A 226,984-nucleotide genomic window follows, 5' to 3' on the forward strand; every position below is an offset into this window, starting at 1 on the left:
ACCAAATGAGTCACATTATCATCTTCCCACATAGGAATGTGAAGAGTTTAATTTATTGATTTCCTTATGATTTTTCTATCATGTTTATCTTTTTTATGCTTCTCTTGAAGAGTAATAAATGTCAGATTTTTCTGTCCATCTCTTGTCTCTTCAATAGGAATATTTGAAAGTTAATTAAATATTCCTTTCTTTCCTGAATGACAATACTCAGTTTTTCTGTGTAGGTTATTCTTGGTTGTAATGCTAACACCTTTGTTCTCTAGTACATCATATTTCTAAAGCTTTAGTGTGAAATGATGAATTTTTCTTTATCATAACTTTGCACAATATTTGAATTGTTTCTTTCTGTTGCTTGCAATATTTTCTCTATGATCTGAGAACTCTGAAATTTGGCTATAATTTTGCTGGGAGTTTTTCATTTGGGGATTTCTTTCAGGTGGCAATTGGTAGATTCTTTTAATTTCTATTTTTCCCCTTGAGGTCTTAAAATATGAGGCTCTTTTGCTGTTCATGGCATTCAAATGCTCCAGTACTTCTAAAGTTATTTCTCCTAGATCTATTTTCTAGGTTAGTTGTGTTTGCAATGAGATATTTTGCATTTTCTTCTATTTTTTTTTTCATTTTGATTGTGTTTTTTTCTTTTTTACTTCATGTCTCATGGAATCATTAATTTACACTTCCCCAATAAAGAAATTATCTTATTCTGTGAGTTTTTAATACCCCTTTTTTCCATTTGGTCAATTCTGCTTTTTTAAGACATTCTTTTCTTGCAAAACATTTTGTTTTTCCTTTTCCATTTGATCTATTCTACTTTTTAAGGAATTCTTTACTTCAATGAATTTTTTGTGTCTCTTTTGCCATTAGGCTAATTCTACTTTCTTCAATATTTAGTATTATTCAGTATTCAATTGCTATTAATGCTCTTTTCATACTTTCCTTGCATCACTTTTGTTTCTTTTTCCAATTTTTTTCTTCCATCACTCATTTCTTTCTTTAACTCTTCCAGGAATTCTTGTTTGCCTTGTCCAAAGTTAGAATTTTCTTCAAGGATTTGCTTGTAACTTTTTTTCACATTGTAGTCTTTTGAGTTTGTGTCTTGTTCTTCCTTGTCCCCATAGTAGCTTTTTATGGTAAAATTCTTTATATATTGTTAGCTCACTTTCCAGTCTATTTCATCACTTTGAACAATATGAGTTTTGGGAGGAATTATTGCTTGTTTGTTTTTAAATTTTGAATTTATTTATTTATTTTTGACTGTTACACTTTTTCCCCCAATCTCACTTTCCTCCACCCACAGAAGTCAGTCTGTTAGTCTTTACATTGTTTCCATGCTATACATTGATCTAAGTTGAATTTGTTGAGATATCATATCCTTAAAGAAAAACATATATAAAAGATAGAAAAATTACATAAGATTACATTTTTTTAATTAAAGGTCTTTGGTCTTTGTTCAAACTCCACAATTTTTTCTCTGGACATAGATAGTATTCTCCATCACAGATATCCCAAAATTGTCCCTGATTGTTACACTGATGGAATGAGCAAGTCCTTTAAGAATAATCATCAATCCCATGTTGTTGCTATGGTATACAACATTCTTCTGGTTCTGCTTATCTCACTCAGCATCAGTCCATGCAAATCCCTCCAGACTTCTCTGAATTCCTATCCCTCCTGGTTTCTAATAGAACAGTAGTTGAACAATATATTAAAATTGAACTTTTCATACCTGGGATTGAAGAGGCACTGTCTCAAGCTTTGAGCATGTGTGTGTGTGTGTGTGTGTGTGTGTGTGTGTGTGTGTGTGCTGCAGTTTTAAGAATTAGTTTTGGCAGTCTGAATGCACCTGATGTTTCCAAGCAGGTATGATCATGGGAGAAGTGTGGTCCCTGCTCTTCTGATTACCCTGCTTCTTTATAGCTATAAGTACTAGTACTGCTTTTGGCCCTGAAACCATAACCAGATCTCCTGCTGCCCTACAGTCACAAACACTAGTGTTCTTTGGCTTGGAACTGTGACCAGGTTCTTGCTCCCTTATGCCTGACCAGAAGTACTTCTCTTTGACAGGCACTATGACCCAGAACTACATATGAACAATAGAGTTGCTAATTGATGCCTTCTTCCCTCAATTCCCACAAAAAATGCTTTATAATCTCTTTCTGACCAATTGTATGAGCTCCTAGTCACCTCTCTGCTAAAAGCTCATAAAGCTGCTGTATTGCTACAGCTATTACAGCCACCTCCAAGACCATTTATTGGTACTGCTGCTTTTGTACTCTGGGCATCTTCACCCATAGACTTCCCTTATCAGTCTCTTAAGTTGTCTTATTTGGAAAAATGTCTTGGTCTGTCATTTTGTTTTGTTTTGTTTTTTGCAAGGCAATGGGGTTAAGTGACATGGCCAAGTTCACATGGCTAAATAATTAAGTGACTGAGGCCATATTTGAACTCAGGTCCTCCTGACTCCAGGGCCAGTGATCTATCCACTGTACTACCTAGCTGTCCCCTACTCTGTCCTTTTGTTTTCTCTATTACACAAAAATTCAATTTAAGGCAATATTTTTTGAGGGTAGAGTGAGGTAATCAGGCTTAAGTAACTTGCAAGAGTCCTCAAAACAAGTGATTGTTTAAAGTCAAATTTGAAATCAAGTCCTCCTAACTTTTAGTATTGATGCTCTATCCACTCTATCACATAGCAGTCCCCTTTAAAGTATTATTCTAAAGTTGCTTGGAGGGAATTTGGAAGAGTTCAGTTCAATATAATTTCAAAGAAAATCCTCCCTTTTTCTATTACAATCAGGAACACCACTATCCTCTTAGTCATTTACTTTTGCTATTATAGTTGTTGTTCCTAATACAGGCTTGGTGCCATCGTCAACTTTTCATTCTCAATCATCACAAATATCAAACTCAATTTCAAATCTTGTCATTTCTTGTCATTTCTACATAACATTTCTCAAGTATTTTCTCTTCTCTCTACTCACTCAGACACAAACTTAGTTCTAGTCCATATCACCTCTCATCTGGATTATTGTAATAGTTTTCCAATTGGTTTCTGGGCATCAAATCTCTCTCCTTTTTAAATTATCCTCCATTTGGATTCCAAAGTGATTTTTCTATATCATAAGTCTAACCATGTCACCCCTTCTTCAGTGAACTCCAGTGACTCACATTAATTCAAAGACAAATAGAAAGTCCTATTGGGTATTTGAAATTATTCATAACCTGAAATCTGTTCTACATTTTAGTCTTCTTATATGTTACATTTTTTCAAAGTCTTCTGCAATAATGGAACACTGGTCAAGCTACATGCCCTCAAGATTGACATGACATCTTCCATTTCCATTCCTTTTTATTAGCATTCAGCTTTCCTAGAATGCTCTAACCCTGCCCTTCTTCAACTTAGTTTTCCTGAATTCCTTTAAGACTCATATCAAATCCTACCTTTTTACAGAAAACCTTCTCTGATCGTCCTAGTTTCTAGGACCTTCCATCAGATCACTTTCATATATTCTGTATATGTCTTGTCTGTAACTATTAATAGTCATGTTGTCTTCACTCATTATCATGTGAGTTCTAGGACTGTTTTTGCCCCAGTGCTGAGCAAAGTGCCAACAGATAGTAGGTGAGTAAGTGCTGATTGACTTGTCTCAACTTGGTATTTAAGACCTTTCACAACCCAGCTCTAGCCTTCTAACACTATTTCCTATTTTTCTTACCATACAATTAGCTCTTGCTAAATGCTTATTGATTGACTGCCCTAAAGTAACCCACGTACAATAATGGGAAACAACTAAGAAGAGTTTTCAGGTCTTCAAGTTACTTTTATATGTTCCTAATTGCCTAGAAAATGTGAAGTCATTGACAAACCACCCAATATTTTCATATATAATTAAAGGAAAAGGAAGGAAATGGAACAAGATTCTATTAAACACCTACTATGTATAAGATATTGTGGTAAGTGCTTTGCAATTATTATCTTATTTGAACCTCACTACCACCCTATGACAAAGGTATTATTTTTTATCACCATTTTACTGTTGAGAAGCTGAGGTAGGAAGAGATTGTGACTTGCCTAGGGTCACACAGCTAGCAAGTATCTAAGCCTGGATTTCAAATCAGTACTTTCTGACTTCAGACCCAGAACTCTATTCATTTTACTATCTAGCTGTCTCAGAAAAAGCATCACCATGTGTTTTGAATTGCTTTGGGATGCAGAAGAACAGAATATAGATCTTATTTCTTCCATTTGTTTCCAATGTTGTCTTCGGCAAGTCATAGCTATGTTCTGAGCCAATCTCCCCTCCTGCAAAATGAAAGAAGTGAATAACATATTCTCCAAGTTTCCTTCCAGCTCTATATCTTATGAAGAGAAAGCATGACTGATTTGGATCTATGAGAGTACCTATATTGTTTCAAATACTGAATATGATATCATCTTCAATCTCAAAACATGAAATTAGTTTCTATTCATTCCTAAAGGTTCTAAATCCAATACATGACAAGCAATCTTTTTTTAACTTTAAAATGACCACCCACTCTTCTATTAAAAATTCTGTTCTGAATCAAAATGCTCTAAGAAAGAGAAAAATTCTAATGGGAAAAAATGAGGATTGAGTTCTATAACTTAATCTTCATGCTTTTATGGGAATACATTACAATTTTTCAAAGCTGTAGCAGTAATCTGAGCACTTACATTAGGGTTTTCCAGGGAATTTTCATTGGTCATTGCTAGGTTCATCAGTCTTCCTTGTCTTGTTCAGTAATTCTGGAGGGAGATAGAGATGAAAGAATGTACTTCTGAAAAAAAGTTTTAATGACCCCTCCAGGTGTACCTGACTCATGGGTTATAGATACTCAGGGATGCATTATTCTTTGTCTCTTTAGATTCAAAAGCAAATAGAGCTATTTCCAGCTGTGTCCTTACCCACTATCTCCACAGTATCTCTAATCCAACTAAATTTTATTACTACCTTGAACCCTACTAATTCACAATCTGGCATAATTTAAATGGGGATTAATACAGAGTTTCCTTTTTGTGTGTATGAAAAAGACTTGCCCAGCAAGTTAAAAGTGGAAACAAGGCTACCTTGAAACAATATAAAGGAACACGTAGAGGACATCTTCAAATGCATGAAAAGTTTTCACTTGCATCAAAATATTTGATAGGCTAATTGCAAACTATTCTTATCTATCTGCTATTTTGTATTTGTTCCCAAACCTGGAATCAACTTTTCCTCTCATTTTTCCCATCCTACTCTTTCTAAAGGCTCAACTTAGATGCTACCACATCTTGTCCATGAGTTATTTCTGGATTCCTTATCTCCTCAATTGTTAGTATTCTCTTCCCTCTCTTTTCCTTGAACTCCTTGAGGGCAAGAAATGTTTAATTTATATTTTTTGTCTCCCAGAATAGTATGCTGCACTTTCTTAATAAATATTTGTTGTATTGAGTTAAAACAGCTCCCTAAAAATATTGTAGTTGCTAATATCTTATCAGTTCTCAAGCAACTTCCTTCAAATTATTAACACTATGTCTTTTCAAATGTTCAGTAATTTAGACTTAATATTCAAACAGGTCAGTCAGTCCAAATTGGATAGTTCTTCAATGATAAAGTTGTAGAAGCAAGCAAAATGCACACTTAGGAGTTTTGTTCAGCTTCTCTGGTTTAACTATTGCAACATTGGTTAGGAAGGTCTTGCCCACAATCAAATAAGCACATCTTCCTTTCTGCCTCAGACCAAAATAAAAAGACAGAAAAAGAAAAGAAACACATTGGGGTTTATAGTGAATTGCAAGATAATTATAAGTCATGAGGGGGATATAGCTACCAAAAAGTCAAATTGGATCCAAAAATATGAAATTTCATCTTGAGTTTAGAAAGAGCTTAGACTCATTGAAGCATGTCTAGAGAAAGAGCAGCCAGGAAAGTGAAAATTTGGGAACTAGAAAACCAAGAGGAGAATGATTTGAGTTGTCAATGATTTGAATAGCTATCATGTAAAAGAGAGGTCTATGAGCAATTTGCAGAGGCAACTATTGACCCAATATGAAGGGGGGAATTTCTCAGTTGTTAAGACTATTTCAATGTGAAATAGACTGCCTAGTTGAGGCAATGACGTTTCTATCACTAAATATATTCAGGGGGAATCAGTTTTAAAAACTGAGAAGATTCATGGTTCAGGTACAAATTGAACTGTATGATCTCTAGGTGCCTTTAGCCCAGAGAGGTCATTATTCAAGGGTTCTGACTTGAACTTAATAAATACACTCCAGTTTGGTGGGAAAAGTTGGAAATATGAGAACCATTCTTGTCCTCCCTCCTCTAAAACCTCAAATTGTTAAAAACCAGACCAGACAAAGCCCCAGAATACCCATTAGAGGAAACGGCAGATGAGATGATGCAATAGGTCTCTTCCATCTCTAATTTTGGATTCTGCATGGCTCCTGCTCCTTGGCTGGCTTCATATGCAAAGTCTGGGACTCACAATGTTTGCTGGCTGCCTTAGCCACAGCTGGTGGGTTTCAGTTTGCTGACTCACTGGATCTGCAGACCTAGCAGAATCTAGTGCTTCCAGATCTTGGGAAGTGAATGTATTGCTTTATACCAGTTTTCAGAGAGCATAATTTTTTTTATCTTACCTAGGAGTGAAATTCAGATCTTGGCTTTGATTCCATGACTCATGCATGAAGAACTCTACACTTGTAGTTCTATATAATATAGTTTAACAAACATTCAAACACTTATTCCATGCATGACCTATGACCATACAAAGTTAAAAAAAGACCTTGACCCTCTTAATAAGAACTATACCATCAACACTTATTTGTGTTCAATATGGCATTTACATAAATAAGTATGATAAATTATAGAATATGGTAAGAGTAAAGGAAATATCCAAAATGCCCTAAAAAGATGTGAGGAAGGATAGAATAGTTTTACCTTTACAGAAAGCTTCATGGAGGAGTTCAGCCTAAAAGGAAGAATATTTCAATAAGAAGAGGAGATAAGAAAAAAATGTTTTCTAGGAATGGAGGATAGTTTGCCTGATTTGTAAGAGTAGATCTCCTTTGACTGGATCATGGAATCATGTTGTACTCTATTACCCATGCTGAGAAATAACATAAAATAAAATTTAGAAGGAGCTAAAAGTCAGATTATAAAGGTCCTTAAGAGCTAAACTAAGGACTTTATATTTTATTCTTTAAGTCAAAAAGAGCCAGTGAAGGTTTTTTGGTCAAACATATGAAATAGTGATTATCTTGCAAGTTTTATGAAGGATGCTTTAGAGAGAAAAACACTCTGGTGGAAAGAGAAAAATCAATCAATCCATCAACAAGCATTTACTACACACCTACTATGTGTCAACCATCCTACTTTCAGCTGCTGAGGATACAATTACAAAAGCAAAATAATTTCCTGTAATTTACAGGAAGGGAGTGCCACATGATCATGTATGTATAGGCAAAATCATAAGAAAATGAAAAAAAATAATCTTGAAGGTCAAATTTTAGAAATGGGGTATAATATGAGACAAGAAAAGCATCATGGAGAAGGTGATAATAAATATGAGTTTTGATATAAGATGATGTTTGAACTATCTTTAAGGAAACCAAGAATTTCAAGTTGCAGATGTAAACATTAGGAACATGTCAGGTTCAGGGGACAGGCAGAACAAAAGTATAGAGACATCAGATAGGACATCCTATGGGAATAACAGCAGAGAGGTCTCCTAGAGAGCTGATTGGGAAACCCTCTCTATGCGAGTAGGGAGAATGAGCCATGTGTTTCCATCATAAAGTCATCTTTCAGAATTTCACAACTAAGTTTAAAAACTGATTGGAGTCTGAAATAAAATCTCTCCCATTATCTACAAACTCTTGCCCCGGGAATGCAACCCTCCTCTTTAGCAGTGACCAGTAGAATAATGAGAAAGTAGTTGCCATGCCCAGTGTGCACCTTCTGTAATTTCTTGTTAAATTTTTGCACATTTGCTTCTAAATGATAGGAGTCCATGTGAGGAAAGCACAGCTAAAACTTGGATTTAGAGATTTAAAAATGAAAAATAAATATGAAAATGAGTGAAATGAATCACTTTATTAGGTCAGTGACCAACTTCCCTGTTCATTCAAGTTGCCTGAACTTTTTAAATTTCCAGATGACTGAAAACTTTAGAGGGAAATAACACTCATAGAAGTCGTGCCCTAGTTATTGATGAAGGAACAATTATCACATGCCTTTGCTTCCTTGAACATTTATGAATATTTCTTTCTTGTAACCAAGCACATCAGAAGAGCATAAAGATTCACTTAAAAGATAAACCAGAAATGGGGAAGAGGGAAGTGAAAGATGAGAAATTTGATTCTAAAATGTTTTAGATTAGGAAGGGATTACTAGGGTTATTAAAGATTTAACTTCAAAGAACTCCTTTGTTCCCACAATAATATGATGTCAGTGTGTACACATACACACACACACAAGAAATTCAGGTAATAGAGGGTTTTCTTTTATTGGTTGCTTTAAGTGTGGAGGATGACTTGATTAACGGGTATTATTGTCCAAATATTAGCAGATTAGATGTATTTTGATGTCACTCTCAACTCTTGGCTTCTGTGAGTCAAAATGAATAATATGCTATATTGTCCATGGCACTGCCTGACCTTCCACCTGAGGGAAAAGGTCAATCTGGCTAAAAGACAGAGCACTTTGAGTGTGTGTGTGGGGGGGAGCTATCATTGGTGGAAAGAATATAGGAGTAGTAGAAGACAACAGAATTCCTGGCCTCCATTTCAGCTCAACAACTTACTGCCTTTATAACTTTAGGTAAATCATTCAATCTCTTTGGGTCCTGCTTTTCTCACTTATAAAATTAAAAGGACTATGGGCAGAGAAGGCATATTTTTGTAACCTTAAAAAAATATTTTGTGCCTCAAACAATCACCCTACATGCATATGAAGGTGGTTCCTTGACTTGCCACTACTGCTTAGACCTGAAAAGTCTTTACAGTTTGTATTTTGTTTAGATAGCAAGTGTAACCTTTGCTCTAAAAAGGATGAATTTTTACTCTTTGTTATTAAGGGTTCCTCTTTGTGAGAAGAGTACATTGAGAAATATAGATGATGTAAACTCAAGAATATATGCATTTTTTTAGGTTTTTCCAAGGCAAATGGGGTTAAATGGCTTGCCAAGGCCACGCAGATAGGTAATTATTAAGTGTCTGAGGCTGGATTTGAACTCAAGTACTTTTAACTCCAGGGCCTGTGCTCTACCCATTCTGCCACCTAGCCACCCCACTACACCACCTTGCTGTCCCAATATATGAATTTTTAATTGAAAAAGATCCCTCCTTATACTTTTTTGCCAAATTGCTCTGAGTACCCAATTAATTTCTCAGAGATTATCAACTATATGGGTTTCCTTCTTCTACCTTCCATATTGATTATATTTGTTTGCATACATTGTTGTACTCTATTACCCATGCATGACTCATTGTGTTGTAGGACTTCTTTGTTGCTAATCCTGGATTGTCAGAACCATTCATTGGAAATCAATGTAGTTCCCAGAACACATGATGTTTAACCAGAAGTGAGAGGAGAAAGTGAGATTGGGATCAGATGAAAACTCTAAAGCTAAGAGATTAGCAAATCCAAAATTACATGGCTTGTTAATAATAAAATGTAACTTGGACCCACATTAGTTAATACTTCCACACCAGGAATACAAAAACTATCTTTCTGATTCCATGCTTTAGACTAGACCTAATCTTATCAGTTTATCAGCACTGACAATTTCCTTCAGTTAGGTCATGATAATTTCATCTTTTACTTTATTCACCAAATTTTCCTTGATCAGCTCCAGAGTCAAGTCACTGCTTTACACTGTCCAAAAGTATAGATTATATCACAGTCCAATTTTTCTTTTAAATTTTGCCTAATATTATGCTGCATTACTATCTGTTCTAATTCTTCATTGAAATGGATGGCAAATTAGTTACAAAGAACTTGCCTTTTGTTTTGTATCTTTTGTCCTAACCTTTCCTCTTATGTGTTCAATCCCAATGTTTCATGCATCACCTCTAGCATGTTCCTTTTACAAACATTCTTTCACTTTAATTTTCAGTCTCTCCTTATCTAATCTGTTGCTTACAAACATAACCAAGTCACCCTATACTTGACTCTATGATCCCTCAGGCCGTAGAACTTGCTACCGTTATTCATTTTCATGGTCAAACTTGTAGAAATAACTATCTTCACAAGTTTCCTCCACTTCCTCTCTTCTCACACACTTCATCTCTTTTCACACACTGCACACCTACCTCATCACTCAATTGAAATACCAGTTACCCAATCCAATGCTAAATCAAATGGCTTTCTCTCAATCAATATCATAATCTTTCTCTATTTGATACTGCTAAACAATCTCTTTTCCTAGAAATTCTTTATCTTTTGGTTTGAGTGACAATCTGCTTTCCTAGTTCTCTTTCTACATTTCTAGTTTCCCCTTCTCAGTCTTCTTTGTTGATTGATTGTCTATGTTCATCCACTATGTGATGGCATTTCTCAGAATTTTGTCCAAGGTTTTCTTCCTTCTCCTTTCCCCTACTCCTCCTTCCTTTATTTTCCTCCCTCCCTGTTGTCTCCTCTATGTGTTCATATTCAAAGAAATAATTCCTATAACTATAAATCTAGCTTGTTTTTTGGTTAAACCAGCTCCATATCATGATTACTTATTGGACATTACCAGTTATATGTCTCCATAAGCATATTAAACCATCTGAAATCAGAACTTACTATTTTCTCCTCAAAACCTTTCACCCTTTCTAACTTGACTATTTCTGTTTAGCTATTACTATTCTTCTTGTCACCCAGTTTGGAATGAAGCCTTAGAACGATCTTTGACTTTCTGACTTCCTTTACAATCTCCATTATGAAGTTATTTGCAAAGAGTTATTTCTGCTTCCACAGCATCTCTCATGTCTATACCTTTTTTTTCTCTTTTAAGGCCAATACCCTAGTTCAATCAATCAACAAACATTCCCTCTTCTGATAGCTACACCACATGTAGCACATTTTCAAGGCCCTTTACCCTCTTGATTATTCTACTTTAGACATATTAATATTATCAGTTTTTGCAAAAATGAGTACATTGAAATGAATGTGACCTGACTAGTGCAGAATTTGGCAGAACTACCATTTACTTCTTTCCTGACATTCTTTCTTGTAATGAAATCTAAGATTGCATTAACTACCACTATATCACTTGTTGACAATAAATTAACCTGTCAGTTAACTAAAACCCTAGAGCTTTTTCAGAGAACTAATATTTTTTTAATTTATTCTTAGAGTCTGAGTACAAAACTTGATATTTATCTCTATTGACTTCCTTCTTTTTAAATCTAGAACAATGCTTAAATTTTTCAAAATATTTTTCCATCCTGACTCTGACATATGCAAACATTTTCTAATTTTCAAATTTTATAAGCATATTTTTGAAAGATTTTATTTATTTTGAATTTTATAATTTTCCCCCATCTTGCTTCCCTCCCCCTCCCACAAAAGGCAATCTGTTAGTCATTACTTTGTTTCCATGATATGCATTGATTTAAGTTGAATGTGATGAAAGAGAAATCATATTCTTAAGGAAATATGAGATATAGCAGAATTACATAATAAGATAACATTTTTAAAATTAAAGGTAATAGTCTTTGGTCTTTGTTCAAGCTCAACAATTCCTTCTCAGGATACAAATGGCATTCTTCATCACAGATACCCCAAAATTGTGCCTTAATGTTGACCATCACTCCCATGTTACTATTAGAATGTACAATGTTCTTCTGGTTCTGTTCATCTCACTCAACATCAATTCATACAAATCCTTCCAGATTTCCCTGAATTCCCATCCCTTCTGGTTTCTAATAGAATAATAGTGTTCCATCACATACATATACCACAGTTTATTAAGCCATTCCTCAATTGATGCATTTCTCTAATAACTAGTGATTTAGAGCAATTTTTCATATGATTATGGATCATTTTGATTTCCTCATCTGCAAATTGCCTTTGCATATCTTTTGACCATTTGTCAATTGGGGAATGGCTTGTCCTTTTTAAATAATTTGACTCAGTTCTCTGTATTTTTTTAGAAATGAGTCCTTTGTCAGAAATAGTAGTAAAATTGTTTTCCAATTTACTACATTTCTTTTGACCTTGGTTAGAGTGGTTTTGTCTGTGCAAAATCTTTTTAATTTAATGTAATCAAAATTGTCTAGTTTATTTTTAATAGTGTTCTTCTCTTCCTTGGTCATAAACTGCTTCCCTTTCCATAGATCTGGTGTAAACTATTCCTTGATCTCCTAGCTTGGTTATAATATTGGTTTTATGTCTAGGTCCTGTATCCATATTGATCTTATCCTGGTATAGGGTTGGAGGAATTGGTCTAATCCAAGTTTCTGCCATACTAACTTCCAATTTTCCCAACAGTTTCTTATCAAAGAGAGAGCTTTTATCCCAATAGCTGGACTCTTTGAGTTTAGAGAAATGTAAATTAAACATCTCTGAGGTACCACCTCACACCTCTCAGAATGGCCAATATGACTAAAAAGGACAATGATCATTATTGGAAGGGATGTCAGAAATCTTGGGACACTAGTACATTTTTGGTGGAGCTGTGAACTCATCCAACCTCTCTGGAGAGCAGTTTGAAATTATGTCCAGAAGGCAACAAACATACCCTTTGATCCATCAATACCACTACTGGGGCTATACCCTGAATAGATTATGAAAAAGGGTAAAAACATCACCTGGGAAAAAATAGCAGCTCTATTTGTGGTGGCAAGCAATTGGAAATTAAGAGGATGTTTATAAGCATATTGTACCTATGTCTTTATTCAAATAATTGATTAAGAATGGATAACATAAAGCACTAAGGACAATTCAACTGAGTCTTCTACTGAAGTCCACTACTATGCTGGTATTGGCACATTAATTCCTTTTTGAGTCTGGTCATACATCCAGCTATTAATCTGCTCACTGGTCCCATTGTCAAAGTCATTTCTTATCTATGGCATGAGAGAGTCTTTAGATATTTGACTAAAATTTAAATAAACTTTACAAGCAAATCAATAGCATTTTCCCAATCTATCAGTCTAAAATCCTTTTCTTAAAAAAACAGCTTACTCTTCATAAACTTTATCATCATTTCTTCTCTTTCCAGATTTCACATTCTATCCCTTTTAGAGCAAATTCTGGGTACTTTCTAACAATTTAAGTCAAATTCACTTAGAGTTTATAAATACAATTTATTTCCCTTTTTAAAAAATCGGAGCATTTTCCATTCCTCAGGTCCATGCCATATGTTTATTCTTGATGCTATTTCAAAAATCATTGACAATGGATCAACAATCATATCTCCCCAGTTCTTTCTATACTCTGGAATGTGTTTTCTTTGAGTCTGACATTTTAATTTATCAAGAGCATCTGTGCTATTTCTTATTTATCTTGGGTAAGTATAAAAATTTCATCTCTAATTCAATGATTCAAAGGAGCTATTGAATCATAATACCAGTTATTAGTGTCCCTTCATTGCAAACTGTTTATTAGGTGGCTTAGCATGTTATTTGAAGGCAAACCTACCTTGGAAACCCTTCTTTCAATGTATGTCTCTTTCTCAACCCTTAATTTTATTTTTATATATCATCCCATCATTCAATTCGTACCCATGCTATCTAAGTATACTCCATCTCACTAGCCTAATAATGAGAAAGTTACAAGAATCATCTTCTCATATAAAAATATAAATACTTTAACCTTATTGAATCTCTTGGGATTTATTTTTCCTGTTTACATTTTTTATGCTTCCCTTCATTCTTTGTTTTGGCAAAGTAATGGGGTTATATGACTTGCCCAAGGTCAGACAGCTAATTAGTATTGAGTATCTGAATCCAGATTTGAACTCAGATCATCCTGACTTCAGGGATGGTACTTTAATTCACTGCACCACCTAGCTGCTGCCTTTTCTCTTGTGTTTTGTATTTGAAAGTCAAATTTATTATTTACCTCTGCTCTAACCAGGAATATTTGAAAGTCCTCTATGTCATTGAATATCCATTATTTTTCTCAAAAGATTATACTCAGTTTTACTAGGTAGATGATTCTTGCTTGTAATTCTAGCTCCTTTGCCCCACGAAAAATCATATTCCAAGCCTTCTGATCTATTAAGGTAAAAAATGACATGGGATAGCTTAACTATGCCTCCACAATACTTGTGTGACTATTTGATAGGTACTTGCAATATTTCCTCCTTGACCTAGGAGCTCTGGAATTTGACTTATAATATTTTACAATAGGAAAAAAATATTGTAAACAGACAATTAATTAGTCCACATTCTCTTTTTTCTCATTTGCTTTTGCAAGGTTTTTATAATTTGTTTCTTTCTCTCTGATTTGGTCTGGGATGATAATTTCAACAATCTAAGTAAAAATCTTGCTGTTGAAGAAACTTTCATTAATATATCACAATATACAAAATGAAAGTTTTGCAACTTATGGTCTTAGAAATTTGACTGAGGTACTGAGAGGTTCCCTTTCTGAATTAAATATATGTTAGAGGTATCATTTGAAACCATATCATCCTGATTTCAAGGTCAGTCCCCTACACATGCCATTCCACCTCTTAATTATTTCATGACTTTATCAAAATAGCTGAGCAACAATATCACAACTATTATTATCATCCTCTAAGAACCTAATGGTTCAAAATGTCATGTTTACATTATAGAATGGAATTTTTAAAATGTAATAGAATGGAGCAAGCCACTTAACCCCATTCCCTTGCAAAAAAGAAACACTAAAAAATATAATAGAATGAGAAAAAAATTAAAAATTAAACATTGAAATTTCTAAATTGTTGGCAACCCAATGATTCTAACATGCTACAAAATCTCAAATCCTCAGTAATTATATACACTGCCATTAAGATTTGAGATCTTAACTTCACTTTCTCTACATGAAAAGATGCTCCCAGATTCTATTTGTAGATAAAAAGCTCTCTGCCATCTCTCCAATGTCAAAGTCACGAAGAGGAAAATGGATCATACTTATACTGCAGAAATCAAACTTTGCCCCCTTAAATTTTGTGGATATGCCAGCAACTTTTTCTGACTGTTATCCATATCATATGTAGAGCATTATGATTATTTAAAGGTTTCTCATACTTGAATATAATCTTGTACTGCTGTTAGGTCTGAGGCTCATAATTAATAACATCATGCTGAAATTTCATGGATCATGCTGATTTTTAGGTATGCTAAATGTGTCCTTTGGACTTCCTCTGTTTCCTTATAAAGAAGTTTGTTACCTTGGTTTTTAATACCTCACTTTAATATCCTTCCCTTCATTTCTTCTCCCCTGTCTACATAAGGTATCTCATATCCTTACCTACAAGTGCTCTGCTAAATGAATATATATTTTGAGTCCTGAAACCCCATTAAGATATCTTGAGATTTACTAGCTAGATTTATTTCTCTCTGGCTTTCATTTATTGACTAATAATAGGTCCCAACCCAAGCCCATAGAGTCAATGTTTGGGGTCTGGATTTCTCAGAGGGAATGCAACTAGCAACTGTTTCTGTTTTGGAAAAAATCCCTGAAGGGATTTATGACTAGGTAAAAGAGATCATTCTTTGCCTCTTCCTTTTAATTTATTTTTGTTTTTTAGGTTTTTTTCTAGGTAATAGGGTTAAGTGGCTTGCCCAAGGCCACACAGCTAGGTAATTATTAAATGTCTGAGGTCAGATTTGAACTCAGGTACTCTTGACTCCAGGGCCAGTGCTCTATCCACTGCACTACCTAGCCGCCCCCTTTTCCTCTTTCTTACCCAATTTTAATGGGACTTTCCTCAGTCAAACTGAGAATTGGGAAAGACTCTAGATTAAAAAGATCAACATTTCCCCAGTGTCTAGGGCCATCTTCAGTCATCCTGATCTATAATTTTCCACTGGATCTGGATGACTCTGGAGGAGAAAGTGAGACTGGTGACTTTGCATAGCCCTTCCTCACTTAAATCCAATTCATTTTCAAGTCATGGTATCACTCTTCTCATGTCATGGTCTTCTTCAAGGAAGAAGGACAAACAACAACAGCAACAATAATATTCTTGGGAATTTTCATTTGGGGAATCACTTTGCAAGAGGTGTTATGTAGATTCATTTAATTTCCATTTTACTCACAGAATCTAAGATACTGGGGCAGTTTTCTTTGAAGATAAGACATTTTGATCATGAATTTTAGGTAGTCCTATATGTCTTAAATTATCTTCTGGTTTCTATTTTTTAGAACAATTGTTTTTTTCTCTGAACTATTTCACATTTTTTCTATTGTTTTCCATTCTTTTAATATTTTTTGTTGTTGTATTTTGCTATCTCTTGGAGTATTTAGCTTCTACTTGCCCAAATCTAATTTTTAAGAAATTATTTCCTTCAATTAGCTTTTGAAACACCTTTTCCACTTGGTCAATTTCGCTTTTTAAATTTTTTTTGCAAGGCAATGGGGTTAAGTGGCTTGCCCAAGGCCCCACAGCTAGGTAATTATCAAGTGTCTGAGAAAGGATTTGAACTGAGGTACTCCTGACTCCAGGGGGTGCGGTGCTTTATCCACTGATCCACCTAGTCGCCCCTCAATTTTGCTTTTTAAAGTAATTATTAATTATTTTCTTCAGTGCATTGCTTTTTTCCATTTTATTCAATTCTACTTTTTCAGGAGTTCTCTTCTGGGGATTTCTGTGACTTTTTTTTATTTTTGCAAGACAATGAGGGGTTAAGTGACTTGCCCAAGGTCACATAGCTAGGTAATTATTAAGTGTCTGAGGCAATTTTGAACCTAGCTTTTTTTTTTTAATCATTTGGCCTATTCTGTTTTTAAGATATTTTCTTAGGTATTTTTTGTGTTTCCTTTACCATTTTGTTGACACTTTTTTCATTATTTCCTTGCATCATTTTCTTTTATTTTTCCCATTTTCCTCTACCTTTATTATTTGGCTTATAATCTTTTTTTTTTGACATCTTTCAGGAACTCTTTTTGGGCCAGCAACTAATTGATATTTTTGAGTCTTTACATACAACTGTTTTGGCTTTCTTGTTTTATGAATTTGTTTTGATCTTCCCTGTCACCAAATAACTTTGTGTGGGAAGATTCTGTTTTGTTATTATTTGTTCATTTTTCCAGTCTATTTCTTGACTTTTAACTTTATTTTGAAGTTAGGCTTTACTCCCAGCTGTTTTCAGAGCTAATTCTAGGGGTTCTGTAAATTTTCAGGTCTTCCAAAGTGGTATGATCCAAGGAGAAATGTAGTCACTACTCTTCTGGCCTGTGCTCTTCTATGTGGGTAATCATAAGCACTCTTTTCTGCTCTTGTACATGATCAGGGTCCCCATTCCACTGTAGCCACAGGTTCTAGTAAGCTTGTGCTCTACCTTGCCCTGGCACTATGACTCAGAACCATGTTTGGGAAATGTGACAGAGTCCTGCACCCAGTAATAGCAGAGGGTAACTTGTAATCTCCTTCTGATCAGTTGTTTGGCTTCTTTACCATCTGTAAGCTGAGAACTTCTGTAGCTCCTGACACCAATTCAATCTGCCACAAGTACTGGGTCCAGTATATACTGGCTCAGCCTCTACTAGACTGTGGTCCACTCTCACCCCAGTAAAATGGACCATTCCTTTCAACCTTCTAAAGTTATCTTGGGCTGGAAGAATTATTTCATTCTATCCTTTGGTTGTTTCTGCCACTCTATAATTTATTTTGAGGCATTATTTTAAAGTTATTCATAGGGAAATTTATGAGAGTTTAAGCAATTGTCCCTAAATTCCACTGTCATCTTGACTCTGCCCCAAATAGCAGACTTTATATAACATTCATATATCTATATATCTAGATAGATAGATAGATGATAGATAGATAGATAGATAGATAGATAGATAGATATAGACATAGATCCTGTAAGATACATAGTATATTACTATCCCTACTTTACAAAATAGGAAATTAAACCTGAGTGTTTTAGTGACTTACCCAAGGTCACAAGATAGAATTTAATTTAGAATTAGTTTAGAATTCCAGAACTCTGACTCAAAAGTCAATCTGTTTTGTTTTTTTTTTTGTTTTTTCCCCAGTATATACTATGGAATTCTCTTTCAAATAAACACTATTTGTAATCCTTGGATTATCATTGTCGAATTATGCCTAACTCTTTGTGATCCCTTGGCAAAGATGCTAGAATAGTTTGCTTTTTCCTTTTCTAGTTATTTTACAGATAAGAAAACTGAGGCAAACTAGTTTAAGTCACTGAACCAGTGTCACAAAGTAAATGTCTGAGGTCAGATTTCAAATCAGGAAAGTGAGTCTTCCTGACTTCAGGCCTAGAACTCTATTCACTGCACACATAGCTTCCCAATACGTGGAAAAAGTAAGTTATTTGGCTTTATCATCTTCATTGCTCAAGAATAATACTTGGTAGTTAGATAGATACATGTATATTCATATGTGTGTATCTTTATGTATGTATTTGTATGTGTATGGGAGATATATATATATATTATATATATATATATCCATATACATTTATGTATACATATATCACAGGTCAATCATAAAAAAAGATATTTGTGTATTTGTCACTAGAATAAGGAACTTCATTGCTTGGGGCACTGAAACATTAGAGCCTTGTTCAGGATCACCAATATGTTGAAGTCAGGTTTGCACTCTTACCTTCCTGATTTCTAAGGACATTTTTTAACCTAATTTATCATTGATAAATAAGAACTACAAATCCTATAGTTTTCAGGGTAAACCCTATATCTCATAGATTTTATATCATCCAACTCCTAAATATAAATTTAAAGCATAAAAAAGATCTTAGCATCCATCTAAGTCCAATGCTTGGAAGTGAAGAAATTGAGGTTGAGAAAGGCTTAGAAAATCACAAAAGTCCAGGGAGATGATAAAGGGAGGGAGGGATGGAAAATGAACCCAGTTTGCCTGACTCCATATCCAATGTTCTTTCCAATGCATCACACTGCCTGTTATAAAAAATAGGAATTTCCAATCCACAAAATTCAAAGTAACTGAAAATAAACCCTAAACTTCATCATAGCTTACTCCATCTAACTTCTAAGGCATTTCTTTCTTTCTAAGTCCTTCCAGTTTGCTAGTTAATATTAATGTAATATTTTCAGTGAAAACTCTTGTTTCACCATTCATTGACCTATGTGAAATCACAGTTTGGCTTATGCATGAAAGTCATATAATCATTGAAATTCATATGAAAAATAGCAGAGAAAAGAATGATATTGGCATCTCCATGACTCTGTTGGGGGAAATCATCTTCTGAGCCAGTTAAGCAGCTGTTCAGATCATCAATATATGAATTAAACAGGTACTACAACAACAATATGTATTAATCACATCCTGTGGCATCAGCAGACATCACAAAGGTTCAGCTCCCCCCAAAAAAACCTCCAGGGAGATCATATTAGGCCCAGGTGAGGTCTGCACCATCCCAAACTAAATAGGTTTGCTTCTCTTATGGCCCCAAACTCAGCTCACTTTTCCTTGCACTAATCTGTGTGGATCAGCAAGTTCACACACCAAAAAATGCGTGGTAATAACCACAACAAGGGCATAGGCAACTGCAGACATGGAAAGTCTGTGTATGACTGCCTGAAAAAGACAGCTCTGGGCACTGGGCTCTGGAGTTTCTGACTCACTCTCTCCAGGAGTCTCTCAACACTACACTGGAATTCTATCGCTTTCCTCTGTTCTCCCCAGGAACACGGGATTTCTTAATGTTATGGACTGACCCTGGGGATTCCAAGTTGCCTCATTGTCCAGACAGGATGTCCATCTTAATGCAGTATGTTCTAGCCTTCTTCACATCTCATATACAGACATACTGGACAAACATACAGCTGTGCCCTTCCCACAAGAATTGTGGGAGGAAATGAATTGAGTAAGGAAAGGATTGCCTTGTGCTGATAACCATGAGATCATACTATGGGGGTTTTCCACATCCTTGGAAGTCATCTATTGAGAGGAGTGACTGCCTCCCCCACTTCAGTAGAGGCTCATACTTGGAGGTAATTTAACTTTGTTCAAGATCTCATCTCTTGTTGGAGGTGGAGGAAAGGAGGGCATTTCTGTTTTTTTTCTTTGCTTGTTTTTAACAAGGAAATAAAAAATGTATTAAGAAATAGCAACTAACTAGCTAACATACAAGCCCCAGGCCTTGGCTCCTCTTATAAGTTTGTCAGGACATAATCAGCCTCAAGATTTGAAACCTGGCAGGCAGTGGTAGACAATAAACTTCTTGGTAAATAAAAATCAAAGGCTGGCTTTCTTCGAAGAAAGGGTTGCATTCATAAGGCATCCATAATCTAAGAATATAGGCCAAGGATGCCAATTCCTTTGAATGAACTCACATAGCCCTAGTATCCCTAGCATACTCAGAAGGGGAATCTTCTAACCCCCTATCTGGCTAGTGATTAAAAGAATATATTGAGCTCAACCCATTCATTTACATGAATCTTTCCTTCAAAATCTCTAACAGGTGGTCACCCAGTTTCTGCTTGAAGAACTCCAAAGATAAGAAACTCTCTGCCTCCTGAAATATCCAAATTCTAAGTTTAATCCCTTTTACACTTAACCAATTGGGTTTTTTTGTTAATAGCCACAGTGTCTCAGATAATGGAAATGTAATAAAGACTTGTTCATTGATTGACTGGCTAACAGATACCTAAAGAGAACTACCATATTCCCCCCTCTCTCCCATATATTCTTTTCCCCACAATAAATATTTCCATTTCTTTCAAGTAATTAATGAGACATATCTTGATTTCTTTATCATATTTGTATTCTATCTCTGTTTACACCCCAATTTTGTTCATGTCATTACTAAAATGTGTTGAAAGGTCTGAGCACAGTAATCTCTTTTTAGCTTCTGGGAGAAAAAAAAACTAAAGTATATTTCATGAACTCTAGTGAGTTCATATTAGGGACAGATGAAGTTTGTCACACTAGAAGTTTATCAAGAATCAAAGAACTCATTGAAGTACAGTTCTAATTCCTGATCATCTTTCATTTCTCTGGAGTGACGGGAAGACTAGAAGGGGGGGGGAGGAAAATGATTTCAAGACTGTTTTCACATATCAAGAATTTCTTTTGGATGTACCTGGATTGAACAGGCCATATAACTTGTCATATGACCATAAAAGTTAGAATTAGAGAGAACTTGGATATTATTTAGCCCCATTCTGTCACCTTATGAAAAAGGAAACTGAGATACAGAAAGAAGCAAATTTCTGAAGGTACAACTGCTATTTAAAAAATAGCAGAATTTAAATATAGATCCAATGACTAAAAGTCTAGTGTTTTCCCTATACCACCTAAAACTTGGTCTAAATTCATGACAGGATTTCCCTGCCATAATCCCTAAGGTCTGGAGAACTCTACAATAAGCAGAAGCACAAAGGGAACAGGCTTATGATATTCTCTGTCTTCCTCATCATCCCACGCCAAGGGAGCTTTTGCTCACTTTTATTAGCCAGCATCATACCAGGAATTCTGCATTTATTTCTTCAACCTCACATGTCTAAGTCCCCAGTCATTCCTTTGAAGTTTACAGCACTTTACCCAGTTCTTTATTTTGGTTCCTTGCACCCTCTGACATTTTAGATTTATTTGAGTGGGTGATGGTCTCCTTTCTGAACTAACTATCTGCAGATGTTGGGGCTCTACAACAAGTTACAGAAATCTACCCTCCTGAATTTTCATTCATGCTTTATTCAGTGTGAACATTTGCACATCTTTGAGATAGTTGTCAAAGACCAGCTCTGTGAACAATATCAAATCAAGAGGGTCTGCTTTTGCCTCTAAAGAATGGAATAAATTTTAAATTGACCAAGACAAACTAGAAAATGATCCAGTGAATGTTGAGAATCAAAAAGATCAAGCAAAAAATCAGACAACAAGGGAGGGAGTGACAAAGATATGAGGTAAAGAATTACTGCCTTGGAGGCAGATAAGTGAAAAGGCAGTGGATAGAGCACTGGTCCTGGAGTTTAAATCTGGTCAAAGACAGATTTAATACTTAACTGTGTGACATTGGCAAAGTCATTTTACCCCATTGCCTTGCAAAGATCCCCTTCAAAAATATAATGACTCTTTTCCCATTGTATACTTAAGTCAAGGGAGAATCTCTACTTTATCCTCTGTCTTGTGGTGATAGGTGGGGAATTTCCTTTTTTTGGTTTGTTTTTAATAAGTAAATAAAAACTTTACTAAGAAATAGCAATAACTAGCTAACATACAAGCCCCAGGATCAGATGCTTAGGGCATCTGAGAGTGCTTTGCCCACTGATCTTCTTTCATCATCCCAAGCAATTCTATTTTGAGGACAACACATAACTAAGAGTTAAAAGGGAGCCAGAAACTTCCATACTTTAGGGACATAAGAAAAACATTAACTTAGTGGCTAGGTTCTTACTAAAATGCTTCACAAGGGCCTCCAAACATCCTGCTCAAACTCCATTGAGTAGAAAATTGCTTGTCATTTCCAGATGATTGCCAAGAGACTTTCTAGCCATAAGCCCTAGAATTCAATGAGTTTGCTTGCACATTTCAGCCCCAGGAGTGTATGAGGAGAGAAAATTTAATACCAAAGGAGTCAGTATGGGGAATTACTCTATTAATGAGGATTCTCCCCTCAGTGAAGCATTCTCCTAGTAAGTCTTCCCAAAATAGCCTATAAATTAAGAATAGAAGCATTTTGAGCATCTGCAAATATTCCCTTAAGAAGGATCCTCTGTTCCATGTGTGCTGTGAGAATCTGATCCGAAACTTGAATCTTTAGGATTCTTTTACTGGGTCTGATTTTATTGAGAGAAGTGAAATTCCCTTGCAGAAGAATCATCCAAGATATATAACCCAAGTTCTCAAACACTAAAGAAATAAAAATCCTATGATTTGGAGCAGAAAGAACTTTAGATCTCATCAAGTCTTAACAACCTCATTTTAGAGATAAGGAAGTTGAGACTGAGAACATGTGTTTGCCCAAGATCACATAGAAAAGAGCATCAAAGACAGGAGTTGAACCCAGATACTCTAAGTCCATTGGCAGCTAGGGGGTATGGTGGATAAAATCCCAGAATCAGTGTCATCTTCCCAAATTCAAATCTGACCTCAGTTTATTTACTAACTCAAACTGAGCATGTCCAAAGGATAATATATAATCTTCTAAAATTTCCTATTACTATTTTATTAGTCTTTTTAATTTAAGAAAGTCATGTAATAATTTTTATTAATTTATCCTTCCCACTATCATTCAATTGAGTAATTTTTTTAAATCCTTCAATTTAGTTATAAGCTTGAACAAAACAAATTTATTCCTCCCATTATCACTCTATTAATCATTTTTTTAAAAATCCCTCAATATAACTACAAACTTGAGCAAAACAAATACCACTTAGCCATGTCTAAAAATATTTCTTTCGGCATTTTAAGTTCATTACCTTTCTGTCAGGAAATTGAATAGAATATTTATTTTCATTTCTGTGACTTCTCATCAAGTTAATCAGAGTTCTAAAATCTTTCAGTTTTTTAAATAATATTATCATCATTATATAGATTATATTCCTAGTTTTGCTCACATTGTTCTACATAAATGTTGAGACTACCACCAGCCTGCTAGTAAACCAAGTTCTCAACTCCTCACTGTTACTTCATACATATCTAATCAGTTGCCAAATCTTGCCATTCCTGTCTCCATGGCATCTATCATATTCTCTTCTCTCCACTCATATAGGCATACTAGCCTAAGGCCTCACCACCTCTTACTTAGCTTAATTAAATCATTTCTTAATTGCTCTCTCTGTTCCAACACATACTGGCAAAATAAATTTCCTGAATCATGGTTCTGCCTGTCTCACCTGTTGTGGTCGGCAGTGAACTACGGATTGGTCCCATGGAAATTTAGATGGAATATTGGAATGAAATAAATGTATAATTCATTCAACAATGAGCAAAAAGACATTTATTAATCAATAACATAAAGTGGACACTCCACAAGACTCTGGTAGCTTTGCACTCCAACAACACTGGAGTTGGTAGACATGTTCCCTATAACCTCAACACTAAAACTCATCTGATCATTAAGGTAAAGGGTGCCAATTCTCAAATCTAAGACTATATCAAGTGGACTTTTTGATGCCTCTAGGTAATAGGAAACATCATCAACACTATCTGAGGTCAATATGAAGTTGCATCAACAAAAATATATCCTGTTTTAGCCCTTTGGATTAGTCAATGGTTGAAGTCAGTGGCCTTGTCTTTTAGGGGAAAAAAAATCTAACCTATTTGTGTTTGAGGGGAGGGACTCTGATAGACATTGATCCTGTCCAAACAACTCTCTTTTCAATAAATTCCAGAATCTTCCTATTGCCTTCAGATTCTAATAAGTATTTGATTTGAGGTTTAATGTTCTTCCTACTTTTCTATTTTTTAGTCTTTACTTCTTTTGATGCACATTGTGTTCCACCCACTCAGTTCTTCCTTGATCTCTATCTTCATGGTAGTAGCTAATAGACATATCTTCATCTGTTCCAGGTATCTCTGTGCCATCCCAGAAATTTAAACACCAGTTGCTATGTCTTGGCAGCAGAAGGGAAGTAGACCATCTGAGGTTATCTCATTTGGTTGTGAACATCATTTCTTCAAAGACCTCCAAAACATATCTTCAGACACTCAACGTATTTCCCACTCTCATGAAAGAAGCAACATTATAGAGTAGATATGCGGAACAAAAAGTCATAAAGACCTCAATTCAAATACCTTCTTAGATATTTACTACTTGTGTGACTATGGTCAAGTCACAACTTCCTTGGGCCTCAGTTTTGACTCTAAAATTTGATTAATAATACTTGCACCTTTCTTATAAGGTTATTGTGAGAGTCAGAAGAAAATAAATTGTGCAAAATGCTTCATAAACTGCAAATTCTTTGCAGATGTGAACTTTTTTATTACCTTCATAGGAGCAGACTTAGGGCATTTCCCTTGACTGTCCCCAAAGCCTACAATGCATTTTCCTCAGTCCCAGCCCCTGACTTCCTTCAAATCCTTAAAAAAATTCCACCTTTTACAGGAAGTTTTTCCTGGACCCCCTTAGAGGTAATGGCTTCCATCTGTCTATTATCTCTAATTTATCCAGTAGACATCCTGTTTGCACACAGTGTTTGCATATTATCTCCCTCATTAGGCTGTGTGCTACTTGAAACCAAGGACTGTCTTGCTTTTCTTTGTATCCCAGTGCTCAATATAATGCCTGGCAAATTATTGGAATTTAATGAATGTTTTTGACTAACTAAATTATAGAAGGTGGCAATTGCAAGAACAAAATCACTCTGACCTGATTTCTTCTATCATGAACTAATTCTTATCTTTTTTTAAAACACAAATGATAATGGTATTTTGAAACAATTGCTTTCAACTAGAATCTCTGTTGTCTTCATGAGTTGCAAGAGGCAGAGTCATTTCAACTGTGCTAATAAAATGCAAAGCTTTATGTCTTTCCCTGTGGTCTTTCCACAATAGGCCATTTTCTCTTTAGCAGATCGTTATTGATAGGATGACTGATGGAAATGAAGGGTTCTTATATAAACAAAGGAATAAAAGGGTGGCATTTTGAAAGGCAGAGGCAAAGAAGGGAATGATAGGAAAAAAGCAAGATGAATTCAGGAAATGAATAGACTTTTTCCCATATCAAAGATATATTCTCCTTCATCTGTTAGGTTTTTCCAATGTTTGTTTATTCCTTCAAAAGAAAATTTCTCTCAAAAAGGATTGTTAATTCATTCATACTGAACTACAAAGGACTGAGAAGAGCTTCTTAGGGATATTTGAATTTTACTTGGGACAAAAAATGTAAACTAAAGTAATTAACTTCCTATGCTAGTATTTCATCTGTTAACTAGTGGCGTAAGAAATAGATTCTGGAATGAGACTTTCCCCAGAATCCTGAAATCAATTCAAGGGCAAAACAGTCTGCATATTTCCATGGTCCTATATGTTACTCAGAATTTTTAATAAAGTTAGGACAATGAAATGTATTTGGAATCCTTATTTCTCAAATACTTAATGCCTCAGAATATGGCCAATGCATATCAAACACTGTGGTCTATGGGAACTGCCAAGTAAATTTCTCACTTCACAATAATCAAAGTCAACGTGATCTTAAGGATTTGGCCACATATCAGCTTCTTTAATATCCCTATGAAAGGATCCATTAAGTCATCGCTCTGGTATATATACAACAAGTCTCTATTGTGCTTTTACTCAATCTGGTAAATCATGTGCACAGATGTCTCAGCCACTGCCCTTACACAAAGTGGACAAGGTGACGTCATTGACCCATTCTACTGCCTTTGAAAAGGGATGTCCTGGTACTCATCCTGCCTGAGGACTAGTCATCTAGGAACCCAAGAATTTGTGGGATTGCAGGAAGATTCAGCAAGGGACCTTGGAGGAATTTTTCTTTTTAGTTTCCAGTTGTGCAACAGGCTGACAAATTGGCTTCTTCCCACCCCCAAGTCCAGGAATTTATGCCTAAGTCATGACAAAAGAACAGAGTGACTTGCTAAAAATAACTTTTTTTCAATTTATTGTTGAAAACTTCCAGATGTTAAGTATATTGAATGTGTGATCTGCAGATTTGTGTTGTGAACACAAATATTGTTTCTGAATGAGTCACCTTCTCAATTCTAGCAATTTAGAAACTGGGAGAAATCTACTGTTCATTTTGCTATAAGTTTTGATGTCCATATTTATTTTTAATAAATATTTTATTTTTTCCAATTATACACAATGGTAGTTTCTATTAATCAGTTTTACAAGGTTTTTGAATTTGTAATTCTTCCTCCTTCCTCCCTTCCCTCTCCCCCTCCCCAAATAGAAGGCAATCTGATAGTCTTCACGTTGTTTCCATGATATGCATAGATCAATACTGAATGTGTTGAGAGAAAAAAATATATATATATACATATATATATATATATATATCCTTAAGGAAGAAAGAAAATATTAGGGAGAGCAAAATTATGTAACACTTAAGATAACTTTTTAAAAACTGAAGATAATAATATTTGGTCGTAATTCAAACTCCACAGTTCTTTCTCTGGATATTGTTGATGGTAATTCTCCATCACAAATTCCCTCCAAATTGTCCCTGATTATTTCACTGATGGAGTGAATAAATTCATCAAAGTTGATCATCACTGCACCTTGTTGTTAAGGTGTCCAATGTTCTTCTGGTTTTGCTCATTTCACTCAGCACCAGTTCATTCGAGTCTTTCCAAGCTTCTCTGAAATCCCAACCCTCTTGATTTCTAATGGGACAAGTGTTCAATCACATACATATACCACAATTTGTTTAACCATTCCCCAATTGATGGGATGTTCATCTTTGTTTCCCATCTGTTTACTCTACTCCCTACATTTACTACAACTCCCTCACCTACCCCCAAAATTTTTAATAGCCATTTATAAATATTGAGGATATCCCATATCACTCAACAATTCAAAAGTAATAATGATGATGAAAATAAAAATGCCATTTAATGTATATCTATGTACATACATACATACATTATACATATATATGTATATGTCTATATGTAGCCATAGAACTTTAGTGCTTGCAAAATACTTTTCTAACAATAGCTCTGTAAAAGATACAATCAAAAAAGTAGTATGAAGAAATGGAAGATCAGTGATGACACAATTGATTTCTTTGGGATTATAGGTAATGAGTTTGAGAAAGAACTTAAACCCAAATCTCCTTACTCCTAAACCATGAGTCTCTTTTTTATATTATGTTATATATTAGATGTTTTCCCCTTTGGGACTGGTCCTGAAGAAAATTATAAATTGTATAAATATTTTTCTTGTTTTGTGTTCCAGGCTCATTTTCCTTTTGATACTGCAGTGTAAGCTAACAATGTATTACCAAAATAGATCCTTGAAAGGGCTAGTTTAATGATAAAGTAAACTAATAAATAGAAAGTTGGGGCATCTAGTTGGCATAGTGGATAGAGTACCAGGCCTGGAATCAGGAAGACTCCTTTTCCTGAGTTCAAATCTGACCTGAGACACTTCTTAACTATGTTACCCTGGGCAGTCATTTAACTCTATTTGCCTCAGTTTCCTCATCTATGATGAGCAGGAGAAGGAAATAGCAAACTACTCAGTAACTTTGTGAAGAAAATCCCAAATTGGGCTTGTTTGACAGCCAGGTATAATTGAAAATGACTAAACAACAACTAGGGGTATAAAGAAAGTAAAAAACAAATTGTATCTGTCCCCAGGAAGTTTTCATTATATTAAGATCATTTAAAAAACCCTTCATAGATAAAAATATAAAGAGGGCATAAGCTAGGATGAATGAGGAAAGGCTTCCAAGAATAGGAAGAGAATGAGCTGAATCTTGAAGGAAACCATGGAAATTTAAAGTCAGATGAAGGGTCAAAGCATTCCAGGTGTGAGGGACAATAATTTGAATGACATGTTCAATTAACTGCAAGTAAACCCTTATAGCTGATTCTTAGAGTAAAAGGGAAGAAATCTAGAAAGGCAGGAAAGGGCTTTAAATGTCCCATAAAGGAGTTTATATTTGATTTTTAGATAAATTAGGGAAACACTGGAACTTATTGAACAACAAGGCAGAGGATAGGTATGTGGCATGGTAAAAAAAAAACTACTATTTAGGATAATAACTTTTTAATTATGTGGGGAATGGATTAGAGTAGAGGAAAAACTTGAGTATGGAGACCAATTAAAAGACAATTGCCTTTCAGGCAAACATCTAGGCAAAAAGGGATAAGGGCCTAAATCAAGGTTCTCTTTGTGTGAGTAGTCAGAAGGAAACATATTTTAGAGATGCTATGTGTGTAAAAAATAAGACTTAGTCTAGATTGTATATGTTGAGTGTGGGAAGATAAGGAGATGAAGATGACCCCAAGATTTCAGGCCTTGATGGTCAGTATAAAAAAATAATAAAATGTGAACACATTGAATCGATAGCTGCAGAAGGGAAGCAATTGATTTTTGAAATGAGAAAGAATTGTGACTATTCCTTAGAACCCATTTCAAACTGGGCAAGCTGTCTAATCCCACTGGGCTAAAAATGCCTCCTCTACAGAATGAAGGAGTTGGACTAAAAGCTCTTTAAGGGGTGTTCCATCCAGAGATCCTAAGAATTATAAAGAATAAGATGCTTTCTAACTACTCTGTAATTGGTTGTTTTTTTAAACAGGTTAAACAAGTCCATGGCAATTAATTTGTTTTCGTGATTCTTTCTATAAAATTAAAAGGGAGGCTGCTTTACCACCATAACTATATTCCCAAGCTGGCATGGGGTCTCTGTGTAGTAAAAGATGGACATGCTATAATTCATGAAGTGTTGCTTGTCTAGTATTCTCAAAATGTTCACTTGAGGGGGAGTCTAATTCCTCAGTGAAGTAGTTGAAGTAGACTCTGTAAGTTTCTAAGAGGTTAAAAAGGGAAAATGCTGGTAAACTGCCTATCTAACCTATCCAGCAGCATCATGAGAATAGTTCAAATACTAAGGTGGTAATGAATGTGGAAAATTTTATGACCCTATGGAAAATTTGGATCTAGCAAAGAGAGGGAAAACTATTATTAATTAACTAGAGCTATTATGAGACTTTCATGTGTTCCATGTAATGTTTATGGGCTTCCACAAATCTTTTGGGTCTTCTCAATTTTTGTGAACTGAAGTAAAAGTTGTGATGTGCCCAACAGATTTGGTTACCTTTAACTCTTCTATGGGATATTGGGAAAACCTCTTGCCCATATCCATAGGGATCTAGATGTTAGATTTCCCAGAGAAAATGCTGCAGAAGTACAATATGAGACAAAGAGTGAGTGACTTGCTGGATCAGTACTCCAAGTCAAATTTGACCTATGTGAACTCAGAGCTTGGGATGCTTGGACAGTGATTGTACTGAAAATAAATCCCTTCATCATTATGAAGGCAATGATTTCCTCCAAGCCTCTAAAGTATTTTGTACATAGCAAAATGTCATATAAATGATAGCTCTTTAAAAAAAGAAACAACTATTATTACATTCCCTTTGCATTAGGGCCAAGGACTATATAAAGAAGGATCTTTTTCCTTACCTAATTTGTCCACAATAAAATTTTTGAAGTTCTTTCCTGTTCTGATCATAAACAATGTGATATTCAATATGCTTGTCAATGAGAAAAAATACATTCATTCCAGATTCTCTGGAATTAATTGTGCTGGTTCTTCTTTCTTTGCCCAACCTGTTGCCTTGGAACAATCCTCATGGGTCATTGTGTCTGAATTATACTAGCTGAAGGTTAGACCATCCTGAGACATTGGGAGTGATAGAAAGTGATGTCAGTAAAGACTTTGAGGAAAAACTCCACAAGAAATCACATCTGCCATACAGATATCATGTTAACTTTGTTATTGCCCTATAAAGAAGCAAGAGGGCAGGAGGAAATAAAGCAATACTACCATAAAGTATAGATTTGATATGATATGCAGCAAGAATGAGTCAGACAAAACAGCATAACAGCTGTGATCTGGAGTTTCTAGTTCCCAAACTCCTCCAAACAAGGACTATGCCTTATTTTTCTTCTCCCCTTTCTCTAACAGAGGTCAGTGTGTATTTATAAATACTTAAATGCTTGCCTGGCTATTAGCAAACTCTTCCTAGTCACTACAGATTATAGACCTTCCCCACATTCTCATTCTGTGCCCCCTGGGGCAGAGTGCCCTCTGTATCATGTACCACCCCTTCCCAATGCTGAATTTGACCCATATGCATGAATTTTTCCAGTTCTAATTCTGCCAAAATGGATGTCATTATCTTCTCACATCACAATGTGCAAATCATTTCTCCAATAAACTTCTCTGCTCTGGCTGAGACTGTGGCTGTTCTTTTAGTCACCCATATGAGCAATCTTAAAATCATTTCTGACTCTCCAATTTTGCTTTCTTCTTCAAATCCCCTATCTAACCAGTTGCCAGGTCTCATCAGTTCTCCTCTGCAACATCTCTTGCATCAATTCCTTTTCCCTACTCACACAATGCATTATCCAAATACAGTGCCTCGCCATGGCATAGATTTAGTTGGATAGAAACTAACTTGGTGAACTGTTCAACCAAAAAATAATGTCATCAGCTGTAAACATTAAATATATCATTTGTGTGCATGGCCCTAACTAGGCATTGGGGATTATCTCTTAAACCACAGTTTAAGTTGCTATTTTGCTAGGAAACCATCTTTGACCATCATGGCCCATAAGGATCTCTATCTCCTCTGAATGCCTAAAGCAACTTTTAAACATTCACCTTATCAAGGACTTTATCCAAGAATCTTTGGATTAGTTATGCTTCCAATCCAGAGTCCATACCCTTCAATCATCCTAGAAAATAACTCCTGCAACCTAGCAACTACTCCTGCAGGGGCTACAAACACAAATATTGAAGGCCCAAAAAGAAAAGTTCCTGTCACCAAGTTGCTTGGTCCTGCCAAATAGTTCAATATCAGAAAGGCAGCTTTTTATTAACTCAACTGAACCTCCCATTTTGTGTTGTCTCACTCATTATGTTAGCTTCTTGAGAACAGGAGCAAGTTCACTGAAAAACACTTAGCACAGTACTTTGCTAATAGCAAGTATTTAATCGATATATTTATTAATTTATTTACTTATGTATTGTCTCACATCATTTACTATAGTTTCATGCTGACATTTCTTTTTTTCCAGTTAAATTGAAGTCTATCCAAAGGGGGGTTATACTTCTTTGCATTACTTTCCAATACTTAGTGCAATGATGAACCTATAGTTAAGTGCTGAAGAAATATTTTTGGAAATAAATCAGATTGGACCTAGTTCACAATACCAAAGAAAACTGCTTGATGCCATACTCTTTCCATAGGGGTTAAGGAATTTGCATCAGCCTTCCCATTCACATAAAACTGATATGTAAATGAAATGATTTTTTTAAACTTCTGAAGTAATTGTCCAACCTAACCAGTTCTGTACTGTGAAAAATAACCGAGTTTTTCTTTGTAGTTTAACAGGAAAGAAATTCAAGTAAAATGTCAAAACCCTTGGCACCTTAAGGAGAATAGAAATATCCTCTAGAAGAAAAATAGGTGTCAAAAAAACATGTTTTGATTTGGCCCTCAAGTAAGGGTCTGGTTCTTATAATCTGCTTGCTCTGTCAAACAAGTACATATTTTACTGGCCATTTTTGCTAACAATTTTTGGGATATATCATGGGCTATAATTCTTTTAAGGACACAGAAACCAAACTCAAAAATTGTACAGCCTAGAGCTTTTCAGAGTAAGTCAACTAAATCATGCCTGGTGATATGGATTTGAAACTTAAAACCATATATAAATAATGTAAAAATCTTCAATTGCCAAGAAGTTCAATTGTTAATCACTGTTGCCTATCAGAATTTTGAATAAAGGGCATATTCTTTGAGATGTATATAATGTTAAATTACTTAAAATCTGTACTGTCAGAAGTAGATAGGACCTCATAATATAAAAGGTGAGACCTGGGAGGAATCTTAAAACAAAGAATGTCAGAAATGCAAAAGAAAATAGATTGTTTCTTCAGATCGAGCATCTATCTAAACAATCATACATGTATAAAATTATAGCTATATAAAAATATAATGAGAGAAAGTTCAGGAATGATAGTTAGTTCCTGGCATATGATGAGCATTCCAACCTCCTCATTTTATCAGGGAGTAAAGTGAGACCATAGACAGGTGATATGGCTTACCTGCATTTACACATCTAAAATTGGTGGTGATCTCCCCTCTCCTCATCTCTGTTTTCTAGAAAATAGTTTTCCCAGTTAAAATCTCATCTTCTGCACAAAGCCTTTCCCCCCACACTTTAATTCTAGTACTTCTCCCCTATTGATTATTTCCAATTTATTTGGCATATAGCTTGCTAGTATGTTGTTGTTTGCATGGTATCTTTCCCACCTCTCCTTGAAATCCCTTTATATCTTCTTGTGTCCTACCTCACCCCATTGCCTGCTTTTTCTCTCCCTTTATTTTTTATTTTTGGTTAGGAGTGGTAACAAGACTAAATAAGGGAAAGTGATCTTAAATAGCAGGAGATGTGGAATATCAATTAATTGCATGATATAAATTTGAATAAGAGTTTGCAGCATCAGATTTTGGGATTGGCAGATGCATGATTCTGTCTCTCCATCACACCTATTTCTCCACCTGAGAGTGTGAAACTAACAGTTCATTGAAATTATTCTGCAAGTAAATATGGGAGAAAATGTTCTAGCATTTGCAAATATTCTTTGGCAAATTTTACCTGTCAGACTAGACTGGTTTCAAGCCAATTCCCACCTTTTGGTTCACTTGAGGCTCTTACCAGTCAAGACCACTAATATTCTCCTGAAGACTGACTCTATGTCACTAAGTGATAGACATGTAGTTAAAGTCTAGTTCCTTTTAAGCTACTTCCATGGCTAATAGTATGGTACACCACTTTAAGACTTTTTTCATGAGATATAATTAATGATGAAAAGGGAAGGAAAAGCATTTATGTGCAAAGATTAAGAGATTTATTGCAATGTAAAAGATAGTGCCAATGAACATTTTGATACCTATAGGAGCTGCAAAGAGAAATTTACTTCACTATAAACTGATAAACTACATGCGTAAAGAAAAACTTTCAGACAGGATTTTGGCCAATTTTGGAGGGAATATGAGCTATGGTGTAGAGTTAAGGTCTTGGAACTTTTTGTTGATAGTATGGAATAATGTCTTGTTTGTATGGTATCAATTTAACATTATAAAGAGGCAAAACAATCTTTTATTCATGAAAAACTAGAGTGAAGAAACAGTTTCAAGGGCATCAAAGAGGTAGACAGTTTTCTTGGAGCCTTATGATGAGGCATAAGGGGTACCCCAAGATTGAGACAGAGAGAGAAAGAATTAGAGAGAACTGAATTTCAGTGAGGGGGTGCTATGCTAAATCACCAGCCTCACTTTCTCCTTCAAAGACAACTGGGTCCAGTTCTGGACTGGATGACTGGAAATAGTTCTGGATTTAAGATAAGGATTAAAGTGACTTGTCCAAGGTCACATAGCTAGTAAGTGTCAAGTGTCTGAGATCAGATTTGAACTCAAGTCCTCCTGACTTCAATTTGATGATAAACAGAAAGACAGACAGACAGATAGATAGATAGATAGATAGATAGATAGATAGATAGCTGAATAGCCAGTAGATAAATAGATATAGATGATATTCAGATGATTTGTAAATATATATTTTTTAAATTGATAATATTATATATATATATATATGTATACAGGTATATACTCATTCACATTTATAAACAAATAGTATAAAAACTAAGAAAATAAGAAAGCCTATAAGCATTTATAGATTGAAATTATGATTGAAAAGAATTTTTGATTAGGAGAAAATATGGGAGTTGTGGCTTTTTAAGTTAAAGGTGAATAACTCAGCTACTGAACTATAGCTCCTAAAGCAGCAATCAAAGAAAAGGAACTCCCTGATAACTAAAGACATCATAGAGGGCCGGAAAGGCAGCTCTATTGGAAGGCTGGAAAATAGTAGCAGTTAGATAGGGTTTTTGAGAGCTAGATGAAGCATTGGATATAACTCCAGGTCTGGAGTCAAAAAGACTCATCTTCCTGAGCTCAAATTTGACCGTAGACATTTATTAGCTAAGTAATTCTATCATTTAACCCTGTTTGCCTCAGTTTTCTCATCTGTAAAATAAACTGGAGAAAAAAATAGCAAAGCACTCCAGTATCTCTGCCAAACAAAACGCCAAATGGGTCATGAAAAATAGGACATGATTGAACAGTAATAAAGATCAAGCTTCAAATGAGTGATTTCTAATTGGTTGGAGAGAATTAATTTCATTGGCCAAAAGATTCAATGACAGTTATTACCTTTCAGCTCCACCTAGAGGTGAAGAAAGATGAAATTTTTTATAAGGTCTTATTCTCCAAAAACTTCTTGCTTGTTGCTGCCATCTCTGGCTTAAGAAGGAAATGCCAAGGATGCTTTGGTATCCTTCGTTGCTATGAGCACTAATATAAGATTGGTTGTCTATCCAGTTTACCTAGTGGTCTGTCACATTTGTATAATGATATTACAAGTCAAGTTTCCAAGAACAGAAATATCCCTATTTGAGGGAGGAAAAAAGGCCCAAGATTTGAACTTATAAAAATAAATAAATTAGGGATCAATCATTTCCACACACACACAAAAAAAAAATTATTCACTTCCCAAAATGCTCTTACAATTAATTTATGCTTCTAATGTATAACTATTTATATATCTATCATTTTTCTCTTTATGTGCATATGTAGTAGCATATCTATTTGCAAAAAGAAAAATGGAATATTCTAATAATTCACCATGGACATAATCTTAAGCAAAATGACCCCGGCACTTGACTATAAATATGATCTTATCTCAGTGTCTGAATTATAACCTTAAGGCCTACAGTCCAAGATACAATGTGTGATGTTTCAAGAAAATAACTGGTGTCTGTAGGCAAATAGTCCTTTGAAATAGACTCCTTCCAAATGATGTTTCCTGTGGGCAACCTCAGGTACAGGGCATATCAAAGTTCGTTATCAGGAATCACAAAACAAAACAGCTTGGCATAGAACAAGAGGATAAGGAAACAAGAGGAGCAGGACAGTTTCTGTCCCCAGGCTGGTAGCTTTATTTATCCTTACCAGGACTTCTAGGACAAGCTATGCATAAACCTGACATTGATGCTGTCCATATTAGTCCCATATTAGCTCATGTTTATGCACACTGACAGGGAGAGGATGGATCTGTTCAACATCTCTCTCTTGCTTCCTCTTCCATATTCCCTCAGAGATTTTCTCAAATACCGTAAAATAAAAACCAAGTCCAGAAGGCCCCATGACTATATCACTTGGGCCAGCAAATGATAGATTGGTCAGGGGAGCACCTGTGAGCATTAGGTAGAGTTGATCTCTAGGACCCCATATCCGAATGCTTTGCTTCCTGGTAGAACTCTTGCAAATAGAGTGTGGTTGGTTTGCAAAAAGGTTCCTCCAGTAGCTAGCTTTTCCTTTCTAAAGCCCCCATACTTTCATTTCCAGAAGATACTTCAAAGTCGGAATTATCCTAATTCTTGACCCAGGAATCTCCCCTTTATCTCTGCCTAAAGAAAGCATAAATCAAATTCCCTTCTATGATTCCTGAATATTCCAATATGTCTAGAATATGGTATGGGGGGGGGGGAGAGGAGAGATGGGAAGGAAAAAGTCTTATTTATGCCAAACAAAACTCATCATTGGCTACTTGGATATGAAGGAAGACCAAAGAGCTACATGATACTCAGTTCCTCACCTAGATTTGCAACCCAGTTTGAATGTCTTCTCTTTTCTAAAATAACTACTTCAATTCTTAATATTAGACTCTACCTGGGAAAATATTTGATTCTACAGTCACCTTCTGTTTAAATAGAAAAGGACCTTGTATACTGGTTTCCCAAGTACTCAATGTCAACTATCAGAGAATTTAAAATTAGAAGATATCTCAGAATTCATCTAATCTAATCTAATCTAATCTATTCATTTGGCAACTGAAAGGAGACCCAAGGAATTCATGATTCACCTAAGTTCACAGAGATAGCAGGTGACAGTCTAGATTGAATTCAATTCTTCTAACTAAAAATCAAGCATTTGTCTACACAGTCAGTAATTTTATGGGATGGTTGTACCATTCTCTATAGCCTGCCAGCATTTCATTATCATTCTCATCAGAAGGTAGATTCTTATCTCAATTGTCAAGAATCTGGGGGCCCCACTGTTAATATTCCTGAATTTATATGGTCTATGGAAAGGCCAGGGATAATATTAAAGACAAATGAATTTTTTGTGCTTCGTAGTCCTTTTTTACTGGAACACCTGAATTTCTATTTAATATACATGTTCTTATCCAGAGTACAGACAATTATACTATTCTGACCAGAGACATTGCTCAGAGAGCATCAATCCATTATTTGTGACTCTCTTAGGTGGGAAAAAATGACTTTGTTTAGTTCAGAGATTGATCCCAAGTCCCTGTGTTGAATATTAAGAAACAAAAGGAGGAGCAGCACATTAATGAGGAAGACTAAACTCTATCCTTCCATCTGCATCAAAGACTAAGACAGATGGGTGACTCCTGGCTTCAAAGCAGTGATCTTGGCATCATTCTTGAATATGAAACAAATATGTAAATAACAAAGAAAAAGAAAGAATCCTGAGGAATAGAGTTAAATGAAAGAGAGGGCAGAAAGTTAGTAAAAATGTCAGCTTTGTCAAAATACCATTCTGAAAGCAATGTTTGACAACTCATGTGAGCCGTCTTTGGCAGGGAATCAAATGTGCTAATATGGAGAAATATTTAAACTTAGGAGGCTTGACATAAAAAGGGAATAAATGAACAAGGGATATAGATATAAAGAAAAGAAGATTAGCATCGCTTTGTAATCAAGACCTCTTCTTCACTTTTTTGTTTGCTTTTCCCAGAAGCAGCTCAATATGGAGCTAAGAACATTATAAAATTGAGTAAAAGAAACTCTGATCAACTGTAACTCAATTTCACTCCTTGTCCCTGAAGCTGGATACAAGAAATTGAAGAAGGAATGTGGTGAAGTGGCATCTAAAGAGGTCAAATTCACAAATAGACCATTCAAAGTCTGGGATTCACTGACATTCACAATTTCCATGCTGAAATTTACATTTTAAAAAAATTCCATTAAAAAAAATAAAGAACTAAATGATAAAATACAGAAGAGAAAATTTTAAGTAACAAACAGAGAAGGAATTCTGGTGAAACCTTGGTTGGCAAGATAGACATTTATTTAACCTAGTAACTACATCTGTCTCAAAGTAGAATGCATTACCTCAGGAGATAATGGGTCCCTATTACTAAAGATTGTATGACAACTGTCACATTGTTTTTGTTATAGTAGTTATGATAGTGGAAGTGGTAAGCTCTAATTGATGCCCTCTAAGTTTCCTTCCAGCTCAAAGAACCTATGATTCTTTAGTTGTTTCCTGCTATTTGACTTTCAGTAGGGCTCTTTTGGTTAAGGATGTCACTGAAGGTAAATTTGATGAACTGGAAGTAGAAAAGACCAAATTAAGTAACCACATTTTGTCACCCAACATTTGAGGAGTGCTAAATATGAAGTGAATCAGAGAACATCTTCATGAGTATCTATGTCTTCTGTTTCCACCAAGGAAAACATTCAAAATGTTGACAAAGGGGGCAGCTAGGTGGTGCAGTGGCTAGAGTACTGACCCTAGAGTCAGGAGGACCTGAGTTCAAATCCCTACCTCAGACACTTAATACATAACTAACTGTGTGACCTTGGGAAAGTCATTTAACTCTATTGCCTTAAAAAAAAACAAAAAATGTAGAGGTAAAAGGAGATGAAAAGAAAGATAAAATGGCTTGATGAATGGTCAACACAAGTAATTAAATGGCAGAGCTAGGATTCAAACCAAGGTTCTATGATTCTAGAACCTTTGCTTTTTCCTGATGTACTAGAGCTATCATTTATTGGCCCAAGTGACTCAGTCATAGTACATTCTGGACTTTTTTTTTAATTTATGGTAATTGAAAAAGTCTCTGAGGGAACATAAGAGGAAGTAAGTGAGGGATGAGTCTCCCTGATTGTAAGTCTAGTGTTTTATCTAATGTACCACTTGGCTGTTCCCTTGATACAGTTAGGCAGACTTGATTTCTTTTATAAAGAGGTAATGGGTAGTTGTTGTTATTGTTGTCTGATCATTTCAATCATATCTGACTCTGTTCATTCGAGGTTTTCTTGGCAAAGATACTGGAGTGGTTTACCATTTACTTCTCCAGCTCATTTTACAAATGAGAAAATTGAGGCAGAGTTAAATGTCTGCCCAGGGTCATACAGCTAGGGCCTATGACCAGATTTGAATTCAGGAAGATAATGTTTCCTTACTTTGGGCATGGTACTATATAAAACATCTGAAAAGCCAGTGGCAAATTGTTCCACATATACATACAGAGTTCATGGGAAAGTGGACTTAAATTTAGCACATATAACAAAGAGGAAATACAGCTTTTGCTTCTTGGGAGTCTTTCTCTCCCCATTTCGGAATATTCAGATAGTATAATTGCCATAAGTAGATTAGAGGTTTTCTACTAGACTCTTGTAGCCTCTTAAAGCTGCCTTTCCTAGTGTGTTTAGTGAGTTTGTCTTTGGCTTCTAATACAGACACTGCCACTAGTTCCAAGGAGGCTGCTAGAATGACAAAGGGAAGTCCAAAATTCTTTAGCCCTTTAAAGTTCACGTGGTTCTACTCTAGCCAACATGGGAAGTGAGGGGAAGGAGGAAGTCAATATGCTCTACTCTTCCCCCATTCCATTCTTTCTCATGGTTATGGCTAGAATAGCTTCTACCATTAAACTCTTAGGTGCTAAAATGTCTAATTCCAAACTTGTTTGCTGGTTTATGTTAACATATAGGACATGACCAAGTCAACTCAACAAATTCACATATTCTTTCTTAACAGTGTCATACTATCATATTCAATTTCTTTTAGGACTTTCTCTCTTGAGAATCTTGTTTCCAAAGACTAAATTATATACTCTCTGTATCTGATTCCCATATTTATTTTCTAGTTTCTACCTCTCTTCTGAGTCCAAGAACATCATTTTCACCTGGATATATTACCAATATCTCAAATTCAACATGTAATATTGTCCTTTGCTTTTTTGCATAATCTTACTCTTCTTTCTGACTTAACTATTTTTGTTTGTGCTGGGAACTGTCATTTACACATATTTTTAAATGTGCTTTCATATTTTCTTTCCTTTAGTTATCATGGAATCTTGTTAATTCTAGTTCTGAAACATCTTTTACATTCATCTTTTCTCTAATCCTACTTATAGCCACACTAATACCTGTCATTATTATTACCTTCTTAAAAGTTTGCAATAATTTCATAGTCTTCTCCCCACTCAATACATCTGCCCAACCCCCCCCAATCTTTTAGCAACCACTAACCATTACTGATGTCTGATGATATCCCATATCACTTGACACTTCAAAACATAGAGAGACTGAGAATAAGAGGGGATGCCTTGAGAGAGGTGGAGTAGAATTGATCTTTCCTTTCTCAAGAGAGAAGTTTTAATGAAAATCAGCCCAAGAGTTTGGACTATATCCATAAAACACTTTAACAAGGGTATTCCATCTTTGCTATCAGTGTCATTAAATCTATTCTTTTTGGATTTCCTACAGATTTTGATGCTTAATGAATTTCCAGATGTTCTAATTAATGAAGAAATCATTGAAACACTGCTACATTTAGTAGCATGTCAGGCTCAAACATCAATGTCTTTGGCTACAATGTGATTTTCATACATATTTGAGAATCTATCAATAGCAAAAAAGAAAATTTATAGGATCTTAGTAGTTGATCCAACATATAATACAACAAAGATAACATTTTTTATGGACACATTACCTCAGAGATGTGGAATCTTACTCATTTCAGAGGACACCACAGGAGATCACAACCTATCTGTGCCTTGAATTCAACTGAGCAAATGTCTATGAAACACCAACATTGTACTAAATATTGTACAAAGTACTGAGAGTTCAAAGACAAAAATAAAGCAGTTCTTGCCCTCAAGATGCTATGAAGGCAAGAGCCTGTGAAGGGAAAGGAGATACAATATGTTTACAACTAAATAAGTTAAAATCATATAATGAAAAGTAACTTCTTTATCATCATTCTTAGCTATTCATATAGTATCTATTTAATGAAATTCAATGACTATCAAATAGAAGTCTACTATATCTAGATATTTTGCTGGGACTATAAAATAATATTTTAATAGAAATACAACATGTACAGAAAGAAACAAACAAAAGATAATTCATGGAAGGATAACACTGATAAATAAGAAGATCAGGAAAAACTTTCTGTAGGATGTGACCAATGAGCTGAGCTTTAACAGAATCTAAGCATTCTAAATGGAGAAGTTAAGCATGGGGTAGAGTTTGAACTTGGTTTACCATCTACAAAGTAGAGCAAGTGAGTGGTGGCATGCCCATTAAGAAGGTCAGTTTAACAGTAATATAAATTATGTATAGAGGAATAAGGGGAAAGAGGACAGAAGTAGCTGTTTTCAAAGTGTAAAGGGGTTTTAATGCCAAGATTAAGGAGTTAAGTCTTTTGCCCTCCAGACTAGAGGGAGCCACTGTGTCTCTTAATAATCATCAACTATCAGTACAATATCTAGGTTGCCCTTCTTTCATCTTTTGTATCTCTTGTCACTGTTAAATGATCAGATCTTCAAAATAATTATTTTTGTCATATGGGAAATTATAGAATTTAGAAATAAAAGGGAAGATTTTGCTCATCTAGCACAATCCCCTCTGGAAATTTGGACTCTGAGAAGTAAAAGCATTAGTCCCAACTTACATAGGCTTCAAATCTCAAAAACAGTATTGAAAGCCAGGTCTCTCAGACATCAAATCCGTCTTTTTCTTCTATATATTACTTTTATGCCATTTTTAGATGCAAATATTTTTTCATAATGTCTGATTGTCTATTTATCTTTTACCAACTAAAAAATTTCATTTTTATGAGAATTTATTATTTTTTTTCATTCATGAACAAATATTACCAAGACAATATGGATATTGAAAATATAAGCTTTTATGGCTTAATTTGGGATCACTGAAAAGAATGACCAAATTCTCAATATGGTCTGGTTTGCTCTTCTCCTCTTTAATACTGGATTCATTTAAATCTTTATTTTGTGGTACCTTTCCAGGGCAATGTACTGTTGGTCTACCTCAATAAGATACTCATTCAGATTCTAGTAACATTTGGATAATATCACTATTCATTCATTTATTATTTTTAATTCTACAGAAAACTAAGTTGATCTCTTTTTGTATACCCTAATCAAATTATTAGGTAAGTCCTGAATTCTGTGATTGATATAATCAGCACATATGTATTCATAAGTGGGAGCATCTTAAGGAACTTTGTTAGGAAGTCCTTCTATTGAATTTTTTGATTGACATCCTCTCTGACAGTGGTGGCTGCCTTTTGTGAGTACATGACTCCCTAATTATGCCCCACTAGATACAAATAATCAGAGTATTGATAGTCAAAGAATTCTCTGAACAAACTTTCATAACAAAGTAGTATACAGGTGATATCTTATAATGGGAAGAATCTTGGATCTAGCTATCTTTTGATTTTATGTATCAGAAAGTTCCTGAATGATCTTAACATCTACAAGATATTTTTTTGAAGAGAGACTTGAAACCTGTGTTTTCTCTAACAATTTAATGTTTTTGTGATTTTAAAAAGTACAATGGGATTTTCTGTAAAAAAAAAAATTCTCTATCCATTTGAGGATTGAGAAGGTATAATGTCCTGTAGAATATCATCCTTGCAAGCCTGACTGTATACTTTCCTAATATTTCATCAGAAAGTTGCTTCTCCAGTCTGTTGGCTTTTGCCAGAGGTTTTGCTATGGTAGCATAAATGAGAAACTCAGGGACTTGTCTGGATTTCAGTGGAAACTCTAAATTGGGAAATGAAAGATACTCGAGAACTCCCACAATTGAATTGAAATCCTCTTAATTGACTTGCAGGGCAGTGAGAAACAGATTTAAGAGAATGTCCACATAAGTTAGGAAAGAAATAGAAGAAGAAAGTCAGCTCCATCCTACCTTATGCTTAGCTAGAAAAGCTACTTCTAGGATCTGGCAAATGAATAAGGATGAAGATGTAGAATTGTTGGGAAAACACAAAATACCAGTCTCCCTGCCAATTCAAGGTTCCCCAAACTGTGATAAAAGACCAGAGATCTAGGGCAGGATTCTGGGAGAGAGTAAAAAGTGGTGTGACTTTTTAGTATAAAATAAGATATAAATCTCATAAAAACCCATATATTCTCTGAGAATATTTATTCCAATTCCCACTCTCATAGATGAGTCTTTGATCCCAGAGCAAGGCTATATCTTCCCATAAGGGCTTTTAGTAATAACCCTAAGGAGTCAGTTGATTCTTTGATGCTATTGGGGTTGAGGTATCACCACTGTATCTCCTCTACTAGCACCAAGATTCTCAATTGATAATTAGTTTGGTCAGTCTTAAACAATTGGCATAAAATATTCCCATAGAAGGCTGTGACATAATTCCATACCACAAAAATATATATAATATTCTGGAAAAAGTAGATGAGCTTAGAGAGAATACATGACAAAGGAATAACACACAGTTCATGTCTACTGAAAGTCCTTTTATTCCATTTATGGGTCACTCAAATTGTTCCCCTTATAATACTGGGACAGATCTCTGGGTGTGAAGTCAGGAAGACCTAAGTTCAAATTTGGTCTCAGATATTTAATAGCTGTGTGACCCTGGGCAAATCACTTAACCCCCCTTGGCCTCAATTTCCTCATCTCTAAAATGGACATAGGGTATTGAAAATTGATTCTTGAGTACCTTTAAGTTTCTGCCACTTCAAACACTAATTTCTCTTGTATCATTTGATATATACAAGGGAAGATCAGTCATGTTAAATTTTGCCTGTTATTTCTCCATCAAATATTTGTGGTATTCAGATCCAAATATAATTTTTCTAATTTGGTAAATTGGAACCTCTCCTGGTAGAAAGAAATCCCAAAGCATATTCAGTGAATCTAGATTAGTGACCCATACAGAAATGGTGTACCTAAAGGGGGCTGCATGAGAACATTTGTCCTTCTTATTCAAAGAAGACCATGACATCAGGAAGGTTATGCCATGACAAACATGTGAATTAGATTTGAGTGAGGGGATGCCATGCTAAATCACCTGCTTTATTTTCTCCTCCAGAGTCATCTGGTTCCAGTGTCCAGATATGAGTCAGGATGACTGGAGATAGCCCTAGCTATGAGACATTCAGGGTTAAGTGACTTGCTCAAAGTCACATAGCTAATAACAGTCAAATATCTGAGGCTTGAACTCCGGTCTTCCTAACTTCAAGGCCAATGTTCTATCCACTGCACTACCTAGCCACCCCATGTCTTCATACTCTCATTTCAACTTTTTTTTTCCTATTACATCATGTGTGATTTTGTAACTAAAAAACATACCCTCACCTAATGAGAACATTACAAAGAGATAAAACTCTTGTAGCTATTCACAGGAGTTGTGAATTAAAGTTTGCCATGTGCATATACAACAAATATGCCTCAGGACCACTGCATTCCAAGATTGAATCCACTCTTCTTCTGAATATGTATTTTGTGAAAGCACATCAATGATTGGGAGATGGAATTAGATGTTTTATATGAACTGTTCTTATGATATCATCTTAATGCTTTTGTTAAAAGTTAATTAATCTGGGGCGGCTAGGTGGCGCAGTGGATAAAGCACCGGCCTTGGAGTCAGGAATACCTGGGTTCAAATCGGGTCTCAGACACTTAATAATTGCCTAGCTGTGTGGCCTTGAGCAAACCACTTAACCCCGTTTGCCTTGCAAAAACCTAAAAAAAAGAGTTAATTAATCTAATGGCTCATGCTTATTGAGGAGCTTGTTATAAATAACAGTAGGAATAGCTACTCATAAGATTACTCCTACAATCCCTAAATAGCAACTACTCTCTGGGAACTCAGTTCACTAGTCCTAATATAAGTTGAAGAAGTAGCCCAAAGAGAGGGATTGCAAATAAAACACTAGATAACGTTCTTGTTAATCTTAAGACTTATATAAGTTGGAAAAAATGACAAGAAAGAGTAATATATATTCATGTATTTTAGGTAAATAGCAGACTAACAATAGAAACTCTAGGTTTTATCTCATGTCTTCATACTCTCATTTCAACTCTTTTTCTACTATATCATGTGTCTTCATCCTGGTTGTCCTTGTCAGAGCCAGAAGAGATTATAAATCTAACTTATAGATTATGTTTCTGACAAGTTGGAATTGGGCACCTTTGCTCTTTTTCTTCACAACTATTATGCCAAAATGGGAAAATGGTATTTTATCTCAACTTTTCTGTTAATATCTGATAACATAATCTTCCTTCCAAAATACAGGTTTTTTGATACAATCCTGATAAAGCTGTGAAATTACAATCAGGATAATAATCAACTATAATAATTCATTTCTTAGAAAACATTATAATTTACAAAGTACTTTCTTTCCAACCACTCTGTGATGTACAGGCAATATCATCCCTATCTTACAAATGAGGAAAATAAGTCTTTTAGAAGATTCAGATTCAGTCACTTTGGCCATGGTTATTACAGAGTTAGGAAGCATCAAAGCCAGAATTCAAATCAGGTCTCCTAGACCTCAAATTGGGTCCTCTTGCATATATCATGTCAATCATTGAGCTATTTTAACTTGGACAATTATCCTTCCTTTGATGTCCAAAATGAATCTTCAAGAAATAAATCCAACCCTATTGCTACAAAATAAATTTCTTTCAGCTGCCAGTGTCATCCTTCGTCACATCAGATTTCCTAAATACCATACTGTGGGTGAAAGGGAACAATCATCTTCTCAGAAATAAACACTTTCATGGATGACTTACTCTCTGTCACAACATCCTACAGCTCTGTTTATAATAGGAATTTCTGTAGGATGAGATCAGTCACTTATTAACCTTGACTTCCATTTTTTTGTTGCTGTTAAGACACCAAGCATCTGTCTTTGGTTAAATCACAGGTCACTTCCAACCATTCCAGGAGCAAAATGTTCCTGTAGTCAAAAGTCACAGCATAGCATATCAAAGGAGATGATGGATAAAAGATAGGATATGCCAGAAGGTGAGAGAGGAGGAGATTCCAAGTTAGTAGCTCCAAAAAGCCATGGAGCAGATTTAATGTGATGTTCTCAGTTTGACTTTAAAGGGGGAAGGATAATGTGTGAAGTATGCACATGACCTCTTGGGATCATTTTTGAATTCAAAGATTGTGTTAGGAATGTGGACTCTCTTTTTGTTTTGGTTATTTCAACTAAAGAGGTATGTGGAAGCTCTTTATGAAATAGTTTAAGTAAACTGCAGAGTTCCTGAGATCCATTATTAGTTAGAAAAACAACAACACTGTCTCCCTGACCACGTAGGAGTAAAGTCAGTAGCCTTCACCTCTCTGTCACTATCTAGTGGCCTCTCATTAATGAAGAATATTATTCATGACTTCAAGTTCTTGTGAAAATAGAAGCACTTTCAGATTTGCAAAGGATCTGATTTCAAATCTTTTCTCTTATTCTTAATCCCTATAATGGCATGAATAACTCACTTAATCTCCCTGATCTTAATTTATCTGTAAAAGAAAGGGATTATACTATGCTGATTCAGATCTAGTCTCCTATTTTCTGTAATAGCATATTCTGTCATACCAATAATAGCTTGCATTTCTATAATACTTCAATTTTCAAAGTTATTTCCTTGAAATAATAGTAGGTTTCTTCATACACAGGGATAGAATATAAGGACTAGACCTATATAGTGACCTACTGGGTTGAGGAAACTCCAGTACAGGTTGATACCTGTACTGTAATTTATAGTTTTAAGAGAGTTGCCGAAAACCCTGAAAGCACCATGACTTGCCAAGGGTCACATAGGCAGTGTATTTCAGAGGCAATATGGTCCTTTCTGCCTTCAAGACTAGTTTTCTTTTTCTTGTGCCAGTTGTTTCATGAATTGAATTATGCCATACTGGTTAGTAATTGCTAGATCACAGAAGAGAACATAGGTACTCTAATGCCAAGTTCCATAATCTACTAAACTACATCATAGAGCCTTCTCTGGTTAATACCAATAGTCCAATCTACCAGAACCACAAAGCTGTTATATGCATATTGGCAGGCAAACATCAGAACTCACATAATCTTCAGAGATCAAGGTCAAAGGACTGAGGACATATGTTTGGAATTTACAGTGGGGGGAAAACAGATTCTGGGGAATTATCAATTGAAGCCAAAATGATAAGAGAGATTACAGCAGAAGGAAAAAATCTTTCAAAGATGTTTTGTTTTGTTTCCAAAATGCTCATAAGTACATAAATCATTCAGCAACCACATTGTCCTGATTAGTATCTCAAAATAGAAAAAAGATTTTCATCTTTGCAAATTTCCCCAGACATTCCATCATAACTGATGACTCAGAATCACTGGAAGGACTAAGATTTCAGGTAGAAAACACAAATGATAAGAAACAGCCTAACTACACTTACCTGAAAGACAGTTCCCAAGTTGAACCATCTCACATTATATTGATTTCATGAAACACAAATATGTGCTTATGTGTACACACACACACACACACACACACACATACATCCTGTTCTTTTTCCTCTTCTTAGCTAAGGCTGATCTCTACAGTTGGTTGATTCCTTGAAAGCACAAAGAATAAAATGATCCTGAGCATGATGTTAGATCTTTTGCAGCTCTGAAAAATGTTATCGATATGTCTGATAGAGGCAAGTTCAGTGTCCTCTAGGACTGTGATAAGGTGGTCCCTGGGACAGCTTGAATTTAAACAGGCTTTATTTTTTCTTTCCTCAGACACACACAATAGAAAATAAATTCTTCCATTTTGTATCTCTGATAATTTCTTTAGCTTTCTCATAGGAAGGTATCATATAATTAATATTATATTCTTTTCCTCCCCCAAAAGGTCACATGTCATGATGAGTAGAAGGTTAGCATGAGAATCAAGAAAATCTGTAAGTCCTTCCTCTGATATTTCCTGGCTGTATTTCCATGGGTAGGTGATAACTTCTTGGTGCTCCAGTAATTCTCTTAGAATAAGTTAGAGACAACATATGGAGCAGCATCAGTGGAAGAATACCAATTAAATCACAGGTATAGAAGTTGTTTGTTTTTTTTTTGAAGAAGGGCAACTCAAACATATCCAGAAAGAAATATTAAAATCATTTTTCTCCCCTAAATGAATGCTGTAAGATTTGTTTTAGCCAATATATGGATTTTAAAAGGAACTAATTTCAAATAGTTGTGTGTTTTTAGAATCATAAAAGTGCTCACTTCATCATGATACATCTCAAACACTATATGGATTAGCAATTGGTCTTTGTGAGGGACTAGGGCCTCAAATGCTCTTCACTAGATGGCTCCTATTCAGATGGTAAGCCATAGCTATCCTGGCAGACTCACAGGTAGTGACTTCTTCAATTTGATTGGACTTGCCAAAGTTTTGGCCATTGGTAAAATCAGAAGACTTCTGGGGAAGAATCTAAATTACATGAAAAAATTTTAAAAGACATGTACTCCTACATTGAATTAAAATTATCTCTAACAGATTTGATAAACTTGGAACAGCTAATACATTTTCCAAGAGTAGAAGGTGAACACAGGTTAAATGGCAGAGAAGGACAGATAAAAGTAGAAGTCCACATGACTAGAGATGGAAAAGACAAAAGAAGAGAGAGAAAGAGTCAGCCCCAACCTTCCCTATGGTTAGCTGGAAAAGCTACCTCTGGATCTGGAAGTAAGCATGCATAAAGGTATAGGATTGTGAAGAACCACAAAGTATAAACTTCTCTCCCATCTCCAAATCCAATAGACTGTAATTGGGATCAGCTGACTGGAGTAGGATTCAAGGAAAAAGAAGGAAGTAGAATGATTGTCTGGAACTAAACAAAAGCTAAATTTCATAAAGCCCATATAAACTGTGAGAATCCTTATCTCAACTCCCACTTCCACAGATGAGTTTTGGATACCAGAGAAAGTCTATACCTCCCCCTCAAGGTCTTAACAGTGACAGTGAAGAAATGAGAAAGATTTTCTAATGTAATTAACCTGAATCCACACCAATGAACCCCTTTCTTTTCCCTTTTCACTTTATTAGTTAAGAATTAATTTAGGGGCGGCTAGGTGGCACAGTGGATAAAGCACTGGTCCTGGAGTCAGGAGTACCTGGGTTCAAATCCGGTCTCAGACACTTAGTAATTGCCTAGCTGTGTGGCCTTGGGCAAGCCACTTAACCCCATTTGCCTTGCAAAAACCTAAAAAAAAAAAGACTTAATTTAGTCAGGAGCTTTAAATAGCTTTTAGAAAGAGATTATGAAGGTGAAATACAGTATGAACAATTGGTACAAAACATTGCCCTAAAAATCTGTGACAAACTAACATGGAAAGAGAAGAAATAAGGACAGGAACACTAAAAAAGGTATTCCAATAAAGAAAAGATAATCTTTCAGAATAAATATGAGTGAAATGTCTTCTTTCCTAATATCTAAGTTAAATAGAATTGACACAAAGACTTTCAGATTAAAGGTTGAGAAATCCTGATACCTTGGATTACTTTGTAATTATGAACCAATTATATCTTGTCTGACAAAAGTATGGATTTCATTTTCTTACTATAAGATAGAAGTTGTTCTCACAAGGAAGGGACTTGGCTTTGGAATAGTGAAGTAGGTAAAACCAGATCTCTGAGTCTTATTCATGCTCTCAACAACAGGTCCAAGAAGTGACCTTAGAACTATATCACAGCAAAACATTTGAGTCTAGATTGCCACCTCCTAATTAGAAGAACCAATTGGGGAAAAAAATCTCTACTTCTTGCAAGAATTGCCTGGATGGGAAAGAGCCATCATATATTTCCTGAGAGTTGGAAACCCCTCATAATCTAGACAAGGGAGCAAACAACCTGCAAGATCATGACCTTAAATGAACTGCTTTTCATTTTATTTTAAATTTAATATTTTAATTTCTAAAGTTACATGCAAAAACAATTTCTAACACTCATTTTTAAAACATTGAATTCCAATTTTTTCTCTTCCTCCCACTTCACTCCCCCTCATTGAGAAACTAATTTGATATACATTACATGAAGTCACACAAAACATTTCCATAATAGTCACGTTATGAAAGAAAACATAGCCCCCCCCAAAAAAACCCACAAGAATAATAAACTTAAAAATGTATACTTTAATGCATGTTCAGATACCATTAGCTCTTTTTCTGGGGATGGATAGCATTCTTTATTTTAAGTTCATCAGAGTTGTCTTGGGTCACAGAATTGCTTAGAAAAGCTAAGTCATTCAGAGCTGATCATCCTAGAGTATTGTTGTTAACTTTGTGCATAGTTCATTTCACTTTATATCAGCTCATGTGGGTCTTTTCAGGTTTTTCTGAGAGCATCATCATCTGTTGGACACCCCTTCAATTTCTAATTTCTTAGCACCAGAAAAGAACTACTATAAATATATTTGTACATATAGGGGTTTTTTTTGTTTGTTTTCCCATCTCTTTTGGAACATAGACCTACTAGTGTTACTGCTATGTCAAAGGGTAGACACGGTTCCAAATTGCTCTACAGAATGGCTGAATCAGCTCACAAGTTCACCAAGTGCAGTAAAGTCTCATTTTCCCTACATCCCCTCCAACATTTGTCATTTTCCATTTCTCTTATTCAATCTAGTAATTATAAGGTGTTACCTGAGATATCAGGTAGTATCTCAGAATTGTTTCAATTTGAATATCTCCAATCTATAGAACATTTTTATTATGACTATAGATAGCATTGATAATTTCATTTAAAACTTCATATCTTTCATCATTTATCAATGACTTTTGTCATTGATGTCATCAATTACTTTTATTTTTATAAATCTGATTTGATTCTCTGAGAAATGAGAACTTTTATCAGAGAAACTTGCCTCAAATTTTTTTCATAGTTACAATTCCTAACTATATCGCCCTCCTTCCTATTTCCCTATCCCCAGTTATTCTATTCTCTCTCTCCTTTCACTCTATCCCTCCTCAAAAGTGTTTTGCTTCTGACTACCCATATATGTGTGTGTGTGTGTGTGTGTTTGTGTGTATGTTATTCCTTCTTTGATCCAATTTTAATGAGAGTAAGGTTCACTCACTCCCCCTCACTTCTCCTCTCTTCCACTCCACTATAAAAGCTTTTTCTTGTCCCTTTTATGTAGAATAGTTTACCTATTCTACCTGCCCTTTTTCTCTTCCTCCCAATATATTCCTCTCTAATAACCAATTTTTTTAGATATCATCTCTTCATATATACTCATTCTAACTTCCCTGTTAATAAAAAGTTCATATGAGTTATCAATATCACCTTTCCATGTAGGAAAAAAATAGTTCGACATCATTGTGAATGGCTTTTCCTGAGATAATATAATGTTGCCTCAGAGTCTAGTCAATGATGTGGACCTAGAAAAAATTCTTCAATTCCCAAGCTTAAGGTTTCTGCTTTGTCTGAAAGAGTTTAACACTTCTTGACAATCCAAAAGAGAAGTAGATATAGCAGCATGAGAAAAGACAAGTCTAGAAAAGCATCAGTTTCAGGCCTCAGTCATTAGTAAACTGTGATGCTGACTGTTCCTGAAGGAGCCTAAGGATATTAAAATCCATAATTCAGATTTCAGAGTTAACCCAGGAACATGTGCCCCCTATTTATATCCCTGTGTTTTATAATTTTGTTCCCTCTCTTTTCCATAGATATTTCTAGGAGATTTATTGGAGAAATGTTATGTTTTAAAAGAATTCTAAAAGTTTGCCTTTCTGAGAAAGAGTTAATAGTGGCATCTTGGCTGGGGATTAGGTAGTTCTATACCAAGTTGTCTCAGTGCCAATGCTATAAATCCTTTATTTGTGTAAGTAATTTTACATATCTACAAATTTTGACTTTTGAAGATACCAGTTATAGTTCTATATACTATATTTTCAATATTTGCACTTATTTCTAAGAAATTTTGTATGAATATCTCTGCCATATGTTCAGAAATCAACAAATCTTTTTTTCCCTTTTAAATATACACTCAATATCTTGGAGATGCTTCCTTGGCTAGTCTCCAAACTCATGATAAAGGATTAGAGACTTTGGACTCTGGAAGAAAATTCTGTCATTATCTGTGATGAGCAAATTATTCATTCAACCAATATTTCTGAATGTTCCCTATATACAAAGACCTGTATTAGTCATTTAGAGAATGCAAGGACAGTAGCAGCTAGGTGGGACAGTAGATAATGCACCAGCCTTGGAGTCAGGAGGACCTGAGTTCAAATTTGACCTTAGACACTAAACAATTGTCTAGCTGTGTGACCTTGGGTAAGTCACTTAATCCCATTGCTTTAATAAATAAAATTTAAAAAAAAATAAAAAAGACAGAGAGATTACAAAGATCATGAAGTACTACCAGCATTCAAAGAAGTTACAAATCTTTTGATAACATTACCTACTATGGGCTTTGATAGTTGCAAGTATAGATATGTGTATAAGAAACTATAGAAGCCTATGATAAGCAATAGGTTAAGTCACAGGTAAATTAAAAAGACAGACATAACATATATCTATTCATATACTATAGACAGTTACCAAATCTTTTATTTATTTCTCTCAATTGACTCAGGGCTATGTATTAGAAAGAATACTGGATCTGGCTTCAAATCTTAGTTTTACCAACTACAACCTGTATAATTCATTTATCACATCTATAAAATGAAGGGCTGGATTAGTTCATGGGTTGTTACCTTTTTGTGCCATGTAAACTTTTGGCAGTCTGGTGAACCCTATGGACTCCACATAATATTTTTAAATCATAAAATAAAATATAATAATTCAGAGAAAATCAAGTATTTTGTAATAAAGTTATCAAAATATTTTTAAAATACTAATGGATCCAAGGTCATGAATCCCTGAGTTAGAGGATTTTCAATAAACTTCTCAACTCTGTCTTATAATCCCATAAATCAGCTCCTTTCCTTGAGGTTCAATTTTCACATCTGTAAAGTGGAGATAATAATCTGACCTTTAAACCTTGATTGTGAGGAAGGCATTTTGTAAACTGCATGATAGAAATGTGACTTGGTGTTGGTGGTATTATACATTCCTATTTGTAGTACTCAGAAAAATGTCAAGAGACTTTTTGCATTATACTGTAGTTATTAGTGAGTTCCAGAAGACTCAAAAAGAGTACAAAGAATATTAAAGCCACCTGAAAGATTATTTTAGATGCATGGGCTCACTCTGTCCTGGGACTTTACACTGGTTAAAGTATAGAAGCTCATTCTCAGAGGATGAGAATTTTTACCAACTGGATGCCTCTTAAATAATACCATCTTTGTTTTCAGCACATCTAAGACCTTGTTCTGAACACGATCCAATTTAGGAGGAAAGAGGGAAGCTACTAGCTGTGAAAAGATCAATTTGTTTCAAATCCATTCTTTCTTATTGTTAAAGACTTTGGCACCCAAAATGGCTATATCTATTACCCATTGATGCCAACTGGAGCAGAGACTAAAGGATTTCTCCTGCACGACGAGTGTCAGATTCAACAAATAAGTTAATTGGAGTGGGACCTTTGAGTCATGCTTTCTAAGTTGTTATTGCCATTGACCATCTCCCACTAGTGCATCTGTGATTTAGAAAGGAAAGTTTCTGTATTTTATATGATAAATATTTTATAATATAAATCTCTATTTATAGAGATTAAAACCTAAAATAATTTGTGTAATAGTAACATTATGGAATGATAAAAGTGTCTCCTCCTGGAACTCTCAAGACCTGAGTTCAAATCCCAGTTTTTTTTACTTATTAGGAATATGACCTCAGCCAAGTAATAATTTTTCTTGGTCTTCATTTTCCAATCTGATCTCTAAACTACATTAAAATATTAATATTGAATGAGATTTTAATTAGTATGTCCTGTCACAAGATAATGTCTTATACTTTTTCCTATGTAAGAAGTCTAGAAAGGTGGGGGGTAGGGGAGTTGGTTATGAAGGATTTTGAACACCAGAGGGTTTCATATTTGATCCAGGGGGTGATTGGAAGTCACTGGAGTTTGTTGTGTGTCAGGGTGACCTGGTAGGATCTCTTCTTTAGGAAAATCATTTTAGCAGCTGAATGGAAAAGGAAATTAGAGTAAGAACTAACTTGTGTTAGTGGCCGACCAACTACTATACCTAATGCAATGATTCAGTCATGAAGTATCTGTATCATAATGGTAGCAATACCAGAGGAGTGAAGGGAATATGTTCCAGAGACAATTTAAAAACAGTACATCTTTAATAGGACAAACTGATTTTTAAGTGCTTTGAAACTATCTTATAAAATTTAGTTTACTTTCCAAAAATCATTAAATTTTAGAATATTATTTTTTCAAAAAAGTATTTGTAATAGCTAATTATCATAATCAAAATATTCTGAGGAAACCTCAGTAAGGTATGTGTACCATTGAGAGTCAGGACTATAAAACTTACTACTTGAAAGAATAAATTAGTAACTGACTTAAATTACCTTTAAGTTCACTTTCTTAACCACTTAAATTATTGATACCTATCTTGAAGATAAAGTTAATAAAGTGGAGATAGAGAAAAACAACTCTAAAGGGAAAGTATAATCTTTACTTCAAAGTTACAAAAAGCTGTGTAGTGCTTACTTTGCATCATAGAAAACTCCTTTTAACTAGATAACAATTTTTTTTAATTTATCATTTTGTTTTTGTGAGGTAATGGGGTTATGACTTGCCCAGTGTCACCTAATCAATCTGTTTTGTTTTTGTAATTTATATTTTATTTTATTTTTCCAATTCATGTTATGGTAGTTTTTAAACATTCATCCTTCTGCAAATATATGTTACATATTTTTCTACTTCTCTTCCCTCTCTATTCCCTTCCCATGTGGTGAACAGTCTGGTAAAAGTTGTATATGTACATTTGTGTTTAACATATTTACATATTAGTCATCTGTGTAAGAGGGATTAGCACTAAGGGGAAAGAAAGAAAACCAAGAAATAGAAAGGAAAAACAAAAGAGAAATTTTTAAAAAATGAACATAGTATATAGATTCAGATTTCATGATTTGATGTTTTTTCTCTGAATGTGCAATCTCTCATGGTTGTCCTTGATCTCCGAACTTCTGAGAGGAGCTGTATCCATCATAGTTGATCAATTCATAATTTCAATGTGAGTGTTAGTCAATGTTAATGGTAGTGTAGTAGTAACTAAAATGTCAATATAGACAACTAATTTCATACCTTTCTATCTATCTTCAAAGAGATTTCAACCATAAATGGTTCTACTAGATATTGAAAGAATTACCTATTACGATATACTTAAAATTGTATCAAACTAGTTTTAGGTTTTTTGAGATTTTTTTCCTTTAAAATGAGCTGTTATTGTTTTATTGATTAGTCATATCAGAGTGACCCCATTTGGAGTTTTCTTGGCCTAAATATTGTAGTGAGTTGCCATTTCTTTCTTCTGTTCATTTTATAGATGAGGCAGACAATTAAGTGACTTGCCCAAGAGTCATAGTTACCAAGTATCTGAGACTGAATTTGAACTCAGGTCCTTCTGACTCTAGGCTCAGCTCTCTATTCACTTCACCACCTAACTGCCCTTTACAAAACCAAAAATCCCTGCAGAATTTTGCTTTGCCCAAATGTCTGAAGACTCCTTAGAAATCAGCAGGAAGCCACACTGACACCTATTGAAGAGACTTGAACGTGCATCATCTGGACACATTAATCCTCTTATACATCTAAAACTAGCCAAATCTAGATTAAAAAATAGTAAGCCAATAAAAACAAAGAATGCATAGAAAACAAAAAAGTACTGGTTTTCTTAGGAATAAGACATTTGATCTTTGTAAAAGATGAGTGGGTATGTATGTGCATGTATATATATATATATATATATATATATATATATATATATATATATAAAACATTTGATCTTCATAAAAGATGAGAGTGTGTATATATATGTATATATAAATGGACTTCAATTTGACTTTGCTGATTGGATTAACTCTCCCTACTTAACACCCTTTCATTAGAAACTAATCCTCTACTTTCCTGTATAATTGTTACAGAGCTTTTTTGCTTTAATTGTACTGTCAATCATTTTGTATCTCCTGGAAATCTTCTGCAGAAATTTAGCAGACATGTTAAATACTGAGAAGTATCTTCTCATAACAGTCTGCTTTTCCAAATAACATCCAAGTTTTTGGATGCAAAATTTTCCTATTGGATGCAAACTGCATAACATACTATTGATTTTTTTCTTTATAGAAAAAGCAGTAGCCACAAAGGCCATTCTGAGCAGAATGGTTTAGTTTCATATTTTTTTAAATACCAAATACTCATTAATACCAAAGATCCATTCACCATGTAATTGTGACCTTTGAGGAATTAGTATATTTGAGAGAGGATTTGTGTTTAAGATGAAGGGATTAGGATTATACTTGGTGTAGAAACTTGCCAGAACACAGAATTATTCAAGAAATTTTGAAGAACTTCAAAGAAGTAAACTATTTATTACCTAGTTCAGTTGTTCCCAGTGAATTAGCAACCTGGTTTTACCCTGGTCAGGGATTTCAAAAGCTATTCCTTTTACTGCATGCAAAAAAAGAACTACATTCCCAGGTCCAAGTAACAGGAACACTGAAGAAGGGAATGTTGAACAAAACAACGTGAAGCAAATCAACTCCCAATGCATATGTCAGCACATACCAAGACTGCTCACTTACTAGGGAATTTGGATTTACTTTACTGTGCACAACTCCAATTGCATTTTTGTTCCCAAAACCAACACTGAGTGAGGGAAGGAGACATCAGGTGGTACTGCTATTCTAGTCTCCCCAGAAGCACCCCAGAGAGTCCCAAAACCTATCTTTTCCCTCTGTCCCTTCCAGGTCTAAATCTATAAATCTATGATCCCCAAGTGTTTCTTGTCCAAAGTATTTTTCTTTTTCCCAAAGAACTTTTCTATTGCATTTATTTTAAGCTCTAATTTGCCACATAGATTCTCCTAAATATTGTTGGTTACACTTTTATTTTTATATATATATATATATATGTATATATATACATATATATATATATATGTATTGTCTCCCTGTGTCTTTGAGTCTTATTACTGATGTTTATATTTTTCTGCATTTCTCACATGACAAATATACTCCCTTGAATAAAGTAAATGCCCAGTAAATATTTTTTCAAGGTTATATTACTGGAAAAACTTGTGTATAGCTGCCCAACATTAGAAGACAAACTGCATTGAGGTCAAAATTATGAACTCATAGTTTCAAGAATGTTAAAACTGAAAGTAGCTTATAGATTGTCAAGAGAAACTTTTACTTTACAAATGAGGAAACCAAAGTCTAGAGGGAAAATTGGTCTATCCAAAGTTCACCAAGTCATAAATGGCATATCACATATTTAAACACAGGTATGGAAGCATACTGGATTTTAAAGTGGATTTTTCCGATGAAATAGCCATGTTAAGTTAAATGATTTACCTATTGTCATACATGGACTAAACATTGGAGGTAGGATTTGAACCCATCTTCTAATTCTAGATCTAATATTCTTCCTGGTATACTATACTGCCTCACATTATAGGTTAGTGCCAGGGATAGAACATAAAAGCACTTGATATCAGTCTAAATTTCCAACCTTCCATTTAAATTCATGTGACTTTAGATAAGTCACTTTCCCTGTCTAGGTCTTATTATCCATAAAATTAAGAAGATTGAACTACAAGTTCTATGCTTTTCAAATTTCACATCAAACATCATTCTTTCTACCACTCCAATCAAATTCTTATATGGATCATTCCCAAATTTCTGGTCTTCTCCAAATCAGTTGGAGGAACATCCACCCTGGGGATTATTCTGCTAATTGGTATCTGGCTCTCCCAGATTATTACTTAAAGAAAAGACCCTGCCTTGCTTTTCTTCTAGACTTATTCTCTATATCAGCTGTTTTATTTCCACATGAGCATTGCCTCCCTTCCCTACCTTTCTTCCTCTTATTCCTCTCTCCCCAAAATCTGGTCTCATAAAATGTGATTAAACTAACTCTAACTTTGTTTCTGAAATGTTGTATTCATCTGTTCCACCAAAGCCTGAATTAGGAGGCCATCACTCACCTTTGTGGATTTTCTCTCCCATAAAAATGTAAGCTCTTTGAGGTCAGGAACAGTCTTTACATTTTTTTTTGTATTTGTACTCCCAGAGGTTTAGCAGTCTTCCTTCATTCATTTATTTATTCAATCACTCATTTATATTATTCTCTATGGTTTCTTCTAGCTCTAAAGTTTCATAAGTATAAAAAAGCACTCTTGAAATTTCAAAACTTAGGTTCCATTGACTTAAACATTTATGAAGCCCTACTAGGTAAAAGACTAACTTGTTAAGTGTTGGATTAAATACTAACAATGAAACAACAGATGTTTTATAAAATAATAGTACAATATTTAGGCAGCCTATGCCCTGGCTCTCCAACAAGGGTGTCAATAAAGGAAAAGTTTGCCAGGATAAACATTTTGGACACCTCCAATAAGAGGGAATGAGATCGAAGGAGAGGAAGTGAGGGAGTAATTTTTGCAATGTTGATGATTGTCACGACTCTTTCAACTAGACTAAGATCATTCCCTTGGCTTTTCCCACAAATTCAGCTTTGAAGTTGCTTAATAATGAATAATTAATAATCTATAAAATTCCTTCTTTTAATGAATTCCATAAGTTCAGAAAATAAGATTGATAGTCATAAAGGAGCTGGAAAAAATTTAAAAAAACCTCCCTGTTTAAAAGAATGTTCTGGAAGATTTCCATTGTTGTGCAAAATTGATTTGGAAATTGAACCTACATGACTGTAAGGAGTACTGAATGTTTGGGGTAAGGGAGTGGAAGAGACAGAGTTCTCCTTCCAGTTCTTATCCATCCTTTAAGGTCCTTACTGACCTCATTTAAGAAACTTACCTTCCCTGTCACACACTAATCTCTATCTTCCCTAAATTCACATCATTAATGTCTATCCTTTGAATTGCATGAGTTAACACTTGTTTATGAATGGTATCATACTCTATGAACTTTTTTCTTGCAAGTTGCCCCTGAATTCAAGTGATAAAACAACTTTTATATTTTTCTTTAAAGATCTTAATGTTGCTGTTATTCAGTTATTTCAGTTGTGACTGACTCTTTGGGATTCCATTGGGGATTTTATTGACAAATATACTTGAGTAGTTTACCATTTTCTTCTCCAGTTCATTTTACAGATGAGGAAACTGAGGCAAAGAGTTGCAGGTTAAGTGACTTGACAAAAACCATACAGCTAGTGACTGAGGTCAGTTTTGGACTAAAATCTTCCTGACTTTAGACCTAGCACTATATTCACTGTGCCACCCAAATGCCCATCTAGTTGATATCTTTAGAGATCATAATGATAAATTTGAAGTTCAAAGAAGTCTTAGAGGTCATCTAATCCTTCTCTTCCTCCTCCTCCTCCTTTCTCCTCTTCCTACTGTTATCACTACTACCACCACCATCACTGCCACCATTTCTACTACTAGTAGTCCTTCAATATCAAAAAGGACCTCACTGACCAACTGGTGGTGTGAGCTGTACACTTATGTTTAATATACTTAGGGGTATGCTGTGCAAGACATCCTTTTCACTTACCATTACTAAAATTTCTCCACCCAATGGTCTGGTTGTTAGAAAACAGATTGATATAATCCACAGTAGATAAATGATTTGGGCAAGATTTACCTAGGTAGAAACTGAAAAAGCAAAGACTTGAAAAAGCTCTCATCACTCCAAATGCAGCATTCCTTCTATTATATCACTATGACTCCTTATCATTCTAGCAATATGATGAATCTTTAACAAGTAAAAGATAGACATAACCTTTCAGGATTCAAAGAGAGCTGTAATATCTCTTTCCCAAATAATACTGTAGAGTTGAGGAAAGGGAGGCTTCTAGTTTACTTCTCTTAAAATAACTCACTCGGTTTTAGAATTAACCTTGATTTAAGAGTAAATGGGTAGTCACATTCAAAACATTCAAAACCTATATTTTCATTTTCTTATATTCCATTTCCTATGCAAAGCCAGACAGAAAACAGAGCCTACTCAGGGAAGGCCAATAACCCTAACAGATTAGGAAGATGCTCGTTCCCCCTGGGACAACAAACTACTCCCAAAGCTAAGGGAAGACCATAGCTTTCCAGAAATTATAAATGCCTATGGGAAAATGACTAGTGTTGGCAAGCCTACTTTCCAAAGAGACTTCCCTTCTTCAAGAGCAGTTCAATATTTCTCTTCATCATGACTTGTAACGATGAATAAAGTTTTTTTTGGTTTTTTTTTACTAACTATACATTAAGTTGCAATATTTTTCCCTCATGATAATATCAAAAATGTACCAGGAAATGCTTGGAATATCAGACCTAACAATCATAAATCTTCTGACAAATTTATATCATGAAGAGATTAGACATCTCAAATTTGCTTCATCTTTCTGATCAGCTACACTTATTGATTTTTGGTAGCAAAAGTAAATAGTTTTCTTTCTTTATTAAAATAAATTATAATCAAAGATTTAAATTGAAACACAAGATGATAGAACTAGAGGGGTCTCTTAGTCCTATGTCACAGTTTAATATATATGAAAATTAAGAGCCAGAATGGAAAGTAAAACTTGTTTCCACTCTCACAGCTAGTAAATGCCATAACCAGACTCAGTTTTCTAACTACAAATCCAGGCTAACACCAATATATCTCCTTTATTAGCAACCCAGTGTGGAAAAAAGACCAAAATACCACTATCTTCCAAAAGGAGGTACTAGAAAAGTAGCAGAACAAGGAACTTTAAGATAGAAATTGGACATTTTAATAGGAATTGTCCCTTTCTTCTATATCAGTGTTGGGGAGAAGTTAAATAAAAGCCAAATCAGCAATTTTACACTTAACACTAGGAACAGTCTAGGCCAAAACTGGAAGTGACAAGGTAGCTAAAGTATTGAAAGTATAAATCAAATTTTCTATGAGAAAACAGAAACAAAAAGCAAGTGTTAAATTATTGATAATAATTTCATGCAATTGGAAAAATAAATAAATAATCAAAAAATTATTTAAAGTATTATAGACTTAGGGAAGGTATTTAATAGAAGCTTCTATTTCCTTTAAATTTGCTTCATATTGTGTCTAAATTAGATCTAAAATTGAATAGAAAGGGAATTTGAATTTTCTATTCCACTAGGAATAATTAATGAGTAATTGGTTAATCACAAATCCAAACATTTTAAAATTATTTTTATTTCGTTAAATATTTCCCAATTACATGTAAAATTTTTTTAAATTTTGAATTCCAAGTTCTCTCCCTCCTTCCTGCACTTTCTTCCTCCTTGAGAAGACAAGCAGTTTGATTTGAATTATACTTCTGAGGACACAACAAATATATACTAAATACTATGTGGCAGACACTATGCTAGGTAACAGATGAAAAGGAAAAAGAAAGGAAATAATTCCTGTTTTCAAAGAGTTTGATTTCTATTGACCAAGATAATATGCACACACATACACATATCCATAGATATAAGGGGAATATGTTTATATGTATATACCCATACATATATGTGTGTATGTATATATGTAAATATGTGTGTGTGTATTGTGGTAATTATAGAAATAGAGTTAACCACAGTGACTCCATCCTCTGATTCAATTCTGGATCTACTCAGTTCATTTTTTTCCAATTATTGGTCTAATCTAATTTCTGTCTTATGAGAAAACTTTATTCAATTATGGGAATTGGGAGAAAAGTTTACTGCATTTTTTGAATCTTAGCCCCTGGTGTCTAGGAAGCCAGATCATCTCTTTGTTATTGCTCAGTCATTTCAGTCATGTTTCCAACTCTTCATGCCTCCAATTGTGGTTTTCTTGGCAAAGGTATAGGAGCAGTTTGCCATTTCCTTCTCCAGTCAGTGGACAGATGAGGAAACAAATGAAGCAAACAAGGTTAAGGGGCTTGTCCAGGGACATGGGTATTAAGTGTCTGAGGTCATGTTTGAACTTTCTGAATCCATGTCCAGTGCTGTGTCCATTGAGCTACCTACTTTTCCCTTCTCCTTGTTGCTTAGATATCTTTAACTAAGAACCTAGGTTATGTTGACCAGAAACTTAGTCAAATTCAAAGACTTAGATTCTCACAATTATACCACTCAAGCAGCCCATATGTCTTATTGGAAAACTGGTCCTATACTGGTCAGCTACTGTTTCCTTTTTTTAAAATTGAATTGAACATTTGTGGAGGAGGGTAGTAAAATACCTCTTTTTCTGATTTCAAGGAATTACACCTATTCACTCTCTCCTCCAATTGGAAGTCAGATTACCTAATGTAGTATACTGGTTTATATGCTGTTCTTTTCTTTTAATTCATAAAAATCTGTCTCCCCCCCTATTCAGAATCCATTGCCATGTTGAGGAATCCTAGTTGCAATTTCTTAAACAATTGACATTCTTTGTTTAATAAATCAATATACTCAGAAACTTGGTCCTTTGTTTTCTCAGTTATTTCCTCAGTATGGATATATATATATATAATATATTCATATATGTTTACATATAGTCATTTGTTTATATGTGTATCCAGAACACAAGCAAAATAAACACAAGTTGTATGTATATGTATGTGTATCCCACTTGAAAAAGGAAGATTTGAATGGACCATTAATACCCTGTGGTGAATAGTCCATCTATAATTATATATATATATATATATATATATATATATACATATATATGCTGGTAAGAAGAACAAGCAATGGAAAATTGATTTGTAGGTATTAAACAATTATTTTTTGCAAGGCAGTGAGGTTAAGTATAGCTTGTCCAAGGCCACACGACTAGGTAATTAAGTGTTTGAGGCCAAATTTGAACTCAAGTACTCCTGACTCCAGGGCCGGTGCTCTATCCACTGAGCTACCTAGCCACCGCCCTATGTATTAAACAATTTTAAAGTATTTGTTAAATTGAACTGATATAGTCAAAATAAGAAACAAATTCTAAGCAAGTTTGGGGAGTGTAGAACAAGGACATTTCTCCAAGTGAAGAGGTCCTTATAAGGTAAGGAAGAAACTACTGGATGTGAGACCTGCAGATCTAGTTTTGAATTCTAGGTCTGATGCTGGGATTCTGTAATGTTGTTTCCTTTCCCTGGACCTCAGTTTCCTCCTCTGAAAAAATCAAAGTCCTAGACTAGATGATATCTAAGGTCTCGTCAGTCCTGATATCCTAATTATCAGGAACTCTCTTCCAACTCCAACATTCTGTGTTTGAAAGTCTTTGCTATCTCTAAATTATAATGATTTTATGAATCTAGCATCTTCCCAATCCTCACCCCAAATCTGACTAAAGGTTATCTGTAATTTTTCTGTTCTTTAGCCATTCCTAATCATTTCCCATCTAATCCATCAATTCCCAGAATCAAACATAGATAGACTACAGGCAGGAAATAGACATTCCTACTTTGAATCATCATGACCCCCCAAAAGATCAAATGCAGTCTCACTCTCCCAGAGATGTCAGGAATGACTGTATTATCCTCACTGGCATGTTCTCTTCTCAGGTCATTCATTCTCTACCCAAGGGAGTGATCTCCCAAAGCTAATTGAAAACGGACTGACGACTAGTACTTCTGCCAGACAGAAGCCTTCTTGCTTTTAACACAATTCTGGCAATCTTTAGGTCTGAACAAGCCCACTGGGGGAACATGATGAATTTTTCACACCTGTTCCTCCAGAAGGGGAGGGGGAGATGTACTCTAGTCATGCAAAGGCAGAATTCCAATAACTCTTTTACTTTTTTAAAGGAAACTTTCCAGTGATATGGGTCACAAAATGGATGGAAAATATATCCTCACTCTTTCCCCACAACACTGGAACAGATGGTTGAAGTCTGACTGAGATTCTGACTGGTCACGTCAGACCCCCACATGGAAGTCTAGTTTGTAGAATGAATGGCCAGTGGAAACGAGTAGGGGGCAGAGTTTGCTCTATGGGGGTGGAAGAGGTTCCGGAGTACCGTCTCACAGCATTACACAACAAATCAGGAATGTAGCTTTTGTAAGCTGGTTCAAAAAAGTCTCACAGCTTACTTCACCAAAGAAGAAGAAATACAGAGCAGTAAAGTATCCTGTGATCCATCCTAGAGAAGTGCCAAGGCAAGGGTCCAGCCCTTGCCTTGGAGTGTCCTTTCCCAGCTGAGATGGTCTAACAGCTCCTGAAAAAAAAAGCACAACACCAAAAGAAAGACACAATGATCTTGCCCTGCTCAGGTAGGGGAGCAAAGAAGGTACCCTATCTAAGTATAACTAGATTGTTGCATCTTAGCTCATTTCTGCTTTCATTTGCTAGCATCATTAAGTCTTTTCCATGTATCAATATTTATTTTCTATTGCTAGATTCTCAATTCATGGCATAGTGGGAGGGAAAAAAAATGCTAGACTAAGCATCAGAAAACCTGAAGATTAAACTGAGCCATATTCCTTTTTTAGTCCAGGATGACATCCACTATAAAAACAGAGTGAAATGAGATCTCTTCTAAGACTGTAGCCTTCTATCTTTTGTGTTCTTTTTTCCATTCTGATATATCCCATATTTCAAGTTCCCTTCTAGCTCTAACATTATATGTATCTACTTATGCCTTTAGAAGAAGCTGTGTGAGGGGCGGCTAGGTTGCATAGTAGATAAAGCACCGGCCCTGGAGTCAGGAGTACCTGGGTTCAAATCTGGTCTCAGACACTAAATAATTACCTAGCTGTGTGGCCTTGGGCAAATCACTTAACCCCGTTTGCCTTACAAAAAAGAAGAAGCTGTGTGAAATGGGGGATAAAGTCCTGAACTTGATGACAAAAAGACCCAGTTTTAAGTGCCTGGACAGCATTCAGCACTCAGAGGAATCTAGATAAATACCTGTAGACTGAAAGCAGACAATACAACAAATTCGTGTCCTTTTGAAACTGGAAAGAGTGAGCATTTCTCCAATCATCCAGGGAAGAAGGAGGTAGAGGTATCTGAAGTCGAAGTTGATGTAAGAGCTCTTTACCATCATAGCACAGAAATAGTGTCTGTCTTTGAATGTCTTGTGGTTGTAACAAACTAGATCTTATGACATCCCACATAAGATGATATCTAGAATGTCGATCCTGGGGCATAATAGGTCATTTCTCCTCTTCCTCCTCCATTCTTCCTCATACATCATAATTTCCTTTAAGTCAAGGAGAATGTTTCATTCTTTTTTCTGCTTTACTTTTATGCTCTATAAATTGAAAGGGGTTGGATTAGATGGTCCCTAAGGTTGATTCCATTCTTGTAATTTTGCTATTTTATTAATATTTTGCTTTGGGGCATATAATACTACATCCTCCCCCCAATGAAGTCCTTCATAAAAGCAGCATAATTCCAATTTTACATATTAGTAAACTGAGGCTCAGAAAGTAAAAAAGACTTGCCAGTGGTCACACAGCTAGTATATCTCTCAGCTGGCACATAAATATAACTTTCTTGATTCTAAATTCCATACTTTTCCCCACTATATCACACTGTCTACTAAAAGGGATTCATTTCTGCTCTCATCTGAAAAGTAATCCCCCCCACTTCCATAAGATTGCAAATTTCTACTGGATGTTCATGTTAATACTGAAAAGAATAAAGGACTTGAACAACTATACTATTTATTACCTTTGTGCCATTGGGCAAGTGATTTACATCAAAGAGCTTTATTGATTCCTCTTGGCATTTCTGGAATTACTTCCTCTCTCAAACATTTGTAACAAGCAAGCAGAAAGAATAAAAATTTAAGTAAAAATACTAGATATCATGACAGTGAAAAACACTATGTACAACATTCTATCCTAGTAGTTTCTCTTCATTCTGCTGAGAAGAGGGAGACATGTTTCATTATCTGTTTTCCAAAATAATTTTTTACAGTTGTTCAGAATTTTTCTTCATTTGAATAATATTTTAACATATTGTCTCAGTAATTACGTGTGTGTATATTTTTGGTTCTATTTATTTTACTCTGCATTATTAGATTAGTAGATGCTAATCTTCCCATGTTTCTCTGAATTCTTCCTATTCATCATTCCTTATTGTAAACTGACTGTCCTGCCTTACTGTTAACTGATTGTTAAATTCATATAATACACCCAATGCATGGGTATCTATTTTGTTTCTAGCTTTTGCTGCCATAAAAATGTAGCAATAAATATTTTTGGTATTCAAATAATCTTTGTCTTGGACCTTGGGCAAGTGATTTAACTTCTTTGAGTATTACTTCCTTCTTCAGTACAAAAAAGGGCTTCAACTTGATGACCTTACCCACTATGATCCTTATGGTAGAAGTTTGTGCTTGACTCTTCCTGAATCTACTCATATCTATGCATATAAATAGCCATTTTCTTATTTCTTTAAAATCTATCCTATTTAGGCTGAGTCAGCCAGAAGAATTATAAACCAAACCTCTTTTCTAATCAAGCTCATTGTTGGGCTTCAACTTCCTAAAGATAAAAAGCCATACCTACCATGTACCGGGGAATTATCAGTGCTGGGGACCTGTAGTTATTTTAAATGTAACCTGAGTTACCACAGAGACTCTGACTAAGCAAAATTCCATCTGTTTGAGGTTTCTGTCATTCCCAAAAGGAGCCAGAGCAGGATATGAGGAGAGATGGAGGGGGTCAGCTCCAGAAATGTGGAAAGAACCACACACAACCACAGACCTGGATCTCTTTCTATGCCATGACATCATCTCAGAGAACACCACCCAGAATCACCCAGTCTGCATTTACATAACTCTAGGAAAGACAGTGCACAGAGTCAGGAACATGAACACTTTGTAAACTAAAAGGTGAAATAAGTCGAACCCCTTTCCTAATAAAAAAAAGAGAAAGAATTTTTAAAAAAGAATAATATTCACACAGAATTCAGAAAAAGAATAAAATATTCACTCACCTCCTATAAGTCTCCTCTCCCACCTCAAGGCATCAATTCAAATAGAAATTCCTTCATTTTAATTGCTTTATGATTTCCATAGACTTTTATGTTTGCTGAAAGTAAGACCTTGAATAGAAATTTATTCTGTGCCTTCAGATTTGGGTTCCCTATCAAGTTCCATCATTGGTACACAATAAAAACTTCTCTAGGAGAGGTTGAACAATGTATAGGACACAGATTTGGATCTGGAGTCCAAGAAACCGGCTTCAAATTCTTGACTATTGTTTACTGTCTCAAGGGCCATGGGTTAGTTAATTCCTAACTTCTGACCTCAGTGTGATTGTCTTTAAAATGAATGTTAAACTAGGTGATCCCTATGGTCTCTCTTCCACAAACTAAGCTCTCTATCTAGCCCTATATCTCTTATCAGTATACCCCAACATAGTCTCTGCCCTTCTCAATAGAAAAAAGAAAGTTACATAGATAGAGTCAGTTTAATAACTATAAGAAGAACTATTTGAGAGACATGAGGATGATTTCAATACATTTATTGGAAAGTTCTTTGAAAATGCAACAGAACTCCAGATATTGCTCAATTAACTCAATCCATTTACACTGAGGTCAAAGTAGAACTATGCAGCTAGATTGATAAGGCTGAATAAAAGAAAGGAAGAAACCTTCAGGATCATCTAGTTCAATGTCCTATTTTCATGGATGATGAAAATGGAGCCCAAAGGCAGAAAGTGACTTACTTAAGGTCACCGAAGAATATGAAATCTTAAATTTTGAGGAACAGATAGTAAGGTTCATAAAATATAGTACATGTGATCCTCTTCCTCCTCCTCACCATAATTATATTATCAAGTTCATCTAATTCACTGACCATTGAAAGTTAAGCAACAGATAAAGGCAATGACTGAAAGCCTCATAAACAATAATTTGCAAAGGCAAAACTAGAATCCAGGTCCCCATAGCTGTTTACAATGTTATTAGTCCCTTTTCTTATTGTGTAGGTCTTACATATACATATAACTTTAAAATAAATTTTTGAGATGCCTTTATTTAATTAGTCATTTCTGGAAATATTCACCAACATCTTTCCTTGCCTAAATGGAACCTTCTTATAACAAAGAGAAACATTTAAGGGAAAAATTTGTTCTGATAAGGCATTCAGCATTACCCTAGCTGTTCCCATCTCTCTGCAAAGATAACAGAGGTGTGTTTCATTAGCTATCATTAATGAATTCTCAATTACCCTGAATTCTGCTGCCATTTAGTGATGTCTTCATTTACATTATTATTGTAGTTGCATTTAATGTTCTTTTCACTGTGTGAATCCATTCATACAAACAGATTAGCAGAGTGCCTGGTATTTGCTTTCATTCATTCAGATTTCTCCAAGTTTCCCTGAATTCTTCCATCTTGTGCTTCTAAAAGGAAACCTTGGACAAGATTCTCTTGGTGCCCAGGCTACAAAATGAATGTAAATGGGCTCCCTGGGGGAATTGCATCAATGCTTCCCAATTACCAAGGAACCTTCTGGGAATGTTCTAGTGTTATTTCTAGCCTGTTAGAGGAAAGCATCCTTCGTTTGATTTTTACCAAGAACAAAGTACCACAAGGCTCAGGATGCTCTCCTCAGCTTTCCTGCTCATCTCCCCTTTCATTTCCTTTTGAGGAAGGAACATCTGGCATCAGAGTATGCGCAAAGGAAACTGTTGATTAATTGAAACTCAGAGAATGATGTAAGAGCTTCTGTCTGAGAGTATACAGTAGAACTTCCAAAGAGAATCTGGCTCATGTTCTCAAATTGTTTCTCAATAAGTTTTAGTTATATCTTCTCTATTTGTACTATAGTAATTTCTGGAAATAATCACCTCTCTCCACCCCCTCCTTGTTCCTTCTCAATTTCCTTTGCTGGTTTGTCATCTATAAGTCAGTACTCCAACTCTGGGTGTTCCACAAGGCCTTCTTTATTCTACAGGTTCTCTCTTATTGACCTTATCACCTCCCACATGTTTATCAACTCAATGCATATAAATATCAGATATACCAGTTTCTCTCCTGAGTTTCATCATCAATTGCCTATTGGAATGTCAAACTGGATGTCACAGAAATATCTCAAATTCAACATATTCAAAACAGAACTCATTATTCCCCCCACCCCCCAAAAAATCATCCTCTACTAAAATTTGCCATTTCTTTCAGAGGTACTGTGAGTTTTCCTGTTTTCCAGATTTGTGATCTTGATGTTATACTTGACTCCTCACTCTTCCCCATCCAACAGACAAGATCAGTTTTCAAACCTTCTCAGACCCACTTCCCCAACTTTCTCATTTGATAGCATCTCTCTACTTGGGCAACTACTTCTTCAGTTCAGGCCTTCATATCCCCTAGCCTAGTTTATTGTAACAGACCCCTCATCTATATCCTTGTCTCAGGTCTCTCTTACTTTCCAGTCTATCCTCCTACACAAACTGCCAACATATTTCATTAAAGATCTTTCCATGTTTCCCCCTTTCTCAATCAATTCCTGCTTCTTCTAAAAGAAAATATAATCTCCTCTATTCAGTTTTTAAAGCCCTTCATAATCTTTTTTAAGACCCTCACTCTATTTTTCCAGCCCCCGTATTGCTTATTTTAACTCTCTAGTCCAGTCAAATGGGTCTTTTTCATATTCTTCACAGAAACAATTCTCCTCTCATGTTCATGTCTTTGGTTGGACCTCCCTCCATGTCCAGGATGCATTTCTCATCATCTGCACCTCACAGAATCTTTTTTCCCCTAAAAATGCATGTCAATTACAAATTTCTTCATGAAGTCTTTCCTGAAAGCTTCTGTTCTTTGGTCCTTCCCTACAACCATTTTGTGTTTAACTACTTTCTATTTATTCTTCATATAATTACATATGCATCTATCTTTCCAATTAAAAAATTTCTTGTTGTCATAATTGTTTTATTCTTTATATTTTTATTTCTAGAACCTAGTACAGTGCTTGGCTCATACTAAAGCATTATTTTAAGGGTGTTTTGTCTTCTCAAATTAATTAAACTTCTTGAGAGCAGGGTAATTCTTCATATCTTCCACAGTTCACAATGTCCACCATTACTAAGCAAGCAATATATTTTTTAAAGGACTTGAAACACTAATTAAATTAATCCTTTGGGGTACTGTCCAGGATTTTAGATTTGTTTCAGATTATGATGTCCTCTGAAAGAAGACATATATACATCAGTAGATTAAGCAATTATCATAAAAGATCATAAAGGAATTGCATCTTATTGGATAGCTTTGTATCCTATAGTCAAACCCTACTTTTGGTTCATCATTGCTAAAATTATACTTCATATAAAATAGAACCTAGAACACATTCTAAGATGGAAAGGATCTGACTATATCAAAGGTCAACATATTATCAGCTGAACATAATACTATAGCAAAAGTCTCTTATAATAAATGTAAATGTAAATGTTGAAAAAGGTGTTGACAAGATAGAAAATTTCAAGAAACAGAGAGGAGGTCTCAGGTCAAACAGACCTAAATAATCATATTTAATTAGAAGGATAAAAAACACTAATGTAAATTTTTAAGGATTATCTATGATTTAATTGACTTAAGGGATTTCTGGTGTGAAGTTCCCTCTACCAGTACCTATTAGTACCTTTTCTTTAGCTTATTTTCTTTAAAATATAGTTGTCTGGGGGTGGCTAGGTGGTACAGTGAAGAGAGCACTGGCCTTGGAGTCAGAAGTACCTGAGTTCAAATCTGGCCTCAGATATTTAATAATTACCTAGCTGTGTGGCCTTGGGCAAGCCACTTAACCCCATTGCCTTGCAAAAAAAAATCTAAAAAAAAATAAAAAATAAAATATTACTGATAAGATGATTGTGGATTTAAGATATAGATTGTAAATGTTAGAATTTGTATGCATCAGTGGAGAGATTATCCAAACTGAGAGTTCCCTTCACCAAAGAAATCACAAATATGAATCCCATTCCCTGTCTTCAAAAACTGTAGCACATGATACATTCAATGGTATTAGGCCTGGAAAAAATCTATATATATATACCATTTACTCCTCTTGTTGCCTCTTATCCCTCCTTTTTTCAGTAATAACCTCTTGAAGAGATTCTCAAGACTTTTAGTCCAACATATTTTTACTCATTCTTATCAGATATGATCTATCTATGACTCTTTTTATATCATCCCTTTATTTTAAATTGACAGAAACCTTGGCAATTATCTAGTCCAACTCTCATTTCACAGAAAACAGTCTCAGAGAAGCTATGACTTATCCATGTTAGTAGAGTTAATATTTGAACCCAGAGCCAGTGACTAGAGATTTAGTGCCCTTTCCACTATAGTACAGCTGTTTCTCCTAAAATTGTATTAATTGGGATAGGAACCATATTGAAATTTACCTTTGTCCTAGTTATATGATCATAGCAGCTCAGGACTGTAAGACCAATTACAAGGAGTTGAGGTTCTAGAAAATATACGGTGTTGAAGCTTCAAAAAAGGATTAATTTTTTGAATATTATTTCATTTTATTTCTTCAATTACATGCAAAGATAATTTTCAACATTCATCTTTTTGTGAGATTTTGAGTTCTACATTTTTCTTTCTCCCTCCCTCCCTTCTTTCTCCCCCTTCATGAAAACAAATATTCCTATATAGGTTACACATGCACAGCCCTGTTTAACATCTTTCCATATTAATCATGTGAAAAAAACCAATCAGAACTTAAAGGAAAAAATATATGAGATAAAAAAGGAAAACCATAAAACAAGTTTTTAAAAGTGAAAATAGCATATTTTGGTCTACATTAAGATGCCATAGTTTTTCCTCTGGATATGTATGGCATTTTCCATCAAAAGTCAAAAAAGTATTTTTTTTAAAGAATGTTGTAGAGAGTAACAATTCTTATCTATTTTTTAAACAAGGCCCCATATTTACTTGTAGGTAAATATTTCTATTTACCTGTAGGGTTATTGATGAAGACTTTTCTCACAAGATTATAATAATGGCTCTGGAAGATTTCTCAGAAATCATCTACTTATCTAAAAAGGGAAACTGAGCCCCCAATGGAAGTAAATTATTTAAATGACTTATTGTCTCTGCATCTGAGTGCAATTGTTTCTTAAATCATTTTAAAATATCTAATTTGTCCAATTTAATCCCTCCGAAAAAATAATAATCCAATTAGCCATCACTTCTCTACAAATGCCTTAAAAATCAGGACATTGTGTAGAGAGTTCTTATCATTTGTTTTAGTGATTAATCATTACACAGCAAGATTCTTGAACTACTACTTGTTCTTTTAGGGGCCCTGGTTTCTCGGACTGCATCTGGGTCAGTTGTTGGCTGGGCAGTTGTTCAAATGGACTTAGAGAGACTTTGAACTTTTCCTAAAAGAACGGACTTGGATGCTATGTCTGAGAATGCTTACTCTGTGTTCAACTGAAGGGCTTAAGTGTGTCCCCTGATAGTATAGCCACATATGAGATCATTGACTAGAACGGAAACCAGAGAGAAAGAAAAAAATAGAAACTAGGAGCTTGCTCATTGTTATAGAAGCATCAAGGGAACAGGTAGTCTGGTGTGCCTGACTTATTGTTATAGTTTTCTTTCACCAAGACTTTTTCAGTTAAGTAAAAAAGTAACAGATTTTTAATGTTCTTAAAATAATAAAAAAAAAAACTTCTCTGGAAATCCTGAATTCAAATACCCCAGAATACATTATTCTTTTTCTACATTTGAAATCTAAATGGGAAGATTCATATATTAAATCTACAACCCACTGATTAGGGTTTCTTTTTCTCAAGGAATGATGCCACAGAGAAGAATCCCGATTGCCTAAATCACGCATATGATGACAACTTACACATTTGAATACATAGCTACAAACACAAAAACACACCCTTGTCTTCAATGCAAGGATGTCACAAAATCTATGCTGGGCCTTTGGCCTATACACAATGTTTTCTATTTACTTCTACTCCCTTTTTCCCTTCTCCCCCCACCCCCTAAACATTTATTGATCATATGGCAATGTCTGGTATTCCATACAAGACAATAGAGTGAGGAAGTGTAACCACAGGTAGTATAGAAAGAGCAAAGTCATGAACAGGAATCATGAAACCTGAGTCACATTAAGTTGAGCACAAATGCTTTTCTCTCTCTCTCTCTCTCTCTCTCTCTCTCTCTCTCTCTCTGTGTGTGGGGGGGGTGTATGTGTGCGTGTGGGGGGGGTGTCTTTGGGTACCAGTGAAGTTTATCCTATTATATTATAACCACCATTTATGATTAAAGTAGGTTAAAGACAAAATACAGGGGCAAGTTGGTTGAGAAATTGGAAGGACAGAGTATTTAAAGAAGGCAGGGATTATAGTTGAGTAGAAGGCTATAAACCAAGGGGAAGGGAAAGACTCCAAAATTCACAGATGATAATAACAAAGACCCAGACAGGAAGGAGTGAACATAATTTTTATGGAAATTTTTTTTCTCACTCCTCCATTGTTCACATCCAAAAAATATATTTCATTCTGTATTTAATCCACCATCTTTCTGTCAGGTAAGTTCATATTATGTTTAATCATTACTTTACTGAAATCTTGATTGCTCACTGCACTGATCAGAGATCTTAGTCTTTCAAAATTGTTTTTCTTTACAATTTTGATATTAATGCCGAACTTGTTAAGAATGAACTTTAAAGGACTATGTAACTGAGTGATGGCAGAAGAAGATAAGTCTGAAAGTGACAGTGCAAGCAAAGAATGTGCCAGTTCCTCCTCTCTCTGGGTGGCAAGGAATATCTTCAAAAAAGAAGCTAGAATTCATTTAGCATCAGAAAATAAAAGAGATGTAAGAGGAAGCAGTCTTAGTATCACACATTTCAAACTGAAAGGGATATTGGAGGCCAATTTTCCCCCTTCCATTTTTGTGAAAAACTGAGATGAGAGCTCAAGTGACTTGCCTAAGGTCACTCAGTAGTAAATAGAGAGTCAGAATTTACAGATTGTTCCTCTAAATCCTAAATCTAACAATCCACTTTTGCACCAGAACAAAGTAAGTTTCCAGAGTGGTCAGCAAAAAAGAAAAGGAGGAAAGTGAAGAGGGAGAACTAGAGCTGAATTTATTGAGTGGCTAGAGACTCAGGCTTGGATGCAACTATTTTTTCTATGCTATTAATCTTTTTCATTGATCCTACTGGTATCCTGTGTGGCATAGAACCTCAGACCAGGTAAACTGGAGTAAAGTTGGTGAGAAGGTGTAGAATGGGAAATACACCCTATGCTGAGAGGAAGATGCACAGGTAGAAGAATGTGAAGGTCACAAGATCCTGGAGGGGAGGTGAAGATGTGGGGGAAGTGTCTATTTCTAGGGAGCAGGCAGATTAAAGAAAGGGGTCCATGGGCCTGGAATTAGATACCCAGGAGCATCCTGTTCACTATCATAATTGTCCCATATTATTTATTTCTCTCAGGCAGAACACTTCCTGGTTGGAAAAAGACCTGGATAAGAATTTTGCCTATGACTTTAAATAAGTCTTTTCCTCTAGCTTGTTTTAGTTCACTCATCCAAAAGAGATAGAGTTGGATGGAAGATCTTGGAAGTTCTTTCCATCTCTAACATTCTAAGTTCTAAGGTTTCTTGCATCCACAGCATTCTATAAATCCATCATTTAAGTAACAGTATCAGTTCTTTGGCCCCCGTGTACATTTGTACATTATCACCGGTATCTTAATAGCTGATCCATAAAACTATGGTGGGATTAGTTATTAACTAAGTCTAATTGTGTGCTTCTGAGTCTTCCCTTCTGCTTATTCAGGTTCTCCTCAGTGTCAAGGAGTCAGCTGTGCCATATAGTCCCTCATTCTCCAAACAACATCTAGTATGATCTTACCCACAAGGTAGTGAAATGGCAACTGACAGAAAAGACAGATAATTGGGATGGCAATGACTTAACAGATTCCAGCCCAGTTCTTCCTTACTCCACCTGCCTCATCACTCCCTCCAGGGATCAGTCACAAAGAAGCCCAAAGCCCCACAGAAAGGGAACTACCCATATAAGACAATAATCATCCTTAGCTTCTATTCTTCCAGTATCATGCAAGGTGATAAATCCATTGAATTTAAAGTATCCTGCTTTTTCCAAGAATCATTAGCTGTGGGCATTACTTCGTTGGTGGCCCCTTTATTGTATACAAAGGGATACTGTGTTACTGAGATTTCATTCATTTATTGTCTACATGTTATTCCTGTCAACTTAGGTTCAACCAGGTGACTAGCAATTCAGGGCAATTAGAACACAATCCCCACCCTGACTCTGGTCCAAGATTCTAGAAAATGGCTGTAGGTTGAAGTGGTTACATGTGTGGGGTGTGTGTGTGGGGTGTGTGTGTGTGTGTGTGTGTGTGTGTGTGTGTGTGTGTTATATGGTGGTATTATTTTCTTTTGATTCTCTCCCACCCCCAACCCCTGCCATGAAACATCGAACCCTAATCCTCTTTGAGAAGAGCAAGAGCCAAAAAAGAGCCTAGAACTCTGATATCAAGGATATGTCCCACCAGAGCTAGAAGCATTTAGAAATATGATTCCAGGAGAAAATCAGATAAAAGCTGTAAAATATGACCAGTCCATAATCCAGAGAAGACATGAGGGAAGTAGTTATATGTGTAGTTGTTGAGAAAATGGAAAATCTTGCCAAACCTTTATATGGTCATGCCCCTTTACACCACAGCACCATAGAGACACTCAAGAAAGATTAATTTGAGTCAAAGGATTGGATTCTAATCCCTTTCCTTTTGTGCTTACTATTTTGTAACCTTGAGCAAGATCATAGGATAAAAGATATAGAATTGAAAGAAACCTTAGAAATAATCTAGTCCAACTTGTTCATACTTTCTTTAGTTATTCTGTTGTTTTTTGAGTGTTTTAATTATTAATTTAATGAACACAAACAAAAACCAAAAGAAAATAATACTCACATTTTTAAGATAAGGAAATTGAGTCCTATTGAGATTAAATGACTTGTCCAAGGTCACCTGAACTCTATTCTTCACAATCCCATCATTCTCTTAATTGGTTTCTCTGTTTTAAGTATCTTCCCTTTCCAGCCCAACCTCCACAGATTTGGCAAATTAATATTCCTAAAACATAGGTCTGACCCACTCATTAATCTTCTGTGCTCCCCATTGTCTCTAGGATAAAATGAATTGTGTTGCTTAGTAGTTTCAGTTTTGTCCAACTCTTCATAACTCTATTTGGGATTTTCTTGGCAAAGATGCTGAAGTGGTTTGCTGTTTCTTTCTCCAGCTCATTTTACAGATGAGAAGATTGAGGCATATAGAAGTAAATGACTTGCTAGGGTCACACAGCTATTAAGTGTCTAAGACTGAATTTGAACTCAGGTCTTCCTGACTGAAAACATTATATTCCCCTTCCCCAGTTTATCCCATTCCATAAAATGCAAGCTCTTTAGGGACTGGGATTATTTGAATTATGCCTTCCTAATGCATAGTACAATTCCTGGCTCATAGTAAGCATTTAATATTTGTGTATCTGCAAAACTGTCCGGATCAAGGAAAATACCTTAATATCAATAAATTAAAAGAATTTCTTAAGTTTCTGGTGTGTGCCAAGCATTGCTTAAAATCAGGGCTGGGGAATGTCCCCCTGAAATCATTTGATCTGGAGCTGTCATGGCAACAGCAGGTGGGACTTGAAATTCAGTAAATCTAGGAGCATTTTAGGGGTTAATTAATTAAATGTTTGACCAAATATAGCCCACAAATAATGTTATATATAGATATGGATATGGAGATAGAGATGATAGAGATAGAGATAGAGATGATAGAGATGATAGAGATGATTGATATAGATTATATAGATGAGTAGATATAGATATAGATTATAGAGATAGAGATGATAGAGATAGATACAGATGATGTAGATGTAGATGTAGATTAGATATATATCCAAATGATCCTTGGCAGATAAAAGGTTCCCCACTCTTGCCTTGGATACTAGGAATAACAACAAGAACAACAAGCATAGAATAGTCCCTGCCCTCAAGGAGCATCTATAGAATTGAAATTATAGGAGAAATTTTGTGATATGCAAGGTTCTGCAAAAGTCTTAGTGCAGTCTTAAGTTTTTAAGTTTTAGATTCACACTATGATTTTTAGAATAACCCATATAAATATTTGTGTACCAAATAAATGAGAAAACAGGGGAAAACACTAGTAAGTGGGGAGAATCGTGACACACTTCCTAGAAAAGGTGACACTCACATCAGATATGATGATAAATGCCTGAAATTTCTGCTCCTGTGGAGAATGAGGTTAGTGGATCACCTGACTTCAAAAGTTCTAGCCTGATATGGGGTTAAAACCTAGGGAGGGAAGAAAAGAAGGAAAGGAACAAAGGGAAAAGACTATGAGGAAAGGAGAAAAGAAAAAGAAAAGGCACTGTGTTAAAATACTGCAATACAAAAATAAAAGCCAAGGTAGATCTTAAGGAGATTTGCATTCTAAGAGAAAAGAAAATCTAAAGGGCAGTGGAAGCTGAGGAGGAGCATTTTTGGTTAAAAGATTACAGAGATGTTTAAGTGAAATCATAAAATAGATTGACACACCCTTACTTTAACATTATTATTATTATTGATTTGATTATGGTTCTAGAATTATTGAGGCTAATGAAGAAGATCCCAGAGGACAACAAGACAACTGAGAAATATAGAAACATGAGAAGATTATGCTGACCTGTCCTCAGCATGATAGAATCTAATTTGTTACTAATGAGGAAGGAATGGAGGGAGAGAGGATGAATGGTTACTTGAGCTAAGCCTTTGAAACTTGAAGGAAACTATGAATTCTAAGAGTCAGAGATGAGGAGGAATATATCGAATATATAAAAAGGTGCCCTGCTATTTTTTTAAAGGATATAAGAGCTGGAAGAACTTTTTGAGACATGGAATTGTGAACTTTAAAAATTATTTTAATAACTATAATAATTTAATAGTCACTTTAGTAATTTTAATATTTTAATAACTTTAATATAATTGAGCTCCATACATTTCCCCAGATGACCAAAAGACATACAACCCAAAAATGGTGAAGTACACCTCCAAAGCCTTCATTTTATATGTGGGAATACCAAATGACTGGCAAGCTGGAACTAGAAATCAGGCCAAATTTGAATCAAGTAAATATGACACACTTATACACTTATTTAAGTGTAATGCCCTGTTCTAGACTTTGAAAATATAAACATAAATGATGACATGGTTCCTAAGTTCCTGTTCAGTATCCTTTTTTTGCTCCACTAAGCTATCCCAGTCCTTAACACACAGAGGCAGAACATATGCTAAGCACACCCCTTAAAGGTTATATCTGCAGGTACTCTTGATAGAGTAGAAAGTAAGCATGTCCATCATCTTGCATAATATTAACCCAAAAAGTCACTAAGAATAATACAAACCCCCCCAAATGATAAAACATTTCATGAGTTTCCCAGATCAGAAGAGAAAAAGAAAAGCTCTATATTTATTTTGTAACTAGAGCTTGCACCATGACCTCCAAATGGGCATTAGAAGAATTAAGCCCTGAATCTATTTGAACTTATTTAGTATTCATTGCCACAACATGAAGGCTCAGGATGGTAAACATGTCTAGCATTGCTAAGTCCTTCTCTAGGGAATTCACATATCCAGATCTTCTCATTTAACTTAGGCACATCTCAAACTTTCTCCCTCCTCCCTTTTTGCCCTTGGTAAAATCACTGCCTTAACTTACATGCTCAGCAAGAGAGCTACATAGTTAGCACATTCTGAGAGGTCCAATTCCTCCTACTCTTTAATCACCAAGTGCTAAAGAAGCCAGTGCTGTTCAATTACATAGTTGTACCATATTCTGTAATGATATGGAAAATAGTTATGTAAAATATAGGGAGGGACCAAGTACTTGGAAGTATCCTTATAATAATGAATTATTATGAAGCAAAGCCTTTTTGTTCTACATTGGGAATTCTCTTATCATTATGACACTTTCTACCAGTATCCCCCAGAAGAACAGCATGGAGACCACTTGACATTTATAGGAACTCTCCAGGTGCCCTCTGTCTTCTGATCTTGAATGAGCTAGCAAAATTTCTTTCTTCATTTAAGATCTGAAAGATGAATTGTTATACATTGTTATTCAGCCAAGGTCAGGTTCCTTTTCTAGTAATACAGATGAACTGCCATGAAAACAATATGTGATAGCATAGAAAGAGCAATGGATCCAGAGTCAGGACACCTAGATTGAAACCTCAGGAAAGATACTTACTATCTGTGGACAAGTCTATTTACAAATCTGAGCTTCAGTTTACCTATCCAAAAAATAAGGACAGTATTTTCATTTCCTTCCTTGCTGGATAGCTATAGATTTTGCTTTCCAAGGGGCAGTAAAGTGGCACAGTGGATAGAGTACTAACCCTAGAGTGAAGAGGACATGAGTTCAAATTCAGCCTCAAACATTTACTAGTTATATGATACTAGAAAATTCACTTAACCTAATTGCCTCAAAAAAAACTGCTTTATAAAACTGGATGCACTATACAAAATGAAACTGGTACCCATCATCATAAGAAATAAAATGGAGTTGTGAGATCATTTCATCTTAATTTTTGGTTTTCATAGAAAAAACATCCAGAGGAACTTTTAGAGTCCTTATTCCTCCTTAAAGAGTTGTTAATCCATGAAAAAGCTAATTTCACAAGTTGTAAACTTGCTAGGAAGTAGATTTGCCCCATAGTACTTTAATATCATATTGAGAAAAGCTAATTGATTTATTTGCTTGGGCTATGAATGACCTTTGATGTAGGTCGAAATGAGTACTAAAAGGAAGGCAAATGGATGGAAATGACACAAAAGACACCTAGGAGAGAGGCAACTGGGAAATTTAGACTCAATTTCTAGTGAAGAAGGTCTATATAGGGAAACAGATGGCCTCAGTCAACATGGAGGCAGCAATGGGGGGAGCCAAGTCAAGATCTGTGGGAATACTGCTGTAGGAATAGCAGTGGAAAGGCTGGAGAACCCAGGGAGCTCTTGAGCCTTATCTTCTGCACTTACTGGAGAAAGCCCTAAGCCAACTAGAAATGGGAGTTGGGGAGTAAACAAGACTTAGAATCAAGTTGTGGAGGAACAAATGCATATTTTACCCTTCATTATGATTTATTTGACTCCTAGAAGAGAGGTCAATTTTGTGATGACTCCTAATATTTCTCCTTTGTGATGTGGGAATTCATGCTCATTCACCTCATGTTACAAATATGGAGGGTTATACAGGTCATGGTAAAAGTGGAACTTCCTGGAAAGTGAAAGAAAGTCATCTCTGATTCCACTAAATTAATATACAGCCAATGTTTTGTTAGCCTAAGTGCTTGCATGGGAGCAGAGGGCCCTTTCCCTATTTTGTAGAGATCTAGACACAAGTCAAATCCTACTGATCCAGGGAAATCCCAGAGTGGATGTACAAGACTAAAAAAATAGTTGAGAAACCCCCCCAAGGTTGATCCTGGTCCAAGTAAAACCAAAGATACCACAGTTCTGAGCCACAATCAGTCAACAAGGACTTCACCTTGTAACAAGTATTATGTTACAGACTGGGAAGACAAAGAAAGGCAAAAATTGTCCATATCCTCAAAGAATTCACATCCTAATGGGAAAAACAATATGTAACTAACTACATACACCCAAGATAAACATGAAGTATATGGAAGATAATTTCAGAGGGAGAGGCACAAACAGATAAGAGAACTGGGACAAAACTTCCATCAGTCAATAACTATGTATCAGGCATTGTGCTAAGTGCTGGAAATACAAAGAGAGACAAAAGTCAAATGGTAAAAGATTTGTGCATAAGATTTATAAACCTTGAAGGAAGCCAGGGAAGACAAAAGGTAGGAATGAGGGGACAGAACCTTCCAGGGTTGAGGATAGTCATGGGAGATGGAGTCCCAGAGAAAGGGAATAGTTTCATAAGGTCACATAGGGGATTTGTGACATGTTTCAAAAACAGATTTCCATGGAAAACAAGAGTTGATGGGGGTTGAGGGTATAGGAAAGGATTTGGAAAAAAGATAGTAGGAGATGTAAGAAGACAGAATATCTGACCTCTGGAAAGAGAATATTTTTTTAAAAAAGTCTAAGTGCACAACTCTAAAAAATTCTTGAACCTCTTAAGAAAAACCTCTAGTGTAATGACTAGTTCATGGTGTTTAATTTTGATTAAACAGACATGGAGGGTCATCTGGCAATCATAGAGATTAAATCTCACATGGAACTTTTGGACAAGGTCAAATGAGAATAATTAGTATTTCAGAGTTAGAGGGAAAAATAAAACAGAAATTCCTTAATGAGTTGGGAGCCAAAACCCTTAAAAGATTATTAACTCTCCCTTGTTAATACTAGTCCTGACCAATCCCCACTCCCTGGTTGATCTATAAGGAAAGACTCATTGCCATAGTTGACCTTGAAGGAAATGGGTGCAGACCTACCTGAGGCTAATACCTGCTGGCTTGCTTCCTTTCCAAACCTCAGCACTGACTAGCTTGCCTGGAATCAGATAAATAAATGGTGGATTGGTTCCCAAGACAGAAGATAATGTTTAGGACTCATTCTGCCCTCTCACACAAAAGACAGTACTTATACTGAGGAGGCTGCAGCCACACAAAAACTGATGCCAAGGGGGTACAACCTGTGCCAAGAAGTAGAATAAATTATTTCTATAAACATCCTTTGTTGGAATGCTGCAGCACAATTACTTAATGCTGATTTAAATAGGCATCTCCCAATGCAAGAGGAAAAAGAATTGAATTGTAAACATTATAGAGTACAGAATCTTGGTAGGGCTGCATGACAGTCCTACTACAGAACTAGGGTGACTTTGAATAGGGCAAGGATGATTATCTTCATTTTACAAAGGAGGACATAGAGATACCAAAAAAGTTCAGTGACTTTCCTCAGGTCACATGATAATCAAAGTCAGAAGTAATAACACTTATTACCTTATTTCAGATGATTGTCATTTGGATATGGTAGGATACTGAGAAACCAACTACATATATTTACAATGGCAATGGAGTGTGAAGGTTCTGTCTATTGGTGCCAGAGGGATCTTCTAATTCCTATTTCTGTATCCATTTAAGTTGTACAAGGTGTTTTCCTGTGGATTAAGTAACTCCATTCAAGTAAACAATTATTAAATATCTACTTTGTCTGCTACTATGCCAGGGGTTTAGGAAACAAAAGTCAAAAGACAAGTAGTTCCTGGCCTTAAGGAGCATACATTCTCCTGGAGATATGAAGGTAAGTATGACATACTTACCGGGTCAGGTTAAGACTTAAGTCTCAAAAGGAGCTAGAAAATCTAAAAAACAAGAAAAGAGCAAGAGCATTCTAGGCTTGATGGATAATCTGTACAAAAGCCTGAGGAGAGAAGATAGAATTCCTTGTAGGAGAAACATAACAGAAAAGTCTGACTATTTTAAAAAGTATTTGAAGAGGATACTTTGTGTTACTTAAAAATTTGATCAACTTGCCATCTTTTCCAAAGTCATTGATAAAAAATTGTTAAATAATAGAGGAGTAATCACAGATCTCTGGGGTTTTCAAACAGGCCTCTTGCCATGCTGACAGTGAAATTTTAACAACTACTCTGAATCTGGTCATTCAACAAGTTTCAAATTCCTAATTGCACTATAATCTAGCTTACATTTCTCCATCTTTTATATAAGGATGACTTGAAATGGTCCACTGAATTTAGAAGCAGAAGACCTGGGTCCAAATCTCTGGTCCACTGTTTATTATTTTTGTGACTTTCCAGGAAGTTCCACTTTCACTATTACCTGTATAACCCTCCATATCTGTAGCATGAGATGGAATTCCCACTTCACAAGGGAGAAATACTAGGAGTCATCATCACAAAATTGACTTTTCTCCTAGGAATCACATACATCATAATGAATTTGGTCTTCCACATCCTGACTCTAAATTGTATTTACTTTCCAACTCCAAGTAGCACAAGGATGATTATCTCCATTTTACAAAGGAGGAAATTGAGGTACCAAAAAGTTCAGTGATTTTCCCAAATCATAAGGATAATCAACATCACAGATTTCAGCTCAGGTCTTCTTCCATAACCTCTTCTAACTATACCTTGCCTCCAGAGAAATTATAGTCTCATTAAAATCAACATTTTCTCATTGGGGCCTGCATTTGAAAATGTCACTTTCATATCCTTATTTTTCAATGACCTCTTTTCCTCTCTATGTCCCCTTCTTTTAATATCTCTTGAGTCATCATCCATCTACAAGTATAATTGATCTGACTTCGCAAATTAGGAAATAGTACAGAAAATCTGGTTAAGTGTCTCATCGTAAAGCTAGAAATAGAATCAGAATCTCACAGAATTGTAAAATGTCACATTTTAAGGGATCACAGAGATTATCAGATATAAGTTCAATTTATATCTGAACAGGAATTCTTATTGTGATACTCCTGATGAGTTTTCATTCATCCTCCATCGGAAGACCTCTAAAGGGGATCTCCATTCTTTCTGTAGAAGATCAACTGTGGGACTGCTCAAATTGTTGTAAAGTTGTTTGGGTTTGTTTTTTCTTTAATCAGACTCCAAATCTGCCTCCTTTTCATTAATTCCAATTCTTTTCCCTGGGAGCAAAGCAAAGCAAGACTAATTCTTTTTCTTCAGAAGACCCTACTGTGTACTTCAAGATAGATACCATATCCAGTTGCTACACTCTAACCTTCTTGTCTCCAAATTAAACATTCCTAATTTCTTCAATATATTCCCCCTTTCACATGGATTCCAGTCTCCTCATCACCCGATTTATCTTGGAATAATCTTCAGATTATTAAGACTGATTTCCTCACATTCATATCTCTGACTGACTTTGGTTTCTCTTAGTATAATGGTTACTGTTATCCTATGTCCTTTAATGAAATGCAGAAAAATAATATCTTATCTCTATTGATGAAGTCTCAGCATAAGCCCAAGCAAAGTCCATTGAAGTAGACTATCATCCTTCGGGGAAAGAACTGAATGTTCAGTTCTGATTTCTTTGAGAGAAAGTTTAATAGAATAGAGTCAAGACCTAAGTCCTGGTTTTCTACACTTTCAAGTTGTGAGACTGTAAAACCTAGCTTAACCTCCCTGACCTTAAGTTTATTCATTAGTGAGGATATTAATATATCATCTATTTTAAACCATATCATATTTACCCGCTCTGTCTGGGATATATTGTATGGCTAGTATGATATAACTGACTTGATCAGCAATGAAACATTTATTAATTGCTTACTATGTGCCAGAATAAGAGCTGAAGATAGAAAAAGATTTTTAGCCCAGGTCTTCTTACCCCATGATCTCTTCCAACTATACTTTACCTCCAGGGAAATAAGAGCTGAGGAAAGAAAGAAAAGAAAAACATATAGTTCCTACCCTCAGAGAGCCCAGATTCAAATAGGAAAGACAATACACCTCAGTTTCTTCAATTTAGGACCTATAATATAGTAGGCACTTTGTGAATGTTTATTCCCTTCTTCTTCCCCTATTCATTTATTTCATATACATATATATGGTTATATAATTATATATATGCTTATATAGTTATATACATGTGTATGCACATATCTACATATACAATGCTTATATAAAATATATGCATAAGCACATATAAAAATACATATATCTATAATTTAGAATTACGTTAAGATTTTCAGTGTATTCTATGTATACACATATACATGTATGCTAGTCATCTTTTGGGGGAGAGGAGAAATTTGAGCTGAGTCTTGAAGGGAGTCAAGAAAGCTAGGAATCAGAGGAGTCAGATTTGGGAGGCAACTAGTAAAAATGTGCAGAGTTGGAAAAGTATATGAAAAAATAGTCAATATGCCAGTGTAACTAGATTTTTAGGGTCTACCTTCTAATGAAGTAGGCATAACAAGTATCATCATTTACACTTTTCAGATAATCAAACAGGCACAAAGGGCCAAATGACTAGTTATAAATTCTCTAGAATCATAAGATTTTAATCTTAAAATAAAAAATTTAGAAATCTTTTAGTCCAGGACTTCTTCATCTGAGGTCCATGAACTTAAAAAAATAAATTGATAGATATATTTCAATATAATTTGTTTCCTTTGTAATCTTATCTTTTATTTTATTAATTTTAAAATGTTATTCTATGAATGGATCCATGAATTCATTTGACTTATAAAGAGTCCCTGCTTTAATCCACTACTTTAATTTCAATTTCCAACCAGGAAAGGAAGAGATTTGCCCAGTCACACAGGAAATAAGCAGATGAGTCAGCAATTTAAACCAGGTTCTTTGATTTCAGGATAGCTCAGTGGAGTAGTGAATAGAGTTCTGGGTCTGGAATCTGGAAGACTCATCTTCCTGAGTTCAATTCTAGTTACTTACTAGCAGTGTTGCCTTCATCAGCTCACTTAACCCTGCTTGTCTCAGTTACCTTATGTGTAAAATGAGCTAGAGAAGGAAATGTCAAACCATTCAAGTATCTTTTCCAGGAAAACTCCAGAGTCAGACAGCATTAAACTTCAACAAAAAAAAAAAAAACCTTTGATTTCAAATCCTATTCCCTTTTTAATGGACCATGTGGACACAATTAGGATAAGAATCTCAATTTCCTGACTCATATCCCAATATTCCTTCCAATGTGATACCACTCTGAATTTGCCACATAAATTTAGAGATTTCTAAAAAGAATATCTTTGCTATGAGTCCCCAGTAGGAACAAAATGAGAGAAAAATTGTTAGCCTGGATATAGTTCATAGGATGATAGATCATAGGCCTTAGAGGGATCTTAGAGGTCCCTTAGTCCAAGCCATGATTTTACCAATAAAGAAACTGCTGCCCAAAAAGGTCACATAACTTGTCCAATGTCATACTAGTAGCACAACTGGAATCTGTACCAGGGTTCTATGATTCTAAATCTGTTGCTCTTCCCTCTACACCACCAGGACAAAATTCAATGATATTCAGGAAAAAATAAAAATACTTTTCAACACAAAATCCAAGGTATAAATTTATTTTAAGTTGGAGTGACAAGAAAACCAACAAGATTCTCTTGTGGCTACAGTAGAAGATTTCCTTCCTACTGCAGAACCATTCTACCCAGAAAGTTTCCAAAGATCCAATGACTTATTCAGCCAAAAATATTTGCAAAATTTAAATGTACTGTTTTATACTAGGGCTATTTATGGCTTTTCCTTTTATCTGAATACATCACTCCAGCAGAACAGATTTTGAAGGCATTTTAGTCAATCATAAACATGGTTGGGTTCCCCTACAGTCCATTAACTGCTAGAGTCAGGGAGAATAGTAACAGACTAGGGTTTACTTCGAAAATCTCCCAGGATTAGCAGTAAGTAATCAAGATTTTCCCAAGTTATGTGAAGGTACAAAGCAAGATGAAGGGAATGTGATAAATGAAAAACATACTGGATTCAAGAATGAGGATGGGGGGGGGGGGGTGGAGCCAGATGGCGACAGGAGAAGATCCTCTCTTAGGTGCGTTCTCTCTGATATTTCCAAACTTATAAAATAAGGACTCTAACTAAATTTTCAAGAGACATATCCCACAGAGGGATCCAGTGAGGCAATTCTCCAGACCAAGGTAAACTGAAAAATAGCAGAAAGGTTCCACTCCACAGGGTTAGAGAGGCAACCTGCCAGAGAAGGAACTTCAGTCTCCCAGAGGCAGCCGCAGGACATCTGGTAGCCACAGCTCACAGCAGTGGGGGCAGTTTCCTGACCTGTACCCTGGGAGCACTGGACACAACTTGGGTTATCAGTGGGGGGGGGGGGACATCTGCCAGAGTGAACAGTGAAGCCCAGCCCTCAGGGCATTCAGCGAGTAGCATGGCCACAGCAGCCCAGATCCAGGAACCTGAAGCAGGCGGAGCCATAAGCAGAAGTCCCTAGACAACTGAGTTTTGAGTAATCAGCCTAGGTAGTGGAGTGGAGAGAGAGATGTCCAAGTTCTGTCCTCTATACCTGGGACAGGACTCTGGGGCTCTGACCACATTCAGATCCTGATCACAGTCTAGAACTCCCATAGAACAACAGCCCTCCCCCCACCTCAGCCCTGTGGTAGAGTGGTGCAATTGTGGTCATTCACAGACTAAGAGGGAAGACAGAACTTCACACACAGAGATCCTTGTGGGGGGGGGTGTCCCAATAATACTCAAAAGCTCAGAAAGCACCCCAAAACCTTGCACAGGCTGGAGAAATGAGTAAGCAGAGAAAAAATAGGAACACCGTTGGGAAATAATTTATCTATGATCCCAAGAAAGATCAAAATACTCAATCTGAAGATGAGGAACTCCAAGCTCCTGCATCTAAAGACTCCAAAAAAAATGGAAAATGGGCTCAGGCTATGATAGAGCTCAAAAAAAGATTTTGAAAATCAAGTGAGGGAGATAGAAGAAAAATTGAGAAAAGAGATGAGAGAGATGTAGGGAAAACATGAAAAAGAAGTCAGAAGCTTGGTCAAGGAGATCCAAAAAAATGCTGAAGAAAATAGCATGCTAAAAACCAGCATAGGTCAAATGGATAAAACAGTTCAAAAAGTTGTTGAGGAGAAGAATGCTTTAAAACGCAGAATTGGCCAGATGGAAAAAGAGATAATAAAGTTCTCTGAGGAAATCAAATCCTTCAGATGTAGAATGGAACTGAAGGAAGCTGTTGATTTTATGAGAAATCAAGACACAGTACTTCAAAACCAGAAGAATGAAAAATTAGAAGAAAATGTGAAACATCTCATTGAAAAACCAACTGATCTGGAAAAGTGATTCAGAAAAGATAATTTAAAAATTATTGGAATACCTGAAAGTCATGACCAGGAAAAGAGCTTTGACATCATTTTCAAAGAATTCCCACAGAAAATTGCCCAGATATCCTAGAAGCAAAGGGAAAAATAGAAATTGAGAGAATCCACCGAAGAATGAGGATGACTTGGATTCAGGTTTGACCTCTTCCACTGACTAACTGCTGTGTGGCAAGGCATTTAACAAACTGAGTTTTCTCTTCTTCAAAACAAGAAGGTAGAACCATTTGAGACTCCTTCCAGCTCTAAATCTTTCATCTCTCTCTTGATTTCATTTTTTGCCCTCATATTCAATTCAGTAAATATATTAAACAACTATGCATTGTGCCTTATGTTAGACAATGAGGAAGACTGAAGTAAAGGTTGGATATACTTCTACCTTTTGAAACTCATCTTCTCCTGAAAAAATATGAAATTCAACTGAATACAAAACAGTACATGATGAGTGCATTGGAAGGTTATAAAATAAAGTCTTATGTAAGGTCAGAGGGAAAAGGTCATTATTGGCTGGGTAGATCAGAGAAGGCTTCACAGAGGAGATAGCAAGTGATGTGAGCTTAATATGACCGAAAGGAATGCTGAATCTGAGATGTCAGGAAGAGGAAGTATTTCCTCTTCCAGATTTATGGTCCCCTTCACAGCTATTTCAAAAGTCTCAGAATGACCACTGCCCCTTTTTCTTTCAAATTCATCTTCTTCATCTTAGGGTTTATTCATTTGGTCAATAAATATTCATTAAGTATCTACTGGTCACAGAATACTGGCTGGAGGCATATACAAAGTCTAAATGAGATGCAATTCTTGCCATAAAGAACCTTAAAGTCTGGAAGGAAGATAAGGAATAACCAGAATACACAATTATATGAAAAGAGATCTATAAGAGGGGGAAAAGAGTATATGTGGAGTCTAAGGGGGAAAGTTGTTACCAGTGGAAAGTTTAGAAAACACTCCCATCATTAATTCATTAGTCTAAATTTCAGAGTTTTAAGTTTATTTAGTAGACAAGGGGCCACTGAAGAATTTTTAGAAGCAGTGTGACATGATCAGATCAATGAATAAGAAAAATAACTGGAAGAAATGTTAATGATGGTTTAGAGTAGGAAGATAGTAGACACATGGTAGAGTTATTGGAATAGTCCAGGAAAGAGGTTAACAAAGGTCTATATCAGAAGAAGGAATAGATATAAATATTTACTGTAGAGGTAGAAATGACAAGACTGTAACCCAAGGGAAAGAGGAGGTGATAAAAAAGAAAATCATCAGATGCAGCATTCAACTTGAAAACATGGAAGTCTGGGTATTTCTGACCCTGAATTTTCATAGACTGCTACCACAACTCACATTCTATCAGATCTGCTCAAGTTTGTGAAGCTTTAAATCTGAGCTATATAACCAAACATTAGCCTAGCTACATCTGGATATTGACAGAAATAATGAGGTCAGGGAACTAGTTTTAGAGAAGAGATATTAGATTCTTGATAAAAAATAAATTTATTTTATTTTATTCGGAAGTTTTAAGAGGGAGTAATAGGATTAAGTGTTGATAGACATAGAAAATGTTTTTATTGGAGAAAATACCATGAATGACAAAAGGGACACAAGGCTTTCTGAAGGACATGAGACTTGGGTTGTGCCTTGAAGTATGACAAAAATTTAGCCTAGTGAAAATTAAAGAAGATAAATAGTTTTACAGACTAAGACAGTGAAAAGAGTAAAGCTATAATGTTCTGCCAATTTGTAGGAACAGTATGCAAAACACACTAGCAATCATCAAATATTCTCATAAGGTTAATAAGATTGATTCTCTAGAAAGGGGGCAAATTGTGGAAGTAAGTTGAAAGTACCTGAAAGTAAGGCTGAGAAATTTGAATTTTTTCCCATTAGATTACAGAGAATCTTTGAAAACTTTTAACTACTGTTTTGTTTTGTCAGTAGAAAGATACCTTTCTTTGGACTATAGAAACCTGGGCTCTGCTGGGCAAGTCACCCCCCTTTTTGGTCTCAGTTTCCTCATCCTATAAAACTTTGGTCATGGAATAGATAATAGTTAACATTAATCTAGTGCTTTAAGGTTTATAAAGCACTTTACATTATAATTATTATCTCATTTTATCCTTACAACAACCCTGAGAGGTAGTTTCTATTATTTTGCCCATTTCACAGATCAACAACCTAAGGGAGACAAAGGTTAGTTAAAGTTACTTACCCAGGCTGACCCAGATATTAAAGGAGTGTAGATGGATTGAACTCAACTCTTCCTGATTCTAGGTCCAACATGCTATCCACTATACCTTGTAGCTGTTTGTTGACAATCCAAAAAATTAGTGATTCTACAATAAATGTAGTATTTTAAATTCATTGATGGCTAGGCATATACAGAATGGAATGAGATGATATTCAAATATACCTGTTAGTTCCAACAAATCAAGCTTGAATGAATGAGGGTCCTGGACTGGAATAATAGCAATATATGGCAGAAATCAGCCTAACTACATTTGGAGAAACATCACCAAGTTGGCCACAGGAAGATAATATTTTAATCAGCCCTGGAACTCACAGTCGTGCTTCTGCTGGAGCATCCCCCCTTCCTCTGATTGGAGAGTAGAGAATGAAGAACAGGGTTCTCTTCCCAGAAACTCCATTCAAGAAACCAGCTTTCTCTGCCTTTCTCACATGGTAGAATTCCTCTCAATTTCATCATGTACCTCCCTTTCCCCTTTCTGCCTCTTTTAGTATGGTTTCTTCTTCCCCTCTTAGATTTTAAGTTCCTTGAAGGTAAGGATTACCTGTTGCTTTTCTCTCTATCCCTAGCATTGATCCAAATGCCTAACACATAGTAGATATTTGATAAATATTTATTGACTAATTGACCAAAGAAACTCATGAAGACCATTACTAAATCATACCAAAGTTGTCATCTGCCTCAGTAGGAGTATTTAAATTGTCCTAAGCATGAATCCTTAAAGTATCAAAATAATGAAAAGTTCATACTTTATATAGGGTATTTCAAAGGTTTTATCTTAGTTTTAAGCTTTAATAACTAAGGCTTTGGGACTGCCCTCCCTGGAGGGTCTTATACTTTACATCTCACTTTCTTCAAAGTAAGTCCAAAAGGTTGCACAAATACAATAAATCAGGTTTTACAGATAGGGAAACTGAGGCTTTATGATGAAGTTATCTCTCTATGGTTATAGAACTAGTAAGAGAGAACCAAGAACTCCAGCTCAGGTCTTCTCTCTCCAAATTTAGAGTTTTCTCTCCTATAATGAACTTGTTCATTCATATTGCTTGTAAAGAAAAGGTTAGGGTCTGACCACCTACCCGGAAAAATTAAAAATGAGACCCACCTTTCTCTGGGAACTAAGCTAGAAATAAATTTACCAAGAACTTTTTAAATAGGCTAATAGCAAGATGAGTAGAAATCTAAGGCAAGATGTGAGGAAAGAGCCTTGAGTTTGATATCAGGGGACCTAGGGTCAAATTACTTCTCTATAATTTCCTCCCATCCATATGATCTCTTTGTTTCTCTAGACATAGGCTTCAATGGCCCCCAAATTAGGGAATTGGTTGAGATGGGCTTGAGATACCTTTCTAGCTCTAAATCTAACAATTCCATAAAAAAGAAGTGTCCATTACTTGAAGATCATGCTGATTCCTGAGAGCTCAGGAATATAGAAGATGTTTCCCCTCCTAAAGGAAAAAAATGGCATTTGCATTTCAAAGGGTGACAAAAAAAAAGTTATTTTCTCTCCTATTGTGTGAAATGGCCACATATACATGGCTGATCTATCCTCCCAAAGAGACCCAAGAAGTCCTCATCTTTAGAAAATTTGCATCTTCTTTTCTAGGATTCAGTCATCTCCAAAGAGCTCCATCCCTGTCTTCAATTCTCACTGAATAAATGCCAGCCCCAGCTCTAAGTGTTACCCCTTTATGAGACTGTAATGGTTTTAAATGTGTTTGACTAGACGCAACAAAGCCTGCCTAACTCTAACTTTCTGGTTCTCAAAAAGAGAAAATTTAAACAATCCTCCCAGAGATTCCAATTATGCAATTATTCACTGAATCATTTTCTTGACGCTGGTACATAGTTTGGGGGAGGGGAACAGAATGACAGGGGGGATTTCCTTCTTTAGCCATAAATTGTATGCAAATAGGGTTTCGTTTCTGGCAGCCTGTATGGGAGTGAGTGTGTCTTCTATGAGCTAACCGTACTCGCTGCTCCACTGGGAGGCTGCTCCTTTAATTCACCAACTGAAAAAAGTGGAAAAGGCGGCCTGAAGGCATCCCATTACAGGGGAATGAGCCAAGGATCAGGACTGCTATATAAACCCAGCAAAAGCTGGCTGTATTGGCTGCAGCCTCCCCTGCTGTCAAACCTCTCTTGCACACACACACATGCTCACACTCATACACACACTGATCTCAGAGTACAAAGAACACTTTACTGTTTTGACAAGAGGAGAGCAAGAAGGTGGGAGACCGCTTGCTAACTTTTATTTATTTAATGAGGCTGTTCACTGGGGGATCTAGCTTATATTCAAGTCTGGAAGGTAAGCTCATTCCATCATTATTACCAAAAAAAAAATCACATGTGTGCATGTTTGTATATTGATTTAGTTCAATAAGTTTGAATGTATCTCTACTAAACTTTTTTTAAGTTTATTCTGAATTATGTCTTAACTGTAAGAATTGCTTTCTGGGAGCCCTTTCTAGTAGAACCTGAGAAAAGTGATTTTAATAGATTTTGTTTTTAATTTTTAATTTTTTAGTAATTTTCATAGTCCAAGAGAAATACCATTTCTTGTTATTTTTCAGAAAAGGTAGAGAAAGAAAGAAAGAAATGAATGAATGAAGTAGAGAATGACAGATCTAGGCAATGAATGACTGTTGAAACTTTGATGGAGCTGGGAACAGAATCAATTCTAAAATGTAATGTGGATAAATGAATTTAATAGTTCACAATTCTCTGACCCATTAACTCTTGATTAAATGATATGACTGTGTAAATTTTCGGAAAACTTGGTACATGTGAATTCCATCAGAACTTCTATTGCTCACATAGTTCTGTTGTTAATCTCTTACCTCAAACTTCTCCTCACCTTTTCTTTTCCTTCTATGGGATTCCCACTTCCCTCTGAATTGTGGCTAACACCCAAAAGGAGTTTCTTAAGTCAACTTATGAGCTGCTAACAAAAACTTTTCCTTCTTTGATGTTTGTCCACATTTGCTATGGATACAAAAGTCAAAGGCGATACCGTGCATGATCAGGGGTATTTCTTATGTTTTATTCTCCATTGTCGCCTCCCCACCCTGCCATCTCCCTTCCATGCACTTTATTTTATCTTGTCTGTTTTTTGAGGGTTTCCAGTTCTGTGGGCTAGACCTAAGTGGATCTGTGTCTGTGTGTGTATGCTGGACATGAATGATCCTGGATTGGCGGAGGTCTTGGAAAAGGTAGTAGTGACACAAGGCTTTGTTTAAACAGCTGACTTCAACTTCAAAACTTTTACTGCCTTAACAGCAATTTTTTTTGTTACCACTTTGTGGGCTCTGATGCTGAGCTCCTGCTTCTGGGAACACTCTGGCTTGTTTTCTTTACTTGTAAAGACATTCAATCCAGAAGGACATTTACAAAATGGGATAGTCCTTGGTAGTTCACTGGGAAAGCATTATATTCTATGTGAGACCAGGCAGAGAGCCCTGAGGTAAAATGAATGTCTCTCTGTCTTTTTTTTTCACTTTTTTTTTCTTTTATGGTGTTTCACCATATGTACTGGATGAATAAAAACTGCTTGCAGAAGACAGCTTTTCGCTTATCCAGGCAATTAGTTAAGTCCTGTTTGGAACTCTTTAGTTTGACTGGGTAGCATTTTGGGGACTTGCCCAGGCTTTGGAAGGCTGAATAAATTAGTAGAAAGTACGTTGGCATCCTTTGCCATCTGAGTCCCTTTGAAAACTATTTTATTGTGGGGTTTTTCCCCCTAGCTTTTGAGAATAGAGTGAAGCGTCTTACACGGTTGTTTTGTGTGTTGCATTTTCTTGGCTTCAGGGCATACATTAATAGGATACCTAGTGCTTTCCTCAATAGTGAGCTGGGTCAAGATAAAAGGCTGATGAATATAGCAATGGTCAACTATAAAGAAAATCTGTTTTCAAAAAAAAAACCATAGCTCTTGCTTTCTGTAATATCTGAATACACTACTTAGTTATTAAAGCCTGGCCTACTGTTTGTGTTCTGTATGCCCCAGAGTTTTACTGAAGCTTCATCTGAAATAATCCTTCAGACTATCATGAGTCAGAAGGGATACAAGGAGACATACATATACATTTAGCCCCATATGATTCATTCTTCACAGTAACTTACTATTCATGCATTAGCTCATTTCCTCATTAATTTAAATCTCAGGAAATAGACTGTTCAAAACAGGAGTCTTGATCCCAGACACACAATGCGACCTTATCAATGGCAATGTTTTCTTCTGTGGAAAAAAGACAACAGATCTTGTATTTAACCAATAAAATGAAATAACTGTTAGTCCTGGGGCTTCAGGATGGTTCCATATGCCAACTGCAAAGTGTGATTTGATAGTCTGAGTATACTCTTATACCTATCAGAAGAAAGAAAGATTCCCTCTCCCCTGCTCCTTTCCAAAGAAAACCTCACAAATGCCCACTCACTGTTTTCTAAGGACAGTCCTAAACAAGCAGTCAGGAGACCTGGTCCTGATACTGTCCTGAAGTGCCTGCCTAGGCTTCAGCAATTCACTTCATATACCATGCCTCAGTTTCTTGAACTAAAAAATGATGATGAGGCCATTGTTTTCCAATATGGGATCCCAAGATTTTACAACTGAAAGTAACTATAGAGATAGCCCAACCAAATTCCTTAATTTTATAAATATGAAAACTGAAATCTAAAGAAGGGCAAGAGACTTATCCAAGGTCACACATATTAGTAAGTAAAAGAATCAAGGTTCATACCAAGTTTGAATTAGGTCCTTTGCTTTGTTTACATAATACCATGCTGTTTTTCCATAGAGATATCTGGAGAGTCAAAGGAAATAAAAAAGACAAAAGATTGTCCTTCATTTTTGAAGAAGACCATGGCATCAAGAAAGATATAGTAGGAGTTCGAAAGGCCCTTGATGAAATCTTATTTGTCTTCCTCAAAGCACGTGCTAAACATCAGTAACAAGTTACTCTTGTTGTAAAGCTCACACATTTCTCATAGCAAACCTGTGAAGGAGTTAACCTTAAGATTACATACATTTTGGAGGTGGCTAGGTGGCATAGTGGATAAAGCACTGGCCTTGGAGTCAGGAGTACCTGGGTTCAAATCCGGTCTCAGACACTTAATAATTACATAGCTGTGTGACCTTGGGCAAGCCACTTAACTCCATTTGCCTTGCAAAAACCAAAAAAAAAAAACATTACATACATTTGACAAATAAGTAAACTGACGTTCTGAGAAACAAGCAACTTGTCCATGATCAACCATCCAATAAAATCAGATTCAATGGAATCATTGGTTTTAATTTGGAAAAGACTTTTACCCTCATTCTACAGATGAGGAATTTGAGGCCTGGGTTAGTTAAGTGATTTGCCCAAGGTCATACAAACATTAAGTAACAGAGTTAAGTTTCAAACCCCAACTCTTTAACTCTGAGTCCACAGTTCCTCCAAGAAACTCTTTCTCTCGTGTTTTCTATTTGGGGGCAACTTTTTTAAACAGGAAAATAATATCTTGATAAGTAAAATTGGTCATACTAACCACAATCTCAGATGCTTGCACTGTGGAAGTACATAGCTATGGATAATTGTGAAGTCAGATGAGACAATGTATGTAAGAAATTTTGCAAACTTTAAAGTACTAAAAAGAATATGAATATGAGCCTTAAAGTCAAATATGAGTAAATATATTAAAATATATAATTTAAAAGCAGCTTGGTGTAGCTGTCCTGGGGGTCAGAAAGACATGGGTTCAAGTCCCACATCTCATTTAGCATCTCAATTCTCCAAGTAAATTTCTAAGCTTATAAGTTTCAGAGAAAATTTTGATCTGCCCAGCTGAAAGAAGTTCCTCATTGGTCTTCAGGAAGTTTCCTATGTTGATGAAATCCCAGGTCTGGAAATAAGTAAAAATGGGATAGATTTCACATTTTTACAGTGCTATAAATTTTGTATAGAATTTTCCTCACCAAAAAAAAAGAAAGAAAAAAGAAAAACATGAGATAGGTTAGATAGATAGATAGATAGATATTGCCACTTGACATTGACAGATAAGCAAATTGGGGTTTGGCCAAGATTCAGTGTATTGCCCAAGGGCACAGATTAGTAAAGAAGAATGAGACTGGGGAGTTTCCCTTTAGCCATTCTGAACTCATCTATAATTACAAACAGTGGTATCTGGTGTTCCAGAGGCTATTCAGTAGGATTGGCTCAGGGACAGAGGGCTACTAGACTGGGACTGGATCTTAGTACTTTTGCAGAATGTCTCTGCTGCTATCACCTTACATTGATGTTTGTGGAAGGTCAGGTCAAGATGGTCCAACTCAATCTGGAGATGGGGAAAGTTCAAATTTCAAGTCAGTTAGATGACAATGAAATTGGCTAGTACAATCAGGTCAGGGCTGAGTTTCAATCCTGAAAAGCAAACAGTTTAAATATATTCTAAAGATTCCTCACTCACAGGTCAGGATGGAAAACAACAAATATTCTCTACCTTCCCTGAAACTACCAAAGAATTAATTTTAAAAAATGTTTTTTGTTTTATTAAAGAAAATGTAGTTAATGAATTCCTCAGTCTCAGTCAAGAGAGGCTGAAAGCTGAAAGGTCCTCACTTAAGAACTAAGAGTCTAAAAGCTACAGTTGAATTGGAAAGGTTCTAATAGAATCTACAACCAACTACCCACCCACCTACATACTCCCTGTTCACTCATCTTTCAGACAACTCACCAGTCATTCCAGGGAATCCCCTTCAATCCATTCCCTAGCCAACCTAAACACTCTCCACATATGGGAAAAGTTAGTCTTTGGGCTGTCTTCCAGATAGTGAACTCCCCCAAAGAGTGAAAGAGCTCACCTCTGAAAGGAGGCTGGGAATTGAGGAGGGGGAAAAAGAGGGGGAGGCAGGATTAGGGTAAAAATTGCTGTGAGCACATTGTTCAGAACCTAAAGAGTCTTCCCAGAAAAAAGGATATTATGAAGACAATTCTTTCTTTTGACCAAAAGGAGGGAAAAGCAAGTTTACTGGATAATTCTAATACTAGTTAGTAGGATTGCAGAGAGTGTGGAGTGAAGGCAGGAATCCTCCTTATAAAATTATCATCAAATCAATATTCATTATTTTTCTTATCAGTTATTTTCTATTTCTGGCAGAAATATCAGATAGAAAGCCAAAAGAATTCTCTCTTACTGCACAATTCTGCATAAAGCTAAATCCCTTTAATATTCACAAATAAAAATTATTTCTCATATCTCTAGCCCTGTGTCTTCACCAATGTGATACAAAAAATTTTCAATACCTACTTAAGAGGTTTTTGGAAAGGATTTGATGGGCTTATTTCAAGATATCCTTTGTTACAAGAGTTGACCCATTGGGAATAAGAGGAAGAGATATGCTTGCAAATGAAGGTGATGGAAAAAAGTATAGATAGATAGATCACTTTGTTGTTGTTTGGTTGATTTTAATCATATCCTTTGTGACCCTTTTTGAGCAAAGATACTGAAGTGATTTGCCATTTCCTTCTCCAGTTCATTTTATAGAAAAGGAAACTGAGGCAAACAGGGTTAAGTGACTTACCCAAGGTCACACAGAAGATATCTGAGTCTGAATTTATATTTGTCTTCTTGACTCCAGGCCCAGAGCTGTATCTACTGTGCTTACTAACTACCCAAGATATCCTTAAAACTCCTGAAAAGCAATATATAAATGTTATTAATATTATTATATATTTGATTTACTTGTGAATGGACATTTTTAAAAAGTGAATTCATTATAAGTCAATGATAACAATAACTGACATTGCTAGGGCACTTTAAGGTTTGCAAGGCCTTTAACAAATTTGGTCTCATTTTGTTCCTCACCACAACCCTGAGAGTTGAGTGCTACAGGCATCATAACCATTTGAGAATATTCAGACTTTTTGTGATTGGATGACTTTTTCAGAGTCACAGAACTGGACTCCCTAAGAAGCTCAGCATTCCATTTTCCCTAATTTACAAGTCCTGAGTTGTGTTACTTTCCAGAAGGCTGGGTGGCCCTTTATAAGGCCCCAAACCCCACATGGTCTTATGGAAACAAGACATTCCTCTCCCAAATATGTCTTTACTGAAGTTATTACCTTTTACCCATATGGAGAAGCATTGTGGCCTTGATTCTGACTTCTTATCCAGAAAACTTTTCATCTCTGCTAAATGTGCTTAAAATAAAGGATGGTAGAGAGTAGGATGTGGAGTCCATAAACTTGGATAGGAAAAATAATGAAATCTTTATTTTTTGTTAATCTTTTATTTCCTTGAATCTATGTATTTTCTTTTATGTACTTAAAAACATTCTTCTGAGAAGAGGACCATAGGTTTCACCAGATTGACAAAAAGGGTCCTCAGCATTAAAAAATAACCAAAAAAAATCTTACTCCTAAAGAATCATAGATTGTTAAATCTAAACAAAGTCTTAAATATTCCTTATTCCTTATGATGGAACTAAAGCACAGAGAGTACTAGGGTGCCTTGTCTCAAATAATTTGTTTAGTGGATGAAGGAAGAATACCCTATCATTGAGATCTCTCCAAATTGAAGTGTTTCATATCCTGGTATGATACTGGAAGAGTTCAAGAAGAGAATGACAAGTCACATAACAAGGAAATTTCCTAAGATGGGAGGGAAGGGAGACCTCTAGGATACACTTCAAAAGCTGATTATTTTATTCTAATTGAAAAGACCCTGATACTATTGAATCATTGATAATTTAACATTTAGTAAGGGCTTTGCTCAGGACAAGGTAGTCCCCAGGTAAGGAAACAATGATCCAGGAATTTCCCTTAGTTCTTCCCTTTCTTCTGATTGGCAGGACCTTACTTCCAGTGGTCCTTCCTGGATCTACATTAAGTTCTACTATGTTGAGACCTGATGAACAGATCAAGAGGCTCTGTTCTAAATCTCCTATTTCCACATTTGGTTAGGCAGATTTGGTTTACACTAAACTTCTATGTAAACATTAAGAAAAACCATGGACACCAGCTAATGTTCAGCCATAATAGAAACAAGCCTTCAATATGAGCTGTCCATAAATGATAAGTCTTTAAGCCAAGAGCAGCATCCCTGAACATGCTTGGAAAATTCATCATCTATACAGCCTCCAAACTGGACAAATGTTTCCCTACACATCAGTATTCATAATAAAAGAACTTTAATCTCCTACAATCCCTGACATTTCATTAAAGTTTTATCACAGAAGGCACCATCAGAGCCTGCACATTACACGTATGTTAGAAACTTGGCAAGAGTGATGTACACCTGGCCCTCTCCTGCAACACATCCCTAATCAGGTTTCCTCTGAGAGGCTTTATGATAGAGACAAGTGTACATTTATCTAGGGCTCTCTATCCACAAAGGGCCTTGACATTTGAGCAAAGCATTAGGAAAGCCTTCTATATCAGCTGTAGTCAGGACAAGGAAAAGAAAAGGAGTATTGGATCCAATTAGGTGTCTCTGTGACTTTATCATAAATTCATAGAATTATAGCATATGTAAAAAAGACTCTAGAAATTCCCAAGTTTAACTCCTTTATTTTACTGATGAAGAATTCATAAGCACTGAGACATTACAGTTATACCCATAGCTGAGGGAGAATAAAGATTCATTAGATCAAGTTCTTAAAAATATTTTGTGTGCTGTAAATTCAAATTTTGACTAATTATAATTATAATCTCAAAAAATCTTTGGGTACATAAAGAACTAGGATTACAAAAGACATGGTTATCAAAGTATTTTTAATTAATATATAATTAATATGACCATGGTAGAAATGTTTTTGATTTGAAATGTTTCTGCAAATAAATTTTATCTAATTACATCAAATAATAGACCTTAGAAATAAATCCTAGAATGTGAAAGCTGAGAGATACCTTGGAACTTTGACTAAACAATGTGATCTGTGGTAAAGACCTTAGAATATTGAGAAAAGAATGTCAGAGCTGGTAGGAACTTTGGACTATGTATCTGATTCCTATCTCTTTAACAAACTCCTTTCTGACATTAGACTCATCATTTAATCTCTTTATGACTCAATTCTTCAACTATGAAATGGAAAGGATTAGAGAATCTCTGAAATCATTGCTAATCCCATATCCTATAAATAATCATGTATGAAATCATCTAATTCATCTAATTTATTTTGAGGATGAATAACTGAAACTCACAGAAGTAAAATGACTTTGTAAGGTCACTTGCTCAGTAAAGTAGAAACAGAATAGATCAGTACCAAGGGAATGGAGAAAGAGTTTAGCATATTGAAATTTTGGGAAGATGAAAAGATGACCCTGATCAGGAGTTGGACCTGAAGGAAGGAATACATCTTTTTTTGGTTTGTTTGTTTGTTGGGGGGGGGGGGGGGCGTAAGTGACTTTGCCTAAGGTCACACAACTAAGTAAATATTAAAGCATCTGAGGTCAGATTTGAACTCAGGTCTTCCTGGATCTAGGACCAGGGCTATTTGACCCTGCATAAGTCACTTTACCTTGTTTGACTCAGCTTTCTCATTTGTAAAGTGAGCTGGAGAAGGAAATGGCAAACCAAGTCATGAAGAGTCAGACATGACTGAAACAACTGACAACAACAACATATAACATAAAAGTAAATGCACTTAAAATGCAAATGCTATTTACAATTTTAGTTAGCAATACTGAAGTTTGGTCTTTACCATTCTATGTGTCTTTATTAATTTTTCATATGTATATGTTCATTTTTGTGGGTACATTGTCTCATCTGCAGGAATATTTCTAGTTCAAAGTAATAGCTGAAGATATCAGACACTTAAGGAGTATTGCCTCTATGTTTAAGTCTTCCGTTTCACTTGATAATAAATGCATATGCTTACATCAAAGCTGCACTCCAACTGTGGAGCTGGTTAGAGGTCAGCAGTTTCTCTTTATTTCAACGTCTTTGTGTGTTCCATCCTCCAATCCTGACAGACAGACAGAGTCAGAAAGAGAGAGAGAGAGAGAGAGAGAGAGAGAGAGAGAGAGAGAGACAGAGAGACAGAGAGACAGAGAGACAGAGAGACAGAGAGAGACAGAGACAGAGACAGAGAGACAGAGACAGAGAGAGAAGAGCAGAGAGAGAGAGAGAGAGAGAGAACTTCCATAGCCAACATGACTGGTGATTTTTTTTTTCCTTCAGGACAAGAGTTTTTGGTTCAAGGAAGTTGCTAATAGTATTTTCTAGCTCTACCCATCTGCAGTAGTATTTGTGCATAAAGCAAAGAGTTGAAGGGTAGGTTCCTGGTCCAACCTCTTTGTACTCACAGCAGTGAAGGGTGATGTCATAATAAGCAGCAGGAGGCCAAGGCAAGCAGTGGGATAGCAAATTGTCTCAGGAGACCAACTTCAAGGAACAGTTCTTTTTTTTTCCCATGGTGCCAATGGGGGCAAGCAAAGCAGGCCCTCCTGGTGATTTTTGGAAAGCCAGTACCAAGGACAGAGGATGTCTGGCCAGGGATTTGATGCTGTCTGAATAACCACAGGCATCTGAAAAGCTGGCACACAGGTAGACCATGCAGGCAGGCAGGAAGTCATCACCTAGTGAGAGACAGCAAAAGCATTCAGGGAGGATTGAGAATAAGTATCCATTCATTCCCTGTGGCAATGTGAAGCTGGCATCCGTGACAGGATTCTCAGGAAAACAGAAATGGCAACAATAGGACTGTCCCATGGATGAGGAGGATGAGACTAGGGCAAATTATACTACCCCCTTAATATTTTTATTCAACTGTAAACAAAATATAGTTAACATGAATGGGGTGGTAGGGAAGGGACAGAACCAGAAATTGGGTGACTCAGTTCCAACCCCAATTCCAGTATTTAGGAGCTGGGTAACCACAAGCAAACTACTTAACTTCCATTTGCCTCAGTTTCCTCATCTATAAAATGTAAAGATAATATTTGGACTGTCTAGTTCATGATTTGGGCTGAGAAAAGTACTTAACTTTAAAATTATGTAGAAATAGTGCATGTTGTTAAGAATGGGTATCAATGGAGCAACTAGATGGCACAGTGGATAGAGAGCAGGCCCTGGAGTCAGGAATACCTGAGTTCAAATCCGACTTCAGACACTTAATAATTACTTAGCTGTGTGACCTTGGGCAAGTCACTTAACCATCCCCCATTGTCTTCCAAAAACCAAAATAGGGACAGCTAGGTGGCATAGTGGATAAAGCACTGGCCTTGGAGTCAGGAGTACCTGGGTTCAAATCCAGTCTCAGACACTTAATAATTACCTAGCTGTGTGGCCTTGGGCAAGCCACTTAACCACATTTCCCTTGCAAAAACCCAAAATAAATAAATTTAGAAAGGAAGAAAGAGAGAAAGAAAGAGACCAAGGGAGGGAGGGAGAGAGAGAGAGAGAGAGAGAGAGAGAGAGAGAAAGAGGATGTGAACAATGGAAGGTCCCAACACTGGAGGCCAAAATATCCTCCACCATAAAAGTGAGAAGATCTAGTACAACCTCTTCATTTCACAGATGGGGAACACAGATGAAGTGACTTCCCCAAGTCACACAGGATATACTGAAAATAATACTGGACAGAGAACTGGGATTCCAGACCTGTTCCTAGCTCATCTCATATAAGACAACCTGGGAAGGAGGTTACAAACAAGAAAAGTAAGGCAAAAAGAGGTTAAATTACTTGCCCAGGATATCAGAACTAGACAGTGTCTAGAGTCAAATTTGAACTCAGTCTTTCCTACTTTCCCACTCTAGGACTAAAAATCCATCCTCTTTGCCACCTCACTGCTTATGTGAACTTGAACAAAATATTTTATATCTAAGGAATTTAGTTTATCCACAAAAGGAGAGCTCCCAACTAAAGGACCTCTAAGCATCCACCCAGCTGTGACATTTCATGACGCTATGATAATATGACCTCTATGTTTATTCCTCTGGTTACCTATTCTGTTGCTTCATTATGTCACAAAAAGGATTGAGTTTTTTATATGTAGGCCACCAGAGCACAGGCTCTGACAGTCTGCTAAATCCTGCTGAAAACTCCTAAATTATACTCACATATCCTTTTAGTATTTTCAAAGTGCTTTCCTCACAAACACGTCATGAGGTAAATAGTTCAATTATTATTATTATCACCATTTTGCAGATGAGAAAATTGAGGCTCAGGGTCCATATTATTTGCTCTTAGCCTTTCAGTGTTACAATCAAACTGGTCTTTTTTCTGTTCCTTATTCTTTCCCCATCCCTGATCACTTATACTGACTGTCCTATTAAGCCAGAGCACATCTCTCCTTGCTTCAAGCTCTTGCCAAACCCAGTTTTCTTTAAAACCTAATTCAAAAGGAGAATATTGTACACATTAACAACAACATTATATATTGAGCAACTGTAGTAGACTTAGCTTTTTCACAAAAAACAATGACCAAAGACAATTCTAAAAGACTTGTGATGGAAAATGCCTTCCACATCCAGAGAAAGAACTATGAAGTCTGAATATAGACCAAAGCATGCTATTTTCATTTTTTAAATTTGTTTAATGTTTTTTCTTTCTCATGTTTTTTTCACTTTTCTGATTCTTCTTTCACAATATGACTAATATGGAAATATATTCAACATGATTGTGCATGTACAGCCTATTTTAGTTTACTCATTGTCACTGGGGGGTAGAAAGAAGGTAAGAAGAAGAAAAATGTGGAACTCAAAATCTTACAGAAAAATGAATGTCAGAAACTATTTTTACATGTAATTGGAAAAAATAAAAATTTTAAAATATGAATTAAAAAGCTAGCTATACCTTCTACATGTAGCTCTTTCTGGTCACACCCCCTCAATTGTGTCCTTCCTACTAAAATCAAAAATCTATTCTCTCCACCATGATCATGTACACATAGGTGTACATTGGCTCCATGAAGACAGGTCTGTCTTTGTAGCCCCAGTATCTACCATATAATAGGCATTTACATTTTTTTGATTTGATTGATTGGCATGATTGAAGCATCTCAGGTAGACTTCAAACCTGGTCTCATAACTCCAAGTCTAGTGAGTTTTCCATGAAACTCTTCTTCAAATATGAACCACCTAATAGATTGTGCATCTGTTAAGAATGATTAATCACTGATATATATTTTAGCTACAGTAACTCTTAGAAACCATATGGTAAGTGCTAAAGGAATTGTGTTCTGTGGCAATGGAAGGAATGCTCACACCAATGAAATCAGGAATTCCTGATATATTGTTGTATAAACTTGACCTTACCAATGTTAGCCCCAGGACTCTTTACCCCCTTCTTTTCATTTAGCACTATTTTAGTTACAAAATGAAATATGATGCCCAAAGAGGAAATTTCTTAATAACAATAGGGATAAGGGAAGACTCCCCAAAAGTAGAGAGGTGACATAGCTTAAGTGGGTTTAAAAGCATAGAAATTTCACAAACTTATCCAGTCCAATCAGCAATTATTATGAGCTGAGCATCTGCAAGATCCTGTCTGTGATACAAGAATGACAAATAGAAATGTTCCTTCCCTCAGGAGTTTACAATGTAGGAGGCAGGGGAGGGGAGAACCATCTCCCTAAGTGGTTTCCATCTCTCACTGTCTTCAGATGTTACCCATTAGCAAGTGCCTCTACAAAGCACTAGTCTGGGGTACGTTATTGTATTATAGAAATGATTCAAGTTACTGAACCCATCATGTTCAGGGTGAGGTTGGATAATGTGTTTGAACAAAGAAGACTAACATTGGCAATGTAAAAACAGTAAGTAGTACCTGAAAATGTTTATCTCCATGACAGAGGTGGGGAGAGACAGAGACCTCTGATTTCATTGATAGTGAAAAGATAAATGAGGATTCTCATTATCAATGCTATCACTTCTTCAGTCATTTATAAACTTAGAGAGGTATCTAAGTTATATCCATTTTATAGATGAGGGGACTGAGGCCCAAAGGAATTAAATGACTCATTCAAGGCTATATCTCTAATAAATATCAAAGAATGAATTTGAACCTAGAACTCTCCTAATTCCATCTCTTATGTAACATTGCCACCAGTATGAAGGGTACACCACTGAGGGGAATTGGAGACTGCTTGCCTTGGAAGTGAAGAGCTCAGGCTAGAAACTCACATCATATTGCCACTATTGGCTCCTATTCACCACTGAGATCATTAAAAGACCTGCTTTCCCAATATGCCTAGGTCCCTATTTGGAAGCTCATCAAAGGCCAAATTTAAATCACTAACATCTGCCCAGGAGCTAACCAACTTTACACATAGAAAGCCTGGCACACGACTTTTCCTGAGGAAAAGTTTACAAAAGGATAGGCCTAGTCCATGCCTTTGGGAAGTGCAGAGAGGTCAGGCATTTTGCATTTCAAACTCTCCCAGGGTTTAAGGCATGATGGGTGATTTTCCAGTATGATTTGGCATAAATTTAGCACCCATTTAGTTGGTGCCTGACTGTTTATGGGAACTACACTAATTGAAGAATTCACCTTATGAAGACTGACATGTATTCTGCATTCTCAAAGAAGGGGAAGCATAAGCTCTGAAGGTGGACCAAAGTCTAACACCGAAGTGCTATTTTAATTTTTTTTTATTTTGCTTTTTATCATAGATATAATTTCTTTACTAAACTTTCTGCCATTAATACTTCTGGTTTAGGGGCAAGAACGGATTCCCTCACATACTCCCCTTCCCTCACCCAATAGCAGCTTCCTTTACTGATGTGAGCTTCTGTTTCTGATTTGTTTTCTTATCCAGAAGATTCTAAACAAATCTTTGGATATTACTTATAGTGATGTCAAATGTTTAGTACAAAGTATTCTAAGAAGTAACAAGACAGTGGAAAGAAGCCTGAACTAGGAGTCAGGAAATCTTGATTTTTTTCCCCAGGTCTGCTACTTATTAACTGTACACAAAGAGCCTCCCTGAACCTCAGCTTCCTCATCTGTAAAACAAAACACATTGGTCTCTCAAGTTTTCAGAAGCTCAGAGATTCTATGTACTAAGGGCCCTTTCTATGGTAATGTGCTGTACTCTAGACTTGTATTTCTGAATCTCCTTCAAGCTTCCAGAATTCCATGTTTTAAAGTCACTTTTAGTTCTGACATTTTATATTTTATATTCTAACACTCTACTATTCCATGTATCAGGAGTAGATTTTTCTATAGATATCGTGTATAACCTAGGCAGAACTATTCTAGCTTGGACTTTTCTTTTTCATAAGTTGCTGTTTCCAGAAAGTTGAGCTCTTCAGAACTTCCAAAATGATTTCATTTCCTGATTAATGTGTTTGAAGTTTCTCTTTCTTTGTTTTTTCTCTATTTCTGTTGCTCTGCCCTATGTTTCTATCTCCACTTCTCTCTCTCTGTTCATCTCTGTTTCCATCTCTCTATGTCTCTCTCTGCCTCTATGTCTCTGATTCTGTCTCTTGTCTCTTTCTATCTGCCTCTGTTTCTATCTCTCTGTCTCTGTCTTGGTATCTCTGTTTCTGTCTCTATTTCTCTGCTTGTCTTTCTTTGTGCGTGTGTGTGTGTGTGTGTGTGTGTGTCTATCTGTCTGTCTCTGTCTGTCTGCCTGTCTCTCCCTCTCTCTCTCCATCTTTCTGTCTCTTGTTCTATGTCTCTATCTCTCTCTCTGTCTCTCACTCAGTCACACACACACACACACACACACACACACACACACACAGACTCATAGAAGTAGCATGAGGCTCTCATTCATACAAGATACTTTGGGAATCTCCCTCTTTGACCTCCAACTTCCCTTACTAATATTCACTCTAACCCAGTCTCTCAAGTAACATCAAAGTGCACTGTAGTGCTCAATGTTATCTGATAAAATGTTTCTCCAAAGATTCGGATAGGACACACAGTCCTTGGCACCCAGTAGAAATTTAATAAATACTTATTCCCTTATGTCAGTCCTGGAGTTTCAAATAGGCAGTGTTGCCAGATACCTCTGTCCCATAGCTTCCACACTAGTGGTGTCTATATTTTAGGAATGGAAGGAATGACATTCAAATAAACGACCATGAATTTTCCAAATTTGCTAGTTAAGTAAATAGTAACTTTTTTTGCACGAATACAGCACCTTTTTTCCCCCCAAGTTGCTCAGAGTGCTGGCAGTTGTAAAACTAGCCACTTCACTTCTTGGAATCTTGGTTTCCTCATCTGCCAAATGGGGGCAATAGTATATGGCCTATCCCCTTCCCCCACCAGGGTTGTTGTCAGGATGGAAAGAAGCAAGAGAAATGAAAAGAAAAGCATAGTAAAAATATTGGAAAGTCAGAGATTATTTAATTTCTCTAAAACTGTGACTTCCATATAATAATAATTTAATAATAGTTTCCTAGATAGGGAGAAGAAGTATATGATACTCATCAAAGAATAAGCCTAATGGGGAACCCATCCAATGCAGGAATATCTATGCTATTTTAAAATAAAATTAATTTTAAAGAAAAATGTGTGTCTCTGTTTCTCTCTCTCTCTCTCTCTCTCTCACACACACACACACACACAGTCTCTCTCTCTCTCTCTCTCTCTCTCTCTCTCTCTCTCTCTCTCTCTCTCTCTCTCTCTCTCTCTCTCTCTCTTCTAACAGAGGTAGCAGGAGTTGAGTTGAAAGACTTTGAATGCCAAGGAAAATAAAATGAACCCACTTGCTGTTCAGTTGTTTTTCAGTCATATCCAATTCACCATGACGACATTTTAGGGGGTTTCCTAACAAAGCTAGTGAGTGGTTTGGCACATTTCTTTCTCCAATTAATTTTACAAATGAAAAAACTGAGATAAATAGGGTTAAATGACTTGTCCAGGGTCACCCAGCTAATAAGTGTCTGAGACCAGATTTGAGCTCCAAGAGTCTTTCTGATTCCAACACTCTATCCACAGAGACACCTGAACTCAAACAATGCAACACAAATGGTGATTATACCATAGGAATTCAAAGCTGTTTACTTATGGAAGTATAAACAAATATTCAATTAATTTTTCCTATTTACTGTCAGTACCATCAGCTTTCAAAGCAACCTACAGGAGGAGGGAGGAGGAAGAGTAGAGAATGGTTTGAATTACCTCCCATGGTTATTATACATATAACATTCTCAAACAATTTTCATAGGGTATCAAAGAAGTTTTTAATTACCAGAACTTTTAAGTCCATGCTCTTTTGTTAGAATTGAACCCCATTTCTTTGCTGTTTTGAATAGTGACTGCAAATAATAGATCTGATGTAAAACATAGGTTTTTTTCCCCCACCTAGGAGTAGCAATTTAGCTGTTTGGTTTTTTTAGTGAAATATAAAACCCATCTGCTTTTCAAATGAGATGGGGGATGAATGAATCATTAAAATCTGTATACTCTCAGAGTATTGGGTTCACTGGGGAGTAGCTGAAATGACAAATGTTCAAATAGATTAGCACATTGAATCAAGATTCCAACTTGATGATAACTTGGTAGGTAATGAGGTACAACAAAAAAGACTAGGAACTAGAAGTCAGAGGATCCAAATTTGAATCCTGACTCTGCTTTGTGGATAAGTTACATAATTTCTCTGAGTTTCAGATTTCCTCACCTGTAAAATGAGGTGGTTGGATTAGATGATCTTTAAACTCTAATTGCAACAGAAAGCTTCTGTTGCAGCATCGTCTAATCTATATGACAGAGTCTCTTGTCCTTGTGATATAGATCTCAAAGTTACAAAACTCATTTGGGTTCTTTTGTTTTCCTATTCTGTTATACTTTTGGCTGAAAATTATTAAGCATTATGGATAGTAGCCTCATCTCTTAGGCTAACCTCTTTGTTAATTCATCTATAACTGAGAAATTCACAAATGTGTTTCTTAGCTTTGGCATATGAAGTCAAACCAAATTTTCACAAATTCCCAACAAGTACAAATTTTTCTTTAAAATTAATTTGATTTTAAAATACCATTTAGCCAGTGTGAGTAGAGAAGTATTAAAAATGTTCTTGCATTGGATGGGTTCCCCATTAGGCTCATTCTTTGATAAGTACCATATATTTTTCCTCCCTACCTAGGAAAGAAAAGTTTTTTTTTTAAAGGCTAGTCCTTTGTGAAAGTCTTGTTTCAAAAATTGAAACCATACCAGGCTTGAGCAGTTTGTGGTTTGAATGTATCAATGGATCTAGTCAAATACCTAAGCTTTCTTAGGTATAGCTGAGCCACAAATATGAATCTTATTATTGTGTCTGGATAGAAATATTTCATGGCATAAGATTTATGGATTAAATTTAGTTGGTAATGAAAGTTTTGCTAAAGAAAAAAAGAAGGGAAGCTGGGATATTCTTCAACTGTATGGGCTAGGAATTTTTAAGCCAAATAACTGAGCTGAGGAGAGGGAAAATAAATTACATGATGGAGTCCTCTGTCTCTTTGTTCAGGGGACTATATAATCAGATAGACAAATCCTGGTGAAGAGAAACAGATCCTAAGATAGTAGTGCAAACAGGTGAGCACTATAAACTTAAAATAAACATGATCTGAATCTGAGCCCCTAGTTAAGCCCTCACCCAGAGCAGAACAATTCCCAACATTTAGCTGAGCAATTTCCTCAATTCTTAAGGCCACTGAACTTGACCATCAGATTTTAGCATGTTAAAACTAAGCTCAACAGATTAAAATTTCTGAATGAAGTACTAGGATGAAACGAACAGTGGAGCAAAGTTCCTTGACTCACACTTCAGATTGTAAAAGAAGTGCTTTAAGATTTAAAATGTAGAATGACCCATCTATAACATACAAAAATGCCAATGAAACTGGATAGTTTGCAGACTTTAATGGCCCCTGCGTGCTTCCTCCTCACCAAGAGCAGTTCTTATGTCTGTCACAAGTTGTGCCAAATAAAATTACTTCCTGCGAAATACACGAGGGGGGGGGGGGTTGCTTTTCAGCCATCAAGATAGCTTGTGGCGAAGTGGGTGGATATAGCTTTGGCACAGGAGCTGTTTAGTCCTTAAATATCCTGGAGGGGGGCATTGCAGGGCAGAGCAAGGGAGGAAAAACAAAGGCAGAAAGGGATGGTGGGTGAGATGGAGGACAAATCTGACAAGATCACCAAACAGGATCCTTGAGAAATCTCCTTCAGTTGAGACTAACTCAAAAGTGATCAAGTTGTTAGAACAGGAGTGAAATGAAAAAATTAGATCAGATACTATTTTAAGTCCCTTTACAACTGTAATCCAAGGATTAATCTTACTTTATTTACTTCCAGAAAAGAAATGGGGAATTTGCTTGAATTTCAAGACAATGATTCTATTTTTTAAAAAATGAAGATTCAACCGTGTTCTTTCTGTTAACATTATCAACTTAAAATATCATTCATTCATTTCTAAGTGTCTATCAAACACTAGTCCCTAAAGAGATACAAAAGTAGAAAAAGACACAATTCCTTACTTCAAATAGCTTAAGGTCAAAAGAGTTTAAGGTCAAATGTTAATACCCTGGAAGCATTTTCTTCTGTAGGCATTGTTATGTTATAGAAAGAATCCTGAATTGAGGGTCCACAGACTTAGGACTGAAGTCTGAAGCTATTACCTATTATCCATTTGACCTTAGGCAAGTCTCAGAACCATTTTGATCCTCAATTTCCTCATCTATAAAGTAAAGGGTTTGGTCATGGCACAGTGGATAGTGTGTCATCCTGAAATCAGGAAGACTTCCTAAGTTCAAATATGGTCTTATATGCTTACTAGGACTTAGACATACTTAGCTGTGTGACCCTAGACAAGTCACTTAATCCTGCTTACCTCAGAAACTTACCTGTAAAATGAGCTGGAAAAGGAAATGACAAATCAGTCCAATATCTTTGTAAAAAAAAATTCCAAATGGGGTGTGGAGAATTAGTTGAATACCACTGAGACTATTAAACGAAGCAAAGAACTACACAATCTCTAAATTCACCTCCAACTCTAAATCTTGTTTCTACTTAGACCAGCATCATGAGTTATTATTCTGGGGAAGCTTTCTTTCATCCATTATTTTGAAGAATGTCACGCAAAGGTTTATAAAATACATTTCCTAAAAAGAACGTAGTATATTATTATCCCCATTTTACAGATGAAGAAATTAAAGGTAAGAGGGGACCAAATCACTTGCTCAAATAAACACTATTTAATAGATGAGGAAACCTAAGACCATAGAGTTGAGGGCAACTTGCTCTTTGAACCAGATACTTTTGATTGTAAGTCTAGTGCTATTTCTACTATACTCTACTGCCCACTAACTTAGAATATCAGATACATTCTAGATTTGGAATCAGGACTATCTTGATTCAAATTCTTTCTCTGTTACCTAATCCTGGGTCAGTCATTTTTCATAGTTCAGATGGGGAACCTTCATCTTTGTATGTCAATTCCTGTAGTACTTCCCTCCCACAGATGTTGGGAGGCATGGAATTCTTATGGTCATTTTCAACTTTTAAAGGATTAAATTGTACTAAGAGTTATTGTCCACCCTTTTCATGAAATTCTTTGAAAAATTTAAAGTAGTATACAGAAGTCAATTGCTATAATTTAGAGTAGAAGAGGGGAAAACAAATCTTCACAAGAATTTTTTTCTTTCAATCTGGAATTTCAAAGCATCATTGTCATCTGGTAGGAAAAAATAGTTTTATTATAGATTCTCCAGCACTATTCACCTATGAGCCTATCCCTATCACCAATACATATAATGAGAAGGAAGTTCTCCCATGGTTTCTGTCTCATCTCTCCCAGAGAATGATCTTTTATCCACTCTTCCTTCAAGACAGAAGAATAAAATCATGAATCAAGGGATCATTTATCCTTATTCTGTGATTTTGTAAACAAGAAAACTGATGCTTAGGGAGTAAAGGGTACTTGAACATAATCATACAATTGATAAATGGAAGAAATAGTTGGAATTTAGCCACAAATTTTCTGATTTCTAATCTTGAGTTCCTTTTCTGTCCTTTGAATCTCTCACCTAGGAGTTTTGAATTAGGAAGGGATTCCTAGGGAGTCAGTAGTATTCAAAATCCCTTTTGACTTTCTTAGCCCCCCCACCTCAGATGACTAACACTCATCAAAGCAATCACACCTACTCAGGCCCCTGGGATGGTCCCCTCTGACCCTTAGTTTCTTTATCTGTAAAATGGGGTAATAATATACTATGTACTCTGTAAGAAAAGTATTTTATAAACCTTTGAATGACACTCTTCAAAATAATGGATCAAAGAAAGCTTCCCCAGAATAATGCTGCTGGTCTGAACTTCCCATCCTGACCACTGAGTGTTCAAAAAAAAAGTCTCTGAGACCATCTGCTCTGGATCTGGATCAAATCTTTCAAGCTAGTTTGGTCATTCTGTATCTCACTTTTAGAGAAGGAACATAAAATATATTAGGGTTTTTGGCCACTAGCTCTAAATCTAGGAATTGACCATTGTTTCTCACTTAAGCCCTTACTGGTAAGAAAATAATTTCATTTTGGATAAATAAAGATGTGATGTCAAAGGAAAAACAAAATGAAAGGCCAAGATAAATGCTACCTATGAAGTTTGGATACTATTGTTCTGGGACTGGGGGAGGCCTTGGTTGGGCTGGCAGTAGAGGATACACATTGCAACTGTCTCGCTCCACTGTCAGGATCAGATGTCCTTGGAAAAAATCCACTCAGAATCCACCTCCTGACTTCTTTTTTCTTCCTGACACATTCCAAGATAGAATTTATGGATGTTGAGAGGGACTAGGGATGAGGAATTTCTAGAACCTTTGAAAATATTCATGTATGCATCTCCACACTCTAGTAAGTACATATATAATAAAATTCTAATCTGAGAGCAAGGGAGGTATACTAGGTGTTAGCTTCCTGAGGAGCTGCCAGGATAACATTGAAGAAAATCCATCTACTATCTCCTAACAATTAAAAAAACAAACCTTTCTTCCCTTCATCCATTCAGGGACATGTCATGTGTCTGTCTCAAACTGTAAACAATGTTTGGTGCACTAATGAAAATGAAGTCATGAGTGATGAACTGAAATATAGCTCTGGGCATTTAACAGTTATCTTTATCCAAAACGAAATTATTTTCTTACCACTAAGGTCTTAAGTGAAAAACAATAGTCAATTTCTAGATTTAGAGATAGTATCTAAAAACAAAAACCTAACATTTTATGCTCCTTCTCTAAAAACAACCAAATTAACTTGGAAGATTTGATCCAGATCCAGATCCAGAGCAGAGTTTGAATAAGAAATGAAGAGTCATGATCAACCCCAAACCTAGATTTCCCCAACCAAAAAATAGATTTGTCACTTCACAGGCAGTAATCTAAAAATTTTCTATTGATAAACCTTGGAGGAACTCTTACCTTATTTATATACAATGTACAATGGCATGAAACAAACATAAAAAGAAACTTGGATAAAAATTTAATTAATACTTTTATCAGAGCTGGAACTGTAACAAAGGAATTATTCTTAAACCATTTCTTATTTTAATCTAAAAATTAATTTGCATTATACATCCAGGAGAATGCCCCAGTATTTTTTAACATCTTATTTAGTGCATAATTATCCTTTTCAGAAATATAGTACATAGAAATGTGTGTATGTGTGTGTGTGTGAGTTTGAAATTAACTGATTGATGACCCAAATAGCTCCTGACAGGATAAACAACCTGAGGTTAAAGAGACAGAATGTTTTTCTCAAATATAGGCCATGCCAGAAGTTAGGCTTAGACCAATATCTTATACCATTTTTCACAATAAATTCAAAATGACTATATGACCTGAATATTAAACATCTTGACATAAAAATAATTGGAGAAGAAAAACATCATTTGCCTTTCATCAATATAGTTAAAAGAACTTTAACAACAAAAAAAAACTTTAAGAAAGCCAATTACAAAAGATAAAATAGATAATTTTGATTAAATTAAATTGTAAAATTTTTGAGATACAAAATTAATTCATCAAGATAAAAGAAGCAATTGATTAAAGAGGGAGGGGAAAAGCAACATTATGTCAAATTTTTCAGAAAAGGGTATAGTAACCAAGATATATAGACAACTAATGGAAATATCTTACACCAAAAGCCATTCCTAAATATGTGTTATCAAAGAATAGAAATAAATAGTTCTCAAAGGAGAATCACAAAATACTAATAACTATATAAAAGAATGATCCATATAACTATAATGAAGAAATGTAAACCAATATGACCCTGAGGTTATGCCTCAAACCCAGCAAATTGGCAAAGATGGCAAAAGATGACAAAGTCAGTATTGGAGGTAGTGTAGAAAAAGAGAATACTAATACATTGATGGTAGAATTGGGAATTAGTACAAGCAATTTTAAATTATTATAGTAAAGTGTCTAAAATGTCCTTAATCTTGTAAAGATTTTCCCACTTGCTGTATACTTAGCAAAATCCTTTATAAAAAAATTCTTCATGAATATCAAAATACTCATAACAGCATTTCTTGTGATAACAAAAAACTGGAAATAAAGCAGATGTCATTATTTGGGGAATGAATAAACAAATTGTGGTACATAGCTTAATGTAATATTATTGTGCCACAAAAAAATTACAAATATGATGAATCACAGAATATAATGAAAATACTTGCAGGATGAAGTTAAGCAAAGCAAGGGAAATAATATAGACAATAGCTATAATAATGTAAAGGGTAAGAACAACAAACAAAATAATTGAAGATGAAGGTTGCAAAGATACAAAGAAAACCAAATCTTTAAAGTCAAGAAATAGGGAGAAAACACTTCTTCTCAAACTTTTGCAGAGGTTCAAAGTTCACAGGTGTGAGACATTACTTCTTTTTCTTTTCTTTTTAAAAATTCTTTATTATAAGGATGCCTCTCTAGGAAGAAGAAAGGGAAAGTATGCAGGGGAAATGTAAGTGACATGAAAGCAAAAGTTAGAAATAAAAAACTCTTTAAAAATAAGTCATGTTTGACTAACAACAATTATTCTTTTTTTGACAGGGTTCCTAGACCAATCAATTGGGGGTGTTTCAGATAAATTTTGTCTGGAATTTAGTAAAGCATCTGATGAATTTTATCTTCCGTAAAGCATTTGATAAAATATCTCATGTTATTTTTATAAATAAGGTGGAGAGATGAAAGTTAGATTATAGTACAGTTAGGCAAATTGGTTGAATTAGCACAGCTCAAGAGTTATCATTGATGACAACATGTCAGCACTAGTAAAGGCCCCTGGAGAACCATGTCTGACCCTGAAGTATATAATATTTACCAAGGACTTGAATAGAGACATAGATATCATACTTAACAAAGCAGCAGATGGCACAAAACCAGAAGGAATAATTAATACAATGAATGATGGAGTGGGCATTCAGAAAATTCATGACTGGTCAGAACATTGAGCCAAAATCTAATGTCATTTTGTTGAACAGGAAAAATATAAAATCTTAAACCCGAATTTAAAAAAAAAATAAGTTTCATGAAAGGAAGTATGGTGAAAGAGAAATGGATTTAGTGATGTTAATAGTAACTAAATGTGAATTGTGTCCAGGAACTCCATAAAATGCAGTTGATACTTTAGAATATAGTATACTTATAGAAAATATTTTTTAAAAGAGCCAGAGAACTATTTTTTACATTTAGCAAAGACTGGGAAGAGAGACCTTTCTGAAATATCTATCAAAATTTCTAGCCATGCCACTCTCTCATTCTCTTTTACTACAAAATGTTTTTAAAATAACATCTGCACTGGAACATATTGAACTTCACTTGCTAAGTTTCTGGGATGTATCCTTGTTTCAATTGCAAAGTCTTATCTGGTACATTCCATCCACAGTAGCATTCTGAGTCATGATATCAGCAGCCAATTTGGCCTTTGTTTACTAAATGGGCAAATGCTTCCAAGAAGTTTCCTCCCTAGACAGTTCATACTTATCACAGTCCATGCTTTAAAATGAAATTATACTTAGTGTTTCATTACTAGCATCCAGGAAGGATATTGCTCATGTGAAAGAAGTGAAATGTTCCAAGGTTTGTCTAGCAATTTAACCTCTCTTTTAGGGATCACTAGGGCATGTGACTTTGGAGATGGAATCCTAAGCTATAGTGTTATAATTACCTAGAAATGGCACAAGGATAGCAATTTCATTATGGATTCCAAAGAAATCTGGGACTGGAGTGGCCATGTGATGAATAGACACAGGAGTTTGCATTAGAGGGACTGAGTTCAAATTCCAGTCTTTAAATCATTTTAACCGTGTGACTGTTGGCAAGTTGCTTAGCATCTCTGGTCTTCTATAAAATGAAAAAGTTGGACTGGATGATCTTTAAAGTCTTTTACAATTTCCAAATTCCATTGTCACATGATAAAGAAAAACCATGAAACTAATGAAAAAATATATTAGGATATGAAATAAGAGAAGGATTTGAGTAGACAGAGATATGGGACTGACAGCTATATACAGAATCCAAGTAATGGTCATGACCAGCAAAAAGAGGGATGGATAAGCAGAAGAAAGATGGGTGGGACAAATCATGAAATTTCCATGGGAAGTAGAAGAGAATAAAAATAAAGTTAATGTTTAACAAGTAAATAAAATTCTTGTTGTGGAAGAGAAGGTAGAAGAAATATCACATTTAACTTTGTCTCTTGGTAAAAGTGTTGATGGCACCCTACTAAATATAATGTAGAAATGGAAGAATCTAGCCATGAAATCATAGGATTTCATGCTGGACAGGATCTTAGACATCATCTTGCCCAACTCCTACACTTTATAAAGAAGGAAGTTTGGAGCCCAGAGAGGTGATACAACTTGTTAAAAAATGATCAAAGTTATTGAAATGGAAACATTACTCCTAGATCTTTACACTACACACAAAATTGTGTTAGGATAAAGCAATGAAGATTCTTGTGCAGACCCAATCCAATCCTTGCTCTGTAGGGTAAGTTATTGTGTCTTCTAAAAGTACCTAAGTAGAAAATGCTATTCATTCATTCAACAATGCTATGTTTTTTATGTTTAAAATTTAGCATTTCAAGTACAAAGACATACACAATACAGACATCATTCTCAAAGTGTTTCTATTTTCTTATCTGTAAAAAATGAAGATTGGATTGGTGAATTCCTATGGTCCCTTTCACCTCCAATGGAAGAATGACATTCACACAGATAACTATGATACAATGAACAAGGAAAAGTATAAAGAGAGGAAACACGGCATTATAAGGCATTTGAGGGAGCAAACATTTTCACCTAATGAGGAAGAGAGGTGTCAGCAAAAACTTTATAGAGAAGGTAGAGCAATTGGGCACTGGAGATGACCTGAGCAAAGGTCCAGAGATAGAATGGAAAGCAGTCTAGTTTGGCTGAAATGTAAATCTGGGAGGGGGAGCACTATGAGTTAAATATAAAAAAGGTAGAGTCAGATTATGAGCTTTTGAATACAAGTATCAGGAACACATGGGGTTTTTTGGGTTAACAAAAGAAAAGGCAATATCATAGTAGTCTATTAGAAGCTTTTCTTAGAGAGAATGTGGTATGAAGGATGACTTGGAGAAAGAATAAACTGAAGGAAGGAGACACTTTAGAAAGATTTTCCAGGGGCCTGAAATAGGATGATTAGATCAAGAATTAATATATTTTAGGGAAAAAAAATTATTCACCTGCTTTTCCTATAGAAGTAGAAAACAATAAAGTAGTTAGATGAGACAGTGTATAAAGTAATGGGCTTGGATTCAGGAAGATTCATCTTCATGAGTTCAAATCTGGATTCAATTTAGGACTTATGTGACCCTGGACAAAATACTATAATCCTGTTTGCGACAGTTTCCTCATCTGTAAAATGAAATGGAGAAGTTAATGGGAAACCATGAAAACCCCAAGTGGGGTCACAAAGAGTCAGACACAACAGCAACAACCAAAAAAAATTTTTGTATGTTTGTTTTGTTAGGTTTTAAAGATTGAAAGGAATTTAGAGATTGTCTAGTCCAAACCCTCCAATTAACAAATAAGGGAATTAGAACTGAAAAAAAGTGAAATGAATTGTCTAGTTAGTTAATTTTGAGCTAAGATTCAAATCTAGGTGCTCTGATTTCAAATTGGATGCTTTTCCCAAAACAGAGAAAATCGATTTCGCTGAGATGCTTTACAAAATTGCTAGACTTCTCCATTCCTATCTTCTACTGCTTAGTACACACACACACACACACACACACAAATACATATATATGCATATGTATATATATATATATATGCATATATATATATATACATATATATGATTCATCAAACTAGTGTACAAACATTTTCTGGCTCTGAGATCTAGCTGTCCAGTAAGCAGGAGATTGCAAGCAGTTTTTTTTTTATAAACCTCTCTTTTTTATTTCAAATGCATTGTATCTAAAGTCAGTGTTGATGGAGACTAACAAAAAAAAATCCGTTTCATTTTACCCATATTGATTTATCAGATATTTTCATTAGTCTCCATGAGAGAAAACAATAAACTATCTGTATGAGGTAAGCTGGGATAAGAGTAGCTACAATGCAAAGTTATTCTTATTAAGAAATAGGGAATATAATAATAGGGAATGGTTTTATTCCCTAATTTAAGTTCTTAATTTTAAAATTTAATTAAACACATACAAGAATAGATGTCCTAAATAATGAGTGAATGCAGAAGGAAATAATGAGTGAATGAAGAATCGTTGGATTAGGAATCACAGGAAATAGATTGGAATTATGGGGGGGTTGTATTTACCATTTGGGGAGATCTGGACAAAACTCTTAACTTCTCTGGGCCTCTTGTCTGTAAAACATGGAAATTGGGCTAGAAGATTCTTATGGTCTCATACTTCAAACCTTCTCAAAAGTTCAATTATCTTATTTATTTAAAAAACAGGGTTATAATAAATTTTAAATATTTTGCAGAATCGTAAGAATCAAAGAAGGAAATACATGTAAAAGGAAGATAAGTGGTTAAATGGATAGTGTTGGCTTTGGAGTCAGGAAGACAAGTTCAAAGCAAGCTTAAGACATTATACCTCTCTCAATGTTAACAGCACCTACCTACCCATGTTGTGGGGATCAAACAATTCAACAAACTTTAAAGTGTTATATAAAATGCTATGTATTACTAATCATAAATTATGGAAATAGCATCTCTAGCATTATGGCTTTATATGGACATAACTGAATGATAAAAGTAAGGTACAATCAAAATAAAACAGCTTATAAAATTGAACAACCAAATATGAAAAAGAAGTTAACAATGGATCATTGTTGTTTGGCATTACTCCCCTAACTGACAAAGCAGCAATAAGGTGTTGAAGAAAAGGAAGATAAGGAAGATGAAGGGCATTTCAGATTAGGGGAAGTAGGAAATTGAGAAATTATCATGAGCAAACAATTAAAAAACGACTGTGAATGGCATTAATGGAAGATAAAAAAAGTAAAATTAATCAGACTTAATGGTTTGTATCAAGGATAATGCTTAATAAGGAGAGCTAGCTAATTAATAGCTAGGATGATAGCTTGAAAGGAAAACATGTTAGAAGAGGCCAACAGAAAAAGGAAACTGGAACAATCTAAGAGTTTAACTAAAGACTAAAAGATCTTTGTATGAATTTGTAATAAATGAGGTCTCTAAGGTAGTGGGCTTTTCTCCATCAGTATTTGTCAACCCCAGAGCAGTACAAAGACAAAGGTCAGTCGATACTGTGGAGTTCATAATTTTCAAGATGTCCTAAATAGGCAGCTTGGCATAGTATATGGACACTTAACCTAGAGCTCATAATTTTAGGGGAATCAGTATATGTGGGGAGGGGAAAAGTTACATCTTCATTTTCATTAACTTCTAACTGAAATTTAGCCTCTCCTTCAATTATGAATATAAACAACAAACATTATTTTAAGATGTTACATCAAATTACCTAAGAAATCTAAAACATAAAGGGTAAGAGCTGCTGGTATAAGTGGAAACAGTGCTAACCTTTTGTAGATTTGAGTTCTAGGGCTCTCCTTTACTAGATATATGACTGGAAAGCCAGTTGATTCCTTTTTGTCCATAGTTTCCTCGTGTATAAAGTGAGAAGTTTGAATACAATAGTCTTTGGGGTTTCTTCCAGGTCTAAATATTATGATCTTATTCCCTTCTCTGGGTTTCATTTCCCATCTGTTAAACAGAAGTCATTGGACAAAATCATCCAGTTCTGTGATTCAGTAACTAACCTGGAATGTTAAGAAGGCAAGAGAATTTGAAATGGAAAGGGAGCCACTGAAATAGCTGACCCTAAGGTCAAAGGTGGGAAAGGAATTCAGGGAAAGAAGGATGGATAGGAGTATAGCAGTAGGTTGATTCAGCCTCTAATTCATCCAGTGGAAAAAAGACATAGCCTGGGTGGTCTATAGGAAGTATAAAGTGGAAGAAAAATCATTTGTGCTATTATGATTCTAAAAAGCCACTGGAAACAACCTTATAGAAAGATCCCTGGTCATCCAATAGGCCAAGAAAAATCTAGCCCAGTCAACCACAAAAGCTTCAGAATTCTGTTTCAAAAAGGCTGGGTCCTGGAATTCTTGGCTAGAGGCCACTGAGGGGATGGGTTTTAAGGTCATCCTCTGAGACTAAAGGAAAAGATTTCAGGGGAATTTGTTTAACTTCTTGAGTCATCCCCCAATGGTCAAAATGGGGAAAAAAATTAAGAAAGGTCAAAAAGTCTAGGAAAAAAGCTAAAGTTCCAACTGTTTGGTTGGAAATAAACTCTTAATTGCTATAATTTTCTCTCCTTTTGAAAGTTAAAGTGAAATAAAAGTCATCATTATCAGTCACAAATAGAAAGGAAAAGGGAAAGGAATAATGACAGAATAAAATCTGAAAAGTTCATTATGTTATCCTTTTTCTACTAAATTCAGGGCATGGAAGGAAGGAAGGAAGGAAGGAAGGAAGGAAGGAAGGAAGGAAGGAAGGAAGGAAGGAAGGAAGGAAGGAAGGAAGGAAGGAGGGAAGGAAGGAGGGAAGGAAGGAGGGAAGGAGGAGGGAGGAAAGAAGGAAGGAGAGAAGGAAGGAGAGAGGGAGGGAAGGAAATAAGTAGATAAAGGCTTTGTTGATCAAGCTGAGACTCAGAGTGATGAGATCACTTCTCCAGGGTTACATGGCAAATTTGTAGTTGAGCAGTCCTATAGATAAAAGTCTTGAACTGGGACTCAAAGTTATTTCTTCTTGGGCTACCCAGAAAAGATGGAAGAAAAACAATCCCCTTTATCTAAAGAGAAGTCATTTACTTAAAGAGAATCACACATTGCCCTATTATTCTTTTCTTTTGCAGTATGAATAATGTAAATGTCTTTTATTATGTCTTGATTAAGTGTAACTTCTAAAACCTAATTATAATGGTCAAATTCATGGCCAACTTCTAATCCCAGTTCTATTTCAAAGAGGTCACGTATGCTCTATGGGTACGATGAAGGATCTTTGTAAAGACCCAAAATGAAATGGTTTCCATAAGATGCTCAAATTATAACAGACAGTGTCTTAGGAAAAGGGGGTAGGAAATGGCATGCTACTGGAAAGTTCAACCCCGCTTTCTCCTAATACTGGTCCCCAAAGGGTAACATTTAATTTTGTCAATACACAGAATGAAAATTCACAGAGGAAAAAAGCTTCCCATTTTGTCCTTAGTTTGTTTTCATAAGTCCATTGCCTTGAAAGGGTAACTGGCAAAAAATTTGAGAGGTGGAAGAAGGGTGTGGAATGAGTTTCTGAGTTTGAGACCTTTATAGAAGCAAGCAGAGAAGGGATGGCTAGGTGGCGCAGTGGCTGGAGCACCAGCCCTGGAGTCAGGAGTACCTGAGTTCAAGTCCAGCCTCAGACACTTAATAATTATCTAGCTGTGTGGCCTTAGGCAAGCCACTTAACCACATTTCCCTTGCAAAAACCTAAAAAAAATAACCAAACAACAACAACAACAACAAAAAAAAACAAGTAGGGAAAGAGTCCCAGTCTATTAACACCTGACCCTTTACCTTTCCTTCATTCCTGTATAGAATATTAACTCCTCCTGAGCAGTGTAAACTTCTGGAAAGCAAATACGTTTAACTTTTGTCTTTTTATAACTAGAGTGTAGCACAGTGTCTAGTGACATGGTCATCATTTAAAAGATACTTTTTGTTTGATTACTGATTCAACAAATATTTATTAAGCATTTAGAGCTTTCTTTAAATAAGTAGAAGTTTGGAAACTGTGGAACAGAAAGGTAAATTCTTAAAGATCAAGAACTGGTTTTAGCTTTGTCTTTTTATTCCCAATGACACGTATAGCCTTTAATGAATGCACATCAATGCAATCAATGAGTTGGAATATAAAATTTTAAGTCAGGGATTGATTGAGGAGGATTTTGCTTTCCTTTGTATTCCTAACATTTACCACAATGCCTCACAAATAGTGAGCACTTACTAAATGCTTATTGATTTGACTTGACTTGGAAAATAATTGATTCAAACTTAATAGATATTCTAATATTTGAAGAAGGAAGGAAAAGAAAAAAAGGAGGGGAAGAAAAGGAAATGGAAATGAAGAAAAGGAAGGAGTCATCTGCCCACATGCCTGGTGCTTTTGCCTTTTCCTTCATTACAAACATAAATATATTATTTCTCTTCGAGCTTGTTTTCCTGTAAAATAACTCTTGTACAATAACAAGAAGTTCTCATTTAGGAAAGCAGAGCATGTATAAAAAGGATCCACCTTCCCAACCACAAGACAAATACCATACATAGATAGATGGATAGTAGTGAAAGATTAAACATGAAAAGGCAGAAGGAAATATCTCTTTCAAAAATACATATCTGAGGGGCAGCTAGGTGGTGCAGTGGATAGAGCACTGGCCCTGGAGTCAGGAGTACCTGAGTTCAAATCCGGCCTCAGACACTTAATAATGACCTAGCTGTGTGGCCTTGGGCAAGCCACTCAACTCCACTGCCTTGCCAAAAAACCCTAAAAAAAACACCCCAAACAAAAAATACATATCTGAGCTTCCAAGACATGCTGACATCTGAATCTGTTTCTTACTCCTACAAGGCTGAGTGATTAAAGAAATGTTTCTCAAGCCCATTGTCCTTGACACCTGCCTACCCCACCTTTCTCAAATGCCCTATCATGGTTGAACACAGCAGTCATTTCAGACCACTTGGATTATTCCCATTTCTTTTCTTTATCAATCTAGTTTACTAAATCTTTTCTGTCTGCATGAAAGGAGAGATCAGTTTTCCTCTTTTTGTTGACTCATCTTACCCTTAGGGCAAGTCTCTGCTGGAAAATTATCAGGAAACCACCCAGAGAATATCCAGCCTACACAGATTGACTTGAGATGCTAATGTAATAGAAATGCCCAGGAAAAAGACATGGAACAAAGGGATGCTATGAGTCAACTGACTGATATAGTTTAGAAACAGATAGCCACAACTACCTTTCCTTGAGTTATATTCAGGGGAAAGAAATCGTTTAGGAAGGTCATGAATGAATTTAGAGATGATTTATAGATAATTTCCATATATCTGAGTATAACACACACTCAAACCTGTGGTACATTTTTGAGTTAAAGTAATAATCACACCCAAATCAACAACTTCTTAACGTTTTTTCTTCTTAGTTCCTTAAATCCCATGTGCCATAAACACATAGCCATGATAGAAAGGATTTTCCCAGTCTAGTAATGAGATATTCCTCTTGCCTTGAACCTATTCCCCAGCTAAACTGTTAATTCCTTGAGGATGAGGACTGGTTTTTGTCTTTCTATTTTTTTCTTTCAGTGCTAATCCACATGGCCTAACAGAGAGTAGGCAGGGGGCACTTAATAAATGCCTACTGGCCTCTCTCAAGATCAGACTTTTCTGAAATTGTATAGTACCCAAAAGCCATGTCAGGCAACTTATCTAAATTTAGTTAACTCTATTATTTCTAATATTTATATTAACCTTATTTCCTTAACTTGCTTAGAAGTTCCCTGAAGGTTGATGCCAAGTCCAATACTTATTTTATAATAAATGAAGAGTCAAGAAGAGGATTGGAAATACAAACTACAAATATTTATTTAGTGATTGATTTCCATGGGTGGGAACCAATTGCAATATATAAAGATCCCTTGCCACCAGGACCAAAATGTAGAGAATAATAGCTTTGGGTCCCAGTTTCATGTCCAGACATCTATATGAGAATTCATTAAGAAGAGAATATGGCAGAATTGTCACTGGAAAAAGAGATAATTTAATGTAGGAGAAAAATAATGTCAATAGTCAACATAGAATAGTTCTTCAGAATTTGCAAACAAGTTTATATATATATATATATATATATATATATATATATATATTTATATATATATAAATTCATTGATGTATAAAATAGGAGCAGCACTGGGGTGATCTTGGTAAAGATCTCAGAGCTTTTGTTTCTTCAACTTTAAAATGCAAGTGGTGGACCAAATAGCCTCTGAGGTGGAACTATTCCTGTTTTAAAGTTCACTTCCACAATAAGAGTAGAAAAGAAATTATTGTTCTCTTCCATGCTGTGTTCTAACCAAACTCAACAACTCCCTATTCCCTGTTCAGGCCTTATTCTCACCCATCTATCTCCATGACTGGTCTTGGGTCATGCTATCTCTAATGTTAAGAATAGAATCAGAGTATCAGAACTTCAGAGAGGGAAATGGAAGTCAAAAAAAAAAAAAAAAAAGGTAACCCAATTCCCTCATTTTACTGAAGAGGAAAACTAAAGAGGCTAAAAGATTTGTCCAAAATCATAAATGGCAGTGCAGGGAATCAAACCAAGATGTTCTAGCTCCAAATAGAACTTTCATTCCTTGTTTCCCCATCTTCATTTTTGAAGTTCCTTCCTTTCTCTAAGACCTCCTTCATCAGGTTTTACCTAATACTATCTTCCCTCACCCTGCTGAACATTTTTCAAAGTGACTATACACTCTCTTCAAATTTCCCAAGAGGACTGTCTGCATCTTTTTGGGGGGATTTCTCACATTTTGCTTTATATAATACTTATTTGTGTATATGTCATATTCCACACTAGACAGTAAAGTCCTTGAGAAAACCATTCATGGTCCCAATTAGTGAGAATCCTGTGAAATTGTTCCATTACATCATTTTACATCGCATATGTCTATTTGATGGAAACCAATTATCACATTTTACAAAATTATAACCTGAAAGATGAGAATGCAGATGACCACTCATGGCATTCATTGTGTGCGCTAATTGGTACCTAGTTATATAGGGATCTACAAGACCTCAAATTCTAATTATAAAGCTAAGAAAATCATTAGGAAATCTTGAAGGACTTCAAGAAACCCTTTCACACTGATGGTGCTTACTTAATAAATGGTGATTACATTGAATTGAAAAATGCATACCCCACTGTATAATACTTTGCAAAGTTTCCAGTCATCATTAATATTCAAGAAAAAAGAACTAATGCCAATAACAATAATAGCTATATTTTTAAAAATTATTATTATTATTATTATTATTATTATTATTTATAGGAAGAAAATTTTCCCAAGAAGAGAAAAGGAAATTGACTCTTGCTTAGGCCCTTTTGCAGATTTGAACTATAAAGGTATATTAACTTTCATACTTCAAAAGTGCCATCACTGAATTAAACTCCACCATGGGGCATCTGACCCAGATGCTGGCCTACATGATCATAGTTCTATTATACCATCCTACCCAAGCAGGGGTTCTTAAGAGAGTGATCCGCCAGAAGCGGGAGAGTGGCATTAATGCTACACTTCCAGAAGAAAACCAGCCAGTCATCTTTAACCATGTCTACAACATTAAGATGCCTGTGGGTTCCCACTGCTCAGTAGATCTAGAATCAGCCAGTGGGGAGAAAGAACTGAACCCTCCCTCTGAGCTAGGAGAACACTTCCAAGAGCATACACTTAATGAGGAGAATCAGATCGTCTTCACACACCGAATCAATATTCCCCGGCGAGCCTGTGGCTGTGCACCAGCTCCAGATATCAAGGACCTACTCAATCGACTAGAGGAGCTAGAAGGACTGGTGTCCTCACTGAGGGAGCAATGTACCAGTGGAGCTGGCTGTTGTCTCCAACCTGCTGAAGGTATGTGAGAGCTTGTTTTGATACTAGCTTTGACCCGTGACCAAAGAAATGTAGCTGAGTTGTACAAAGAAAGGTTTCTGATCATTTGTGCATTTGGAATGGACAACAGAGCTATAGTCCAACCTCATCATTTTCAATAAGAAAATTGAGGTACAATGATAAGAAGTGATTTTCCCAAGGTCATACAGGTAATAAATAGCAGAGTCAAAATTTAAACCTCTGTCACATGTAGTCACTTCTCCATACCACGATGCTTGTACACTAATGTCTATTCCCTAGCCTCTACTTGCTAATTCTCTAGATTTAAGTTCCTGATTAAGCCTATAGGGACCATTTCTATTTCAATGCTGTTAGACTATATAAGTACTGAGGTCATAAATCCTGGTCTTAAAGTTAAGTGAGTCATTAGAAATTCTTAAAAACCTCAGGCAAATACTTCCTTCCCCAGAGAACTTAGTAAAGAATAGAAAGATATCTTCAAATTTACAAAGGTGAAGGACAGAATGAAACATTTCCTTTACATTTAAACTCTTCTTAGTCTTCTGTCAGTCATTCAATAAAATGTAAATATACAGTACTATAGAATCATTGCAAACAAAGGATTTGAAATGACTTGCTTGCACCTTCAAAATCAGTAATACATGAATTAGATTCCAACAATAAGGTTGAATGCTGAAAGAGGAGAAAATGAAGTTGAGTTGTTGGTGCAAATAAGCTTCATTTTTTTTAACAGGATAGGCTAGTGGAATAAAGAAATGCAAAAGAAACTATCAGTGAAATTCAGCAAGACATTCTAATGCTATCCTTTGGGGACAAGGTGGCCAAAATGATTATAATTTGATAGAATTGGAATTTTTTAAGTAATTGGTTCTAAAGAGGAATTAGGAATAGATTAAGGATGAATTGGAGGAATGTTTTCAGTGATGTGTTCAGAATGAACAAACTGAGAATCTGACTGAATTCTACTTTGTGGCTGATCACATCTAGAGAATTGATCGGTTTGGGGTAACCCGTTTCTTAAAGGGCATTAAGGAAAACCTGGAAAAGTTAGAGAGTATGGTGCTAGAAACTGCATCAGGGCAAGATTCATTGAAGGAACTGAGACCTTTTGTTGTGGATGGGGTAAGAAATATTATTGCTATGCTCAAGTACTTAAAGGTCTATCATGTGAGCAAAGGCACAACTTGTTCTGTCTGGTTCCAGAAGATAAAACTTGTACCATGAAGAAAGACACAGGGATTCAGATTCAGCTTGTGAAAGAAAAATTTTTCCCCAGAAGGAACTGTCTAAAAATGTAAAGAGTTTCTTCAAAAAAGCAGTAGAAATCTTCAAGATAAGATTAGATAACAATTCCTCAGTGGTTATTGTACAACAGATTCCTCTTCAGGCACAGGTTAGACTCAATGACCTAAGAAAGACCTTTTGATGCTAAGATCCGATTCTAAGATTCTAAGATTTTAATATTCATTTCCCCATCATTTCCCCTACCTCAAATACAGAAATGACTAAAGTTTGGTATCAGCTAACCAAACAAAACATTAAACGTTTTGTTTTCATTCTGGAAGAAGACTTGATGCAGGAAAATTGGATTTGAATGAGGAAGTGCTCTGCTAAGTCACCAGCCTCACTTTCCCCTTCAGTCAACTGGGTCCAGTGGTCAGATATGGATCAGGCCAACTGGAGATGCCAGGTCATCAGGGCTCTAACTGTCTTGCCCAAGGTCACACAGAGAACAAGTGTCTGAGGCTGGATTTGAACTCAGGTCCTCCTGACTCCAGGGCTGGTGATTTATCCCCTGGGCCACTGCCTAATTGAACAAAAAATATAAAGGCAATAAATAGCCCACCCTTATCAGGACAAATGTGAGTGCCACAATTTTTTAACCTAATGATTTGACCTCTTGGTTGCTGCAGGTCGTCTAGACACAACGCCCTTCTGTAATGGTCGGGGAAATTACAGCACCGACAGCTGTGGCTGTGTGTGTGAAGCTGGCTGGAAGGGACCCAACTGCTCTGAAGCCGAATGCCCAGGAAATTGCAATGGCAGGGGTCAGTGCATCGATGGTCAGTGTGTCTGTGACGAGGGCTTCACTGGTGAGGACTGTGCCCAACCGGCCTGTCCCAGCGACTGTAATGATCAAGGCAAGTGCGTCCACGGCGCCTGTGTCTGCTTCGAGGGCTATACCGGGGAGGACTGTAGCGAGGAGCTGTGTCCGGTGCCCTGCAGTGAGCATGGCAGATGCATGAACGGGCAGTGCATTTGCAATGAGGGCTTCGCTGGCGACGACTGCAACGAGCCTCTGTGCCTTAACAACTGCTACAACCGGGGGCGCTGCGTGGAGAATGAGTGTGTGTGTGACGAGGGTTTCACCGGTGAGGACTGTAGCGAGCTGATCTGCCCCAATGACTGCTATGATCGGGGCCGCTGTGTCAATGGGACCTGCCACTGTGAAGCGGGTTTCACGGGAGAGGACTGCGGGCGGCTCACCTGCCCCCATGACTGCCACGGCCAGGGCCGCTGTGAGGAAGGGCAGTGCGTTTGTGAGGAGGGCTTTGCCGGGGATGACTGCAGTGAAAAGCGGTGTCCCCAGGACTGCCACAACCACGGCCGCTGCGTGCGGGGCCAGTGCGAGTGCGATGACGGGTTCAGTGGGAAGGACTGCGGGGAACGCCAGTGTCCCCGGGACTGCAGCGGGCACGGCCGCTGCGTCAACGGGCAGTGCGTGTGCGAGGAGGGGTACACCGGGGAGGACTGTGCCAAGCGCCGCTGCCCCCACGACTGCAACAACCGCGGGCGCTGCGTCCACGGGACATGCGTGTGTGAGCAGGGCTTCACGGGCTATGACTGTGGGGAGATGAGCTGTCCCAACGACTGCCACCAGCGAGGGCGCTGCGTGAACGGCATGTGCGTGTGTGACGATGGCTTCATGGGGGAAGACTGTCGGGACTTGCGATGCCCCCGAGATTGCAACCACAGGGGAGTTTGCGTGGCCGGCAAGTGTGAGTGCCAGGAGGGCTTCGCAGGGGAAGCCTGCGGAGAGCTAGCTTGCTTAAATAACTGCAATAACCGGGGCCGCTGCGTGAATGGACAGTGTGTGTGCAACGAGGGCTTCCTGGGGAGAGACTGCAGCGACCTAAGGTGTCCAAACGACTGTAACAATCAAGGGCGCTGCGTGGAGGGCAAATGCGTCTGCCTCAAGGGATACGAAGGAGAGGACTGCAGTCAGCTTTCCTGTCCCAACAACTGTAATGACTGGGGCCAGTGTGTTGGCGGCCACTGCATCTGTATCGAAGGGTACACCGGAGAGGACTGCTCAGAGGGTAAGTGATGGGGCACGATCCACATTTCTATTGTCAGCCCGCCAGCCAATAGGAACCGCCTGAGCCCAACCGGGCACTAAGTGCAGAGAAAACAAAGAAATGCACAACAGGCTGGGACCTCAAGATGTTTACATTCTAAAGACTGAGATAAAGTATAAACTAAGTATATACAAGATAAAAGCAAAGGAGATGATAGAGATAGAAAAGATAAGATACAAAGAAGGAGAGACAGAAAAGGGAAAAGTGTTGACAGCATTATTGTCTCATGACATAACTCAAGGAACAGTTGGTAGAATGAAGGAATTTGAGGGGATCTCAAAAACAATCTGGCCACACAGTTTACAAAGTTATTTCTCCATAAAAGCTCTGGAAGGCAGAGCAGTCTTTTTCCAAAGAGGTTCTGAGGGGCGGCTAGGTGGCACAGTGGATAGTGCACCGGCCCTGCAGTCCGGGCAAGCCACTTAAACCCATTGCCTTGCAAAAAAAAAAAAACCTACAAAACAAAGAGGTTCTGTTACTAGTCCAAAGTCTTACTGCTATTTAAGAATCAAAGTTAGAATCTGAATCCAGTTCACCAGACTTCATATTCAGAGGTACCTTTTACTGTATCATCTACCTTTAGAAGGATACTTACCCATTGTTTCTTACCAATACACAAAGAGTATTTTAAAGTATTATTTTTTAAAAAAATTAAATGTCATCCTACTACAAATAGGATGAAAGAACTTCTGGTAATAATTAGAAGGGAATTTAGAGATCATTTAATGCAATTCCTTTATCTTACTAATAAGGAATAGAAAAGAGAAACATAATGACCCAAGATTTTATATACAGATGTTCTTGATATTTCTGAAATTAAATTCATTTCAATTCAATATAATGCTGTTAAATATTTACCATGTGTTAGGCACTGTGAGGGGGAACCATGGATTCAAAGATGAGAGATTAAAAGGTCCAGCTTTCATGGCATGAGTCAAGTTTTTTCTAAATGTTGTCACTGGAGAGCACACACAGGGTATTAGCCATATCAAGTAAGAAAAAGTAATAGTCCTAAATGAGCATTTTATGTATATAGTATGACTGCCAGAATTATTCTATGAAATGCTCTGCCTTCATGACAACCAGTAGTGGCCAGAAGTTAATGATTCTGTGTTTCAATACACTCAAGTTTTTCTGTTACTCCAGAATATGTTGAATTTTTTATATCATATATTCCATAATAGGAACCAAGGCTCAGATAATTTTTCTAAGCCTTATACCTGAAATTAAAGCACTGGTTTTTATTAAAGTTGATCAGGATTGTTGAACAAAAAAACTTGTATAAACAGATTTACTTTTCCCCTACCTAAATAATGAGAGACCACAATATAAGAATGAACATATTTCTATGATGTTTTAGTTTGATATATTTTCTCAGTATGACTTAAGACCTTAATTTGTATGTGAATTCAGAAAGTTGTTCACATTGCTTGTGATACATTTCCTTTATGCTTCCATTCTCTCTACCACATAGAACCTTCCCATCTTTTCCTTAAGCTTTCCCATTGTGCAGCACCACCCTCTAATACTATCTTTGATGGTCAAAAAAAAAGGGAACAAGAAAAACCTTTTAACTGCTACTTCTGCCTCTCTTGGTGGCAGATTGAAAGAAGGAGGGAGGGAAACAACTCAAGAGGAAATTACTGTTATTTTAGAAGACTAAACAGTGGCAATTTACTGACAGAGGGGCATTGTTTTTCCTTCCTGGCAGTATCCCCCCCAAAAGATCTCATAGTAACTGAAGTGACAGAAGAGACTGTAAACCTGGCATGGGACAATGAAATGAGGGTCACAGAGTACCTTGTCATCTACACTCCCACAAACTCAGATGGTCTGGAAATGCAGTTCCGTGTCCCTGGGGACCAGACATCCACCATCATTCGTGAATTAGAACCTGGAGTGGAATACTTCATCCAAGTCTTTGCTATCCTTGAGAACAAGAAAAGCATCCCTGTCAGTGCAAGGGTGGCTACATGTGAGTAAATTAAAAAGGAATTTTGCCACCCCCTTTCTATAGTGGTCACCGGCTTCTTTCATTTCATAGCATATATGTCAAGAACTCTCTTAGCTATTCTAGTATTCTGTGGAAAATATTGCAGTGAAGTTATTTTCCTATCCAGGATACAATGAAATGGCCTCCTAATAAATCCTTAGGAGTCTTTCTTTCAAATATTCTATGAAGGCAGAGACTATTTGGAAAACAGTATATGGCAATATCCTGATGATTCTGAGGAAGTAGTCCTTTGGAATTATTGTTATCATTAGTTTTATTATTATTATTATTATTATTATCATTATCATTATTATTATTTCATAATAATAGTTGACATAATGATGGCATAAGACCATTTGGAAAAAATAATAGAAATAATAATAATCAAGGAACAGTGAAGTATAGTAGATAGAGGACTGGCCTCAGAATCAGAGAGAACTGGGTTCAAATCCCATCTCTCCCACATACTGGCACACATATAACCCTAGGCCAATAACTTTACTTCTAATTGCTTCCTAGGAAGGCTCAGTCTATGTCAAATCAAATCATCATGCATTTATTAAATGTCAACCATGTGCTAAGCTCTGTGCTATGCACCAGAATTACCAAAAAAATATGGTAAAAAAAAATTCTTGCCATCAGGGACTTTGCAATCAAATAAGGGAAATGGCATGGAAACAACTGTAAAAATGAAATATATAAAAGATGAAGTAGAGGTAGTCTGAGAAGCATAAACATTAAGGGAGAGTGAAAAGGATGTGCCAACTCAATGACAGAGACAGTCTCCTCATTGGGAGAATCATATGCCAGTGAAATCACAGGCTTAATCCTATTCCTTTCCAAGTAACAATATCATTTTTGTATTGCTAAAGTGCATAGGAGTCTACAAAAACACTTCTACATTCATTGTTTCTTGATCTCAAAAAGCCTGAGACAAAGAAGAAAAGTATTAGCATCCTCATTTAAAAAGTGAAGTCAAGTGATTAGACTCAGGTCTTCTGATTCTCATTCTAGTGCTCTTCCTACTAGATCACACTGTCTTATAATAAAGTAGTCTAATAAAAAAGGAAAAAGAAAATTTATTTACCTGCTATATGAGCTGTGGTTTAGATGCTGAAGCAAACTCAAAGTCAGCTTCTAATTCAAAAGATCTGACCTTGAATGACAGGAAAAGAAAGTACCCTTCACTTTTTCCATGGAATTGGAATTCTGTGTGTGTGTGTGTGTGTGTGTGTGTGTGTAATTATTAACTAACATTACTATACCTCTTTAAAGATTACAATGCACTTTCTTTGTCCTAAGCATGTTGAGTATGTAGCCTAAGTATTATTATCTGAGGCTGAGGGGAGAAGAGAGGGAGAAATATAGCAAAGTAGTTTATTCAGGATAATGAGAAGTAGAACTGGGTCTTAAACCTTTGTCTCATGACTCTGAGGTCAAAGTTTTGTCTATTCTACCAGTTTACTTCAGATCAGTAAACTATCTCCATTTAAAGCATTTCTCTCCATTACTTTGACTGTGGCAAGTTTTAAATGATCATTAACAAAGCCTAATGGATTCCTTTCCTCAATTGCCCTAGTGTAAGCCCACAAGTTCTAGCCTGAGTTTGGAAACATCCAGATAGATGATTGTGTATTTTCATAAATGAAATAGTTCTTTTTAACAATGACTCATTTTCCTTAGACTGTTTCATTCTTGCCACATACAATGGAGCTCATTGACTGATAATTGGACAATGTTTTAAAAAAAACAATTTTTTTTAAAAGGAGGTTTTTGTGGTTTAAGTATTTCTTTCAGACATTATGAAGATATACTAAATGCAGTCACTGCTTTATTTTGAAAACTCTAGAGACAGGCAACTGCATGCTGTAGCTGGAAAGAGAAAAGCATTACTGTATATCACCACAGAATTAATAACCAAACATCTCCCAGAGATATTGGGAGTGGTGATAGCACTCAACTCTGCTTCTGAGGTTGATAAAATTAGAGATATATGTAAGCCATCCCTGGTGCCTTTGAATTCATCATTTCTCCCATCTTTCACCTTAATTTTATTTGTCTAAGAGTCATCACTTGCCTATTTTCCCTCTTTCAATCAGACCTACCTGCCCCAGAAGGTTTGAAATTCAAAGCTATCAAAGAGACATCGGTGGAAGTGGAGTGGGATCCTCTCGATATTGCTTTTGAAACCTGGGAAATTATCTTCCGCAACATGGTAAGAGCATATATGGCCAATAATGTACCTTCCCAAGGGTCTTAAAAATATTCAGAGAAAGAAATTTACTAACAATTCAGTCACACAATCAGAAAGCATCAGAACTGAAGGGAATGTCAGGGACTAGAATGTTAAAGCTGGAAAGTGCTTTAAAGAGATGGTGTCAAACAGTGCTTCCAAATTTATAGGGGTAGGCAAAATTCTCAAGTGAAGTCAGAAACAAATTAAAATATAATTGGTAAATGTATAATAAAAAATAAAAATACAATACAACATAGACAATGTTAATTTGTCAATATGCTGCCTGTAGGGATTACTAGAAGCTAAAATGTCAAAACTGGAAAGGTCCTCAAAACTTGGAATATTCAAGTTGGGCTGGCTCTTAGGGATCATCTAGTTAAATTTTCCTTACTTTTAAAGAGTAAAACTAGCACATTCAACCTTTTTTTTTTAATTTAAGGAGAAGGGAACAGAAATTAGCATAATGTGTATTTTGAAGGCCCTCGTTTCCTGTTAAAATAAATAAGTGAATTGAATCCCCTTGTTGGCTCTATGGGACTGACTACAGGGGGAAAAGAGAGGATAAACATATGGAAAGCATCACCACAGGGATAATGATATCTTGGCCCTACATAAATCCCAAAGGCCTGAATTATATGCCTGGCAAAGAAAAGAAAAAATGTGATGTTTTTCAAAAGACAGTTACACCCCAAATGTCTCATTTGACACATCCATCTCTTGGGAAAAGGATGTATTTTTTTGTCTATCACTGATGGTTGAGAAACTGTTTTTTCAGAAGTGAGTAGTACATTCAAATGGACCTATATATTACTGAACTCATCACTAAGTTCTTTCTGATTTTCAGAATAAAGATGATGGAGAAGAAATCACCAAAAGCTTGAGGAGACCAGAAACAACCTATAGACAGACTGGACTAGCTCCAGGACAGGAGTACGAGATATCTCTACATATTGTGAAAAACAACACCCGTGGCCCTGGACTGAAGAAAATAACAACCACTCGTGAGTATCATTCTTAGTACTGATAACATCCTTCATGAGAAATCCCAGGAGACCATAGGTGCCAAGTTTTAAATGGAATCTATGAGGTTATATGATCTACATATCCTTCCTTTGACAAGTACAAGGCCATTTACAGAATTTCAAAATAATAAGGCCCTGGAAATAGTTATGAGGCATATCAAATGGGATAATAGGAATTCCAAGGGAGAGACTTTTCAGATGGATCTTGGGCATTCCCCCAAACATCTCATTATCAAAGAACTTACTTGTTTAGAATATATTTCACAGTCCTAGTCACACAAACTTAGCTGAAGTACTTCTTCAGATTTTAAAGTAAACCATGGACTGTCAGAGTTGAAAGACACCTTAGAGATCATCTATTCTAACCCCCTTATTGAAAGATGGGCTGAGAGAAGGGGACTAACTGGACCCAAAGCTATTCAGTTATTGGTAGAACAAGTGATACAGTCCAGATCTCTTTGCACTCAGGTTCTCTTTCCACCTAACTAGGATGTCTTTAATTGAGTTGAAAGAGCGTCAAATTCAATCGTTGCATGGTATAGCCATTATCATTACTTTTGGTCTACATAGAAATGTACATCTCGCAGAAATAACTTTGACAGTGGTGAATCAAGAAGTGATATAACTACAGATATACATGTGTGTGTATAAATAGGCATATATATACACACATATATCATATGTAATATATTCATATATGTTATTTTTCCTATATATACTCATTTATATAAAACTATACCCAGATAGATATAAATATTAACATATGCATATATAACATGTGTGTTATTAAAGTCATCTTCTGATGTTTCAAGATGGTATAGAGAGGACATTGGTTTAGCTCAAGTTCTGGTAAGGTCCTACAGGTTTGGAAAGTCTAGCCCAGTAAATTTGGTACCAGAAAAGATCTATTAGTTAAGAACCATTATAGCTAGGTCCAAAGAGATTTATCATCATAAAATATCTATGAAAGGATTTATTTTTCAGTCCCAACAACCAGACCATCTTTATAATAAAGAGATTAAGGAAGCTTAGATGGCATCCTGAATAGAGTTTTAGACTACTTGTAATGAGAAAAATCGAAGTTTAATTCCTACATTAGATACTTATTAGCTTTATGACTTTGGGGGTTTTTTTTTGCAAGGCAAATGGGGTTAAGTGGCTTGCCTAAGGCCACACAGCTAGGCAATTATTAAGTGCCAGAGTCCGGATTTGAACCCAGGTACTCCTGACTCCAGGGCCAGTGCTTTATCCACTATGCCACCTAGCTGCCCCTGCTTTATGACTTTGAAAAGGTTATTTAAGCCATATCAACCTCAGTTTTCTCATTTTTAAAATGGGGATAATAATATTACCTATCTCGTAAAGTTATTGTTAGTGTGAGAATCTACAAGAGAGTATATTTGCAAACCTTAAAATGCTAAATTAATGTTAGCTAATATATGTGTATATACATATATACACACTCACACACTCTTATATATTACACACACATATACACACACAAACATGTTTTCCTGAATATCATTCAGCATATTTTGTATAACTATTGAACTGAACAAACCCTTGATAGGAACTAACCACTAGTCTATTGAACCTCATTGACAGGGAGAAACTGCAAAGACTTGTACTATTGAATCAGAAAGAAAGCTTCTTTTTGATATCACACCCATTTGACCTAGCTTAGGGCAAATTAATAGGTTTGTGCTCTGAATAATCCAGGCTTTCTCTTTCTTTCTGACAATATCTACATGCGGTAGGTAAAGGGCAGGTACTAACAAGAGAAATCATTAGGTCACAAAAAATATGGGCTGAGATCATCCCAATATTTGCCCAGCTCCAGGGAAGCTACCCTGAAAATATGTATGATGTAATTTCAGGGAATCCTATGGCTTTCTTAGCCTAAATTTTGGAAGGGTAGGCATTTCAGTTTTTAAGTCAACCTCATTCTCTATGTAATAATGAGTTAGTAACATTCTCTGTATGACTAGTAGGCAAATATATAAACTGGGTTTCCCTCACTAATATATATACAGTCTAAGTTTTAATCCATTTTATAAACTGGGACTCAGGGGTCACCTCTGTTCTACCTTCTTATCTCACCCAAAGTATTGCTGCAAACATTATGAATTTTGACCTGTAAGGTCACAGATTTTGAGCTAGAAGTAGTGATGTGCTACTAAAGTTTTAACAACCAGCTCTCTGAAAAAAAAATGCACACAGGACACTCTTTTAAATATTACCTTCCTTATTACTACTTTCACCATCACTTTTTTGAATTTAGAACAAACAAAATGATAAATCAGGCCCTGGTATAGTATTTGTCTGTTTCTAAGGCTTAAATACTTAGACTGAAAATTTAACAATCAGCTTTTGAGAACCAAGTAGAAGCTAACACTAGTACAGCAATGACAGGAAAGACTCTGAAAAGGTCTGATCTTCCCATTTTGCATATTTAAATAAAAATAACCCAAGAATTCAAGCGATTTGCACAAGGTGGCACAGGTAGCAGGAAGCAAAGATAGGATTAGAACCAGATTTTCTGATTCCAAATCCCAGCCCTGCCATTTAATACTTGTATGACCTTGAATTTCCCTGAGTCCCACATATATAAAATAAAGAGATTGAACTAAATGACTCTTAAGGTCTAAAAGTATAATCTTCAAATATTGAAATAGATTGTCTGATCTCATCATTACGCGAGTTCCCACAACAATGTAGATCATAACTCATTTTTCTCTATGGTTATAAACTAATAAATGTCTGAGACAAGATTTATATCTTCTTGATTCTAAGTCCAGCACTTTATCCACTGGGTCACCAGCAGCTCTGGCTTTTCCTTTGTCATTCCTCAAATTTTGCTACATGACTAGGCCATTTTTTTTCTTTTTTTCTTTTTTTTTAGATATTTTGCAAGGCAAACAGAGTTAAGTGACTTGCCCAAGGCCACACAGCTAGGTAATTATTAAGTGTCTGAGACCGGATTTGAACCCAGGTACTCCTGACTCCAGGGCCGGTGCTTTATCCACTATGCCATCTAGCCACCCCCATTTTTTTTCTTTTTATTAAACAATTCTTTTTTTTTTTGATAAGGCAATGTGGTTAAGTGACTTGCCCAAGGTCACACAGCTAGGTAATTATTAAGTGTCTGAGGTCAGATTTGAATTCAGGTCCTACTGACTCCAAGGCCACTGTGCCATCTAACTGCCCCTATTATAAAATTATTTAATGACATCTTACACTTCTATTCTTTTTCACTGTATTTCACTGGTCTCATATTGTATCCTGGTTTAAATTCACCCTAACTCTCTCATTTTTACTCTTTGGAGGCAATTATATTGCTGTTTTATAACAAGTGGAAAATCATTGGTTTTTAAGATGGGCTTTTTGCTTTCATGGTAAATTTAGAATAAGTAAAAAAAATTCCCCTCTTCCATAAAGCAAATTATCTATTTTATTCCTCTTTATTTAGTGAACCCAAATTATTTGTCCATATATACTATCTGACCCAGAATTACCTACTGTTGGACAGTCACTATAGGGTTTCCATCCAATTATATGCTGAAGTCTTAGAAATAGACATTCTTTATCAACTTGGCCAGACTATTTCATGGGATTATAGGTCTCTTCCAGGAAGCTCAACAGTATCTGGGGTTTGAAGCCTTAAGAACAATGTCATCCATAAATTCAGAAAATTTCACCATCCACAAGAAATCCCTCTTTGATTTAAACTCTGTCTCATCTTATTTAATGCAATGATAAATATCTTTGACAAGAATACATTTAGCTTGCCTGATGTTTAATATCAGAGGGTTATCAAACAGGATTATTTCTATTATCATATCTTTCAAGGAATCTTGAAAAATCTTGAGGTGCAGATGGGAAAAAACTTTATAGAAGGGCCAAGAAGATGATGTTTTGTTCTACCAAATCATTTCTATACATACATACATATACATATATATATATATAAATATATATATACATATACATATATATATACATATACATATATATGTATGTATATATACATATATATACATAAATGTAATTAACAAGCATTAAGCACAAGAGAATCCAAAAGTCTGCATCTTTCAATTAATAGTAAAATAGTAAAGAAACAGTTCATCATTTCCAAAAAAATCTATTTGGTTCATACTAATATTTTCATCTAAGATATCTTTGATTCATATAGAGATGATTTTCATATATGATTTTAAACAGATAGTTAATAGATATATTAGTTGACAAGTTCTGATGTTCTTTCTGTCATTTTTTTAAAAAGTATTATTAAGATATATTTTTCTAGAATTTTTGGATTTCTTCCCTTCCTTCATATTTGTATATTGATCTCTCAGCATCCTCAAAATTGTATTACTGGGGCAGCTAGGTGGTGCAGTGGATAGGGCACCAACCCTGGAATCAGGAGGACCTGAGTTCAAATCTGACCTCAGAGACTTAATAATTACCTAGCTGTATGGCCTTTGGCAAATCATTTAACCCCATTGCCTGGCAAAAACTTAATACATATATATATATATATATATATATATATATATATATATATATATATATATATTTAATCTTCTTTTGGTATATTTAGTTTAATACAGCTGCTCTTCTCATCTTGGTTCTCTTTTACTTTCTACTTCCTCCAGAACAAGCTATTAGTTAGAGTCCAACCATAGAGGTACCTCTGTACTTGATAGAATAAACAGTCTCTTAAAATGCTTGTTTTTTTCAAATCTCTTTCATTATTTTTTCCTTTAGTGGTCTTCCCTCCATTTTCATTTGTGCATGTCTACTGGATGACTTTGTTTAATTGGATATCTTGCCACACTTTCTTTAAACTGGTTTTTAATCTTCCGCCATTTCTCTCTACATTATGAGGTGATACTGATCATAATCATAATTCTTCATAATATTTCAAAAATCTGTTTACATTAAAACTCAGAGTTGTCTTTGGAAATTATCTCTGCTTGGAATGTAAGTCAAATGTTTGCTGACTAAAGTCTTTTTTGGGTTCTTTTGGTCTTCTTGTACATTAATTTACATTGACTAAACTTCTGGATAAAATTATTATAGTAAATTTTTATATTGTGCATGGTGTCCATTTCTAATTTATGGGTTTTAATTACTTGTTTAAATATTCCAAGGTTAAATTGTTTCAACTATATGTCATATATTTTCTCATATCCTTTATTTTTATTTTCACCTATTCTGATATTAGCTCTAATGAGCCCTGTATAGAGATAATTGACTCAGATAATACATCAATAACAAGTGGTTTTCTGTATGTTAAAATATAACTTTTATAATTCTTTATGATGTTTTGTTTTGTTTTGTTTATTTGTTTGGGTTTCTTTTTTTTGGGGGGGGGTTGTTTGCCCTAACTAGTGCCTGCAAATTCTTTTGGGCTTTTTGTTTATTTGTTTTCCCAAAGAAAACAGTTGTGATAAAGGAAACGTGAGGCTTCTGCATAAGCTTTTGACCTTTTTCATTTCTTCTTCCTGAATCATACTTTCCACTATATTTCTCCCTTCTTTTTATTTTCACTTATTTTCTCCACTATATTGAAGGCACCTTCTATGAGAATTTACATTGCTTTAGGTTTTGTCAAGTTCTTCATAGGATGTATTTACCATTTTAGCCTCATCGTTGCTACTGATGCATAAGCTACATTTATTTATGATGATATTTTTGCAAATATTTGTCATCATGTAGTATATGATGATTAAATTTTCTATTAAATAATATCTCTTGTGATTTCTGGGAATACAATAACCCCATTCCACCAACTCTTTCTTTTTTTGCCTACCCATGAACCATTTTTTCATTTAGCTGCAATTTCTTCTACTCTTCTGATTTTGTTTATAGTAAGGGCAGATAAGTAGTACTAGGAATGTGAAGCTAGACTAGTCACTTAACCCTGTGTTTCCTCATCTGTAAAATAAACTGGATAATGAAATGGCAAACCACTCTAATATTTTATCCAAGAAAGCCTCAAATGACTAAACAACAAAAAAGCCTGTAAAGACTGCTAATTCATCTACTCTAGCAGTCTGCCCAATGTTTGTTCTTGGACAACAATCTCACACATCAGGGTACTAAGAGCAAATTATAATTTATTGTATATCTAAAAACTATGTGATTCTTAACACCTTTATTCCCTTTTATACCACTCTGACACCAAGAAGTGGATGAGGTCACTATATTGGTTGTAGAGTCATCTTGTCTTTTAATTTTGTTTCATTATCCTCCCCTACCCCTATCACCAGTTAAAACCCTATTTTTAATGCGCCTCTCCATAAGTGCTAGAGTGATCCTTGGAAAAGAACCTCAGTATATTATGGAGGCTTTACCTGACCCTTTCCAACATTATAGAACCTACCATATGATATTCTTTGTTGGTATTAACTTCAAGAAGAACCAAAGTCCACTGAAACATCATGATAAGACATCAAAGTATTTTGTGCAAAATTCAATTTTTTAAAAAAAAATATAATAAATAAGGGTGGCTATGGGGTGCAGTGGATAAAGCACCGGCCCTGGAGTCAGGAGTACCTGGGTTCAAATCCAGTCTCAGACACTTAATAATTACCTAGCTGTGTGGCCTTGGGCAAGCCACTTAACCCCATTTGCCTTGCAAAAACCTAAAAAAAAATAATAAATATAATTTTATTAAAGGAATCAGTCTCTAAGCAGCCAAATGGTTTCATGGCTTTATGTGCCCTGATCTCTACTAATAATTCCTGGATGCTGATTCCTCTTAATTACATTTCTGTTTTTGTCTTCAGGTCTGGATGCTCCTAGCCAGCTAGATGTAAAAGATGTCACAGATACTACTGCTCTAATCAGTTGGTCTAAGCCCTTAGCTGAAATAGATGGCATTGAACTCTCATATGGTATCAAAGATGTTCCAGGAGACAGAACCACCATTGATCTCACTCATGATGACAGCCAGTATTCCATTGAAAACCTGAAACCTGATACAGAATATGAGGTGTCCCTCATCTCTCGAAGAGGAGCTATGTCAAGCAACCCAGCCAAAGAAACTTTTGTAACAGGTGAAAAAATATCACTAACAGCAATGATACATTGAACCACTGAACCTCAGTTTTTATCAGCAACACTAGATTATTTCCTTACCCTGAAATAAAATGCCTTGATTTTAAATTTAATGAAGGTAATTCCCTTGTCTATTATAGTACTTAAAACAAAAAGTGTCCAATAAATGTATGTTGAATTGGATTTCATCTTCTTAGATTTAACATGTTAATGACAAAATTCCCTTTCTCAGGTCTGGATGCTCCTCGGAATCTAAAGCGCATCTCCCAGACTGACAATAGCATCACCTTGGAATGGAAGAATGGCAAAGCTAACATTGACAATTATCGGATCAAATTTGCCCCCATTTCTGGAGGAGATCATGCAGAGGTTGAAGTGCCTAAGAGCAAACAAGCCACCACCAAAACCACACTCAAAGGTGAGAGCAACATCCTGGAAGATGCCCTGCCTCAAGGAGCCAAAACTTCACAGCATGATAGAGCCTCTTTGTATGCTTCTGACTGTGATTACTTGAGACTTTAAGCAGTCGAACTGACAAAGATCATTCAACCCTCACTTAAAGACTGATTTCTCTAGCAATCACACTTTATAAATACTGCTAAATCATTATCATTACCAAACATACCTATTGTATCTTTTTCCACTAACTCAATGGTCTATCCCTCAAAACAAAGAATTTTTTAAAAGGGGGCCAGGAGAGGGAAAGCACAGTTAATCAAAAATCTAGGCAGTGTTCCACTTCTGCATACAAAGGAGGGAGATCTCTTCTCAGCATAGTCAACAGCATTCAGTTTTGATTTGTTTCTCCATTTGTCTTGTCACAGTCATTGGGTATATTGTTTCTGGTTCTGTTAAATTCACTCTGGATTAGTTCATATACGTCTCTTTAGGTTTCTCTCTAGTCTTCATATTCATCAATTTTTACAACTTAGTACCATTCTATCTCATTCATGTACCATGATTTGCTTTGGAGATATTCATTCACTTTGTAAAACAGAATTTAAGACATTTTTTAAGTATCATAGAAGCCAGGACAGGATCTTTGATTACTTCAATGAAGGTGTGCTCTTCCCAGATGCAGATCATACACTTTCATGTTTTAGCATATAATTAATTAGCAGGCAGAAAAAGCAATCATCACCTGGTGAGGACACCAAAACAAGGGTGATCCTTTTAGAGTAGACTCACAGCATACCACTACACTGTCTCAAAATCTTTCCAGTCTAATGTGGTCCTATTTAAAGAAAACTATCTTTAGAGGAAGAAGTGGATTTCAAATCCCACCTGTGTCAGAGACTACCTGCATGATCTTGGGCAAGTTATATAAACTCTCTAGGTTTCAGCTTTTTTAAAATTTTAAAATGTAGGAGTTGAACTAGACCTATAAGGTCCTTTGCATCTCTGGATCATATATTACAATGATCCTCTGTCCCTTAGAAGGTCTACATGAAGCTTGTCCTAAGCAAATTACTGAGAATGTAGGTCCTCTCTGTGAGACCTCTGCTTAGGACTATATGAATATGTATCTGAATGCTTTCCACATCCACATGCTAATTTGCAACTCTCTTCTTTTTTTTTATAGGTTTGAGACCTGGAACAGAATATGGAATTGGAGTATCGGCAGTGAAGGATGATAAGGAAAGCAATCCCGCTACCATCAATGCTGCCACAGGTAAGGAGAGGTGGTGATGATAACCCCTATTTCTCTAGCCTTTTAATAAGCACTTTCCCTCAAACTACTTTGTGATCCCTAATTTTCCCTAATATTCTCAAGGAGGTGAAGAGTTGTTCAGGAGGTGGCACTGACAGTAGTCAGACTCAAATCTTGTAACTCAAGTCCAGGAATACTCCCTCTCCAGATAAACGCATTCCAGCCCCACCAAATCTCAGTAATTTTTTTTTTATTTACTTCATCACTGTCATCCCTCAAAATAAATCATGTAGTATTCTAGCCCTCTGATTCACACTTAGCTAGTAAGGTCCCTGGTTAGCAGAAGACCTATTCTTAGAAACTGTCCAGTTTGAAAGGATCAACCCAAGCTTGTCTCTACTCACAAAGCCTTTTCTTGCACAGGACCCGAGATGATAACAAAATAACATTCCAGTGGAGGTCTATTTCCACTATAATATGATGACATGAAAGTTCACATGTATATTCAGTTTCCTTCTATTTTTTAAATGATGATCTTTTCCTAAGTGGATTGTTGCCTGATTAGTTAAGACAAGTAGCTTTGTTCCCTTGATTTTTTTCTCTGTGGATCTTTATTCTGAATAAGATAATTCCTTTCTCTATTAGAATGTAAGCTCATTGCAAGTAGGGATTGTTTGTATTTTTTGTATTTGCTTGCCCAGCACCTTTTGTAGTACACAACAGGCATTTTAGAAATGTCAGCTAGGTGCTTAACAGTTAGTAGGAATTCAAGAAATGTCAGCACAGTTCCTATCATTTAGCAAACATTTTACAAATAACATAGTGCTTCGCAGATAGTATGTATTTAAATATTTTGAGTCAATTAGGTGACCTAGTGGGTAGAGTGAGGAGCCTGAAGTCAGGAAGACTCATCCTGATAAGTTCAAATCTGACCTTAGACACTTACTGTTTCACTTTACACTATTTGCCTCAGATTCCTCATCTGTAAAATGAGCTAGAAAATTGCAAACCATTACAGTGCCTTTGCAAAGAAAATCTCAAATGTGGTTAAAAAGAGACAGACAAGATGGAAAAGCAGGGGCGGCTAGGTGGCATAGTGGATAAAGCACCGGCCCTGGAGTCAGGAGTACCTGGGTTCAAATCTGGTCTCAGACACTTAATAATTACCTAGCTGTGTTGCCTTGGGCAAGCCACTTAACCCCGTTTGCCTTGCAAAAATCTAAAAAAAAAAAAAGATGGAAAAGCAAATGTTTTGGGATTGATTAATTGATTGATTGATTTCCCTATCCTTACAAGCTTAATACTTCTATCCAAAGGACACTTGGAAGAATACCCAATCAGTAGTGTAGCAAATAGATTCAACCCAAAGCATCTTCTCAATAACAGAAGCTCTTAACATCTCTCCTACAGATATGGATGCCCCAAAGGATCTTCAAATTTCTGAGCCTACCGAAACCACCTTGGCCCTTCTCTGGAGACGACCTCTGGCTAAGTTTGACCAATACCGCCTGACCTACAGCTCTTCCACAGGAGAGCAGAAGGAAGTCCATTTACCAGCAGACACCACCTCTTATGTTCTGAGAAATCTGGATCCTGGCAAAGAGTATGCCATCCACCTTGTGACAGAGAAAGGACGGCACAAAAGCAAGCCAGCCCGTGTGAAAGGTGCAACAGGTGAGTAGCGTCAAGCTCTGCATAAGCCCCTCCATTCATGCAAATTAACTCCCATCTTCAAGAGTCTGAGGATGTGCTATTTAAGAAGATTTTAAAAAGTTCTTTCTTTTCCATTATACAAATTCCACTGAGAGCAAGCTAGCTATATTCCATGCCTCCAAACTGATATTTTTTTTTCTTCCCTTAAGCATCAGTGGTTATTTAAATGAACCACTTTACCTTAATTAATGCTTTCTACAGAAATGTACTACCTCATTTTATATTTATAATGCGTGGTTTTCTAAAGTTTCTAGCTAATGATTTCTCATTTTTCTTTCCTCTCCCCAGCAGCAACATATTAATTGCCTTTTTGCCTTTTAAAATTCTCTCTCTCTCTCTCTCTCTCTCTCTCTCTCTCTCTCTCTCAGGAAGCCCAAGAGGTTGGTGATAATCTTTTGGATATCTTTTTCCTGCTTCTGTTCTCATTGCAGGTTCCTTTCTACTCTCCAGGATATCATAGCAGAGATGTATACAAGCCTGAGCCTTCTGTAACTATCTTGTCATTTTAATTCCTCCTTCATTGGCTAAAAAAATTAGACCAGTTTTTTTCCTAAGCTAATCATTTCAGAACAACATTATTCCCTACTATTACTGACACATTTCTCCAGTACTGACAAAAAATAATGAAGTATATTAAATTACAAAAACCAGAGACTTTAGCAATGTATATCGGGAGAATGCATATGTCCCTTCCAAATTAGAAGATACCACTATCAAGAGTTTTAGTGATAATAGATTTTCATTTTTTTTTTATTTTGACTTTTTTTTTGCAAGGCAAGTGGGGTTAAGTGGCTTGCCCAAGGCCATGAGGGACAGGTAGGGCAACTATACTGAGATAACTTCTGACTTCCCTTCCTGCTCCATATTCTCTTATCCTATAATCCAATAGGAGAAAATCAATGTACATGAATGAAATAAGACAAGGGTCCTTGTAAGAGATGGAACTTCAGTGTTTTCTTAAAGAATAGAGGAGGTTTGAATTATCAGGAAACAGAAGGTGAGCAACTAGTAAGATTTGAGGAAGCCTACTGACAAGATTTGTATAAATTAGACTAACCATATGTTTTCTTTAAGTGTTCTTGGGCTAACTTACTTATCTAGGGAACAATATCTAGAATTGTTTTCTAAGTATAGTTTGACCTGGGATTTTCAAGACCTTTTTCTAGGGTCATTCATAAGTTAAGAAAAATAATAAAAGGGAAACAGTTTAGTGTAATGGAATAAGCATAGGCTTATTCCATATTGCAATTATTTGCTTTGCTACCTTGGTGACTAAGAACAAGTTTCTGCACCTCCTCTGGTACTCAGTTTTCTCATCTGTAAAATGAAAAGAATGAAAATATTATTGGCTTTGTAATCAGAGGGCTTGAATTCAAAACTTCCCTCTGAAATTTACTAGCCATATAAATTGTTCACCTTTCCTGAGTATCAGTTTCCTCAACTGTAAAGAATAATGATGATGATTGATGCTGATATAGTGCTTAAGATTTGTAAAACACTTTACCTATATAATATCATTTGAACTAGATGGCTTCTGAGGCCTCTTCTAGTTCTAAATTTTGATCTTTTGAACAATAGTCTTGAAAGTCCCTTCAAGATCAGGGAACAATCTAAATAAAGTAGAAATTGAAAGACTTCAACTTAGAGAGTTTGAGCCTTATTTAAAGCAGAAGAATCCCAAAAATTAGACACACTAAACACACACACACACACACACACACACACACACACACACACTTCAAATATTTAACCTTATATTCTTCCTTTATTTTGACAATTGTTTTGTGTGAGAGATGGATAGTGAGAAAGAGACTGGGATGGAGAGAGAAAGGGGGAAAGGAAATAAAGGGAGAGTGGTACAGGAGAGGGAGAAAGAATCCATGTCTCTATAGTGTCAGAGTTAAACATAACACAATTCATTGACATACTTGGTCCCTTTCTTTCTTTCCAATATTCTCACTCTATTCTTACTCCAATTCATCTAACACCCCTCTGCATTCTCTGTATCTCAGTGACACTGATTTCCCTACTGTTCCTCTCACAAGATACTCATCTTCCAACTCAGTGCATTTTCTCTGGCAGTCCTGCATGCTGAGACATTCTCCATCTTCATCTGTCTCCTGGCTACCCTGGTTTCCTACAAGTTTCAGCTGAAAATACACCTTCTTCTTTCCCTATTCTCCTTAATATATATTAGTGACTTCCCCCTGAGATCACCCCCCAAAAAATGTATGTTTTATATCTATTGTTTAATTATAGTTTGTTTCTTTGTTTTTTAAAACTGTTCCCCCTCCCCCATTAGATTATAAACTCCTTGAGAGCAGGGAATGATTTATACTTTTCTTTTATCTTCAGTACTTATCATAGGGTCTGGCACATAGCAGACATTTAATAAATCATGACTGACTGACTCTGTAAAAATACTAAGCCTAAGTTACATCAGCTCTCCATCCTCACTTGAGAAGACCACAGACCTCAGCTGAATCAGGAGAAGAGGCCTCTTAAAATAGGAGCACAAGATCTAAGTCTGAAGTCACAGTGGATTTATTTCCTGCTGGTACTCTTACTTTTAGGCAACATTTTTAAAATCCTGAAGGCACTATTTTGATATAATGCTTTTATCCATATAGTAATTCCTCATTTTTTGTTTAAAAGAAATCAAAATATCTACTTTGATATATTAATGAATCATCCTTCAAGGCTAAAGAAAAGTTCAAGTCCCTTTCACATCTGGAATGCTCCTTCCTGACTATAATTTTTCAGTGATTTGGCCTCTTAAATTGAGGCTTGCTATAATAGATAGCTTTTGATTATTTAGAGTGTGAGAGAAGTTTTGGCTAAGATCCTTTTCTACACCCACTTCCCTCTTCCCTTTCAATGCATACTTCTAAGGATTTGGATTATGATTTCACCAATCAATGAATCTTATTTTTTAAAAAAAGAGAAAAGAAAAAATAATCCTCAAAATTCACTTTCTCCATTTGGAAACTAAAAAGCTGATTTAATTTTCTGTAAGTCTGAATGGAAACCTCTGGATAAATCTAAATTCCATTTTAATCAATAGTTTCAACCCCATTTCTTCCCAGACCTTTTAGCAAACTTGCTGAAAAGGAGACAATGTGTCTGTACTGATCTGAGTCTTTCATCACCCTGCTAGTAGGCTTAAGGAGTTTTAGAGGCATGGCCAAGAGATGTGCTGAAATCAATAAATATTTCTTGAGCACAGGCAAGTTGCTATGATAGATACAAAAAAAGAACAGTGTTTGTTTCCTAGACTATAAAGGCTTACAGGAGGATGAGAGTGAAAAAATTAGAAGGGTAGGGAGAAATAAAATGATAAGACACGAGGAGGAAAAGAGGGAAGGAAAAGGGGAATAAATAAGAAAGGATAAAAATAGCTTGGTGAAGTCAGAGGAAAAGAACTAGCCTTACAATCCAGAGAAACCGAAGTTTCCTTCCTACCTTCAATCTTCAGTGACTGTGTGAACTGAGTAAAATATTTTATCTCAGTTGTAAAGTGAAATAGTAATGATAGTATTATCTGCTTCTTAGGATTATCATGAGACTCATTTAGGAGACAGGAAATATATGAAAATACATACTTTGCATATAAAGGTTCATTATTATTATTATTATCATTATTATTATTATGCAGGAAAAATAAAATAGCATATTTTACCAAAAAATAATAATCAGAAGTTAAATATAAATACCTTGAGAACAGAATTATTTCTACTATGGTCTTGAGTAAACTAAACTGAGAAATCATATACCTGTTCACGCAACTGTGAATTGCTTTATCAGTTTGATGAGGAGTTAATACCTCAAGACAGTCTGGTCTGGACAATCTTTGACTTCTGACACTGCTCTATTAGTCTTCTATCTCTCTTTGGGACCGAGTCAAATAGTAGGGGAGGATAATAGTCTAAAACTCACACTGAAAATTTTAGCAAGTTATTCTACCTCTCAGTTCATTTTCTCAGTGCTCCCTCATAGTCTTGTAAGAGAAGGAAGTCAAGATGGTCTAATCCACCCTCTGAATTTTAGTAGGTTTAATTCTCACTTTTGCTTACACTATTACTGTCCACTGATTCTTTTATAAGGTCCTAATATGATAGGATCATGGAAGGGACCTAAGAAGTCATCTTGTCTACCTGCCCCTCCCAATTCTGTAGATAAGGAAACTGAGGTAACAGCAAGATTAAATGATCTTAGCAAGAGTCACACAGTGACTGAGATGGATGATGAACTCAGATCTAAGTTTTCTTTCTTTTTATTTATTTTGTTTTTATATGTTATTTATCTATGATAGTCTCTTAATGATTTTCTTTTCTCAGCAAAAGGTATTGATATCTTTTGTTTTTAACATCACCTGCATTTCTCTTATATCTCTCCCCCTTTCTCACTTAAAGATCCATTTCTAATAATAAAAAATAAGGAGGAAAGGAAAGCTAATTCAATGAAATTAGACAATATATTAATCAAATCTTGCAGAGGTATCCAACCTTTTAACTCTTCTGAGCAGTATCACCTAACAAAAACCATCACACACACAGAATTCAATAAATCAATGCAATCCATACAACAAGGAGCACAAAAATGAGGGCTATAGAAACAGACTCAAGTTGGACAACCTGTTCACAGTATAGGCAGTGTTCCATGTCATAGTCCCCCACCTATGGGAGGTATATTGATACATTCCCATATCTCTTCTTCAGGGGCAACCTTGGGCATTTACATTATCTATCATCAGTTTTCCTTTTGTAGATGTTGCTGTTGTTCTATTTATATAGTTGCAATCCTTGTTTATATTGTTTTCCTGGTCCTGGTTCTTATACTTTGCCTCATTTCTTATGAGTATTGCCCCAATGTATTTCAAATCCTTCACTCTTTACAGTTAAGGAATACTATCCTTTTTTTTTTCCTTTGGATGACTCTCAGCTAGCTAGCTATTGATGAAGGAAGAGATCTGAAAATTAGTTCTCACAATTGATGGAGAGCTCTTAAGAATAGTTCCATTAAGCCTATAGATTCCCTAAAGGGCAAATGTAACATCATAGAACTTTGACTTCTCACCCTAACTCATATTACCCATAGTCTAAAGTAATATAAAAAAATCTTTTGGGGAAGTCCCCAAGAAAGGCCCTTTCCACTGAGAAATGCCAAGAATCTGTTATCAAAGGAGTATACAACACAATGAAAATATTTTCCCCAGAGGGTAGGAAGCTCATAGATATGTGATTCATGATTGGAATGTCAATAACCCAGACATGTTTGTCCTGCTTCATCCAGGATATTATCTGTTGCTCATTATCATTGGACTGGACACCACTCTTTTAGCTACCTCAATGTTATCTGTCCTTTTATTTAAATTCACCATCTTTTCATCTCTCTCTTTCTCCACTAAAAATTTATTCATTTTACTTAATGACACATTTGTTTACTGTTCTGTGCCCTTCACCCATTCCTCTGTCATTTGCTCCATTGGCCCTTCCAGCACCTCATCCTGCTTGCTTTATACCTCTTCAACCACAACTGATAAATAACAGAGTTCTTCAAATTGGTCCACGAGGAGTCACCAGACCAATTTTATTGTTCTGAAAGGTCAATGATAGGGTGCTTTCCAAAATATTAAGTCATACAAGTACCTTCTCCTGAGAAGGTACAGAATAACAGATGGGACATCTGAAACAGAAAAATTTTTGTTTTCACTATCCCTAAACAACTTTTTATAATAAATATTTATTCCAATCTTTGCCTTCATGGTATATATATATATATATATCTATATCTATATCTATATCTATATCTATATATATATATATATATTTCTTATGGTTTTCTTTGTTATGTTTTGAAAATGGCAAGAATTCTACTATTATATAAAACCATTTGATTTAGAGTAGGAAGGGAACATAAAAATCAAATAATCCAATCAATCTTAAAAATCAACTTTTTGGGGGTTTCTATCTGGAGTTCCTTTTGAGGCAATCTAGGCATGACAAAAAAATGAGTCTCATTTTTTTGGAGGGGAGTAGTGATGGAAATAGAATTTAAATTTAAACTTCCACAGTGTTCTTAGGGCAGGTAATATAATTAATAGGTTGAAATCTCTTTGTTTTGCCTCTAATTTTTTATCTGACCCTATTTCTTTGTCTTTTGTCTCTATTTCTTTGTCTTTATGTAGCTCTCTTTTGGTCTGCTTCTTTTTGTCTGTCTCTTAGACTCTATTCATCTCTAAGATCTAAGTTTTCTTTCTTTTTCTTTATTTTGTTTTTATATGTTATTTATCTATCTGTCTCTGTCTCTCATCCTGTTTATATCTATCTCCTGCATCTATGTCTTATTGAGTAGCAAACATTGACTGAGTCACAATGGCAAACCACAGGGTTCACTCAAGCATCTTCAACTTTGTCAGACCTGTTAGAGCTTGTACTTCACCAGAATAATCTTAGCAAAGCCAGAGATGCCTTTATACTAAAAGGAAGCTTTTATTGTTTTATGGATACCACAAAATATCAAAACAATCAAAGAAAAGCCTCTAGCACATTGAATAGATCTTCTCTTTGGAGGATTTTTGGAAGGAAATGATCAAGCATCACACAGACTAAAGACAGCCCACACCCATGAAACCCTGTATCCACTATGCAATGCATGTCATAAGTCTAAGTCCTAATATTCTACTCATTTATATAAAAGAAGACTTTGTGCATGACCACATGAGGCAATTTGTTTTTCATATATTTTGCAAGGCAATGGGGTTAAGTGATTTGCCTATAGCCACATAGTTAGGTAATTATTAAATTTCTGAGGTTGGATTTGAACTCAGGTCCTTCTGACTCTAGTCGGTACTCTATTGTGCCTCCCAACTGCCCCTACATGAGGCAATTTAGATATGGAAAAGTGACTGTGAGAAAGATATTGTCCACCAGAACAGAAATGTTCAATTTTGCTGCCTTACTTCTCCCCCTAATCTCTTCCTCAGAGGCAGAGATTTTTCAAATAAGCACCTGTAATCTAATATCAAAAATTCCTTTAACAAATACCACATTCATGATTGAGAGCTTATACTTAAAATATAAATGCTGACAAGAAAGATACTACACTGATTTCAGCATCTCAATATTCAATGTTTAATATCTTATGTTGGAATCTAGGGAAGATAAAAAAAAAGAAAAATAACTGGGCCCCTGCCCTAGAAGATACCCTAAATTCATAGGAAGATTCATTGACTTTAGCAGCAATAGGAACCTATGAGAGCATCAACTCTTATTTTCCCAAGGAATTTGAAGTCCAGGAAGTTTAGAGAGCTTGCCTACAGTCAAAGAGCCAGAAAATAACAAAACTTGATTTTAACCCAGTTCTTCTGACTTCCAAATCCAGTATTCTTCCCTCTAATCCACATTAAGCTTGATTCATTCCCGAAATTAAGTTTAGTTAGGAGACAGATTGGAAGAGAGTGAGGAGAAAACTAAAATTAGGGAAGGATAGAAGGGCTCATATTTTAAAAGTTTACATGGAACTATCCCTATTCTGATTTTTATTTTACCCATGGATCTTCTTATAATATTGAAAAACAATGTATAACCATAGAGATACATGGAATCAAGAGACGAAAGTACAAATAGTATAAAGTGAGCATTGTTGCCTGTGGCAGCCACAGACTCTGATCATTCATTCCAGTGGACCCCAGAATCTCTCCTTTTTTTCCCTCTCTCTCTTTCAAACTAAGTGGCATCATTTAAGCTGGGGATTTCATAATCATACATTCATATGGTGTAGTGAATAGAATGATGTTCGTGGACTCAAGAAAGTATAAGATCAAAACCCTACCTGAACCTTTCTAGCTGTGTGATCTTGGGCGAGTCTTATAACGTTTCGTAAACCTCATTTTCTCTACCTATAAAATAGGGATAATAATAGCTCCTACCTCATGGTTGTTTGAGGAGCAAATGAGATAACATATATAAAATTCAAACATTAAACTGCAATGCAAGTGTGAGTTATTATTAGTAATAGTATTTATTCCTATTCAGAAATTGTTGGAGGGCTAATTTTTAGTTATAATGTGAAGTTTATGGATAAGGATGGGGGTTGGAGGCAAAAAAAACCAGGAGAATATAATAATGTTATATTTGCATATCCTGAATAGAAAGAGATAACATAACAAAGGCCTTGCTAGTTTCATCTATGCAAAGATCTCTGCTCAGCATTCCCCTTATCTCCAGTTAAGTTAAAATCATAACTCCAACATATAAAAAGGTTGCTTTACTTCTTTCAAGGTAGGCATTTTTAAATTGAAATTGTTGTTTTTACTTATTGAAGGTCAGAACCAAATGAATGCTTATTGAATCGAATTAAATCATCATTTGTAATTAGCAGAAATGTTGGGCCTGGGAAAAAAAGATGTGGTGGTGTCTATTTTTTAAACTATTCTCTTCAGTGATTTCAAGTTGTCCCCTCCAATCTTGATTACATTATAAATCACCTTAGCAAACCCTTTCTTCATAAGTCATACTCTCTTGAGCTCTCTGATAGTAGATTCTGAGTTAATGATGTCTTAAAAGAATACTTCCTACCTCTGGGTTCCCCAGGTAAATGAAAATTGAATATTAATGTTAAGACACACTAAACAGGCTGGTTTTCTGTGCCTAAGACTCTATGCCAGCTAGTAAGTATTGCCATGGTCTTTCCATGTCAATAATTGCCCCTTTTCTTCCCTCATCTTGCTTAATGATATAAGCTCAGCCCTTAATGCAACACCAAAGTGGAGCAAGTGGTTCAAGCTGAGCACAGTTCTTGAAAATTTGTCTAAAACCCAGACATTTATTAAAAATCCTCAGGAAAGGGGACAATATGAAAAAGAGATATTTTGGAAGATTGAAACAAAAAGGAAAGAAAGAGATTCAAAATTTTGATGGTTTCAAAATATAGAAGAAAATATAATAAACTGAATTCCTGGCAAATTGGAGGGACTCCATGTATGAGCTAAGGAAAAAAAAATTGCCAAAATAAAAAAGTTCAGGACTTTTGCTGTTTTAGATTAATAATACTTGAACTTTTAAAGGATTTAGTCGATGCTACTTAATCAGTACTTCCAAAGCTGCTAATAGTCAAAATAGTCAGAACTGACATAGAGGGGTAGCTCAGTGATACAATGAATAGAGCATGGGCCCTGGTGTCAGGAAGACCTGAATTCAAATCCTGCCTCAAACACTTAATAATTACCTAGCTGTATGGCTGTGGGCAAGTCACTTAACCCCATTGCCTTGCAAAAAACAAAGAGAGAGAGAGAGAGAGAGAGAGAGAGAGAGAGAGAATTGGCTTAGAATTAGAAAGAGCTGAGTTCAAACCCAGCCTCAATCACTTACTGATTGTGTAACTATGAATAAATCACTTAATCTCTTTCGACTGATTTCCTTATTTCTAAAAAATGGTTGATAATTATACTTGCTTCACCAAGGAAATAATATAGCTAAAACTATGCAAACTTTAAAGTGTTATATAAAAGCTATTAAATTTAGTTTCAGACACCTACTGTGTAACACTGGACAAGTGAGTTAACCTCTTCATTGCCTCAGTACACCCTTCCCAGAGATGTTGTAACAATCAAATTAAATAATTGCAAAGCACTGAGCATGGTGTCTGACACATTTAAATACTATAAAAATGTTAGTAATTATTATTATTATCCTTATATCAATATAGATTGCAATTCTCTTCTTCCATATTAGAGATCTCATTGAGTTAACATGGTCTGAAAATATTCCATCTATGTTAGTGGCTGATCTGGGAATCAGTCTTTCTCAATATTGGTCATTGAAGAGTAGATAATCCTCTGTGAGCCAGGAATTAAGGTCTTCTAACCTGGGAGGACAAGGACAAGCCTATATTCCTTTTGCACTGGCTTTGATAACCCAGGATCACTTGCATACCAATGAGGCACTATGACTTTAGGAGAGCTAAGCCTTGAAAATGATTAGCATTTACAAAATAAGCAATCAAATCCTCTGTCCTCAAACTGAAACCTGCAGTTTCATCTAAATACATTTTCCCCCCTCTACCTTGTAATCAGGGCAAGACAGAGACAAACAAAAACATCACAGACACATATAGACAGAAAAGTGAGGTTTGATTGATCATTTCATTCATATAGATGAAATGGTTTCACATGGAAAAGTACCCACAGTGTTCTATTTTCCAATTTCTCTACTTCAAAATGCCTTTGTTAATGGTTTAACTGCCAACTTTCTGTCCTTCTTCAGAGGAGGCACCAGAGCTTGGAAATCTTACCGTGACAGACATTAGCTGGGATGCCCTCAAACTCAACTGGACGGCAGCAGATGGTGCTTATGACAACTTTATCATTCAGGTGCAGGAGGCTAACCAGTTGGAAGAGGTTCAGAATCTCACAGTGTCTGGCAGCCTGAGAGCCGTGGATATCACAGGCCTCCAACCTGCCACTCCCTATAGAATCACCATCTCTGGGGTCATTCAGGCCTTCAGAACAAGTCCCCTTTCTGCTGAAATCTCTACAGGTATTTTTTCACTTACCAACTCAAACTAGCCTCTTTTTACTCAAGTGTTTCTCTAGCAATTTCTATCTAAGAACTAAATTCTCACTAAGAACTCAGATGGGCTGATCAGATGGGGCCGGCATTGAAAATGTGGTTTCTTCACCAGCACACCTAAGGGATTATAATAACAACTACTACTCAGTAATGTGTTGTCTTCTTTGTAAAGGGAGTTATGGTATTAAATTTAAAGATATGATAATAAGTTATTCCATCTAGCTAGGAAACTAATTGCTCATCTCAGTCCTCACACAATTTATTACCCTGCTAAATTCTTTTTAGGAAGCCTTGACATGAAAGTTTATCACCAAAGGCAAACAAAATAATGGTGTTGAACTGGGTTTTTGTGAATGTAATGTTAAAGATCTTCCTGAATGGATCAGATCATGGTCACTTTGGTGTACAATTTGAGTACTAAGCTAACTATCTGTTTTTCTTTAGAAAAAAATCCCAAGTTGGAAGAGTTAACCGTGACAGAGGTTAACTGGGATTCCCTCAGACTCAACTGGACCACCACTGATGGGGACTATGAGCACTTTGTCATTCAGGTGCAAGAGGCTAACCAGAATCTTACCATCCCAGGAGAACTGAGATCTGTGCATGTGACTGGGCTCACACCTGCTACCCCTTATAGAATCACCATCCATGGGGTGATTCGGGGCTTTAGCACACACCCTCTTTCTATTCAAGCCACCACAGGTATCTGGGTCTCACTTACTAATCCACTTAACTTGCTTTGTTTTTATTCTTAAAGGGCAATCCCTGATTTGGGATTAGGTGGACTGCAGAGATCCTCTGACCTGGGTTCCATGTCCTTGAGTTATGCCCAACATTCAGCTTCCTTGAATGATCTTCAGTGAATTATATCTGCTTTCTCTCCACTTTCTAATGTTCACTTATTTGGAGAATTTAGGATACCAGCAATATATTATAAAATTATATATGCTAATCCTCCTCTTCAGAAATGGGACAGCTTTCTCCTCCAAGGCATGACTCATGATCAATCTCAAAGGGGAGGGACATAGGCTACACAAAGAATTTAAGACTATTTCTAATTTAAGGAAAAAGCCTTCAGGAGTTCTAAGAGCAGGTCAGGGAGACCAAAGCAACAACACTACAAAAAAATAAATCTGAATTATTCATCTACCCTGAATGGGAGTTGCAGGCAAATCATAAGTCTTTCAGTTCCAATTGTTGGTAAGAAAGCAAGATCTTTTAATGCCAACTTTTACAATGCTTAATTCTTAGTGATGATTATGAGTTGGGGATCAGCACAGAAAAAAAAAAAGCAGATTTGTTTAGCCTTAGAGATAACCAGTGTCCCATTTCACCTGAATCCTTGGGCTTGTGTGGATTTGCCTTTGCATTAACAATAACTCTGTCCTTCAGAGGAGGTTCCAGAGTTGGGGAACCTCACAGTGGCCAAGGTTAGCTGGGATTCCCTCAAACTTAACTGGACTGCAGCTGATGGGGGCTATGAGATCTTTGTGATTAAGGTACAGGAGGCTAACAATTTTGAGGAAGCCCAGAATCTCACAGTATCTGGCACATTTTGGTCTGCTGATGTTCTTGACCTCCAGGCTGAAACCCCTTACATTATTACCTTGTATGGCATGAACAGGAACTGCAACACTGAACCCCTTTATGTTGAAGCCACCACAGGTACCAAAGAGTATCCTGTTCTCAGTTGCCCATTCCAAAGGCAGAGTCACAAATCAGACTATAACTAGATGAGGGAAACATCCAACATTTTCGAGTCTTCTACTTTGAAACAAGACCATAGTCAAACTTTGGGGTGGAACCTTCTCTTCTCCAAATTTATCAGATAATTTGGAGCTCTATCTGCTCTCTTTTCAATTCATGCCTTTTTCTTGTATTGGTGTTTTCTTTTACCTACTCGTCTTTCCAAAGAGAATCCAAAGCTCTCTCCCAAAGAAAATTCTATATAATCACTGAACTTAAAAAAAATCATGTTCTGTTGCACTATAACTATTTTAATTTTTCTGAGAAAGTTGTTTTCCCCTTGAAAATGTAAATTATCATCTATTGCCTGAAGTCCACTGCTTTATAAGGAGCCACTTTAGAAGAGACATTGAGGTCAAATGGATCCTGTGTCTTTAAAACATACTCAGTTGCTAGATTTTTTTATGGTTCAAATTTCCTGTTGTATTTACATCCTAGTTTTTTTTTCATAATAACAGATATAATTTAGCATTTAAATACTGACTTTCATGTTTATAATGTCCCTTTAAGAATATGTAAAAAATAGAAACAAGGATTATTCTTTTCACAGGAAAAATATGGTCCATAGTAGACCATTCCTTAGTCCCTATCAATGACTTTTCAAATTTGAGTAACTAACTAGCTCTCTGTCCTTATTTAGAAGAGGCACCTAAAATCAGAAGCCTAACAGTTTCAGAAATTACCTGGGATGCCTTCACACTCAATTGGACCATGGCAAATGGGCCCTACAAGAACTTTGTCATTTTGGTGCAAGAAGCTAATCACCCTGAAGAAATGCACAATCTCACAGTGGCTAGTGAACTGAATTCTATGGAAGTGACAGGGCTCAAGCCAGCCACCCCTTACAAAATCACCATCACTGGTGTGATTGGAGGCTATCACACTGAACCCCTTTCTGCTGAAGCCTCCACAGGTACTGACTTTTAAATTCCTCAGACTTGGATAATATCTTCTAAAAGAGATAGATTTGCTATAACCTTGTAACAAAGCATTCTCCTAAACCTCTCTGGAGTTACCTAGGTGGCAGGACTGGATTTAGAAAGACTAACTTCAAATCCAGCCTCAGATATTCACTAGCTTAATGACCCTGGACAAGTCACTTAATCTCACCTCACCTCAGTTTCCTCACCTGCAAAATGATAATAATAACAATTAATGTGAGGATGAAATGAAATAATAATTCTAAAGCTGTTCACACAGTGCCTGACATATAGTTAGCACTTTCTAAATGTTAGCAATTGCTATTATTATTATTATTATTATTATTATTATTATTATTATTATTATTATCATGATTATTTCTAAATAATCAGTAAAAAACAGATGAAATTTCCTTAAGTTGACTCAGGATTCCTCAGAAAAATCCCAAGCTCTATCAGAAATTGTATGAAGAAAGGGTTTTGGATCAAGATCATCCATGCTTCATTGTCCCTTCTATTTCAAGCTGAGAGAGGGAAAAGGCATGTGAGACAAATCCTAACTTTTGTCAAGTTTTGTGCAAATTGGTTTTAGAAACTCAGTTTTATATATTAATGATCCCAATGTCAGAAATATGACCTGCTTTCTCAAGTAAAGGACTAGGTCTTATAATACCATGTCTGAAAAGCCCAACATAAAAACAAACATTGAACTATTCTGCCTTTTCCCAATCATTTCAGATATCAATAAGATGTGCTATAAGAGGTACCAAATTTTAAAAATTAGCAAAATAAATTAATTGCAAGCTGAACCTCCATCTATCAGACTGTGGAAGAAGAATGGAAACTATGCCATTTGAGACAGGTTGAAGGAATTAGGAATGTATAGTTTAAAGAAGATTTGAAGGAGAACAAATCATTTGAATATTTGAAGGTTATTACAAAGAAGTTAGTTTTTGCTTTGATACATTTAAAAAATAAAAGCATCCCAACTATCAGAGCTCCCTTACAAAGGAATGAAGTTGTTTTGGGATATAGCAGGTTCTCTGTTGCTTGGGTCTTCATGCAACAGATAGTTAACCCTTTAGGGGATATGTTGTCATGAAGTGCATTCCTATGTAGGTATGGGTCTGACCCAGTAACCATTGAAGTCTCTTCCAGCTCAGAGATTCTATAGCTCTATACATGTATGTGGCTGACTAAATGATTCTTTGTCCTTCTTCAGAGGAGCTCCCTAAACCGGGAGAGTTAACTGTGACAAATGTTAGCTGGGATGCCCTCAGACTCAACTGGACCACAGCAGAGGATGTCTATGACAGCTTTGTCATTCAGGTGCAGGAGGCTAACCAGTTGGAAGAGGTTCAGAATCTCACAGTGTCTGGCAGCCTGAGAGCCGTGGATATCACAGGCCTCCAAGCTGCCACCCCCTATAGAATCACCATCTCTGGGGTGATTCAGACCTACAGAACAAGCTCCCTTTCTGCTGAAGCTTCCACAGGTACCATTTTTCTCAATAAACTATTCTCTTTCTTCAGATACTTGACTTCCTTTTAGGCAGAAAGAGTCATGCAAAGCTCTTTCCCCTTTCAACTGCATATAGAAACTCAATCAAGTCTCCTCTTTGGCTAAAAATCTGGCAAGCTCCAAGATCTGAGAGGAAGTGTGATGCATTGCATGTGTCCTGGGGCAGTTGTAATTCCAAAAAGGCATGATGCATCCTGACCTCTAGATACTCTGCATTTAAGCTCAAAATCAAGGGTAAACTTGTTGAAAGCAAGGCCAACTTAGGTGGATGACCTCTTGTCATGGAAACATTTCAGAATATAGACTAGTAAGCAAATCTGCATTCTCTACCCACAAATCATGAATCTTTACCATGCTCTCATTGGCAATTTTGGGTGAAGCACAGACCACTTAACTTTACAGACCCTTGTGCAAGTGAAAATGGTGGTTTAATATCTCAGCAGATCTTAGGGATAGGGGTTGCCATAATTCTCAAATTTAAGAAATGTTTCTTTAATATATACCAAGTTTAATAGAAAACTGAATAACCCCAAGGGCACATAATCTATACTGAGTCATCCATAGCAATTAACATTTACTGGAATATCTAACTGGCAAATAGTTAGAATACAATTATGATCCAAGTCTATATCAGAGCAAAATGTCATTAATTAGTATAAATGCTTCTATCAGCATTAGCAAGACAGCCTGGACAAGTTCATGAGTATCAAACAATCAATAGGTTTTTGTACCAGTTAGTTCTCTTTCTGGAAGGGTACAAGACCTTAGGGTCTTAGTGCCAGGCTCCTGGGTAGACTTAGTATCTCACTCTGGGTCTGTTTCAAGGGATTCAGAGCTCCCTGGGTGAGCTGATCAAATGATTTCAATTCAGCTTTGCTCCTCATCCTCTTTATACCAATAGAGTAGTTTGAAGATCATTAGTGAGATTTTGCAAGATTTTTTTTTCTATTTGTTCTGATCATCATGCTTACTACAACTGGTCTCTAAAAGCAAACCCATTCACCCACCATTACCTGTTTAATTCAGATGAAGATCTAGTCAGGTTCTTTAGCTTGTACCATTTGACTTTTTCCTATCCTAAAAAGCCATAGTATGCTGACAACATCTGCAAAGGGAGAGGTTCTAATTTACCTAGGTGATTACAGCTAAGTGGATGCTGTCTCAGATCTACTGGGGAGGCATTCTCAGATATACTACCTTTATCAAAAGGCTGCTATCAGGGAAACACTATGTACTCCAAAGAGCCCTACCTAGACATATGCTTTAAATCCTACCTACTATCTATCGATTTACTGATATCCATGCAATCATAGCTCACAAAAGAGATACAGGGCTACTTTCAGATTTATTCATTCTATAGACCCTTTAGTTTTGTTTTTCCAATAAATTTCAGTGTTTCTACTCCTAATGAGCTATAGTGACAGGAAAAACTATAGCCCATCTGATCTGTACCTCACCAAAACCTCTAGGAATTTCTCCATTAGCCTTACCCCACTGCTTTATCACTTAAGCTAGTATTCTCCTATGATAAGATTCTCCTTTTTCCTCACAGAAGAAATTTGGTGGAAACATTAGTAAGAGAGATTTACCCTATTGGTTGACAGGAATAGTCTAGAATGAGCTTAAACTAACATGGCTTGCAATTGGATACTTTCTTAATAATATTTAAGAAAGATAAGTAGAAGAGATATTTTAAAATCACATGGTAAGAAGAAAGGGGGGAGGGACAATTAGGTGGTGTAGTGGATAGAGCACCAATCCTGGAGTCAGGAGGACCTGATTACCTAGCTGTGTGATCTTGGGCAAGTCACTTAACTGCCTTGCAAAAAAAAAAAAAAAAAGAAGGAGGAAAAGGGTCTAATTTAATTGCCCTGCTGAGAGAGGTTTGGACTGTTTTATCTATATGACTCTGACAGAAACAGGAGAACATGCAATGATATGATTATCGATTCTCTTTGAGCCATAACTATCTGAAGAGAGTATCTTTAGGGGGGTAATAGTGTCAGAATCTCTAAAATAGTATCATTTTCAAAGCAAAGGAAGCTTTGGAATGATGCCTAGGGCAAGACAGTCTCTGTGTCTTGATTGAAACTTGATAGTTTGGTTGCAACATATCTTTTGAAGGATAGCTGAAAACCATCTCACGATAGAGAAACTAAAAAATGTGGAGCTTGAGATTCAACTCCTCTTAGGTATCTTTGTGTGTTCTCCCATTTCCCAGAAGTTCAACTGGTATGCATAGAGCATGGAATGCTACCATACCTATTATTCACATGCTCTCCTTTTTTCCTTTTCTCAATATTCTCAGGGATAACTTTTTTTCCTGGATAATAAATTATTAGACCCTTTATTTCACCTACAGGTATTTTTATCACGCTTGATATCAGGACCCAAATGTCTTTAAGATGGAGTGCTTAATTGAAAATCTTTTTCCCCCTTTTCCTTCCCTCTTTAGCAAAGAAATAAAAAAATTGGAGACTTAAAGACTTACAACATTACTCCTGATAGCTGTGACCACTCCTGGACAGCAACTGATGGGACTTCTGATATATTTACCATTGAAGTTGTTGCTTATAATAAGTTGTGGGAACCTCTGGAGCACATTATTTCTGATACATTAAGAACTGATCCTATCACAGGGCTCTTCCCCTTTGCTGATGTTATTGTCTGCCTCTCTAGGACAGCACCAGGTGTCCATATTCAAGTCATAAGTATGGCTACTACAACAGTTTTATGCACCTACTTATTCTAACAATTCTTTCTCCCCATTCTGGTTTACAGGATTTTCCACTTAAGTGGCCAAGATCAGCCACTCTCTATCTACCTCATTGTGCCCCTGCATCCAACACAGAGGGAATGGTTAAGTTTTAATCCCAGATTAGGTTCACTTGAATCAGCTCTGGGACTTGCATCTCACTGGAACTATTACTTTTTTTCTTCTTCCTAAGAGTAGTAAAGTGAAATTCTGGAGAATTTCCCTCTCAGGCAAATCCACATGGTGGGAGACACTAGAAAATGAATAGCCCCAAAGTTACCATGGTCAGTGTGGTGATCATAAAGTAGAATTTTCCCAATGAAAATAAATGTTTTACTCTTTGAATGAAACTAAACTCTCTGGACTTGAAGTCACAAATGTGGGTTCAAATTTTTATTCTAATACCATGAGAACAGCTAAGTGACCTTTGGTGAGTCACTGACTATCCCTGAGATCAAGTTTTCTTAATTGTAAAATATGGAAGTACTCAAGTCATTTCTACTGCCTACATGTCCCAGTGCTTTTAACGCCAAAGTTCTTAATAATTTGTAAAATTCAAGTAAGTCTGTGTATGCTGACATTTTGCTACCAGGGATTCAAAGGCATATGACAAATGAATTGGCCCAGGAGTTCTTGGGATAACACCCTTCCCACCAGCACTCTTGAACACAGTGAGAAAAGGATGATAAAAAGTGAGAGGGCTCTCTTGGCATTCCTCCCTATCCCTTATAAATGATTAATGGTATTTTATTCTGAAAAAATATATAATTATATCTGAAAACTCATAAAAATACAAGAATTATTCAACTTTCTAAAAATTTTAAACAAAGGTTAATTTTTCTCCTTCTGAGGAAAAGAAAAATGCTCAGAGTTTTATGGATTTAGTCTTTGTGTTTGGAACTTAGGATCTCATAGTGGTACTTTAATTCACATATTTTTCAATTTTTTTTCTCCCCTCTCTATAGTAGCTGAACCTCTTCTTAGCCATCTCACTGTCTCAGACATTACCTCGGGCAGTGTATCCCTCTCGTGGAAAGCTCAGGAGGCAACCTTTGATAACTTTGTTTTAGAAGTTAGGAATTCTGACCTCCCCCTGGACTCTGTGGTCTACACAGTGCCTGGGGCCTTAAGAAGCTCAGTAATCACGGACCTTAGAGCTTCCACTAATTACACTGTACAACTTCATGGGCTGATTGGCGGGCAGAATGGTCAGACCCTGATGGCCCAGGCAACCACAGGTATTTTGCTTTACTGGATTCTCTTTTGTTTTTCTTCATTGTTGACCTTCTCTTGGATATAACTCCAAAAAGTACCCATGACCCACTTGTCCTATTCTGATTCTGAAAAGTAGAAGAAAAAGAATATGAAGATCTGTCAGACTTGGTCAATCAAATTATACCTTGAAAATAGATAAGCTGAAATCCCAAGAAAAAGACTTTTAATGCCTTTGGAATTAAGGAAATCCACTGTCAACCTCTGTCTCCCTCTAACTATGAACACGCATCTGGAGAGGCTCTTTGCATTTGGGTGCAATTAACCTTACTTGCCCCAGCTGAATTTCTCAACCATCCTTGCATCTAATTTTGAATATTCTTTGTAACCTTTCCAGTACAATCCATCCTCATCTGCCTGTGGTCTTTCTAATCACTGGTAATGTGTTGCGAATCTCATACAAAAACAAGATGTGTGCATGTCATTCTGATTTCTCAGATGGGATCATGTCATTTCTTTATGAGGTCTTTGGACCATGGACTAAGATTTCACATGGCATGCTAAGAAAACATACCCAACAATACCACCAACTGCATGGACTGAGCCAATTAGGCGAATGCTGTGACCAAGACTTCTCTTTGCCTGGTCTTTGTATATTTAACTATCCAATAGGGAGTCTGTTTTGACTAGAGTTTTCTCCTTTTCTAGCAAGCACAACCTTGCATTCATCAATAACTTTCTTAAAGTCTCAGATCTTTTCTTATTCCAGGCTTCATCTCTAAGAAGGTAGTGATGCATGGGACATCTTCCTACACCCAATCCACTCTATCAAATTAGTCTTTCCTGGATGTAAGCAGCATGCAAAAGAATGTAGTTTGGGGAGTTGAGTGTATGGGAGTATAGTGTATGGAAGATGATTCCTCCCTTGCATGGTACTGACTTCTTGAAATTCTTTCTGAATCTGCACCTCTGAGCACTTTCCAAGTCTATTTCACCAATAAGAGCATATTCAAGATATCTTGAGGACAGAGATGCAAGACCAACCTTACATTTTGCAAATGTTGGCACTGTCTTCCTCTATTGGTAAAATGAGGATAGGTCCAACATTAATTCTTAATTGAGGTACCCTAGGGAAATGCAAACATAGAGAAAATTGACTTGTGATTTTAAATATCTTATTTTGTGATATGGTAGTAATTCCTTTATGTTGTTTCTAGAAACTATGAGAGTATTGAGTTCTAAAATTAAAGGAACTTTTAGGAACCTCATGCAATTGTTTGGGACTATTTTAGGTATATGGATGATATTCTTTGATGGTCAGAGGTTTTATTTTCCCAAAAGATAATTCCATAACTGGGTTATAGATTATGCTATGAAATGGTCCTGTAAAACTTGATGACTTTGTGCTGGCAATGGGAAAATAGAGTCCTCACTTAGCCCACAGCCTGAAATTAAAATAGTCTTCTTGCCAGTCACTTGGAAGAATAATTCCATAATCCTAACCTTAAACTTTCTTTCCTCCCCCGTGCTCTGACCAACACTACCTCCTCTATCACTTCAGTCATCTAGTGCCATTTTATTCATTGTATCTCTCCAGAGTACAGTCTAAATGGAATTCATTCAGTGTTGGCATTTTCCAGACTGTTATATAAATGAACATCCAGGAGGCGAGGGCCTACATAGCCCCAAGTGGGAAATAACTCAGCAACTTCCCCAAAATATAATATGATATTCAGAAAGCTTGCATATTATGTGATGATGAAGGAAGGAAAGTAGCAACAGGGAAATGAATCATCTATAAATCCAGTTGTTCCAAGAAATCAGATAGCTCTGTAGATGGTGAGTTTAGGGCTTAAATTTAAATGCCATTTTTGCCCATGGCTATAAAAAGGCATTACAGATAACACGTTCATATCTTAAAATTCCTGTTTTCTTATTATCATTGATAGTTGTGGTTTAAGAGAAAAATACTAAATCTGTAGTCAGAGAAGCAGAGCTCTAATACAAACTTTCTAGGTGACCTTAGACAAGTGACTTCCCTTTTCTTGACCTTGGTTTCCTCATCTGAAAATGAGGCAGTTGAACTATATGACCCTTAAGCATTAAAACTATGAATTCAGTTTTTTTCTTTAATCAAGTATATCCTAATATTAGTTTATGCAATTTTTCTTAAGAGATATTGTTTTATCTATAACATAAACAAATAAATTATTAAACAATGATTATAAAATACTCTATACAGGTGTTTATAATATATAATGTAGGGGCCAGCTAAGTGGTATAGTAGATAGGGCATATGTCCTGGAGTTAGGAGGACCTGAGTTCAAACCTAACCTCAGACACCCAATAATTACCTAGCTGTGTGACCCTGGGAAAGTCACTTTACCCCATTGCCTTGGGGAAAAAAAAGAAAAGTCCATCTATAATATATAATGTATACCTATTGGGCACTGAGAGAAAATGAAATTCTATTGTTAATGTATATAAAAAAGAATGTATCATATGAACATAGCTTTTATTTTATCAAAACAAAAGACTTGGAAAGAATAAATAAACAGAGCCCTTATTTTAAGACTTTAAAGCTCTGAGATTTCATCATTTAAGGCATTCCCTCCATCAATGCATATCATCTTTATGGAGAGACTTCAAATATTATAGAAGCCAAAAACTACAGCATCCTGTTATCAACATGGTGATGATCATCTCCCAGCTAGGAAGACTGGTATTGTATAGATATACAATCTATAACTGAGCCATAAGTAAAGTTTTTCAAGTTCAGTAGGATAGGAGCTGCCAGACTTTGCAGGCTACTGGTCCACACTTGAGGAACCCAGGATCATATCCATGTTAACATATGTTATTGGAGGAGCACTTTTATAGAGAAATGTTGTACAATATAAAAGTATAGTGCAAAAGGATCAGTTAGGCAGCACAGTAGAGTGCTGGACCTGGAGGCAGGAAGACTCATCGTTCAAATGTGGCCTCAGACACATTAGCAGTGTGACCCTGAGCAACTCACTTAACCCTGTTTGCCTCAATGTCCTCATCTGTAAAGAAGCTGAAGAAGGAAACAGCAAACCACTCCAGTATCTTTGCCAAGAAAACCCCATATTGGGTCACAAAGTGTAGGACACAATTGAAACAACTGAGCAACAACTTTGCAATATATAAATATCTCTAAATACAAATTTAAGTACAGTTGTATGCTACTATGTACATGTCAACACATATACAACTACTGAACTATTTCTTATATAGTTTTATATACATTTACAATTCATGTAACTAATCTATTTTCATCATGGTTGATGAACTAGAACATGTTTTTTTTTTAGTTTTTGTAACCCGACAGGCAAATTATATCATAGGCATCAATGTAAAAATCTGTTACAGATGGAAATCAACATTTCTTAAACATTATACTTTGACTTTATAGGTATATAAAGCCTAAAGATGCCCTCTATAGTGATATAGAATGGGAAAGAAATTACATCTGTCAATGTTGTGACAATGCTTAATATTACTCTATCCCTTCCCAAAGTAATATTCTCTTTCTGCCTTTGTTCCTTCTCCTTCAGAACCAGAGCTGCAGGTGGGCCCGCTAATTCTTACCAATGTTACCCCCAACAGCTTCAACATGTCATGGACCACAAGTGCTGGGCTCTTTGCAAAGTTTGTCATCAATGTTAGTGATTCTCACTCTCTGTATGAGCCTCAGCAATACACAGTTTCTGGAGACACGCAGCAAGCTCACATCACAGGCTTGGTAGATAATACTGGCTATGACATTAGCATTAGGGGAACAACGTGGGCTGGTGACCAGACCAAACCACTCACTGCCTTTGTGATGACAGGTATTAGTTTCAAAGTCTTTTGTCTCATCATGGGATTTCCATCTATAATTCTAGCTTGAAGAAAATAGAGTGTCATTATGTTTATTGCAGGCAGCAAGGTAACATGATTCACTGTATATTCAAGATCTAGAGCCTCATTAGACTTATTTAGGCTGACTCTTCCTTTCTTGGTGATTAAGGAATAAATATCTCTCTTCCAAATCAATTGTGGGAGAATACTTCTTGAGGCATTCCATTAAGATACTAAATTTCCCCAGTCTGATTTGTGGAAGGTTTGCATCATTCTGGCAACAGAATGGTACAATCAATATAAATATTTTTAAATATTTATGAAAGTAAGTAATGGTGAAATCTAAGAGTTGAAAGGACTTCAATTCATGGCATTGCTGAGAGTAGATTCAAGCTAAATTATTTCAAAAACATAATGATTTCCCCTTTTCTTAACAACAAGAAAATTATCTCTCTTTAAAGTTGACAAGATAATTTAGGGTCAGAATCAGAGAATACCCAAACCTTATTACATCTCCTTATTCACTCCCTACAAATCACCACCATATATTCATTGATTTGTTTTTGTAAAGTGGAGGTGGCCTAGTTCATCATTCTGGGGATGAGATGACATCCACCTTTTAGAATAGACATACCTAGGGAGCAATAGAAATCTCGAATACTAGTATGTGGGGTGGAGGAGAAGGGAAAAGGGGGGGGAAGTCATCGTCTGATTCACACATACTAAACCAAATTCCCTCCCAATGCCTGTTTTAAATTATGCATTTATGGAAGCTCCATTAAGTTTTTTAATGTATGAGGAAAATTTAGGTTCATTATTTAAATTTAAAGGAACTTCCAGGCACAAATCTACATGCTGGAACTCTTAGGTAATGATTTTCCCTTACTTTTCTAAAAGCATAATCAAACAAATGCTTTTTTTTATGCTATTTATCTGATATATATATTCATTGTTCAGATAATCTTCTAAATCCAGAAAATGCTAATTCCTTAGGAAAATAACATACATATTACATAAGATAAGTATAATGAACAAAACTCCTGAGTTCTGAGGTAGGATGATTATCAAAGAACAAAGATCCTATCAAAGACACCTTCCCTTTACCAGTTGTTTCTTGCAAACCTCCCAGGGAGAATGAAGAACAAAATGATAAGGTAGGGAAAGCCCTCAGTTTGTGCCTCCAATATCAAATTACCAGATGCTGGACTCAGTTCTAAATATGAAAGCACTTAAGACCTTTCAAAAATACCCTAAAAATAGACAGGGAGAGAGAAAAATCACCATCAAACCAAGAGTGAAAAATTAATAATAATATAAGGCAAAGATGACCTCCAAAATACCTGAAAAATATCTCAAAATAAACACAGGAAATCCAATTCCAGAAAAAAAAAGGAGAGAAGAATTGCAGGAAATAGGGAATACACTTTTTCACAGTGTCCTAGAGCAGCAGTTCCAAGACGCTTTTAGGGAGTTCATGAAGTCAAAATGATTTTCATAATAAATCTAAAAAGATATTTACATGATACACATGAGTAAAAGTTCTTTGAGCTGCTTGGTAATTTTTTTAGAGTGTGAAGGGTTCCTGAGATCCAAAAATTGGAGAATCACATAGTGATCACTTTGGTCTCTCTACCCTGCTCTTCCCCACACCAATTCTCCAGCCACCAGTATTCACTTTTTCTGACTGAAGGGAAGGAAGCAGGAAGAGTGGAATTCACAGTAGAATAACTTGGCTTATATCTCACAGTCTTTTAAATAGTCTTTGACAGTGAATTTCAGTAAAAACTGAATAAATATATTAAAAGTTATTTTTGTATATACCTCTTAGGAACAAAGTATTAAAGTTGATAAATGGAAGAAAGTATGCTTATTCATAATAAAAGTCACTATTTTTATTCTGAGAAGTCAAGCTGAGAGCTCCTGAGAGCCAGAGCCACCCCTCCATCACTCACTACCTTTGTATTGGTAGATGCAGGGAATCTGTCTATTTCTGATTGCAGACAAAAAGTGCTAAGTGCCTAGAAAACAAATATGAATGACAGAGATGTGTAAATTCAGTCTTGTGGTTGATCAGCAACAATCACCACTATTCTTCAGTCATTTTCCCTAAATTGCAGATGTAGCAAGGATCTTCTGAAGAGCTATATTTTAGCAGACTTGGCTCCTTGGCAAAAACAAAATGCCACCACAATCTGAGAGAATGACAATGTTATTAAAAGATTATTATAAGGGACAGCTAGGTGGTGCAGCAGATAGAACACCAGCACTGGACTCAGGAGGACCTGAGTTCAAATGTGACCTCAGACACTCAATAATTGCCTAGCTGTGTGACCTTGGGCAAGTCACTTAACCCCATTGCTTTAAATAAATAAAAATAAAAAAGAAGCATAAAAAAGATTAATATCAGCCTCTACATGCCAGCTGCTCCATCTACAACAGGCTTAGTTGTTTCTGCATCTAAATCTGATACTTTAAGAGACCCAGTTCTTTCTAATGAACCATTTGAAGCTAAGCCTTAAATAATCCCTAGATTGTACTTGTTGAGTTAAACTGAAAATACATAACTCTAAATATATTACTTCTTTTTTTTTTGGGGGGGGGGGTTGCAAGGCAAATGGGGTTAAGTGGCTTGTCCAAGGCCACACAGCTAGGTAATTATCAAGTGTTTGAGACCGGATTTGAACCCAGGTACTCCTGACTCCAGGGCCGGTGCTTTATCCACTGTGCCACCTAGCTGCCCCAAGATATTACTTCTTGAAACTCTTCTTGAATATACTGCAGAGGTTCCACCCTATGTCATTTTCTTGTTCTTCCAAAGTGAGTATTCCCAAACACCTTAGACATTTTTTGAGCTAATTTCTGAAGTGGAATGTCTAAGTTGTCAAAATGGGAAAGTAAAGGATAGCAGCCAAATTTTTGTGAAGGAAGTCTTTCTCTTAAAATTATGTCATTCATTATGAAGAATATACTAAGTAGATGCTACATGTTAAGTATAACTACAGGCAACTATACAGAATATAAATTGAGGCATTATTAACTAATTTGCCCTCAAAAGTATAGTTTAGTCTATGAGATACACCATCCATAATTGCATCAGTACCACTTTATCCAGAATATGAAGGGGAAGAAAATACAAATTTGAAATAAGAAAAAGAAAAAAGCACATAGAAACTAGACTTTTTTGGGCCAACTGGATTCAAAACAATAATTCTGGTAGTTGGGAGGAGATGGACTCTCTCAAATTTATCCTAAGCTTCCTCTGTCAGTACTTTCTGGTGAACTTTTAAGATTTGTCATGTATTGTCCTTTGTGAAGATTTAAGACTATTTTGATGGAGTCTATAACACTAATCTGTACTGTTTTCAACCCTCCCTTCTTGCAGAAGCCCTGCCCCTACTGGAAAACTTAACCATTTCCGACATTAATCCCCATGGGTTTACAGTGTCCTGGATGGCATTGGAGAATGCCTTTGACAGCTTTCTAGTAATCGTGGTGGATTCTGGCAAGCTGCTGGACCCCCAGGAGTTCACACTTGCAGGAGCCCAAAGGAAACTGGAGCTTAAAGGCCTCATAACTGGCATTGGCTATGAGGTTATGCTTTTCGGCTTGGCCCAAGGGCACCAAACAAAGCCCTTGAGTGCTGTGGTTTTTACAGGTATTTCCATTCAAGTGAGCCATTCTCTTCCTCTTCTCAGTCTTCTCTTCCATCCCCATGATTTCACTTGGGAGACATTTCATGCAGTCCATATGCCAAATCACCATGGCTTCTGCATTCCTGTCCTCATTGCAGCTGAAAATTTCATAGATGGGACCAGTTCATTCATACATCCTTTGCACTCTCCCTTGTCTTCTATCCCATCTTCCATTCCTGACATGAGAAGGTCGAAATGTCACCATGTTGCCTCCAAAATTCCTTAGAGTTCTCAGTTGAGTGTCTATTCCACATTCTACTTATCTATCATCATCCTTCCTGGTCCCCAGATGCATTTCAACCTTCTCAAAAGAAATATATCTATCTGACTGGTATATTTCTAAAAACTTGTCATTAATATCTGCCATCTCTAAAGTCTTTACTGAAAGAACATTGTCAAATAATATAGTCACTAGACACTGAAATATAATTTTCTTTCATTGGAAAAAGTTGGAACACTGGAGATATTCTTAAACACAGACTAAATCCATAATTTTGTGATGATTTATAAGTCTTGTCTGAAAAATCCAGCATTAATCATTATCATAGTACAAATTTGCTTTTCCAAAGAGGAAATCTATCCCTTTTAGGATAAAATCAAGAACTTTTTGGTCCTACAGCCAAAAGTCCTAATATACAGTGACTTACTAATAATACCAGGAAAAAGCTCAACACTGCCTTCAAAGGATTATCTCTCAGTCTTGATTCAAATATGCTCTTGAATAAAGTAGAAAAAGAAAGAACTTCTAAAAATTACTTTATTCTAGCAGAAAAAAATAATAATAAGCAAAATGATCACAGCTCTTGGTATGGGTTCTTTGTATTTTGCCAGAAAGTTTTCACAAAGGAGGGACAAAGAACCATTACAAGATAAAGAACAAATTTTTAACTTGCTTAATATTGCATGTAAGAGAAAAAGTCTAAGGAGATGTAGCTTAATATCAACAATTTTAGAAAAAATTCACACGTGCATGTAGGCACTTGTACTAACTCTAGTTCTGTTGGTACTTTTTTTGTCTAAAGACATTTATTTTTTGGTAACTAGGAGCTTTGCATTTATCTGACCCGGGATATCTCTGCATATTGACATCCCAACTGAACAGAAAAGCACAATTGGTCATTAAAATGATTTTCTTTCTCGTCCTTCTTCCACTCTTTTTCCCCCTATAGAAGCAGAACCAGAAGTCGACAACCTTCTGGTTTCAGATGCCACCCCTGATGGTTTCCGTCTATCTTGGACGGCAGATGATGGGGTCTTCGACAGTTTTGTTCTTAAAATAAGGGATACTAAAAAGCAGGCTGATCCATTGGAAATAATCATACCAGGCCATGAGCGTACCAGGGACATAACAGGTCTCAAAGAGGGCACAGTATATGATATTGAACTCTATGGATTAATCAGTGGACAGCGATTCCAGCCAATCAATGCTGTTGCAACCACAGGTATTTTGACTAATATGGAGAAATAGAAGGGAATTATGTTATGTCTTGTGGTTCATTATTTCAAAGAGTTTCACTCATTCTGATTTTTAAGTAATAATTTTCACTTTGAGAGGGATGGAGAAGAGGCAATTTCTGTTTCTATGCATTTAAATCACATGATGCTAGGTTAATTAAAATAAAAATTGCATGTGTATCCCATAAATTTGTATAATGGGGGGAGAAGGGGGAGAGGAGAAGGGAATAAGCATTTATGTGACCTCTATTATGTACCAGACATGCTGAGTTTTTTGTTTTTTTTTACAATATCATCTCATTTGATTCTCACAACACTGCAAGGTAAGTGCTATTATTATCCTCATTTAACAGTTGCAGAAACTGAGACAAATCTCTAGAGGTTAGGTGATATGGTCCAAATCAAACAGTTAATAAATATATAAGACCACATTGGATTCCAAGTCCAGTGCTCTTTTCTACTCTGCCACCAAGCTGCCTCTATGGAGAAAGGAACAATTAGGGAATTAGCATTATAGATTGAAATGAATTCTAAATTTAGATTCAGAAGAAACTATAGTTCAGATCTCTCCACTTTATACCTATTATATTTTTAAGCTAGTTAATTTTTCTAAGCTACAGTTCTTCATCTGCAAAATGAGGATAATAGTATTTCCTCAGAGGGTCATTGGAAAGATCAAATAAGATAAAGTTCTTTCTGAACTTTAAAGTCTATAAATATTAGCATTATTATCATTGTCATGGAAAGATGTGGGAAGTTAGAGGGAATAATTAAAAATTGAGGGTGTCTCTAACATTGGGGCAACTCAGTGGCACAATGAATAGAGCCCTAGGCTTGGAATAAAAAACTCATCTTCATGTGTTCAAATTCAATCTCTCACTAGCTTACTAATTGTGTGACTCTGGGCAAGTTATTTATCCAAGTTTGCCTCAGTTTCTTCATTTGTAAAATGAGTTAGAGAAGAAAATGGCAAATCATACTTATAAGTTGCTATATATATAATATATAATATATATATAAAACAATAACAACAAGGGTCATTAGAGTTGGACACAACTGAAAAAAAAAAATAAATCTCTAAAAATAGCCTTTCAGCAATGTTGCTGTTCAACTTCCAGACCCTTTTAGGTCATATCTACAATAGTTGTAGAAAAGCAAGCTAATGCATCTGCCCTTATTACTAAACCCCCTCATACTATCACTATTTTTCCTCAAGCAGTATCTACAATTAAGTCTAATTTAAGAAGTCCATGGCACAGTACTAAATATTCCCCCATTGTAGCAGCTAGAAAGACAGTATGAAACTAGGAAATAATACTACCTATACAGAGTTCAAGTGATGGGTTCAAATGCTGGTTCTGCCACATATTACCTGCCTGACCCTGAAACTCTCTGGATCTGTTTCTTCATCTGTAAAATAGGAACAATATTAGAATATTAGAATATACCACATGGTTATATAATATGCTATAATATATTAGTATATTATATCACATATAAAAATCATATAAAATTACAAGTAATGTACAAACACCCTTTCATAGAAGGTTACAAATCTTAAATGAATTCATGAATGACAAAGTATTATCCATATGCATTATTTTTTAAAGTTTTAATAGAGAGGAGTGGGAGTTCTGAATTCTGTGATACCAATCATTTTGTTTTGTTTCATAGTGAGTGAAATAGCAAGTAAATGAATGATCATTTTTCTTGGTATTGGTATATTTATTACAATTCTTAGATAATGAAGTAGAGGTAACCCAGGCATGCATTTCTTCTTAATTGAATTCATCTTCATAATTTTTCCCCTAGAATATGCTTATACTAATTAACAAAGGATCATAACATAGGAAAGTGGACTTAACCTTAAAATTCAACTAAGCCTAATCCTCCCATTTTTTATAGATAAAAAAAACAATGGCTTAGGGAGATGAAATGATTCACTAGTCAGAATCCCAATCTAACCCTTTGCCTTTGAGCCCAGCTATTTTTCAACCTCACTCTACAAATTCTCTTGAAAGACAAAAAAGCCACATAACCACTGTAGAGTGATTCACTACAGTATCTTGACTCACAAGATATTTATAGTAAATAGCTGAGGGTTGTGACTTCTTTTCTCTACTAACCTCAGAAAGGTTTAGAAGAATGACATTTATTACAGCTGATTCTTTCTTATCTAATGCTAAAACTGAGTGCTTTTAAGAATCCCCACACAAAAAACAACCCATTAGAGATATTGCCCAAAGGCTGTTTTTATCTAGCAATCATAGAACAAACCTAAAGGGAAATTTTTTCTGAAGGTACCTCCTTTGTCTAAGGATTCAAATTTTACCTGAAAAAATTAGTCTTTGTTGATTATGAAATTAATAAGCTGTTGGGGTTTTTTTTGTAATTTTATTCTATTTTTTTTTCCATTTGCATAGATTGCCAATTACAAAGTTTCCCTATTTTTGTGACTTGGTCAAATGTTTTTAACCTTTCTGGGCCTCAGTTTCCTCATCTACAAAATTAGCAAGTTGAACTTAACAATGGTTCATTCTCTTTCTAAAGCTATGATTTCTTCTATTGAATTTAATTCAATAAGCATATACTTTGGTCCTATTATTTACAAGACACTGTGCTAGGGACAGAAGGAAAACAATTTCAATAGCCCTTATTCCCAGAATCTTAAACTCTTCTGAGACTTAACAGAAATTCCCAAGAATTCACTACAGAAAAGGCATGTCCTGTTTGTAAGAATGGATGAAATGCAAAGCCCCAGAATAATTTGGTGAAGACTCAAATGAAAAAAAAAAAAGGCACTGGGAAGAGGGGAAAGGTATTGGATTTGGATTCAGAAAACATAAATTTAAACCCTGGCTCTTATACTTGTTGGGTAGGTCATTGTAGACATATCCCTTAATGTCATGTGAGTTCATTTCTCTCATCTGTAAAATTAGCAGATTACTAATACTTACAAAATGTGATTAAATATGGAATGGGCTTCACAAAGAAAAATTCATGTTTAGATAGTGTTCTAAGGTTATTCTGATAATGAGTAGAGAATCATGAAAGGCATTTACTTCCTTACCCTCAAGATTGACACTTCCACAATCATTTGGAGAAGTGCCATTCTTGCTCCCCATCTCCATGCCCACTCTCATAAAAAAGTACCAGATCAAAGGGAAGACCATGATTTTGACCTCAGTTTATAAACAGGACATTTTCAAGTTTATTTTGATTGCTATTTTTGTCTTAATTGTTTGTTTTCAAGAGAAAGATCTAACATTTCTGAAGAAAAAATAAGAATAAGATTTTTTTCTAACAAAAGGAAGGCAGAATTTAATTTTTAGAAAGATCAATTTGATTTATCTATCTGGGACCACAAATGTGCATATGTTTCACAGCCAGATTAAATGTATGTACATGTACTGGCAAGAAGAGGGAGTGAGGTAATATCAGAAATAGTCCAAGATAAAATTTATATTTTCTCTCTTCTTCATATTTATTCCTATTCTTTCTTGTTTTGTTCAACCACACCTGTCTGTCTCTGTCTCTTTTTTCCATAGACCATTTTAAAAAGTAGATTTTTACAAGACAGTTTAATTAAGCTATGTCCATCCTTGGAGCTCACCCTCTCTTTGTCCTTTGAGGGATAGTTTCACTTCTCATTTTTCCATAATTCATTCTATTTCCCCATAACAGAATTTTCTTTCCTTGGAATATGAGGCCTTGGGATCTTTGTCTGATTTTTTTTTTCAGGGTTCAGATGGAAGATCTAAAACACATTATTGGAAAAGTCAAAAAAGAGCCTCAGTTTGAGCTCCCACTTTTGGGAAGTGAGCTCCCATTGCCAGATCTTTTCTGGTAGCCCCTGAGAGTCATCCAAAGGTTCAAAATGGAGCATTTGTCAAAACATACATATATATATACACCTCATACCTGGTACTTCATTTCACTCAGTGAAATATAGGGAGCAGACATCAAGGAAAATCATTTTTCTCCTAAAAACTCTGCAACCCCAACTCCCTGATATTTCCAACCAAACTTTAAAAAAAACAAAAACAAAATAAAACTTCACAAATTGTCATTCTGTAAGACAAGTTGAGATGAATGGGAAACAGTTTAGTAGCCCCATGACATAAAAGCCCTCCCTTCCACATTGACTTGTGATCCTTTGTTCTCCTGGAGCCAGAGTCTCCCTGTTGTATTTTGGTTTTATTTTTCCCTAAGGAAGCATTAGTGACTTAGGCCACAAAGTAAAGGACATATATTCCAGTTTCTATACAGCCTTAATTCTGCAAAGAGAAAAAAAAGGATCCACTTTACCCCCTTGATATATTTTTATCAATGCAAATTTTGTTAGAAGAGTTTAATTGAGGAACAATAAAGATAGAAGGAATCTTAAAACAAATAAGTTTAGACCACCAAACACACAGGAATAGATAGGACTGGAAAGACTTGAAGACTAAGCTTCATTTTACAGATGAGAAAACGGAGGTATATTAGAATGATTTGAGCACATAGAAGATCATTTCTAAAGGTGTTTGGGATGGGGATGAGGGCCTACCCCACTCCATAGCTTCTTGAGAGATAATGTAGTCATCTTCCAGTAACTCACCAAATACAAGGTAGTAGTTAATACATAGACAGTACTTACACGTGGTGTTTTAAAAAAACAAAGAGCAAGTAATAAGAAAACCAGGATTCTAGTCCCAGTCATATCACCAACTGATATATGACTTCCCTTCTCTGGGGCTACCTTTTGTCATTTTTTAAAAAAGGAGTTGGGTTAGATTTAATCACTCAACCAATATTTCTTAAGTAACTACTAAGTACAAAGAACTACACTTAAAGTATAGGTGGGGTAGTCATTTCAAGTTTAAATGAGATAAGGACACTACTGTAGCTGGAGTTTGCAAACTAGTAGGAAGATAAGATTACAAATAGAGATAAATATAGTTCAAAAACTCAGTGTATAAAGTGCTAGGTCTGGAGTCAGAAAGACCTGAGTTCAAATCCAATCTCAAACACTAGATATGTGAGCCTGGGCAAGTCTCTTATCCATATTAGCTTTAATCCACTGGGAAATGAAATGACAAGTCATTCTACTATCTTTATCAAGAAAACCCCAAGGGCAGCATTGGTATGCTAGAATCCTCAGGGTCATAAAGAATCAGACATGACTGAACACCAGCAATAGTTCACAATATTACATGACAAATGCATTCAAATTTTAATCAATTAGATTGGTTCTAATTCTAATTACAATAAATGATCTCTAAGATTGTTACAGGCTCAGAGCCCATGATTTAATAGAATCACTAATGTGGTTTTATTGACAGGATGCTAGGAAGTCTCCTCATCTAAAATTTTTCTTTGGCATCATAAGTTTAGTCTCATAAAGGACTTTATATATTACATAATCTAACCATCTCATTTTGCAGAGAAGGGGAAAAAAGATCCCAAAATGGAAATGACTTACTCAAGGACATATGGCTATTTAGTGACAGATCCTGAAAATGTTTCTCTTCCCAGAGAAAAATCTAGGCACTTTGGCATTTAACCTGATAAAAGTCAGCCTTTCAAGGGGAAAAAAAATGCATGGATTATGATAAAAGCTCCACCAGCATCTACTAAATTCATCCCATTAAGTTCTGCAGACTGTTAGGGAGTAAATATTATGACTTGGACAAGTCATTTTCTACCCCTAGGCTCAATTGCTTTATATATAAAAATGAGAGGTTGGATTGTATTTAGTCTGTAGTTCCTTTCAGCTATATCCTATAATCAGCTAAAATCCTATAATCTTACAAAATGTCTGTTCTCAATGGACACAGAAACTGGCTCTCAAGAATTATGAAATTAGAAAAACTTGTGTTTGTCCCCTCTTCATCACAATTCTTCCCTGTAAGATCCATCCCTCCCTTCTCTCTCTCTCTCTCTCTCTCTCTCTCTCTCTCTCTCTCTCTCTCTCTCTCTCTCTCTCCCACACTCCCACACTCAAGTTCTGAATGTGTTCATATTATCTCCTGGATGCCCAGATTTTGTCATTGTAGACAGATACACACACACACACACACACACACACACACACACACACACACATCACCAGCTATTACTGATATTCCCATAAATTCTGGAATCTTCCCCCTTTCCTTGGATGTATAGCATAATGATAGAATTCATTTTTCTAGAATAAAAAGCAAATATAAAATTGTTACTTAAGGCATCACAATTTTCATAAATCCTAATTCTATTTTCAGATCAAAGAATTTTGCATCTGCAGGACTCGGCATGGACAGAAATCGCTAAGGTTCACTTTCTTGGGAGAGAAGGCTAAGAATAACTGCTATCATAGGAAAAATGAATACTAACAGAGTTTCAGACTCTTTTTTTCATTTCCTATTTTGCTCTCTCTTTTTCAGCCATGGGATCACCAAAAGAAATCTCCTTCTCTGACATCACAGAAAACTCTGCCACTGTTAGCTGGACAGCACCCACTTCACAGGTGGAGAGCTTCCGGATCACTTATGTCCCCATTGCAGGAGGTGAGAGACTCTGGAGTAAAGAGGAAAGAATTGAGGGAAAGGAAAGGAAAGGAGAGGGAGAGAGAAAGTGCTTTTTATATGCCATCTCATTTGATTTAAATTGGTGATGAGAACTTCTCAGGCAGAAACCTGTATGTTCATAACATTAAGGCTAATATGTTTAGTGGGTAGAACATTTAATACGGGGGTGGTTTGGAAGACATTCTGGGAAGAAAAAAATAAACTGAAACAACCCACTTCTGAAAGAAGACTTGCCATTTTAACTTTGTTGTAACTGTAGTTTTTTTCTCTGCAACGTAAGATGTTTTGGCATTTGTACCAATGGGGAGAAAAAAACATTAAAAAAAATCTTCACTGGGAAACTTAGAGCAAAAGACAGCTTAAGGAAATCATTTCTTTAACTTAATATACTTCCATTTCAAAGACAGACTGGTGTGTCTGTATGTATGTGTGTAAGTATGTGTTTGTGTGTGTATGGAGAACTACTTAGAAAGGGGGCAGAGATTCCAGCCTTGTCCGGTGCTCATCTGATATTTGTTTCTTGTGTTGTGTTTCAGGAACACCTTCAGTGGTGACAGTGGATGGCAGCAAGATGCAGACTGGACTGGTAAATCTGTTGCCTGGGGTAGAATACCTGGTCAGTATCATCTCAATCAAAGGTTTTGAAGAAAGTGAACCTGTGACAGGGACTCTCACAACAGGTACCATTTCATCAAGCAAGGTTTTATCCTTTTGTTCTGACAACATCTTCTTTCATCTCATAGCAACTGAGGATATTTGCAACCTAGGACATCTTTCATTCCCTAACTCTTCACTGCTTCTTTTAATGTACCCAAGTGACATTTATTAAGCACCCACTATATACAACATACTATTCTAGATGCACCGCAAAATTAGTATTCCATAAAAGAATAAACTCACCATAGAAATCAAAAATGTTGGGTGGTCTTCCTGCCATAGCTGGCACAAGAGAATCTAGAGAGAAGTTAGAAGTAATAGGGAAGAGAACCTACCTTTATTTAGTGTCTACCACGTACCAAACACTATGCTATTACTATTCCCATTTTACAACTGAGGTTACTGAAACAGACAGTTATTTACCTAAGGTCACATGGCCACTAAGTATTTGAGGTCAGATTTAAACTCTTCCTAACTCCAGATAGTTATCTTCAGGAATAGTGGATAAAGTGCTGTCAGGAAGAAGTGACTACATCCTGGGGTAAATAACTTAACTTCCAATTAGCCTCATCATGTTTCCCTTCCCTGACCTTTTCAGTTTCATTTTCTGTGTTATCTGTCCCCTCAACTCATTCAATTATAAGTTCCTTGAGGGCAAGGATAATCTTTTTATTTGTATTTTTAATTCCAGCACTTACCTCAGTAATAGTCACTTACTACATGTTTATTGATCATTGACAGTTTCCATGTTTCAAATGGGGTTAACAACAGCACCTGCCTTATGGGATTGTTGTATGGATCAAATGTGATGGTACATATCAAGTTCTTTGTAAATCTAAGGTACAACATAAATACTGTTATTAAAATATGAGAACTTGAATTATTGAAACAGGAAGGAACCTTAGGACAGAGAAGACTCGAATTAGAAGGGGGAATAGATATCATGTTTAGTCCAACCTTTTCTTTAGAAAACAAGGAAATAAAGGTTCGTAACTATCCAGTTGTCTCTGACACAGCTCCCGCTTTCTCTTCAGCTCTGGATGGTCCATCAGGCTTGGTGGCAGCTAATATTACTGATTCTGAAGCCCTAGCCATGTGGCAGCCTGCCATTGCTACCGTGGATAATTATATCATCTCCTACACTGGGGACAAAGGTAATGTCAGATGTCAAAGTTTCTTTCCTTCTTTCCATGGTACTTAAAACATAGTTCTCTGATGCCACTAGGAATGTCAACTTTTCACTGCCATATTTAGGAAAGAACTAGAATTCAGAGAACTCAGTTCAATAGATCACTAATTTTGCATTATAGGACCTTGTTTCAGGTCATTTTTTTTTCAGTAACCCAGGCAGAGATCATCAGAAGATGAGTATTTTACCCATACTTCTTATTGTTGAGCAAAACAGGAGAATCTTGTTATTTCATCAAGTGCATTCTGTAGAAGCATTCCATCCAAGTGAAAAAATAAAAAGAAAATCTCTAACATGTCTCCAATTGTCCCAGTTTCTGACCTACATGGAGCCCAAATCACTTCATTAAAGTGAAGGGTCTCCTTGGAAGAGGACAGCTTTCTGAGCATTACTTGCCTACGGCAGAGAAAATAGAAGACTGAGAAACTTGACCCAGAGGCCCAAGCTGATATGGAAAAGTCAAAATACACTATAGTACCACATTAGAGTAACCAGAAGAAGTCAACAGCATCAGGCTTTCATTTGAAATAATTTTTTATGACTTGTTATGGAAAATGCCCTTCATATCCAGAAAAGGAATTATGGAGTCTCTTCAAAGTATACTAGTTTCACTATTTTAAAATTTGTGTTTTGTTTTTTCTTCCTTGTAGCTTTTCCCTTTTGTTCTGATTCTTCTTCCAAAACATAACTAATATGGAAATGTATTTAGCATGATTGTGCATGAATATCCTAAAAAAAATTTTTTTATTCTTTTTTCCTTTCAGTAACTACTAAAAAAAGTGATTTGTATAGGCATAGAAAGGGAGTTTTTCTGATGCTTCTTTATTACCCCAGCAGTCCAAACCAAGAGAATAAATATTGAGTCTTAGAACCATAGCCCAAAATAACTCATGATGAACTTAATGAAAATCAGTGGGGCAGGAACAAAGATATACCTCTAAAATCTCTCTTTGTAATTTGGTTTTCATACTACTATGTCTTGGGCAAGGAAGATGAAGGGAGATGATGCTGATTATAACTTTTCAAGTAGATATTTTTGATCCTTCGATTTATTGTGTTGATTTAAGAGTGGCCATCTATTGAGAAGGGTTAATAATTAAGGAGGGTGAGGTAACTGGCCCGTGGAAGAAGGCAGGATATACTGCAAATGTAGTGGACCTAAAGACTAGGAAATCTATTTTCAAGGTTTCTACACTGCCTTCCATTTTTATCTTATTTTTGTTAGCCTGATTAAAGAGCTACTCAGGTCTGTAACATATGGAAAGCATCTTCTGTCCCCAAATTCATCTGATTTCATGCCCAGAAAAATCTAATTTCATTATGATAAATCTTTTGTATAAGACTTGAGAGAGATGTAGGCATATGAGTCCTTTCAGAAATCAAATTGGATTTCCCCAGAGGGTCACTAAAGGTTTTCATCTTCGAAGGAACTGAGTTTTCTGCATTCCAGTACAGTCTCAAACTGCACTTTAACTGTCCCTATTCATGTCTTTGATGTTTAGTGCCAGAAGTGACTCAAACGGTGTCTGGGAACACAGTGGAATATGCTTTGAATGATCTTGAGCCTGCAACAGAGTACACCCTAAGGATCTTTGCAGAGAAGGGGCCCCAGAAAAGTTCCATAATCACTACTCATTTCACAACAGGTACTAATTAATGTTAATAGACTTGCCTAGAGACCAATTCTTCCTTATATCCAATGTTAAACCCCACACAGCAGCAGCAAGAGAAACTATCAATGCCTGTTCTGAAAAGATATTAAAAATATTCTATGAGTCTATTCATCTTTTAACCAAAATAACTTTGTTCTCTCAATGGACTAGGAAAACTTAGAAGTGGCAAGCCTTTAAGTAGAAAACCATTCCACTTTGACCTTAAAGTCAGCATTTTAAAGACTCCCATTATATGTAGGAAAACATTTTAAGCAGTTTTTGCAAGTAAGTTTTCCCAGGTGCCTGTTAGACTTTTATATATTCCAATCTTTTTGCAAACTTTAATGAAAATGATGACTATGATCCTCTGTTATTCTTGAGAGTTAAGTGCCAATACCAGTTTCTACCTACCCTTTTCAAGGTTAGGGTCCTTATGTATCAAGATGCTATTTTACAGAAGAAGAAAATTAAGATGTTAGCTATCTATGGTCACACAGGTAGAAAGTAATGAAATTTCTGAAGAAATTCAAAAGAGATTTTAATTCATATCTCTATCAGCACCAAAATCCATTATTTCAAAATTTCAAGGACTTTCTAAAGAGAATAGAATCTCTGGTCAATATGTGAATTAATGAAACTCAGATGACTAGTCTGGGCTTTACCATATAAACTCCATATATGAACTTGGACAAGTCCTTTCCCTTACTGGGACTTCAGGTTTTACATTTGGAAAATCAAGGGATTTATATAAGATATTCTCTAAGATCCCTTCCCATTCTCACTATCCAAATTTTTTCTTAATTCTATACATTTCTGGAAGAGGGGGTTTAAATTAGGAAATCATGTGAGTGCCCTGTAAATTCTTATGAGCAATGGATACCAAACAAATACTCAGAGATGAGACCTGTTATAACAGTCCATGTGATTGAATGAATTTCATATCATTTATTTCTCCATATTAAGTTCTTATCTTTGCAAAATTAAAAGTAGGGAAAGGGGATATGATGATTTCCACAGTTACTTCTATCTCTAGCACCCTAATATTTTATGGTATATAGACAAAGTCTCACTTTATCTTCAGGTTTACTACAACCACCAATAGAAAGTTTATTCTATTTTCTAATCACAATTTATTTTATTTTTTCTGGACTTAGGATAGCCTTTACCTTGCTCATCATAGAAATTTTACAATTCATTAATAATTCAAGAGTCTATGAACAACTACAGAAATATAAACTACTCAAATAACCCATTCAATTTACCTATGAAGACATTTTTTAAACTCTCCTAAGCAAATATTCTCCATTACTCTCATATCTGTACCACGTGAGCAAAGCACAGCCTTATCATGGATGATTAGCAAGATCCAGATGTCCTAGGTTTTCCTAGTCTTCCCAACATTAGTATCTTACCATCTTCCCTGCCATTGGTCTCCTTCAAGAACTATCAAGATAATTTTTATATTTATCATAGGATGTATAAGCATAGAAAGGGACACTCAAGATTGTGCTGTTCAATTCTGTAATCTTCCAAGGGATGCAAATTGAAGCCCCTCAGGAAAATAGAGAGAGAGTTTGAGCAAGAACATACATTGACGTAGTTAGAGAGCAAGATTGACAGTGTAAGTCCCCAGGTTACCAACTCAAGGATGTTCTTGTACATCATTTTACCTTTTTTGCTATTAAATACCTTGTCTTTTCTAGATCTGGATTCTCCAGGAGATTTGGTGGCAACTGAAGTTCAATCAGAAACAGCACTGTTAAAATGGAAGTCTCCTCGTGCATCTGTCACTGGTTATCTCCTTATTTATGAATCTGTGGATGGAACCATAAAGGTATATAATTTACTTGGATTTTTGGAACAACTCACCAATGATATTATTTAGCATTCAGATTGTGTCCTATGTCAAAAAGAAATAAACAAGTAACTGATACAATGGAGAGAGTATTGTACTTGGAGTTAAGAAAATGAATTTGAATTCTGTCTCAGACACTTTCCACTTGTGTCACCCTAGGCAAATTACTTAAACTTTCTATTTCTTCATCTCTAAAATGGGAATGATAACAAGAATAAATCCTATTAGGGTTGTTGTAACGATCAAATGATATATGCAAAGTAGTTTTCAAACCTTAAAACTCTATGAAAAATAAGTCATTCTTATTGTTATGTAACAATAACTCATCTTTCCATAGAGCAATAATTAAAAAAAGTACTTTCCTCACCTTAAGGCAGCTATGTGTTTCAGTGTACAGCTAAGTAGTCAGGAAAACCTGAATTTGAAACTGGGAAAAAACACTTACTAATTATATCAAGTCACTTAATCTCCATCTGATTCAGCTTTTTTCAGCCATAAAATAGGGATGATAATAATACCTACCCCCCAAGATTGTTGTAAAGATGAAAGAGTTAATACAATTGTAGAGCTATATAAATACTAGCTATCATCATCATCATCATTATTTTTAATACTATAACTCTTTGAAGTAGGTGACACATGTAGCATTATCTCAATTCTGAGAACTTTTCTTCCCAAACTGGGGCTCAGAAAATCAAGTGATTTTTTAGGACCACATGGCAGGGTGAGGGAGAGAGGAAGCAAAAGGTGATAGATTGGATAGAATGCCAGACCTAAAGTCAAGAAGACTTATTTTCATGAGTTCAGATCTGACCTCAGATACTTACTAGTTGTGAAACCCTGGGCAAGTCACTTAACCCTGCTTATCTCAGTCCTTCATCTATAAAATAAGCTGGAGAAAGAAATGACACACCCCTTTAGTAGCCTTGCCAAGAAAATCCCAAATGGAGTCATGGAGAGCCATACACAACTGAAAAAATAACCAGTTCAAGGACTACATAGCCAATAAATGTTGAAACTAGATCTCAAACTCAAGTCTCAAGATTCAAAGGCTAGTGTTCCCTTCATTCTATGCAACTCCAGGTCCTATAGGTTCTTCCTGAATCTGGTGGTCACTCTTGGATACCTTACATTTTATTGAGGAGACAAAAATATTTCCTCTTTTTGTTGCTTTACAGATGTTAAAAAAAAAAAAAACTTTTCCTGCTTTAAAATATATTTTTAAGCATAGGAAAAAAGTAGTTAATTATCTTTAATGAAAAAAATTATTTTCCTAGAAATTTCATAATGAGTGGAAGTTTGATAGAATTAGATAAATTTCAAGATAATTTAGGAAAGTGGCAATACTCTCCTCTTCTTCCTGTGATCAGCCAGTGGATATATGGCTACAAATGTGCACATTGTCCATCAATATGCACCATCCATCTATATCTTTGTATCCTGTATAATTTTTCAGATCTTCTTGTGACCTAGGAGATAAATCTAATACTCTGTTAGCCTTACTCTGGTTCAAGCTATCCATCTGTTATCTCTTGTTATATGACCAAGTCACCTTCTTTTCCAAACTTATCTTACAGAAAGGTTGTCATTGGGCGGCTAGGTGGCACAGTGGATAGAGCACTGCCCTTGGAGTCAGGAGTACCTGGGTTCAAATCTGACCTCAGACAATTAATAATTACCTAGCTGTGTGGCCTTGGGCAAGCCACTTGACCCCATTGCCTTGCAAAATCTAAAAAAAAAAGTCATCATTGGTTATATGCTAATAGCTTATTTATATCCAACATCTTTCCATCGCCATTTGATTTTTCTATAATTTTTTTCCTCAGGTAGATGCTGTTAAAATCTGAGGAAACAGGGTGGCTAGGTGGTACAGTGGATAGAGCACCGGCCCTGGGAGTCAGGAGTACCTGAGTTCAAATCCAACCTCAGAGACTTAATAATTACCTAGCTGTGTGGCATTGGGCAAGCCATTTAACCCCATTTGCCTTGCAAAAACCAAAAAATAATAATAATAATAATCTGAGGAAACCTGTATTCTAAACCTTATAAGATCATATATCTAGAGATGCTTTTCAACATCTCTATGAAATAAAACCATGTGAAAAGGATAATGGTAATCATTTGATCAGTAATTTATTTATTTGGTCATTATCTTAAGACTAACCTGCCACTAAATTGCTTAGAAAAGCTTTTCCTAAACAGCTATGGACAGCTAACAAGTAACTATCTGGTTAAAATGTAATGAATAAAGTAAGACTTGGCAGCATCTTGTCCATATTCCTTCAAAATAACAGATATGAAAGAATCAGGAAGTTAATGGATATTAAATAAATAGCCAGGGACATTTTCTATTTACTACTGACCTGTCCAAAGTATATAAAGGATCCAGTGCTGCTAATCTTATTTTAAAAATAATATATGAAGAAAACTATAGTATTGGTATCATTTCTATATAATTGAAAAGGTCAATGAATATGATAAGAAAGATTGAAAAGTAGGATTTTATAGTACAAGAACTATAATGTATATTTTATATATTTTATATTATACTTATGTATCTGTTTGTCTTATCACTCTACTGGACTAAGATACATGTCAGTATAGACCTTGTCTTCTCTAATTTTTTTTAATCTTCCCAACATCCAGCACAGAATCAGAGTTTAATGAATGGCAAATGAATGAATAAATGAATAAAGAGTGATAGTACAGGGTGATTTCTCAGACGACCTTCACAGTAGTAATAAGAAACTCTGAGTTTTATTTTTTGGGGGGGAGATAAAACTTCATCAAGCTGAAAATTTACTTCCTGAAAGTGTCTCTAGAGCTACATTAAGTTATTCATTATCACTTAATCAATAGTCATTCATTCACTGGCATTTGTTAGACATGACCAATTATCACAGCAAAAAAAAAAAAATTTAAATAATCCAAAAGAGATGGGCCAAGGACTCATTATCCTTCTGGTATATTATCATCAACACCATTCCTGAAGTAGCTAGCCAGCTAGAAATCTCTTTAGTAGCTAGGAGTACTTATCTAGATAGTCATCTGTCACAAAAGCAATCTTTCCTTCCCTCCAGAGACTGTTTCTGTGACAGATGACTTTGGAAAAATCATTTACAATGAATGTCACTTTCCCAATATATAAGACAAAGCTATTGGACAATATGGTATCTGATAAACCTTCTATTTCTAGATCTATGGTTCAGTGTAAAATAATTTAAATTTGGCATCCAGGTTTTGAATCAAGTTATACAGTCCATCCCTCCTTTCAAAAACAAAAGAAAAATACTGTACAGAATTTCACAATCATTAGTTACACCATCAAAACCATAGATTTTTCTACAGTAAGCAATAAGTTAATTACAGCCCAAACAGCATTCATAGAGAGTATGTCTTTGGAAGAGGGAAAACCCTCAAAATTCACAAGGAGACCATATCTAGGGATAGGGCAGGTTTCACAAAAACTTGGTTGGGATCTCAAACTGTGGAATGTAGCAGAAGAGTAAAGAGATTTGGCAATTAGATTTGGCAATAAGATCCCTAGAAGGGGATCTTAAATGCTTGAAATGAGATAACATATGTAAGGTTCTTTGAAAAATGGAAAGGATTATGGAAATATAAAATGGTATTTCTTTGTATTAAAAAAATTAGCTTTTGTATTACATCAACACACTCTTTCAACAGACATTTATTAAGCACCAATTCTGTTTAAGCTACTCTTTATATTTTTCTCTCTCTTTCTCAATTTGCAATGCCATGAGAAGACAAACATTTCAGAGATGAAATCCCAAATTAAACACAGCTTACTATTCATTAATATGAATGTATTATGAAGGAGAATGATATGAAATGAAATCTAGTTACAGGTTAGATTGTAAAGGATTGTGAAGTTTGTATTTCATCAGAAAGGAGTCACTCGAGATATTTCAGTAAAAGGTAGCATGGAGAGATTGTACAAAAGATGGAAAAAATGGAGGGAGATATTAGTAATGAGACAACTAACCCAGAAGCTATTGTAATAGTCAAGGCAAGAAGTGATAAGGGCTGACAGGATGGTATTAACTGTGTGAAATGGGAGGGGAAAAAAGACCAATGCAAGAAATTATGGCAAGTGATTGAATATGTGAGTTGCTGATCTACATTGGTGGATAGAATTTCCTCACCAGAGATTGCTTACACAAATGAAATTTGAAGTTGATGACTTTGTTCAGCTCTGCTTCACTTATGTACAATTCACACACAAGTCAAGACATCTCCCTTTTGATGCCATTGGTGTTCTGAGAATGAAGAATGAAAACAACAGATCCAATCAAACACACACACACATGCACACACACACACATACAAATATATATACACACATATATATATGCATATATATATATATATATATATCCCTATGTAGTCATTTATATGTCCACACATATTTTAAGGGAAAAACAGCAAAATTATGGATTCAAGAAATTAAAACTAAAACAAAGAGAGATAGAAAATACTATCAATAATAGAAGCAAAAACTTTTCTAAGAACATACTTTAATGGTCCGTTCTATTCATTATGAATCTCTGCTTTGCAAAATATAAAAGAAAGAAGTAAAAAAGCCTAATGTTGTTTACTGTGCTCCCTTCAACACTTAGGAAGTCATCTTGGGACCTGACACAAATACCTACAGCCTCACAGAACTGAGCCCATCCACACACTATACAGCCAAGATCCAGGCTTTGAAGGGAGCCCTAAGGAGCAAACTCATCCAGACAACTTTCACAACAGGTAAGAAGTATAAAAGCAAATGGAAAAAAGAGTGAACATGATGGAGTTAATTCTGTTGGTATTCCTTCACTCAAGCATAAATAGCTTTCTACCAATTAGTTATTCAGAAATAGAATAGGCTGCTCATAAAGTAGAGGGATTAGACTTGCTCTGCTTTAGCCCACAGGGCATAACAATGAGCAACGAATTACAGAAATAAAGAATTTGGCTTAATGTAAGAAAAAAAACTCTCCTAAAGTGCTTGAATGTGTGTGCTACCTTTAAAACCAGTGAGTTTCCCTACCCTTGGGATCTTTAAGCAGAAGTTATGTGCCCATTTTGGGGGAATATTGTAATTGTCATAATTGGTAAGCATTTGTCAGACTGGATGATCTTTGATGTCCTTTTCAGCTCTGAGATTTAGTAAAGTAATGATGTTTGAGAAAGGATTTATTTCATCATTGGGCAGAAAGTTGAAATAGATGACTTGTAAGGTATCTTCCAGAAAGATTCTATAATTCTATTATAAGCAAAATTTAAGTTTAATTAATCTCATCCCTGTTCCTGTGTCTTCACACTTCACCCAACTCTGTCCACTTTATAAGAATTATTTTCTGTGCTCTTGGATCACAGTTGGACTACTCTACCCATATCCCAAGGACTGTTCACAAACAATGCTGAATGGGGAAACAGCCTCTGGTCTCTACACTATCTATCTGAATGGGGATAAAACTCAGGCACTAAATGTCTACTGTGACATGACTTCTGATGGAGGTGGATGGATTGTGAGTATAAATGAAACAAATCATAAGTCTTAACCTCTATTTTTCTAGATGTAGAATTATCATGGCAATATCAAACTATCAATGTACATTTGTCAGGAGTCAGCATCCTCTCTAACTGTAAAATCCCCAAACCACTATCCAGCCGCTAAAATAATTTTACTCCTAAATAATATCCTGGGAAAAGAAACTCAGTCAGAAAATGCTCATTAAATACTTATTGGATGTCAAATGCTGTTCTAAACATTGGAGATACTAAGACAAAAATGAAACAGTCCCTGCCCTGAGGGAGCTTAAATTTATTAATTGGGAGAGATAAGATATACATCTACACTATACACAAAATCAATGAAAGGTAATTTTAGAGGAACAGACTCTAGTAACCGAGGGAGAATCAGGGTTGAGGAGAGGAGGCTGAGAAATGACCACCATAAATAGAAGTCAAGTGGTATAGTGAATCTCCAACTAATAACTGCAGTCTTCACAGGAATTACAATTCAAGAGAACATCATCAGCGACACAGTAAGATGGCAGGAGGGAAATCCTGAATCCCATTCTCCTGTGTTTGTTTCTCCCTGGATATAAGTGCAATCTATTTTGAAATTTCTTATGGTCTTACTTATCCTCAGATCAAGTGGCTGTTAGTCTCCATATTATACAGGTTCTCCAAGTTTCCCTTATGATTCTGGAATTACTTAGACCCTTGGGAAGTTGAGTTAATTGTACACAGAAAATTTCAACTAAGTTGGAAGGAGGGACTTGAAAGGTTAAAAAGAAAATCCTTCCAGTTTAAAAATTATACATGGAACTATGTCCCTGAGAATTGTATAAGATAAAAAAGCAACAAATTTACAAATAATTCCAACAAAGTAACATCCTTAAGCATTTCTAATTAGACTATTAGGAAGCACAACTACTGAATTCTAGAATTTCAGTGCCCCCATGGGTGGGGCGACTGAATCCAAGACAGGAAAGAGAGGAGGAATGACTTCATAATATTTAGCTCAATGATGATGAGTCAAGACAAATAAAGAGAACTTATGGGCAGGGACTTTTATCAATCAGAGCCAACATTTAGCAGTGCAGTCCTATGAGAAGAGAAGCCATGGATAGCTGAAATATCACTGATGGATGTGCCTTGCAGCTGACACCTGAAATAGGGGCTGATACAAGTGATGGTTTGACATCACTTCATCATCATCATCAGGAGGAGAGCAGTTGACTATGGCTTCAATAACATCATTTATTACAAACTCTGTATCAATGAAAATGATAATGTAGTAGTTTTAGGGCACATAATAGGTGCTGAATAAATTCTTCATTGACTGTTATCTAGTTATATTGACTTTTGTATTGTAATTCATAATATCTAAAGGGCTATCACATATTTTACCTCATTTGACTCTCACAACATCCCTTTGCATGAAATAGACCTGGTATTATTATTCCCAATCTATAGATAAGAAAACTAGATTCTTTTGAGAACATCTTGAGGCAAAGAAGAGAAGGGAGGTTTTAGTAACAGAAAAGGAGTTTAAATCTCAGTTCATCCCCTTAATAGTTATGACTAAGGGCAAATCACAATCCTTTAGAGCCTATATTTTTTTATTGTTTTTTCTATAAAATGAGAACTATAATATTTATACTATACATCTCATGAAGTTATTAAAGATCTTTATAAATCTTATGACATTAAAATTATGAGCTATTTCCTTCAATTGCATTAACATTCAAAGATACTCTTGTTGCCTTTATAGGTATTTTTGAGACGTAGTAATGGACGTCAAGATTTCTACCAGAATTGGAGGACCTATGCTACTGGATTTGGGAAACTTGGAGATGAATTTTGGCTTGGTAAACCTTCTCTGAAAATTATGTGAATAATGTTTAAGAAAGTCAAGCTAATATTAAGAAACCCCGAATATCTCCTTTCTACTTCTTTTTTTTTTTTGAAAATTTGTCATATGGAAACAGAAGTTTACTTTTAAAAAAAAGGAATAAACCACCAGTGAATACACAAAGTTAAAACATGTCTTTAAAAGTAAATTCATTTAAAAGCCCCCTTAGCATTAAAGGTGTTATTTAAAGAAGGGCATTTTGTTCTTCTATCTTAAAAGTGAATTCATTCTTAAATTCATTCATTTAAACATGTATTGAATGCCTACTATATGCAGAAGACAATGCCTGAAGTTTCTAAGAGTACTCAACACTTTCTTGTTTCATTGCAGAGTAAAGGAAGTTATAGCAAGGAGACCAGTCCCCTGGCTTTCTTCCCATTCATTTAAACTTTCTTATCCAACAGGTCTGGATAACATTCACAAAATCACTGATCAGGGACAGTATGAATTAAGGGTGGACCTCCAAGACCGTGGTGAGACAGCATATGCCATCTATGATAAATTCAGTGTTGGAGATGCCAAGTCCCGCTATAAACTGAAGGTGGATGGATACAGTGGAACAGCAGGTAGGGCCCATGTGGTTGGTTTTGGTCTGTAAGCAAGGTTTCTTGGGCAGACCACCTCATCCTTTCAGACCAGAAAGGCTAAGGTCATATTTAAGTACATACAATATACTATGATGACACAGGCTGGTGCAGGTCTTTAGAGCAAATCAGAATTATGAGTATGACTTAATTGCAATCCAATGAACTTAGGACACAATTCTGATTGAAACATCTTTTAACACTTAATGCAAAGAAAGTTTTCTGAGGTTTCAATGATCCAACTCTGAATCAAAGAACAATGAAGAATGTGTGCCAGTGCTCACAATGGGTGTTACAAGGGAAGCTGGTAGATGTTACCATCTTAGCCACATTCCCATTAGAAAAACACTTCAAGGTAAAAGCATTCTTCCCCTGAAACTAATCTTTGCATCCTGGGAAGATTCTGATGGGCTAATAAAATGTCCTCATTTCATATTACTGAAACATTGAAACCCCCAAAAGGGAAATCACATTTTTATGTCACACCCTTTCTGTATGCAGGGGATACCTATACAAAATACCAGGAGAAACAAAAGTAAAGTTAAATCTAGGTGGGTAGGAAAAAAAAGGTAGGATTGCATTTCATAGTGAGGTCATCTGGTTGGTACTAACATCACATTCATTACCTTTAGTTTTGTTACCTGACAATCTTTTTTGTAAATGGAAAAATTTTCAGACTTTAGGTAATGATAAAACTACACTCAGAAATACCCAAGAAGGTATAATGTTCAGAGCAGCCAGAAATATCTCCACCTAGCAGCACTTTGGCTTTGTGTATTCAGTTCTGTAGTTATGAGAAAATGCATGGCATTGTTTCCATTCATAAAGCTAAGCCTCATAAGGCTGTTTTTATCCAGAACAACTATTGTATGCTTTTTTTTAAAAAGCCAGATACAAGCAGACCCTTATTCCATCAATATCTGCCTGTCATTCACATGTTTTCCATGGCATCAGCTATTAAGAATGTCTGTGAATCCCTGTTACAACTTGCTCAACCATTTCAGCCGAGAGTATCTCACATCTTGAAATCATTGACTAGGCAGGCATTTTATATGGAACTAAGAAGAAGAACTTAAGTGCCTATAGAAATCAAAATTTAACTAGAAAATAATAAATTAAACCAAAGAGACCCCCAAATAGTTAAGAGAACACACATGTAGATGAGGCGGATGCCACAGAAATCAACTTCTAACAAAGAGCCATTGGAGAATATGAAGTTTAAAAATAATAATTAAATATATCAGGGGAGTGTGCAGCTAGATGACTCCCCGCAAAACTCTCATCTCCACTGCCACCCTCTCCTTGATGCTTTATTAGAATATGATGAGGGCCCTGAATTTCCCAATACTAAACAATACAGCATAGGAGATTGCAAGTTCAATTCAGCTCAATTAGGAGAGAATCATAATCAAATTAACCACAGAGGGATGAATTCTTCTCAGCAAAAGCAACTCAGAATGAATGTTTGCTCACTTAAAACCAATCATCATCTGCATTAGCAGAGGGAGGGCCCCAAATGACAAAAATCACAAAATGAAGTATTGAATTAATTCAATTCAACAAACATTTATTAACATTTTCTAGTTATATGTGAGGTACTATTAATAAATATACAGTAGTAAAATGAATAAATATACCTGATATGCAAGCAAATATATAGAGGAACTCTGATTTCAAGCTCACGAAGAACTCCGTACACTGGCAAATGGTCTATGACTCAGTTTATAAACTTGATGACATAAAGAGTGACTTAGGCAAGTTCACAAAGATAGTAAGTAAGTCTTAAAGGTGGCCTTTTATCTCTAGGTCTTGCTGACTTTAAACCAAGGTAGGAGTCACTAAACCATATTGCTTCTATATAGTCATAATGACAATAACATAATAATAGTAGTAATAATAATATCTTTAGCAATAATAATAGATGATACTTGAATAGTACTTTAAGGCTATAAAATACTTAATAATCACATTTAATTTACTGTATAGATAAAGATGGAGAGAATATATGTGTATTTGAAACATATCTATGAAGTCTATCCAATGATTTGACTAATGTCTTAAAATCTAGAAGAATTTGCCTAAATCTTATAAATGTTAATAAGCATATATTATCAAATTCAAGAATATAACATGGAAGACATAGACAAGAGTCACATTGGACAAAGAGATGTGAATGAGTTATGGGCTATATCATAGTATAGAATATCCATATCAATAAAATCATAAATCCACTAAATTCTTGGAATCTGGAATATTTTCCATAGAGTGGATTGATCAGTATCTTAAGGTTTTAAATATTGGGAATAAAGAATGCTGATTGCCTAAGAAAAAAAAGATATTCTTCAGAAAAATCTATCTTCTATTTCATTGTCTGGAATGTTCTCAATTAAAGAATCACTGAATTAACTACAATAATGCAGTCTCCAAATTCAAAGTTATTCTCTATGATTAGCAACCTTAAATGTCAAATGTGTGCTTGCTTCTCTAACTAGTAATTCCTAGGTTTGTCATGTCCCATCAAAATTGGAAATGCATACTCAGGTTTTTCACTTCCTCATTTTTTTCCCCAAACAGGTGACTCCATGGCCTACCACAATGGAAGGTCCTTCTCTACATATGACAAGGATACAGATTCAGCCATCACAAATTGTGCTCTGTCCTACAAGGGAGCATTCTGGTATAAGAACTGTCACCGAGTCAACCTTATGGGCCGGTATGGTGACAACAATCATAGTCAGGTGAGTACCTGACATGGTGTTCTACAGTAGTAGATGCTGACTAAATAAATGCTGAATTGGAGTTAGAAAGAACATTACCAGCTTTCTAATTTTGCGACTCTGGGAGTCCCTTGACTTCTGTTGAATTTAATTTTCTCAAATATAAAAATGAAGATAAAATACCTTAAAAAATAAGCTTTTATTAAGTCCCTACTAACTATGAGGCTTTATAGTAAGTGCTGATGATACAAAGAAAGGCAAAAATCATCCTCTTCTCTCAAGAAACTCACAGCCTTAATGGGGGTGACAACACGAAAGCTGCTATGTACAAACAAGGTAGATTAAGGAGAAATTGGAGACAGTCAGTAGAGGCAAGGCACAAAAATCAAAGGGCACTAAGAAAAAAGCTTTATGTAGAAATGGAGATTCCAGCTGAGAACTGAACATCTTAGCTGGGGCAGTCAGAGGGCAGAGATAAGAAGGGAGAGCATACCAGGTATGGGGGCCGGTGAGTATACCCAGGAGCAGGCAGTTAGGTGGCATAATGGATAGAGCACTGACCATTACCTCTGGTAATTTATTTCCCTTCTCTTGGCCTGAGTTTTTAAGAGAATCACACAAGGACACTATAAGAATTAGATGATGAAATAAACAATTTCTTAAATAATAAATCAAAATATATAAATGAATGAATGTATATATATATATATATATATATATATATATATATATATATATATATATGTATTTGAAATCCTAAAAGCCCAGAGTTTTTTCAATAACTTCTTGTTATTACTTACTGGATAGGACTTTATGTAGCTTGAGGTGAGATTTGTTGTATGGAATAACAGTCCTGGATGGCCCACACTGAGTTATCTTGGCAGAGGATGAGTTTCCTAGTCTATGTGCAATATAATTATTACTATTTTTAACTCTACCTACCCCTCACATCCCTGTTTTGTATAAGGAAATTCTTGATATGATTTACCTTACTCTGGTCAAGCTGTGAAATCCCAGTGTTAGGAAAGGAGCAGTGGGGTTAGATTTGGAAGACCAGATGAAAGCCCAGATTCCAACTCTGATTTACTACTTCCCTTGGATCAGTAAATCCCCTCTCTGGGCCACAGTTTCCACACCTATAACATGAGAGGGCAGGGGATGGATTTGATGTTCTCTAAGCTCTCTTCTACCTCTAATTGAAATAATGGAGATATCTTCCTAGGGTGGTCATCTTCCCATTGGAAACTAACTTGTACCATTTTCTCTTTCCCAGGGTGTTAACTGGTTCCACTGGAAGGGTCATGAGCATTCAATCCAGTTTGCAGAAATGAAACTAAGACCCAGCAATTTTCGGAATCTAGAAGGCAGAAGAAAAAGGGCATAAGTACTTCATGGACAACAGAGGGGAAAGTATTAAAGGGGAGGGGAGGGAGGCCCAGAGAAATAGAGGATTTTACCAAAACTACTGGCCCTGAGACACTCTCCTGGGGCCACAGTGTTGATAGCATGAGCAATAGTGCCGATCTCACATGCTCTTAGGTAAAGTCCTTTACACCAAAGACAATGATCTCAAAGGGGTTTTCTTTTCAATTTTCTTTGGGTTTTTGTTTGTTGTTTGTTTGTTTGTTTCTACAAAACTCTTCCAGTGACAGTATCATGGGATCTTTCTCTTGGGTGGCTCTGGGGAAGCACAGGGAGCAGGTTGTACATTGGTAGTTTGTTTTAGAACCAGCCATATTTTACACAAAATTGTACAATTAATTATCATTATTATTATTAGCTATAATTAAATGTGTGTCATTGGAAGACTTCTTTCTTACATTTCAGACAAGAGAAACCAGAAAAGCAATACCATTTCAATTGTAAGGATGCAATTAATATGATTAATATTATAATAATAATAATGATGATAATAATAATAATAATAATAAACTAAATGTTTTTGAAGAGATCCATGCTTTCCAAAACACAGGAGGACAGTGTCTGATTGTATTTTTTTTAATAAAAGCACAATTACTTTTAAATGTACTTGTTGGACTTTTTTTCTATTTTGAATCTGTTTTTTACCAGATCCAGCATCTTTGAAAAGATGCAGGAATGTATCTTACTTTGAAGACCTAATTATAACAGGGTCTGAGGCTCAGAAAGAACACTCAAGTTTCATCATCTGTAAAATGAGGAAGTTGAACTCTATGGCCTCTGAGGCTCTGTCCATTTCTGAAATTCAGCGAGTCCCCAAGTCACTAGAGTCTATTTTGTAATATGAGTCATCCACTTGGTGAATCATTAATAGCCAAGGCTGACAGGAGCTTTGAAGAAGGAAGGGCCACATTTTCAGTGTAATTGATTGTCTTTCCCTTCAAAAATGAAAAAAAAATCATTAAAAATAGCAAAGAATATATAATAGTGTTCATATTTCCCACCCTATTCTTGAATTAAAGAGAATAAAAGGATCATTTTTCTTAAAGGAGGGTTTCTTTCTCCTGTTTCTTTTTCTCCAAAGTGTTTTTTTCCTTTGCTTCCTGAGAAATGGCTTGGGGAAAAGAGAAAGAATGAAGATAAATAGATCATGACAAGGTCATTAACATTACCATCAGGGGCAGTTAGGTGGTGCAGTGGATAGAGCACTGGCCCTGGAGTCAGAAGGACCTGAGTTCAAATCCAGACTTAGGCACTTAATAATTGCCTAGTTGTGTAACTTTGAGCAAGTCACTTAACCCCATTGTCTTAAATAAAGAAAAAATTAAAAAAAAATTAAAAAAAAAATTACCATCATCGTGAGACATCATGTGGTTGGGTGGGAAGTCTGAACTGAGGATCCAAAAGACAAAGATTTGGTCTTTGCTCTGCCATTTCATTTTTCTTACCTGAATAATGGGTATAATAGTCTTTGCCTGGCTAAACCTGACAAGGTAATTATGAGAATAAAATTAATTATCTGTGAAGAGACTTAACAACTAATTCATTCACTCAACAGACATTTATTTAAAAAAAACCACCAGTGTTGTAGGGCAGGAGGGATGTGAAGATGAATAAAGGTATGATTCTTAAACTCTAGGGGCTTATATGTTAGTATGAGGAATAAGATGTTTAAACAAGTAACTATAATAAGAAAGCAGAGTCTCAAGAGATGTAAACAAAGAGTTCTAAACACCTAGAATAATGAATATAACAAAATTCTTAATATTAAAACCATTCACTTTAATATAATATTTTATATATTATATACAATATTACATATATTGTAATATATATACAACATACATAACATACATATATGCAATAGTACATATAATATATGTGTGTACATATATATGTATATATGTGTGTATACACACACACACACACACACACACACACACAAACCATAGCAGTTATATAGTTCTTACTACATAGCAGGCACTTATCTCATGTGATCCTCACAACAATAGGCTGTTAGGATGGGTTGTAATCTCCATGTTACAGATAAGGAAACTGAGGAAAACAAAAGTTAAATGTTGTCTGAGTCTAATAAAATTGATTTGAACTCAGGTCTTCCTATTCAGCATATTGCCCACTATATCACTTAGCTGTCCCTAAGCAAAGAGTCCATAGGTCTCACTCTTGCAAAGTCTGTGGTTTCTCAACATAGAATCAAATAGTCTTGAATATCTGTTCTATCTGTCTATCTGCAAATTAGAAATTATAAAAGAGTAAGGGAAAATAACGGGCTTCAAAAAGTGGTCAAAGTGAGCAAAAAAATTCAAGTAAAAGTTGACTTTTGAGGAGATAGAAAATTTAGAATAAAAATTCAAAAATATTACATGAGTCATTAAGAAAAATTTCATTTATATTCATCATTATCTGGTCAAAAAGACAGGGAAAGAGCTATTCAACATATTTTGGAAAGTTTTTTCTCCAAAATGATTAATAAACAAAGTTTTGGCCCTTAAACTTCATTTATCTAAAAAATATGGAACAATCTTAATGTCAGGCATTACAAGGTAAATTTTTTTAAATAGCAATTACCAAAATAATTATATCATCATGGTGCCTGCCCTGTTATAAGGATTTATAATCTAGGAATAACAATACCAGCATAGATATATAAGTGTCTGTGTATGTGTGTGTGTGTGTGTGTGTGTGTGTGTGTGTGTGTGTGTATTTGTGTGTGTGTGTTTGTGTGTGTGTATTTGTGTGTGTGTGTGTGTGTGTGCATGTGTATCATTCATGGGGCAGCTAGGTGGTTGTAGTGGACAGAGCACTGACCCTGGAGTCAGGAGAACCTGAGTTCAAATCCGGCCTCAGACACTTAAGATTACCTAGCTGTGTGGCCTTGGGCAAGCCACTTAACCCCATTTGCCTTGCAAAAACCTAAAAACAAAAAACAAACAAAAAAAACTCAAAAAGATAATCTAACTTGGAAGTAAGTTGGACACACTAGATGACAAAGCCAGGGTCCAAAGGATCTGAATCCTAGAAAGATGAATTGAAGATGTAATATAAGAGATATATGTAAAGTCTCTTCATGGAGCTCAAAATAAACCAACCTCACAAGTTTAAGTTGGAAGAGGTATGTCTAGATACTTCATTTAAAAAAAAAGTCTTCAGGATTTAGTGGACTACATAATAGATTTTAAGAGTATGGCATTTCAGGGTAGTGGGGGAATCCTAATGAAATCCCAAGATGTATAAAAGAAAGGCATCCCAAAAACAGGATTTCATAACCTTCTACTTTGATAAGATCCAATTGCAATATTTGGACACCATTTTTTAAGAGGGAGAGATATTGATAAACTGTAGAGCATCCAAGATACTGAGGTATCTCAAAACCATGATATAAGAATATGAATGGGAAGAACTGTAAAGTGTTTTAAAAGGGAGGAGGGATCTTAGGGAAGAACATGCTTCCATTTCTTTTTTTCAGATTAGAAGGATAAGCATGAAGAAAAAGGATAGGTTTATTCTTTTTTGCCCCACATGACAAGATTAGAAACAGAAGATAAATATTTCTGTTACAGAAGATTCTAACAATGCAAAGACAAATGTTCTAACAATTAGAGCTATACAAATGTGGAATGAACTATGTCAAGAGAAAAATAACTGGAACTCTCCCCCTTACTGGAGATCTTTAAGCAAGTACTGAATTACTACTTGTTGGTGATATTTTTATTGAAATAGATGAGTTCTCAGAACCCTTCCAATTTCTTGCTTCTGTTATTTTATCAATGAGGAATCTGAGAACTAGGGAAATTGTGTGATTTACCCAGATCACATTAAGTATTAAGGTATTGAGAAGTAAGGTATTGAGGAGTCAGTAGATCCTGAATTGAAGTCTAGGTTGTTTAACTCTTAATACAATGTTCTGCCTATGTCACCTTGCATACAAGCTAAGAGCTAAGAAGTTGAATGGAGAACTCAAAGGAGTAGACAAAAGAAAAGTCTTTGCTCAAGTCAAATGTTGTTAAAGGTTGCTATTATTACTCTTCCAGCTAGTTCAAGAGGGCTTCCTGGAGGTGATTTCAAGAACTTCCTAAAAGAAGGAAAGGGGTAAGGAGGTGGGAGAAATCAAAGTTTCGGGATGCCTTTAAAGATCATCTAGTCCCACCTTCTGTTTTTATAAACTAGGAAACTGAGGTTCAGAAAGAAGTTAGTTAATCACTCTCACAAAACTAGTTAGTATCATCTTGGTTGGCTAGATGGAGGTAGAAAGTTAAGAGAATATTCTAATCATGAACTGTAATTGTTAAACAGGAAGATGAGAAATGAATAGCAGTAAACAGATGAGTTTAAGACAAGGAAAGAGGTATGGAATTGGAGGAAATAAGAGAAAAGAGAAAGTTCTCAGTGGACTGCATTTGAGGAAAAGCACACAATTACTTGAGCTCCATCAGAACCCCTCAAAGTGGCTCTGAATCTCCTTAAGGTAATAAAAAGAATCTTTCTTCTTGAGCCTTTCTCTGGTCCTGAGTATTACACCAAGTGCTAGGCCTCCCTTTAGTTTTCTTAGCCTCTGCTACTTACTAGTTGCATAGTCTTGGATAATAAAAACAACTCCCATTAATAAATTACAGTAGTTTAGGGTTCACAAAGTGTCATTTAATGTCTCTGAATCTCAGTTTCCCATCTTATAAAATTGATCACCAAAGTCTTTTACAACTCTGAGTTTTTTGAGTCTGTTTGAATATTTTACTGTAAATCCTGGCTCGTCAAGTTACTGTTACATTGAAAAAAATAATTTCCTATTTCTTAGCCTCAATTGCCTACTCTATCAAGTGAAGAGGTTTAACACAAGATCCCTTCTAAATGCAAAATCCTTTGCACTTAGTTAAACATTCTCAACTCCTCCCTGGTTTTGCTGGAACTACAAGCAGATCAAAGAGTTATTTGACTGGTGTGAGTGAGTTGAAGCAGTTTCTTCCAGGATTCAAAAAAGGTCACCAGTCAAGCACTAGTACTGCAACATACCCATAAACATGCAATATTTTAAAAGAAAAAAGCAATCCCTAAGTAAATTCTCTTGGTAATCACCAACAAATTGCATGTTTAAGTGTAATACCTTCAGTTGACTAGCCCCTCAAATGAGCCCTTAATTTCATCCAAATGGAATGTGATGGAACAGAAGCCCAGGGCAGAATTCCTGCTTGGCTTGGCTAGATACCATCTAGTTTATCTAGCTGTAATAATTTCTGTCATTGTAGGACCACAGTTTGCTATTCCAAATTGCAGGAAATATTGTTGCATTTCAGTCAAAGAAATGATCCCCTTGCTGCATGAAGCAAAATAAATCAAGGTTTTGGCAGGGAGACTTTTGACTTCTGACACCACCTAAGACAGTGGATTTGGAAACTCCTGGCTGGGTTCCCCACTTCTATGAACTTTAGCTTGAACCCAGGTTACTGAGATTTCCTGGAGCCCGCACAGGAATTCACACCCACACTGACTCTTTAGAAGGGAGAACAAGCTTCTGAAAATTAGGAGGTAGTCCAAAGAATCCCCTAAGGTAAAAACACAGAAATCAGCTCTCTTAAATTAAGAGAATTTTATGACTTAATGGAATCCTTAATGGCCCACTCCCATCAGATTACAGAGGAGGACATTGGCAATTTATAGAAATAAATGTTTTCTTTCAATGGGTCATAGGAGATAGTGGAAAGAACACTAATTTTGTAAGCAAAAAGCCTGGTTTTCTATCCTATATCTACTACTTGCTACTTAGATGACTTAGGCAGTTCATTTTCTCTTTCACAATTTTCAAATCTAACAAACAAAAGATTTGGATGAGATCATTGTATAGCAAAACATAGATAACTGAAGAAGAGGAGGAGATCTCAGTCTTGTCCACCTTCCTGGATTTTTAAAGTCCTTTCAAGTTCTGATTCTGTGACAATATATAACTATCCTTTCTTAGTGTGTTTTCCATTTGTACCATGTTGTCATTTTTTAACAGTTCAAAACTGCCAACATTCTCTGTCCTAAAAACATATCCTGTAATCCACTCCTAAGATCCTTAGTTGAGACGTTTTATTTTAATCTGAACCCCATTCCCTTCTTTCTTGCCTTTATTCCTCAAGAACTTTATTTTTCAAAAAACCTTAATATTTAAATCACATAACTGGTACCACCTACCTTTCTGAAGGGTCTTTCTTACTCTCGCCATATCCGTCACCTCTTTCACACTACTGATTTTCCCTCTTAACAATTATAACTCTTTTGAATTCTCCATGATCATTGGAGCAAAACCATTAAGTATCATCTTTGTCTTCCATTCTGAATTGAAAGAGCCTCATAGCAATTGTCTTTTAATATTTTCCCTCTCTTAGTAGTCACCTTATGGAAGACTTACTTTGCTCATCAATAAAATGAAGATGCAAGACTATATAGGTCATATGGCAATCTTTCTACTTTGTTCTCTGAATTGTATGTAGAAAAAAATCATGGACTTCTACCACAGTGGCTTTAAGTTGTAATAAATTTTCTTATTGCCTCATGTGGGATGGAGGGGAAGGTTCTCTGGGTAATATATGTAAATATATATATATATATATATATATATATATATTTGTATGTATGTAACATATGAAAATATAAGTATATTAAATATTAAATTAAAATCAATATGAAATATATTAAATGTTAAATATATATGATATAACATAACATAATATATTATAATATAATATAATGCAAAATATAAATATAATATATAAATATATTATAATAATGGTAATATATAATTATAATGTTAGTTACATATTATAGATAAACTACAATATAATATAAATTATATTATATAATATATGAATATAAAATATAAAATCTTCTTCAATTATCTGTGATTTCACCCTTGTGTATACTCTCACCCTGTGGCTCAACTAGTAATGATCTTCTCTAAACTTTAATAGGCTAATGACCATCTAAAAAGAGACAAACAATTTACCTCTAGGCCTTTATGCCAAGCCTTTCAAGCTTGATGCTCTCTCACAAAGACCATGTTTCTTGTGGTGCAGAGGATGACACTGGGTCTTTGCAAGCTGGGCCAGTAAGGAATAAGCTCTGACAGGCTTTACCATCTTTGAACAGTTTCAACCATGGTTCCAGAGGTAGATTGTTTCTACTATTCAAGGACCACAAGTCTGATGAGTTCAGAGAGGCTCATCAGCAGTAATCTAGGAAATGGATGACAAATTCTTTGACTGAGGTAATCAATGAAAGAGAGAAAAACATCCTTACCACTCTGCAGTTACAAGGGCAAGAGTGGTAGTAGGGAAAGGAAGCAGGGAATGCTCTGAATCACAGGTTTTTATATCATCTAGAAAAACTAATTTAACTGTTGGTACTATAATATAAGATCCTTTTCTAGAATTTGGGAGCAGGAGAAGGGGAAGGGCAGGGGAGGAACATAAAGTATAAAAGGTCTGAGAAGGGGGCGGCTAGGTGATGCAGGGGATAGAGCACTGGCCCTGGAGTCAGGAGTACCTGAGTTCAAATCTGGTCTCAGAAACTCAATAATTACCTAGCTGTGTGGCCTTGGGCAAGCCACTTAACCCCATTGCTTTGCAAAAAAAAAGTCTGGGAAGATGATGGGGGAGAATAGATTATAATTGCTAAACAGAGGGTTGTATATATATATATATACATATATATATATGTATATATATATATATTTATATTTATTTCATCCATATGCACATGTGTATTTTTAAGTTACAAAATTTCTTTCTGCCTTCCCTTTCTACTCCCCTCCCATCAGCAGCAAACAGTCAGGTTAGCATTGTACATACATATTTTTGATAAACATGTTTACAGATTAGTCATTTTCAGTATGAGGAATTAGGATTAAGGGAAAGAGATACATAAGAAATAATTTTCATGAAGAGTTCATCAGATTCTGAAGGTTTGTTTTGATTTATTTTACTTTGTTTTATTTTTCTTCCTCTGGATAAGGATGACATTGTCTATAACCAATCTAATACAATTGTCTTAGCTTTCTGAACTGCTGAGAGGAGCTGTTTCCATCCAGGTTGAACATCTCACAATGTTGTTGTTAATGAGTACGATGTTCTCTTGGTTCTGCTCCCTTTGCTCAGCATCACAACCCATAAGTCATTCCATGCTTCTCTAGAGTCCAACCATTTATGATTTCTTGTAGAAAAATAATATTTCATGGTATTCATGTACCATAACTTGTTTAGCCATTCCCCAATTGATGGACATTCCCCCAATTTCCAATTCTTTGCCACTACAAAAAGGGCTGCTATGAATATTTTGGAAATGTGGAATTTTTCCCATTTTTTATGAATTCTTCTAGAACTGGACTTTCTGGGTCAAAGGAAATGGACCTTTTTATTACTCTTTGGGCATAGTTCCATATTGCTCTCAAGAATGGTTGGATCCATTAACAACTCCACCAACCATTATCATTTTCCTTTTTTATCCTCTTGGCCAATCTGTGAGATGTGAGGCGTGAGATGATACCTCATTGTTGTTTTAATTTGCATCTCTCTAATCAATAATGATTTGGAGCATATCATTAATCATATGATTAAGTATAACTTTAATTTCTTCATTTGAACTTGTCTATTCATATCCTTTGACCATTTATCAATTGAAGAATGACTTGTAACCTTATAAATTTGATACAATTCTCTATATATTTTAGAAATGAGACCCTGAACTCATAGTTGTGAAGATTGTTTCCCAGCTTTCTGCTTTCCTTCTAATTTTGGCAACATTGCTTTTATTAATGCAAAGTCATTCATTTTGTAATTTATAATGTATTCTAATTCTTGTTTCATCATAAATTTATCCCCTTTCCTTAGATATGATAGAGTATTTCTTCTTGGTCTATTAATTTATCTATGGTACTTTTCTTTATGTCTAAATCCTGTACCCATTTTGACCTTATTTTGGTATAGGGTGTGAGATGTGGTCTCTGTCTAGTTTTTGCCATACTGTTTTCCAGTTTTCCCAGCCATCTTTGTCAAATATTGAATTCTTATCCTGGAAACTGATGTCTTTAGGTTTGTCAAACAGTAGATTTTTGAAGTAATTTATTGTGGTTTCTTTTGAACCTATCGTAACCCACTGTTACATTACTCTATTTCTTAACCAATACCAGACAGTTTTGATGCCTGCTGCTTTATAGTATAGTTTTAGATCTGGTAGAGCTAGACTATCTTCCTTTACATTTTTTTCATCATTTCCCTTGCTATTCTTGACCTTTTGTTGCTCCAGATGAATTTTGCTACTATATTCTCTCACTTGGTATAAAAGTTATTTAGTAGATTAATTGGTATGGCACTTAATAAGTAATTTAATTTGGGTAGAATTACCATTTTTATTATATTAGCTCGACCTAACAAAGAGCAATTGACATTTTTCCAATTATTTAGATCTGAATTTATTTGGGTGAAGAGAACTTAAAATTGTGTTTATATGAATAGAAGGTTTTAATGTTGGTCCTGAAGAGATAACAGGGACCTTCTGGAGTTGATAATGGGCTGTGGGGGTGGGGGGAAGAGAGAAGATGTGGGGATTACATGACCAGAATGGATAAACAAGAGGAGGAAATGAACCATCTCAATAGCTATCTGATGGAAAATGGGAAGTTTTAAATTTCATTAAAATAAGATACTTTTCTAACTACAGTTAGTAAGTACTCTTTAGTTAGATGTTACTACAGAGAAATATTTAAGTAACTTTGTCAGTTGTTTTAACCTGTTTTCTCTTGATTTTAAATTTAATTTAAAAGTCATCAATTAAAATATTTTTCTCCAACTTTCCTTTTGCAAGAGGTGCTATTTGATACAGTTGTTCCTCCAAAATACTCCTTCCCTAAATTACTAGTCTTTCTGAGGACCCAAGAGGAAGAGATTCTGAGATACCCTTTTTTGACAATGCTACTTTCTCCTTTCCCACTCCTAGACTGACAGTGAGACCTCTCCACCTCTTTGGCAGGGAATCCTAAGGGTCTGCTCCAATCCAACCCTCAGCATCAGGCCCACCCAGCCCTACTATCACCTGACAGATGAACTGGGTTGCTGCCACTACTTGAATGAGTCAACAATAATAATCCTCCTCCTAAAATGAAGAATCAGCCCCTTTACCATCCTCCTGGCCACTATGTTTAGCAACCCCTACGCATTGCCGGAGGACCTGGCAAATTATCTGGTAAACCTTGGCCTAGGTAGTAAACTTTCAGCTGAACCCTTAAACCACTAGGCCCTCTCACTCACCCTATAACCATACTCTTCTTTGTGTATTATTTTCACCATAGAAAGTTTTTATCTTGAAAGCAGGATTTTTTATCTGTTGCCTCAGCATTTGATATAGTTTTTGCCACATAGTGTTTAATATTTTTTCATTCATTCAATTCTGACTAAAAATAAAACCAGACATATAATAAAGAGGGATTAAAATAGAAGGATGATTCCCAAGTTCTCCTTGAAGAAGAAAAAAATAAAATTGATACAGTTGGCTTGATCAAAAATGAAAAAAAGCAAAAAATGAAATTAATCTCAAAGTAAGATTTTAGGTCTCTATTCTTACTAAAAATTTAGTAATCTCTCTGTGTACATGTTAGAAAGGAAAAAAATGCCAAATGAGATTTAAAACTGTTTGCTCTAAGGAACTACAGTAGTTAAAAAGAATCAGTAAACAGAAACCAAAGATTGTTTGTTTTAAAAATGTATCAACAAGAAGCTAAAATTATTTGTTTAGAGATTTACAGCTATTAACATTCACATGCAAGAATCCTTGAAATTATATCCTATGTCCTGTTTTATAACAACAGCAAAAAGATTTTTGAGTTCGTTTCCTTGAAATAGACCAACCTCTAGTCACTTAATTACCCATAAAAATAAGGGGGGGGGTGAAGAAATAGCTACATGATATAGTAGATCAATGACCCTGGAGTCAGAATAACGAGTTTAAATCTGTCTTCAGATATTTATTAGCTGAGTCACCCCAGGCAAGTCTTTCTCTCTCTCTCACACACACACACAAAGACAGAGACAGGTAGAGACACAGACAGACAGATAGAGAAAGGGATAGAGAGACAGAGAGAGTCAGAGACAGAGAGGCACAAAGAGACAGAGACAGAGAGTTAGAGACAGAGAAACAGAGAAAGACAGAAAGACCAACCTCCCAGTCAGCCAAGCTCGCCAGTGTGACATCCTTGCCCCCTTACTCTTACATCTACCATTTCCAATCTGTGGCCTAGGCCTGTCAGTTTTACCTTCATATCTCTCACAAATACTCTTTTCTTTCCTCCAGCACCACCACTACTCATTATTCAAATAGCTTGCTCCTTCCCACAAGCCTCTCCCCATTTAGCTAGCATACACATACCCTCTACACATATACTTAACTCCAGAGGCTCCCTATTGCCTCCAAGACCAAATAAAATTCTATGTTTGGTAGTTAAAGTTTTTCATAATCTGTTTTCCAACACCACTTTTCCAACATTCTTATCCCGCCTCATGATACACACACACACACACACACACACACACACACACAAATATTCTGCAATCTGTCTCCACCTCCTGGCTTCTTTCAAGTCTCATGTAAAATCTTATATTCCTCAAGAAGCCTTTCCTGGACCTTATGCAATGCTACTGGCTTTCCTCAGAGATTACCTTCAATTTACCCTATATAATTTATACATAAATAGATGGTTATATGATGTCTCCCCCATCAAAAAAGAAGTAGGGATTATGTCACTGTGTTTCTTTGATTCTCTCTACTTAGCCTAGTTCCTAGCATAAAGTAAATACTTTCTAAATGTCTGCTGATTTGATTTTAAGCTCTTTCAAAAAAATTTTACATAGACACACAGACACAGACATATTACAAACATACTCCAAATCATTATATATTTATTTTGCATATATCCTTTATTTGCTGAGCTTTCATCATACCATTTGAAAGTATATGTGGTGTATACTAGGTGGCGTAGTGGATAAAGCACCGCACCGGCCTTGGAGTCAGGAGTACCTGGGTTCAAATCCGGTCTCAGACACTTAATAATAATTACTTAGCTGTGTGGCCTTGAGCAAGCCACTTAACCCCATTTGCCTTGCAAAAAAAAAAGTATATGTGCTCCTTGAAAGCAAGGAAGAACTGTCTTATGTTGATATTTGCCTCCCTAATACCTGGTCCATAACAAGTCACTGATGATTGATTTATTGATTGACTGTGAAAGATAATATGATAATCTCATTTTTCCAAAATGGACCATTCTCCTGCCAAGCTCATTCACTGCATCCTGGGTCATTACCAGTCATCTTGATTTTTGTCTTAAGAGTCATTTGACTTCAATGACTCTGAAAGAGAGAGTGGGGTTGATTAATTTGTACAGCTCTGTCTTATTTCAATTCAATTCATAAACAAACCAGGACATCATTCTCGTGATGTCAGTGGTCCTCTTTGAATGAAGGAAGAACAATAAACAACACACTATCTTCCCCATTAGATTGTGAGCTCCTTAAGGTCAAGGACTATTTTTGTCTTTCTTTATATCCTTAAGAGTTAATCTAGTACCTAGAAAGAAAGCAGAGATAAGTGCATAAATGCATGTTGATTAATTTGTTCAGGTTCAGTTACAGTCAGTATGGAAATTTATTTTTGTTTGTCTAATTATATTCATCACAAGCTCCTTATTTTTTCTTTTTTTTCCCTCAATATTTTTTGGGGGTCAAAGAAAGACAAAGTGAAGTGACAAAGAAAGGAGAGAAGAGAGAAAAGGAGAGTAGAAAAAGGGAAGGGAAACAAAGTCAGAAGATTTCATTGAAACATATTTTTCAAAAATGTAGAGGAGAGAAAGAAGACCTAAGGGAATAACAAAGTATGAAAATATTTAAAGCAATAAGATAAGCCTATCATATACCTAAAAGGAAAAAAATATGCTGGTCATAAAAGTCATATGCAATTTTGTATATAATCATCTTTTTTTTTGTTCTTTGTGGGTGGCACAATGGATAGAGAAGCAGACACTTACTAGCTTTGTAATGCTGAACAAGTTACCTTCTGCTGTTTGCCTGAGTTGCTCATCTGTAAAATAAGGTGGGGAAGGAAATGGCAAACCACTCGAACATCTTTGCTAAGAAAATTCCAAAAAGGGTCACAAAGAGTCAGACATGACTGAAAAATGACTGAAAAAGGTATTTGTGGAAATAATTTGATTTAGTTTTGAAGTTTGAAATAAAAAAAGTATAACTTCAGAACCTTAATGTCCTGCAAGAATATTAAAGGAGTGGGGCAGCTAGGTGGTGCATTGGATACAGCACCAACCCTGGAGTCAGGAGGACCTGAGTTCAAATCCAATTTAAGATGACTAATTTTTACTTAGTTGTGTGACCTTGGGGAAGTCACTTAATCCCATTGCCTTCCAAAAAACAAAAAAAAATTATTGAGGAATTATTATTTTTTAAAAAAAGAAGTCCTGGAGATAGAATCATTGTTCTTAGTATTTGGGAAAGGGAGAGTGGAATATTTATAAATAAGAGGAAAAACAAAGAAGAATGGAACTTTCTAATATTTATAATTTGGATCATGATAAGACAATTACACATGAAGGAATGGTCATTAGATTTATCTCACTCTTTTTCAAAATCTACAAAATGGAATAGAACACACATACTCATGCAAAATTTGGTGTAGAAATACATAGAACTCAACTGAGAACCAAGCAGAGATATGTGTAAGGAAGGAGAGACCAGTAAAGATAACTGATAATTCCAGAGAGGGATTAGCTTCAAGTAGTGAGGATAAGGGGAAAGGGGAAGAAAATAATTAGCATCTTCAAGGATGCCTTAAATTTTTTCTTCGACAGTTAGGGAATAACTGAACAAAACAGTGATATAAAAATCTAATGGAATAATCTTATGCCATAAGAAAATGAGCAAAGGAACAATTTCAGAAAATACTGAGTAGTATGAACTGACACAGATCAAAGTGATCAGAACCCAGTTAGAAAAATCATTTTTATCTGGACAACAGTACTGTAAAGAAAAACAACTCTAAAAGAACTCTAATCCCATGTAATGACCAATCATGTCTTCACAGTATCTTTGATAAGACATGTAAGCTACCCCAAAACATAGAAGTCGTTGACATGTTTGGCAGGAAAAAATATTCATGTTTGGATATGACAAGTGTGCATGGATGCATTTTTGCTTCACTATGGTTTTTATTATTTTTCTTTATCTTGATTTTTTAATAGGGGAAGAATTGAAGTTGCTAAATAGTGGTGCCAATCAAAAGCATTTTTTCAATGCACAGAAGAAAATTCAATAGGAATCACAGACAAACAGAACACTTTAAAAATAAATGTGGAATTTATAAAATTTAAAAGATAGCAAGACAAGCAAAGAGAATCTTTTTTGTGTTCTGCTATATGTATAGAAATTCTTTTGAGTGTTCATTTAAATTCAGAATAAAAAGGTTGCTACCCAGGATGTGGTATTTCAGAGGCTATAAGAGACTAGGACTAGAGGTATATTTGCTGACACTTTCCATATTCCCAAAATTTGTATATTAAAAAAATACAAGCAGCCAGTAGAGGTCTCATTCTCCACTTTTCTTTCCCTGAGAAAAACAGTCTTTTTGGTATCAGAAAAAGAGGTCCAGGGAATGTGATCTTGTGAGATCTCACTATATAAAAATTCATTCAGGTGCAAAATGGTCAATTTCACCATTTCATTACTGGATTATTTATGAGAGAAGCAACAACATTAGCTGGCAGAGAGATGTGATAAAAAGAATAGCTGCCCTTGAGTCTCCTGGGTTCAAATTTTCCTTCTGATATTTACACTTGGGCAAGTCATTTAACTTCTGGACTTGTTTTTCTCCCTTGTAATATAGGAGGATTTAAGGTTTCTTCCAGCTAAAAATATAGAAATCTATGAATCATAAATGCCACAGGATAACAAGTATGTAGGGACCTTTGGGATCATCTAACTCCACCCTCTTTTGCTTAACATATGTGATAATTGAGGCTCCAAAGGTCAAATGAATTCTTCAAGATGATATAGGTAGTTAGTTTCCTGGTGGTTTCAAAATGGTTGTCCAAGGAAAGATGTCTAGAATAAGCATCTTTTCCCTTCACTTTAAAACAGCTCTTCTCAGCACCACATGATTACCTAGAGAGCTAGCAACTGGAGATAGAAGTCAAGGACAATAAGTAACAGTGAAATTTTCTCCCTTTTATAAAGAATTTTTTCCCCACAATATCCTGTGAAACAAGTAAAACAAGAACTATTGTTTTCATTTTATAATGAAGAAATTGAACCTCAGAGAGGGAAAAATTTTCCGAGGTAGCTAGAAGCAGCTCTGCAGTTCAAACCCAGGTCTTCTGGACTCCAAATCTAGAACCATCATAACCACAAGGTCTTTCTTTCAACATCTTATGAACTTGCTTTTCCTAGTAAATTAAATTAAGCCATTGAATATCACTCATGTCTATAATTCATAATTTTATTTGCTAATTGAATTAAAGCTAACACTAATAGTTCATATTTGAATTGTATGGCATAGCTTGTAAATATTTTATATATATATATTGATCTGATTTGATATTGCCTTTGATATGAAGTAGGTTCTACAAGTATTGTTGCACCTATTTTGTTATATATGAAGAAATTGAGGTTCTAAGAGGTTAAGTTTACTTGTTCATTTACACACTGTTAGAAAGTTAATAATAATTGGAGTGGTAGTAGGATATAACAAAAAGATCAACAGATCTGAGATTGTAGGAGTCAGAGGATTTGGGTTCCAAATCTAATTCTATGATGAAGTGTGAAGTCAGAGATAAAACTGGGCACTGTTCACTCATCTTCTTTTATAAACAAATGCCTCAATGGAGAGAGGAAAAAATGAAATTTACATGATAACTATATTATATTTATATATTTTTTAAAAGAAATGGCAAGTTGCACATAAAAGATTTGCAGTTTCATGTAGAATCATCTTTTTTATTATACTCAGCTATGGAAATACTTGTTTTACTCCATAAATTAAAAATGAAAAAATAAGAATTAAATAAAGGTACCTCCAATGTCAAAGTGTAAGATATCCCAGCAAATCAATGTGGGATTATATGTGAACAGTGGATCCTAACCTGAGCAACTTCAAATTATAAACAGATAAATGACTTCCTCCCTAATCTATGTTGAGTAAGGCTGGTAGGAAACTCACTACTCCGACTTTTACTTTATAGCATTTCATTTTATTATAAATATTAGGTTATTTAGTTATGTGAATTTAAGCAATTCACTGCATTTCTCTGTGACTCTTTTTCTCTATTCATAAAATAAAGAAATAGACCTGGATAACCTCTAAGATGCCTTTCAGCTGTTAACAATTCTATCTTATAGGAGTAATACATCATACAACCAGCAGATGGTAGGCTGTTCCCACCAATAGTTAGTATCCATTAATTGTTTTTACAGTTACTTGGTATTCTGCATTGCAAGAATAACAAGGGCATATCCACATATTGAGATCTGGAAGAAAGTTATGGCTATATTCCTGTCTAGAAAATTAGAGTTCGAGCTAGCAGTGATACTGTAGAGAGGGTATTAACTAGTAGACCTTGGCCATTTCTTTCATCTACTTTTTATATTAATATTCCCACTCTTGAAAATAGAAAGGATTGATTAATTGCCCAAGTTTCCTCATCTTTAAAATTAGAAAGTTCAATATGATGTTGAAAATCTTTTTCATGTGTAATAGTCTATGTTCTAAGATTCCTTCTAGCTCTGACATTCCATGTTCAGCAATCTAAACAGCTAGGTAGTGGTGTCAAACTCAAATAGAATCAGATCCCTCAGTTTCTGAAAAATGTGGGAAGTTTCTTATTAACTGATACAAAGTGAAATGAGCAGAACCAAGAGAACACTACATACTAACAACAATAATGTAAGGATTATCAACTGTGAAAGCCTTAGATAATTTGATCAAAAGTTCCATGATGAAAAATGCTATCCACCTCCATAGAGAACATTGATCATCTCTAAGTACAGATTGGATCATACTTTTTAAAAGCTTTTTTTATTTAACTTATTATTTAACTATTACTTATTATAATTTAACTTTATTTTTCTTGTTTATGTTTGAAGCATGGCTAATATGGAAATATGAAAAATTTTAAGGTTATAACAGAGAAATATTAAACAAAATAAATTTAAAACCTTTGTAAAAAGAAATAGATTCCTATGGGTTGCATGTTGACTTAGAAAATCACACATTGGAGTGGCTAGGTGGTACAGTGGATAGAGCAACAGCCCTGGAGTCAGGAGGACCTGAATTCAAATGTGACCTCAGACATTTAATAATTGCTTAGCTGTGTGGCCTTGGGCAAGCCACTTAACCCCATTTGCCTTGCAAAAACCTTAAAAAGAAAATCACACATATAACATATTATTATTTTCTATTGTATTTGATTATTTGTTAAGCATTTCCCAATCACATTTTAATCTTATTTTGGGCTGCACTCTGGAGTTTTGTGATCCAACTTTGATATTTCTGTCCTAAGGTACCTTTTCAATTCTAATGAAGCTCACTTCATCACTTTAGAATTTAGAATTTCTTTGATTCCATATGTCTGAGAAAAAAAAAATTCTTACTGAAGCTTCCTAAAACATTCTAAAGTGAATTACCAGTTTGAATTCCTTAGGCAATGAAATGCACCAAGGAGGAACAAAACCAATGATGTATTTTCCTGGTGGGAACAATGAGACAAGTACCCTCACTTTCTGTCACTGGGAAGGAAAAATCCATAGACCCATTCTGGGTTACATTATGCAAGTCCAAATAATGATATAAGAAAATAACACTTTGTCCAGTTGCCCACAATACTGTACCTGGGTTCTTAAGGATAATTCAGCTCATCATGAAGCATTTTCTCCTGAGTTACCAAATTGCATTTCTGAGACAGAAGAGGAAAGGAGGGCTCATAGGACAAAAATCTAACACACCAGGAGTCACAGACTAAAGATGCAGACTTTATCTTCAGGAAGGGGAGAAAATAGAATTGTTCATGAGGGAAACTAATCAGAGTTGCTTCATGTATTTCTAAAATTTTTCAACAGAAATTCTTGGATGAGTTCTAAATTTGGCATAAGAGGAAAGACAACGGTGTGAGTTTCTAGAACCTTAAAAATCTTGGACCTAAATTGTTCCCTTGAAGCAGACTTCTTACAAAATAGCTACAGTCACAACAGAGAAGCTACTGCCAGAGAATTAGAATTGTTTGGCTGGGTCTGGGTAATTGACACAGAGCCAAATTTCACTTTCAGATAAGAATTTCAGAATCTCATCCGGGAAATCACAAGAAACTTGCTCAAAGGATCCATTTCTTTATCTTGTCTCAGCCTTTATATTAAAAAATGAGATTCTGCCTTTTTCTTTTCCTGTACACACTAAGAGACACCTTCTCTCATTACTAATGCATTTAACCCTTTCTTTGTATTTAATGGAATCAATAAAAAGAAATTCATAAATCCTACTGTGCTCTAGACAAAACAGGGTCTTTATTCCACCTTACTGACTTGCATCCGATGGAGGAGGAATAGTTACAACTTCCCCTAGGGCTCAGCAGTGGTATAATTCTTCTAATTCTATAGTCTCAAGTCTAATTCAAAAAGATATGACTCCTCCCCCCAAACCAGAGATAAGTGACCATTGGCATGGCTTCATTCAACTAATTAACAAAAAAATAGCTTTTACAAAGAGATATATACTAAATATATATATATATATATATATATATATATATATGTGTATATACATATACACACACACACACACACACACACACATATATATATATATATATATATATATATATATATATATATATATATATATATCTCAAGAACTGAAATACAATCTACTTCTCTGAATTGGGACCATGATCTATCTCCCTTATACTTGCTCATTCCATGAGGTTAGTGGGCTCATTTATACCACTTTCTACGAAGCAAAGGAAGGGAGGAAGGAGGTAAGGAAGAGAAAAAGAAAGGGAAGAAGGAAGGGAGATGCTAGATGCTAGGAATACAAAGGCAAATGAAATAGCTCTTATTCTCAAGGAATTTATATTCTACATGCATATGTCTTTTACATTTATAGAAGGTTGGTCATCCATTTTAACAGAGTTTCTGTGTCTCTTGAAAGTGCTGTCCAACCCAACAGTACCATTGTCAAATATATACTCTCAAAGAAGTAAATACAGAGGGAAAGGACTCATCCATACAAAAATATTTATAATAACATTTCTGTAGTAATAAACAACCAGAAACAAAGTGGTTTTCAACATTTAGGAATTATTGATCAAATTATGGTTAAAATTAGTAAAATGTTATTACTCCACAGAAAATTATGAAAATGAAAATTTATGAAAAGGAAGACTTGTATAAACTGAAACATGATAAAAATAAGCAGAAACCATAAAAATAAAACTAAAAAATAACTTGGAAAAACTTCAGAACTTTTATTAATGTATCAAGTCAATAATGATTTCAGAAGACTGATGATGAAATATGTTCCTCTTCCCCTCTCTGTTCTTCACTCCACCATTCTACATCTCACTTTGGCAAAGAAAAAAAGTAATAGTGACAAAAAAATGAGGCATACATAAAATGTGGCCAATTTGATTTGTTTTTCATGATTATACTTGTTCACAAGGAGGCAGTATGATTTCATAGGAAGAAAAAAGGAAGAAAAGGGAAAAAAAAGAAAGAGCCATAAAATAAAATATTATCTATTTATCGATCTGTCTGTCTATCTATCTATACATATACATATATACGGAAACAAAATAAAATCCAGAAGAAGTAAATAGAGTAATTTTGTTACTATTTTGTTGAGATACACTTGAAAATAACAATAGCTAGGTAATTTAGTTAATAAAACTGGAGGGCAAAGAGTAAAGACTTCCTGGGTTCAAATCCAGCCTTAGACATTTAGCCTTATTCCCCTGGGCAAGTCACTTAACTCCTGTAGTCTTCTTTTTCTCTCAACTGTAAAATGTGGATGTTAATAGCATCTCTCACCTAGAGTTATTCTGAGGATCTAATGAGATAATAATTGTAAAACTCTTAACATTGTGTCTGGCACATAATAGGAGCTTAATAAATGTTAGCTATAATTGTTGTTATTTTCATGGAATTTATAAATTCATAGCTTCATATACATTTTTGTTCTTTATATATTCAAAAATTTTTGTTTGGTGATGACTAAGTTCATAATAAAAATGAAAAAGAATCTTTGACTATGTCCCCAGTACAAGAACTGACAAAATTCTTTTCTACTCCAGGTCAGTTTCAGAAAAATGTGTCTCTATAAATAAATTGGCATGAAAACTGCCTAATCTGTCTTAATTCCCAGAAGTAGGAAGCAATTGATTATCTACAATGAGAATTTGGTCCTTGATTTCCTCATTTGGGAAGTAGGGGGTGTTATATTAAATAATCTCTAGTATTCCATCCAATTCTATATCCTATGATGATGTAATTTTATCTTAGATACCTTGAAAGCATTTCATGTTCTCTCTCAGCCACCAGTACCACTACTACTAGTATCATTTCTGCCAAGTTATAATCCAGTTAACTACTTTGCATATAATTATTTGCATTGACAGGTGAACATGGATAGAGCATTGACCTGGAGTCAGACTCATCTTCAAGAGTTCAAATCTGGTTTCAGACACTTACTAGTTGTGTGACCCTGAATGAGTCACTTAACTCTGTTTACCTCAGTTTCCTCATTGGTAAAATGTACTAGAGAAGGAAATGGCAAATTACTCCAGTATTTGTTAAAAATAATCCTAAATGGAGTCATGGAGAGTAGGACATAACTGAAAAACAACAACAAAAAAATGATTTGCTTAAGCTTCTTAATGTACTTATTGTCTCCTTCTACCCCATTAGAATGGATCCTCCGCTACTTGTGCTAACTTTGACCTTACAATTAACACCCAGAAAACACAGGTGCTCCATTAGCTAACACCATACCATTCACATGTGGAACAAGGAATTACTGTGAATTAAGTTCACTTATCTTGACAGGGAGGTACACATTGTTAATGAAGTTGACACAGGCACTTCCAGAGTTAGCTTAGTATTTGCAGGGCTCCAAAAGAAAGGGTGTGAGAGAAAAGGTATTAAGATGGACTATCAAACTGAAGGTCTACAGAGCCATTGTGCTAACATCATTACTATATGCTTATGAAACTTGGACTTCAGCAAAGCCTGGAAAGACTTGCAGGAATTCATGCTAAGTGAAGTGAACAGAAGTAGAAAAACATTGAACACACTAACCATAACATTGGGTGATGATCCACTATTACGGATTTGTTCATTTCAGCAGCACAAAAATCAAAGACAATTCTAAAAGAGTCGTGATGGAAAATACCATCCATACCCAGAGAAGGAATGAAATAATTGCAGAACAAAGCTTATTATCTTCAATTTTCAAAAGTTGTCTTAGGTATTATGTTTTTTTTACCCATTCTGATTTGATTCTTCTTTTATAGCATGATTGGTATGGATCTATATTTAACATGGCTGTGCATATATAGCCTATATTAGATTGATTTCTATCAGGGGGAGGGGGTAGTGAAGAGGAAAAAAATATAAAACTCAAAACCTAGCAAAAAAAGTGATTGGCAAAAATTGCCAATGCCTGTAGCTGGAAAAATTAATTAGTTAATTAATCAATGACTAAATAATAAATAAATAATAAAGAAAGAAATGAATTTGGAATTCATACTCCATGACCCCATTGTACTGATTAGGGAATATCTCTTGTAGCCCATTTCAACAATGACCCTCTTCTCACCAAACATCCTTCCCTTACCTACCTTTTGCACCACCTCCCTCCACCATTTCCCTTTCCATTTTGGGAACCATAAACCAATCAATATGGCATTGTTTCATGCAAAGGGCATATCATTTCACTCCCCCCATGGTTTCCCTCACTATCCCAGTAACTTTCTAAAACCAAATACATCTCCCTAGTCACTATTCTCCTATATATGTCAACTTCCCTTGTTACCAGGATGATAGGTAAATAGATCTAGAAGGAACTTTAGAGATCAATGAATCCAATACCCTCATTTTCAGTATGAGGAAGCTGAAGCTCAGAGAGGTTAAGAGACTTGCCAAATCATATAGCTGGTAAGTGCCTGAGGCCAAATTTGAACTTAGATCTCCCTGACTCCTAGTCTAACACTTGAAGCCACGTTTCCTTAGTATGGAAGCACAATGTTTGGCACATGGTAAGCTCTTAACAAATCCTTTTTCATTCATTCAGAGTAATATGACCCCAAACAAGATAACCAATTGGGTATCTAAGTAGTATAAAGTTATGAAAACAGATATAAAACTGCTAATGAGGTATTATTATTGGGCAATTGCCCAGTCCTAAATGCTTATCATTGTGATGGGAATAATGACAAGTGGTGGAGTAATTTTTCCTTTCATCTTCAACACCTGCAGATCGTCTGATTGCAAAAACAATCAAAACTGATAGGAATGAGCTTTTGCTTCTGAATAAGATCAAGTAATTAGCTTGCTATCTTGTAAAAGTCCTCTGCTATGATTTCCCTACACAAGAGCAAACTATCTCATTTAGATGACCTTTATCACATTCTCACCAGGTGGAGACACCTTAAGAAAATATTCTTTCTCCAATCAACAGTACAATGAGGTAATTTAAATTTAATGCAACCAAAATTAATTAAACTCCTACAATGTTTTAAAGCACTGTACTAGGGCTATGGGAAAGAAGACCAATAGTCTGTCTGTGGTATAACAGAGTCTAGGAAGTTGCCTGAGGTACATAGAGGTCCAGTGACTTGACCAGGGTTATAGGGCTCAAGTCAAAAGTGAAATTTTAATTGAGATCTTCCTGACCCTAAGCCCAGCAATCTCTCCGCTAGGCATACACAAACTTTTTAAAGAGTTTATTGAAGAAGGAAAGGGTATTAGTAACTAGGGATATCATTAATGCTTTACAGAGGAAGTGGTGGTAGAACTAAGCCTAGAGGAAAGAAAGGATTCTCAGTGTGGGGATGAAAGCATGTGCTCTAGACTGGGAGTATCATTTAAAGGCATTTCAGAGGCCATTTAATCAAACTCATTCATTTTCCAGGTGGGAACTCCAGTGACACTCTCTCAAGGTCAAACAAGTTGTTAGTGTAGAGTATGAATTGGACAAAGAATGTGCTTGGAAACAGGAAAATCAATTTGGAGCAATTGTGGTAGTCCAGGTGAAAGGCAATAAGGAATTGAACAATTCTTATGGCATGAAAATGGAAGGTAACAAATATGAGAAAAAGTATAGAGGCATAATTGTCAGAGGACTTGAGTGGCTGGAAGTATGGTGTTAACTTCTGTAGAAAAAAGGAGATGTGACAGGTAAAGAGTTGTAGGAATGGAAAGGTAAATGAGTCTTATTTTGGACATGTGAAGCTTGAGGATATCAGCAAGACATCCAAGGAAATATCAAAGAATAGCAGAATTGTATGGAATCTCAGAGGCCAGCTAACCCAATAAATGCCTGGATAAGAATCCCAACATAATACACTGTAAGTTCTCACCTTCTGCTTGAAGAGCAGGAAAATGAGAAGGAAATTACCATCTCCTGAAGCAGTGCATTACATTTATGGGTATCTTTCATTAAAAATACTTTTCTTCAAATCAAAACGAAATTTGCTCCACAACTTGCTCTTATTCTTGCCCTCTCTGATCTAGCAAAGCAAACCTAATTCCTATTTACATAATAGTCCTTCAGAGACTTCAAGATCGCATTCATAGTCTTTCTAAATCTCTTTAATGCAGATGTCTAGTATAAAGTAGTGTGATGTGGATTGCAAGTTCAGTAGAGATATTAAAGATGAATATATAGACTCGGGAATCATCAGTATAAAGACAATCAAATCCATGGCAGCAAATGAAGCTATCAAAGGAGAAAATCTATAGAAAGGAGAAAACTCAGGACAAAACTCCAAGGTACACCCATGTTCATGGGATAGAAGATGGCAGTAAGAAGCAATCAACAAACTAAAGTGAGAACTGGGAAAGGTAGTTATAGAAGTCAAAGGAGGAAGGTGGGGCAACACTGTTAAGAGCTTCAGGGAGACCCAATAGAATTAATATTGAGAAAAGATCTTTGGGTTTTAACACTCCATATTGCCACTGGCAGCTTTGGGGAGAAAAGTTTCAGTAGAATTTTTGATGAATAACTAGAAATCATCTGTATAGATGACTCTGGCTGGGAGTGTGGAATAAAATAAAGGAAGGAAAAAGAATTAAGCTTGAGTGAGATAAAAAGTCTGTTAAGGGGATACATTAAGCATATTGGCAGATAACATATAAAAAGTCAGTAAATAAAGAGAGACCAAAAAATAAAAGAACTGGGAAATGCTTAATTTCACAGTCTTCCAAAGGAGAAAAGAAGGGGTAATACTGAGAAGTTAACTTTGGCAGGGAGAAGGCTCAACTCTTCCTCAAAGAGGAAAGATAAAGATTCAGAGTTTGGGATGGCAAGTAGTAGATATGAAGAGGTTCAAGATACGTCTTTTTTCAAATGTTGATGACTTGAGAAGAGAGGAGGAGGTATGGAAAAACTGCTGGGCAGGGGGAGGGTGGAGCATTATAGCATCAGTCAGGTAGAATGAAAGTATTGCCATGTAACAATAACAATCCCGTTAAAGTTAAAGAACATAAATCTGTAGTGATTTCAGTCAGCACCGTTTTATGACTTTTTCAACTAGAATGCTAGGAAGATAAAAGAGTATATACTCTCTCCATATCTCTACTGACTTTATCTTGGGTGACTGGTTCTGAACATTCTGGATATTTCTGTTCTCCATTAGATGCTCCCTCATAACAGTGGAGACAAATAGAAAAGAGTAAACATGTCCCCAATTACTCTATGTCTTTCTTTTTTATTTATTTTATTTTTAATTCAAGAAATAGCACAAGTATTTCCATAACCTAGTAGAATAAAAAGATTATTGCACATGAAACTGCAAATATATTATATACAACTTGCTATTCCTTTTAAATATATAATAAAGTTAACATGTAATTTTCCTTTTTTCTTTTTTTTCCCCTTCCTTCTCCTCCCACCCTAAAGATGGTTACTATTAGACACAACTATGTATATCCATGTAAAATCATTCTATACAAACTTCTATTTATCAGTTCTTTCTCTGGATGCAGATAACATCTTCCTTAATAGGTCCTTTTTAAGTATTTCATTTCTTTCTAACTGTTCAATTTACACTCTTCTAACTCTCTGAGTAACACTGCCATACAAGCAAGACCTTAACACTCTGAGTTCTTAATAGTATCACCATTATGACAGAAGAGTACAGACAGGTTTGTAGAGGACATGCCCATTAACTTATCTATAGGGTATACATACATACATACATACATACACACAAGGTATATTATTCTCTTGCTCCAAAGGATAAAGGTTATATATAACCTTCCATGTTCTCATTTCTAGATTCTTTACTGCCTTCCCAACCTGAAACTAAATCCTAGAATCCAGAGATCATAAGCCTCTTTCCTTGTAATATTTACAAATTCCAAATTTAATTCAAAAAATTTTATTAAACTCTTATCATGCGGTAGACAGAACAGAAAATATAAAGATAAAAAGGTCATGGTCTTCATGGTCATGGACTTCTCATCTAGAAGCAAGATAAGACTTCTTCACTCCAATTAAACAAAGTAACTCAAATAGCAATGAGTCAGACATTGAGAGTCCTCAAGAAGAGACCACAAAATAAACCTCTTTCTCTTAACAGAGAAGTCAGAATTTAGGGGGCAGAATGCTTCATACATTTTCATATTGTCAGATACAAACATTACATTCTTCCATCTTTTTTTAGCTTGTTTTTTTTTACTATGAATTAGGGGAAGGGATTATATCCATAAATATCAGTTACATAAAAATGGCTATACATCCTATGTTAGACAAGAGAAAGCAAAATTATTGTTTGCAGCTGTACTACCTTAATCCTAGGAGAAATATTGGATTCCTCCCTATCTTTTATCCCCAATATTCAATCTGTATCAGTTTCATCTTTGCATCATCTTTTGTCACCCCTTTTCTGACACTATCACTTTAGTGCAAGTTTTAATCACCTCAAGCCTGGATTATTGCAATAGTTCGATGGTGAGTCTCCCTGCTTCAAGTCCCTGTCCACCCCCAATCCATCTTCCATTCAGTCACTAGGTGATTTTCCTAAATAACAGGTCTAATCATGTCAACCCTGCCCTTCTCCACCCCCACCCCCTACATATTCAATAAACTGTAAGTACACCCTTTCACCTCCGGGATCAAAATTGACACACTCTATTTGGCATTCAAAGCCCTTCATAACCTAGTCCTCTCCTACCTTTCCAATTTTCTTAATTCTTACTTGCCACCATGTACACTGGTTTCCAGGCAGTTCCACAAAAACAAAACAAAAAAAAAAAAACTGCACCTCTCAGCTCTGGGCCTAGAAGTCTCTTGCTCTCTCCACTCTGACAACTGACTTCCCTAACTTCCTTTAAGTCTCCCCCCCCAAAATTCTTTTTTTACTAGAAGCCTTCCCCCATACCCTCTTAACTCTAGTACCTTCCTTCTGTCAATAGTTTCAATTTATCATTTATATAGTTTGCTCCATATATATTTACTTACTTATTGTTTCTTCATTAGATTGTAAGCTCTTTGAAGACAAGGACAATTTCTCTCCTTTTTATCTCCAGTGTTTAGTACATAATAGGTGTTTAATAAATATTTTTTGAAAGACTGGTTAATGGCATATGGTATAAGTCATTCAGATGACCATACCATAGAAAAAAAAATTGGGGGCCAGAATTTTCCCTCTAAGATTAAATACATTGGGAAGGGCAATCATAAACAATGCATTTATATAACCCTTCAAAGTTTACAAATCACTTTACAACTTCATTTTGTCCTAACAATAACCCTGAAAGATAGGTGTTATGATAATCCCATTTTACAGATGATAAAATCAAGACTAAAAAAACTAAATGACATACCCATGGTCATACAGGAAGTAAATACCTAGGGTAGAATACATAAATATTCAAGACTTCCTGAATATTATATAGGTCCAGGGGCAGCTAGGTGGTACAGTGGCTAGAGCGCTAACCCTGGAATCAGGGGGACCTGAGTTCAAATCCAGCCTCAGACACTTAATAATCGCCTAGCTATGTGACCTTGGGCAAGTCACTTAACCCCATTGCTTTGCAAAAAAAAATATATATATTATTTAGGTCCAGTTGACTGCTTGGGTACTATAATCAGTAACCTTCTCTGCCTCTTTATTTGAGTTTCCTTTCCATTTTGCCAAAGAAAAAGTAAATGATATACTGTGAAAAGAGACAGTAGAGAAAAGCTATTTGCCACAAGGGCAGAGACTATTGAATATTTTTTATTTGTTTGTTTTAGCATTCTCAGCACCAAACACAGTGCTTAGGAAAATGTTGTTTTGTTAGTATTTTGACCAGACTTTCAATTTCATCCATTTAAGGGTATCTAAATAAAGAACTTCCTTCGTTGATGAATATTGGCACCTTTGTTATTTAATCATATAAATGAGAGTTTTGCAAAAATTGAACATGTATTTAGGCACAGAGATATTGCAAACAAATTTTAAAATGCAGACTAGTAAATACATCCTTTACAGAACATTACACAGGAAAAATAATAATCAGTTCAGGAAACAAGCAAAAGACACAGGCTCAAATGGAGACTTAATGAAATCTTAACTAATGAGTGGATCAAAGAACAAATTATGGAAACAAGGAATAATTCTATGAAAGAAAATAATAATGATGAACCAAAATGTCTAGGATACTACTAAAGAAATTCTGAGGAGAAGAAATTTATCCCTATGAACAGAAATTAGCAAATTAGAAAAAGAAAGGATTAGTGAATTGAATATCATATCATTTCAAAAATAAACCAATAAAACAAACCTAAAATAAGCTCAAAAGAGAATATATTAAAAATTAGAGGAAAATAGATCATTTGAAAGGAAAAAAACATAAAAAGAATAAATGTGGCTAGAGAATTGCCTGAGGTACTAAGAGGTTTAGTGATATTTATTCAAGGTCACACAGTATCAGAATTACAACTGAAGTACTCCTGATTCCTATATTGTCTAAGCACTTTGCCATGCAGCCCTTCATCTGGCACATAGTAGATCTTCATAAATGCTTGCTGAATTAAATTGAACAATATTAGGGTGTCCTTTCCTCCTCCTTCAGGACACAACAGGTGCCACTTTCTCCTCTAATCATGTGAGAGCTTTCCTAACTCCAAGCAAATTAAAATCCATATGCATTTAGCATAAATCAGTTTTCTCTGAGGAAATTATCCTAATCCCTGATTTGTTTGTGACTTGTAGCCCTAGGATTAGGAGCTCTTGCTCGTTCCTGAAAATTCAGCTCTTCCTAGACCCATTGCAACATATATTTATACTTGGAAGAGTCCTTACAGATCACCTAGCTCAATCTCAGAAGAGAAAAATGAGACCTAGGGAAGAGAAATAGAAATTGCCCAAGTCCACATAGGTTGCAAGTAACTAAGGCAAGGCTCAAACCCAGGACTTCTGATTCTATAGTCAATATTCTTTCCACTGCTCCAATGGGAGTTTCCCATTTAATCACTTTATTTTAGTACCAAAAGGAGCAGAGTTTCCAAATTTAGAGTGTCAAAATCCTTGGAGCACTTCAGAGAAGAAAGTCAAACTATGTAGGTATACATCATTCTCATACCTTCTTTTGAAGTGAGGACCAGCTTTATTTCGGCTGCTCTCTTCCAGGATTTAGGCTTTGGGTAGGCTAGAGGAAGGCGTAGGGGTAACTAATCAAAGCTGACTCTCCAAACACAGAGTGATGTTTCCTTGAAGGGGTGGGGGTTGCTGAAGTTAAGATGCTACAAGCAGATTAGCAAGATTAGCAAGATAGAAACTGTCCCTATAAGCAAAGCTCACTCTTTCCAGTCAACTGGTTCAATATGTTCATTCATAAGACTGAAGGCAGGAAGATGGAAGTAGATCCACGTAATTGGTATGCAAATATATATATATATATATATATATAAATATATATATGTTTATACATATACATCTATAAATACATAACCATGCATATATACATATTATATTTTATATTATATATATAAATACAAATATATAAAATATACAGATCAGATTATCTTTTTTTGTCCCATAGACTCATCAGGGAGTTAACAGAAGAGAGTCTGATCCCATTGAGGAAATGCAAATTGTTTTTTTGATTCTGGTAGACACTAGTTTAGGGCCCTTTGGATGAAAAAAAAACAGCCAAGTCTTCTTTGTAGATACCTTATATACTCTATCTAGGTTGCCTTGGAACAAAATTCATATTTTATTTTCACTTGAAGAAAATGGGAGTAGTTTTCCTTGGAAAGAGAGAATGAAAAGGGAAGTTATAGCATTCGCCTTTATTTTTAAAACATTTATTTATTTCATCCATATGCGTATTGTATATTTTAAGTTACAAAATTTCCTTACACCCTCCCTTCTCACCCTCCCTTCCTCAGCAGCAGTCAGGTTAGCATTATACATATATATTTTTGATAAACATGTTTACAGATTGGTCATTTTTGCTATGAGGAATTAGGATTAAGGGAAAGAGATACATGAGATAATTTTTATAAAGTGTTCATCAGATTTTGAAGGGTTGTTGCTTTTTGTTTTGTTTTGCTTTATTTTTTTTCCTCTGGACATGGATAACATTGTCCATAGCCAGTCTAATACAGTTGTTCTAGTTCTCTGAACTGCTGCGAGGAGCCGCTTCCATCAAGGTTGATCATCTCACACTGTTGCTGTTCA

At 35.7% G+C, this 226,984-nt stretch overlaps 1 protein-coding gene and 1 pseudogene across 5 annotated transcripts; one reads left to right on the forward strand and one right to left on the reverse strand.

Moving 5' to 3' along the window:
• Positions 1–56,265: 56,265 nt before the first annotated feature.
• LOC141497902 (ORM1-like protein 1) lies at positions 56,266–57,462 on the reverse strand (annotated as a pseudogene).
• A 34,624-nt stretch (positions 57,463–92,086) lies between these two features.
• Positions 92,087–197,616, forward strand: TNC (tenascin C). 5 transcript variants are annotated; one of them, XM_074211744.1, is made up of 30 exons: positions 92,087–92,403; positions 125,595–126,176; positions 128,090–129,496; positions 131,247–131,510; positions 133,628–133,743; positions 134,609–134,765; positions 141,581–141,850; positions 142,084–142,269; positions 143,434–143,523; positions 144,913–145,176; positions 155,481–155,753; positions 156,231–156,488; positions 157,179–157,451; positions 158,173–158,445; positions 159,675–159,947; positions 163,694–163,966; positions 167,519–167,794; positions 171,187–171,459; positions 172,666–172,938; positions 179,359–179,481; positions 180,039–180,182; positions 181,194–181,313; positions 182,851–182,994; positions 184,704–184,834; positions 189,496–189,628; positions 190,241–190,392; positions 192,147–192,243; positions 192,692–192,853; positions 195,446–195,609; positions 196,862–197,616. In XM_074211744.1, exons 2-30 carry the CDS (start codon positions 125,720–125,722, stop codon positions 196,970–196,972), a joined length of 7,137 nt encoding a protein of 2,378 aa, XP_074067845.1. In that variant the 5' UTR covers positions 92,087–92,403; positions 125,595–125,719; the 3' UTR covers positions 196,973–197,616. The 5 variants fall into 5 exon arrangements, with proteins under 5 accessions (XP_074067845.1, XP_074067841.1, XP_074067842.1 ...); XM_074211740.1 differs by lacking the exons at positions 157,179–157,451; positions 163,694–163,966; positions 167,519–167,794 and having other exon boundaries at positions 92,094–92,403; XM_074211741.1 differs by lacking the exons at positions 157,179–157,451; positions 163,694–163,966; positions 167,519–167,794; positions 171,187–171,459 and having other exon boundaries at positions 92,096–92,403.
• The last annotated feature ends 29,368 nt before the right edge of the window (positions 197,617–226,984 follow it).

The sequence above is a fragment of the Macrotis lagotis genome, chromosome 1, assembly GCF_037893015.1.
Source record: "Macrotis lagotis isolate mMagLag1 chromosome 1, bilby.v1.9.chrom.fasta, whole genome shotgun sequence".
Classification (NCBI taxonomy): domain Eukaryota; kingdom Metazoa; phylum Chordata; class Mammalia; order Peramelemorphia; family Peramelidae; genus Macrotis; species Macrotis lagotis.

What these genes read in the sequence shown, in the direction of transcription:
- TNC (XM_074211744.1), top strand. Translation starts at nt 125,720, where the DNA reads ATGGGGCATCTGACCCAGATGCTGGCCTACATGATCATAGTTCTATTA. An exon ending in TTCTGCTGAAGCCTCCACAG is followed by an intron (nt 158,446 to 159,674) that starts GTACTGACTTTT and finishes GTCCTTCTTCAG; the next exon opens with AGGAGCTCCCTAAACCGGGA. An exon ending in GTGACAACAATCATAGTCAG is followed by an intron (nt 195,610 to 196,861) that starts GTGAGTACCTGA and finishes TCTCTTTCCCAG; the next exon opens with GGTGTTAACTGGTTCCACTG.